The sequence below is a fragment of the Oryctolagus cuniculus genome, chromosome 12 (assembly GCF_964237555.1).
Source record: "Oryctolagus cuniculus chromosome 12, mOryCun1.1, whole genome shotgun sequence".
NCBI lineage: Eukaryota > Metazoa > Chordata > Mammalia > Lagomorpha > Leporidae > Oryctolagus > Oryctolagus cuniculus.
In genome coordinates, this window is record NC_091443.1 from 108,349,035 (window position 1) to 108,624,341 (window position 275,307).

The following is a 275,307-nucleotide window of genomic DNA, read 5'->3' on the forward strand; positions in this document are numbered from 1 at the left end:
GGACACACACACACAGCAGGGACCTACACACATCCCTCTCCCACCCCCACACCCCTGCCTTGCTGAGAAAGACAGAAATGCTCCCTGCAGCCAGTGCCTAGGTCCTGGGGCTGTGGAGATGACGTTAGGAGGGGCGCATGCATTCTGCCAGCAGGAGCTGCAGCCACACACACGCGTGCATGGGCACAGCCACAGGACCGCCCCATGCAGCTGGGCGCACAGACATGCAGTCTCCAACAGCCACAGCTGTGTGCAAACCAGAGGCCCTGCATGCCCTCCCCGGAGCACCTGCTGTGAGCTAGGCCGTGTGAGGACCGCGGAGCTACAGCGGTGAGAGCCAGCCAGAGGCCGGCTCCCCTGTGTGCCAGGGACGGGGACCAGAAACACACACGCTTAAAACACAACTTGCGGAAGAGGCCGCGTGCTGTGCAGAGCTGGCTGCACAGCAGGGGTGTGGGCAGGGACATTTGGCCTGGTGTCCTTAACCGTTGAAGCTGATGACGGGGCACGCGGGGCTCCATTGTCAGTTTGTCTGCTTTGTGTATGTTTGAAACGGAAGAAAAAGTTAAACACATGCACATGTAGAACTGGCAATCAGAGACAAGTGAAATGCAAAAAAGCAAGACAGGGCCAGGGGATGCGGGGGTCGGGAAAGGCTTCTCCAAGGAGATGACGTTGAAGTCGAGAGGGGTCTCGGGGGCTGTGGGAGGAGCTCAGAGCCCATCCCAGGAAGCCCCAGAGGTGAAAGCCAGAGAGAGCCAGAAGCTGATGTCCGAGGTGGCCTTAGAAGCCTGCTCTGGCCCATCCGCCCGTGGGGGCAGGAAGAGGGTGCAGACAAGCAGCTGCAGACGGTGAGAGCGTCAGACGCAGGCTCTCCCTGGAGGAGCTTGGCTCCTAGCTTTGCTCCTGCACACCGTGTGGCATTCGAGAGCAAGAAAGGGCGTGAGTATGATTCCCAGGCTGACAGGCATGGCCTTTGCAGGCTGGGAACGCCGGGGAAGTCCACATGGCCCAGTGACTGCAGAACCCACGTGCCCCAAGGGAGCAGGTGCACGCACGGTCAGCAGCCGCACAGGTGGACACACACACGCTGGGGACCAGGCACAGGCGGAGCGGGTGTGCACACTGCTAGCAGCCACATAGGTAGACACACACACGCTGGGGACCAGGCACAGGTGGGGACACACACTGGGGACCAGGCACAGGTGGAGCAGGTGTACACACTGCCAGCAGCCACATGGGTGGGACACATACACGCTGGGGACCAGGCACAGGTGAGCAGGTGTGTACACTGCCAGCAGCCACACAGGTGGACACACACACTCTGGGGTCCAAGCACAGGTGGGGACACACACTGGGGACCGGGCACAGGTGGAGCAGGTGTGCACAGTGCCAGCAGCCACACAGATGGACACACACACTGGGGACCAGGCACAGCCACATCCCCATCGCCTCACCTCTGCCTGTCTCACCTTACCCCCCACCAAAGCCCCAGAACTGGGACAGCGCTCGCCCCCTTCCAGCTCAGCCCAGGCACTCACAGGACTCCCAGTCTCAGCGTCTCCCTGCCACCCTCCCTGCCCCCTTGCCCCAGGGTCGGCGACAGGAAGCTCATGACACAGTCCTCAGGGGCCAGCGTCCTGCCCTTGGCCTCACCGGTCCAGCCCCTTCCTCTACAGCCACATCTCACTCCCACACCCCAGGCAGAGGCCCCACAGAAGATTATCACTCAACAAATATTTGCTCAGCACTGTCTGCCGGCCAAGCCCTCTGCCCTTCCACCTGCTGGCCTGGAGGCACACAGCCACCTCCACCCTGCACCTGCCACCTGCCCCCCCCCTCAGTTCCTAGGACCCTGGCCCTGGCCCTCCTGGCCCAGCAGCCTGGTGCTGCGGGAGGGCTCAGCTCCGGGTGGGCAGACAGCACCCCTCCTGCCCCGTACAGATGGAAGGAGTTGCAGGCGACTTCTCTTCTTTGTAGACTCATGGCAATGAGCTAACTCACAGAGGGCCCAGCACAGGGTACGTTGGGAGATACCTGTACGCTCCGCCCAGCGCTGCCTGGCTGGCCTGGGAGACTCTGAGGACACAGAGCACCTGGTGCAGTGACGGTGCCCAGGCCTGTGAGCCCACGGCCCTGTGTGATCATGACTACCATCACCGCAGCGATGTGGGGAAACTGAGCCTGAGTGACGAGCTTGCCTGAGGTCACCCAAGGAATCCATCCAGGGGAGGGCTGGGCTGTGAGCCCTGTCTCAGCTCTCGGCAGAGCTGTTGAGCGGGGGTCGGGGCGCGTGGCAGCTGGGGACCCGGCAGAGTCTCTGCCCCGGAATGATGCATACGATGACAGCTGGAACCCTGGGCTGCTCGCTCTGGAGACTGGCTCACGGGCAGAGTCCAGGTCTGGGGCAGCCCGGCCACTCACACACCGTGCGACCTACAGCACCTGCCCAGCCGGCTTCCTTCTCTGTGCAGTGCGGGCGCTGGTGGCTCTGGCCCTGCCTCTCCCCAGGCCTGCTCCAGCTAATGACCCAGCTACCCCACGGGTGCCACCGCCCTGCTGACGTCTTCTGCTGGTATGGCCTTCCCAACAGCCGTGGGGCTCCCGTGGAGTAAAAGGAGAAACGAGAATATCCACGGCAAGTGTGCCCAGCCACTCCACACTCGTGCAGGCTGGGAACGCAGGGGAAGTCCACATGGCCCGGTGACTGCAGAACCCACGTGTCCCAAGGGAGCAGGTGCACGCATGGTCAGCAGCCGCACAGGTGGACACACACACGCTGGGGACCAGGCACAGGCGGAGTGGGTGTGCACAGTGCCAGCAGCCACACAGATGGGCATACACACGCTGGGGACCAGGCACAGGCGGAGCGGGTGTGCACAGTGCCAGCAGCCACACAGATGGGCACACACACACTGGGGACCAGGCACAGGCGGAGCGGGTGTGCACACTGCCAGCAGCCACACGAGTGAACACACACACGCTGGGGACCAGGCACAGGCGGAGCGGGTGTGCACACTGCCAGCAGCCACACCGATGGGCACACACACGCTGGGGACCAGGCACAGGCGGAGCGGGTGTGCACACTGCCAGCAGCCACACGGGTGGACACACACACGCTGGGGACCAGGCACAGGCGGAGCGGGTGTGCACAGTGCCAGCAGCCACACAGGTGGACACACACACGCTGGGGACTGGGCACAGGTGGGGATACACACTGGGGACCAGGCACAGCTGGAGCAGATGTGCACAGTGCCAGCAGCCACACAGGTGGACACACACACGCTGGGGACTGGGCACAGCTGGAGCAGGTATGCACACTGCTAGCAGCCACACAGGTGGACACATACGCTGGAGACCAGGCACAGCTGAAGCTGGGTGGCATGGGGGAAGCAGCCGGGGACCTGCTGCTTGGGGGGTGTGGCAGCCGGATGTACAGTGGAACCTCCTATGCCCCCTCCCAGTGCACTCCTGATAAATGGCAGCAAGGGGTTCAGATCAGGGGGCTTCCAGGGTCCCACCAGCCTCCAACTCCTGGCCCGAGGCATGGCTTTTGGCCTTCCAGCACAAGGGGGCCCAGGCCTGGGTACCATCTGGCCCTCCTGGCCTCAACTATGCCAGCACCACCTTCTCCTCTGTACAACAATGCTGATGGCATCTCACACCCAGGACCATCACGGGGTGCACGGGGTGTGAGAGCTGTGGGCAGTGGGACCAGCATCCCTGCCCAGGCGGAACTCCCCAGAGGCTGCCAGACCCCACAGGACAAAGGGCCACACAGGGTGGATAGGCAGCTCGCAGAGCCGTCCCCACCACCACTGGCCAGTGCTGGATTTCAATTGGGAGCTATAGGTACCCCCGAGGCCACAGCGGGGATGGGTGTCAGGCCCTGGATACAGGTGCCAAGAGGGAGCCCCGGGTGCTGAAGGGTGGAGAAAGCCAGCCCCACAGAGCCCAGGACCAGCGTCCAGGGAGCAGGCGCTGAAGGCAGGAGGCAGGGTGGACACTCAGAGGGCCACGGAAGTCGCCGCAGGCTCAGTGCCCACTCAGGACAAGGTGTGCGGACAATGGCAGAATCTAGGTGAAGTTATTTAATATCTCTAAGACAGGGCAGCCTCACGTTGTAAAAGGAACCCTTTGGTGAGGAATGCAGGCAAATCTGAATGTGTGGGACTCAGGGAGCCAGAGGCCACCCCTGTCCCTCACGCGCCCTCCCCCAGGCTCAGGTGCGGCCCCAGGGAGCGCAGGGGTGGGAGTGGGGCGCTGCTGATCCAGGATCACGGCTGCTGCCCTGCGGAGTGCGGGGGAGCTGGCGGGACTTGGGCAGCCGCAGACACTGATGTGAGGTGGAGGCCCTTGGTGTGCCGCCCCTGCTCACCCGGGGGGGCTGCGGGGACCCACCCACCCTCAAGCCCCCACCCATCTGCAGCTCTGGAGAGGGCCCTGCCACACCCTCCTACTTGGGCCCTAATTGAGCTCCTCTGGGTGGCACTGGGGCCTGAAACCGAGAGCTGGGTTCAACTCCAGCCCTGCATCGGCCTCCCGGGGGCTGGGCCCCTCCTCCGCCGGCGGTCGGCTGACATCATGGAGCCGGCCGAGCAGGCCATGCCTCTGGGACGGTTTGGACAGACAGCACCGGCTCGGGGCTTTAACTGAGAAGACAAAACCAAAAGCAAGGCAGCTGGCGATGACCCGATGAACCGTGCTGGGCCCGGAGCCGGGTTTCACAATGAACCTTCTGAGCGTGACTGGGGGAGCTGGGTTTTGCTTTTCCTCGCCAGGGCTCACCTCCCCCTCGCTGCAAGGGCTCCGCTCCTGGAAGCCTGAGTCAGCGGGCGGGCCGGCCCGCACTTGCTCCGCGGGCAGGAATGCTCCTCCCGCCCAGGCCCTGGCCCCTGTGGACGCTGCCACTCGGCCCAAGCTTGGGCGCTGGGAGATGCCCAGAGCTTTGTCCAGTGGGTTCAGCCAGGGTTCTTCAGAGGTAGCCTGCGCTGGGGCATTGGCCCGCAGGGGCAGGGCCAGCCACAGAGCTGGGCTGTGGCCCAGGGCATCCCCACCCGGCGCCGTCACTCACTAACTAGGCCTCAGCTTCCCGTCTGCGGCGCCAGCAGGGCCAGGCCTCTCAGGGCGTGGGCCCGCACGGGGTGCTGATGCTGCGCACCCCTCAGACGACTTGTTCTGCCACGTTCTCCTGCTGGGGCCTGGGAGGTGGTGCAGCTGCAGTCCTGGTATGGCCACGCTTGCGTGACACCCGGGCAGATGGGTGTGTGACTCGGATTCTGGGGGGGTGTGTTCCGTGTGTGTGTGTGTGCGCCTCTGCGTGCCTATGAGAGAGCATGTGTGGTGCCAGCCAGGTATGGCCCGTGCACCTGTGGGCAGGGGTGCTGACGGTGTGTGTCTGCTTTGGTGTGTGGGTCTGACATGGGGCCACCTGTCGCCCTGAGGCCTGGCTCTGCCGAAGCTGGCAGCACAGGCACAGCACAGTGTGCACGGCTGTCCTGTGTCCAGGAGGCAAAGGCTGCAGGAGCTAAGGTCCGCCCCCGCCCACAGCCCCTCCAGCAGCCATATGGAGTCTCCCTTCCTTGAGCCGGGCTAAGGGTGAGGAGCAGGGGTCTCCCACCCGCACCCCAGGGTCCTGGTTGCAGGGCAGAAAGAAGGGCCTTGTTTTCTACACTCCCCCCACCACCCCAGAGCAGAGGAGGAGAGGGGAGGCGGCTGGGCCCAGCTCGGCCCGGAACACCCGCCTGGTATGTGGCTGAGCCAGCCAGCAGCCTCTGCCGCCCGCCCCCTTGCTGAGAAGGCCACAGCCTGCCCAGACCAATCTCCAGGTCCCCCAGCCTGCACGGCAGCGGCCAGGGCACTCCCCACACGCCCGCCTGCCCCAGCCTGGAGAGCTCAGGACACCGGGCTGTCCTGAGACTTCCTTTCCCGTTCCGCACCGCCCGCCCCAGGACAGGAGGCGTGGGAGGCGTGGTCTCGAGGCCAGGCCCCGGGGCGGCGGGCGGCAGCAGGGGCTTTCCAGGCCCTGTCCACGCAGAGGTCAGAGCAGCTAAGGGTGGAACTTCCTCGGCTGGGCTGGAAAATGAAGGCAGGAGGTGGTGGGGGTGGGATCCCTCAGAAAGTCCCAGATCTGACCTAATTAGGACCCAGAGCCAGGAGGACCCATTCGCCCCCAGCAGGGAGCCCAGGCTGCCCCTCCCCCAGCACGCCTGCCTCTCCAGGGACACATCAGCTCCTGGTTAGCTCTAACCTGGGAGCCCCTGCAGGCCTGGACCCTGGGACCGCCCAGGCAGGACCCAGCTTCTGCGTCTCTCCGTCCTTCTGCCCAGACCCGAGCTTTGCAGGGGTGAGGCTGGGATCTGGCTCCCTGGGGAAGAGGAGGCTCCTGCTCCCCAGACCATCCTGGGGCCCAGCCTCCTACTCCTTCCCCAGCCCACCTCAGGGGCATGGGGCAGGGGCACAGTCAGGCCCCGGGGCAGGGCGCCACCCATTTCAGAGATGAGGAGAGGGAGGCCTCGGGAGGGAGGGCATCCAGCAGGGGCCCGTGGCCACCTCCCACTCCCCCCAGCCAGCTTGCCTTTGGGAGCACCTGGCAAGACCTGCGCCCACCGAGGCCCCTAAGTCTGGCCCACGGCCCCTCCCCCAGGCTCTCAACCCTCCCGGATTGGCTCAGAAAAGGCCGCGGTTCCGTGGTCCGAATCATGAAAGGTTTATCGAGAAGAAAGACAGAAAAGCAGCAGCAGCCAGGAGCAGTTCATGACGTCCTGGGGGCCGCGGTGGCACAGGTCAGCTGCCCCCAACACCGCCAGGCCACACCCTGGGTGCAGCGTGGGGAGGCAGCGACCCCGGAGGATGTAAACATAGGTGGCAGGCACAACCTGACCGGGAGCAGGAGCGTGCATCACAGTGAAGCTGGCCGAGGGCAGATGGGCCTGGGCCCCGGGGTGGGGGTGGGGCCAGTTTACTCCCCTGGGGCTCCCCTCTGTGCATTGGGCAGGACTGAGCAGACCCCAGGGCCTGTGTGGAATGTGGGGAGTTCTTGCTGGTCAACTTAGGTAGCCAGGACCTATGCGGGTCGCCGTCAGGAAGGCGCCCACCAGGACCCCCTGTGGTCCATGGGGTGTCCCCGCACCGGAGCGGGGTACGGCAGGGTCCGCGGTGGGAGGGGCTTGGCCTGCAGCCGCTGCTCCAGGAACCCGCCAGGGACACGGGAGCGACGGGGGTCCCCTCCCTCGGCTGCGCGGGCCAGCATCGCCGTGCAGCGGGCACAGATGTGCCTGCGAGAGCGAGAGGGACAGGAGACAGCCGTATCCACCGGCCCAGCTGGCCGGGCTCCTCTCGGTGCTCCCCACGGTCCTGCCCACCGCTGGAACGGCACCCCTCTGCGGCACGGCCGGCGTCATAGGCACTGCCTTCCTCTCTGACCCTCGCTCGGAGGCGCCCCCCACCCCGCCCGGGGCAGGCCTCTGACAGGCCCCGGGGGAGGCTGAGGCCAGGCTGGGCCTCCAGCGACCTGGAGGGGTCAGCCCCGCGCCTCCAGCCCCGCCCCCGCCCGGCCCGGCCCCGCGGCGCGTCAGAGGCTGTCGTACATGCGCAGCGTCTTCTCCAGCTGCTGGGCCACGCGCTGGTAGAAGAGGATCTGCTGGCGCAGGTAGCTCTGCATCATGTGCTTGAAGTCCAGCTCGCGGCGCTGGTGGAAGTGGTTCATCTCGGCCTGCAGGGCGAAGCCCACCACGCGGCAGCGCCGGCGGATGCCGTCCGCCTCGTCCTGCGCCATGCGGCCCTCGTCGCTCATGCGCTGGCTTTCCTTCACCTTGGCGAAGGCGCCTGGGGGGAGGGGACAGGCGTGAGGGCGCCCCGCCCCCTCCCGGAACCCCGCCCCCAGCTCCGCCGCACGTCCTGACCCGGCCGCCGCAGCCCCCTGCTACCTGTATCTACCTCCAGGACCAGGGGGCTCCTGTCCTGCACCGCTCGTGCTGGCTGCTCATTCAGCTCCGATGCCACCTCGTCCAGGAAGGCTTCCCTGCACCCCGGTGGGAGGTCGCTGCCAGGTTCCCTGGGCTCTGTGCCACCACAGCTCTGGCCATCCTGCGGTTTCCCTGACCACCTGCCTCTGTCCACATCCTTCCAGGGCCCTGGTGCCGCCCAGAGCGAGGCCTGGGCCCTGGCGGATGGTGAGGCGTCTGTGGCTCTGACTCGGGCCCCGTCCCTCCCAGTCCCTGGCCCTCCGTCCCACTCTGGGCAGCACCTGAAAGAGGTCCCTCGAGGTGGCACCTTCCCTGGCACCTGGCCCAGGAAGCCCCTGCACAGGCTCCTCACGGGCCCCCAGCTCACCAGCTCAGCCTGTCCTGTCCTGCCTTCGGGCCTCTGCCCTCAGAGCCCCTATTCATAATTCAAGGCCCGGATCAGGTGCCGCTTCTACACCAGAGCGCCCGGTGCCCCCTCCCCCATCTGCCCTCCCCGGGCTCCCACCCCGCCCCCACCACACCCACTGCCAAGGCCACCTGCCGTGTCTCCCACCCAGCCCCCAGGGGACCAGAGGAGCAAGTGACAGATGGGCAGCGGGATGAACCTGCACAGGAGAGCCACTGCGGAAGCATCTGGATCGCTGCGCAGCCTGGCAGCTCCGAGCCACAGGCGCTTTGGTGGTGGGGGCACCTGACCTGTGCCGGGCACCGCCTCCTCGGGGAGGGGGGGCGCTCTGGGACTCTGCCTTGCAAGGAGGTGGGGAGGGCTAGGGAGGGAGGCGGCACCCCCAGCCGGCTCCCCCCTGCCTGCCTCTCCCAGATGGTTGTGCTACCCTCACTCCAGTTGAATGACACTGCAGAGCGCTCTGAGGGAGGAGCTACAGCGGCCCAGGCCCAGGGCTCTGCATCTGCACGCCTTTAAAAGGAGCGGCACCCACATGGTGGGGCAGTGTGTGGCTCGCTGGCCAACAGTGGCCTTTCCCCAGGGCTGCCTATACAACACCCCAAAGAAAACCTGCAGCCCCCAACTCCCAGCCCACTCGGCACCCCCACGGTTCAGCCCTGGGCAGAAGGGGACTCTCCACCAAGGGCCAGGAGGGGGCCCAGCGAGAGCCACCCTTCACCCCACTACTGTGAGGAAAAACTGAGGCCTGGATGGGGCAGTACTTGCCTAAGGGCTCCCAACCCCCTTCCTGGCCCACGGGGTGCCTGGCCCACAGGCCAGTCCGGGGTGGATGCCACCTCTCTGCAGGGGGCTCTGCGGGGTCTTCCAGGAGAACACGGGGGCTCAGGAAGGTCCCCAGGGGTGAGACGGGCAACGAGGAAGGTAGGCCAGAGCAGGACCCGGAATGCGAGCCCGGACCCCACCTTCCCGGGCAAGGCGGGCACAGGGAGGGCAGAGCGACACCCAGGAGGCCTCGGAGGAAGGCAAGGCGCTTTCTGCCGCCAAGACTAAGGCCCGAGGGGTAGGAACAGACCAGGCACCACTCTGGGGTGTCCACGGACCAGCAGGGGGCTCGGGCTGGGGGGGCACAGGGAGGGCAGAGCGACACCAGGAGGCCTCGGAGGAAGGCAAGGCGCTTTCTGCCACTGAGACTAAGGCCTGAGGGGTAGGAACAGACCAGGCACGACTCTGGGGTGTCCACGGACCAGCAGGGGGCTCGGGCTGGGCGGGGGGGGCGAAGGCCCTGCGTGTCAGGGAGGCTCCCAGGCCCCTGTGCACCCTGTGACTCAGTGCTGGGACGCACTCCCACCCGACAGGCCGGAGTCAGCACAGCTGAGAGCTGGGGGCCCCCTCTGCCTTGGTGGGGGCTCCCAGGATCCCCGGCATGTTCCCTCCATGCCACCGCAATCCATCTTGCCGCCACCATGCGAAGGGAGCCAGCACCCACCCCCCACCCCGGGTAGGAGCAGGCTGGTCCCCTCCGGCAAGCCCCACCTCTCGCCTGGGACCAGCTGCCGCAGACGCTGATGACAGCTGCTCCCATCTGTACAATGGGAGAGCACGGTCCCTGGCCTACAGTGTAGCCGAAGGATCACTGAACTACGGAAAGCGTCAAGGACCACACCACCACGGTGCAAACCGCTTTTCTGTCCAGGAGTCCAGGAGCTCAGACAAGCACCAGCTGGACAGCTCAGGGCGGGATTCTTCTCTGTTCATGGAATTCTCGGAGGCCACATGATGGCTCAGCCTACAGAGGGGCCGGCACTGTGGCAGAGAGGGTAAAGCCGCCGCCCGTAGCATCAGCATCCCTCACGGGCACCGGTGGGAACCCTGGCTGCCCAGCTTCCCATCCAGCTCCCTGCTAATGCCCCCGGGGAAGGCCGCAGAGGACGGCCCAAGTGGGTGGGCCCCTGCCACTCACGTGCGAGACCAGGAAGGGGTTCCTGGCTCCTGGTTTTGGCCTGGCCCAGCCCTGGCTGTTGTGGCCATTTGGGGAGTGAACCAGTGGGGGGTGAGACATCTCGCTCCATTTCTCTCTCTCCCTGTCCTCTCCCACCACTGTGCCTTTCAAATAAATAAATCTTTTCTTAAAAAAAGGCCCGGCCGGCGCCACGGCTCACTAGGCTAATCCTCCACCTAGCAGCGCCGGCACACCGGGTTCTAGTCCCGGTCGGGGCGCCGGATTCTGTCCCGGTTGCCCCTCTTCCAGGCCAGCCCTCTGCTGTGGCCCGGGAGTGCAGTGGAGGATGGCCCAGGTGCTTGGGCCCTGCACCCCATGGGAGACCAGGAAAAGCACCTGGCTCCTGGCTCCTGCCATCGGATCAGCGCGGTGCGCCGGCCGCAGCGCGCTGGCCACGGCGGCCATTGGAGGGTGAACCAACGGCAAAAGGAAGACCTTTCTCTCTGTCTCTCTCTCTCACTGTCCACTCTGACTGTCAAAAAAAAAAAAAAAAAAAAGGCCCAACAGGAGCTGGCCCCACTTGTCCCCCAGGCCACAGCGTGTCCCTGCAGGGCGCCTTGGCCTTGGCCCACCTGAGAGTACAAGGCCCCTCCATGGTGCCCTGCAGCCCTGGGCCTGCCTCTGGTCCACCGAGGATGCCAGCGGAGTGAGTGGCAGAGCGCCTAGGCCTCCGCGTGGCGTGTCCTACCCCCCTTCTGCTCAGCTCCCCAGGAGTCCGTCCCTGGCGATGGCGGGGGCTCCCCCATCCATCTGACACAGTTGAGGCAGACACCCCGGGCTCAGATTCCTGCCCGGCTGCCTCTCACCCGGCTGCAGCACCCTGGAAGGTGGGGGGCGGGTCGCGCCAACCTGCTGCGTGGGATTTGCCTCCGTGCCCTGGCTGGCTCTCAGGTGGGGAGCCACAGGCCCCAGCTCGCCCTGGGCAGTCACCTTCCCCTGGCTGTGCCAGGACAGCTACTACCAGAGCCTCTCCTGCCGCCGCCCCGGCTCACTCTAGTGGGCAGACCAGGCGGGTGGGCCTCGCTCCTCTCCTTCTGAGAAAGGGTCTTGTGGCCCCCAAACCCTGCCAGTTCTGTCGCGGCCAGAGTCCAAGCCCCACTGCTAACTCAGCCCGGCCAGACCCCAGGCCAGCGTCTGGAGCCGAGTGAGCCCCCAAGGCCCAGCCATGCAGTGCCCCCAAACACAGAGGCACTGACTCCGAGGAACACCTCACACGCGGCCTCTGCCAACCCCGTCTCCCGACCCAGGGTCACAGAGGCCGGTCTGCTTCCCTCCCTCCTGCTACCAGGAGAGCCTGGGAGCCAAGGGCACCCTCTGCCCCAGCTCTGCCCTGAGCAAAGGTCCCCAACATGGCACGGGGAGCAGCTGTGAAGTCGCTGGCTCCCTCCTCCTGCTGCCCACACAGGAACACGCCATCCGGGGAGCCGGTTTAACCAGCTCTCCCAGGCCCCAGCGTGCGGCTCCACTTGCACGCAGGGAGACACCTGACCCAGTGGGCCCTTGCCCGGCAGCTCGGAGCCAGATGGGAGGCATCCTTTCGCTGCCAGGCCAGACCCTCCCCACCGCAACCCTGCCAAGGCCTGAGAGCCCCGGCCCCCTCTCCCATGTCCTACGGATCAGGAAAGCAAGGCCCAGAGAGGCCCTGGCACTTCCCAGGGACACACAGCAAGCTGGGGACAAAGCCAAGACAGGAACTCAGGCCTCACGTCTTTAGGAGCTGGAAAGAAGAGGCTGGAGGAAGGAGATGAAGGGGAAATGGGTGGGACAGGGTGGGGGAAGTGGGGTGAGAAGGAGGCTGAGTCGTGGGCAAAGTCCCAGGAGGCAGCGGCCTGGGCAAGCAGAGCTGTGCTGGCTCAGCCCAGCACTCTCTGGGGTACCGGAGCTCTGCCTGGCGGCCCCACCCAGCATCCCCACTGAGCCAGGCCTGACCTCAGGGCCCAGGGGCCAGGGAGCCAGCCCCACGCCCTGCAGCTGTTCTTCCGGAGTTACCAAGCAGCCCCAGGGAGGACCACACCTCTCCTGACACAGGCCCTGTCCTCGCTGCCACCTGCCTGGTCAGCCCGGGGCCTCCGTCCTCAGGCAAGACAAGAAGCTAGGTCTGGGGAGAGGTGGGGGACGGCCGGGCCCTGGGCCCCTGGGTCTGCAGCCTGGCGCCCCCGTGTGACCTGGGCTGAGTCATTTCCCTGGCAGCAGCAGGCAGGGGCCCATCCTGTCCCTCCCCCACATGAGGGGCTATGAGAACCGAAAACACAGCTAGCCTTGGGAGGCAGCCAACACGGACATGTCCTTGGAGAAACGGCGGGAGGAAGGGACAGTCCCAGCTGGGCCGTGGACGCCCCATGCCGCTGCCCTCCTGTGGGCACCTGTTCCTTCTTCTGGGAACGGGGACAGAGCTCCTCCGGGACAGAGATAGGAGGCCACAGATAGGACACAAGGACACGGGAGCAGGGCTGCTGGGCAGCGGGCCTGCACACCGTGCTCTGTTACCCGGCCGGGGTGCCCCCTGCACCCAGGGGCTCATCTCCGTGACCCCAGAGCCCTGTCCGATAGAGTGCAGGGGCTCCGTGCATGAGGTGTGAGTGGGTCAGGCACAGAGAGGAAGGCAAACAAGGAGGCCCCCCAGGACAGGGACCCCACGCCCTGCACGCTACCCCGGCACGCAGGGAGTCGCCAGCCACCGCGAGCAACCCACGTCCATGCCGAAGGAGCGGCAGAGGGTCCGGGCGCCCCGGAGCCTACCTTTCTGCAGGTGGATGATGTCGGGGAAGTTGGAGAGCAGGCCCTGGTAGAGGGACAGTGTGTCCAGCATCTTGAAAAGGTCATTCTTGGGCTGCTCGGCGAACATCTCCCCCACGGCCTCGTAGGTGCGGCCCGTGTGGGAGATGGCGCTGTTGAGGGCCTCGGAGCTGAATGGCGGGTCCAGCTGGAAGGCGTGGCTCACGGCCTGGAAGGCGCTGCCCAGCTTCTGGAACTCCTTGCGGAAGCCCCCGACATGCTTGCGCACCAGCTCCGACGCCACGGTGCTCAGCTGCAGCACGCTGTCGTCCATCTTCTTGCTGAAGGCCTTGAACGTGTCCACGCGGTCCTCCACGTCCTGCAGGTCCTGGTGCTCCGTGGGGATCTGGAAGGTGAGCAGGAAGCTGGCGCCCACCATCTCGTCCCTCTCGGCTCGCCGCTTGCCCATCTTCCACTGCTTGTCGTCCAGGCAGCTGAGAAAGTGCTGGAAGCCCTCGTACTGCGACAGCACCGGGTGGCTGGTCATGTGGTCCATCCAGAGCACCAGCCGCCGCTTCCGCTTCTCGATGAAGTCCTCCTCGAAGCGGCCCGTGGCCTGCTTCTCCGGCAGGTGCGGCACCGAGATGACGGTGAACTTGTGCAGCAGCCGGTTGTAGAGCCAGTCGAAATGCTTGTAGCGCCGGTAGACGGGCGAGCTGGCGTGCGTGGGCGTGAGCTTGTAGGAGATGTAGCTCTTGATGCCCTTGAACTTGGTCTGTTTGGTGGGGTCCTCCACAGAGCAGGCAAACGGGTGGGGGTTGGCCTTCCACTGGGGGCCGCGAGGGCCCATCTCGATCGAGTAGGTCTCGGCGATCTTGGCCATCATGGGCACGTCCCCCAGGATGAAGGCCTCCACCCCGGAGCGCACGAAGCACGAGAAGCGGTTGAGGTTGCGGCCCACCATGCTGCCCCGCTTTGCTGAGGCCAGGCTGTCCTGCCGCTCCAGGGGCGGCTTGGGCCGGAAGGCCATGTGCTGGCTGGGGTAGGCGCCCGGGTAGGAGAGGTTGAGCGGGGGATGCCCGTTGGTGCCCAGGCCCCCCGCGCGCGGCTCCTCCACCACCGTGCAGCCGTCGTCCCAGTCATCCCAGTCGTCGTCCTCCTCGTCCTCGAAGCTGCCCTGGTTGGAGAGGAAGCCGGGCACACCGCCGCTCCTGGGGCTGTCGTACAAGCTTGCCTGGGTGCCCAGGGAGCCGGCAGAAGCGCCGCTGTAGTGGTCAGCGTGAACGTGGTTGGCGGCGCCGGGACGGATGATCTCCACGTAGGAGGCCGGGAAGAGCCCGGTCTCGCCGCGGCTGTTCTGGCCCTGCAGCCAGCCGTCCAGCGAGGTCTCGCTGAAGATGACCAGGTCCTCGTCCTGCTGGATGCTGATCTCCTCCTTGTTCTCGCTGTGGAAGTCGTAGAGTGCCCGGCCTTTCAGAGCCATGGCTGGGCCGGGGGCAGGGGGTCGAGAGGGACTGGAAGGAGCGGGTCCTGCCCAGCTCGCGGCCACTCACTAAGATGTCCAAGGTTCCTTCCCCAGCTCAGTTTCCCGGCTCCTGAGGTGGGGTCTCTGCACCTGCGGATGCTGTCCAGCCGCCCGCTCTTTAAAGCAGTGTCCAGGGCCCAGCAGCGGCCCAATCAGGGATCTGGCCATGTGCTTCCAGGGAGGGAGGGCTCCCGGCCATGGTCTTCCTCCTCCCACTCCCAGAAGAAAAGTCAAGTGACCTGCGGGAGCCAGCTATGCAAGGCAGGGCAAGAATCCGACGCTTTCCACTGGGGCAATGTTCTAAAATAGAAGAGAGTCCCTGGGAATCGCGGCGCAGAAACCCAGGCAGGGCCCGCCCGCCCGCTGGCTCCCAGCTCCTCTGGCTGCGCTGGCCTGGGGAGGCGCTCACATTCCTCCGCAGATCTGCCCCTTCCTCCTTCCTCCTCCTCCTCCTCCTCCTCCTCCTGGTCCACCGGGTTCTCAAAAATCCAAGGGCGACGGGAGCAGCCTCCTGCGTCGAGGCCAGGGGTGGACGTGCCCGGCCTCTCCGCGGGCCGGGGGCACGCAGCAGACTGCCAACGCCTCGCCCCTGCGGGATCTGGCCTCACCCCAGGGAGGAGGGGGCGCGACTTCTGGCCACTGGCTGGGCGGCCTCTTTTGTTTGCCTAATTCCTCAACACTTTGTGAGCCTGAAGCTGACCCCGATCGGAATCCAGGGATCCCCTCCTCCCCACCCCCGAGCGCCCGTGCGCACGACCCCCGCCCCGCACCGTGCGCTCAACTCAGCAGTAGTTCGGAGAGTGGGCTCCACGTCCGCGCTTCGCTCCGCCCCGCGGGTCCCAGCCGGTGGGGGGACGGGCTGCGCCCCCCAGCCTCCTTCGCCCGCACTCGCCGCCTGAGAGAAGCCAGCTCCAAAGCAAAACAAAACAAAACAAAAAAAAACAGGGATTCCGGGAGGAGGCGTCCGAGACTGAGGGGAGGCGCGGGGGGCGGAGAGAAGCTGGCTGGGGAGTCGGGAGAAGTCCGCCGCACTTCCGCGCCGCCCGGCGGGGCAGGCACGGCCCGGCTCCGCCCCGCGTGGCCCGGCCCCCTCCCGCGCCCCGCGCCCCGCGGTGTCCGGAGGGCGCGCCCCTGCCCTGCACCGTCCGGCAGCGCAGCGAGGAGGCTCCCTGGGATCCCGCCCGGCTGCGAGTCTTCGGGACAGGAGCCCCGGGCGCCGCCTCCCCGCCCCCAGCCCGCCCGCGGCCCGGAGTCGCCCCCGGGCCCCCGGGACTGCGAGCGCCACGCGGGGGAGCTCGCCCGCCGCCGCCGCCGCCTGCAAGCCGGCCTCGGCCACCCTCCTGCCTTTTCCGTGACGCAAGTGGAGGAAAACTCCGAAAGTTTGCAAAGCGCCGGGTTGCCAGGAGGGCGCCAGCGCCGGGCCGCGGGCGCGGGGCGTGGAGAGCCAGGGATGCGCCCTCCCCCAGGCAGATACGGCCAGGAACAGCCGTGCTCCGGGCGACTCGTCCGCGGGAAAGGCAGGCGCCTACACCTGCGGCGACGGGGCACGAGCCTTGGCAGGCCGGGCGCCGCGGCGCTGGGTGACGGCGAGGGCTGCGTGTCCTGTCCTGACAGCGGCGGCCACGAGGAGGGTGCGGTGGGTCCCGACCTCTGGCCCGCGGGACCTCTTTGGTCGCTGGCTCTGCCTGCCTCTTGCCTTGGGGGCCCCCGCTGGTCCCCATCCATTCCGCCTCTGATTTATTCGGTCTTGCGCTCAGGAAGCATCGACAGGGTAGCGACTGCACCAGGCCCTCGGGCTACAGGGACAAATAAGGCCTGGGGGGGTGGGTGGGCTCGCCTTCTAGAAGTTCAGGTGTGTCGGGAGAAGCGTCATGAAGAAAAGTGGGAGGAAAGGCACCCGCCTCAGCCAGGGTGGAGCAAGGATCCAGGAAGGCCTCCTAGAGGAGGAGGTGCCAACGAGTTCAGCATTGATCCTCTTTCCTTGGCGGTGCCCTGTAGCTAAACTTGCTGCCCCCGCATTCGCTGTCTTCCTGCTGTAGAGGAACTGGCACCAGGTGGTGCTGTTCCTGTTGGGTACCTTGGGCTGTTGGGGGTGGGAGGGCTGTGGCTCCAAAACTCAGACTCAGGGTGCAGGAGGAGGATCTGACTCCCCCTGCAGGGCTGGCGTTTGGCCATAACTGAGAGCCCCGGTACAAATGTGCACAGAAAGTACACCGCGGAACAGAGTGGAATTTGTGCATCCATATGTCAGAGACACTTAGGGCTGCTCCTTGGAGCGCCCAGTTCCCAGAGGGTTGGGCCGGTGAGCCTGGAACGCCCAAGCCGAGAAAATGGGAGGGGTTGACAAGTCTGTGAGCCAAGAAACCTCACAAGCGTGTCTGTCCCCACCCAGGGCAGCCGGGCTCTGCAAGGTCAGAGCCTGGGTAGGTCCCCCACAGCTTTTGGGAGCTCCCCCCACTTCTTGGGTTCTCTCGGGTTCACACAGCCTTTCTCCAACCTGAATTCACTCACACGATGCAGCTGACGGGATTTCTGCTCCCCCAGCCAGGGTCTTGGGCCACCCACCCACCCACCCACCCCCCACTTAGGGCCCAGCCACCTTGACTACACAACACTCCAGCTGCCCTGTGTACACCACATCTGTTATGAGTGGATTTACTCCACATCTGTTCTTCGTGTTTTTTTTTTCTTTTTAAAATTTTTTTTCACTTGAATACAGAGAAAGAGGGAGAGATGGAAAGAGGGAGATCTTCCACCCACTGTTTCACTCCTCAAATAGCTGCAATGGCCACAGCACGGCCAGACTGGTGCCAGGAGCTTGCTCTGGGTCTCTCTCATGGGTGCAGGGGCCCAAGCACTTGGGCCATCTTCTGCTGCTCTCCCAGGGAGCTGGATTGGAAGTGGAGCAGCTGGGACTCAAACAGGCATTGCAAGCTATGGTCTCAACGCCATCTGTATGCCAATGATGCTCTTTTCTTAAAAAAAAAAAAAAAAAACATTTATTTGAAAAGTAGAGTTACAGAGAGGCAGAGGCAGAGAGGGAGGTCTTCCATCCGCTGATTCACTCCCCAGATGGCTGGAATGGCTGGAGCTGCACCAATCCAAAGCCAGAAGCCTGGAGTTTCTTCCAGGTCTCCCACGCAGGTGCAGGGGCCCAAGGACTTGGGCCATCTTCCACTGCTTTCCCAGGCCACAGCAGAGAGCTGGGTTGGAAGAGGAGCAGCCGGGACTTGAATCGGTGCCCAGATGGGGATGCCGGCGCTGCAGGCAGCAACTTTACCCACTATGCCACAGTGCCAGCCCCAAAGATGCTCTTTTTGGAAAACAAACAGAAAGCTTCCAGCCCAGTCTTTTAAAACTCCAAATTCACACATATTTTTCCTTGGCATCTTCCACGGAATGCCTGTCACACATCTGCAAAACACATGTCCAAAATGGGAATTTTTAAAACTTTATATATTTTATTTTCTCTACTACACAGTGCAACAGAAAAATAGGAGTAAGTGCTTAGCCTAGCCATTACGACAGAGCTTGGGATGCCTGGGTTTGAGCCTGGCTCTGCCCCCAATTCCAGCTTCCTGCTCATGCACACCCTGGGGGGCAGCAGTGATGGCCAAGTCACGGCCATTCCACTGTTACCCATGTGGAAGACCCAGAGTAATTCCAGCCCTGGGATGTTTGGGGCATACGGGGAGTAAACAGGCAGATGGAAGATCTTTCTCTATGTCTTTCAAATTAAAAAAAAAAAAAAAAAAGGGAGTGGCTGGAGTCCAGGCACAGCCAGTTACGCCACAGTTTGCAACGCCAGTTGGAATTCTGGTTGCTCTGCTCATGATCCAGTTTCCTGTTAACGCACCTGGGAAGGCAGTGGGAGACGGCCCAGGTCCCTGACACCCACGTGGGAGACCCGGATGAAGCTCCTGGCTCCTGCTGGCTCAGCCCTGCTGTTGTGGCCACTTGGGAGAGTGAATCGGCAGGTGAAAGATCTCTCTGTGTCATTCTGCCTTTCAAATAAATACATAAATAAAAAAAAAAAGACAAAAGAGATGAAGAGTCATTTCACGGAAGAGGAAACATATAGGAAGCCTTTTTTATTTATGAAGGAAATGCATAGTAAACTCACAATGAAATACCATTACACACCAAACTGGCAGCATTCTAAAAACCAACCAAGCACTGATGAGACTGAAGACAAAGGCCTGGTGGAGCACGGCCCAAGGATATGGATAATCCACAGGGGTGCCTACGCCTTCCAACTCAGCTTCCAACTCAGCGGCTCCACTCAGGATGCGGGCTTGGACAACCAGACTGTCAATTAATGGAATATTACACAGCAGGGGGAAAGTAATTACGGCTACATATAACAGACAGCACACAGAGCCAAGTCTTCCACGCCAACACTTCTCAGATGTCAGCGCACTTGGACCAATCACCCCCCCTCCCCGACGCTGAGCTGCAGGCTCTGGTTCCAAAGGCAAGGGAGGGGGCCGCAGGGGGCCGCAGGGGGCTGCCAGCAGCCCTCTGCTGCTCCCAGGCTTCGCGCTGGTCTATCCAGCCACGCCCGCGTGGTGACCAAACTGCTTCTTTTTGAACGGAATAATGCACATTCCGGGAGGGGAGGGACTTTCATCCTTGGGAAAGGACACGGCTGGGACTGGTTTTGGGCGAGCCTCATAACTTACGAGTTACCTGCATTCTTTTAAAACCAGATACCAAATACTACCGAGTATTACAACGAAGAGATAGCTAGGTGGCGTCCCAGGCCTGCGGCCCCAGCAGCCTTCCCCTCCCGTTAACGCCACCCCGGAGGGCCACGGCCAGCCCGGCGGGCCAATGCGTCCGAGCCCAGGCCAAAACGTCCACGGCGCAGGTCTGATGAGTGGACAGTCCGTGTTAGCAGCGTCCGTCTCCAGCCCCGCCCCCCCCCCCGCAAGCTCCGCGTTCCGCGCGTCCTGGGAACCAGTACTTCATAGACTCGGTGCCACCTCCCCGCCCCTGGGCACGGGGCGACCGCTCGGTCCCCTGGAGGTGGGGGACAATCCCTGGACAGGCCGGGAAGCTGAAGGCCGGCGCAGGAAACCCCCGCAGAGAGGGCCCAAGTCGCCCCGCTTCCCCTTCGGCTCGCGAGAGGAGACTCTCCCGAGAGACGCCAAAAAGCAGAAATCTGGGAGAAAACTGCTACCGCCCTGGGGAAGGCATTCCCGGCCTCCACGCGCGGCAAGGAGCTTCCTCGAGACACGCCCCTCGCCGCCACCCGCTGGGCTCGGGACCAGGAGAAGGGAAGTAACGCGAGATCCGGACAGGAGGCGTGGCCCCACCCTGGCCAATGGGAAACTAGGGGCGTGGCCTCGAGCCCTTCCTTCATTGGCCCGAGCACAGCGGGCGGAAGTCGCGCGCCAGGCGGAACGCGCCGCCGGCTTCGGGTCTCGCGCTGCGGCGGCCGCCATCATGGTCCGGAAGCTGAAGTTTCACGAGCAGAAGCTGCTGAAGCAGGTGGACTTCCTGAACTGGGAGGTCACTGACCACAACCTGCACGAGCTGCGCGTGCTGCGGCGGTACCGGCTGCAGCGGCGCGAGGACTACACGCGCTACAACCAGCTGAGCCGTGCCGTGCGCGAGCTGGCGCGCCGCCTGCGCGACCTGCCCGAGCGCGACCCGTTCCGCGTGCGCGCCTCGGCCGCGCTGCTGGACAAGCTGTACGCGCTCGGCCTGGTGCCCACGCGCGGCTCGCTGGAGCTCTGCGACTCGGTCACGGCCTCGTCGTTCTGCCGCCGCCGCCTGCCCACCGTGCTGCTCAAGCTGCGCATGGCGCAGCACCTCCAGGCGGCCGTGGCCTTCGTGGAGCAGGGCCACGTGCGCGTGGGCCCCGACGTGGTCACCGACCCCGCCTTCCTGGTCACGCGCAGCATGGAGGACTTCGTCACCTGGGTCGATTCGTCCAAGATCAAGCGGCACGTGCTGGAGTACAACGAGGAGCGCGATGACTTCGACCTGGAAGCCTAGCCCGGGGAGACCGAGAGGCCTGCGGCCGGATTCCCCCAGAGCGTGCCGGCGGCCGTGGGCGCTCTAGGAACTGGACCCCTAGTCGCAGGCCACGCAGAACCAGGGGAGTACTTACTGTCTTCCTAGAACTCGGACGCCTGATGGTGACAGCGGGAAGCCGTGCTGTGCTCGGGGTGGGGTGGGGGACTCTAAATTTCCCGCGCCCTACACCTTGCAGGGTAGTAGCCAGAACTCCGGCGCGCCCACGCCCACCTCGTCTGTATCGTCTCGTGGCTGTTTGGCTCGGTTTCTTGCCCCCTGATCGTGAGTTAGCTGCTCACCGTGGCAGAGTTAAGGCGCAAGTTTAAATAAAGCGAGTGTTCAGGGTCCCCTCCGTCATTTAAAGGAGTGTCTCCCTGACGCCCAGCTACTTTGGAAGTGCCCCTCTCTCTCTCTCTGGTTTTCTCAACACGGGGTCAGTTCTGTAGGTCTCCCAGCTCAGGAACCCGGCGCCGAGAGGCTGCGGGTGCTGCTGTTACGGCCGGACGGGTTTGTCACTTGACCGGGCCCCTTCCTCGGGCTGAGGGCTTCGGCAGAGCTCTTGCCCGCAGGATTCCCTGTTGGTGTTCCAGCCGCGGACCAGCGGAGAGGGCTGAGGGCACTCCTCACGCTGCAGCCTGGCCACCTGGCGGTTAGACGTGGCCCAGGAGGCTTCCGGGCACTTGAATGCTCTTAGGGGGCGGTGGAGGCTTGGAAGGGAAGGAGAATGTGGACAACATCCGGGTGTGTGGTCCCCGGAATGATGGGATGGTGGTGTGGGGTGGTGACAGTAGCAAGCGCCTCCTGTGCCAGGCTCGGCGTGAATGCGTGCCGAATGTTGTTAACCCGTGTGGCCCTCCCAGCAGCCCTGTGAAGTGAGGAGTCTGTTAGTCTCTGCTTTCCACCTGCGGGAACCGAGGCAGAGTTCCCAGGAAGCAGGGGCCTGGGGTCCAGTTGCACGCTGGCACAGCCGGCCTTTGGGGCGTGTCCACTTGGAGCCTCTGGACTCGATTTTCAAACCAGCAGAGAACAGCAGCGGCACTAGGCCGTGGTAAGTCTGAGGACGAGACCCCGACAGAGTTGAGGAGGGGGCAGGCTCTGAGCTGGGGGGGGGTCGGGGGAAGGTGGGGCGGGCTGCGTACCTGTGGGCTTGGGAAGCAGGGCTGAGACCAGCTTGTCCACAGCTGGGATTCAAGTCCAGGCTTGTGTGATTTTTTTTTTAAGATTCATTTAATTATTTGAAAAACAGAGTTACTTAGGGAGAGACAGAGAGAGCTTCCATCCACTGGTTCACTTCCCAAATGGTGGCAGTGGCTGGGGCGGGGCCACCCTGAAACCATCCAGGTCTACCACGTGGGTGGGGGGGCCAAGCACTGGGGCCGTCTCCCACTGCTTTCCCGGATTTGTTAGCAGGGAGCGGAGGCAGCCAGGGCTTGAGTCACTGCTCTGATGGCAGTTCCACCGGCAGAGTAAGGTGGCCCTGCAGCGCCACGGGACCACACAGGGCAAGACAGAGGCCCCTTTACAGTGGTTGGCGCCTGCAGCTGTGACCCAAGCAGATGCAACCTCAGAGTTCTCTTGAAGGGAACTTGGGAAGAAAATACAGAATCGTCAGAAAAGTTTTTTGGGGGGAAAATGTCAAGGAAATGACTTAGCGGACTGTAGCCAGAAAGTCAGGGTGTACAAAGAATATTTGTGCAAGATGACGGCCCGTCTGAACGCTGCCTCTTCTGCTGCACTGGCTGCCCAGCATGGATTCTTTTTTTTTTTTTTTTTAATTTTTTATTAGAGTTATAGAGAAAGAGAGACAGAGAGAAAGGTCTTCCTTCCATTGGTTCACCCCCCAAATGGCCGCCACAGCCGGCGCTGTGCCAATCCGGAGCCAGGAGCCAGGTGCTTCTCCTGCTCTCCCATGCGGGTGCAGGGCCCAAGCACTTGGGCCATCCTCTACTGCCTTCCCAGGCCACAGCAGAGAGCAGGACTGGAAGAGGAGCAACCGGGACAGAACCCGGCGTCCATGTGGGATGCCGGTGCCGCAGGCGGAGGATTAGCTAAGTGAGCCATGGCACCGGCCCCAGCATTGATTATTCTACTCTGTCTCTGTGCCTCTTGTTTTCCACATACACGTGTAATATCGCGGGTGGGAGACTGTTTTCGAATAGGCACAGAGTTTCTGTTTGAGAGGATGAGGAAGTGATGGTTGTGATAATTTTGAATGTAATGTTACTGGACTGTTTTAAAGATTGATTTACTTATTTGAAAGGCAGAGTTACAGAGGCAGAAAGAGAGAGGTCTTCCATCTGCTGGTTCATTCCCCAAATGGCCACAAGTGCCGGAGCTGAGCCGATCTAAAGCCAGGAGCTTCTTCCGGGTCTCCCACATGGGTGCAGGGCCTAAGCACTTGGGCCATCTTCTGCTGCTTTCCCAGGCCACTAACAAGGAGCTGGATTGGAAGTGGAGCAGCCGGGACTCAAACCTGTGCTCATACGGTATGCCAGTACTGTAGGCAGTGGTTTTACCCACTGTGCCACAGCGCTGGCCGTGGTCACTGGATAAAGATTTTACTTATTTACTTTAGAGGTAGAGTTACAGACAGAGGGCGAGAGAGAGAGGTCTTCCATCTGATGATGGTTCACTTCCCAAATGGCCGTACCAGCTGGAGCTGGGCCGATCTGAAGCCAGGAGCCAGGAGTTTCTTCCAGGTCTCCCATGTGGGTGCAGGGGCCCAAGGACTTGGGCCATCTTCCACTGCTTTCCCAGGTGAATTAGCAGAGAGCTGGATCAGAAGAGGAGCAGCCAGGACACAAACCACCACCCCTATGGGATGCCAGCACCGCAGGTAGGGGCATAGCCTACTACACCACAGTGCAGGTCCCAAAGTTCTTCCATCTACCGGTTCATTCCCCAAAATCCTGAAACAGCCAGGGCTTGGCCAGGACAAAACTAGGAGCAAGGACTTAATCCAGGTCTCCTGTGGGTGGCAGGGCCCCGACTGTTGAGCCATCATTTGCTGCCTCCCGGCGTGTGCCTTAACAGGAAGCCTCAGCCTGGCTCGATGGGAGATCGCTGTCATTCTCTCTGCAACTCTGCCTTTCAAATAAGTACATAAATGTTTCAAATACAATTTGAAAAATAGTGCCCAGCGGTTTGGCGAGATGCAGAGTACAAGGGAAATCTGGAGAAAGCAGAGGTGAAGGCCTGAGGGCTACCCGTGGGTCAGGCAGGCAGCAGGGGGAGGAACACGCCAGGCAGAGGCAGGTGCGGCTGCTACACTGAGCAAGGGGACGAGCGGCCCAGAGTTAGAAACAGCAAAGTTCTGTAGGCCTGGCAGGGACTTGGAAATTTTGAGTTTTACTTACTTAGTCCTTTGAAAGGCGGAGTAACAGAAGGAGGGACCGCCCATCTGCCGGGGGAGGCCTTGGGCTTGCTGAGTTCCTGAGCGTGGACACGGTCTGTCAGTCCAAGACAGCACTCCTGTCCCGAGTCCGTGATTCAACCTGGAAGTCGCAGTTGACGGCGTGGGAGGTCCCTGGGGCGCTGGGGGTGTGCCCTGGGGAGGTGTCCCCCAGAGAGTGTTGGTGAAGGAAGCCTGATGGGCCCATTGTTCCTTGATTCCTAGTTTACCTTGTAATGGTTCTTCCACCAGACTGCCACCTACCAGCCATACCTGGGGCCAAGCCAGCAGGGCTGCCCGATCCTGGACTTGAACTCTACACTGAGCTAAATGAAGCTTTTCTCTGTATAATATGGGCTGCCTCAGATATGTCCTTAGATTAACAGCTTATAATACAGAGAGATTCCCTTTTTTTTTTTTAACCAAAAGGTTTATTTATTTTGAAAGAGATCAGGTCTGTCTGCTGGTTGACTCCCCAAATGGCTGCAACAACCAGGCCTGGGAACCCAAATACTTGGAGCACCATTGGCTGGGAGCTGGATCACAAGTGGAGCAGGTGGGACTTGAACCAGCTGTGGGATGCAGGCATTGCCAGCCGTAGCGTAACCTGTTGGCACCACAACACTGGCCCACAGAGAGATTATTTTACAATGAGGTTAAGTAGAGAGAACTTTTTTTTTTTTTTTTTTGACAGGCAGAGGGGACAGTGAGAGAGAGACAGAGGGAAAAGGTCTTCCTTTGCCGTTGGTTCACCCTCCAATGGCCGCTGCGGCCGGCACACCACGCTGATCCGAAGGCAGGAGCCAGGTGCTTCTCCTGGTCTCCCATGCGGTGCAGGGCCCAAGCACTTGGGCCATCCTCCACTGCACTCTCTGGCCACAGCAGAGAGCTGGCCTGGAAGAGGGGCAACCGGGACAGAATCCGGCGCCCCGACCGGGACTAGAACCCAGTGTGCCGGCGCCGCTAGGTGGAGGATTAGCCTAGTGAGCCGCGGCGCCGGCCAGAGATAACGTTTTTGAGGACTTTCTCCGTGTCAGGCACTGTTCAGCCCCCTCACCTGGATTAATTCACCGCGTCCCTGTAACACCTTAGGAGAGGGGTGCGTATTAGCCACACAGCAAGGCAGCAGCACAGAGGTGTGTCGCTCCCCCTCTTCGTGGAGGAACGACACAGGACCCTGCGCTGTTCTTTTGTCTGCTCGGCCCTCCCCGGGTTTGCTGCTGGTTCTTCCCGGGTTGGCTACCGTCCCTTCCACCTCCGTGGAAGGGCGGTTCCCCCTGCCACTTTCCCCACTTCCGCGGGGGGAGCGGCACACCGCCAGCCGGCTCTCTCGGGGGCTGCACAGGTGTTCCTTCAGATAGATGTTCCTGGTGCATGTTGTCTCTCCTCCTTTATAGTCCTCTTCCACCAATCCCAACTCTGCTACCCACACGCCGAGTACGCTGCTCTCCTCCAATCAGGAGCAGCTCCTGCAGCTTGTCAAGTTGGTGAAAGGCAGCTGGGTAGAAGCTGTTTGCTCCTCTCCCAGCGCCATATTGTGGGAGAGCAGATGCATAGAATAAGTCTTAATTCCAGTAACTTAGTCTAGTCCGAGTTGCTCCCAGTTGCTCCCCACAAGGTGAAGTAAGTGATCCTGGCCCCAGAACCAGCAGGTGCCGAGTCTGGGTTTGGACCCTGGACGGCGGTCACATTGCTCCTGCCGCAGCTAGGTCTGGGACATCAGGGCGGGCGGGGGGCGGGAGGGCTGGCCCACGTGACCCTGTGATAGCTGACTCACCCCAGGCTCATACGTGCTCCCCCTCGCACAGCCGGCCTCCATGTTCCCCTGCAGGGTGTCTCCAGTGGCCTGGCTTAGATGGTGCGAGGCGTCGGACTCACACACGGGATTGCACAGGGAGGGGGAAATGGGCAGAAAATTAGATAGGAACAAACAGGTGAGCTAGATTTTTCACCATTTCTGTGCACCCTGTGCTGTATTTCCACCATTGCCTGTCAATCCAGTATGCCCACTTTCCCATGATGCACCTGTGTCTCCTGGGACCAGGAAGGAGGAGCCATGAAACTCCCAAAAACCCTGCCCAAACTCCATGAGGTTTGTATGTTCAATTAGGGGCCCACCCCTCACCCCATAAAAGTGACTGTCACACGGGGGAGTGGCCCTTGTTGGCCCTTCCTCTGGCCCACTCGTGACGGTCTCTGTCCATGTGAGGTGGCCTGCTCTGATAGATAAATCCTGTGCCACTTGGGCACTGTGTCTATGCCTCTGCGTTGAATTCTTGTCTGTGGGGGCAAGAACTTGGAATACAGAAGCCCACGACGCAGGGACGCCCCAGCAGAGGGCGACGCTAGCACTCCAAGCACACGGTAGGTACAGCTGTCGGGACGCCTGCATCCCCTGTTGGAGTGTGTGGGTTCGAGTCCCAGCTCCATGTCCAGCCCCAGCGTCCTGATGCACAGCCAGGTGCTTGGGTCCCTGCCTCCTATGTGGGGAGCTGGGTTGAGTTCCAGGCTCCTGGCTTTGGCCTGGTCCAGTCCTGGCTGTGGGAGGCATTTGGGAAGTGAACCAGTTAGTGGATGGATGATCTCTTTCAAGTACATAAAAATACGGTTTTGAAAAAGAGCAGTCAGCCCTGCAGGGCGGTAAAGCTCACAAGATGCTAGTCCCCCTCCTTTCGGTGAGACCCTCAGTGCAGGAACCAAGCTCAACCTCCCCAGACTCTTTGCAAAACAGATAAGCTGCGCGGGGCAGCTTGTGAAAAAGGTAACGGGAAAGTTCCCGGAGGCTTCTAAAAGACCCCTGCTCCCTGCGTCCCGCCAGCTGCAAGCCCCTGCCTGCCACCGGCTGTAGAGTCCCTCTTCAGTCAGATAAAAGCCCAGCCCTACCCGTGCCCTGGGCACGGTCTCTTCGAAGACTGTTGCCCCGCGTTGCTTCAGTAAAGCAACCTGTCTCTGTTGAGGTTCGTCTCCATCTCCTGTTTTCTGTCTCTTCTGGGGGTATGGAAGGCCAGAACCCCGAGCTATTCCAAATCTAACAAGCCCTCCTGGCTTTATTCCCAGGCTATACCCAAATCCAACTGCATCCTATCCCCCCACTTAGCTTTGGGGTGAGCCCTGCTCTGTGGCCTGGCAGCCTCCACCCTGCCTGCCTGTGTTCAGCTCTCCACCCGGGAGCCAGCGGGAGTGCTCGAAGGCTGGGTTCTGGTGGTCTCCTCACTTTTTTAAAAAAATATTTTTATTGATTTATTTGAGAGGTAGAATTAGAGACTGAGAGAAAGGTCTTCCATCCGCTTGTTCTCTTCCCAAATGGTCGCAATGACTGGAACTGAGCCGATCCGAAGCCAGGAGCCAGGAGCTTCTGGGCCTCCCACATGGGTTAAGGGGCCCAAGCACTTGGGTCATCTTCCAGCTGCTTTCCCAGGCCATTAGTGGAGAGCTGGATCAGAAGAGGAACAGCCGGGTCTCGAACCAGTGCCCATAGGGGATGTTGGCTCTGCAGGCAAAAGCTTAATTTACTTTGCTATAGCGCTGGCCCCTTCCTCACTTTAAAAACTCTCACCTGGGGCCATTGTGGTGTAGCGCTTAAAGCCACCACCTGACAGGGCCAGTGCTGTGGCACAGCGGGTTAATGCCCTGGCCTGAAGCGCTGGCATCCCATATAGGTGTCAGTTCGAGACCGGGCTGCTCCACTTCCGATCCAGCTCTCTGCTATGGCCTGGGAAAGCAGAAGATGGCCCACGTGCTTGGGTCCCTGCACCCACGTGGGAGACCTGGAGGAAGCTCCTGGCTCCTGGCTTCAGATCAGCGCAGCTCCAGCTGTTGCAGCCAATGGAGGAGTGAACCAGCAGATGGAAGACCTCTCTCTCTGCCTCGCCTCTCTATGTAACTCTGACTTTCAAATAAATAAAAAAAAATTTTTTTTTTGACAGGCAGAGTGGACAGTGAGAGAGACAGAGAGAAAGGTCTTCCTTTGCCATTGGTTCACCCTCCAATCGGCCGGTGCGCTGCAGCCAGCGCACCACGGCCAGCGCACCGCGCTGATCCGATGGCAGGAGCCAGGTACTTCTCCTGGTCTCCCATGGGGTGCAGGGCCCAAGCACCTCGGCCATCCTCCACTGCACTCCTGGCCACAGCAGAGAGCTGGCCTGGAAGAGGGGCAACTGGGACAGAATCCGGCTCCCCGACCGGGACTAGAACCCGGTATGCCGGCGCCGCAAGGCTGAGGATTAGCCTAGTGAGCCACGGTGCCGGCTCAAATAAAAAAAGCCACCACCTGTGACCCCAACATCCCATATGGACACCAGTTCATGCCCCAGCTGCCCCACTTCCAGTCCACCTTGCTAGCGTGCCTTGCAGAGAAAGATGACCTAAGTGCTTGGGCCCCACCTGGATGAATCTCCTGGCTCCTGGCCTTGGCCTGGCCCAGCCATCTGGGGAGTGACCCAGCAGAGGGAAATTCTCTGTTCCTCTCTCCGTAACTCTGACTCAAATAAATAAATAAATCTTAAAAAAAAAAAAAAACAAACCAACCCGCTCGTGTCTGTCTGCCCCAACACACAGCGTCTTAGCAGCCACCGTGCCTGTGCTTCTGCTAGAAGTGCTTGGTTCCTGTGCTGCTGCTGGCTCCTCACTCAGGTCACTGCAGTGTCACCTCCTCCAGGAGACCCCCCTCCCCGTACCCCTGCACCAGCAGCCCCACCCTGTCCCCTCCTGGGCTCCCTGGGGTTCGTCTGTGCCCAGCTGAGGTGGTCCCTCTCCGTCCCTACCACACTGGGCTCTACGTCCTTGGAGGGCAGGGACTGGTTGTCGTGGGCCTGGCTCATGCCACTGGCCTGGACATTGCCCGATGAGCAGCGGGCGTTACACTGCGTTGTCCAAGTGGCTCCTGGTGAGGCCTCCTGCAGGGCCGGCTGGCACCCTTCTCCTTCTCATCGGGAGCTCCCGCCCAGGGACACACACATTCCACCCCGAGCAACGCCGAGCAACAGGGCGACAAAGTGGGTCTTCCCTCTTCCGCCATCTTCCAATTTTTTTGTGTCAAAAAAATTGATGCCTTATCACTCCTCCACATTGAGTAATTTCCGCTTTTATTACATATTTACTTATTTATTTGAAAGGCAGAGGAACATAGGGAGTAAGATCTTCTATCTCCCGGTTCGCTCTCCCAGTGCCTACAACGGCCAGAGCTGGGCCAGGCTGAAACCAGGAGCCTGGAACTCCATGTGGGCCTCCCGCGTTCGTGGAGGGGCCCAAGCTTTCCCAGGCGCATTAGCAAGCAGCCAGGTCCCAAGTGGAGCAGCCGGGACGAGAACCATCACCCAGACGGGATGCCAGCATCCCAGGCGGTGGCTTGACCCGCTGGGCCACACAGCAGGTCCCCAAACATGGATTCAGCAAACCTGGTGCCCACCTCCCTCCACCTGGGGGCCCAGCACCCTCTCCTAGTGTGCCCCTGAGCCGGGGTCAGTCTAACCTGCTCTCGGTCCAGAGGGTGACGTGCATAAACACCCCAGGCAGCCTGCCCGGCTCCCTGCCTGCGGTGGGCGCAGGGCGCAGTGGGTGCAGCCGCACCACTTAGGACGCCCCCAGCCCCTGTCCGAGGGTCGGTGCAGGTCCCGGCTATCGCAGTTCCTGTGCTGTGCACCTCTGCAAGGCAGCCATGGCCCGGGCACTTGTGAGAGCCAGAGGGAGCTCCAGCCCGGCCCAGCCGGGTGCTGCAGGGGGGAGAAGACCTGTGTCGCTTTCAAATCAAATCTTAGAAACAAAAGTCCGCTGGAGGTTCTGCACAGTATCAGGCGGGGTGACCCGGCGGAGTTACCTCACCCCCCTCCCGTTACCGGGACTGTGCGGGTGAGGCACGGCCAAGCGCGCATCCGACGCCGCACCCTGGCCGGACGCCGGCTCCAGCTCCCCAGCCCCGCGCCCGACCGCGGCCCAGGCCTGCGGGGCGCCGGGGCCCGGTACCGCGCGGCGTGCGGGAGCGGCCTCACGGCACGGGTACGGACACGGGGCGAGCCGGCCGGCGGCAGCACGCAGCGCCCGCACGGCCTCCAGCTCCCGGCCCCGGCCCCACTGGCGGAAGGAGCCCCGGAGACCGGTGACCAAGGGTGAGGCCTGCGCCGGGCCCAGTCCCAGGCAGGTGGGCCGGGGAGTGCAACGCCGAAGCGGGCGGACCCGCGCCCCAGCCGGCGAGGGCGGAAGTAACGGCCGGCAGAGACCCAACTCCCGGCGTTCCGCAGGCAGCCGAAGCCGGAAACGCAGGGCGGGAGGCCGGTAGGCCCGGCGGCGCGGCGCGGCCGAGGGGCGGGGCCCGGCTTTCCCAGGGCAGCTGATTGGTCGGCCTCCGGCGGCGGCGGCGGCGACAGCGGCGGCGCGCGCAGCTCCCCTCGCGTTGCGGTGAGTCTAGGGTTCGAGCCCGTACCCCGCCGGCTCCGCGGGTTGTGCCTCGGCGCTGTATCTGGGTCTCCCGGGGCGTCCCCTGGAGGGGCAGAGCCTGGCCGGGGCCACGCCTGGGCGCCTTCCATTCTCAGCCGGCTGACTAGGACCCCTGAGGGTCTCGCTGTGGGGGAGGGGCGGGCCTGCGAGTCCCTGGAGACGGGCATTGCGGGGCGCCTTGGGGTGGGGTAAGGGGTGCGGAGCTGGGGTGCGGAGCTGGGGTGCGGGCGGAGGCCGAGGAGGCGGTGGAGGGGCGGAACCCCGCGCGTGAGGGACCCGGTGGTCTCTGGCCCACGCCGACGTGAAGCCGGATGAGGTGTGGGACAGTCGGCCTTGGGAAACAGGGAATAAAGTTGGAAAAACCCCTCGCTATGGGAAACAGGGAATAAAGTTGGGAAAACCCCTCGCTATGGGAAACAGGGAATAAAGTTGGAAAAACCCCTCGCTATGGGAATATTCAGACAAGGGGCGACCACCGCATCGCGTTTAGGTGCTTTGGGGGGGGGCGTGGTTGCCGGGAGCGCATCTCGGGGGTCTCCACGGCCATCCCGCCCGGCCCTGTAAATGCTCCTAGGACCCGGGTCAGATGCCCAGACCCTGGCTGAATCGTTATCTGGAAGGTAGCGTGGCGGGGCACGCGTGTCTTCCACGCGCCGGCTCACTGCCCGGAGTGCCCGGGCCATGCTGCGGCCGCAGCCCGGACTCCAGCCCGGGCCCCCGCGGGGACGGCAGGGCCCAGCGCCTGGCCACGGTCTGCTGCTGTGCCGCCCAGGGCGGGGAGCGGGGGCTCCCTGTAGCGGCCCCTCGGGGGGGGGGGACGCTGGCTTTGACCCCTGCCCCGCTGCAGCTCTTCAGGGACGGTCCGGGAAGGGCGCGGCGGAGGCCGGTGCTGAGGGCAGTGAGACCACCCGGCCGAGGTAGGGGTGGGGGCGCGCTGCCAGGAAGCCGTGGGTGCAGGAGGGCGGTGGGAGCTCACTGCTGCTGCCCTGCGGAGGGGGCTAGGGAGAGCCTTCCCGGGGGGGATTCTGCTGGGGGCTTCTCATTGCCGGGGCCCAGGTGGCCCCCACAGCGTACAGAGGTTCAGCCTCGGAAGCCGGAGAGTCCTGGAGGTTGGCTGTGCTTGACATGGGCTGAACTGTGCACGCAAACGTGGTTCAGACGGCAGATTTCACGTGAGGCCTAGCTCACCGCGATTGTGCATTGTCTTCTTACTCAGAAGGCAGAGAGACGGAGACAGATGTCTTCCAGCTGCTGGTTCACTCTCCAAATGACCCGCACCGCTGCGGCTGTGCCGGGCTGGAGCCAGGAGGCCCAGAACTCAGTCTGGGTCTCCCGTGTGGGTGGCAGGGACCCAAGGACTTGGCCGTCACCCGCTGCCTCCTGGGCGCGTTAGCAGGGAGCTGGATTGGAAGTGGAGGTGAGACTCAAACCGGGCACTCTCTGTGGGAGGTGTGTGTCTTAGCTGCTGAGTCAGCACCCACCCCACTCAGTTTTGTAAACAGTCCCTTTCAAAAAATAGTGATGTTTCAAATTAAGAAATACATGTGACTTCAGATGTGCAGTGGAAGGTGGCCCTTGGCCCAGCAGAGGCCTGCATTAACGTTTCATTGCCCTAAAACATCCGAGAAGAGCAGCGTAGGCGGGAATTGGCTCATTTCTAGTGTGGCGCTTCCCCGTGCAGGACGGAGTGGCCCTTGGTTAAGGCATCTGGAGAGGCCGGGGCGTGGTGGAGGGACCGTTACACGGTGAGCCAGGACGCACAGCTGTGTAGGGAGCACGTCTCCTTACAGAGCCGACCCGCTGGGTCAGGAGGCCATGCCGCGGACAGCCGTGCTGAGGCACTCACCAAGGCCCCGCCTTCACACCCATCAGCCATTAGCATTGATCTAGAGACCTGCTGTGGGACTTGGAGAGTCACACGTCTGCGCGATGCATCCCAGCACCGGTGACTTTTTTTTTTCTTTCTAATACTGAGGCTCTGGAATGAACCTGTGGATCTGAAACCGCGTGTCGGAGCCTGGCCTGTGCCCTCTGCTCTATGTGGGCACTGAAGGGCTTGGCCAGCCCTGCCGTGTGATGATTTCTCCCCAACGCCCCTGCCTTCCCGGATCTGAGGCACCCCTGAGGCTGCCCCTGGATACCTCACACTGTTCCCTCGGGGGTGGCTGAGGTGTGAATCCACCTGTCCACCCGCATCCTTCTTTTTTTTTTTTTTTTTTTTTTTTTAAAGATTTATTTATTTGAAAGAGACACACCGAGGGGGTGAGAGAGAGAGATCTTCCATCCGCTGGTTCACTCCCCAAATGGACGCAACAGTCAGAGCTGGGCTGATCCGATGCCAGGAGCATCTTCTGGGTCTCCCATGGTGGGGGGGTGGGCAGGCACTTGGACCATCTTCCACTGCTTTCCCAGGCCATCAGCAGTGATCTGGATCAGAAGTGGAGCAGCTGGGACTTGAACCGGGGCCCATCTGGGATGCTGGCACTGCAGGCAGAGGCGTAACCTACTACACCATGGCGCTGGCCCTGCCTGCTTTGTTTAAGGCCCACCTGATACTCTGCCTCCAACATGCCAGCTACTCCCCGTCTCCCTAGCGCACCATGGGTGAGACCGCACACTCCCGGAGCAGTGGGCCCTGCCTGTTGGGCAGGCGCTCCCTGCCAAGCTCCTTCCCAGGGGAGCCCCACCATAGGTCGCCCTGAAGTTTTCCTTCTCCTCATCCAAAACCAAAACAAAACCCTAAAGTGAGACCAACTACCAGGTCTGGGCTTTGTGTTCCCCTCGTCTTCCTCTGGGGGGCCCCAGAACCAGCTTTTGTCCTGGAACTCATTTTTTTAAATCTGAACTGCCGTTTACTCGAGAATTGAACAGCTGAGTGGGTAGCTTTGGTGGTGGGGCTGGTGGTTAGGACCCCTGCGTCCCCCACCCCAGTGCTTGGCGGTCGGATCCCGGGGGCTGATACCCACCTCAGCCTCCTGCTGGTGCACACCGGGAGGCCGCGGTGGTAACTCAGGGAGTTGAGTCCCTGCCACCCACATGGGCATCCTGAATGGAGTCCCTCAGTCCAGCCCCAGCCTGGGCTTCACCCCTGGCCATTCTGGGCACTGGGGGAGCGAACCAGTGGGTAGGAGCTCTCTTGTCAGTCTCACTCTGCTTTTCAAATAACAAGCAAAATTGAACACTGATTTAGGGGCCAACGCTGTGGTGTGGAGGGTAAAGCTGCCACTTGCAGTGCTGGCATCCCATGTGGGCGTCGGTTCAAGTCCCGGCTGCTCCACTTCTGATCCAGCTCTCTGCTGTGGCCTGGGAAAGCAGTGGAAGATGGCCCAAGTCCTTGGGCCCCTGTACTCATGTGGGAGACCCAGAGAAGCTCCTGGCTCCTGGCTTCAGATCACAGCTCCGTCTATCGTGGCCAATTAGGTAGTGAACCAGCGGATGGAAGACCGACCTCTCTGTGCAACTCTGACTTTCAAATAAATAAATAAATCTTTAAAAAAAAAAAAAGCTAATTGGTGGGGCCCGGCGCCTTGGCTCACTTGGTTAATCCTCCGCCTGCGGCACCGGCATCCCATATGGGCACCGGGTTCTAGTCCCAGTTGCTCCTCTTCCAGTCCAGCTCTCTGCTGTGGCCTGGGAGTGCAGTGGAGGATGGCCCAGGTGCTTGGGCCCCTGCACCCGCATGGGAGACCAGGAGGAAGCACCTGGCTCCTGGCTTCGGATTGGTGCAGCGCCAACCGTAGCGGCCATTTAGGGGGTGAACCAACGGAAGGAAGACCTTTCTCTCTCTGTCTCTCTCTCTCTGTAACTCTACCTGTCAAATAAATAAATAAATAATCTTTTTAAAAAAAGCTAATTGGGTGAAATTTGCGTCAGAGTTGTATTAGTTGTGTGTGTGTATATATATATATATATTTTTTTTTTTTTTACAAGATTTATTTCTTTGAAAGGCAAAGTGAGAGAGAATCTCTTCCATTTGCTGGGTCACTCCCCGAATGGCAGCAGTGGCTGAGGCTGGGCCAGGCTGAAGCCAGGAGCCTGGAACTCCATCCAGGTCTCGGGCCATCTTTCATTGCTTTCCCAGGTCATTAGCAAGAAGCTGGATCAGAAGTGGGGTAGCCAGGACTCGAACTGGTGCCCATTTGGTATGCTGGTGTTGTAGGCTGCGGCTTAACTTGCTGTGCCATGGCACCAGCCCTGTGTTAGTTATTTAGTGATGACTATTTAAAAAAAAAAAAAAATTGTTTGAAAGGCAGAGTTACAGAGAGAGGGAGAGGGAGAGGAAGAGAGATCTGTCTGGTGGTTCACAACCCAAATGGCTGCAACAGCCAGGGTGGGAGCCAGGAGTTCCATCCGGGTCTCCCACATGGGTGCAGGGGCCCAAGCACTTGGCTGTCTTCAGTGCTTTCCCAGGCACACTGGCTGGGAGCCAGCTCCGAAGTGGAGTAGCCAGCTCTTGAACCAGTGCCCGTATGGATGCCGGCGTCACAGAGGGTGGCTCACCCACTACGCTGCAACGCTGGCCCCAGCGATGGCTGTTTTGGAACCACTCAGGACACAGTGGGATGCCGGACCACATCCCTGGGTGTCAGTTTGGGGAGGAATTAATGATGGGGCTCATGGTGATGAGTGACAAAATGATGGGGATGAATTTACTTGGTGATTGATCTTTATACCGTTAGAGCTATCAGAATGGTCATTATTGAAACGCTGGCAGGAAGTAACATTGTTGGTGCTAATATGGAACTCATGTACCCTTTAACTTCCTTTTTTCCCCATGGAAACAATTGTGCTTTTGGATTAAGTGGGGTTTAGAGGCATGTAGCCCTCTGTGGCGTCAGCTGCCACTGCCCTGGGGCTGCCGTGACTGAACCGTGTCCCCATCTCCCCCTTTGTAGGAAGGATGGAGGAGCTGAGTCAGGCCCTGGCTAGCAGCTTTTCTGTGTCTCAGGACCTGAACAGCACAGCTGCCCCGCACCCGCGCCTGTGCCAGTACAAGTCCAAGTACAGTTCCCTGGAGCAGAGTGAGCGGCGCCGGCGGTTACTGGAGCTGCAGAAATCGTAAGGACACGCTAACTCTGGCTGCTTTCCCCGGGCTGGGGGCTGGGAGCCCTTCCGGAGGCCCCCTGCTCATCCCCACAGAGCCCCCTTCCCGGTAGACCCCTTGTAGGTTGAACTGCCTGCCCACAGGGCGGGAGGTGAGTGTGCTTTCTGCCCCGAGCGTGGGGAGAGGCTGACTTTGGGAGGCGCACGCTCCTGGCCGGGGTTAGGTTTTTCTGCTTTTCCCGGCAGCATTCCGGAGCTCTGCAGTTCAGGGACTTGTGGAGGCCACGCCCAGGCTTCCACTCCCCCATTCCCTGGGCCGCGTGTGTGGCTTCTCCTACACCCGGAATCCTGGTGGCGGTGTGGTCTTCCCGGCGGCCTCCAGCCCAGATGCTTCTGTGGCACCCTCGGGAGTTGAAGACAAACAATTGCACAGGGAGTCTGAGGAAATGTCTTCCATACGCTCGGCGGCTCTGAGTGCCCGGATGAGGGGGAGAGAGCGGGTGGGAGTGGTGGAGCCTCTGCTGCTCTGAAGGCGGGGCCGGCCTTTCTTCTCTGGAGATTATTTATTTGAAAGGCAGAGTACAGAGAGGGGAAGGTCTTTCATCCTCTGGGTCACTCCCCAAAGGGCCCCAGTGGCCGGAACTGGGCTGGCCCAAAGCCAGGAGCCAGGAGCTTCTTCCAGGTCTCCCATGTAGGTGCAGGGGCTCAAGCACTTGGGCCATCCTCTGCTGCTTTCCCAGGCGCATTAGCAGGGAGCTGGGTTGGAAATGGAGTGGCCAGGGCTTGAACTGGCACCCATATGGGATGCCAGTGCCGCAGCAGCGGCTTTGCCACAGCTACGCCGCAGCGCCGGCTGCAGGGCTTGTCTTTAGTCTCGGTGCAGCAGCAGCACCAGCTGGGCCACAGATGAAGGAGTCGCGGGTCAGGGGAGACTCAGAAGCTGCTCAGTTTCCATGCTGGCTGCATATTTGTATTTTTTAAAGATGTATTTAATTTGAGAGGTGGAGTTACAGACAGAGTAAGAGAGAAAGGTCTTCCTTATATTGGTTCACTCCCCACTGGCTGCGATGGCTGGAGCTGGGCCAGGAGCCAGGAGCCAGGAGCCAGGAGCTTCTTCTGAGTCTCCCACACGAGTGCAGGAGCCCACAGACTTGGACCATCATCTGCTGCTTTCCCAGGCCATTAGCAGAGAGCTGGATCAGAAGTGGAGCAGCCGGGCCTCAAACCAGCACCCATGTGGGATCCCAACGCTGCAGATGGAGGCTTAACCTACTATACCACTGCACAGGCCCCATTTTTATTTTTTAAAAAGTTTTATTTATTTATTTCAAAGGCAGTGTTACAGAGAGAGAGAGGGAGGGAGAGACAGAGAGAGCTCTTCCATCTACTGGTTCACTCCCCAAATGGCCACAACGGCCAGGCCAAAGTTAGGAGCTTGGAGCCCCATCTTGGTCTCCCACATGGATGACGGTGGCCCACCCTCATTGGCCATCTTCCACTGCCTTTACAGGCGCATCAGCAGGGAGCTGGATTGGAAGTGGAGCAGCCGGGACTCAAACTGGTGCCCATATGGGAGGCCAGTGTCACAAGCAGCCGCTTAACCCTCTGAGCCATAACCCGGTCCCCAGACCTTTTCCTTTTCTACACAAGTAGCAATGTAGTGTTCTCTGTTCTGCATGTGTTTTTTTGTTTGTTTGTTTGTTTGTTTGTTTTTTATTTATTTATTTTTTTTGACAGGCAGAGTTAGTGAGAGAGAGAGAGAGAGACAGAGAGAAAGTTCTTTCTTCCATTGGTTCACCCCCCCAAATGGCCGCTATGGCCGGTGCGCTGAGCTGATCCGAAGCCAGGAGCCAGGTGCTTCTCCTGGTCTCCCATGGGGTGCAGGGCCCAAGCACTTGGGCCATCCTCCACTGTACTCCCGGGCCACAGCAGAGAGCTGGCCTGGAAGAGGGGCAACCAGACAGAATCCAGCGCCCCGACCAGGACTAGAACCCGGTGTGCCGGTGCTGCAGGCGGAGGATTAGCCTAGTGAGCCGCGGCGACGGCCATCATGTGTCTTTTATGGTGGTCTTTTTGCGAGTTGCTGTGAGTTCACAGAGGGTCAGGTCATTTTTGCGTGGTGCCAGGCATTCCCCTGGGTGATCAGTCATGGTGTAAGCTAACCAGTCCCCGCCCCTGGGCAGCTGGGGTGGCCCCCTCCTGTGATGGTCAGCAGCGCATGGAAGCAAGCACAGCCACGCAGCCTCTCACTCAGGTGCCACAGCGGCTCTCCTGCTGCGCGTTCGTGACCTCTCAGGTGGGCACCTTTTCAGCAATGGGCACCAACCCCACCTGTGTTTAAGAGGAAACCAGTTGTTTACCTTAAATTAGAAAAAAAAGTAAAGAAGGCCGGCGCCGCGGCTCACTAGGCTAATCCTCCACCTAGCGGCGCCGGCACACCGGGTTCTAGTCCCGGTCGGGGCGCCGGATTCTGTCTCGGTTGCTCTTCTTCCAGGCCAGCTCTCTGCTGTGGCCAGGGAGTGCAGTGGAGGATGGCCCAGGTGCTTGGGCCCTGCACCCCATGGGAGACCAGGAGAAGCACCTGGCTCCTGGCTCCTGGCTTCGGATCAGCGCGGTGCGCCGGCCGCAGTGCACTGGCCGCGGCAGCCATTGGAGGGTGAACCAACGGCAAAGGAAGACCTTTCTCTCTGTCTCTCTCTCTCACTGTCCACTCTGCCTGTCAAAAAAAAAAAAAAAAAAAAAAAGTAAAGAAAGTGGGAACCAGTTGGTATTGGCCTCCCTGTCTCAGTGGCTGAATCCTTGCCTTAGCATCAGAGAAATCCAGTACAGAAGATTCCATGGCATTTCCAAATCACTTGGGAATAGCTGGGTTCCAGAAGGTTCTTTCTCTTCCCTCTCAATTTCCTGAACTTTCTAGAATATGCAGTTGTAAAAGAAGAGAGAAAGATAACCATAGAGCGAAACAAGTAAGTAAAAGTTCTTAAGTCTGAAGCTAAGTGGCCTGCTGTGAAAGTGGCATGGGAACTGCAGAAGGGCCCAGCTTCTCTCCAGGATGCTGTGTGGAGCAGAAGGCCCAGATGCTGTCCTTGTTTTCGGCGTCTCCATGAAGCTCATCCCCTCCCCCATTGCTGGGCTTCGAATGAAGCATCGGCCTGGCAGGAAACGTCTTTTTTTTAAAGATTTACTTCCAACATGATTACAGTGGCTGGGGCTGGGCCAGGTCAAAGCCAGGACCCTGGGACACCAACCTGGTCTCCCTGATGGGTGACAGAGGCCCAAGCACCTGGGCCGTCTTCCTCTGCTTTGCCAGGTGCATTAGCAGGGAGCTGGGTTGGAAGCAGAGCGGCCGGGACCCAATCCGGTGCTCACCATGCAGGTGGTGGCCTAACCCACTGTGCCACGATGCTGGCACAGTTCTTACGTGGGGTGGGGTGGGGTGAGGTCTCAGCCCAGCCAGCTAGTGCACCTTGGAAATTCTTTAGCTATCTTACTTTGGGCGTCTCTGAGGAGTGCTGAGTGTGTGTGGAGGGGTCCCTGTTTAGTGTCTGTGAGCGGGCATCACTAGGTGGGCCTTGCGAGGGAGGACCCGTCCTTTCTTCCTCCCGCCGGAATGCCCAGGTCGCCCTCAGACGTGGAGCCCTGGACCTCAGTGAGATCTGCCACGTCGTAGTCTGTCTTCATGTGAGACGCAAGAGCTGTCGTTTGCCCTTCTTCCCCCAGCAAGCGGCTAGACTACGTCAATCATGCCAGGAGGCTTGCTGAAGATGACTGGACAGGGATGGAGAGTGAGGAAGAAGACGATGACGAAATGGACGTTGACACAAGCAAGAAGCTGCCAAAACGCTATGCTAACCAGGTGAGTGGTCCGGAGTGGGTCAGACCCCGCGGCCTCGCTGCCCTGAGACGAGCGTTGCTGTCGGCAGAAGGGGCTGGGCAGGGCGTGGAAAGGAGCTGTGTGGGCGTGCTGATGGGCAGAGTGGGTGGGGCCATGCTGCTGTGGCCTGAGGGGCGGCACTGCAGGAGTCTGGGTAGCAGGCCTGGGACTGCTGGTCGTGCTGTGACCAAAGGCCACCAGTGGGCCGCAGAAAGCGCCTGAGCTGTGGCTGCAGTACCAGACTCCATGTCTTTGTCACTTTTGAGAAAAAAAATTTATTTTCATCTACTTGAAAGGCAGAGAGACAGAGAGAAAGAGAACTCTTCCATCTGCTGGTATATGCCTTAGATACCTGCAATAGCTGAGGCTGGGCCAGGCTGACCCCAGGAGCCTGGAGCTCCATCTGGGTTGCCCCTGTGGGTCCAGGGGCCCAAGTACTACGGCCATCCTCTGCTGCCCTCCCAAGTGCATTAGCAGAGAGCTGGGTTGGAATTGGAGCAGCCAGGACATTGAACCGGGGCTCCAATACAGGATGCTGATGTCACAGCCCATGTCCTAGCCTGCTACACCACAGTGCCAGCCCCCAGCTTCCTGATAAGGCCCATTAGCAGAAACAGAGCCGGGACTGAACCCTGGTACTCTGATATGGGATGCAGGCGTCTTCATTGTTGTACCAAATGCTGTCTCCCCCGCCCCCCGCCTGTTATACTCCTAGGGGACCACTGTTGTAACATGTGTGGTCTGTTGGTGGAAACACCCTTATGCCCTGCATGGCCATACTGTTAAGTCTCTGGTTTCTCATCTATAATACGAGAACAGTAATAGTACTTAGCTTTAGAATGTTGGGAGGATTAAGTGAACCAGGGTACCAGTAGGTACCTAGCCTGAGCCCATGCATGTTCCTCTAGTGTTACCTGCTGCTACTGTTTTTTTGAACAGCGGTATTGAGATATAATTCACATACTATATAAGTCACCTGTTTTCGGGGTACAGTCGGTGGTTTTATAGTGTACTCACAGAACTGTGCGTCCGTCACCACTATTTAATTTTACAACTTTCGCGTCACTGCAGAAAGAAATCCCGCGGCCACTTGCAGTCACTTCCCATTCCTCCTCCCCAGCCCTGACCGCCACGAATCCACTCTCCTGTGGATCTGGCTTTTCTGGACGCTTTCTGTAAATGGAGTCATGCAGTGTGTGTCTTTGTGTGACGCTTCTTATGCCCAGCCTAGGGTTTTCGGGCTCACGTGAGGTGTTGGGGAGGCCATGTTTCACCGCATGCAGTGTTGAGCAGGGTTCCCTCAACACTGTGCCCGTATGGTTTATCCGGTCCTCGTCCATGGACGCTGACCCTGCCTCCACGCTCTGGCTGTTAAGTGAGTACAGCTGCTGTGAGCACCACACACGGGCCTCCATGTTTGCCTTTTCTCTTGGGTCTGTACCTTGAATTTCTAGGTCATGTGCTGGCTGTTTACCTTTGGAGGACCTGCTAAGCTCGTTCCCAAAATGGCCACGCCCCTTTACATCCCCACCACAGCGTAGGAGGGCTCCCTTTCTCCACCTTCGCCAGCACTTGTCGTCCTTTTTTTTTTTTTTTTTTTTTTTTGACAGGCAGAGTGGACAGTGAGAGAGAGAGACAGAGAGAAAGGTCTTCCTTTGCTGTTGGTTCACCCTTCAATGGCCACCGCAGCCGGCGCGCTGCGGCTGGCGCACCGCGCTGATCCGATGGCAGGAGCCAGGTGCTTCTCCTGGTCTCCCATGGGGTGCAGGGCCCAAGCACTTGGGCCATCCTCCACTGCACTCCCGGGCCACAGCAGAGAGCTGGCCTGGAAAAGGGGCAACCGGGACAGAATCCGGCGCCCCGACCGGGACTAGAACCCGGTGTGCTGGCGCCGCAAGGTGGAGGATTAGCCTATTGAGCCGCAGCGCCAGCCACTTGTCATCCTTTAAGACACTCGCAGCTGTGCCACTGGGCGTGAAGTGGCGGCTCCTGGGTTTCACGTGTGTTTTCCTGGGCACCGGTGGTGCTGAGCATGTTTTCATCTGCGTGTTGGCCATCTGTATGTGATCTTTACAGAAATGTCCATTCAAATCTTTCCCCGTTTTTTCGCTGAGTTGTTTGTCTCATTATTATCAAAGGCTCACTTATTGATTTGAAAGGCTGAGAGTGACAGAGTCTGAGAAAGAGAGGAAGATTGATCGATTGATAGAATTGATTTTCTGTCTGCTGGTTGTGGGCATTTGGGGAGTGAATCAGAAAATGGAAGACCTCTCTGTCATGCTGCCTTTCAAATAATAAACATAAATAAATGAAAATGCAGTAACAAGAGTGGTTAACGGGGTTATGAGAGGCAGAGGGGGAGGCTGGGGTAGGAGGTCTGAGGCAGCAGAGGGTGGTGAGTCCATATGAGATGCACGGGGTTTAAAGTTGAGCGAGCACAAGCAGAGGGAGAGATAGCAAGTGGCTGCAGGTGGTCCAGGTGCAGAAGAGAGGCGTCTAGAGACAGACGAAGACGAGGGAGCACCCTCTGAGAGGTGGCGAGAGAGCGTGCTCGTGGGTGAGATCTGCTCCCGGGATTTATTTATCTGAGAGGCAGAGTTACAGATAAAGAGAGGGAGGGGCAGAGGGAAGGCTCTTCTGTCAGCTGGTTCACTCCCCAGACGGCCGCAACGGCCGGAGCTGGGCCCATCCGAAGCCAGGAGCCAGGAGCTTCTTCCAGGTCTCCCACGTGGGTGCAGGGGCCCAAGCACTTGGGCCATCTTCTGCTGCTTTCCCAGGCCACAGCAGAGAGCTGGATCAGAAGTAGAGCAACTGGGACTCGAACTGGCACCCATATGGGCTGCAGGTGGTGGCTTTACCTGCTACGCCACAGCACCAGCCCCTCAAATAAATAATTCTTTAAAAGGAAAAAAAAGTAACTGCTCAGCTATGTCTGGGTGACTTTTTTAAAAAAAGATTTATTTATTTATTTGAAAAAGTTATGCAGACAGAAGGAGAGACACAGAGAGAGATCTTCCATCCACTGGTTCTCTCCCAAATGGCTGCAACAACTGCTGCTGGGCCAGGCCGGAGCCAGGAGCCAGGAGCTTCCGGGTCTCCCACATGGATGACGGGCCCAGGGACTTGGGCCATCCGCCACTGCTTTCCCAGGAACAATAGCAGGGAGAGAATCGGAAGCGGAGCAGCCGGGCTGGAGCCGCTGTTCTCGGGGATGCCAGTGCTGCTGATGGTGGCTCTACCTTCTGCACCACAGCACTGGCCCCTTGAAAGTTTTTTGGTTTTGTTCTTTAGGATTTATTTATTTTAAAGTAGAAGGAGGGAGAGGCAGAGAGAGAGAGGTCTTCTGTCCACTTGTTCACTTCCCAAGTGGCCAGATTGGGCGGGGCTGTGCCAGGCCAAAGCCAGGAGCCAAGAGTTTCCTCTGTGTCTCCCAGGTGGGTAAAGGGGCCCGAGCACTTGGGCCATCTGTGCTGCTTTCCCACTCACATAAGCAGGGAGCTGGATAGGAAGTGGAACAGCCGGGACTCGAACCAGCACCTGTATGGGATGCCAGCACCTTTACCCTCCGTGCCACAGTGCTGTTCCCCTGAGCGTTATTTCACACCACATTTTCGTTCGCCTGTGGTTTGACTGTGACCTGACGCATGAGGTCAGTTGTGGAATTCTCCCCGTGTGGTGGTGTAGGTGCTTACAAAATTTCAGATTTTGGAACATTTTGGATTTCAGATTTTTGGATTAGGCATATAAGGAATAGAGAAGGTGCTAAAAAAGTATTTAAGAAGAATGTATTTATTTGGGAGAAGAGAGAGACAAAGACGGAGAGCTCCCGTCTGCTGGTTTACTCCACAGATGCCTGCAGTGGCCTGGGCTGGGCTGGGCAGGGTTTGAAGCTGAGAGCCAGGAACTCTAGCCGCGTCCCCAGGAGGGTGGCGAAGATCCAAGCACTGGAGCAGCATCCACTGCAGCCTCCCAGGGTCTGCACTGGCAGGAGGCTCGCGTCAGGAGCCAGAGTGCTGACCTGGCAGGCCCAGGCGTCCCCACGTGGGACACGGCCGACCTGGCAGACCCAGGCGTCCCCGCGTGGGACACGGCTGACCTGGCAGACCCAGGCGTCCCCACGTGGGACTCGGCCGATGTAGCTGACCTAGGCGTCCCCACGAGGGACACGGCTGACCAGCAGACCCAGGTGTCCCCACGTGGGACACGGCCGACCTAGCAGACCCAGGCGTCCCCACGTGGAACTCGGCTGATGTAGCAGACCCAGGCGTCCCCACGTGGGACACGGCCGACCTGGCAGACCCAGGCGTCCCCACGTGGGACACGGCCGACCTGGCAGACTGCTATGTCTGCCGACATAGTAGACCCAGGTGTCCCCACGTGGGACACGGCCGACATAGCAGACCCAGGCGTCCCCACGTGGGACACGGCCGACCTGGCAGACTGCTATGTCTGCCGACATAGTAGACCCAGGTGTCCCCACGTGGGACACGGCCGACATAGCAGACCCAGGTGTCCCCACGTGGGACACGGCCGACCTGGCAGACCCAGGCGTCCCCACGTGGAACTCGGCTGATGTAGCAGACCCAGGCGTCCCCACGGGGGACACGGCTGACCAGCAGACCCAGGCGTCCCCACGTGGGACACGGCCAACCTGGCAGACCCAGGCGTCCCCACGTGGGACACGGCTGACCAGCAGACCCAGGCGTCCCCACGGGGGACACGGCTGACCAGCAGATCCAGGTGTCCCCACGTGGGACACGGCCAACCTGGCAGACCCAGGCGTCCCCACGTGGGACACGGCCGACCTGGCAGACTGCTATGTCTGCCGACATAGTAGACCCAGGTGTCCCCACGTGGGACACGGCCGACATAGCAGACCCAGGTGTCCCCACGTGGGACTCGGCCGACCTGGCAGACCCAGGCATCCCCACGTGGGACTCGGCCGACTTGGCAGACCCAGGCGTCCCCACGTGGGACACGGCTGACCAGCAGACCCAGGCGTCCCCACGTGGGACACGGCCGACCTGGCAGACGCAGGCGTCCCCACGTGGGACATGGCTGTCCTCACTGCTGCTCCAAACGCCCCCCCCCCCCCCCGTTTTGTTTTTGTAAGATTGCAGAGTAGCTGTCTGAAGGGAAGGAGAGGTAAGGGGTTCAAGGGAGGGAATAATTAATGGCACAGAGTGTCCTGGATGGGACGGACTGTGAGCGAAGTTAATTTCACCGCAGCACTTCCTAGCATCCTGTAGAACAGGTTCTTGGGACATCAGTTTGGAAGGTGATAGTCTAGGCTCAGAGCATCTCGTGGTCAGGAGCTTTTTTCACGTCTGGAGTGCTGCCCTGGGAGGCGACGGTGAGGATGGGGTGGGCCTTCGGCACAGTGGTCGCCTGGGATCCAGTCTCAGCTCTGCTTCCCGTCCAGCTGCCTGCTGATGCACACCCTGGGAGACAGCAGGCGCTGGCTCAGGTGCTGCCACCCACCCTGCGGCACCGGAGACCTGGGTTGATGTCCCGCTTCTCAGCATCTGTCTAGCCCAGCCCCGGTTGTTGTGAGCCTTTGGGGGGTGAATCAGCAGATGGGAGAACTCTGTCTCTGCCTTCCAAATAAGTAAGAGAATTTAAAAATTTAAAAAATTAGGATGACAGTAGAGGGTTCACAAAGTAAGGGGAGGCCGAGGGTTCTGTCGCTCTGATGGCGGAGGTGAGTTAGCAGTACGGGGAGGATGCAGGTGATGCTGGCGAGGAGAAAAGCTGAAATCCCTGGGGAGCGGTCTCGACTGCTGCAGGCACACGGGGTAGATGGCCTGCCGTCAGCGTTTCTGCCCTCACCTTTTTAGGTTTTTTTTTTTTTTTTATTGTTGTTGTTGTTGTTTTTGTAAGATTTCCTTAGTTATTTGAAAGGCAGAGTTACAGAGAGAGGATGAAATAGAGAGCCAGGATCTTCATCCAGGTCTCCCACATGGGCCATCTTCTGTCTTCCCAGGCACGTTATCGAGGAGCTAGATCAGAAGTGGATCAGGAGACCAGCCTTGTGGCATAGTGGGTAAAACCACCACCTGAAACTCCAGGATCCCATATGGGCACTGGTTCAAGACCTGGCTGCTCCACTTCTGATCCAGTTCACTGCTAATGCATCTGGGAAAGCAGCAGAAAATGGCCCAAGTTCCTGGGCCCTAGCACCCACATGGGAGACCCAGACGAAGCTCCAGGCTCCTGGCTTCGGCCTGGCACAGTCCTGGCCGTTGCAGCCATTTGGGGAGTGAACCAGAGGATGGAAGATCTCTCTCTCTGTCTTTCCCTCTCTCTTTCTCTCTCTGTAACTCTGCCTTTCAGAAAAAAAGAGAAGTGGGCTGGTGCCACGGCTCACTTGACTAATCCTCCGCCTGCAGCGCCGGCACCCCAGGTTCTAGTCCAGTTGGGGTGCCTGATTCTGTCTTGGTTGTTCCTCTTCCAGTCCAGCTCTCTGCTGTGGCCCGGGAGGGCAGTGGAGGATGGCTCAAGTGCTTGGGCCCTGCACCGCATGGGAGACCAGGAGGAAGCACCTGGCTCCTGGCTTCGGATCGGCGCAGTGCGCCAGCCGTAGCAGCCATTTGCAAGGTGAACCAATGGTAAAAGGAAGACCGTTCTCTCTGTCTCTCTCTTTCTCACTGTCTAACTCTGCCTGTCAAAAAAAAAAAAAAAAAAAAAAGAGAGAGAGAGAGAGAGAGAGAAGTGGATATCCGAGACTGGAGCTGGCACCCACATGGGTGGCTGTCATCACAGGCTGCACTTAACCCACAACATCACAATGCTGGGCCCTCTTACTTTTTTTTTTTTTTTTTTTTAACCATCTATTATATTTATTTGAAAGGCAGAGTGTTGGAGAGAGATTGATTTTCCATTTGTTATTTACTCCTCAAATAGTCGCAAGGCTGGGCCTGGTCCAGGCCGAAGCCAAGAGTGCTGAATCCTGGCCCACGTGGGTGGCAGGGGCCCAGGTACTGGGTCATCCTCTGCCACCTTCTTCGGCACGTTAGTGTGTAGCTGGATCAGAAACAGAGCACACAGGGCTCGAACTTGCGCTCTGATAGGGGACGCTGGCACTGCTGGTGGCAGCCTGGCCCTGACTTTTCCGCTTGTCCTTTTACTGCAGACGTAGGCTGCGAATGCTTTGTCACGGTACACACTCGGGCAGGCACCCCTGCTGATCTTTCCCCTCATTGTCTGTGCTCCTAGTTGATGCTCTCTGAGTGGCTGATCGACGTCCCTTCAGACCTGGGGCAGGAATGGATTGTGGTCGTGTGTCCTGTTGGAAAACGAGCCCTTATCGTGGCCTCCAGGGTGAGTGGGGCGTCCCGGCCCCAGCGGGCCTGGGTGAGTGGCGGCGTCCCGGCCTCAGCAGGCCTGTGTGAGTGGCGGCGTCCCGGCCCCAGCGGGCCTGGGTGAGTGGCGGCGTCCCGGCCCCAGCGGGCCTGGGTGAGTGGGGTGTCCCGGCCCCAGCGGGCCTGGTCTTTGCCTCCGCTTCCTTTATCTGCCGCTGCAGCAGTACCCGGACCAGGCTGGAAGTGCTTTCCCGCTGCAGGGATTTGAGGAGAGCCCTTGGGGCTGGCAGCAGCCTGCTCGGGAGGAAGGGGAGGAGGGGAGAAGGCGAGGGCCCGGATGCCTGACTTTCAGTCCACACAGGGTTCCACCAGCGCCTACACCAAGAGTGGCTACTGTGTCAACAGATTCTCTTCCCTTCTGCCAGGAGGCAACAGGCAGAACTCCACAACAGCCAAAGGTACCTGCATACATCATATGTTCATTAAATTTCACTCTGTTTTGTTTCTAAGGATTATTTATTTATTTGAGAGGCAGAGTTACAGACAGAGGGAGAGAAGAGAGAGAGGTTTTCCATCCATTGCTTCCCCTCCTAAATGGCCGGAGCTGGACTGATTTGAAGCCAGAAGCCAGGAGCTTCTTCCAGGTCTCCCACACGGGTGCAGGGGCCTAAGTACTTGGGTCATCTTCCACTGCTTTCCCAGTCCATAGCAGAGAGCTGGATCAGAAGAGGAGCAGCCAGGACTTGAACCAGAGTCCATACAGAATGCCAGCGCTGAAGGCGGAGCCTTAGCCTACTATGCCACAGCGTCAGCCCCTATTCAGTAAGCTTTGTAGTCAGTAAAAGACCGTATAACAGCTGTTCTGAAGACCCACTCTGAAAGCCGACCTTTGAAACAGTACACGGACGCCGTCCTGGGGCCTGGACCCCGGGCCTCCCCACCTCTTCCTGGTCAGGCCTCCTAGTCACGGGACAGAGGCTGAGCCCCAGTAGCTGGGTTAAGGCCGCCGTGCCTTTGGACTTCCGTTAGGAGGTGACAGGTACGGTGTTTGGGGTAAGATCCTGGGAGAGTGCCAGGTGTGACAGGGCTGCCCTGCCACGTTCCCTGTCCTTCTCTTGTCCTGACCGCAGCTTCTCCCTCCCACCTGGGCCCGGCTGAGCAGACCGAGGTCAAGGAGGCCGAGTAATTTGCCCACAGTCATTCTGCCAAGAACGGGCAGAGGTGGGCCCAGGGCCTGTTTGCTTGCTCAGGCTCCGTGGCGGTTCCTCCCGGCCTCTGTCGGCTTTTACGTCCTGGCACATCCAGGCTTCGGCCCCCTGTTGTCCTGTCTCTCCCCTGCTCCTTGTGCCCACTGTCCGTTCAGCTGTCTTGGTCCTGGTGCCCCACACGTGCCTGCTTCATTCTGCCTCCAGGCCCCTGCTCATGCTGCTTCAGCACTTGGGTCTGATTGCCCTCTCTTCTTGCTGTCCCACTGTTTACTCTATTTCTATTTTTAAGATTTATTTATTTATTCAAAAGTAAGAGTGACAGAGAGCTCTTCCATGCCTGCTCCTTCACTAAATGGCTGCAATTGCAAGGACTGGGCCAGGCCAAAGCTGGGAGCTCAGAACCCATCAAGCTCTCCCATGCGGGTGGCGGGGGGGACACTGGCACTTGGACCATCTGCTGTCTTTCCAAGCATCAGCAGGGAGCTGGATCAGAAGCGGCCAGTGGGGACTCAAACCAGCTATGGGCTGGCAGCTTAACCTGTTGCACTACAGCACTGGCCCCGCCCCCTATTTTAAGTCACGCTGATCCTGCAAGGTTCTGTTTGTACCACGTCTCTCCTGGGAGGTGTTTCTTGCTGTCCCAGTCCTCTCTCTCTCTCGAAGTCCTGTTGCTCCTTGTGAGTGTTGTAGAATTCAGCTCCATTTTTTCCTCTGTGATTGGATTGTCTCTGTAACTGAAGTGGAACCTTTGAAAAAAAAAGATTTTCTATTTATTTGTTTGAAAGAGTTACAGAGAGAGAGGGAGACAAAGAGATCTTGCATTCCCTGGTTTACTCTCCATATGGCTGCAATGGCCAGGGCTGGGCCAAGCCAAAGCTGGGAGCTTCATCCAGGTCTCCCATGTAGGAAGCAGGGGCCCAAACATTTGGACCATCACCCACTGCTTTCCCAGGCCTAGCAGGGAGCTGGATTGGAAGTGGAGCAGCCAGGACTCAAACTGGCGCGCACAGCGATGCTGGTGCTGCAGGGGTGGGTTAACCTGCCCCACCACAGTGCTGGCCCTGCTTGTTACTGCTTAAAGGCAGAGCCCTGTAATACAGCGTCTGTGATTGGAACTCCAAACATTGCAGGCTCAAACTGCTTGCTTTCAGACTTGAGCTTCCGTAAGGCGAGTTAACGCCTCAGTTTAAAGTTCGGGATCCCCCTGGCTTCAGGGTTGCCTGCATCCCTGGCTGTCGCCGCACAGGGAGCAGTGCACGGGGAGCGTGCGGGGCCGTGAAGAGCTCCGCTCCTAACGTGTCCTGGTCCTGAGAGCTGGCGGTTGCTGCCAGCTCTGGGGATCGTTCCGCGCCAAGGTGGGGCTCCCTGGACCGTGACGGGGGGACGGCCTGGGAGGCAGGCCTGTGCCGACTTCCGCCCTGTGTCCCCAGATCATACCATTCTGGACTGCATTTACAGCGAGGTGAATCAGACCTACTATGTTCTGGATGTGATGTGCTGGCGGGGCCACCCTTTCTATGACTGCCAGGTAAGGTCTGACGCGCCCCCGTCTCTCCTCGTCTCCTCTCCCCCGGGAGCGCCGCCCAGCATGTGGGTTTGGAGCGTGACCAGCTTCTTGCCGTGTACAGGATGTGGTGTGTCAGGAACATTAGCTAATGCTCCCTGCTTCTTTGAGTCTAAATTAGTTCAGTTTTGAAAAAGAACCAGGAGAGCTAAGGGAAGTGCAGCAGTTCTTGAGGGGAGGAAAGAAACAGCAGAGGTGTGGGCTGGGACTGCAGCTGCAGCTGCAGCCACGCCTCGCCTCTCTCCAGTCCGGGAGGATTTTCTGGCAGGGAAGGTTAGGGGGCAGGGGCGGGGGGCACCACCGTGCCAGCGGCACCAGGGAGAGAGGACAGAGTGCCAGGCGTCATCCAGCAGACCCCTGCCGCCTCCTCTGCTTCACCACCCACCCCCTGACCTGACAGTGGCAGGGGCCTCGGTGTACCACAGACCCTCAGATCTCCAAGGCCAGCCCTGGACAGCTCTCCCTGCTAGCTACACCTCCCCCACCCCCACCCCACCCCCACACTTTCCTCATATTGGTGATTGTCATCAGCGCGAGGCTGGGTCAGCCGCAGAGGCCTCCGTCTGTCTTCGTCCCTCAGCTCCCTGTCAGCCAGGTTGTCATGGTGGTTGTTCACGTGTGGCCTCAGGTCCAGGGGCATCAGAAAAGTTTTAGAACTGCGTGCTGGCTGGCCCGGAGAACCAGGGCTTGGTGGGGCTTACGTGTGAATAGGCCTCTCAGTGCTGGTCTTGTGGGCTCACATGAGAAAGCACGGGCCCTCACCCACACTGGGTGCCCCCATCCTGCCAGGTTGGGGCATTTCAGGGAGCTGGATTGGAAGTGGAGCAGCCAGGACTCAAACTGGCGCACACAGGGATGCTGGTGCTGCGGGGGTGGTCAGCGTTCGGCAGTCGCAGTCGGGGTCTGCATCGCCAGGTCTTCGTGGGCCCTCCTTCCCCGAGTCGCTCGCGGCAGCCTCCACCTGCCAGGCCGTGCCGTTTCTCTCCTGAGCACACAGCGGCCCAGGGAGAGAGGACGGAGTGCCAGGCGCCGTCCAGCAGACCCCGCCGCCTCTGCTTCACCACCCACCCCCTGACCTGACAGTGGCAGGGGCCTCGGTGTACCACAGACCCTCAGATCTCCAAGCGCCCTGCCCACGTGCAGAGCCACGACTGTCCCCCAGAGCATAACTCCGGCCAGAGCCCCGTGCTCAGTCCTGTTGAGGGGTGCTTTGTGATGTGTGTTCACAGCGGACGAATTTGGTAGCTAACACCGTACACGTTTGTGTGACATAAGGAGAAGGCTGCATGGGCTTTTAATTTCCAAAAGCAAATTATCATAAATGATGGCAAGGCCCTAAATAACTCTAGAATGGTGTGTGTCAGAAATCCAGAGAATAAAGTGGCTCACATGAAGTTACAGCTGCAGCCTGGGTTCTGATAATCGGGGCGAGGGGAAAACAGGGGTTCACATATGTGCTTTGGAGCTGGAGAGCCATGGTCCCCAGTATTTTCTCTACACACGCAGACAAGTGACTTAACCTCTCTGAACTTCAAGGTCATCAACTGTAAAATGCAGGTGATGATGATACAACTCCCAGAGGGTGGGGGGGATTAATAAGATTATGGAAGGTGGCTTCAGAAGTTCATGGAAAATGGAAATTAAAAGGGCGGGCGGCCGGCGCCGCAGCTCACTAGGCTAATCCTCCGCCTTGCGGCGCCGGCACACCGGGTTCTAGTCCCAGTCGGGGCACCAGATTCTGTCCCGGTTGCCCCTCTTCCAGGCCAGCTCTCTGCTGTGGCCCGGGAGTGCAGTGGAGGATGGCCCAAGTGCTTGGGCCCTGCACCCCATGGGAGACCAGGAGAAGTACCTGGCTCCTGCCTTCGGTTCAGCGCGGTGCAGCCATTGGAGGGTGAACCAACGGCAAAGGAAGACCTTTCTCTCTGTCTCTCTTTCACTGTCCACTCTGCCTGTCCAAAAAAAAAAAAAGGGTGGGCACTGCGTTGCAGCCTCTGCTTGGGATGCCTGCACCCTCAGTTGGAGTGCCTGGTTCAAGTCCCACCTCTGCTTTTGATGGAGCTTCCTGCTGATGTGCCTGAGAGGCAGTAGGTGATGTCTCAAAGTACTAGGGAGACCTGGATGGAGTCTCTGGCTCCTGGCTTCAGCCTGGCCCAGAAGTGAAGCAGTAGATGGGAGATTCTCTCTCTCTCTTCCTCTCTGTCTCTCTGCCACTCTGTCTTAAATTAAACAATAGTAATAAGGGTTATTTTAGTACAGAAACCTTTGGGCACCCATGCGTGATTTAAGTAACACCCATTGCCCTTGGATCTCTGAAGCCTCCTCTGCGTGGAGCTCGACAGGGAGAAAGCTTCCGTGCTAACTGTTGGCTCCACGCTGTCAGTAATGCCCCTGGATTTAGGGACACGAGCCTCCAGGATTCTGTGGACATCGTCCTGACTCGCAGTTTTAAGGACAGCGTGGGTGATGTCGGGAGGGTGGTGGCTGTTCAGAACGGGCGGCTTCTGCTCTGCTGGTTTGGGATGAGTGGTATTTCATCCCTCTGTTTCCCTCCTCCATGACAGACTGATTTCCGGTTCTACTGGATGCATTCCAAGTTACCAGAAGAAGAAGGGCTGGACGAGAAGACCAAGCTCAACCCTGTAAGGAAGGGCTGGTGCCGGGCTGGTGGTGCTCTCCGTGGAAGTTGGTTTGGATTGGTCTGTTCACAGGATCGTCATTCAGAGTGAAGTTACCTGTTCTGAGGCAGCAAGGCACCATGGGACGGGCATTGGCCTGGGAGTCGCCTAGATCTGAACTGTGCTTTGGCCTTTAAGAATTACTGGGTTAACAGCCTTGCTTGGCCTTAGCTTCTTCATCTGCAAAATAGGGTTAATACCACCTGATTTCTAGGATTGTTTTAAGAACCAATTGACAGGGGCCGACGCCGTGGCTCACTTGGTTAATCCTCCGCCTGCGGCACTGTCATCCCATATGGGCACTGGGTTCTGGTCCGAGTTGCCCCTCTTCCAGTCCAGCTCTCTGCTGTGGCCTGGGAGGGCAGTGGAGGATGGCCCAAGTCCTTGGGCCCTGCACCCACATGGGAGACCAGGGGGAAGCACCTGGCTCCTGGCTTTGGATCGGCGTAGCTCCAGCTGTAGTGGCCATTTGGGGAATGAACCAATGGAAGGAAGACCTTTCTCTCTGTCTCTCTCTCTCACTGTCTAACTCTATCTGTCAAAAAAAAAAAAAAAAAAAGAAAAAAGAAAAAACCAACAACAACAAAAAAAAAACAAACCAATTGACAGGGGCCGGCCTGTGGCGTAGTAGGCTAAGCCTCTGCCTGCAGTGCTGGCTGGTTCATGTCCTGGCTGCTGCTTTTCTGAAGCAGCTCTCTTCTATGGCCTGAGAAAGACCTAGAAGAAGCTCCTGGCTCCTGGCTTTAGATTGGTTCAGCTCTGGCCATTGCAACAGTTTGGGACGTGAACCAGCAGATGGAAGACTTTTATCTCTCCCTATAACTCTGCCTCTCAAATAAATAAATAAAAAATCTTAAAAAAAAAAGAAAAAAGGCCGGCGCCGTGGCTCACTAGGCTAATCCTCCTCCTTGCGGCGCCGGCACATCAGGTTCTAGCCCCGGTGGGGGCGCCGGATTCTGTCCCGGTTGCCCCTCTTCCAGGCCATGCTGTGGCCAGGGAGTGCAGTGGAGGATGGCCCAAGTACTTGGGCCCTGAACCCCATGGGAGACCAGGATAAGTACCTGGCTCCTGGCTTTGGATCAGCGCGGTGTGCCGCCTGCAGCGCGCTGGCCGCAGCGGCCATTGGAGGGTGAACCAACGGCAAAGGAAGACCTTTCTGTCTCTCTCTCTCTCTCTCACTGTCCACTCTGCCTGTCATAAAATAAAAATAAATAAATAAATAAAATTTTTTTAAATCTTAAAAAAAAAAGAACCAGTTTACAGAAACACACAAGACATCCTCACATAATACTTGTGGTAGCACTCAGTGATTAATGGTCGGTATCAATGCTATTCCCTGCTTTTGATGCTGTTTCGAATTCTAGGCCACTGGGTCTTAAACTTCAGGGTGCATGAGCAGCACCTGCAGGCTTGGTGGGACAGAGACTGCTGGGCCTCACCCTGAGCTGCTAATTCAGTCTAGGCCAGGGCAAGTTCCCCAGCAGTGCCAGTGCCGCCAAGAACCCCTGTTCTCATGTGTGAGCTGGGAGTGCCCTCCTCTAGGCAGGGCCCTCGAGTCACAGGAGAGGATCCAGGCTCAGCGGGAGGCTGCCCCTGCAGGGTCCGCTGCCCAGGAGAACAGTACAGGTGTCTTGATGGTCTCCATAGCGATTTAAATACGGGACAGCGGTTTTCAGGGCATTTGCTTGGATGGTTTATAAGAATTTTTTTTTTTTAAACTTTTTTTAAAGATTCATTTATTTATTGTAAAGTTAGAGTTACAGAGAGAAGAAAGACACAGAGGGAGAGTTCTTCCACCTGCTGGTTCTCTCCCCAAATGGCTTCAACAGCCAGGGCTTATCCAGGTCAAAGCCAGGAACCAGGAGCTTCATCCAGGTCTCCCCTGTGGGTGCAGGGTCCCAAGCCCTTGGGCCATCTTCTGCTGTTTTCCCAGGCACATTAGCAGAGAGAGCTGCATCAGAAATGGAGCTGCCAGGATACAACCCAGCACCCATATGGGTTGTTGGCTCTCAGGCATTGGTTTAACCCACTATGCCACAATGCAAGCCCCACAAGAATATTTTTTTTTTAAAGATCTATTCACTTACTTTAAAGTCAGAGTTACAGAGAGGGCAAGGCAGAGGCAGAGAGAGATAGAGGTCTTCCATCTACTGGTTTACTCCCCAAGTGGCCGCAATTCCTCCTGGCCAAAGCCAGGAGCCAGGAGCTTCATCTGGTTTCCTGTGTGGGTGTAGGACCCAAGGACTTGGGCCATCATCTACTGCTTTCTCAGGTGCATTAGCAGGGAGCTGAATCGGAAGTGAAGCAGCCGGATCTCAAACCAGCGCCCATATGGGATGCCGGCTCTCCCGGCGGCTGCTTAACCCGCTACGCCACAGCACCAGCCTCCCCACAAGAAATTTTAAAGGCAGCTGGACAAGCAGTTCAGTAGGAGGCCAGAAGCCTGTGGTACTTTGAGTGATGTCATTCAGCAGGTCCTGGGGCAGCCCACGTGGAGGAGGGGACGAGGCAGCTGCTGTCTCTGGGCCGCTGTTCTGAGCACTCTGCCTGTGTCGTCTCATGGAAGCTGTGCAACAGCCCCATGCAGAAGATGCTGCTGTTGTCTGTTCTGCAGATGGGAAATGGAGACAGAGTGATGGGTAGATTGACAGGGGCCGGCACCGTGGCTCACTAGGTTAATCCTCCACCTGCGGCGCCGGCATCTCAGACCCATGCAGTCTGACTTAAGTCTGGGCCCTAATCCCGCGGTTAAACCGCTTCAGTCTAAACATCCTCACTGGTGTGATAAGGCTTCATGAGCTGGGGCAGCTGTCCCCCTGGCCTGGCAGCCGTGTCGGTCCAGCTGCGTGTTAACATCAGCATAAGAAACGCTGGGACCCACCCCAGACCCCACAGTCGGCTCTCAGCGTGTGGTCTGGTCATCGGGGATTTTTATTTTACTTATTTTTGGTCAGTAACTTAAAAAATTATTTATTTATTTTGAACAAGTTACAAAGAGAGAGGGGGAGAGACAAAGAGGTCTTCCATCCACTGCTTCACTCCCCAAATGGCCACAACGGCCAGTGCTGAACTAGGCTGAAGCTGGGAACCAGGAGCTTCATCCCGGGCTCCCACGTGGGTGGCAGGGGCCCAGGCACTTGGGCCATCTTCTGCTACTTTTCCCAGGCCGTTAGCAGGGAGCTGGCTCAGAAATGGATGGGATGATAGCCTCACAGGTAATGGCTTTACCTTCTGTGCTACAACCCTGGCTCCTATTAGTAAGTTTTTTAAAAAGCTCCCCTAGACGGTTCCTGTGCTTAAAGGAAGGTTGAGAACCACTGACCGCGTGGGTTAGAGGTTAGGGGGAGGAGGGGTAGGGGAGGGCGACACTAAAACTTCTCCTCTCTGATAGAGCTTTTTATTTGCTAGAGCAATATCACTGTGACATTAGGAATTCTTTGTTCTTACTTGTGTTTCAGTTTAAATTCGTGGGACTGAAGAATTTCCCTTGCACGCCTGAGAGCCTGTGTAAGGTGCTGTCCATGGATTTCCCTTTTGAGGTAAGGAAGCCGTGCCTTTGCTCGTGTGATGTGATGGGCGAGTGACCCAGCGATGCCGGCTCTCACGGGGACGCTGCCGCGGCTGTGGCAGCCTCGGAGGAGAGCAGGAAGCCTGCTCAGAGCCGCGCATGTGGTGGCCGCCCCTCAGAGCCCAGAGGCACAGAGGGGGAACCGAGGCGCAGAGAGGAGCTAGTGCTGCCACCCCCTCAGAGCCCGAGGTGCAGAGCGGGAACGAAGGCGCAGAGCGGAGCGAGGACTCCCATTGCTAGGTCCTTCCTGCCACGAGCTGAGAACCAGGCCCCTGCTTGAGTGCCGCGGCTGGTTGTAAAGTTACGGGGGGTCACAGGGGTCCCTGGAAGGCAGTGTGTGCTGAGCCCCGTGCGGGTTGCTGATCCTGGTGTGCCCTGGACTGTCGGGTTTCAGCTCTGGCAGCCTCATGGCCCAGATGACCCCTGCACCGTCCTTGGTACCTGCAGGCCCAACAGGCAAATTCCCCTCGGCCCGTCGTGCCCGTGCCATGCACCTGCTGGCCTCTGCCTGAACGGGTCCGCGCTTGTAAGGGGGTGTGGCTTCCCCAGTGCGGGAGTGGCGTCAGCCGCCTGCGCTCTTCTCTGCGAGTCCATTAAGAAGCTGGAGGGGCGCAGGCTTTGTTTATAACCCGAATGCCCCGGGGGCCATCAGTGCCTTGCAGAGATGAGTCACCGAATCGCAGGAAACAGAATGCGGGTCTGTGCCGGGCTTCCCGCCGAGGAGAGCTGTTTCCCAGAACACGTCTCGCACACTGCCTTCAGGGAGGTTTGAGCCGCCACGAGCCGGGGGAAGCGGGGTCTGAACTGCCTGTCTCCCGGCGCCGTCCTGGTGGCTAAGGGGGTGAAGCTGTGGGTATGAAAGTACCCCATAAGCAGGAGCGTGCCATTTGTATTTTTACTTTCTAAAATTTAGCCTCCTGAGTCATTTCTTCTCTTAGGGAAACTGCTTGTGTGAGAAGTGAGGACTGTTCCACTGGCCGTGAGCCAGTGGGCAGGGTGGCCTCTGTGTGGGTCAGCGGTGCTGGCACACGTGGCTGCGGGCGGTATTTTCATCCCTGGTCTCCCCTTTCGTAGGTAGATGGACTTCTCTTCTACCACAGGCAGACCCACTACAGCCCCGGAAGCACGCCCCTGGTGGGCTGGCTGCGCCCCTACATGGTGTCAGACGTCCTTGGAGTGGCTGTGCCGGCTGGCCCGCTGACCACCAAGCCCGAGTATGCTGGGCGGCAGCTCCAGCAGATCATTGAGCACAAGAGGAGCCAGAAGGAGGGCGTGCAGGAGGAACTCCCACACAAGGCCCCTGAGAACGGGCGCTACGAGTTGGAGCACCTGTCCACGCCCACGCTGGAGAGCCCTCCCCTTAACCCAGACGGCCCTGGGAGCCTCATGGAGAACTGAAGGCAGCCCCAGGATGGCTTCCGGCCGGGACTGCAGCAGGTGCCTTTTGGGAGACTGGGCTTCCTGAAGCCGTTCGGGTGGGAGCTGCCTGTCCCCCGTCTGAGATGCCAGCGCGGCGGGGGCGGGGAGGCCCCAAGTGAGTGTCACTGATTGTCTGCCCAGATCCGCGATGTGAATATAGGTGATTCTTCAGACCGGAGCTGTTTGAGTCTTCAGCTTTAGACAGACGTGAGTCCTCCCCACCTCCCCTCCCCGGAGGCTCCTGAACCATGACTGTTCACATCTTGGCCCGTTTCACTCCTTTTTGCACTGAAACGCCGTGCTGGGTTTCCAGTAGCTGCTGCTGCTAACGTCATTTTCTGAAAGGTCTTACCAGGAACTGCAGTTCTGGGTACTGGAGTGTGTTCCCACTTCTGAGAAGACCAGTGTGATTGTCTCTGGTTTAGACGCTACCAGAGATAAAGTGCACACGGGTTCATCCGCTCCTCTGGAGATGCGTCAGCTCCTGCAGGGCCTGACCCTGGCGCGGGGCCCCTGCAGTACACAGTGGTTCTGGAGGTGGGCAGGGCTGGGGCCCAGCCAGTGAGCTCACAGAGCGCCAGGGTGGCGAGGCGACTGCTCTGGGCAGGGGACGTGAGAGCGGCAGAGCCCGGCTGAGGCTCTGTGGGGTACACAGTGTGCTCTGCTGGCCAGGCGGCAAGGAGTCTCCCCAGGGGCAGGCCGGCTGCAGCTGTGCTTGGACACAGCCAGCTCTGGGAACTCAAGTAGGGTTCGCATAGCCCGAGTGTGAAGTAGGACAGAGAGCTGGGAGAGGAGGCTGGCGTGAGACAGGAGGCTTTGTGTCCTGGAGAGAGGGAGCCCAGGACCCTCAGATCCCTGGACGAGAGCTCCGTGGCAGCCCTGGGAGTGGAAGCGGCGTCCCAAAGTTAACCGAGCCATCTCTGCTCTGTGATCAGGAATGCGTCCCATTTCCTGTGGCCTCTGTCTGCTCCCCCACTTCTTTCCTTCCGAGACTTCTCATGCTGGGCAAAGGGAGCACATAGAGATCGGGTCTGATCTTGTCGGACGTGCAGCTGTCCCTCTGCGCCGTTAGTTCTGGGAACGGGTCTGGCAGGAGCAGTGCTTCAGAGGGCCTGATTACACCGGTTCAGCACATCCAGGGAACTGGCCCCAGCGCTGGCTCTTGGAGAGCCACGCGAGCTGACGCAGTATAATTGGAGAAGGAAGAACCCCGGCCCCCCACCCCCACCCCGCTTCCCCCATGATGATCCTGCTGGCTGCAGATTCAAGTACTCGCCTCTGTCAATTAGCGCTTTCCTAAATTTAGGTCAACTTGCAACAGCAATGTTGTGTTCCTCTCGCCAAGGAGCGCACTGTAGGCTGCCCGGACGTTGGGTGTCTGTTCGGTGATCTGAGCGCGTGAGTGTGTGCTGACAGCAGTGACGGCATCCGTTCAGAAGCCGTGTGTGCTGCTGTCGCTTGCAGCTTGGCCAGGCTCTGCTCCGAAATGATCGGGTCTGGGAGGACAGCTTTCCCAGAGGACGCTCAGCAGGGACAAATGCCTGCTGTCAGAGCAGCCTTCAGCCAAACTTGCCCCCAGGCACAGGCGGATTCTGGTGGGTGGTGATGTGAAGGACTTGTCTCGAGGAGAGCCCTGTGTGCATTTAACCCAGGAGCCAGGAAACGTTCCCTGGGGAGCACCGGGTCTCCTGGCCCCGGGGATGGCTGGTGCTGTGTCTCCTGGTCATGGCACTGGAAGTGGTGGAACCAGCCCCTGCCACGTGTTAAGTGGTGGGCCGCCCTTCTGTGGATCATCTCTTCTCACGTGGGAGGATGGGGTGAGGCGACTCTGGGGTAACTGCCCTCCCTTAGCCAAGTCTCAGGCTTCCGACTCAAGATGGCCCAACTGCATGCTCCTCACTAAGAATTTATATCTGTTTTTGGAGGAAATAGCTAATTTCCTTTGTTAAGGAAAAGATGTACTTCATTTGAAAGGCAGAGAGACAGAGAGAAAGATCTGTCTTCTACTAGTTCACTCTCCAAATGGCCACAACAGCTGAGGCTGGGCCAGGCTGAAGCCGGGAGCCAGGAGCTCCCATCTCGGTCTCCCACGTGGGTGGCAGGGGCCCACGTGTTTGAGCCACCATCTGCCGTCTCCCAGGGTGCACATCACCAGGGAGCTAGAACTGGAAGTGGGCCTTGGACCCAGATACTCGGAGAACGGGATGAGGCCAGCCCGGTGGTTTCCTAACCACCGCACAGGTGCTTTTCCCAGGGAGTTGTATCTTGAACTGAGGGTCAAAGAGGATAAATCAGTCGGAATTCATTTGCTCTGTTGGGACATGTGGGTGTGTTTACGTTTCTTGTTCCTGCTATGGAACCGTGGCATCCAATGATTCTATCAAATTGGCTCAAATTAGCCAGAGCTGCTTTCTGGGCTCGTAACCAAAGAATCCTAATTGGCACCACTGCCCAGTGCAGCCCACCCTTGCTTGCCTGGGCAGGAGGGCCAGGTGAGCATGCGTTATTGTGTCGTCCTGACTGGGTTAGGGAATACCTAGAGAACTGGTCAAGCCTCATCTCTGGGTGGCTGAGAGGTGTTCCACAGGAGGCTGGCATGTGCATAGGCGGGCTGGATGGGGACGCTGCACCCTCGATGTGGGCAGCTGGGGCCTGGGTGGAACAAAGAGGCGATTTCCTGTCTCTTACGGAGCTGGGGCATGTGAAAGTTAGGAAAATCCCACGACCACTGGACATCAGAACTGTAGGCTTTGTGATGCCAGACCTGCACCAGTGGCCTCCCCCAAGTTCTCGGGCCTCTGGCCTTGGACGGCTTGGGCTGAGAGTTACACCATTGGCTTCCCTGGTCCTGAGGCCTTGGACGTGGACTGAGCCATGTTGCCAGCTTCGCTGGGTCTCCAGCGTACAGGTAGCCTGTCATGGACGTCTCAGCCTGCATGGTGCTGTGAGCTGACCCCCCACAAGCCCTTGTCGGGTGTCTGTGCGAGTCCCCGCATCGCCTCGGTTCTGTCTTTCTTCATCCCGAGTCCCGTGGAACCCACGCGCCTATGGAAGAGCAGCCTTCCGAGGCACTGTGTGCAGAATGGGAAGCCCTCGGGTTAACGTCGGCCCGGGGAAGCCGTGTCGTGCTCCGTGCCTGCATGGAGGCGTTTACGTCTGCCTGGTCCACTGGCGTCTGACGGGGATTTATCCGCGTCGAGGAGTCTCCACCTGTGCCCCTCTCGCCGTGTCTCCACCCCTGAAATCCATCTCCGCTGCCGCCGCTGCCTGCGCTTCCATCCGAGGAACGCCGTCTCCCGTTCTCCAAACCTCAGGGCTGTCTCCCCACTTACCTCTCGGGGACTGGTGCCCCCCTGCCTTACTTCCAGCCCGGAGCTCCACACCTCTGTGTGTATCTGTCTGTCTCCCAGGCACCTCAAAGTCAGCGTGTCCCAAGCTGCCTCTTGGCCCCGTTCATCCTGGAGTCCCTGTCCCTGTTGGTGGCACCGAGTCACTCACGCTAGGACCCTAGGGACTTGGTGATGGTTCCTGTCGGTTTCTTGCCTCTCACAGCTCGTGAGTCACCAGGTCCTTGAAGCCCCACCTCGCTCCTTCACTTTTCCTAACTCGAGCCTTCATCGCTGTGCCTCCCCCTTGTTGCCCTGCCACCCTAATCCACCCTGCCGTGGTGCAGGGATCCCTCCTCGTTCCCTCGGCCTCCTGCTGCGCTGCTTCCTGGTGACCTGGAGCTGGGGGCGCTCCAGCCTCACCTGTCACTTTGCCTCCTTTGCCACCTGGCTGCTTGTCCAGTCCCGAAAGCGTCATCTCTTTTCCCGCTCGCTCGGACTGCACTTGCCTGGGAAATAGACCTCCTCGTCCTTGACAGGCCCCTCTCGAGAGACCCTGTCTGCTCCTCTTCCTCTGCGGGCAGAGAAGCCATTCTTGTCACTGTATCCCCCACACCCACGGAACCAGCTCCCAGAGTGATTCTCGTTTTGATGACCCTGATTGATTGATTGGTTTTTTTTTATGACTCTGATTTACATGTGCATCGCCCCAGTGTAGGGAAGAGTCCTCAAGACCACCCTCAGTTCTCATTCCACTTGCAGCCTGGGGAGCTCCTGAGACCGCCCTCAGGTTTGAGGATTCAGGACCCCACAGAGGAGCAGGCTGTCCCCGTGGGAGAGTCACCTTGGGAGGCCCGCATCCTGCATTCCTGGCTACTCCACTGTGATCCAGGTTCCCGCTAACGCACACCCTGGAAGGCAGCAAAGATGGCTCTGGTTCTTACAGCCTTACCACCCATGGGAGAGACCTGGAGAGAGTTCTGGGCTCTCAGCGGAGCCGTGGTAACCGACGTTCTCACTGTGGCTGTGTGCCCGCATGGCCGGCCTCAGTCTCTAGCCCCTCCAGGAGTCTAGCTGATAACGTATGAGCCAGAGCCTTCCCCTCCCCCTCCATCGCACTGCCGGACTGCCCGATGTGGCCCCAAGACACCAACCTGGACCGTGCTGAGTGCCTGTCGTGTGGCTGAAGTCTGCAGATAAACAAAGCCACTTTATCTGGCAGGACATTCCAAGGGCCAGGGCAAAGGCCAGGCCTGTCTTTGGGAAGGTTCAATTTTTTACTCCTTCCATCCTCTATCAGACTGCAAGTGCCATGGGGTCTATGGGGTCAGGCACCTGATCTTGTTCATCTTTTTTTAAAGATGTATTTATTTGAAAGGCAGAGCTTATAGAGAGACGGAGAGACAGAAAGAGATCTTCCACCTGCTTGTTCACTCCCCAAATGGCCAACAACCATAGCTGGGCCTGTCCAAAGCCAGGAGCCAGGAGCTTCTTCCAGGTCTCCCTTGTGAGTTGCAGGGGCCCAAGAACATGGGCCATCGTCCGCTGCTTTTCCAGGCAAGTTAGCTAGGAGCTGGATTGGAATTGGAGCTGCTGGGTCTCGAACCAGCGCCCATATGGGATGCTAGTGTCAGACATGGCAGCTTTACCCACTATGCCACAACGCCAGCCCCTTTTGTTCCTCTTTAGAGTCCCAGAACCTGGCGTCAGGACTGGCATTTGGTGGCATGTTGTGGCACAGTGGGTCAAGCCTCCACTTGCAATGCTGGCATCCCATATTAGAGTGCCAGTTTGCGTATCTGCTAGTCTACTTCCAATCCAGCTCCCTGCTAATGGGCCCTGGCAGGTGGCAGAAGGTAGCCCAAGCACTTAGGTCCCTGCCACCCATATAAGAGACGAGAGACCAGGAGGGAGTTCCTGGCTTCTGGTTTCAGCTTGGCTTAGATTTAACCTTTTGGGGAGTAAATCAGCAGATAGAAAAATCTCCCCCTCTCTCTGTCACTCTGCCTTTCAAGTTTTTTGTTTTTTGTTTTTAAAGGCACTTGTCGCATGAGTGACTGTTGGTTGCGTGAATGAAGAAGTGGCGAGCTGGAATGGGAAGGTGGCCTGGGGGAGCCCCCTCCCCCTGCCGCACACAGGGGCGACCTCTGCAGTGGGCTGAGAGCAGGTGTGACGGGCTGCGCACAGGTGGTTGGATGTGCTGCAGGCTTCTAAGAACAGAAACTCTGCTTAGTTCTGCGAATGTGATTCAAAGGGTGCCCTACAAACCCACTGCCTGCACTGCGGGGGGCAGTGTGGGGAGGCATGACCTTCCCAGCTGAGACTTCCTCTCTAATAGAGAACTGACTCAAAACCCCACATTCTTTTTTTTTTTTTTTTTTTTTTTTTTTTTTTTTTTTTTAAAGCAAATGTGGTTTTTGATATCTTCTGATATGTAGGGCAGGAAAGGTGGACAGAAGCCTTGAGACTTGAGTCTGAATGTGGCTGCCTGCTTTGGTTAAGATGAGCTGAGTTTTCAGTTCCCCCCTGCTTGGGATTCTGTTTGTATCCAACCCTTATAACAAACAAGAATCAGAGTACTTCTATCATTTTGTTTCCTCATTAGGTGCTAAGTGGTTTGCTCTTGAACCTTGATTTGAGTTTCTTTAAGATTTATTATATTTATTTGAAAGGCAGAGTGACGAGGAGGGTTGGGGGGAGAGGCAGAGAGAGAGGTCTTCCATATGCTAATTCACTCCCCAAATGGCCACAACAGCCAAGGCCGGGCCAGCCCAAAGCCAGCGACCTGGAACTCCACCTGGGTCTCCCAGATGGGTGCAGGGGCCCAAGCACTTGGGCCATCTTCTCCTGCTTTCCCAGGTGCATTAGCAGGGAGCTGGATCAGAAGTGGAGCAGCCGGACTCAAATGGGTACTCAGATATAGGATGCCAGCATTACAGGTGGTGGCCCAACCTGCTGTGCCACAGTGCTCACTCTTCCTTGATTTGCGATTCAACCCCCGCCATCCCTGACAAGGTAGAAGCCAAGAGGGTCCTGCAGCCCACCTGGGTGGCTGGCAGCGGAGCAGGTGCGTTAAGAATGATCCCGGGAAGCAGAGGCCCTGCTGCAGCCCGTGAGCATTTGCTTCCACGGCCATTTCCACAGAAGGCTGATTCGTACGTCTGTTTTGAGGGGGGCCGACAAGTGGCCAGAGACAGCCCAGGAACTGCAAGGGGGCCTCACCACTGGGCTCAGCCCCAGTTCTGAGGGCCAGTGTGGAACTTGACGAGGTACATCTTGAAACCTAGAGTCCTGTAGCGCGGGCCCCAGCCCTACCCAGTAGTGTCTGCAGGAGGCGCCCTGTCTGTGGGGTCCGGGGTCTGTCGCCTGTGCCGCTGGCCTCAGGCCTTCTGTCTGGGCTCCGCCTGGGCCTTCAGGTTTTCTCCACAGTCAGACGGGGAGTACAAGACGGCACTGAAAGCCGTCAGCTCTGCTTCTCATCGGCAGCGTTAACAAAAGCTTTCATAAAGGAGGATGTTGAAACTGGCTCAGACTAGGCGCATCTCAGACGCAGCTGTTCTGCCCTGCGAGGGCGGGGTGATGTGCAGATGGCATCTGTCTCCTCTGCTGACGGCTCCCTCACAAGCCCCTGATTGTCAAAGGTTACCAGACCTGTTGCGTATTCTTTGGCAAGAACTGGACCTTGGGGCTGGCATTCGGGCACAGTGGGTTAAGCCACCACTCGCAACAGTAGCATCCCATATTGAAGCACTTGAGTCCTGACTGCTCCACTTCCAATGCAGCTCCCTGCTATTGCCTGTGGGAAGGCAGCAGCAGATGGCCTGAGTGCTTGGGCTCCTGCATCCACGTGGGAGACCCGGATGGAGTCCCAGGCTCCTGGCTTCCGCTTGGAAATAGCCCAGCCCTATTCTGGCTCTTTGGGCGATTGGAGAGTACATAACAGATAGAAGATCTGTCACTGCCTGTCAAATAGATAAATAAATGTTTAAAATTCTAACTGTGGTTCGGCATCATGGCACCTGTGAAACCAACATCCCATCTGTATGCTCGCTTGAGTCCCAGCTGCTCCACTTCGAAGCCAGCTCCCTGCTAATGTGTCTGGGAAAGCAGCGGAGGACGGCCCAAGTGCTTGGGCCCCTTACACCCACGTGGGAGACCTGGAAGAAGCTCCAGGCTCTTGGCCCAGCCCTGGCTGTTGCATCCATTTGGGGAGTGAACCTGTGGATGGAAGGACTCTTTTCTCTCTTTTTCTCTGTAACTCTGTGTTTCAAATAAATATAATAAAATTTTCAAAAAAATTTATTTATTTGAAAGGCAGAGTTAGAGAGAGAGGGAGAGACAGAGATGTTTAATCCTCTGGTTCACTCCACAGATGGCTTCACTAGCCAGGGTTGGGGCAGACTGAAGCCAAGAGCCAGGAGCTTCTTCTGGGTCTCCCGCATGGGTGCAGGGGCCCAAGCGCTTGGGCCATTGTCTGCTGCTTTCCCGGGAGAATTAGCAGGGAGCTGGATGGGAAGTGGAGCAGCCAGGACTCTCACCGGTGCCCACATGGGATGCTGGCGTTGCGGGCACAGCCTCACCTGGTGTGCCACAGTGCCGTCCCTCCTGTAATATCTTTCAGGCGTCCTGATGGCAGCTTTGGAGGCATCTGTATCCTCCCACGTCCCGCCAACAACTTTCCCGCCTTCCTGGAGCTTGCAGTCTAGCCGGGCCGGCAGAGACTGCCCGGGAGCACAGAAACGGGTCACCGGGTACACGCTGTGGTCCGCTTGCCAGCAAGCAGGAGGGTGCAGGAAGTACAGGGCGTCTAGTTCAGCTTAGGAAGTAGTCACGGAAGCCCTTGCTGCGCGCCTGTGAAGTGTTTTTAACCCGAGACCTGAAGGATGAGTCAGATTTGTGTGGTGGCTGGGGGTGGGGGACCAGCTTTCTAGGCTGAGACCTGAAACCCGTGCTTTCAAAGCAAAACACACACACACATACACCCCATAACGGCCCTCCCCACACAGGGTTCCCGCTTTGCAACTGGTTTTCCACCTTCAGATTTTAGTTCATATTAATAAAAATGTGATTTTCCTCTGCCACCCCCAGCCCCTCCACCCCGTCTCTTCGCCTGCTAGGCTCTGCCACTGAAAACAGCAAGGAGGCTTCGTCAGTACATACGGGTCTACCTGTGTACGATGGGGATCGTCATTCTCCTGTCTAATCGGTCACTTCGCGCAGTGTGGGTGTGGGAGGGGCACGTGAGGAGGACGCAGCAGACCTCTGACCATCTCAGTGTGTTAGGCGCACTGAGTGTCCTAGCTGGTGGGCCGCGGTGTCACTCCCCACCTTTTGCTTCCTGAGATTTGACTGGGCAGGGCAACAGCACCTCGCGTGGCAGTTAAAGGCGCGGTCCTGTTTCCCCTAAGATTTACCTCCGTGAGCAAAGCCAGCTGGTAGCTACCTCGCACCTGATTTTGTAAGGTATGTCTCTGCTCAGTAGCTTCCAGATACTGTTGTGTTAAGACTGGGGGCCGGTGTTGTGGCGTAATGGATTAAGCCACTACCTGTAATGCCGGCAGCCCATAGGCGCGCAGGTTTGAGTCCCGGCTGCCCCACTTTGATCCAGCTCCCTGCTATTGCACCTGGGAAAGCAGCAGAAGATGGTACAAGAGCTTGGACCCCTGCACCCCCACAGGAGACCAGGAAGAAGCTCCTGGCTTCAGCCTGGCCCAGCCCTGGCCATTGTGCCCATTTGGGGAGTGAACCAGCAGATGGACGACATCTTTCTCTCTGTCTCTCCTTTCTGTAACTCTGCCATTCAAATAAACACATCTTTAAAAAAATTATCTTAGGGGTCTAAGCTCTTGGACCATCTTCTGCTACTTTCCCAGCTACACTAGCAGTGATCTGGATCGGAAGTGGAGCAGCCAGGACTCAAACCGGCACCCATATGGGATGCTGGTGCTGCAGGCCGCAGCTTTACCCGCTGCGCCACAGCTCTGACCCCTGAAATAAACCTTTAAAAAAAACCTTTAAAAAAAAAAAAAAAAGGGCTGGACTGGGCAGCAGTTCCAGAGAGGAGAGCTTCCCTTACACACCCACACGCCTACGCACACGCAGCTGTGTGTGCAAACACTGCTGGGCTCTCCGTCGCTCAGCTACACTTCCTTTATTAATGCTCACCCAGTCCCAGGACCAGGAGGTAGAATGCCTGGGTTCACTAGCTCATCACTGATTGCCTCTGTGACTGCATAAGTCACATCAACCCTATTTTCCTGAGGGTCACCGGGCAAAGCCAGTGTAAGAATGTCAGCAGCTGGGACTCCAGCCCCTCCTGTCTCCAGTCAGTTTATATGATCAGGCCCTGCCACTTCTTACTCCAGCTCAGTCCTAGAACCATTTGCTTGCTAAGGGAGGAAAAGTAAGTATTCGTCTAAGCTGCTCTTTTAAAAAATGGGGATGGGGGCCAGCACTATGGCACGGTGAGGTAAGCTGCTGCCCACGATGCCGCATCCTGAGTCGGAGTCCTGGCTGCTCCAGTGCCCATCCAGCTCCCTGCTAATAGCCTGGGGAATCAGAGGAAGATGGCCCACGTACTTCGGTGCCTGTCTCCTATGTGAAGACCCCGATGGAACTCCAGGCTCCTGTGTTTGGCCTGGACCCGCTCCAGCCTTTGCAGCCATTGAGGGGTAAAGTAGCAGATGGAAGGTCTCTCTCTGTGTCTCTGTCACTCTGCCTTTCTAGTAAAGGAATAATTAAATAAGAATTTTTAAAAAAAGATTTATTTATTTGAAAGAGTCACACACACACATACACTGGGGGAGGGGGGTCTGCTATCCGGTGGGTCACTCCCCAATTAGCCACAACAGTCTGAGCTGCACCGATCCGAAGCTAGGAGCCTTCTTCAGGGTCTCCCACGTTGGTGCAGGGGCCCAAGGATTTGGGCCATCTTGTACTGCTTTTCTAGTCCATAGCAGAGAGCTGGACCAGCAGTGGAACAGCCAGGACTTGAACCAGTGCCCATATGGGATGCCGGCACTACAGGTGGTGGTCTTACTCGCTATGCCACAGCGCCGGCCCCATAAGAAATTTTTAAAATGTAAGGTTATGGGCCGGCGCCATGGCTCACTAGGATAATCCTCCGCCTTGTGGCACCGGCACACCGGGTTCTAGTCCCAGTCGGGGCTCCGGATTCTGTCCCAGTTGCCCCTCTTCCAGGCCAGTTCTCTGCTGTGGCCAGGGAGTGCAGTGGAGGATGGCCCAAGTGTTTGGGCCCTGCACCCCATGGGAGACCAGGATAAGCATCTAGCTCCTGCCTTCGGATCAGCGCGGTGGCCATTGAAGGGCGAACCAACGGCAAAAGGAAGACCTTTGTCTCTCTCTCTCACTGTCCACTCTGCCTGTCAAATAAAAAAAAAAATGTAAGGTTATGCACCCACAGAAACACATAAAGCTCTGCTGTTACAGGCTGGGATAGTGTCCCTTCAGGGAACAGTGACTGGAGGGGGCAAGAGCAGGTCTTTGGCATGTTGGGGGTATTCTACTTCATGTGCTGGTTTATAAAAATTCATCAACTGTACGCTTACAGAATGCTTCCAAAAATCTGTGCAAAAATGGAGTCAAAAGCCCGTGTAGGGGCGGCTGTGGCACAGTGGGTGGGTTAAGTCACTGCCTGCAATGCCCACATCCCATATCAGAGCTGCGGTTTGAGTCCAGGCTGCTCTACTTCCGATCCATATCCCTGCGAATGTGCCTGGGAAAGCAGTGGGAAAGATGGCTCACTTCCTAGGACCCCTGCCACCCACACGGGAGGCTGGATGGAGTTCCTGGCTCCTGACTTCGGCCTGGCCCAGCCATAGTCATTGTGGCCATTTGGGAAATGAACCAGCAGATGGAAGATCTCTGTCTCTCCTTCCTCTCTATCACTCTGCTTTTCAAATAAATAAATCTTAAGGAAGAAAAGAAAAAAAGACAACGGAGGGGCAGGCCGTTGGCCTAACAGTAGAGCTGCCGGTTGACGCCTGAGTCCCACGCTGGAGTGGCTGGGTTCAGTTCTAGATTCCTGGTAATACAGACGTTCAGGAGAAGCAGGTGATGGCTCAAATAATTCGGTTCCTGCCACTCAGGTGGGAGATCTGGATTGAATTCCCAGCTCCCAGCTTTCGCCCAGCCCAGGCCTGCCCCAGTCCCGGCATTTGGGGAGTGAACTAGTAGATGGGAACCCCCTATCTGCCTCATATGTTAAATAAAAAATAAATGAATGGATGCAGCTGTGTGCTTGGGGCTGCACATTTGGGACCCCATACTGGAGTGCCTGCTTCCAGCCTCCTGCTGCTCTGCGGAGGCAGCTCCCTGCCCGTGTGCACCCTGGAAGGCAGAAGATGGTGGCCACGTACTTGGGTCCCTGCCAGCCGCATGGAACAGCGGCTTCCTGGCTTCAGTCTGGCCCAGCCCTGGCTGTTGCAGACATTTGGAGAGTGAACCAATGGATGGAAGATCTTTGTGTGTTTTTCTTTTTGTCTTTCAAATAAAATAAATACATACACTTAATAATGATTCCGGTTATATTAAAAAAAAAAAAAGAAAGAAACAGAACACAGGAAAGCCCGTGTGGGGAGGGGTCTCCCCTTTCGCTTCTGTTCCCAGCTCTCACCCCCCCCCCCCGCCACCCTGTTGCCATTCCTGAGTGTTCTTCCTTCCGAAGGCTCCGTGCACATGTGCCTTTGTGGGTGCATGCATTTCATTTTTTCTTCATTCGAAGGACAGCATATTACGCCCACCAAGCCCTCTTCTCAGTCCATGATACCTCAGTCCATATGCTTATAAGGACTGTTCACTCTGGTGTCTGCAGTGCCTAGCCCAGGGCCTGGCATATAAATGTAAATAACATCTTCCCGCAGAGTCTGGGTGCAGCACAGAAATTAACTCCTGGGTGGGTGAGGACCTGCGCCTGGACACCAACAGAGCCCAGCAGCACTGCTCCCTGCCCTGGGCTGCTTCCCAAAGCCTGGGGTGGGGGCGGCAGAACCCAGACTCAGCCTCTTCAGCTGGCTGAGAACCCCACCTTTGGGTGTTGTCGCCAGCAGGTGACTTCCCGAGCTAACTTGCTGCTGCCACCTCCATGTCTCTGTTTCTTCCTCCCTCCCCTCCCCATCCCTCCCCTCCCCACTCCTCCCTCCCCTCCCCACTCCTCCCTCCCCTCCCCATCTCCTCCCTCCCCTCTCCATCTCCTCCCTCCTCTCTCCTTCTCCTCCCTCCCCTCTCCATCTCCTCCCTCCTCTCTCCTTCCTCCCCTCCCCCTCTCTCCCTGTTTCTCTCCTTCTTCCCCTCCCCATCTCTTCCTGTCTCTCTTCTCCCTCTCCTCTCCATCTCCTCCCTCCCCTCCCCGTCTCTCCCTCCTTCCCTCCCATCTCTCCCTGGCTCTCTCTCCCCCCTCTCTCTCCCCTCCCTGTCTCTCCCAGTTCCCAGTCTCTCTCCTTCCTCCCCTCCCCCCTCTCCCTCCTACCCCTCCCCTCCCCGTCTCTCCTCCCTTCCCTCCCCATCTCTTCCTGTCTCTCTCCTCCCTCTCCTCCCCATCTCCTCCCTTCCCTCCCCATCTCTCCTCCCTTCCCTCCCCCATCTCTCCCTGTCTCTCCTCCCTCCCCTCCCTGTCTCTCCCTCCTTCCCTCCCCATCTCTCCTCCCTCCCCTCCCCGTCTCTCCCTGGCTCTCCTCCCTCCCCTCCCCATCTCTCCCTGGCTCTCTCTCCCCCCTCTCCCTCCTTCCCCTCCCTGTCTCTCCCAGTTCCCAGTCTCTCTCCTTCCTCCCCTCCCCCCTCTCCCTCCTACCCCTCGTCTTTCCGTCTCTCCTCCCTTCCCTCCCCATCCCTCCAAGGCTCTCCCTCCTTCCCTCCCCATCTCTCCTCCCTCCCCTCCCCGTCTCTGTCTCTCTCCTTCCTCCCCTCCCCCCTCCCTCCTTCCCCTCCCCTCTCCGTCTCTCCCTGGCTCTCCCTCCTTCCCTCCCCATCTCTCCTCCCTTCCCTCCCCCCGTCTCTCCCTGTCTCATCCCCCTCTCCGTCTCTCCCAGGCTCTCTCCTCCCTCCCCTCCCCATCTCTCCCTGTCTCTGAGGGTTCAGGGTGTAGCCTCGCAGTCAGTTTAGGGGTGAGGGGCACAAGGAAAGACGGGGTGGGGCCCGGAGGACTGGCGCCCCGCACGGAGGCGGCAGCGGGAAGTTAGCCCGAGAGGACGTTTCCCGGAGAAACGCACCCGCTCGCGCTCCCCGCGCTCGGAGCCGCCTCCGGCCGCCGGGCCCCTCCCTCCCCGGCTCCTCGCCTCCCCCTCCCGGCCGGCGCCCTGGCTCCCGGGCCTCCGCGCCGCCGGCTCGTGAATGAGACGCTCACTTTCTCAATGGAGCCGCGGGGGGCTCGGGCGGGCGCGGCGCGGCCGTGAGCCGGGCGGGGGACGCCGCCCCCTCGCGCCCTCCCTCTCGCCGCCGCCGCTTTTGAGGAACCGGGCCGGGAGGCGGCCGCGCGGGGCGCAGGGCCCGCATCCCCGGGGACGCCCGGCGGCGCGGCCAGCAGCGAGGCCCCGCAGGCCAGCGGCCTCCGCGAGCTCTTGATCTGCCATTTCCTCTTTTGATGCCGGGCGTCTGCTCGCCCGCTCGCCTGCGCCTTCTCCCCTCGGGAGAGTGAGGGAGGCAGCGAAGAAAAGGAGCAGGGTCTTCCCCGCAGACGCGAGCGGGCGCCCCGAGAGGTTTTCCTCCAGGGAGCGGCCGCGGGCGCAGGGCCCCGCCGCCCGGCCATGCGCGAGCCGGCCTCGGGCTGCTGAGGCGCGGGGAAGCGGAAGCGGAGGCCGAGCGCGCCGGGCCACTCCAGTCCGCCGGGAGGCGGCGGCGGCGGCTGCGGGATGGAGCCCGCGGCCGCGCCCCGGCCCGACATGGCGCCGGAGCTGACCCCGGAGGAGGAGCAGGTAAGGCGGGCCGCCGCGGTGGGTGTGTCCGGCCCCGGGGCCTGCGCCGGCCGCTGCCTCCTGCAGCCGCTCCCGGGCCCGGGGCCTGCGGGCCTGGGGCTGCGGGCCTCGCCGCAGTCGCAGCGGGCGCCTCCCGCCTGCCGCCCCGGCCCCTGCGCCCGCCGTAGGTGTCGCGCCGTTTGCCCTGGTCAGGGCTTGTGGGGTTCCCCGGGAGGGTGGAGATGGCGCTGGGGACAGGGCTGCCCCAGGCTTGCTGGCAGGCCTCGGCGGCCCGGCCGCCCGGGCTGGGCGCAGCCCCCCAGCCCCGCTTGCCTGCCCCACCTCTCCTGCGCGTCTCCATCTTTCGGAAGCTTGCATTGGGCTCCATTGTCCCTAACCGCTGTGACCTTCAGTTCCCTGGAGGAAGTGGTTTGCGGTGTCATTGGGGGGGGGGGCGGTTGGGGAAGGGACGAGCCCAGGGCCCCGGGAGCTTTCCCAACCCCGCGCCGTGGCCGCGGGGACGTGGACCCCTCCGTGTGGACCCCTCCGTGGACCCCTGCGTGTGCCCGCCGCGGCGGGGCCCAGGGCTTCTCCATCTCCCTCGGCGTGGCCCGTGCTCAGCCCCCGCTATGCTCACACAGAGCCGCTGGCTGACTCCCCGTGTGTGTGTGTGTGTGTGTGTTTTTTTTTAAGTGATAAAATAAGGAAAAAACGGGGAGAAAGGACAAGGTGGACCACGTGGGTGACCCATTTCCAGCTGGCCAGGCCCCCGGGTGTGGGCAGCCTGGTTTTACAAAGCGATGTTGGCTCAGGGGGCTTATTCAACAGCCCCTGACTTTAACTCCGCATTTGTGGACATGGCATTTTCCACATTTGGTCGCAGACCCAGTTTTGCCTTTTGGTGCTGTGAGATAAAATAAGCATGCAGGGAAAAAATAAAATTAAAAAAAAAATAAAAATAATTCGGCTTGGTACAAGCCCAGGGGCCTGGTCGCTGCAGTTGGACGCCATTCAGAGGGAGGTGGGCAGGTGTCCCCTGCTGGGCGAAGGCGTCCGTACTAAGGTGTGGTGGGCTGGCTGGGTATTCCAGACACCAGCGTCTTCCCTTGTCCTCCTCCCTCAGCTCTGTCAGATTTGAAATTTCTCTGTTTATGAAACTCAAAGGCATCAGGTCTGTATGACAATGGTATAGATTATAAATTAAAAAATTAACACTGGAGAAAATAAATATTGAAATATTCACAAAAGGTTTTCATCAGATTCTTTTTTTCCCCCCGTCTTACAAAATGCTTAATGTTCTACAGGTCTTTCAAAACGTTGAAATAAACATAAAAGAAACATAGTTCTAATTACAGTAATACTTGCTCTTCTATTTTAATATGATGTCCTCTAAGAGTAGTCTTAACTGTTACTGTTTCTTTAAAGTCTGCAAGCAGCAGTAACTGTGTGTGAGTCTTATGAAGGGATGGTCGTGGGAAATGGCACTTTCATTCCATGATGCTGCCCAACGCATTGCTCAAACCATTTCAGAACTCATTTGGGTTGATTTCACAGCTTCCGCAGCGTCTTCAAAATATCTTGGTGTTGGAAAATCCTTGTCCTTTTGAGAGTCAATTCGAGTTTTGGAAATAGCAAGAAGCTCTTTGGGAATCCTGTTTTGTAAGTAAGGTGGAGACTAAACACATTTTCAGGCAAAAGTAATGTGCTTGCAGGCCCCTTTGGGGTGTGTGCGCTGCCTTCCGGAAGCTTCTGGGGCAGATCCTCCTGGTTGGTGCCTCCTGTTACACAGTGAGGCTGCAGAAACCCAGCAGTCTTGGACACTTTGCTGTGCCCTGGCCCCTGCTCATCCTCACACCTTCCTGAGGATCTCTTTAAAGCATCAGCTTCCTCTCGTGGCCACCCCCCTCCGCCTAGTGAGCTGCTGTCCTGTGACAGGACTTTTATTTTCTGCTTGATCCATCTGTGTTCCAGAAGCCAGAGTCAAACTGCAGCTCGGCCTGCCTGTGCCCCGAGCGAGCGAGCGTTCACAAACCCTGAGTGGCCTGGGGCCCACACTTCACCCCTGCTGTGCTGGGTGCACTGGCCTTTATTTTATTTTAACATTTATTTATTTGAAAGAGTTAGAGAGAGGGAGAGAGAGAGAGAGGTCTTCCATCTGCTGGTTCACTCCCCAAATGGCTGCAGTGATCCAAAGCCAGGAGCAGGAGCTGATTCTGAGTCTCCTGCGTGGGCGCTGGGGCCCATGGGCTTGGGCCGTCCTCCGCTGCTTTCTCAGCATTGGCTGGGAGCTGGATCGGAAGTGGAGCAGCCTGTGGGACTTCTGCGCTGCAGGGGGGGCTTTCACCAGCTGCACCAGAGTGCCTCCCCACCTTGCCGGGCCCCCTGCTGCGGGGTCTTTGGTTTGGAGACCTCTGCCGGGTGGGTAATTCCCTTCTCATCTTGCCCCTCGCAGTCCTGTTCCTTGGCCTCCTCGCTCAGCTCTGTCACGTGGTCCCTGCACACTTGCCTGGCTGCCCGGCAGGGAGCTCCTTGGACATCCTGTGTGCCTTGCTCAGCGCGATGACTGGACTGGGTGGGCGTTCAGGAGGTGTCTGCAGTGACGGGGGAGGGGGGTGTCACTCCCCTCCCCACATGCAAGTAGGCAGCATCAGCTCCTTTCTGAGCGGCTATGAAAGCAAGGGCATCGGCGTGTGCATGTGTGTTTGGAAGGTCTCCACCTACTTCCACCCTCCTTTCCTAGCTGGGCACCTGCTGGCCTGATGCAAATTCTCCTTTGTAACTTTGTTGCCTCTTTCTTTCCCCTCCAGTTCCTCATTAATGACGGAGCTCATAGTTGATTGGGTTACAAGGACAAATGTGATTTGCTTTTTTTCTTTTTTTAATTTAATTTAATTTTTTTATTTTTTGATTTTAAGGAGCATCCATGAATAAAAGCAAAGCCGTATTAGTGACTTTCTGGGTGGGGCTCTGCCTGAGCATTCACAGCGCGTTCCCCCAGACTGCAATCAAATCCCCTGATTTTGCAAACAAGAAAGACGTACCCAAGGTCGTAGCGGAGGGCGAATCCTGGAGCTGTACACTCCACCCAGTCTCTTCTGCCTCCATGACGGACGTTTCCGCTGTCAGACTGCATTACTTCCCATTAAGCAATTAGCCAATTTTCTCAGATGCCCAAGTGGCTATAGAATAGCTGATGTTGTGGGTTTTGATACTGATATATGTGTTTGGCTATGGTCATGCTTCTTAAAGTACAGAGGAGCAGATTTGGAAGAGTTTTATTCAGAACTACGTGTGCCAGCAGAAACACATTGTACACTCTGTTTGATAAGAAATTGTGATGAAATGACTCTTGGAAAAAGTTTATTTCTTACAGTAGAGTTGGCAGTTCTCCATGGGGGTCACAATCACAATAAATAATTTTATTTTCTTTGTACCTTCTTTGTCCTGTACAAGAGGAATAACTATTCTTGGAGCCTCTTCTCCCTCCCAGCTGTGAGAACCGGGCTGTGGTCGTGTCCCTGTGTTTTCCGGCGCGTGTCTGCGCCCAGGTGGGAGGCTTTCTTAGCAGGCTGCCGTGTGGGCTGTGGAGGCTCTTGGCTGCCTCTGGCCTGCTGCATCCTCACGATGTCCCGTTAATTTTGCTTTCCCACAGCATGTACTCGTATTGATAGCTTGGCCTGAAGTTGGTCGTGTTTTTGAATTTGCTAAATTATAATTAGCTTGGCCACAAAAGTGATGAATATTGTACTCATCTGTTCTCTGTGCGAACTACAGAAAGTCACATAGAACTCCTTGGGTTATACTTTTGTCTGTTTGGACATAAATTGTGAGAACCTCCCCTTTGAAATAAACCATAAAGTAAAGACTCTTAACCAGAACTCTAAGGATATGGAATTCAGTAATTATAGCCTTGGAGGGTCTTTTGGTTTTGCATGTAGTAGTGATTGACAGAATAGGACAATAGTTTTCTTAAGTACTTAAGCTTCTATTCATATTTTTATTTAAATGGCTTTAATAACTCATACAGTGCTTCCTTCACATTAAAAATAATTCATGATTTAGTTTGTATACTTAAAAGTTGCTACAGCAAGCAGTCTGCTAGTATTTATTTTCAAAGTCTCTAAAGAAAATTATTTTAGAGTTCACAGCATTATAAGGATTAATAGGGAAGTGCGTGTATCCAGTGCTTACGTAGGAGCAGCCATTATTAATGATATTCCTTGTCTTGAGCGGGGAGAAGTTCTAGAGCCAAGTTAGCTTAAATCAGCCCAAGGGGGAAGAATGTTCGCGCGCACCCGGACGCCGGCCCTCCGCCTCCTGTGGGTTTTGTGAGTGCCAGGAAACCATTGCATCTTTGTAGTTTCCCCAAACCTGTTCTGATTCCGTGCTGTGGTTTGGATTTTTACAATGGACTATTTTGAAGTTAAAAATTTAGCTGCTGAGGCCGGCGCCGCGGCTCACTAGGCTAATCCTCCGCCTGCGGCGCCGGCACACCGGGTTCTAGTCCCGGTCGGGGCGCCGGATTCTGTCCCGGTTGCCCCTCTTCCAGGCCAGCTCTCTGCTGTGGCCAGGGAGTGCAGTGGAGGATGGCCCAGGTGCTTGGGCCCTGCACCCCATGGGAGACCAGGAAAAGCACCTGGCTCCTGCCATCGGATCAGCGCAGTGTGCCGGCCGCGGCGGCCATTGGAGGGTGAACCAACGGCAAAGGAAGGCCTTTCTCTCTGTCTCTCTCTCTCACTGTCCACTCTGCCTGTCAAAAAAAAAAAAAAAAAAAAAAAAAATTTAGCTGCTGTACAGTGGACTTAAGAGATTGTTGGCACTTCTCCCAAGGACAGGGGTTTTGTCCTGTCTTGTGGCCAAGAACTTCCCTTTTCCCACAGTCTTACGTGTCTGTGCTGAATGTCATCTGTCCCCCCGGAAGTAACTGTATGTCAGGGCCGAGTGGTTCACAGGCTTCCAGAGAGAAAGGACGGAGGGAAGGAGGACTCTCGATGCTTTTGTTGCTGGTAGTAATCAGCGAGACTGTAATCGGCAGTTAGTCTCACTTGGATGTGAGAATTTTATTCTGATGGTTTTAAGATTTATTTATTTATTTGAAAAGCAGAATTACAGAGAGGCAGAGAGAGAGAGGTCTTCTGTTCACTGGTTCACTCCCCAAATGGCCACAACGGCAGGAACTGGGCCGATCCAAAGCCAGGAGCCTGGAGCTTCTTCCGGGTCTCCCAGGTGGGTGCAGGAGCCCAAGGCCCTTTGGGCCGTCTTGCACTGCTTTCCCAGGTCACAGCAGAGAGCTGGATTGGAAGTGGAGCAGCTGGGACACAAACCAGCACCCACATGGATGCCAGCACTGCAGGCAGCTGCTTTACCTGCTGCGCCACAGCGCCGGCCCCTGACTCTAACGTTCAACATTTCTGTTCTGACACAAAGAAATGATGTGTGTCTGAGGTGATGGACATGCCAGTTCCTGTGACCCTGGTCATTACTCGTCGTACGCATGTATTGGAATGTGCCCCCTTGTGCCCCTAAGTATGTTGATTACTGTGTCACCTAAAAACATAGAAAAGGATTAAAAATGCTTTGAGCATAGCAAGGGTCTGCACTTCGGTTTTGTGAATGATGAGAAGCCTGGAGGTTTTCTCACGGGAACCTCACCGTGTGCTACTTACTCATGAACCGAAAAGTAAAACTGTCCTTAGAAGGGAGCAGGACCAGTTAATTTATTGTTTTTCAAAAAGTTTTACAAAGATTTGTTTATTTGAAAGGCAGAGTGACACAGAAAAAACAGAGAGAGAGAGAGAGATCAGATCATCCACTCATCTGTTCCTCAAATACCTGCAACAGCCGGGGCGGGGTGGGGGCCAGGAGCCAGGAACTCCGTGTACATCTCCCCGATGGGTGGCAGGGGCCCAAATGCTCAGGCCTTTCCAGGGATGTTAGCAGGGAGCTGGATCCCAAGTGGAGTAGCCTGCACTTGAACTGGAACGTGAATATGGAATGCCAACACCACAAGTGGTGGCTTAACATGCTGAGCTCACACCACTGGTCCTATATTTTTTAATATCCGTTTTTATCTTTCATCTCCTTCAAAGGCAGAGCGACAAAGAGAGAGTGATCTTTCATGTGCTGGTTTACTCCTCCAGTGCCCACAAGAGCCAGGGCTGGGCCAGACTGAAGTCAGGAACCCAGAACTCCATCGAGGTCTCCCACGTGGGTGGCGGGGGCCCATCATCCACTGCCTCCCAGAACGCATCAGCAGCAGACTGGACTGGAACTGGCGTAGCAGGGACTTGAGCCAGTGTTCTGATATAGGATACAGGCGTCCCAGGTGGCATCCCAGCCCTGTGCCCATATGCTTGCCCTTGAACTATTTTAAAGAGGAGAAAGTTAAGACTCGTGGGTCAGTGCCTCTGAGACTCATTTTCTGGTTTTTATGCCTTTATTGAAAAGACATAGTAATGTTGCTGTTGCTTTGGTTTCTAAATGCTAAGCCCTGGGTCAGGCATTTGGCCCAGCAGTTAAGGTTTTGCCTGGGACACCCGCGTCCATGTCTGTGTGAGTTGTTCGGGTCCAGCTTCCTACTGATGAGCACCTGGGAGGCAGCAGGTCTGGCTCTGGTGGCTGAATGCTGCCAGCCACCTGGGAGACCTGGACTGAGTGCTGGACGCCTGACTGCGGCCTGGCTAAGCACTGGCCATTGAGGATATTTGGGGAGTGAAGCAGGAAATGAGATCTCTGCCTCTTAAAACAAAACAAGCCCCAACAACTAAAAACCAGAATTCATTCCCAGGATTGATAGGCAGCTTCTAAAGAGAGCCATCTGTAACTTGGTGTAACTCCAGGACTCAGTGTCCAGAGACACGAGCCCATTAATTACTTGGCTGCCTTTACCTCCCTGCTGGTTCTGATAGACATCGGGATGGCAGTCATTTATAAAATGGGTTTGTAGATTGTCTTCCATGACTATATTTCTTTAATTATTAGTGACAATAACAGTTTGTGACAAGAGCTGTGTGCTCTATACATGGTTCAGATTATGCTGTTAAGTGCTGAGAACCCAGTATTTAAGATTAATGCAAACCTGATGTTTTTTGAACAGAAAGATTTACAAGTAAAACCGTCTTCTGGAAAGTGATGGTGATGCGTCCTGGGTAGACGTCCGAAGTCTCCAGCTTCCTCTGTTGCACTCGGCATTTTGTTTAATATTTCTAAGGTTGTTTTGTCTTCTTTCCTTAAGGAACTTTTGGGGAGATCTGCTTAAATAAGTAAAATCCCCATGGTTACACAATACTTAGCAAGTAACACTGATAATAGTATTTTTGCCCTCTATGATACAGGAAACAGTTTTTTTCCAGATAAGAAGAGGAAGAAAAATGAAGCATGTGACTTTCAAAGAATCTTCAAAGATTTCAAGATGGCGCAAGGCCTGAGGCCGCTGCAGGCCTGAGTGAGGAGCGGAGGCGGCAGCCCGTGTGCGCTCCCAGCTCATTGCTTCCCTCAGCCACAGGGCACCGTCGGGCCCTCTGTGCCGCTGCCGCTTTGCAGATAGACCCTCAGAGGTCACCCGGCTCTGAAAATGCTCGGGCGTAGAGCAGACAGAGTGGCGCGGGTGTCACCTTCTGCTCTTCTTTAAACAGTCTTTGGGAAGAAGCCTCAGATCAGCGGTTCCCAACCAAGGTGATTTTACCGTCCAGGGAACACTTGTCCATAGCTAGAGACACCTTTGGGTCTTCAGTTGTCCCTACCCAGGGATTCTGCAGGCCTGCAGTAGGTAGAAGCCAGGAATGGTGCTCCCTACGACAAAGAATTATCAGACTCAAAACGTCTGTAGTGCCAAGATTGAGAAACCGTGGTTTATCTCTGAAGAATCTTGTAGTCAGGAGCACTTACAAGTTCCTGCTTTTAAAGAAAAGTTTATTTATTTTCATTTATTTGAAAGGCAGAGAGAGAGAGAATCAGTGTCTTCTATCCACTGTTCGCTATCCAAGTGTTCTCAACCAGCAGGGCTGGGCTAGGCTGAAGTCAGGAGCCCAGAGCTCCATCCTGGTCTCCCCCCTGGCTGGCAGGGACCAAGTCCAGGAGCCATCACTGCTGCCCCCCGGGGTGTGTGTCTGCAGGAAGCTGGGGCCACGAGCCGGGGCACTGTGACAGGGGATGCTGGCGTCCCAGGCTGGGCTGCAGGCTCATCCACTGGGACTCAACAGCTGCCCCTACTTTAAAAAAATTTAATTTTATTTATTTATTGTTCCTGCGGTGGTGGTATTTGGTGTACATTTATTTATGAAAAATTTAATGAGGTTATGAGACCTGAGGCTCTGCCTCCCAGAATGCTCTTGCCTTCGTGAAACCAGTCTTTGGTCTTCTATGTGGAGACTGTAATCTTTTAAATATTATCATCAGAGTTCCTAAGGTTCCAAGTCCGTAACTGCGGCCACCACTTAAGCCTTCCAAAATTCTGGTACGGCTGCTGCCTTCTTACTACTACCTCCAGAACCATTCTTGCCCATAGTGGCGGATTTAAAAAAATAAAAATAAATAAATAAATATTATCATCAGCATGTTGGGGACTTGCGCAAGGGCACTGCAAAAAGTTTGGGGAGGGGCTGGCACTGTGGCATAGTGGGTAAAGCCACCGCCTGCAGTCCAGCATCCCATATGGGCTCCAGTTCAAGTCTCGGCTGCTCCTCTTCCCATCCATCTCTCTGCTGTGGCCTGGGGAAGCAGTAGAAGATGGCCCAAGTCCTTGGGCCCCTGCACCCACATGGGAGACCAGGAAGAAGCTCCTGGCTCCTGGCTCCTGGTTTTGGATCTGTGCTGCTCCAGCCATTGTGGCCAGTTGAGGAGTGAACTAGCGGATGGAAGATCTCTCTCTCTCTCTCTCTCTGTAACTCTGACTTTCAAATAAATAAATACTTTTTTTTTTAAATAAGCGTATCTTTAATTTTATTTTCCATAAACATTTTAAAGTTCCCTTGTATATACACTTGGGACACTTGTCTGTCAGTATCTGGGATGAGCCACAGCTGCTGCCCCCCCCCCTTTATTTTTAAAGATTTATTTATTTGAGAGGTAGAGTTACAGACAGAGGGAGGGAGAGACAGAGAGAGAGGTCTTCCATCCACTAGTTCACTTCCCAAATGGCCGCCATGGCTGGAGCTGGACCAGGCTGAAACCAGGAGCCAGCAGCTTCTTCCAGGTCTCCCACGTGGGGGCAGGGGCCCAAGCACTTGGGCATCTTCTGCTGCTTCCCCAGGCCACAGCAGAGAGCTGGAAGAGGAGCAGCTGGGACACTAACGGCCTTTATGGGATGCTGGCGCTGCAGGTGGAGGCTTAGCTACTATGCCACAGAGCCGGCTCCCATTTAGTGTATTTGGAAAAGGGAGCTAGAGATCTCCCATCTGCTGATTTACTTGTCAGATGCCAGCAACAGCTCAGGCTGGGCCAGGCCAAGACAGGAGCTAGGAATGATAGAGACCTGAGTACTTATCACCTGGTACTTTTTAGGGTGTGCAATAACAGGAAGCTGAAATCACAAGCACACCTGGGACTCGAACCCAGATACCCTGAGACCCTGCAGGGTCTAAAGGAGATGCCTGTGTTGTGTGTTGTGTTCATTGCAGCACTGTTCTCAGTAGCCTGGAGGTGGCGGCAACCCACGTGCTCATCAGCAGTTAAATAGATAAACATATAACGGAATGTTATCCAGCCATAAAAAGAAATGACAGTTTGATGCATGCTGCACCACACATGGACAACAGTTTAGTCAAGTAAGCCAAACACAGGACAGATGTTGCATAAGTCCCCTTCTATGAGGTACCTAGAGAGGCCAAGTGCAAAGACACAAAAAGTAGAATGCCAGGGGTTTGGGGGGGAGGGAGGTATTATTATTATTATTATTTTACAAAGGGATATGAGCTTTTTAAAAAAACATCTTTTATTTATTTGCAATGCAGAGAGAGATTTTCCAGGCTCTGCTTCACTGCCCAAATGCCTGTAACAGGTGGCACTGGGCCAGGCTGAAGCCAGGAGCCGGGACCTTAACCTGGGTCTCCCACATAGGTGGCAGGGGGAGAGTACTTGAACCGTCACCCACGGCCTCCAGGGTGCACATTAGCAGGAGGCCAGAGCAGAAGGAGAGCCGGGACCTGATCACAGGCACTCTGATATGGGATGTAGGCCTCCCGAGCAGTGCCTGCCCTGACACGGCCGGTTAATGGGCAGGTAGTTTTTGTTGGAAATGGTGAGAACTTTGAGTTATAAGGAGTGGTGATGGGTGTACCAGTGTGAATGGATTTAATGCTACTGAATTGTATACTTACAAACAGTAAAAAGTGACATCTTGTCTGTGTGTGTGTGTGTGTGTGTGTGTGTATGTATGTTTTAAAGATTTATTTATCTGAAAGTCAGAGTTAGAGACAGAGAGGTTTTCCATCTCCTAGTTCACTCTTCAAATGACTGCAACAGCTGGGGCTGGGCTGATCCGGAGCCAGGAGCCAGAGCTGCTTCTGGTCTCTCCGCGTGCAGGGCCCAAGCACGTGGGCCGTCTTCTGCTGCTTTCCCAGGCCATTAGAAGAGAGCTGGATTGGCAGTGGAGCAGCCAGGTCTTGAACTGGCGCCCATTTGGGATGCCAGCTCCGTAAGCGGAGGCTTAACCTCCTACACCACAGCCGCAGTCCCTGTTAGGTATACTTTACCACAGTAAGAGAAGTGGCTAAGCACTGGTCTCGATTCATCTAGTGAATCATGTGGCTTGTGAGCCAAAGAAAAAGAAAGAACAGGTGTTGCTTCCTCTTCTAGTTTTGCTGCTGCTCTTGAGCTTGGCACCTCTTACACAGGCGTGATTTCTTGGTGCCAGATGGACCTATAACGTGTCAGCATGCGAATGCCCTGTCTCTTTAAACAGCTGGCTATCTCCCCGTGTGACACAGTGGAATAGTGTCGTCAGAGCGCTGAATGTTAGGATGCTCGTGGACCTACATGTAGAGCCTCTCCCTCTCCTGTCCTCCCATCTGGTTCTGGAAATGACCTGAAATGTGGTCAGTCTGGAACAGTGGTTACAAAGCCTGGGCCTCAGCAACACGCACAAGCCAGGGGAGTTTGTCGAAACAGGAGTTTTTAGGGCCCGCCCAGAACTGCTGCACCAGGTCTGCAGGTGGCACCCAGGAGTCTGTTTTTTTGTTTGTTTGTTTGTTTGTTTTTGACAGGCAGAGTGGACAGTGAGAGAGAGAGAGACAGAGAGAAAGGTCTTCCTTTGCCGTTGGTTCACCCTCCAATGGCCGCCGCGGCCAGCGCGCTGTGGCCGGCGCACCGCGCTGATCCGATGGCAGGAGCCAGGAGCCAGGTGCTTTTCCTGGTCTCCCATGGGGTGCAGGGCCCAAGCACCTGGGCCATCCTCCACTGCACTCCCTGGCCACAGCAGAGAGCTGGCCTGGAAGAGGGGCAACCGGGACAGAATCCGGCGCCCCGACCGGGACTAGAACCCGGTGTGCCGGCGCCGCTAGGCGGAGGATTAGCCTAGTGAGCCGCGGCACCGGCCAGGAGTCTGTTTTAACAGCCTCCTCCTCCTGGTGGTCCAGTGAATCCCTGCTGTGCTGCTGTGTGGTCAGGGAACCATCAGAAGTAAGTGTAGACATTCAGGCCCACTTCAGGAAGCGAAGTCCCAGGTACAGAGCCAGTCCGGACAGGATGCAAGCTCCCAGAAATCATTTGATTCTGGACTGGAACTGTCCCTGGGAGAGGAACAGGAAGGCCCAGTTTTCAATACTAGCATGGATTATGGTTTGTCACCCAAAGAAAGAGCCGAGCCTCCACCCACTGGAGCAGTGGGAATGCAACCAGTGTGCCCGCCTGGTTGAAAAGCGGGCACCGAGACACCGATGTCCAGTGCAGAGGGCGTTCCCTGGAGAGTCTTGGCTTCCGGGGGATGCTGAATCAAGCAGACCCAGGCTGTCCTGACTCCGCCAGGAAAACCTGCCAGCTTTGACGAGGCTGTTCCACAGAGAAGCTCGTGTTGCTCCAGTGTCGGTCGCCCTGAGAGTCTGGATGTGGGAGTCGCTGGGCTTTACCATCTGGGCCCTGCCAGGGAGCTGAGCCTTGTTCTAATTGGAACTGGAAATGGAGTGTGCAGTGAGCATGTTTTGTCTACAGGCAGCTTTTCCAGGCTTCCTTGGACGCTGATAATCGTGCTGTAGTTGATGAGCCTTGTGGACTTGCTCCTGGGATTTGGAAGTATTGATCCAGAGGGCTTGGAATGGCTCAGATCCGCGGTACACATCAGGCTGTGACTGTCGTTGCCTAATTAGTCTCTTGAGCAGCTGTGTCCTGCAGGGGACTGACTGGTAGAGCTGTGGGTCAGGGCAGAAGAGGCCTCATCGCGGGCGTGGGAGTCGGACTCAGGACAAATTCAAGGGGCCAGCTGGACGTGGTGCAGGTCAACAGCAGGTCTGATCTACAGACCAGGAGTAGATGAACAAGTCTCACTTGCCAAGTCCTACAATGTTGGACAAGAGATCATCAGATTATTCTGTCAGATCCATTTGGAGCTTTGGAAATAAGGCAAAAATGATCTGAGTGTGTGTGTGTGTGTGTGTGTGTGTGAGAGAGAGAGAGAGAGAGAGAGAGAGTGTGTGTGTGCATGGCTGGGACGGGGATGGGGGCAGGAACACGAGAATGAGTAACGTTGGGGAATAGAGGTGGGAGCAGTTGTCAGTTGGTTCAGTTGGCTGGGGAGGAGGGGCCAGTTCCTGTGGGTTCCACGCTTCCCACCTCTGGTCTCCTGGACTGAGGCTGATTTGCCGGTGACCCTTTTAGAGCGGAGCCCTGGGAGCTGAAGACAGCGTCCCAGCCGCCGCCTGGGGGGCCGCCTCGTCTTGGGCACTGTGCTGCCGTCCTGAGTTCCCAGAGCGCAGTGCGCTTTGGCAGTCCAGGCTAACTGTTGACTCATAGATTCGAGTCAGCCGAGATCCTGAAGTCTTCTCTTACGTGCCTCTGTGAAGTTCGTCTGGTGTTTCTATAATTGGTTTTCTTGCACTCACCCTTCTTAAATTTCATGTTGGTAGATGTAAGGTTCTCCACTGTTTGTTGAACATCATGTCCCAAGAGCTTTACGGATAGTGTGCTTCCTCCCACCCCCCTCAGAATAGTTCTTGGAGGAGTATCCCACTTTTATAGATGTGGACATTAAGGCTCAAAGGAATTAGATAACTTGCTTGATTCTAAGTATTCACTGATGGAACCTGGTATCCAGATTCTCGCCTGACTCCCACGCGGGTTGGCTGTGAAGACCATTCTGACCCCATTATTCTATCCAGTTTCGATCACTCGGGTCAGTGTCCTGCTACGTGATGAATTCTCTTAGTTAAAGGCCTCCCTTCCGTGTGGTGGGCCTGACCTAGTGCCTATCTGAATCTTTCAGGGGACCAGTTCTAGTTTGCCAGTGGCCCCCTTCGAACGGAGCCGTGGGGACTGAAGACAGCCTCACCGCTGACGTCTACTAGGCTTCCTTATTGGGGACACTGCTTCAGTGGGACCAGGCCAGAGCCGGATCCAGAGCAAATCATTGTGGTTTTGTTTGTAAAGGTTTGTTTATTTATTCGAAAGGCAAAGGGACAGAAAGAACGGCCCTAACGGCCAAATCTGGGCCAGGCTGAAGCCGGGAGCCAAGGACCCCATCTGGGTCTCCCACACGGGTGGCAGGGACCCAGGTGCACATTAGTGGGAAGCTGGTTGGAAGCAGAGCAGCTGGAACCCAGATCAGCACTCAGATGTGGAATGCCAGTGTGTAGACCGCTGCTTGGCTCCCCTGTGCCACGTCAGCCCCTGTGGTTCACTCACTCACTCCTTCCTCCCTCCCTCCCTTCCTTCCTTCCCTCCCTCCCTCTCTCCCTTTCTCCCTCCCTTTCTCCCTCCCTCCCTCCCTCCCTCCCTCCCTTCCTTCCTTTTAAAGATTTTTTATTTATTTATTTGACAGGTAGAGTTACAGACAGTGGGAGAGAGAGACAGAGAGAAAGGTCTTCCTTCGTTGCTTCACCCTCCAAAAGGCTGCTAAGACCGGTGCTGCGCCGATCCAAAGCCAGGAGCCAGGTGCTTCCTCCTGGTCTCCCATGCAGGTGCAGGGTCCCAAGGACCTGGGCCATCCTCCACTGCCTTCCCGGGCCACAGCAGAGAGCTGGACTGGAAGAGGAGCAACTGGGACTAGAACCCGGTGTCCATATGGGATGCTGGTGCCGCAGGCGGAGGATTAACCAAGTGAGCCACGGCACTGGCCCCCCCTAACCTATATTAATAGTGATAAAATATGGATCATAATGCCTTCTTTAAGAGTTATTATGGAAATTAAATGAGGTGTGTCAACTGCTTAATATTTTTCCCAAGTATATGTAATTGCCGTTTTTTATTTAAGATTTTATTTATTTATTTTAGAGGTAGAGTTACAGACAGTGAGAGGGAGAGACAGAGAGAAAGGTCTTCCTTCCATTGGTTCACTTCCCAGATGGCCGCAAGGGCTGGAGCTACACCCATCTGAAGCCAGGAGCTTCTTCTGGGTCTCCTACGTGGATGCAGGGGCCCAAGGACCTGGGCCATTTTCTACTGCTTTCCCAGGCCACAGCAGAGAGCTGGATTGGAAGAGGGGCAGCCGGAACTAGAACTGGTGTCCATATGGGATGCTGGCGCTGCAGGTGGAAGATTAACTGCTGTGCCACGGCGCCAGCCCCTGTAATTGTCATACAAATGGAAGGAAACCTTCCTGTTCACAAAGATGAAACCCTTATCAAGTGCCTTCCTTGCTGCTATGTAGATCTGCTCCGTGAATCAGCGCTTTGTGAGCCTTTCCCTGTCTCAGGATCAACTGGAGATCTTGTTAAAATGCAGACTTTCCTACACAAAGTTTATTTTTATCTACTTGAAAGGCAGAGTGACTTGGGAGGGTTGGTGGGGCAGGGAGAGAGAGCGAGAGCTTCTGTCCCTTGGTTCACTTCCCAAATGGCTGCAACAGCCAAGCCTGAGCCAGGCTGAAGCCAGGAACCTGAAACTCCATCTGGGTCTCCGGGCGCGTGGCGGGGGCCCAAGCACTGGAGCCATCACGTGCTGCCTGCCGGGGATGCGTCAGCAGGAAGGTAGGTTGGAGGTGGAGGAGCTGCGGCCTGAACTGTCACTGCAGTGGGCTGTGGGCGTTCTAAGCAGCGGCTTAGCCTGCTGTGCCACACTCGCTCCCCAGAAATGCAGGTCTGATTGAGCAGGTGTGTGGTAGGACCTGAGGTTCTGTTGTTTCTTTTTTTTCTTTTTTTTTTTTAATATTTATTTATTTTTATTTACTTGAAAGGCAGAGTTACAGAGAAGCGGAAAGACAGAGAGAGATCTTACATGCGCTGGTTCACTCCCCAAATGGCCACAGCAGCCGGGGCTGGGGCAGGCCAAAGCTAGGAGCCCTGAGCCTCTTCCAGGTCTCCCACGTGGGTGCAGGGGCCCAAGAACTTTGGCCATCTTCTGCTGCCTTTCCCAGGCTGTTCGCAAGGAGCTAGATTGGAAGTGGTGCAGCCAAGACTCGAACCAGTGCCCGTATGGGCTGCTGGCACTGCAGGTGGAGGCTCACCTGCTGTGCTACAGTGCGGCCCCTGTTGTTTCTGATGAGCTCACAGGTGCTGTCAGAGGGCAGGTCTGAAGGCCACACTTCTGAGTGCCATTGCTGCATGTGTCCTGCACTTCCGCTCCAGCTAGCCTTCGGGAGTGCGCTGCTCTGAGCGTCAGTTCTCCCTTCCCACGGTTTCCCCTCTTGAAGCTGAAGGTTGTGCTTGCTGGGAGGGCAAGGGTGGGAGTGAAGTTGGTGCAGACAGTTCCTACAAAGCCCTTCTGTTTATCTTGAGCTTTGTTAACAGGCCGCAGCTCATTCTGGGCAGTGGCCTTCCTTAGGTCGGAACCACAGTCTGACGTTTTCACTGTGCGTGTGACTCTGAGTGCCGTCTCACATCTGTGCTCATCTGTTAGCCACATGCGCTGTGCTTTTCAGAGTGTGCTCCTTTTAAACTTGAATCAGAATAACTTATAGCTAATTGCATAATTGTCAGAATCTCATGTTTGAGGATTTCTTTTAAAAAATGCTAACATCTATCAACTGTTTAGACTTATTTAAAAAAAAAAAGGATTTGTTTATCTGAGAGGCAGAGTTACAGAGAGAGGGAGAGACAGAAAGAGAGGTCTTCCATCCTCTGGTTCACCCCCCAAATGGCCACAACAGCCGGAGCTGGGCCAGGCTGAAGCCAGGAGCCAGGAGCTTCTTCTGGGTGTCCCACACGGGATGCTGGCAGTGCAGATGGCAGCTTAAGCTGCTGTGCTACAGCGCCGAGCCCTGTTAATGAGATTTCTTAAGGAATTTATTTGAAAGACAGAGACAGACAGACAGACAGACAGAAAGATCTTCCATCTAGTGGTTTGCTCCCCAAATGCCTGGAACATTCAGGGCTGGACCAGCAGAAGCTGGGAGCAGGAACTCCATCCGGGTCTCTCACGTGGGTGGCAGGGGCCCGAATACTTGCCATAAGCTGCTTCCCAGTGGCATGAGCAGGGAGCTGGAATGTAGAGAGGACTGGGACTTGAACTCAGGCACTCTGATATCGGATAAAGGTGTCCCAAGCATCAGTTTATCCAAAGTACCAAACTGCAGCCCCTACAGCTGCATTTAAAAACAAAACAAAACAAACAAACAAACAAACAAAAAACCAAACAAACCAAAAAAAAAAAAAAACACTATTTATTTAAGATGTAGAGTTACAGAGAGGAAAGTCTCTTATCCACTGGTTTACTCCCCAAATGGCCACAACGGCTGGAGCTGGGTGGATCAGTTGCCAGGAGCTTTTTTCGTGTCTCCCACGTGGGTGCAGGGACCCAAGCACTTTAGCCAACTTCTGCTGTTCTCCTAGGCCATAAGCAGAGAGCTGGATCAGAAGAGGAGCAGCTGGGACTTGAACTGGTGTTCATATGGGATGCCGGTGCCGCAGGCAGAGGCTCAGCTTACTGTAGCACAGTGCTAGCCCCTGAATCTGCATTTTTAAGCACTGTAGCATAATGGATAAAAATGTGGACTCTCCAGAATTAGAGAACCTAGGTTCTGACCCAGGTTCCACCACTCTTCTTGTTCTGGAACTTCGAGCAAGTTCCTTAAAAGCTCAAAGTCTGTTTCCCCTGCTGTAATATGGGGATGACAATCGTATCAGCCCCAAGGGCCATAGGGAAGAGTCGGTGATTTGCCGAGTTTCAGTGGTTGGCCCATGGCTAGGATTCAGTGCCCGGTAACTGTAGGCAGTTACTGTTCTGATGTTGCATTATTGTAATCAGAGTGGCAGGGCGTACGCAAGCTGCACGGGTAGCCAGTTGTTGGATCATATGAGTTAGGTAGGTGTTATCTGTTTCGGGGGAGGAACTTGATGGCCCAGAGGATTTGGACCTGCCCCAGTACACACTGTGAAGGAACTGGCTGGTCTCAGACTGGCTGTGAGCTGGCTCCTGCTGACACAGCGTCCCGGCTTTGGTTACTTTGTCTTTGAAACCTTTCAGTTCTTCAACTGGTCTTTCTCCTTGATGTGGGTTAAGTTTAGTGTCATAGTTCTTCATCCTTTTGGTATGAAACTGTCAGCAAGAATTGATCAGATTTTCTGCCCCTTCCCCTCAGGTGAGTGTGATGACCAACCAATGTCAAGGTGCTTGAAGTCCCTCTTTATGGTCTCATTATCACCACGCCAGGCCGGGAACACCCCCATTCTGCTTCCTGCACGGCCTGAGGGATACTCCCAGTAGTAGCATTGGCTGTGAACTGGATGGAAAGACAAGGGTTGGGGGATCTCTCTTTTTCTTTCTCTTTCTGCCTTTCAAATAAGTAACTGAAGATTCGAGAACTGTTACCGCCCCTCCACGTCCCAGCTCTTTAGATTTCCCCCTAGAGAGACATCCCAGGTTTCTTTTTTTTTATTTTTATTTATTTTCTTTTTTTTTTATTTTTTGACAGGCAGAGTGGACAGTGAGAGAGACAGAGAGAAAGGTCTTCCTTTGCCGTTGGTTCACCCTCCAATGGCCACCACGGCTGGCGCGCTGCAGCCGGCGCACCGCGCTGATCTGCTGGCAGGAGCCAGGTGCTTTTCCTGGTCTCCCAGGGGTGCAGGGCCCAAGCACCTGGGCCATCCTCCACTGCACTCCCTGGCCACAGCAGAGAGCTGGCCTACATTCCAGGTTTCTTTTGGCCCATGCTTTTACTGAGCCCCAGGAATGGGTAGCCACTGGCTGAGCGCGTTCAGCAGTACCCCAGTGTTTCCCCTGGGAGCTGGGATGCGTTCACGCGTGCCGATGGGTGAGCAGCTTCCTGTTTATTCTGTAGTTTGTTTTCTTTCTTTCACTTCTGTGTTATATTCTTCTGCCCTCAACCTCCTGACATGCACTTTCTGCTGTGGCGGTTGAGAATTGTTTACGTGCTTGTTTTCTGGTTGAATTGTTTCCTCCCTGTGTCTGCCAGCTCTTCATCCTCTGTGATAACCCCTGGCTGGAGAGTGGGTTTGAAGCCTGAAAGGAGAACCCAGCAGCTTGCGTTTTGGTGAGCAAGCTGCTGCCTCCAGCAGGGACGTGAGCGCGGTGCCCTCCTGCAGCACGTCAGAGTGTCCCTGCCTCGGACGAGGGCTTCATTGGAGCACCCGGGATCCTCTGCCTGTCTGTTAGACCCCTAGCTCATTCCTGTTGGCCCCGAAGTGAAGGCTGTCCACAGACTGTCATTTGGTGGCATAGCCTACAGTGCTTCTGAAATGTCGTGTTCAGGTGGAGGTGTCTGGCACAGCAGTTCAGGTGCCACTTGGGAACCCACATCTCTCGGCAGAGTGCTGGGTCTGATCCTGGCTTGGCTCCACTTCTGATTCCTGCTCCCTGCCAGCACAGGCCCCTTGAGGCAGCAGGCACTGGCTCAGGTTCTCAGATCCCTGCACCATGTGGGAGCCCTGGTTCCTGGCTCTGGCCTGGCACAACCCTGGTTGTTGGTGGGCACTTGGGGATGAACCAGTGGATGGAAAAGCTCTGTCTGTCTCTCTTCCAAATAAAATGATAATAAGCCAACAAATTTAATATATTATATATATATATTTAATAAACCTACTGAAATGGGGATAAGGAAACAAAAACTTTTTAAAGATTCATTTATTTGTTTGAAAGGCAGAAATAGAAAGAAAGAGAGAGACACACAGAGATACCTTTCGTCTGCTGGTTCACTCTCCAAATGGCCACAACAGCCAGGGCTAGGCCAAGTGGAAGCCAGGAGACAGGAGCTTCTTCCAGGTCTCCCGTGTCGGTGCAGGGGCCCAGGCACTTGGACCATCCTCTGCTGCTTTCCCTGGCGCATTAGCAAGGAGCTGGATGGGAAGTGGAGCAGCTGGGACTTGAGTTGGTGTTCATATGGGAGTCCAGCGTTGCAGGCAGCTTCATCCACCATGCCACAACACTGGCCCAGGATTTATACTTTTGACATGGGGGTGACCAGACATGGAGTTAGGTCTAGATGGGCTGAATTCTTGCCGGCCCTGGAATGTAACCTTATCCCTTCACCTGTCAGCTTGATATGCCCACCTTTCCAGGAGGCACCTTTGTCTCGTCTGGGACCAGGAAAGAGCCGCCACCACCATGGAGACCACGTGGGATTTAAATTCTGCCTGCAAGTGCCATAAAAGTCCCAGCTGGCAGCACAGTGCTGAGACCCTGCCCTGTTTCTTCATTAAGGTGCTAGCCCCAGCCTCATAAAAGAGCCTGAGGGTGCGGGGAGTGCTCTTTTCTGCCCTGACCAAGCTTGGAGGTGCTGCCATGCGTCTCTGACCCTTTTATGATGGGTGTTTGTTTCCCCGTGTTGGGTGGCCTGAACTCAGGCATGAAGGTACGTGTGTTCTCTCACTTTTTAAACAAATTCTGTCTCACTGGTGAATTTTACACATGCCTTTGCTTGGAATCCTTTTTTTTGTGGGGAGCAAGAACCAAGATTAAAAGTTAAGATATTGGGGCCAGTGCTGTGGTGCAGCGGGTTAATCCTCTGCCTGCAGCCCTGGCATCCCATATGGGTGCCATTTCTAGTCCCGGCTGTTCCTCTTCCAATCAGGCCCTCTGCTGTGGCCTGGGAAAGCAGTAGAAGATGGCCCAAGTCCTTGGGCCCCTGCACCCGCGTGGGAGACCTGGAGGAAGCTCCTGGCTCCTGGCTTCAGATCAGCTCAGCTCTGGCCGTTGCAGCCATCTGGGGAGTGAACCAGCGGATGGAAGACCTCTCTCTCTCTCTCTCTCTCTCTCTCTCTCTCTCTCTCTCTCTGCCTCTCCTTCTCTCTGTGTGTACCTGTGACTTTCAAGTAAAATAAATAAACCTTAAAAAGAAAAAAAAGAATACCCAGCAAGCTTTCAACAATGGTTTAAAAAAAAAAATAAGTGAATAAAAACAAACTGAAAGCCTCACAGAGGGGCGTATGTGCTCTCGCCGTTGCAGCTCCTAGCACCTTGTCCTCCGCAGCCGCCCGCCGGTGTTCCCGAGTGTTCTTTCAGAGTAACTTTGTGCAGACAAGCACGCAGGGCACGCGGATTACCTGATAAGGGCGATGATAGCTGTATTTCTCGAGGCTACTTGGTGAAGTGAAGACTATAGGATTTGAAAAGACTTGGAGTCCCACCTCAAAACTTCAGTTCTGCGTTTATTGGTTGAGTGCCTTGGGCAGCTTGCTCGGTTAGGTCCTGGAGACTTCTGGTTTCTTCATGTGATCAATGGCAGCAAGGAGGTTGACTCTGACGTGTTCAGTTCCCTCTTCTGCATGTCTTTTTTTTTTTTTTTGACAGGCAGAGTGGACAGTGAGAGAGAGAGAGACAAAGAGAAAGGTCTTCCTTTGCCGTTGGTTCACACTCCAATGGCCGCCACGGCCGGCGCACCGCGCTGATCCGATGGCAGGAGCCGGGTACTTCTCCTGGTCTCCCATGGGGTGCAAGGCCCAAGCACTTGGGCCATCCTCCACTGCACTCCCTGGCCACAGCAGAGAGCTGGCCTGGAAGAGGGGCAACCGGGACAGAATCCGGCGCCCCGAACGGGACTAGAACCCGGTGTGCCAGCGCTGCAAGGTGGAAGATTAGCTTAGTGAGCCACGGCGCCGGCCTCTTCTGCATGTCTTAACGGCTTCCGCAGTGGTTGTTCCCAGTGTTACTTCTGACTGGACCACGCTTCTTGGCCCGCGTGCTGATGCCAGCAGGGGAGAGTCTTGCCCTAACGAATGAATGATTGAGTTGCCTTCTTCACTGCACTGTGTCACGGGTGGAAGAGAACCAGCAGCCAAGGGAGGCAGAGAACACGTCCTGCTCGTTGCGTGTTGGAGCCAGGCTGCTCCTGATCTGAGGCTGTCCTGTGTGACAGGTGGAGTGCTGATAAACCCGGCCCTTAGCTTCCTCTGGTGGGAAGTCACTACCATGTTTGATAGCTCAGTTAGCCCTGGCCTTGACCTCCCGAGGGACGCCTCTCTGGGCCTGCCCCAGGCTCCCTTGTTTTTCCCAGTGTGGTGTTTCATAGCCGTTGGCTTCGCTCCTCTTTGGGGTCTTCCACAATGCTTCGAGGGCAGGAGGTGGAAGAGTCGTGGATCTCAGAACCGTGCCCACTTGGTTTCAGCAGTATGGTGGGTGTCAGGCATTTCTTCATGCGAATTGGGCCTCTGGATTTCGGAGAGGACTTGTAGGGCTTTGAGTCTGGCGTCCTTAATGATCTGCGTTATCTTAAAGTCATGGAGCTTCTGTAGACCCTCTGTGCAAGGCTCTGTGCTGGCTGTGGGTTTATGCCTTCAGTTGTGAGTTCCCGAATAGAACCATCCAGGTTGCTGAGAGTGGTCCTACCGAAGATTCAATGTTTGTGACCAAAGTCCGTTTACCACATGGGGACTTCTAAAACTTCATGGAAAATGGAGTTAAAAGATGACTTTTCTTTGATACAAAAGATTTTTGAAATACATGCTTGTGGGGAGCAACTGGGAGCAACTCGGACTAGACTAAGTTACTGGAATTAAGACTTATTCTATGCATCTGCTCTCCCACAATATGGCGCTGGGAGAGGAGGAAACAGCTTCTACACAGCTGCCTCCAGTTCAACCAATAAACAGCAGGACCTGCTCCTGATTGGAGGAGAGCAGCGTGCTCGGCGTGTGGGTAGCAGAGTTGGGATTGGTGGAAGAGGACTATAAAGGAGGATAGAGACAACATGCACCAGGAACATCTATCTGAAGGAACATCTAAGAGGAACACCTGTGCAGCCCCCGAGAGAGCCGGCCGGCGGTGTGCCGCTCCCCCGCGGAAGTGGGGAAAGTGGCAGGGGGAACCGCCCTTCCACGGAGGTGGAAGGGACGGTAGCCAACCCGGGAAGAACCAGCAGCAAACCCGGGGAGGGCCGAGCGGACAAAAGAACAGCGCGGGGTCCTGTGTCGTTCCTCCACGAAGACGGGGAGCGACACATGCTTATGAGGAGTCTTTTAAAAAGTGTATGTATGAGGCCGGCGCCGCGGCTCACTAGGCTAATCCTCCGCCTAGCGGCGCCGGCACACCGGGTTCTAGTCCCGGTTGGGGCGCCGGATTCTGTCCCGGTTGCCCCTCTTCCAGGCCAGCCCTCTGCTGTGGCCAGGGAGTGCAGTGGAGGATGGCCCAGGTGCTTGGGCCCTGCACCCCATGGGAGACCAGGAAAAGCACCCGGCTCCTGGCTCCTGCCATCGGATCAGCGCGGTGCGCCGGCCGCAGCGCGCCGGCCGCGGCGGCCATTGGAGGGTGAACCAACGGCAAAGGAAGACCTTTCTCTCTGTCTCTCTCTCTCTCACTGTCCACTCTGACTGCCAAAAAAAAAAAAAAAAAGTGTATGTATGAAACATGTATAGTATGAGAAACTGCATGTGATTCCAGTCTTCAAATATTTTAAAAATTTGTTTATTTGAAAGTCAGAGAGCCAGGAGGAAAGGCAGGTGGATGGACCACAGACAGAGAGCTCGCATCCACTCCTCCCTCCTTGAAAGTCCATAGCAGCCAGGGCTGGTCCGACCAAGGCCAGGAGCTGGGAATGCTTCTGATCCCCCCATGGATACCAGGGACCCGAGCAATCCAGCCCTCAGCTGCTGACTCCAGGATCCTAGTAGCAGGAAGCAGAGCTGGGAATCCAACCCAGGCTCTCAGACATGGGATGGGCTGTCCCAACCAGCCGCAGGCCCAGTGTTTTCAGTCATGGAAGGAGGTGGCATTTTGTCGGCTCTTTTTCTTATCAGGTGATGTGACCATGTGGTTCTTTTTTTCACATTTATTGTATTGTGATATAGTGTGTATTATGTCACTCAGGTTTTGTATGTCACACCATTGTTGCCTACACTTGTTCATGGCGTATGACCTGTGAATATGCTGATGAATTTAGTTTGCTAGTATTTTGTTGAGGATTTTTACACCAGTGTTCATGAAGGATATTGGTCTGCAGTTTTCCTTGTTCTGTGGTGTCTTTGTCTGGCTCTGGGATGGGTAATTCTGGCCTCTTAGACAAGCTAGGAAGTTTTCTCTCTTTCTTTTTTTATTTATTTTAGGGGTCAGCACTGTGGCATAGTTGGTAAAACTGCCACCTATGATGCCAGCATCCTATATTGGCACCAGTTCAAGTCCTGGCTGCTCTACTAGCTATCGAGCTCCCTGCTAATGCACCTGGAAAGCGGTAGAAGATGACAGAAATGCCTGGGCCTCTGCACTTGCTTGGGAGACCTGGAAAAAGCTCCTGGCGCCAGCTCCGGCCATTGGAGCCACCTGGGAAGTGAATCTGCAGATGGAAGATTGATTCATTCTCTCTCTCTCTCTCTCTCTCTCTCCTGCTTTCCCTCTCTCCCTCTCTCCTTCTCTCCTCTCCCTCTCCCTGCCCCCCTCTCTCCCTCTCCCTCTCCCTCTCCCTCTCCCTCTCCCTGCCCCTTTCCCTCTCCCTCTTCCCCTCCCTCTCCCCCTCCCTCTCCCTCTCTGTGCCTCTCCTTCTCTGTGGCTGACTTTCAAATAAATAAATAAATCTTTTAAAAAAGATTTATCTGAAATGCAGAGTTATATATAGAGATAAAGAGACAGAGAGAGGTCTTCCATCTGTTGGTTCACTCCCCAAATGGCTACAAACAGCTGGGGCTGGCCAGGCCAAAGTCAGGAACCAGGAGCTTCTTCCAGGTCTCCCATGTGGGGCAGGGGCCCAGGCATTCAGGCCATCTTCTGCTGCTTTCCCAGGCCATTAGCAGAGAGCTGGGTCGGAAGTGGAACAGCTGGGACTCAAACCAGCGCCCATATGGGATGCTGGTATCACAGGTGGCGGCTTTACCCACTATGCCACAGTGCCAGGCCCAGGAAGTTTTCTTTCCTTCAGTTTTTGGAAAGTTCTGAGTTCTTTCAGAGTCGGGCAGAATTCACCAGTGCGGCCGCAGGTTCATGGCTTTTCTCAGGAGACTGCTGATCACTGATTTGAGCCCTTTACTAACTACAGGTCTGTTCAGATTTTCATAATTTAGTCTTACTAGGCTTTGTGTTTCTAGGGATTTATCCACTCTGGGTCATCCAGTTTGTTGCTGTTCATTAGTGCTTTCAACAGAAAACTGAGGTCCCTTGATTTCGGCACAGTAATCTGTTATGTGGACATAGTATAATTGGTTCCTTTTTCTGTATTTGGTCACTTAGGTTTTTTTTTTTTTTTTAAGATTTGTTTATTTGAAAGTCAGTTACACAGAGAAAGGAGGAGAAGCAGAGAGAGAGAGAGAGACAGAGAGAGAGAGAAAGGTCTTCCATCCACTGTTTCACTTCCCAGTTGGCTGCAATGGCCAGAGCTGTGCCGAAGCCAGGAGCCAGGAGCTTCCTCCAGGTCTCCCATGCAGGTGCAGGGGCCCAAAGACTTGGGCCATCTTCCACTGCTTTCCCAGGCCACAGCAGAGAGCTGGATCAGAAGTGGAACAACCAGAACACAAACCGGCACCTATATGGGATGCTGGCACTGTAGGCAATGGCTTTACCCACTACCCCACAGCGCCGGCCCCTTCCTAGGTTATTTCTAATACATTACCATTAGAAACAGTGCTGCTCTGACTGTCCATAGACCCCATACTATTGCAGTGAGGTTTCTGGAGCAAGATATTGGACATGAGATGCATGAGTGTCTGGGCTACACTGTTTGTGTTTTTGGTACAGATTTCCTAGAAGTGGTGATGTTGGGTGAGGTTCTGTCATATCCTCTATCTCTACATATGGGCATTTAGAATTGTGCTATGTGGAGTGGGCATTTAGCCCAGTCCCACATCTGAGTGCCTGGGTTCAATTCCCAGCTCCAGCTGTTGGCTCTAGCTTTGCACCAGCGCACATCCTGGAAGGCAGTGGCGATGGCTCCTCCATAGGAGACCTGGAAGGTGGTGATGATGTCACCCAGGTAGGCGACTTGAGCCCTGGCCCCACCCAGCTGTTGCAGGCACTTGGGGAGTAATCGTGGAGGGCGCACTCTGTATCTGTCTCTCTCCTCTGTCTCCCATAAAAGAAAAAAAAAGTAATAAAATTGTGCTCTATAAATACCGAATCGATACACAGAAATTGCATGAGTTACATGGTGGCTACAGGGTGTGGAAGCACCTCTTTCCTTGCAGTGTTGCTGGTGCTGTCGGTTGTCCGTGTTTTTACTTCTGTCAAACAAAAGGAGGGGGGAGAGAGAGAGAAGAGCTGTCACCTGACTCACTCCCAGGTGTCCGCAGTGGCCAGCAGGAGCTGGACAATGGCTGGAGCCAGAAGCCAGAGCTTGATTTGGGTCTCCTGTTAGTGGCAGGGACCCAACCACCGGAGCCATCACTGCTGCCCCCGGGTCTGACCCAGGCCCTCCGATGGAGGCACGGGTGTTAGCTGATGGGCTAAACGCAGCCTCTTGCCCTTTGCTTCTGTTCACTGTTTGTTACGTCTACCATCATCCGGAGCCCTGTGGTCTGGGAACTCACCTGCCTGACACTCAGAGGAGCTCCTGCTGGGGCCTCTTTGGGCCTCCTCTGTGACCTTTGTGGGGAGCAATCCGGACTAGACTAAGTTACTCGAATTAGGACTTATTCTATGCATCTGCTCTCCCACAATATGGCGCTGGGAGAGAGGTAAACAGCTTCCGCACAGCTGCCTCCAGTTCAACTAATAAACTGTAGGACTTGCTCCTGATTGGAGGAGAGCAGCGTACTCGGCGTGTGGGCAGCCGAGTTGGGATTGGCGGAGGAGGACTATAAAGGAGGAGAGAGACGGCATGCATCGGGAACATCTATGGGGAACATCTAAGGGAACCCGTGCAGCCCCCAGAAAGCCGGCCGGCGGTGTGCCACTCCCCTGCGGAAGTGGGGAATGTGGCCAGGGGGAACTGCCCTTCCACGGAGGTGGAAGGGATAGTAGCCAACCCGGGAAGAACCAGCAGCAAACCCGGGGAGGGCCGAGCAGACCAAAGAACAGCGCAGGGTCCTGTGTCGTTCCTCCACGAAGAGGGGGAGCGACATAATGGTGCCGTGACTCGGATATGAAGCCTAGGCAGGGTTTAGTGTCGTTCCCCCATGAAGACGGGGAGCGACAACCTTCCCAGGGGCTGTGGGGCAGTGACCGCCCCGGGTCACTCTGATGGACTTTCCTCTGCTCTTCAGCTGAATGTACCTGTTTGTTTATCTCTTGGCCAGGTTGTGAGGAACATGGTTTAAAATGTAAAAGGCATGGAAGTTTGCCGTGTACCCCGCACCCCCACTTCCCAGCCCCCCAGCTCATTTCCTCTCCCCAGAGGTGACCGACATCACTGGTTTTGCTTTTGTGTCCTTCCACAAATATTTTATGCATGTATGAATAAACTCATATAATGCCATTTCCCTACTACTTGTCACGCCGCTCTGTCGTATCCTCTATCTCTGCATGAACCTAGGCTGCTTTCCGGGTTTCATTCTTTACGGTTCCCGTGTTCAGGCATCAGGTTTCTTTTTGCCTTGTTGCATTTCCAGCAGCTGTTGAGAAGGTTCTCTGCTTTTTTCCTTTACTCTGTGTTAATAATGAATTACTTTGATTTCCTGACGTTAGACCAAGTCTTTGTGTCCCTGGAACAAGCCCCCTTGGTTATGGTAAGTGTTACCTGACCCAAGAGCTCTGCACGTGAGGTTCACTAGCATCTCTCTGGTGTTCAGGGGTCACTGGTGTTTCTAGAGCAAGTCGTAAGCATTCCTTGGTTCTTCCTCTGTCTGCCTGCTGGAGGTTAATACTTTCCAGACTTCTGCCTTTCGTTCATTCACTTTGGAGGGAACTTTGTCCCGGCACCGTGGGGAGGAGGCGACCCCAGCCCTGGCGGGTGCTCCTCGCTGCTGCTGAGTCTGCCCTCTCCAGTCGGCCTCCCCCGCCAGCCGTCAGTTTTTCGGGAAAGGGGGCTTTTCCTTGTCTCACCCCTTTGCTTACAGATCTCTGTTCAGACTCCTTCATGCTTGGATTCTCCTGCCTGCAATTGGGAGTACAGCACACGGCCCCCCCAGGTCTGGCTTGGCCTCCCTTTCCCCCTCCTCCCACCACTTCCTGTCAGGTTCCCTGCACACACTGGCGGCACCGTACCCCCAGGGAGCCCTGTTTTCTCACGATGGCTTTTTCTCTCCATGTGTTTGCCCTGGCTCGGTAAATTCCTGCTCAACTTCGAGGTACTCCCCTGAAGGTACATATAAAATATATCTGGTGTTTCCCTAGAGAGAATTTGAATTCCGTGGCTTTCCATTCATAAGTCATAGGGTCTTTGTCGCACCTTCACAGCAACTGCCGTGCTGCCTAGCACAGAGCAGGCCCTCAGCGGATGCTCCTTGTGAATTCTTGAGAGACCACCAGACTGGCTTCCTGCAAGAGCTCTGCTGCTCTGTCTTCTCCAGGGCAGTACCCCTGCTGCGGGCCTGGAGGGCTGCCAGAGAGGCAGGGAGCCTCGCACTGGGACGGCTGGCATGGCCCTTTCTGCTCCCCTTCCCCATGTCTGCCTCCTCTTCTCTCCTCTCCTCTGGTGGCTGTGCAGACATAGTCTTATAAAATTATATGTTTAGGGCCAGCGCTGTGGTGTAGTAGTTAAAGCCATTACCTGCAGTGCTGGCATCCCATATGGGCACCGGTTTGAGTCCCGGCTGTTCCACTTCCGATCCAGCTCTCTGCTGTGGCCTGGGAAAGCAGTGGAGGATAGTCCAAGTCCTTGGGCCCCTGCACTGCGTGGGAGACCTGGAGGAGGCTCCTGGCTCTTGGTTTCAGATCAGCTCGGCAGCCATTTGGGGAGTGGACCACTGTATGAAGGACCTCTCTCTCTCTCTCTCTCTGCCTCTCTGTAACTCTGCCTTTCAAATAAATAAATCTTTTTTAAAAAAGTATATGTTTATTAGTATTTTTCCATTGACTTTAATGTTTAGATCATTAAAAATGTCAAAACAGCTCTGTTCGATGATGACTTATAGGTGACTTCCCCATCCCCTTTTCAGATTTCCTTTTTAAAGATAATTTTAATTGAATTTTTAAAAAAATCCATTTTATGGGCCGGCGCCGTGGCTCACTAGGCTAATCCTCTGCCTAGCGGCGCCGGCACACCGGGTTCCAGTCCCGGTCGGGGCGCCGGATTCTGTCCCGGTTGCCCCTCTTCCAGGCCAGCTCTCTGCTGTGGCCAGGGAGTGCAGTGGAGGATGGCCCAAGTGCTTGGGCCCTGCACCCCATGGGAGACCAGGAAAAGCACCTGGCTCCTGGCTCCTGCCATCGGATCAGCGCGGTGCGCCGGCCGCAGCGCGCCGGCCGCGGCGGCCATTGGAGGGTGAACCAACGGCAAAGGAAGACCTTTCTCTCTGTCTCTCTCTCTCTCACTGTCCACTCTGCCTGTCAAAAAAAAAATAAAAATAAAAAAAAACCTCATTTTATTTATTTGAAAATCAGAGAGGGGCTGATGCTATCGCATAGTGGGTAAAGCCACTGCCTGCAGTGCCGGCATCCCATGTGGGCACTGGTTTGAGTCCTGGCTGCTCCACTTCTGATCCAGCTCTCTGCTATGGCCTGGGAAAGCAGCAGAAGATGGTCCAGGTCCTTGGGCCCCTGCACCCACATGGGAGACCTGGAGGAAGCTCCTGGCTCCTGGCTTCAGATTGGCACAGCTCCGGCAGTTGCAGCCAATTAAGGAGTGAACCAGCAGATGGAGGACCTCTCTCTCTCTGTTTCTCTCTCTGCCTCTGTAACTCTGCCTTTCAAGTAAATAAATAAATCTTGAAAGGAAGGGAGGAAGGAAGGAGCAGAGAAAGAGAGACAGATCTTAGAGCTGGTGCTGAGTCGCAGCGGATTAATGCCCTGGCCTGCAGTGCCAGCATCCCATACGGGTGCTGGTTCTATTCCCGGCTGCTCCTCTTCTGATCCAGCTCTCTGCTGTGGCCTGGGAAAGCAGTAGAAGATGGCCCAAGTCCTTGGGCCCCTGCAGCTGCATGGGAGACCCGGAAGAAGCTCCTGGCTCCTGGCTCCTGGCTAAGGATTGGCGAGGCTCTGGCCATTGTGGCCAACTGGGGAGTGAACCATTGGATGGAAGACCTCTCTCTCTCTCTCTCTTTCTCTTTCTCTTTTTCTTTTTCTTTCTCCCCCCCCCCCAAATAAATAAATAAATCTTTAAAAAGAAAGAGAGAGAGAGAGGTGATACAAATCTTCCATCCTCCAGTTCACTCGCCAGGTGGCTACAGTGGTTGGGCTGGGCAGGCCTAAGCCAGTAGCCGGGAACTCCGTCCAAAGATGTGGCAGGAACCCAGGACTTGGGCCATCTTGTGCTGCTGCTTGCCTGGGTACGTTAGCAGAGCTGGATCAGAAGTGGGAGAGCTGGGGCTGGACTGGTGCTCCCACAGGGAATGCCAGCATCACAAGGTGCTACTTAACCGCTGCTCTACAACGCCGGACCCTGTGGATTGATTTTTTTAAACAAGATTTATTTATTTGAAAGAGTTACAAAGAGAGAGGGAGAGAGGGAGAGATCTTCCATCCGCTGGTTCTCTCCCCACTCGGCTTCAGCGGCCAGAGCCGCACTGAAACACAGGTGGGAATCCTGCAGGAGGGGAAGGTAGCTCAGGAGGACCTCTGTCACTGACGTGATGCTGAATTACGGAGGTGCCTCCGGTCTGGTAAATGCAGCAGCCAGCACTGAGGGTCACCACAGCGTCACTTGCCTTGTTTGGAAATCCAGTGCAGGGCGACTGCGCCTTTTTGCGTGACTCATCCTTTCTTAACAAGAGATCCTTCCCCGACTGTCACTGTTACAGAGGGTTTGCAGGGTTAATCCCTGGTAGGACAGGTGTAGCCGAAAAGCCGGGAGCAAAGGTTTAGGAGTGGGAGAAGCCTAAGAACATCTGGAGTCAGCTGCTTCTGTATCAGTTCGGTGGCCTTGAATGAGGAGGTTTCTAATTTAAATCCACGCTTTTGCATAAAAATAGGCTAGAGAGCTGCACTGGTACAGGATAAAGGGAAACTACAGAGCCTGGGTGCTTCTCCATCTGTGTCATGGCCGAGCCTTTGCCTGGAGCCTTTTCCGTGAGGAAGCTGAGGCTTAGAGGGGTTAAATGGTTTACTCAAGTAACACACAGCAGTGAGAGGACTGGGTGTTCTGACTCCCAAACCCACACGACTCGTCCCTTGGTGGCTGATACCTCTCAGGAGACTGAAGTGTTCAGTTTATTTCAAGAGCAGGTTTCTCTAGGTCAGCTCTTCTCTCCGCCTGATGGACGGGAACACAGGACTGAGGGTTTGCACCTGAGACCGAGAGTACCAGCACACTTTTCTTGACATTTTACTTGGCTAACCCGTTGCCCAAAGCCGAGCTTGAAACTGTGGCTGCTCTTGGGAGTATGTATGTATGTATGTATGTATGTATTTATTCATTCTGACAGGCAGAGTGGACAGTGAGAGAGAGAGACAGAGAGAAAGGTCTTCCTTTTGCCGTTTGTTCACCCTCCAATGGCCGCCGCGGCTGGCGCGCTGCGGCCGGCGCACCGCGCTGATCCGATGGCAGGAGCCAGGAGCCAGGTGCTTTTCCTGGTCTCCCATGGGGTGCAGGGCCCAAGCACCTGGGCCATCCTCCACTGCACTCCCGGGCCACAGCAGAGAGCTGGCCTGGAAGAGGGGCAACCGGGCGCCCTGACCGGGACTAGAACCCGGTGTGCCGGCGCCGCTAGGCAGAGGATTAGCCTATTGAGCCGCGGCACCGGCCTGTTTGTTTGTTTTTAACATTTATTTTATTTATTTGAAAGACAGAGTTACAGAGAGAGTTAGAGCTAGAGAGAGAGAGAGGTCTTCATCTGCTGGTTCACTCCCAAATGATTGCAGTGGCCAGAGCTGAACAGATCCGAAGCCAGGAGCCAGGAGCTTCTCCCAGGTCTCGTGCAGGGGCCCAAGGGCTTGGGCCATCTTCTACTGCTTTCCCAAGCCATAGCTGAGAGCTGGATTGGAAGAGGAGCAGCCAGGACTTGAACTGCGCCTATATGGGATGCCGGCACTGCAAGTTGGGGCTTTAACCCGCTTTGTCACAGCACTGGCCCCTGGGAGTTTGATATAACCTAGAGACAGTGCTGTTGTCTTCATTCTCTCCAATGCCATTATTTCAACACCAGTGGACGGTGTCCAGGGTGGATCCTGATTAACTGGCACATTTCTCAGCTGTTTGATATCAGGTTCTCTTGTATCTTTAGCCTCATGGCCATAGCCAAGAAACTTGTTTTTATTATGAGTATTTTTTTCAGATTTATTTATTTATTGGAAAGGCAGACTAACACAGAGAGAGAGAGAGAGAGATCTCCCATCGTCTGGTTCACTCCCTGAATGGCCACAACAACTGTGGCAGGACCAGGCCAAAGCTAAGAGCCAAGAACCCTATCCGGGTCTCACACATGGGTGGCAGGAGCCCCAGCACTTGGGCCGTCTTCTGCCGATTCCCAACCACGTTAAGCAGGGAGCTGGATCAGAAGTGGAGCAGTCGGGATTGCAACCAGGACTCCACTGTGAGATGCTGGTATTGCAAGCAGCAGTTTAACGTGCTGTGCCTCTATTCTAGCCCGTGTTCAGTTTTTTAAACTTGTTTGTGAGAGAAGTATGCAATACTAGTAAGTGCTTTGACTAAATCTTACCCTTATCTGAGAAACTGGTTAAGGGGGTTGCAAGTGCTATTGCTGGTTTTCTAGTACAGCCATTCGTGCCTTCTCCCAGAGGAAACCCAAGCTGTGGGCGCTGTGACCACAGCTCTGCTGCCAGTGCTGGCGGAGTGCGCCCACTCCTCGGCCTGGGGATCCACACCCTGACCTTGACGCGAAGTGTTTTCCGAGCTGTGACTCATCTTTTGGCCCATTCGTTCTTTCACCAGGAAGTGCACTGAATAATGATTTCAGGAATTTCAGTGACCTCTTCCAAAGAGTATGTTGCTGATTAAAGTTGCTAGGACTTCTGTCTGGTAAACAGCAGGACCCCACATTAGTCCACTGAATCCACATGTTCACAGAGGAGAAACCTGATGAGCTGTCTGGAGGGAGGCTGCTGAAGAAGCCAGCGTCGGTTCCGACAGCTGTCCGAGGGCCGTCTCTTCCCCCAGAGGGGTAGGGAGGCAGGAGGTAGCTGAGAGGCCGAGCAGAGCAGGTGGGGTGTGTGTGTGTGTGTGTGTGTGTGTGTGTGTAAATATCACATCTTTGTTTATAGTACACTGGACTCTGTTCATGCAAGGCCTGGTCAGGCCAAACCAGGAGGAATGTTTCCCGTGCTTAGAGCCAAGAATAACATCCTGACCAGCAGGGGGACAGAGGTCAGCCGAAGGCAGCAGCTCTTGGGAGCCACGGCATTAGGAATCTTGGAGGGACCGAGTTTATTAAAAATGGAGGCAAGATGTCCTTTGAAGGAAGTGTGTGAAACCCGCCTGCCCCCTCTCAGTAGGGCAGGGCTTGTTTGTGAGACACAGGAGGTCACCCGCACCATTGGATCTGTCACCCCCTGGCCCTTTGAATCATCTCCTCCAACCTATTCTTGATCTTTCTGTTCATTATTCTTATGAGTAACATTGGAGAAGCCCACCAGAGGGGTGGGTTTAGAAGATAGTATGTTAACTGAAACGCAGATCCCATTGGCTAGGCTTCCTGGGGAGCGTCCTGGCTGCAGCTTGTTCCTGAGCCCTGAGCCCGCGCCGTGCCCACCTCTGTTCTCTTCCCTTCCTCCCGTCCTCAGGCCCGTGCAGACTTGCTGCAGGAGCATTCCAAGTCTGTCCTGTTGTCTTTGGGACTCAGCTTCTCTGTTCTGGGGCCACAGCGACCGCCTGAAAGCTTTTCGGTTTCTCTGCCCGTCTCGTGCACCAGGCCTGAAGGGTTTAGCTGGGCGTCTCCTGTTCCAGTGGTGAAGTTAGGTCGCCTCTGTGGGAGGCCAGAAGGCTCAGGTCTGCTCTCAGGCCTCTGGTTTGTGAAGTGCCCGTGTCCCTTCCTGGAAACTGCGAGGTGGGACAGGCTTCAAGTTAGCAGGTGGCCGCAGCAGTATTAGCAAACTGGATCTTATTTGCAGAGTGAGACTTGTTGCTGGTCACCTCCTCCCCACCCCTCACCTCCGATTCTTCAGTTGGAAATTAGTGAGGAGAGAATTACCTTATACATGGTAAATCAATCAGTCTTTTCCTTTAAAAGTAAATCTCACATTTGCATTTCTTATACTGATTAGCACAAGCTTAACAAATAGGTGTTTAGTAAATCTTAGTAATTCCACCTGAACCGTGGGCTGATTGGCGGTAGGGCTATGTTGAACATTCGGCATTCTCATCGTGATGGTCACTTCGTGGACAAGGGGAGCTTCTGGATGGGAGGGGCAGCAGAGTTGTGTGGAAAGCTTTAGCCATGGAGAGTAGGCGCACAAAACAATCTCATTCTTTAGTTTATTTATTTGAGAGACAAAATCTCAGTTTAAATCATACTAAAGTGAAGATACAGCAGGGGTGGTTTGGCTAGAGCAGAACTTGATAGAATGAGTTAGAAATGGGGCTAAGGGCCGGCGCTGTGGCTCAATAAGCTAATCCTCCACCTTGCGGCGCCGGCACACCGGGTTCTAGTCCTGGTCGGGGCGCTGGATTCTGTCCCGGTTGCCCCTCTTCCAGGCCAGCTCTCTGCTGTGGCCAGGGAGTACAGTGGAGGATGGCCCAAATGCTTGGGTCCTGCACCCCATGGGAGACCAGGAGAAGCACCTGGCTCCTGCCATCGGATCAGCGCGATGGCGCCGGACGCAGCGCGCCGGCCGCGGCGGCCATTGGAGGGTGAACCAACGGCAAAGGAAGACCTTTCTCTCTGTCTCTCTCTCACTGTCCACTCTGCCTGTTTAAAAAAAAAAAAAAAAAAGAAAGAAAAGAAATGGGGCTAAGAATAGTTCTAGAAACTTGCCAGTTTGGGGTCACAGAGTGAAAGCAAAAAGTGTCCTCTCCCCTCCCACTTACTTTCTTTCTTTTTTTTAAATATTTATTTATTAACTTGACAGTCAGAGTTACACACAGAGAGAAAGAGAGGTAAAGGCACAGAGAGAGAGAGAGGTCTTCCATCCGCTGGTTCACTCTCCAATTGGCCACAATGGCCTGAGCTGCGCTGATCTGAAGCCAGGAGCCAGGAGATTCTTCCGGGTCTCCCATGGGGTGCAGGGCCCAAAGACTTGGGCCATCCTCCACTGCCTTCCTAGGCCACAGCAGAGAGCTGGATTGGAAGTGGAGCATCCGGGACTCGAACTAGCGCCCATATGGGATGCCAGCACTGCAGGCTGTGGCTTTACCCGCTATGCCACAGCGCTGGTCCCCTCCCACTTTCTTAGTCACCCTCCCCCAAGCCACTGCGTGGAGGGCCGTTGCTGCGTGTCTGTGCAGAGGGTGCAGCCTGCGGAGGTCTGTGGGGTCAGTCATCACAGAAGACAGGTGGCCCTTGGGTTTGTTCAGTTCTTGTATCCTGTGGGTTTTGCTGCCCTCAGGTCGTCCTGCTTACCCCAGAGCCAGAGTGGGTTCTGATTGTTTTGCTGTGTCCAGTCGACCTGTGGCTTCCGTGCAGCAGGCGGACTGTGCCCCACCTCCGCCCGCCATCACCTTCAGAAACGAAAGAGAAGAGTTGTGCTCTGTTTTGCTTGGGAGCGGTAGTTTGCGTTGCCTCTGGGAGTCCACATCTCTCCTGTGCTTCCCTGGGCCAGCCAGGTCCTCTCAACCCCGCCCTGGGCCAGCCAGGTCCTCTCAACACCCCCCTGGGGCGGCCAGGTCTTCTCAACCCCGCCCTGGGCCGGCCAGGTCCTCTCAACCCCGCCCTGGGGTGGCCAGGTCCTCTGAACCCCGCCCTGGGGCGGCCAGGTCCTCTCAACCCCGCCCTGGGCCGGCCAGGTCCTCTCTGGGGTGGCCAGGTCCTCTGAACCCCGCCCTGGGCCGGCCAGGTCCTCTCTGAACCCCGCCCTGGCCTCGCTGAGTTGTGTTAGCTGCTTCTGGTTTCGGGCCCGTTTCTACCGTTAGCCTTCCCTGCTCCCTGTAGTGAATTTTGGGTTTAGATTGGCTTTGGGGAAAGGATGAGTTTTTCCCTGCCTGTTTATAGGTTGGTCCCAAACATATGTTCTGTTCTTACTAATTTCCTTCCTTTCTTCTTCCAACAGGCCACCAAGCAGTTTCTTGAAGAGATCAACAAGTGGACAGTCCAGTACAATGTCTCCCCGCTCTCGTGGAACGTGGCTGTCAAGTTCCTCATGGCCAGGAAGTTTGATGTGCTCCGTGCCGTAGAGCTGTTCCACTGCTACAGAGTACGCTGCGCAGGGAGCACCAGCCGGGGCGGGGCGGGGCGGGGGCAGGGGGGGCCTCTGCGCGTTGCTCTCCTCCCTGCCGGGCTCCACGCATTGCTTCCCTGAGAGTTCCCCTCACTCCAGAAAGTGAATCAGTACCTAAGAGCCCTGTGAGAGCTAGGGGTGGGCAGAGATGGCGACGCCTGCGTTCCGCTCTCTGTGTCTGAGAGGCAGACTGGCAGAGAAGGAAGCCGGCTCCCATCGGCTGCAGTCAGTGCCAGGCCTGGGCTGGGCTAAAGCTAGGAGTTGGGAATTCAATCCTGGTCTCCCGTGTAGGAGGCTGGGACCCAGTCACTTGAGCCGCCACCTGCTGCCTCTCAGGGTCTGCATTAGCAGGAAGCTGGAGTCCGGAGTTGGAGCTGGTACTGAACCCAGGCGCCCTGATGGGCGTGGGTGTCTTAGCCGCCAGGCCAGACACGTTCCCCTGCGTCTGCCACGTGATGTTTGAAGCTGAGGATGGAGCCTCACGTCACCCTGGCCCACCCCTCCCGCTTTCCTCACTGGCCTCTGGTCACAGCCCCGTGTACTCCTCTGGTTTCCACAGTGCTGGGGGTTTTAGTGCCTTGCTCTGCAGAGGACTGCTGGCTTGGTGTGGATGGTTGAGCGGGGGAGCTGCAGTCCTGGGAAGGAGGAGAAGCTGTGTAGCGTGGTCTGTTGTCTTCACAGTGCCTTTGTGCAAGTGAGGCTGCAGCAGCGTCTTCCCGTTTTTGGTCTTTGTTCTGGCTTTTCCCTAAGGCGTAGATTTTGGTTCAGTGCTTACGTTTGCCTTCCTAGTTGACAGTGTCCTTGAGGACACGTTGTGTGGCAGGCTACTCAGGGACCAGAAGTCCTGAACAGATAAAAAAAATCTCCTGAAATTAAAAACAAAAGCAAAAAAACCAAAGTCAGATTAGGGGAGGGGACAGATATTTGACGCAGAGGGTAAGGTGCTGCTTGGCGTGCCTGCGTGGCGTTCCAGCGTGCTTTAGTTCAAGTCCCGGGTCCGCCTCAGTCCCAGCTTCTTGGTCATGCACACCCTGGGGAGCAGTAGCAGGTGGCTCAAGGACTTGAGTCCCTGACACCCAGGCAGGAGGCCCGAAATGTTCTCCTGACTTCAGGCTGGCCCAGCTCCAGCCCCAGCTGCTGTGGGCATTTGGAGAGCGAACCAGTAGATGTAAGATCAGTCTTTTTCTGTCTCTGTTCCCTGCCTTTCAAATAGAATGAAAATGCAAATGCAAAAACAAAAAATTAAAAACAAAAAGCCCTCTAAGTTGGGCTAATGAACACTGGGATTAGTCAAGGACTGCAGCTCACTCACGCTTAGTTTGCCAGTGTTTGCTCATTTGTTCCACAGATAATCATTGCATAAGCGCCATGTTCCAGGTGCAGAGAGCACAGTTGGGAAAGAATCAGCAGCTATAGAGGTGCTGTGAACAGGCTGCCCTGGGTTCTGTGGAGGCACATTTAGTCACGAGGGTCTAGGGAGCCTTGTGAAGAGCATGGCTTGTTTATGTGTGTACGCGTGTTCGTGAGGGGCACAGAGAGAGAGCGCGCCATCCTCTGGTCTGCTCCTTAACGCTGCAGCAGGCAGGGCTGGAGCCAGGACTCAGTGCAGGTCTCCCATCAGGCCTCACCACTGCCTCCCAGAATGCACTTGGCAGGAAGCTGGGGTCCGGAGCTGGAGGCAGGTATGAATCCAGACGCCCTGATCTGGGATATGGGCTCCTTAACTGCTCGGCCCTCTAATGTGGACGTCAGGGCCAGCGGTGGTTCCCGCTGAAGTAGGTGTGTGGGTGTGTGTGTGGAGGGCATGAGCTCAGCCGGTGCTGTTAGGCTGGACGTGCCCTTGGGAGACCCTCACAGACCTGTGCTCTGTGCAGCTGCAGGGTGAGTCTAGGGTGGGCTGCACACAGGTGGACGTGACCACGGCAGAGCTGCCCACTGGGGCTTGGGAATGCACGAGGCCGTCTCAGAGGCCAGCCTCGCCTCAGACTCTGCCCTCTTGGTATTATTTTAACAGTGCACTCGGGTCCATTTGGTAGGTGTTTGCTGTCACACAGTCACATCACTAGCTGTCCTCACGGAGGCATTGCCCTGGAAGGCAATTGAGTGTGACTTTAGGGATGGGGTAGAGAAGAATGTAAACAAAGAGCTAGCTCAGGCCCTGTCAGAAGATAGTTGCCCTACAAATATTTGCCAAATGAATGAATGAGTCCGCGAGAGAGTTTAATGGGCGAATGAGTGAGTTGAGGAAATATCCACAAAAGAGACTTACGAGGAGTAAAGAAATAGGAAACCCGGCCGGCGCCGCGGCTCACTAGGCTAATCCTCCGCCTAGCGGCGCCGGCACACCGGGTTCTAGTCCCGGTTGGGGCGCCGGATTCTGTCCCGGTTGCCCCTCTTCCAGGCCAGCTCTCTGCTGTGGCCAGGGAGTGCAGTGGAGGATGGCCCAGGTGCTTGGGCCCTGCACCCCATGGGAGACCAGGAGAAGTACCTGGCTCCTGGCTCCTGCCATCGGATCAGCGCGGTGCGCCGGCTGCAGCGCACGAGCCGCGGCGGCCATTGGAGGGTGAACCAACGGCAAAAGGAAGACCTTTCTCTCTGTCTCTCTCTCTCACTGTCCACTCTGCCTGTCAAAAAAAAAAAAAAAAGAAAGAAAGAAATAGGAAACCCAAGAAAGTTTTGGGATTTTTTTTTTTAAAGATTTATTTATTTACTTGAGAGGCATAGTTACAGACAGAGAGAGGGAGAGACAGAGAGAGAGAGATCTTCCATCTGCTGGTTCACTCCCCAAATGGCCTCCACGGCTGGAGCAGAGCTGATCTGAAGCCAGGAGCCAGGAGCTTCTTCCAGGTCTCCCACGCGGGTGCAGGGGCCCAGTGCTTGGGCCATCTGCTGCTTTCCCAGGCCATAGCAGAGAGCGGAATTTGAAAAGGAACAGCCGGGACAGGAACTGGCCCTCATAAGGGATGCCGGCGCCACAGGTGGATGGATGTTTAACTTACACCACAGTGCCAGCCCCCGGGCCTTTTTTTCAGTCATTGTTGTATACTAAGGTAGAGAATGTGCGTGGCCAAAGGAGCACTGGGCGGACTGGTGTCGCTTGTGATGCCAGATCCCGTATGGAGGGCCAGTTCAAGTCCTGGTGCTCCACGTCTGATCCAGTTCCTGCTAATGTGCCAGGAAAGAAAGTAGAAGGTGTCCTGAGTGCCTGGACCCCTGTCGCCCCTGTGGAAGCCAGGGTAGAGCTCTTGGGTCCTGGCTTTGGCATGGCTCAGCCTGGCTGTTGCAGCCATTTGGCAAGTGACCTAGCGGATGGCAAATCTCACTCTGTCCTTCTCTTCTGTCACTTTGCCTTTCAAACAAATAAATAAATCTTTTTTAGAAAAAAATTAAGCGAAAGGACTGGGGTGGGCATTTGGCTGGTGTGTAAGACCCCCACATTCCCGTATAGGAACACTTGGGTTCATTGCCTGCTTCTAACTCCTGCCTTTAGCTTCCTGCTAATGCAGACCCTGGAAGTGATTGGGTTCCTGCCTCCCACGTGCGGGGCTTGGATTACACTCTGGGCTCTCGGCTTTGGTCCAGGACCAGCCTTAGCCGTTGTGAGCATCTGGAGCCTGAGCTAGTAGATAGGAGCTCTCTCCCTTTCTGTCTTTCTCTTTGTCTCTCAAATAAATGAATACATTCTAAAAAATATTTATTTATTTGAAAGTCAGGATTACAGAGACAGTACGGGGTGGGAAGAGATCTTCCATCCGCTGGTTCACTCCCCAGATGGGTGCAACAGCCAGGGGTGGGCCAGGCCAAAGCCAAGAGCTTCATCTGGGTGTCTCATGTGGGTGCAGGGGCCCAAGCACTTGGGCCATCCTCTGCTGCTTTCCCAGGCACACTCTCAGGGAGCTGGATGGGAAGTAGAGCAGCCAGGACTTGACCCAGCGCCTGTATGGGATGTCAGCACTGCAGACAGTGACTTAACTTGCCGTACCACAGTCCTGGCTCCAATAAATGAGCTTTTTAAAAAGGAAGACTGGAGAAGCCCACTGGGTTCAGTGACTTGAAGATTCTGGTCACTGTTGTGGAAGGTGTCAGTGGAGTCGTTAGTAGAAAACAAGAATGCAGTGGACTAAGTATGAGTGAGGTGGGACTGAGCTTAGAGAACCTGCCCATTGGGGTTGGTGTTGTGGTGCAGCGGTTAGGCCACTGCCTGTAATGCAGGCATCCCATATGCGCGCTGGTTCAAATCCCAGCTGCTCCACTTCTGATCCAGCTCCCTGCTAATTGCCTGGAAAAGCAGCAGAAGATGGTCCAAGTCCTTGGGCCCCTGTTACCCATGTGAGAGACCTGGATGAAGCTCCTTGGAGGCTCCTAGCTTTGGCCTGGCCCAGCCCCAGCCATGGCGACCATTTGAGAGTGAACAGGTAGATGGAAGATTCCCCACACTCACCACCCCACTCACTCTCTGTAACTGTCTTTCAAGTGAATAAATAAATCTTAATAAAATAAAAGAGCCTGGCCATTGTGGTGAGGAAAGATGAAGGTGTGTAGCGTTGTTGGAGAGACTTTTAGAATTCTCTACTGACAGAGAGGCCTAAGCCTGGAGGACATACGCTTCGAAACAGGTTTTGGGTCCATATTTCCATATCAGTGCTGTTGCATGTTTAAGAACTTTGCTCCTACACCCTAATATTTTATGGGGGTACTTCAAAAAGTATAGAAAATAGAATTATTTTGATACAAAACCAAGCATAGTTTTTTCATAAAATACTCTTTCCACAGACTTTTTTTATTTATTTGAGAGGCACAGTGACAGAGAGGGAGAGACAGGTATATCTTCCATCTGTTGGTTTACTCCCCAAATGGCCCCAGTAGCCAGGTCGGGGCCAGGCTGAAGTGAACAGGCAGGAACTCCGTCCGGGTCTGCCGTACGGGTAGTGGGGACCTACTTGGACCATCTTCCAGTGCCTTCCCAGGCACAGTAGTAGGAAGCTGTATTGGAAGTACAGCAGCCAGGACTCAAATCCGCACTCTGATATGGGGTGCCTGTCCCTTTCCACAAACTTTTTGAAGATCTCTTTTATGCATGGATTTCCAGTGTTTTGGACTAAAGTAAACTTACCTTTTACTTCCATTTTCAACAAGCCTTTTTTTTTTTTTTAATATTTATTTTATTTGAAAGGCAGGATGACAGAGAGAGAGAGAGAGAGAGAGAGAGAGAGAGAGAGAGACAAATGGCTGCCTTGGCCAGGGCTGGGCCAGGCTGAAGCCAGGAGGCAGGAGCTCCACCAGCTCTCTCGTGTGGGTGGTCGGGCCCAAGTACTTAAGCCACCACCTGCTGATTCCCAGGTCCTGCGTTAGCAGGAAGCTGGAATTGGGAGTAGAGCCGGGGCTGTAACCCAGGCACTTCCATATAAGGATGGGGATGTCCCAGCTGGCATCCTTTTTTTTTTTTTTTTAACATTAATTTTATTTTATTTGAAAGACAATTACAGAGAGAGGTAGAGACAGAGAGGGAGGTCTTCCATCCACTGGTTCACTCCCCAGATGGCTGCAATGGCCAGAGCTGAGCCAATCCGAAGCCAGGAGCCAGGAGCTTCTTCCAGGTCTCCCATGTGGGTGCAGGGGCCCAAGGACTTGGACCATTTTCTACTGCTTTCCCAGGCTACAGCAGAGAGCTGGATGGGAAGAGGAGCAGCCGGGACTAGAACTGGTGCCCATATGGCATGCTGGTGCTTCAGGTCAGGGCTTTAACCTGCTGCACCACAGCGCTGGCCCCGCAGCTGGCATCTTAACTGCCAGGCCGAATACCTGCCCCTTATAAATTTATTTATTTGTGAGAGAGTTCTTGTCTACTGTTTCACTTTACAAATGGTGCCATGACTGAGGCCCCAAGTTCAGGGGCTTGGAAGTCAACAGAGGTCTTCCAAGTGAGTGACAGGAACTCCACTGCTGGAGCCATCACCACTGCTGGAGCCATCACCACTGCCTCCCGGCCCACAGTAACAGTAGGCTGTAACCGGAGCACATCTGGGTGTGGGGGCCGGCGCTGTGCTGTAGCAGGTTAAAGCCCCAGCCTGAGTGCCAGCATCCCTTGTTGGCACCAGTTCCAGTCCCAGCTGATCCCCTTCTGATCCAGCTCTCTGCTGTGGCCTGGGAAGGCAGTGGAAGATGGCCCAAGTCCTTGGGCCCCTGCACCCACGTGGGGGACCTGGAGGAAGCTCCTGGCTCCTGGCTTCAGATCGGCGCAGCTCTGGCCGTTGCGGCCATCTGGGGGGTGAACCAGTGGATGGAAGGCCTCTTTCTCTCTCTCTCTCTCTCTCTCTCTCTCTCTCTCTGTCTCTCTCTGTAATTCTGTCTTTCAAATAAATAAAAATAAATCTTAAAATAAATCTGGATGTGGAACTTAGGCAGTCTCAATGTGGGATGTGGTGACTTTCTCTCTCTCTCTCTCTCTCTTTTTTTTTTTTTTTTTTTTGAGAGGTGGAGTTACAGACAGAGAGAGGGAGAGACAGAAGAAAAGATCTCCCATCCACTGGTTCACTCTCACAAATGGCCACAATGGCTGGAGCTGAGCTGATTCAAAGCCAAGAGCCAGGAGCTTCTTCTAGGTCTCCCACTAAGGTGCAGGGGCCCAAGGACTTGGGCCATCTTCCACTGCTTTCCCAGGCCACAGCAGAGAGCTGGATTGGAAGAGGAGCAGCCGGGACTTGAACCAGCGCTCGTATAGGAGGCCTGCACTGCAGGCGGAGGGTTAGCCTGCTACACCATAGCACCAGCCCCCTGGATGCAGATGTCTTAACCTTTAGGCCAGATGCCCATCTCCAGACTTTTTGAAGTGCTTTGTATATTGATTGATCTTCAGGATTAGAATATTTTTTTTAGTTAAGATTTATTTATTTATTTATTTGAAAGTCAGAGTTATAGAGAGAGGAGAGACAGAGGTCTTCTATTCACTGGATCATTCCCCAAATGGCAGCAACGGCTGGAGCCGGGCCTGTCTGAAGCTGGAAGCCAGGAGCCAGGAACTTCTTCCAGGTCTCCCATGTGGGTACAGGGGCCCAAGCACTTGGGCCATATTCCCAGGCCCTCTGGATTTTTTTTTTTTTTTTTTTTTTGACAGGCAGAGTGGACAGTGAGAGAGAGAGACAGAGAGAAAGGTCTTCCTTTGCCGTTGGTTCACCCTCCAATGGCCACCGCAGCCGGCGCACAGCACTGATCCGAAGCCAGGAGCCAGGTGCTTTTCCTGGTCTCCCGTGGGGTGCAGGGCCCAAGCACTTGGGCCATCCTCCACTGCACTCCCTGGCCATAGCAGAGAGCTAGCCTGGAAGAGGGGCAACCGGGACAGAATCCGGCGCCCCAACTGGGACTAGAACCCGGTGTGCCGGCGCTGCAAGGTGGAGGATTAGCCTAGTGAGCCGCGGCGCTGGCCAAGGGAGCTGGATCAGAAGCAGAGCAGCTGGGGCTCGAATCGGTGCCCATATGGGATGCTGGCTCTGCAGGTGGCAGCTTAACCCACTCTGCCACAGCACTGGCCCAGATTTAGAATTCTTACTGCTTCAAAGAAAATACTGCAGCCAAAGGAACTCCTCAGGTCACCTTGGGAGGAATTCTGCTAGCTGTAGCCCTCGGGAAGGAAGCCGCGCAGGGCTCCTCAGTTCAGGTAGCTGATGCCTCCGTGTGTGGGAGGAGCAGTGGTTGGGTGGGGCCGTGTGCATGCGCAGTGTCTCCACGCTCATCTTGCTGTACTTCCTTTGCAGGAAACACGACGGAAGGAAGGTATTGTGAAGCTGAAACCTCACGAGGAGCCCCTCCGTTCCGAAATCCTCAGCGGGAAGTTCACCATCTTGGTGGGTCTCCATGTACCTCTTGGAGCTGTGCCTGAGCAGGACCTTGTTCTCAGACCTTGGCTCTGGAGTCTCCACTGTCAGGGGCAAGCGTGAAGCACCGTGCATTTGGGCACAAAGTGACTCTAGCTGCCACTGACTTGAGATTACTAGTAATAACTGAAGCTCGGAGACTCGGAGGGGCTTCTTCGTTGGTCCATTCAGGCCTTTGGAGTTGGTGTCCGGTGTGTCCGAGACTCCTGCTTCGTGCAGGTGCTCTGCTTGGGCCTTCTGGCCAAGTGTAGGGTGCATTTTTTTAAGGCAGAGGGTGGAAGCCATGGTTCTGTCCTGTGGTTCTCTTCTGCTGGTTTTTCCTGCCATTCTGCCTGGGATATCAGCTAGGCACCCAGGGCGGAATCATCCTTCAATCTCTAGCATTGAAGAGCAAAGAGAATTTTTTCCCACCACGTGAGTGTGGACCAGGAGGGGTGCTGCAGGGTGAGGCATGGGGTGATCCTAACAGCCCTCCTTTCGGGAGCGATTGGTGCAGTCAGGGAAGCGTGGCCAGCGAGTGTGCTCTTCCTCAGCCCAGGTTGCTGAGGCAGGACGCCTTCGTGGCTGCCGTGGCCTGCTGTCCGGTTTCTGCATGTGACTGTTTTATGCCCTAGGACGTCCGGGACCCGACGGGAGCCTCCATCGCCCTGTTCACTGCCAGGCTGCATCACCCCCACAAGTCGGTCCAGCACGTGGTACTTCAGGCCCTGTTCTATCTGCTGGACAGAGCTGTGGATAGGTAAGCACGGGGGTGATCTTGGGTAGTTTGCCTTCAGATAGAAAAGTGACGTTCACTGACTCGTTCAGACTCAGTGGTGTCTTGTATGAAATAATCCACAGGGCTGGCGTCATGGTGCAGCGGGTTAAGCTGCCGCCTGTGATCCTATATCCAGTATGGGGGCTGGTTGCTCTGCTTCCAGTCCAACTCCCTGCTGATGACCTGGGAAAGCCAGCAGAAGATAATCCAGGTGCTTGGGCCCCTGCCACCCATCTGGGAGACCCAGAAGGAGCTCCTGGCTCCTGGCTTCAGCCTGGCTTAGCCCTGGCCATTGTGGCCATTTGGGGAATTAACTGGAGGATGGAAGATCTCTGTGTCTCTCCCTGTCTCTCTAACTCTGCTTTCCAAATAAATAAATCTAAAAGGCAGAGTTACAGAGAGGCAGAGAGGCAGAGAGAAAGAGAGAGAGAGAGAGAGAAAGAGAGAGGTCTTCCATCTACTGGTTCACTCTCCAAATAGCTACAACAGCCAGAGCTGCACCAGTCCAAAGCCAGGAGCTTCTTCCGGGTCTCCCACACGGGTGCAGAGGCCCAAGGACTTGAGCCATCTTCTACTGCTTTCCCAGGTTATAACAGAGAGCTGGATCAGAAGTAGAGCAGCCAGGACTTGAACTGGCGCCCATATGGGATGCCAGCACTGTAGGCAGCAGCTTTACCCACTGCGCCACAGCACTGGCAATAAATCTTTTTTTAAAAAAACAATAGGAGAATGGGCTGGCCTTGTGGTACAAAGAGCAAAGCTGCTGCCTGTGATGCCGGCATCCCTTGTGGATTCCAGTCCTGGCTGCTCCACTTCTGATCCAGCTTCCTGCTAATGTTCTGGGAAAGCAGTGGAGGACGGCCCAAGTGCTTGGGCCCCTGCCACCCCCCTGGGAGACCTGGAAGAAGCTCCTGGCTCCTGGCTTCAGCCTAGCTCAGCCCTGTTTATTGTGGCCATTTGGGGAGTGAACTAGTGATGGAAGATTCTCTCTCTGTGTCCCCTTAGCTCTGATTTTCAAATAAATAAATAAATCCTTTTTTTTTTTTTAAAAAAAAAAAAAAAAGAAGAAGAAGAAATAGCCCATGTCCTCAGGGGCCTGGCGTGTTTCTTGGTGCCTTCATGGTGGTGGGTTTTCCGTCTTTGCCGCTGTGGCTGTATTTCAGGGTAACGAAACCTGAGAGTGCCAACTATTAGCAATTGCTAATGTATCGAGAATTAACGACTGGAAGAGAGTGAGGAGGAGGTGACCTGTGCAGGTTGTTTTTGCTCATATTAAAACCCTCCAAGGCTTTAGTCTCTGTCTATAAGATAGAAATGATGCCATTCAGCTCAAAGGATGTTGAGAGTTAGTATTCGGGGGAGAGAGTCCAAAAGTATGAAGCGAAGCACAAGTCGGCTTTGGACTGAAGGTGCATAAGTGAAGAGAGCCAGCTCAGGTCACCTCCCTCCCCTCCAAGGCGGGTGGTATTCCCAGTCCTGTAGACAAGGAGGCTGAAGCCCCGAGAAGTTATGTGATCACCTGCTCTGTCCTGTTCCTTCCCTCCTGGGCAGAGCTGTTTGTGCCCTGTTAGACTGTCTCTCTGTCATACTGGTCTTGATGGTTCCCATCTAGTTTGCTGGTGCTCTCAGCATGCTTGGCTGGTCCTGTGGGTTCCGAGTGTTACAGGGCGGAGACCCTGAGACCTGAGATAGTGAGAGGCTGCTACACACGGCGTCAGTCAGGCTGTGGGCCTCGTGCTGGAGCAACTGGAGTTCTGAGGTGGGGCTCTGTGTAGTTCACTGCCGGGGCGCTTAGCTTCTGCTCTTGGTGCTCAGTGGGAGAAAGATCCACCCCTCTCTGAGAAGGAGCACCTGCCAGGGCGAGAGGACCAGTGGAGTCAGAGGCCCGAAATCCCCAGGCAGAGTGAGATCCTCAGCCCTCCCTGTGGCTGCTCTCCACGCATGACTTCCAGAGCAGGGTTCTTCTGAATGCTCATTTCCCGGCAAGTCCAGGCTCAGGGAGTCGGGGCCCCGCATAGGCGCCACGGGAGGCAGGGCCGTGGCCGAATCTCGCTCCTTCCAGTGTGAGTATCAGGTCCCAGAGGAGGGCCACACGGTGAGCTCAGTGATAACTTGGACGGTCCCCAGCGCCTCCTTCAAGACCCCGGTGACACTCCGTCCTCAGGGTGCCTACAAGCCTAGTAGAGGCCACTGTTTATTCCAGGGATAGGGAATTCTGGTTTCCTGTGCTGTCTTGGCCCAGAACATCTTCCTTCTCCCCTCTTCGTGGCTGAATGCTGCCCTTGTCTCAGGCCCAGTTTCTGTGACTGGTTCCCTCCCTGCTCCAACCTGTAATAATTAAAATTGTGTTTACTCTGCCTTTATTAGCAGGTGTGTTAGTTCATTTTCTGTCGCTAATAACACAATACCACAGGCTGTGTTTAATAAAAGAAATTTATTTAGGCTCACAGATCTTGCGGTCAAGGTTGAGAGGCCAGGCTGCATTTGATGGTGACCTTCTTGCTGGCAGAGCTCTGGTGATGACATCACAGCGATGACATCACAGCGATGACATCACAGGGCAAGACGCAGGGAGCATTGTCTCCTCTGGTCTCTCCCTTCTTGTAAAGCCCCAGGATTCACCTATGGGGATTCCACCCCACAACCTTAGCTGACCCTTGTCACCTCCCCAGTCCCCATCTCCAGAGCCGAGTCGCCGTCGTTCCTGCACCTCACAGTGGGGACTGAACTCCCAGGTGGGCTTCAAAGGGGACAACCATACTCAAACCACAGCAGCAGATGTTACCCCTACAGCACTGTGTACCGCGTTACACATCGCCCCGGGCTGTCCTTTGTCCCGCACTGTGTCCAGCTTTTTCATCTCGCGCTAGAACGTGAGTGCCGTGGGGCCAGGAAGTCCTTTGTAACGTCTGCCACAGAAGGTGTCTCTGCACGTGGAGAGGAACGTCGCCATACGCATCCAGGTGCCCCTCGTCCTCTTCAGAGCTACCAACCCAGTCTCGTTTCACTGCTTGCCCAGTGTGCACCTCCTACCCTTGGTTGTTTTGAAACAAACATCTTGGTGCTGCCCCGAATGTGAAAACGCGGCAGGCAGCAGTCGACCGTCTGTGAACGCCCCCTTCTGCGCCCGGGACCCGTGAGCATTGCACTGTGCTCTCCCTGAGCTCCTGGGTGAGCACCTCCCCCCAGGACACACAGCCAAGACCTTGATGTGCCGGGGCTGCTTTCTGGTACACTTCCGTTAAACCCTGCTGCAGGCTGCAGCCGTGAGGGGAAAACCGTGGCACTGTGACCTTGGCCCTGGGAGCGTATGGAGAAATGGAGTTTCCGGACCTGGGTAGTCTACACAATAACTACCACATTATCTTTTCTGACACTTGAAAGATTTTATGTACGTTGATTTATTTGAGTGAGAGACAGTACTCACATGCTCCCCTCTGCTGGTCACTCAAACGCTTGCCATAGCCAGGAGCAGGGAATTCCACTCAGGTCTCCTGTGCTGCTGACAGGGACCCAACCTGCTGCTTCCAAGACAGCAGGAAGCTGGAGTCAGGAGTGGGTCTAGAACTTGAAGCACGGGATGCAGGTGTCCCACGTGGCCAGGCGCTCCCCCATGCCACACGGTTAGCAGTGGCTTTGATCCTGGTGGATCATGGGCTGACTGGGCTTGCGAGCAAGAGTCAAGATTTAGCACTCATGTAAGCATTATGTGCCACTTGAAACTAATTTGCAGAAAACTTGAACCTGCCTCAGAGTTGAGATTTTGAAATATACCTCCCGAGTGGGTGCGTCTGCCTTGGAATCTGTTACAATGAGGGAGATGTGGAGGCTTCCAAGAGGAGTGCACAGTCAGGTTAGGGATTGCATTGAGACTCCTCTTTGCATTTCGGATGTGTTCTGCGTCACACTCTTCTCTCAGTCCTAGATGTGCAGGAGCACTGTTACTGTCTGTGAGTAGTGCAGTCCCAGAACTCAGTCTAATGGCGTTGGGGTGTGCGTGGCTCTGCACACAAGGATCTGGGTTGGTGGGGATCCAACTTCTAGATGTCTTTGTGATGCAAGAGGGTTAGATTGAAGGATCTCTTTGTGTCTTCACGTGTTCTTAGCTCAGCCTGGGAGTAAGCGCAGTGTCTCTTAATCTGATCTTTGAGATGTTTTCCAAAGACCATTTGTGGGTTTATTCTCTTTTTCCATTGAGTCACAAGAGATAAGTTCACCGTCAGTGAGCTTAGAGGAAGTTCTGTTTTGTACTGTTTCCCATGGGTCTAGAATATTTTCCTGGTGAGGGGCTTCCTGTCTGTTGACCTTTAATTTTCAAGGGCTGTGCTAGGAACTGCTGGGGGTATTGCCCCCTTGGAGAGAACCACATGGCTGCACCAGGCAGGATCATCTTAGGGCCAGAACAAGTCACAGGAAGGTTGGCGGGAGGGCAGTGAGGCATGTGGAGTACATTTGACTGCAGGTACCATGCAGCCATGGAAGAGGGAACTTTTATTTATTTATTTGAAAGGCAGAGTTACAGAGAGAGGGAGAGAGGTGGGGAAGAAGGTAGAGTAAGAGGTCATGTTTCCATCCGCTGGTTCACTCCCCAGCTGAGGTTGGGCCTGCCGAAACCAGGAGCTTGGAACGTGGTGGCTGGATCCCAAGTCCTTGGTCCCCTGCTGCTTTTCCAGGCGTATTAGCAGGGAGCCAGATTGGTAGTGGAGCAGAGGTCGTATGGGAGGCTGGCGTTGTAGGCAGCGGCTTAACCTGCTGCGCCACAGTGCCAGCCCAGTAGAGGGGCCTTTTAGAGTGTTAGGATTTGGACAGGCACACTTGGGTGGCGGGGAAATAGTTGGAAGACTGGTGGCTTTTCTCTGGAGCATTCTCTCTCCAGGAGTCTGGCAGCTGGGGACTCTGGATGAGACAGCGGAGGTCAACCATGTAAGAGCGCCGTGCAGGCAGCAGGCGTTTGGATCCCAGATGTGTCCCCTGTGCTGTCTGTTCTGCCTTATGCCTTCATCCTGCCCCGTCCATTTTACTGCTTGTAAATGTTTGTGCTCATTGCTTGCTTTACAGCTTTGAAACGCAGAGGAATGGGCTGGTGTTTATCTACGACATGTGTGGCTCCAATTATGCCAACTTTGAGCTGGATCTTGGCAAGAAAGTCCTAAACCTGCTGAAGGTAAGGCTGCGGGAGGGCCTCCTCCACCTCCGCCAGCGATTGGGTTTTTAAGATTTTGCGGTGGGGGGAGATTGAGGAATGGACTAACATGCAGACATTATGCTCCATTTAAAGGTCACCTGTGAATGATAACTAATGCCTGCTTCTTCAGAACAAGACATGGTCTTTTTTTTTTGGACAGGCAGAGTGGACAGTGAGAGAGAGAGAGAGAGAGAGAGAAAGGTCTTCCTTTTGCCATTGGTTCACCCTCCAATGGCCACCGCGGCTGGCACACTGCAGCCAGCGCATCGCGCTGATCCGAAGCCAGGAGCCAGGTGCTTCTCCTGGTCTCCCATGGGGTGCAGGGCCCAAGTATTTGGGCCATCCTCCACTGCACTCCCTGGCCACATCAGGGAGCTGGCCTGGAAGAGGGGCAACCGGGACAGAATCCGGCGCCCTGACCGGGACTAGAACCCGGTGTGCCGGCGCCACAAGGCGGAGGATTAGCCTAGTGAGCCGCGGCGCCGGCCAAGAAATGGTCTTAAATGAAGTGGAATGAGCTTACCTAAAGAAAGCACAGACCATCCTGAGGCTTGGTGAGCCCAAGAATGGCACCACCTAGCCAGTGATTTTATAGACATTTTTTGTCTCAGTCTAGCCTGGAATATGTTGTAAATTTCAGATTAGTCCCTGAAGCTGCGCATTAACTGTCTGTATATTCACATGGAGTTACGCACAGAGGGCTGCACACACAGATGACAGCATCAGAACCCCCTATCCCAGACGCCTGGGTGCAGAGGGTTGTTTCTGGTTTTGTTTTTTTTTTATTCTTTGAACTTTTTTTTAATCTTGATTTTTATTTACTTGAAAGGCAGAATGATAGGAGGGGGAAGAGACATGTTTCCTATCTTCTGGTCTGTTCCCCAAATGCCCTGGAGTTGTGCCAGGTTGAAGCCAGGAGTCTGGAACTCCACTGGGTCCCCCACATTGGCTCACGGTCTACTGCCTCCCGGGATGCATTAGCAGGAGACTGGATCAGAAAATCGTAGCTGGGACTTAAACCAGCACTCCGGTGAGATGTCGGCGTCCCAAGCAGCAGCTCAGTCTGTGCCGCACACCTTCCCCTCTCGGTGAACTTTGAGAGGTAACATAGGGACGGGCATTTAGCCTCGTGGTTAGGATACCTGTGTCCCATATCAGAGCCTCGTGGTTAGGATACCTATGTCCCATATCCAGAGCCTTGTGGTTAGGATACTGCGTCCCATATCAGAGCCTCGTGGTTAGGATACCTGTGTCCCATATCAGAGCCTCGTGGTTAGGATACCTATGTCCCATATCAGAGCCTCGTGGTTAGGATACCTGTGTCCCGTATCAGAGCCTCGTGGTTAGGATACCTATGTCCCATATCCAGAGCCTCGTGGTTAGGATACTGCGTCCCATATCAGAGCCTCGTGGTTAGGATACCTGTGTCCCATATCAGAGCCTCGTGGTTAGGATACCTGTGTCCCATATCAGAGCCTCATGGTTAGGACGCCTGCGTCCCGTATCAGAGAGCCCGGGTTTCCCACCTCCAGCTTCCTGCTCATGCAGACCCTGGGAGGCAGTGGGACGGCTGTCGTGACCGGGTTCCTGCCACCCACATGGGAGATCAGGCTCCAGCCTTGGCTGTCGCAGACATTCAGGAAGTGAACCAGCAAACAGAAGCTTTCTCTGTGTCCCTCTACCTCTCAAATAGAATAATATTACAAAATAATAATATATATGCCGCTCTGCAATCAAACAATGAATGGGAAAGAATAAAGGCTAAAAACAGGCTCTGTTATTTTTGATTAGATTTTGCTTCCCAGTGAATTTTTGGACTAGCCCCATAAAAGAAATTTAAAGTTTTCGATGCTATTTGGATTTCAGAATCAAGGTTATGTAGATCTGTGTGTACGAATTTATAAAGCAAAAACAGTTCCACAAAGTTTTAACTTCACCAAGCACAGTCACTTTGGTTATTCTGTTTCCTGTACTTTTGAAAAGTCAGTCGTGGGGCTGGCGTTGTAGGGAGCAGGTAAAGCCACAGCCTGTGGTGCCGGCATCCCATATGGGCGCCAGTTCAAGTCCCGGCTGCTCCACTTCTGATCCAGCTCCCTGCTAAAGGCCTGGAAAAGCAGAGGAGGAGGTCCCAAGTGCCTGAGCCCCTGCACCCATGCAGGAGACCTGGATGGAGCTTCTGGCTCCTGGCTTCAGCCTGGCCCAGTGCTGGCCATTGAGGCCATTTGGAGAGTGAACCAGAGGATGGAAGATTTGTCTTTCTCTGCCTCCCCCCTCTCTGTAACTCTTCCTTTGTCATGACCAACTATGGATTGATTCCAGAACTCAGGTCACAGCCTGCAGTTGAGAACATTGGTGCGGGAGTCTGTGGTCTGCCCAGGACCTCACTGGCCAGTGCTGTTGAACTAGGCTTCCAGAAGCGCTGACCTGCTGTCACAGCAGTCCAGCAGCCATGTGAAGGGGGTGTGATGCTAGGCTCCGTTTCCTGGGACTTTTCTCATTTGATGTCGTGTTACCAGGGTTCGCGTTGTGGCGTGTGGCTGCGATTCATCCCTCTGTCTCCCTCACCTGCCGATGGAGTCACACTCACACTGTGCTCGGCTCCTTGTGTTGCTTCCTGATTTTTGTTATGATGAACAGTGTTTCTGTGAACATTCCTTTTTTAAAAAAATCAATATTTTAAAATGTTTTTATTTTTTATTTTTATTTTTTTGACAGGCAGTTAGACAGTGAGAGAGAGAGACAGAGAGAAAGGTCTTCCTTTGCCGTTGGTTCACCCTCCAATGGCCGCTATGGCCAGCACTGCGCTGATCCGAAGGCAGGAGCCAGGTGCTTCTCCTGGTCTCCCATGGGGTGCAGGGCTCAAGCACTGGACTGGAAGAGGGGCAACCAGGACAGAACCAGCGCCCCAACCGAGACTAGAACCTGGGGTGCCGGCGCTGCAGGCGGAGGATTAGCCAAGTGAGCTGCGGTGCCGGCCTGTTTTTATTTATTTTGACTTATTTGAAAGGCAGAGTTGAGAGAGCAGGAGTGAGGAGAGAGAGATCTTCCATCCAATGGTTCACTCCCCAAATGCCTTCAACAGCCAGGGCTGGCTCAGGCCAAAGCGGGGAGCCAAGAACTCAGCCTGGGTCTCCCTGTGTGTGGCAGGGATCCAGGTCCTTGAGCCATCGCTGATGCCTGCCTCCAAGGGTGTGAACATTCTTTTTTTAGAAATTCCCCCTCCCTTTTTTTTTTTTTTTTAAAGATTTATTTTATTTATTTGAAAGGAAGAATTAGAGAGAGAGACGGAGAGACAGGGAGAGAGAAATCCTCCATCCACTGGTTCACTCCCAAAATGGCCTCAATGGCCAGGGCTGGGCCAGGCCAAAGCCAGGAGCCGGGAGTTTCATCCGGTAAAGCACATGGATGTAGGGTCCCAAGCACTTGGGCCATCCTCTGCTGCTTTCCCAGGCACATTAGCAGGGAGCTGGGTTGGAAGTGGAGCAGCCGGGACTCTAACTGGCGCCCACATGCATCGGCAGTGTTGCAGGCGGTGTTCTCACCCGCTGTACCACAACGCCGGCCCCAGGCGTTCTTATCTGTGCCTTTGCTGCATGTGTGCCCGTGCCTGTGGGGCAGTGTTTCTCTACTATTTTTCTTCTTTATTGGCTCACTAATAAGCCTTCCCAAGAGTTTTTTTTCCTCTGATCATTGTTTGCCTAATGAAATTTTAACACCTTAGATATACAGTATATCTCTTTATACATGAAATTGAAGAAAAGGAAGAATAAGGTGTTTTTGTTTGTTTGTTTGTTTTTTTAAGATCTATTTATTTACTTGAGATAGAGTTACAGAGAAAGAGATGGAGAGACAGAGAGAGGTCTTCCACCTGCTGGTTCACTCCCCAAATGGCTGCAAGGCAAGAGCTGTGCTGATCCGAAGCCAGGAGCCAGGAGCTTCCTCCATCCTCCCACGTGGGTGCAGGGGCCCGAGGACGTGGGCCACCTTCCGCTGCTTTCCCAGGCACAGCAGAGAGCTGGTTGGGAAGAGCTTATGGGACTCCAGTGCTGCAGGCAGATGCTTACCCTGCTAGCCGCGGTGCCGGCCTGGTTTTTTTTAGGATTTATTTATGGGGCCAGGTAAAGCGTTCGAGCCATCGCGTTCTGCCTTCCAGTGCATTAGCAGGAAGCTAGATGGGAACAGAGCTGCGACCTGAACCCAGACACTGCGCTGAAACGTGGGCTTGACAAATAGCATCTTAGCCAGATGCTCACCCCAGTTTGCTAAAGTTACACCACAGGATTCACCCTTTAAACCATGTGAATGGAATTAAGTGCATTCACAGTGTAACGTCACCACTACCCATCGTCACAGCACACAAACTCTACCCCATCCCCGTGCTCCTGGTAAGCTGTGTTCTGCTCCGTCTCCGAGCTTACCTGCTGTAGCTCTCATGTGAGTGCCTGTGCCGTGTTGTAGCATGTGCCGGAGTGTGTTCTCCACGCTGGGGAGGGCTTCCTCGCGTGTACGCGCCGCCCTCTGCTGCTCCAGTCATCTGTGGGTAGACCTTGGGTCGTTCCCTCCCTGTGGCTCTTGTGGATACCTGCTTGAGTTCCTGCTTTTGAGTCTTCCATGTGTACACACTTAGAAGTGGAACTGCTGGGTCCTTTGAGACATTAATGTGTTGGGAGTTTTCATTTTTAACTTTTTGTTAGGTAGGGAGACAGACGGGCAGTTCCCGTACAGTGGCCCACGCCGCACATGCCTGCAACACGAGGACTGGGCTAGGGCCCGGGTGAGAAGCTCCCTCTGGTCTCCTGTGGGTGGGTAGCAGGGACTTCAGCAGCTGGACCGTCATCCACTCTTCCCAGGTGTGTGTAGCAGGAAGCTGGATCAGAAGCACAGAGCAGCTGAGACTGGAACCAGGAACCCCCGCGTGGGCTGCAGGTGTCCCAAGCTGCGGCTTAACCTGTTACGTGCCACAATGCCCACCCCACTTTTAAGTTAAGAAGATACCTCTGAGACAGGATTATTTGTCCACAGATTATGAATATTGTTATATTTAGTTTATACGTCATCAGATTGTGCTCCATAAAAGTATAAAAATAAGTATGTTGTCACCAGCAACTATGACTAATTTCTTCCTTGAACCATTTCAGAACTATACACTGAATTTTCTCCTATTTTTGAATTTGAAATTCTGGAATGCATGGCCAGCGTTGCGTCCCAGCAGGTTAAGCTGTCCCCTGCAATGCGGGCGTCCCATAAGGCCCTGGTTCCGGTCTCTGCTGCTCTGTTTCTCATGCGGCTCCCTGCTGATGCACTTGGGAAAGCAATAGAAGATGGCCCAGGTGCTTGGGGCCCTGCACCCAGATGAGAGGCCCGGGTAGAGCTCCAGACTCCTGGCTTTGGCCTGGCCCAGCCCTGGCCATTGTGGCCGTTTGGGAGTGAACCATTGGCTCTCTCTTTGTCTCTCCCTCTCTCTCTCTAATTCTGCCTTTCAAATAAATAAATAAATCTTTTAAAAAAACAGAACAGTAGTATAAAAAAAGAAATTCTAAAATGATACTCGTTTTTAGGTATTAACAAAGTTGCGTCTTCGTTTCTAGTGTTCTTACTCCGTTTATGTGTCCTCCTCTGAGAATGGTGAGGTACTACAGATGTTTTATTGTCTTCCTGTAAAAATCCAAAGAAACAGTGACAGAGCCAAATAAATTCCTGTTGCTTAAGAATCCGTACCATGGTCTTTTTTAAATTTTTTAAATGTTATTTATTTATTTGAGAGGCAGAGTTATAGACAGTGAGAGGGAGAGACAGAGAGTAAGGTCTTCCATCTGTTGATTCACTCCCCAAATGGCTGCAACAGCTGGAGCTGCACCGATCCAAAGCCTGGAGCCGGGAGCTGCTTCCGGGTCTCCCATGCGGGTGCAGGGGCCCAAAGACTTGGGCCATCTTTTACTGCTGTCCCAGGCCATAGCAGAGAGCTGGATCAGAAGAGGAGCAGCTGGGACTAGAACCAGTGCCGATATGGGATGCCGGCGCCGCAGGCCAAAGATTAACCTACTGCACCATGGCGCCGGCCCCCGTACCATGGTCTTCTTAGTGCTGTCACCGGGAAATCCCCTGCCATCCTCCTCCTCATGCAATTTTAAGTAGAAATTTATTTTACTTGAGTGAGAAAGAGAGAGCTCCCATCCATAGGTTCACCCCCAAATTGCTCAACAACTAGTGCGGCTGTGCTGAGGCCAGAGCCAGGAGCCGGGAACTCAACCTCAGGGTCCCTCAGCCTCAGGCGGGCGGCGAGAAGGCAGTGACTGGGCAGCTGCAGCAGGGACTGGGAACTGGGCCTTGAACCTAAGCACTTGTTATGGGATGCGGCTGTCCTTTCTGGTTTTGTTTTAATGTATTTGTGCTTACTTGAAAGACAGAGTGAGACAGAGACAGAATAACCTTCCATCTGCTGTTCGACTTCTCAGTTGCCCACAACCACCAGGGCTTGGCCAGGCCGAAGCCAGTTCAGAACTGAATCCGAGTGCCCCGGGTGGGTGGCAGGAACCCACACGCTGCGTTGTGAGCTGCTGCCTCCCAGGGTGCACCGCAGCTGGAATCAGAAGCGGAGCTGGGACTTGAACTCGCGTTGTCTGATATGGGATGTGGCATCCCAGGCTGCAGCCTAACCTTTGCACCACAATGCCTGCCCCATAAAGGAATCTTTTAAACCAGACAGTGTCAACTTTACCTTACTAGATAATGTGGGATTTATTCCCCGAAGAATAAATCTTAATTTTATTACTATGAATATATGTTTAAAATACATTGCTTTAAAAAGTTGATGAGAGGCCAGTGCTGGTGTAGCAGGCTGGGCTGCCACCTGCAATGCTGGCCTCCCACATGGGTTGAAGTGATTCTTGGCGGCTCCACTTCTGATCCAGCTCCCTGCTAATGCACCTGGGAAAGCAGCAGAGGATGGGCCAAGTGCTGGAGCCCCTGTAACTCTGTGGTAGACCTGGATGAAGCTCCTGGCTCCTGGCTTCAGTCTGGTCTAGCCCTTGTCTTTGTAGCCATTTGGGAAGTGAACCAGCGATGGAAGTTCTCTCTCCCTCTCCCTCTGTAACTCTGCCTTTCAAATAAAATGAATGAATCTTTTTTTAAAAATTGATGAGTGCAGACATTTAGAAAGTAACAATTACTTACACCAAGTATTTTTAAAAATACTTATTTGTTTGAAAGGCAGAGTGATGGAGAGAGAGAGAGAGACAGAGAGAGCAAAATCTGTCTGCTGGTTCATTTCCCAACTGACTAGGCCATGCCAAAGCCAGGAGCCAGCAACTCCATTCAGGTCTCCCATATGGGTGTCAGGGTCCCAAGTACTGGGCCATCTTCTGCCACTTCCCAGGCACACCAGCAGGAAACTGAATTGAAAGTGGAGCAGGTAGGACTTGAACCAGCATTCTGATGGGGGATGCAGGAGTTGCAGAGGGTTGCGTAGCCCACTGCGCCACAATGCTGGCCCCTTACTATGTGCTATTCTAAACTCTTTTCATTGCTTTACACTCGTATAATCTTGACATTATTCTGAGGAGATGTTATATCTATTACTATTACTATCCCTATATTTACAGATTTGAAAATCTAGACCAAGAAGTGGGCACTTGGTTAGGACATTCGCATTCCATGTCAGAGTACCTGGGTTAGCTTTTTGGCTCAGGCTCCCAATTCCAGCTTCCTGCCAATGCAGACTCCTGGAGGAAGCAATGGGGCTCAAGTTGTTGGTTCCTGCCACCCATGTACGAGATCTGGATTAAGATCCTGGCTTTGGGACCAGTGCTGTGGCTCAGAGGGTAACCCATGGCCGGCAGCTCTGGCATCCCTCGTGGGTGCGAGTTTGAGTCCTGGCTGCTCCATTTCTGATCTACTTCCTTGCGAATGTACCTGGGAAAGCAGCGGAGGGAGCCCAAGTCCTTGAGCCCCGCACCCACGTGGGAGACCCAGAAAGAGCTCCTCGTTCCTGGCTTCAGCCAGCCCTGGTCATTGCTGCTGTTTGGGGAATGAACCAGGTGATGGAAGAGCGCTATCTCTCTCTCTTTGTTTCTCCTTCTCTCTGTAATTCTTTCAGATAAATAAATAAATGTTCAAAAAATATATCCTGGCTTTGACCATTGTGGACATTTGGGGAGTGACCAATGGATGGGAGCTCTTTCTTTCTGTCTCTCTCTCACTCCACCTGTCAAATAAATTTTTAAATATTAAAAATTAATGAAATATAGGCTTAGACAATTTGAGAGAATGTCTAAAGGTAACATATCTAATAGGTGTCAGAGTATTATAAGTATATGCTACTTACAATCCCACCCCTTGGGTTTGTCCCTGTAGAGAGCTTGGAGCCTCTCAGTGTGTGTGTGTGGCGTGTGCACATGCACACCCACGTGTGCAGGGATGAGAATGGTCTACCGTTCTTGTTCCTTGACAGATAATGGAGTTGTGCTATTCCCAGTGGTGTAACCTGCCACTTTTCATCTTCCTTCCACGTCAGTGTGTACAGCTGCTACTCATTTTCCCCCTTTTTGTTAGTGCCTGCAGAGTATTCCTTGCAGGGATCTATCAACTAGAAAAAAAACTTAAGTTTTTTGTTGTTGTTATAAAGGCTTTAGTGAGCTTCACTTGATAAACACTTTCACATTTCTGATCAGTGATTTCCTGATAAGTTGCCCTAAGTGGATTTGTAGGGTCAAAGGGTGTGCCAATTTAAAAGTTCAATAAAGACCGGCAAAGAGGTGTACTCCCACCAGTAGTCCCTCTCACCAGAGTCTCAGCGTCACCGGTTTAAAGATTCGTTTATTTGAGTGCAGAGTGACAGAGAGGGTGGCAGAGTTTCCATCTGCTAATTCACTCTCCAAATGGCCACAACAGACTGGTCTGGCTTTGGTGAAATCAGGAGCCAGGGACTCTATCCTGGTTTCCCATATGGGTTGCAGGGACCCAAGTACTTGAGCCAACTTCTGCTGCCTTCCCAGGTGCATTAGCGTGGAGCTGGGGAAGAAGCAGAGAATGGCTAGGGCTCAAACTCGGTGCCATTCTTTTTTTTTTTTTTTTTTTTTTTATTTATTTGAGAGGTAGAGTTACAGACAGAGGGAGGGAGAGACAGAGAGAAAGGTCTTCCATCCACTAGTTCGCTTCCCAAATGGCCACCATGGCTGGAGCTGCGCCAATCCGAAGCCAGGAGCCAGGTGCTTCTTCCTGGTCTCCCACGTGGGCACAGGGGCCCAAGCACTTGGGCCATCTTCCACTGCTTTCCCAGGCCACAGCAGAGAGCTGGATCGGAAGAGGAGCAGCCGGGACTAGAACTGGTGCCCATATGGGATGCCAGTGCCACAGGTGGAGGATCAACCTACTGCGTCATGGCGCCGGCCCACTCAGTGCCATTCTTGACATTGGTTTATTATTAGTGATTTTCATCATATTCAGGTTTTTTAAAAAAGATGTATTTATTTATTTGAAAAGCAGAGTTAGAGAGAGAGAGGGAAAGACAGAGAGAGAAAGAGAGAGGGAAAGACAGAGAGGGAGGGAGGGAGGGAGGGAGGGAGAGAGAGAGAGAGAGAGAGAGAAGAGATTGATCTTCATCTGCTGGTTCATTCCCCAGATGGAGTGAACGGCTCAGGCTAGGCCAGGCTGAAACCAGGAGTGAGCAGCTTCATCTTGGTCCCCCACTTTGGTCACGGGGGCCCAAGCACATGGGCCATCTTTCATTACTTTCCAGGTGCATTCGCAGGGAGCTGTATCGTAACTAGTGTCCGTGTGAGTTGCCAGCATTGCAGGCAGCAGTCTTACCCACTATGCCACAACGCCAGCTCATGGCCTGTTTTCCCATTGATGTATTTTTATCTTGTTGATTTATACGACTTTTTATTAAGAATGTGTTACTACATTCTTTGCAGTTTATAATTTGTTCAACTTTATGGTGTCTTTTGTCATACCGCTAGATTTTTCATTATGCTTTTAAAAAATTTATTTTCATTTTATTTGAAGAGAGAGAAGAGACACCCAGATAAGATATCTTCCATCCACGTGTTCACTTTCCAAATGTGTGGAAAAGCCAGGGCTGGGCCAGGTAGAAGCTAGAAGCCCACAAATCTATCTAGATCTCCCTCACAGGTGGCAGAGACCCACGTACTTGAGCCATCACCTGCTGCCTCCCATGGCACATGTTAGCCGGAAGCTGGATTGGAAGCAGTGTACCTGGGGCTCCATCAGTGCTGTGGGATGCAGAGTACCCAAGTGGCGATTTAACCACCGTGCCACATGCTGATCCCAACTTTATTTTTTAGATACTATGTATATGTAGTGTATTTAATCATATATGTCATGTTACATATTTTACCTAACTACAGAGCAAACACTTTGTTTTCAAATCTCTGTGTCCTAACAGTGCGTGATGGCGGGTCCCCGTGTGGCGCATCTGTTGCTGCACTCTTCTGCCACTGATCTTGCCGTCTAGACCAAAGTGCGACTTTTTATTTAGTTATAAAGTTATAAAACAGGCTTGCTCCTGCTGTTTTGTTTCTGAACATTATTTTGACGATTTTAAACTTTTATTCTTCTGTATGCACTTCCGTGTGCTTTTATGTGTGCTTTTTTTTCGTGTGCTTTTATATGCATCATATAACATGCATACGAAAGTCAACTTTATTTTATATTGAGTTTTTTTGATTATAAAGCAATTCAAGAAAATGTCTGCACTTCACTAATTAGTGGAGGGAGAATTGATGTGTTTTGAAGTGCTGTCCTCTCCCATCTAGGAGGGCTGTGCTGCTGAACTTTTTGCTTGCTTGTTCAAAGTCTGCTGTCATATCTTTCAGTAAAGGTTTAGAACTATGTTTCATCTATTTTTCATGTTTATGGAATTTCTGGGTTAAAAACTAACGTGTTTTGGAGCATCTGTGTGTATGTTTTACATTATATTGCGCTTTGATACAAGTACGATACATTTCTGTGTGTAAATATGAGTGTTTTAATATGGGTTTAATGTTTATATAAAAGGCACAAGGATGCCTCTCACGTAAGGCAGGTATATATACAGACTGTCAACCCCTGAGAACATTGTCTAACGAGGGGAAGGAGGTTAGGGTGTGTGATTGGTGCGTGAATGCAGGAGCGCTGGTATGAATCAGAAGTTTCTGCCATATTTTGATGTTATTTATAGGACAGATAATTTTATCATATTTATCTTTATTTAAAATACTCTTAGACTGGAAGAATTTCCTTGTGGGACTTCGAGTTTGATTTTTACTGTTTTTTTTTTTTTCTGTGTGAAATTATGTGTATGTGCATGAAATTTTAGAAACAAAATTAAGATTATAGTTTTAACTCTGTTGAATGTTAAGATTTTTTTAAAACAGATTTATTTATTTGAAAGAGTAACAGAGAGGAAGAAGAGAGAGCGATCTCTCCTTGACTGTGTTATTCCCCAGATGACTGCGACAGCTGCCGCTGGGCCAGGCTGAAGCCAGAGCCAGGGCCTCCATCTTGGTCTTCCAGTTGGGTGGCAGGGACTCAAATACTTGAGCCTTCTCCCAGGCACATTAGCAGGGAGCTGATTGGAAGTGGAGCAGCCAGGACTTGAACTGGCACTCTGATAAGGCATGTGGGCATGATAAGCGGCGGCTTAAACCCATTGTACCACAATGCCAGCCCTTAGTGTAAGATTATATGTGGGCCGGCGCCGCAGCTCACTAGGCTAATCCTCCGCCTGCGGCGCCGGCACACCGGGTTCTAGTCCTGGTCGGGGTGCCGGATTCTGTCCCGGTTGCCCCTCTTCCAGGCCAGCTCTCTGCTGTGGCCAGGGAGTGCAGTGGAGGATGGCCCAAGTGCTTGGGCCCTGCACCCCATGGGAGACCAGGAGAAGCACCTGGCTCCTGCCTTCGGATCAGCGCGGTGCGCCGGCCGCAGCGCACTGGCCACGGTGGCCATTGGAGGGTGAACCAATGGCAAAAGGAAGACCTTTCTCTCTGTCTCTTTCTCTCACTGTCCACTCTGCCTGTCAAAAAAAAAAAAAAAAAAAAAGATTATATGTGGGGGCTGGTGCTGTGGTGTAGTGGGTAAAGCTGCCACCGCCTGCAGTGCTGGCATCCCATATGGGTGCCGGTTCAAGTCCTGGCTACCCTACTTGTGATCCAGCTCTCTGTTATGGCCTGGGAAAGCAATGGAAGATGGCCCAAGTCCTTGGGCCCCTGCAGCCGCATGGGAGACCTGGAAGAAGCTCCTGGATCCTGGCTTCAGATCGGCACAGCTCTGGCCATTGCGGCCATCTGGGGAGTGAACCAGTGGATGGAAGGCCTCTCTCTCTCTCTCTCTCTCTCTGCTTCTGCCTCTCTATAACTCTGCCTTTCAAAAAAATATCAATCTTTAAAAAAATTATATGTGGGCCGGCGCCGCGGCTCACTAGGCTAATCCTCCGCCTAGCGGCGCCGGCACACCGGGTTCTAGTCTCGGTTGGGGCGCCGGATTCTGTCCCGGTTGCCCCTCTTCCAGGCCAGCTCTCTGCTGTGGCCAGGGAGTGCAGTGGAGGATGGCCCAAGTCCTTGGGCCCTGCACCCCATGGGAGACCAGGAGAAGCACCTGGCTTCTGGCTCCTGCCATCAGATCAGCGCGGTGCGCCGGCCGCAGCGCACCGGCCGCAGCGGCCATTGGAGGGTGAACCAACGGCAAAAGGAAGACCTTTTTCTCTGTCTCTCTCTCTCACTGTCCACTCTGTCTGTCAAAAAAAAAAATTATATGTGAACATTTCTAATTTATAAAAATTATTTTAAATGTTCATCGTAAAGGTTACCTAATAGTCTGTTGTAAGATACATCATTTTGTTAGCCACTACTCATTTTGGACATACACATATTTTTTCCAGTTTTAAAGTGTTATTTTTAATTATCAAAAATAGATGTTGGAGTGGCCATTTGGCACAGTGGGATGCTGGCTGAGACACCTGCATAGTGTGCTGGAGTACCTGGGTCCAAGTCCCGCTCCCACGCCCAGCTCCAGCTTCCTGCTAATGCGCACCCTAGAAGGCAGCAGTCAGCGGCCCCAGTACTGGAGGTCCCTGCCCATCCCGTGGAGACCCAGATGGGATTGGCTCCTGGCATTGGCCCGGCCTGGTTCAGTCTGGCTACTGTGGGCATTTGGGGAGTGAACACCATGGTGGATGGAAGACCTCTCTCTGTATATCTGTGTGTCTCTGCCTTTCAAATAAATATCACAAAATAAGTAAAACTTAAAAAAAATGTGCAGGGGATAGTAGAGCAGATAAGGCCCCTGCCTGTGACCCCAGCATCCCGTGCCGGTGCTGGTTAATGTCCTGGCTGCTCCACTTGTGATCCAGGTCCCTTCTGATGGCCAGGGAAAGCAATGGAACGTGGCTAAGTGTTTGGGTCCCGCCACCCACGTGGGAGACCCGGAATAAACTCCTGGCTCCTGGCTTTGACCTGGCCCAGCCTTGGACATTGCGGGGAAGTGAATTAGCTAATGGAAGATCTCTGTCTCTGTCTCTCCCTCTCTCTCTATCTCTGACGTTAAAATAAGATAAATCTTTGAAGAAATAAATATTCTTTTTATTATCTTTGTGTTTTAGTTATTTCTTTAGGACAGACTGTCAGAAATGGGGTTGATCTGAGGCAATCTGTATTTTACAGATATGTAGCACCAGCCATCTTCCTAAAGAGGCCTCCGATTTCTAGTTCCACAGCTGTCATTGAGGTAGCTTATCGGTAATTCAGATGGACCAGACCTGGGGTTGTAGTGCTTCTCTGAGTAAGAGGCCATTATAACTTCATCTTTCTGGTCTTGTTGTGGGGATATAGGTATTTTTGCAGACCTTTTTTTTTTTTTAAGATTTATGTATTCATCTTAAAGGATGAAGGCAGAGTTATAGAAAGAGGAAGATCTTCCACCCTCTGGGTAACACTCCAAGGGCTGCAGTGGCTGGGACTGGGCCATGCCAAAGCCAGGAGTCTGGAATTCCGTCTGTGTCTCTCACGTGGGTAGCAGGGCCCAAGCCCTTACGTCTTCCCCTGCTTTCCCAGGCGTTCTCAGGGAGCTGGGTTGGAAGTGGAGCGGCCAGGAGTTGAGCCAGCACTCACATGGGGTGCTGGGACCGAAGGCACTGTTAACCCTGCTGTGCCACAGTGCCAGCCCCTCCAGACCTTGAAACAAGTTAGACCTTCAACGTATTCTCAGACTTTGGTGACGATGCCTTTTTTTCTGGGAGCCACACGTTCTCTTGGGGGTGTTGGTGAATTCCTCGAAGCAGTAGAACGGAGAAGTAGCTGGGGAGAACAAAGTTGCATGTTAGCTGAGGAATCAGTCTTTCGAAGGTGGCAAAAAGAATGAGTTGGGGCGCTGTGGCTCACTAGGCTAATCCTGCTGCAGAGAACCCCGCTGGCACACCGGGTTCTAGTCCCGGTCGGGGCACCGGATTCTGTCCCGGTTGCCCCTCTTCCAGGCCAGCTCTCTGCTGTGCCCTGGGAGTGCAGTGGAGGATGGCCCAAGTACTTGGGCCCTGCACCCCATGGGAGACCAGGATAAGCACCTGGCTCCTGCCATTGGATCAGCGCGGTGCGCCGGCCGCAGTGTGCTGGCCGCGGTGGCCATTGGAGGGTGAACCAACGGCAAAGGAAGACCTTTCTCTCTGTCTCTCTCTCTCACTGTCCACTCTGCCTGTCAAAAAAAAAAAAAAAGAATGAGTTGGGACTGGCGTTGTGGTGCAGCAGGTTTAGCCACCACTTAACAGTGCCTGCGTCGTGTGCAGAGTGCCACCTTGAGTCCTGGCCGCTCTACTTCTGATCCAGCTCCCTAGTAATGTGCCTGGGAAGTCTGCCAGCGATAACCCAAGTCCCTGGGCCCCTCTCACCCCTGTGGCAGACCTGAGTGGAGCTGCAGGCTCCTGGCGTCAGCCTGGCCCAGCCCTGGCTGCTGGGGCCACCTGAGGAGTGAACCAGTGAAGGGAAGACCTGTCTGTCTCTCTGTCACTCTGCGTTTCAGGTAAATAAATAACTAAATAAATCTGTAAAAAGAGAGAGAGGGAGGGAGGGGTGAAGACAACAGGGTAGAAAATGTTTTCCCCAGCTCCCTCTCTGTGATTCCTGGACACGGGTTTCCATTTTGAATGCGGTGTCGCAGGGAACCTCGCCCAGGGAGGGCTGTGGTGCTGGACAGCTGGCTGGAACCGGGCAGCGTGGTGAGCAGCGGATGGGCTTGACCTTTGTGCCTCGTGCAGGTGCAGAGCCTCAGGGGCACGTTTGCCCACCTCAGCCTATTACTGATTGAATAAGCACCTACCTAGATGAAGAGATGGGTGAGATAGGTAAATGGTGCTAAGAGATCAGCCTAAGTGAAAGATCATGAAAGAGAAATGTTTCTTTACTGTTTCATGTATTAATATTTCTAATTTTTCCTTTAAGTATTTTTTAAAGATTTATGTATTTATTTGCAAGTCAGAGTTACACAGAAAGAGGAGAGGCAGAGAGAGAGAGAGAGGTCTTCCATCCACTGGTTCACTCCCCAATTGGCTGTAACGGCTAGATCTGCACTGATCTGAAGCCAGGAGCCAGGAGCTTCTTCTGGGTTTCCCACGCAGGTGCAGGGGCCCAAGGACTTGGGCCATCTTCCACTGCTTTCCCAGGCCACAGCAGAGAGCTGGATTGGAAGTGGAGCAGCTGAGCCGACATCCATGTGGGATGCCCGTGCTGCAGGCTGGGTGTTAACCCACTGCGCCACAGCGCCAGCCCCTCTAAGTTTTAGTAAGCAGAGCTTTTCTAAGCATTCATGTACGTGTGCTGACGTGTAACATCTGTAGGATAATTGCTGATAAAAGCCAGAGTAGGTTTCTATCCATAAAGCTTATGGCCAACATGGACTCAGTTAATTTAACAAGTCCGCCAGCTTCCAATTTCCTTATTTCTTTCTTTCAATGAATTTTCTCTTCACTGCTGCGGAGAAACCGGAATTAGCCTGTCGCCTCCGCCTGCGGGGTAGAATGGGGACCAGAGATGGAAACCTCAACACGAGGCTTGAAGTCCCGCGTCCCACAGGCCAGTTTCTCCCGTTCTCTCTCCAGGGAGCGTTTCCCGCCCGCCTGAAGAAGGTGCTGATCGTGGGGGCGCCCATGTGGTTCCGGGTGCCCTACTCCGTGGTCAGCCTCCTCCTGAAAGACAAAGTCCGGGAGCGGGTAAGGCCGGCCGGTGGGGCCAGCGGGGCAGGTGGAGCAGGTGGGCAGGCGGGCAGGCAGGGCCGGTGGGGCACGCTGGGCAGGCAGGGCAGGCCGGCCCCTTCTCCCCGAGCCGGGCAGACACGGCCCCTTCTGCCTTCCAGACTCCTCCTGGCTTGTCTGCCCTGTTCCTTACTCGCTCTGCAGCACCCCTCGCTCACTGCCCACAGCTCCCTGAAGCTGGGGCCTGGGCTTCCGGTCTCAGGAAGTGCTGTCCTGAAAGTGACGGGGGATGGCTGTTGCCTGGTGCTGCACAGCCCTTGCCCCGTTGTGGTATAACTGTGCTAGCTGAACCGGTCTTTGAGTTTGTTCCACTGGAAATGCCACAGTGACAGAGGAGAGTCCCCGTGTCCCTGTGTCTCGTCCTGCTTTCACTCCTGGCGTTTTTCCCTTAAAACAGCTTGTTGCTTCTCATTTTCGAAAGTGTTGTCCAAAAGTATCTTACCTTTCTTACAATCTCCTGAGTGTCTCAGGACTGACAGATAATGGCAGCCCTTGAAAGAAAGAGCATATGAAACATTGACATAATAGGGTAAGACAAAGATCTCTTTGAAATGTTCCTATCAGAGATGTTTGTGGCAAGGATTACAAAGTTAAATGAATACTAACGCAGACCTTGTAGCTGAGGCAACTTGGGCTGGAGGGGGAGCGTAGGCTTTGGCTCGGAGACAGGGAGATCTGTCCCGAGAGAATTCCCGAAAATTCCTTGGGCAAGTTCTTGCACTCGCGTTACAGGAATTAATTGTCCGGGAGATGCACACATAAACTCAGGGCGTATTAAGCACTTTTTACGGTCCAGGCAGTGGGCCCTGGGGAACAGGAAGAGGCAGGCCTTGCCCGTGACGCGAGGCGTCCCCGTGGAAGGACCTGGGCTCTGAGACCCAGGAGCATTGCCCCATGCCTCGGGCAGTCAGGACGGCCTCACACCAGAGGCGAGCTACGAGCTGGCCCTCGAAGGGGCAGAGGAGCAAGGGGTGGTTCCACGAACGCACCAGCAGAGGCACCAGGTTCAGGAGGAGCAACGGCATTCCCGTTCCGCTCGGCTCATTCCGCTCCCATGACTCACATCAGTATGCACCATTTCGTGTGTCAATTTAAAAATAAGCGAAAAAGAAAATATACATAAAAAGTAAGTCAGCCCGTTTATATATTTGAACACAGAGAGTTATGCTTACTTCTTAGAGTTTCTCCTGGGCTTCCCTTCTTCTGGGTAGCTAGCTGGTCTTGTCTCCTGTGAAGACCCACCTTGGAGAGCACCCATGCTGAGCTGAGATTAAAACACACGTTTGCAGACGGTGACCACTTGCCTTTGTGTAAGGCTGACAGAGTACGCCATTTCCCACGCATTCTTAGCGTCCAGAAAGAAGCCTTGGTACACGTTCTGGGAATTCACGCTTTAGTCTGGGAGACGCATGGAGGCCAGGCCCAGGCACTGAAAGGCGCCTCCTTCCCTTACAAGTATTCCAGTGTTTCAGGCAAGCGGCATCCCGTCCCCGAGCCTGATATGAGTGTGTTTATTCGTTCTCTTTTCTATTTGTAAGCCTCCCATGCATGACCCCCCTCCCCACAAACTCATATAGTTCTTTTTGGCCTTCCAGATACAAATACTAAAGACGTCTGAAGTCACCCAGCACCTACCCAGGGAGTGCCTCCCGGAAAACCTGGGTGGGCACGTCAAAATCGACCTCGCCACTTGGAATTTCCAGTTCCTGCCGCAGGTGAACGGCCACCCGGATCCCTTCGACGAGATCATCCTGTTCTCCCTCCCTCCTGCCTTAGACTGGGACTCGGTGCACGTTCCAGGGCCTCATGCCATGACCATCCAGGAACTGGTAGACTACGTCAACGCCAGGCAGAAGCAGGGCATCTACGAGGAGTACGAAGACATCCGCCGGGAGAACCCTGTCGGCACTTTCCACTGTTCCATGTAAGTGGTGAGGGTTTGGGCCAGCAGCGCCGTCCCCGGCGTGCTCCCGGGGGTGCTGGCAGCAGCCCTTCCCGTCCTGCCACCTCAGCAGTGGTCTTCCTTGTGCGGAGGAGTGTCCCTGGGCTCATCCAGAAAGAGGGGCCTCCCGCCTCGTGCTCGTTCCAGCACAGTGCGCTGGGATCTCTGAAAGTCTCTGTACCAGCAGGGGAACCCTCTCATGGCATGTTTTTGGATATTTTCCTGAAATACAAGTGTTGAAGAAAAAAAAAAAAAAAAAAAAGGTGGTCTCCGAGCGGCGTGCCGCCTGTCCCCGCCCTCAGCACGCGCTCTGGGCGGTTCACCTTACGTCTCGAGAGGAAGGGCTGGCACGTGTGAAACAGGCCACAGTCCCGAGGCAGGGGAGTTACCTCCTAGGAGGCCCTCCTCGGGGTCCTCATCCTACGCAGATCCTACCACAGAGCCGTCTGGTGGGCTTATGCCCAGTTCTTAACTACTTGCTTCCTCTCCTTTGCTAACAGAGATGTTTCTCACGTCTCAATGGACTGTAGCACAAGTCTCTTTCCCTCTAGTTCATGAGCTCTGTCTGCTGGAAGTTAGGGAAGCCGTCCCAGCGAGTCCAAGGCTTATGTCCACTGTGGATGACACGAGCTGTTTCCCTCCTCTGTGCCTCAGTTTCCCTGTGTGGAACGGGTGACTGCTGCAGTCTGATAGCTGTTTCCCCCTGCAGCTCAGCTGTTCTCAGAGTCCATGGTTCTGTGAGCACCTTGTCCCCTCGTACTTCCTGGTCAGGGTGGTCAGTCAGTGCTGTGGAGAAGATGCAGGACGTGCGTTCACAAAGGGGCGAGGGCAGTGATCTGAGATGAAGAAGGTGGGAGAGATGAGTAAGTGAGGAAGAGGCCAGGAAGCAGGACGAGGGCACCCAGGGCAGAAAGGAGAGGTGGAGCGCATGTCCAGAGGGGGCCTCTTCCCGACCAGCTCAAGCCCCCCCGATATTCCAGTCCATTATTTTATTTGAAAGGCAGAGTTACACACACACACACACACACACACACACACACACAGCGCTTCCAGCTGCTGGTTCACTCCCCAAATGGTCACAGTGTCTGGGGCTGGGTCAGGGCAAAGCCAGGAGCCCGGAGCTCCACCTGGCCTGGGCTATTTACTTCTGCTTTCCCAGGCACATCAGCAGGGGGCTGGATTGGAAGGAGAGCAGTTCAGACTTAAACCAGCGCTGATATGGGATGCCAGTGATGGTGATGCAGTGGTGGCTTTAAGACGCTGGGCCACGGCGCCAGCCCATCCCTCTGCAGTCTTGAATCAAGGGAGTGCCTGACGCAGGAAGGAGAGCTGGTTGACCCAAGATGCTGTACTCTTGTCCTGGGATTCTGCCCTGCTCTGGGCGCGTCTGCAGTTACCCACTGCCCGGAATCCTTGAGCTGCTGTTTACACTGTGTTCCCCATCCCCCTTTAAAACGCGGGTTTGTGCTCAGGTATTCAGCCCAGCGGTAGACCCGTTCAGATGCTCGTGTCCCACATTGGAGTACCTGGGTTTGATTCCTGGCTCCGTCTCTGACGTCAGCTTCCTGCTGATGCAGACCCTGAGAGGCGGCAGTGGTAACTGACTTCCTGCCACCCGTCTGGGAGTCCTGCATTGAGTGCCCAGCCCCTGGCTGCAGCCCTGGCCATCGCAGGCCTTTGGGCAGTGAGCCAGTGGATGGGAGTGCTGTCTGTCTCCCTGCCTCTGCTAAACAGATGTTTAAAAAATTTTAGAAAAAGAAAAAATCATACATGCATTTCAAGAAGTTTTTGTACCAAAATAAACTAATCTTTTTAAAAATTACTATTTTTATTTTTATTTATTTGAAAGAGTTACAGAGGGAGGTACAGACAGAGAAGTCTTCCATTTGCTGGTTCACTCCCCAGATGGCCACAACGGCTGGAGCTGAGCGGATCCAAAGTCAGGAGCCAGGAACTTCTTCTGGGTCTCCCACGTGGGTGCAGAGGCCCAAGGACTCGGGCCATCTACTGCTTTCCCAGGCCACAGCAGAGAGCTGGATCAGAAGTGGAGCAGCCGGGACTAGAACCGTCACCCATATGGGATGTCAGCATCCCATATGGCCAAGGCTTTAACCCACTGCGCCACAGCAGTGGGTTAAAACTAATCTTTTAATTCTGCTTTTCCATGAACATTTTGAAGTACCATTGTATGTCTCCCCTGGAATTCCAGATTATGAAGTAGATATCAGGGCTCCCATGGACCAGTAAGTTTCTCCTGTTTTTCTCCCCTACACCATTTTTCACGAGGATTTCTTTTTCCAGTGGGCTGCATTTGTGGTGCAGTGGGGTAAGCGTGTGACGTCAGCGTCCCAGATGGAGTGCCAGTTTAGTTCTGATGCTCCACTTCTGACTAACTCCCTGCTCATTCTCCTGGGAAGGCAGTGGAAGATGCCCAAGTACTTGAGCCCCTGCCACTCATGTGGGAGACCAGGATGGAATTCCTGGCTCTTGGCCAGCCCTAGCCTTTGTAGGCATTTGGGGAGTGAACCAGAGGGTAGAAGGTTTCTCTCTTACATTTTGTCTCTCCCTTTCTCTCTGTCACTCTACCTTTCAAACAAATAAATACATCTTTAATATATATATATATGCATATATATATATTTTATAAAAAAGTAAACTTTTAAGTATGAGATTAACTGTGGATTCACAGGCTGCTTTGAGAATAATACGGGGGCTGGCACTGTGGCATAGTAGGTTGGCCTCTGCCTGCAGCTCCAGCGTCCCTTTGGGATGCTGGTTCGTGACCCAGCTGCTCCACTTCTGATCCAGCTCTCTGCTAATGGCCTAGGAAAGCAGGAGAGGATGGCCCCTGCACCCATGTGGGAGACCTGGAAGAAGCTCCTGGCTCCTGGCTCCTGATCAGCTCAGTTCCAGCCTTTGCAGCCATTTGGGGAGTGAACCAGTAGATGGAAGGCCTCTGTCTCTCCCTCTCACTCTTCCTCTCAAATAAATAAATCAATCTCTTTAAAAAAAAAAAAAAAAGAAGAAGAAGAAGAAGCAGAGTATTAGGCTCCAACTCACACTGAGACTCATAATCTACATCTAAAAACATAGAACAATCTAGACGGGGGCTGGCATTGTGGGGCAGTGGATAAAGCCGCTGCCTGCAACACTGGCATCCCCGCCGCTCCACTTCTGAAGCAGCTCCCTGCTGGGAAAAGCAGCCTGAGTAAGACGGCCGAGGTCTTTGGGACCCTGCTACCTGTGTGGGAGACCAGATGAAGCTCCTGACTCCTGGCTGCACCTGGCCCAGCCCCGGCCGTTGTGGCTATCTGGGGAGTGAATCAGAAGGTGGAAAATCTTTCTCTCCCACTCTCTCTGTAACTCTTTTTTTTTTTTTTTTTTTTTTTTTTTTGACAGGCAGAGTGGACAGTGAGAGAGAGACAGAGAGAAAGGTCTTCCTTTGCCGTTGGTTCACCCTCCAATGGCCGCCGCGGTCGGCGCACTGCGGCCGGCGCACCGCGCTGATCCGGTGGCAGGAGCCAGGAGCCAGGTGCTTTTCCTGGTCTCCCATGGGGTGCAGGGCCCAAGCACCTGGGCCATCCTCCACTGCACTCCCTGGCCACAGCAGAGGGCTGGCCTGGAAGAGGGGCAACCGGGACAGAATCCGGCGCCCCAACCGGGACTAGAACCCGGTATGCCGGCGCCGCAAGGCGGAGGATTAGCCTAGTGAGCCGCGGCGCCGGCCGCTGTAACTCTTTCAATATAAATAAGTAAATGTTTTTCAAAAAACTGAAAAGAACAATACAGACAGATCACACATCCCCTGTCCATAGTTCCTCCCCTTATAATACCTTCCAAGACCAGCATGCTGACACTGCTGCCACCCACTAGGCTTACTCACCTTTTTCCAGTTTTACTTTGTGCCTGTGTATTTAGTTCTCTGCAGGTTTGCTGCTCATGGAGGTTTGTATCTGTCCCCATAGGTAAGGTATGATGCTTCCATCACCACGAGGCTCTCTTGTCCGTTTGTAAATACAGTTCTTTCTGCCACCAGCTCCTCACCTTTGACCTCTGCAGCCACATGTCTGTTCTCTGTCACTATAGTCTATTTATTTATTTACTTATTTATTTGAAAATCAGAACTACAGAGAAAGAGAGAGAGTTCTTCTATCTGCTTGTTCACTCCCTAAATAGCTGCAATGGCCAGAGATGGGCCAGGCTGAAGCTAGGAGCCAGGAGCTTCATCCAGGTCTCCCACATGGGTGCAGGGCCCATGCACTTGGGCCATCTTCTGCTGCTTTCCCAGGTGCGTTAGCAGGGAACTGGATCGGAAGAGGAGCAGGTAGGACTTGAACCGGCACCCATACGGGATCCCAGTGCTGCAGACAGCAGCTTAACCCACAGGGCCACCCTGTCTCTCTAGTTTTACCCTTTCCATGTAACTCTCCACTCAGCCTGGTTCTCTGTGTGGGTGGCCGGCTCGCTCTCACTGCTGTGTAGTGTCCTGTGGATGGTGTCCATGTGTTAACACTCACCTGTTGAAGGCCATCTGGGTGCTTCCAGTTTCTGTCTGCTCCGAGGAAAACTGTTACCGATATTTGTGTCTAGGCTTTGTGTACACAGTGGTTTCCGTTTCTCGGGGATACATGCCCAGGAATGCAATTACTGGATCACATGGTAATCGTATGTTTCATTTATGTAAGAAACGGCCCAGCTGTCCCAGAGTTCTGTGTGTCCACCAGCAGAGTGTGAGTGATCATCTCCGTGCATCTGTACCAGCTAAGTTAGGATTGGAGAGGGCTTCCATCTGCTGGTTCACTCCCCAGAGGGCTGGGCCCACGCCAGGAGCCTGGAGCTCCATCCAGTCTCCTAGGAGGCAGCAGGGCCATCTTCTGCTGCTTTCTAGGCATGCCAGGGGGACGTTGGATTGGAAGCAGAAGAGCCAGGACTTGAACTGGCACACCAGCGTTGTAGGTGGCTTAACTAACTATGCCACAGTGCTGCCCCCTTCCCACTCTTTTTTATTTTAGCTTTTCTGATAGGGCTGTGCTAAAGTCTCATTGTGATTTTAATTTGCATTTCTCTAATGGCTCATGATATTGAACATCTTTTCATGTCTTTTACCCTTTTATAAACTGTTAAGATCTGAGAGTTCTTTATATAGGCTAAATATATTTTTTTTAATTTTTAAATTATTTGTAAGGCAGAGAGAGAAAACCGGTGAGAGAGAGATCATCCACCTGTTGGTTCACTCCCCCAGATGCCTGCAGAAGCCAGGGCTGGGTCAGGCCGAAGCCAGGAGCCAGGCACTCCATTCAGGTCTTCCACCTGCCCGAGACATCGCCCGCTGCCTCCCAGGGTGCACTTGGCTGGGAAGGTGGAATTGGCAGTGAAGAAGTGACCGAAACCCTGGCACTCTGAGGGATGTGGGGACCCCAAGTGCGTCTCAAACACTGCCTGATGCCCACCCTTGGGTATCGGTTCTTTGTTGAATTTTTGTTTTCCAAATATGTGCTTTAGTCTGTGCCTTGTCTTTTCATATTTTTAACAAAAATTTCCTGTGAAGTTAATGTTTTTAATATTGATGAAGTCCCATCCACTGATTTTGTCCTGTGTGGCTCATTCTCTCGGTATCGCATCTGATAACACTCTGCCTAGCCCTGGATTCTGGAGAGTCTATGTCCGTCCCGCCCCAAATGCTCTAGAATTCTGCTTTACATATAAGTCTGTGATCCCATGTGAAGTAATTTTTGTATAAGTTGTCAGGTTTAGGTTGACGTTCACTTATTTTGTCAGTGGTATCCAGTTGCTCAAGCACCCGATGTTGACAAGTGTCCTCATTGAATTGTCTTTGTGACTGTAAAATGTCCTCGGGGGGACCGGCACTGTAGGGCAGTGGGTAAAGCTGCCACTTGTGTCCCTGGCATCTCACGTGGGCACCAATTTGTTTCCTGGGTACTCCCAATGCAGTTAATTTACTTTTTTATTTATATTGACAGGCAGAGTGAGAGAGAGAGAGAGAAAGGTCTTCCTTCCATTGGTTCACCCCCCAAATGGCCGCTACGGCTGGCGCTGCGCCGATCCAAAGCCAGGAGCCAGGTGCTTATCCTGGTCTCCCATGGGGTGCAGGGCCCAAGCACTTGGGCCATCCTCCACTGCACTCCCTGGCCACAGCAGAGAGCTGGCCTGGAAGAGGGGCAACCGGGACAGAATCTGGCGCCTCGACCAGGACCAGAACCCGGTGTGCCGGCGCCGCAGGCAGAGGATTAGCCTAGTGAGCCGCGGCGCCAGCCTCTCTTGGTATTTCCTCCATAATTCTGAAATAAAATGTTATGATACTCTACTTATTTCTATAGTAGGTCAGCATTTCACTGTCACACCCTGTCACTTCCCTTTTGACTATTTTTCCAATATAATTAGCTGTCACAGTATTTTACCGAACCTTTTTTTTTTTTTTAAAGATTTATTTGTTTGAAATTCAGAGTTACAGAGAAGGAGAAGCAGAGGCAGAAAGAGAGAGGGAAAGAGAGAGAGAGAGAGAGAGAGAGAGAGAGAGATCTTCCATTTGCTGGCTCACTCCCCAAATGGCTATAATGATCAGGACTGGGCCAGGCTAAAGCCAGGAGCCAGGAGCTTCCTTCCTGTCTCCCACGTGGGTGCAGGGGCCCAAGGAGTAGGGCCATCTTCTGCTGCTTTCCCAGGCCACAGCAGGGAGCTGGATTGAAGAGGAACACCTGGGACTCACAAGCACCCACACGGGGTGGCGGCATTGCCTTGGTGGCTTAACCAGCTGCACCACAGTGCCGGCTCCCTATCGAACCATTTTTATGCTTATGTTAATTTTTATTGCAGAGCTAAGTGGGCTATTGTGGAATGACCAAATATATTAGATAATCTTATTAAATTCACTTTTTATTTCTTTTGAAGACAATTACCCAGTTTTCTCATTTGCTTATAGTTTTTTGTGTACTTATCTTCATTGTTTCCCCATATACCCAGTATGGGTTATTTTACACGATCATCATTATTTTGCAAGTGGTCAAATATATCACAAAATCAGTTCATTTTCCCCCTGGAGACCTCACTCTAGAAGTTTCCATCCTTCTGTTCCCGTCCTCACTATAGCCGTTGTTCTCTGGGCTGCTACTCAGCATTTATTCTGCATTTTCCCTCTTTTATTTGTTCTTGTTTTCTGGTCTCATGTCTTGTTTTTTCTTTAACATTCTATTTTGTTTATTTTTTGAAAGGTAGAACGAGAGCGAGAGAGAGAGAGAGGTTGATTTTGATCGTCTATCCACTGGTTCATTCCCCAGATGTTTGCAGCAGCCAAGGCTAAGCCAGGTGCCAGGACAACATCGGGGTCTCCCACGTGGGTGGCAGCTTAGCGAGGACTGAAACTGGCACCGTCGTGTGGGATGCAGGCCTCTCTAGATGCAGCTCAACCCCGGCCTCGATGCCTGTCCACCTGTCTTCTGTCCTGGAGTCATCCCTCTCGGTTGCGTCAATTCCCTCAAATTTTTCATCATGTGATGTCTTGTATTCTGGATAATTTTTTCTACTTCCTCTTTCATCTCTTCCCTTGAAGTTTGTATTTTGATGATTTTTTTTTTATTTCCAAGAACTTATCTCTGGTTGTTTATTTTTCCAGCATCCTGCTCTTGTTTCAAATATAACAGCATCATCTCTTTTCTCCTTGAGGATATTATTGTAGCCATTAGGAAGGCATTTACTGGGGGCCAGTGTTGTGGCACAGCGCTTCCAATGCTGGCATGCCACACTGCAGTGCCAGTGCAAGTCCCAGCTGCTCCACTTCTGGTCCAGCTCCTTGCTTATGCACTGGGAAGGCAGTGGATAATGGCCCAAGTGCTTGGGCCCCTGCACCCATGGGGGAGGCCAGGATGGAGCTCCTGGCTCTGTCTTCAGCCTGGCCTACACCTGGCTGTTGAGGCCATTTGAGGAATGAACCAGCAGATGCAAGCTGGCCCTCTTTGTCTCTCCTTCCCTCTGTCACTCTGCCTTTCCAATAAATCTTCAAAGAAAGACAAAGAAGAAAAGAAAAAACGAAGCCGTCTGCTCTTCCTCACTCCCTCTCTGTGTCCCCCGTGGGTTAGGGTGTTCCTTAGTTGTCTGGAGCGCTCTGCCGTGTGCTCCATGAGTGCTGTTTGGAAGCTGTGTTTCCACGAGCGAGCCTCGGCTGAAGGGTCAGGCGGCTGTCAGCGTTCTCCTACCTGGGACCGTGCCTTTGTCCAGGGCAGAGTGCTGCAGGTTGTGTGGCAGGACCCAAGGCCGGGGCAGGGTGCTGGCGTCCCTCAGTCACGTCGTCTGTAGTCCTGTTTTCGCCTGTGCCCCCCTGACCTCGCAGGGAGCGCAAGTTCTGAGGGTGACTCATTTGGTCTGTAGGTAGCTCCCTGGGTCCTGGCTTCCCTGAGTTGACCAAGTTAGCCCAAATCCTCCCATCCGCTTTCTCTGCCAAAACGGGTTGAAATCTTTGTCTCCTAATGTCTCCTGTTACTTTTTGGATTTATCCCAAATAGTCATCTCATTTTAGTGAGGTTACTGGACAAAGTAGAATTGACATGTGTTACTGACCCACCACGTTAAACTGGAATTTAATAGAGCTATTTTGGAGGTAAATTCTCAGCTCTCTGCCCCTCCTCATTGCCATGTGAGGCCTCTGCAGAATCGCCTTCACCATCCACGTTTCTACCAGCGTTCCGATCGCCGTGGTGTGGTAATGGCTCAGGAGACCCGGGTGTTCTCCCCACAGCCTCCTCTTCTGAGCCGCTGCAGAGGCCCCGCGCTGCCCCATTCGTGGCGCTGGGGGCGTTTCCAGCACACTCCTCCCAACCTCTGCTGTCACCCAGTTCCAGAGCCGCTTCCAATGCTAGGGGTTTGTTCCAGCAGCACTTTTCTACACCAGTTTATGCCTTAGTCCCTGCAGGACTCCCTCCGTTCTTCATTCTGTAAGTCAGATGAGGGGACTTCAAAATGTTCATGAGAAACCTGCATTATCTTTTTTTTTTTTTTTTTAAGATTTATTTTGTTCATTTGAAAGAGTTAGAGAGAGAGGTAGAAACAGAGAAAGAGGTCTTCCATCCTCTGGTTCACTCCCCAGGTGGCCACAACGGCCGGAGCTGTGCCAATCAGGAGCCAGGAGCTTCTTCCGGGTCTCCCATGTGGGTGCAGGGGCCCAAGGACTTGGGCCATCTTCTGCTTTCCCAGGCCGTAGCAGAGCTGGATTGGAAGTGGATCAGTTGGGACTAGAACTGGCGCCCATATGGGATGTCGGTGCTTCAAGCCAGGGCGTTAACCCACTGCGCCACAGCGCCGGCCCCTGCCCTATCTTTATAAAAATATTAATATGTTTGAAAAAGAGAGGTACACACTCCAAATGCCCTCCACAGCCAGGGCTGAGTCTGCCAAAAAGCCAGGAGCTAGGAGCTCAGGCTTGGTCTCCCACACAGGTGTAGGGGCCCAATTTCTTGAGCTACCATTTCCTCCCTCTGAGGGTCTGCGTTAGCTGAGAGCTGCAGTCAGGAGCCGGAGGCAGAACCGAGCCCAGGCGCTGTGCTGTGGGGTGAGGGCACGTTAACTCTTAACCTGTTTCTTTTCTTAAAGACTATATATCTATCTATCTACTTATCTATTTATTTATTTTTATTTGACAGAGTTATAGGCAGTGAGAGAGACAGAGAGAAAGGTCTTCCTTCCGTTGGTTCACTCCCCAAATGGGCGCCATGGCCGGTGCTGCGCTGATCCGAAGCCAGGAGCCAGGTGCCTCCTCCTGGTCTCCCATGCGGGTGCAGGGCCCAAGCACTTGGGCCGTCTTCTGCTGTTCTTCCCCAGACCGTTAGCAGGGAGCTGGATAGGAAGTGGAGCAGCAGGGACATGAACCAGCCCACGTAGGATGTTGACATTGCAGGTACAGCTTTACCTCCAGCTCAGTACATCGCCAGCCCCCAACCCTGTTAGAAGCCTCTTGTACGTACTTATTACAATCAGTGATGTAGAATTACACAGGCTAGAGAACGGAAGCCTCGCCTGCCTCCCCCGGCGGTGACGGACCCCACCCGGCATTGCCGTGCTTTGCACGTCCCGTGTACTCTGCCCTGCTTTCTCCTTACCCTGGCTTGTGTGTCTGTTTCGTTCCTCAGGTCTCCAGGAAACCTAGAGAAGAATCGCTATGGGGACGTGCCCTGTCTGGACCAAACTAGAGTGAAGCTGACGAAACGCAGCGGCCACACACAGGTAGACAGATAAACGCCATCTTACTGGGAGCGCTGAGGTCCCAAGCGGACCTGCTGAGCGCTGCAGTGCAGGGACGAGGTGTGAGTTCTGAGTGTGCTGGGCGGGTGGGTGTGTCAGCACCAGGCAGCTCCGATCCCAGGCGACCTGCTCTCTTCATCTGCCCCAGAAAGCGCAGACAGCCGCCGTGGGCCTGCGCGTCCAGGGTGGAGATGAGGTGGCCAGGTGAGGGCCGCTCAGTGGAGTGACAGGCAGTGCATTGGGACACGGCCGGCACTTCCTCTCAGCCCTCACGTGCTCCTTTAACATCACTGTCTTTGCCATCATCTTCGGCTGATTTTTGACTGCATCTAACGTGGTTTGCCGGAGCACGTCATCTTTATTCCCGCTAAGCACCTGATATGGTCTCTGGAAAGCGTGTCCCAAACAAAAAAAACTATCAGGATAACACTGGGGCATCTAAAACTTCTCATTCTATGTGCATCTTATGTCTTTTATAACATTGATCATTCACTTACTCCTTTTAAAGTCCTCTTTCATACAACTTGTTAACAGCAGCGTGCAGTTTGGGATGAATGACTAAGCCGGTTTTACAGTTCTTTTTGGCTCTACCAGTTTTTTCTGGTGACCTTTCACATTTAGCATCAAATCGCAGCATTGATTGAGGTTGCAAAGGGATTTACGTGGAGCCCCTTTGACACGACGCACACTGTGCAGTCTCGGTTTACACCCAGCCTCTGCCTTGTGTTTGGGCAGGTTTGATGTGTGGGCGGGGCCCAGGGGCAGCGTTTCTGTCTCCGTCACTGTGCTGGTGCAGGCGCGTAGACTGAGCTCCTCGCCTCCCAGGGCGCTTGCGAGGGCGTTCCCGCGGGAGACGGCCGCAGTCCTGCTCCCAAGCGTGGACTCCTCTACTCTGCCTGCGCTGCCACGTGACACGCTCAGAGGAGGGGCCGAAGGGGCCAGGGGGGCTGCTGGGGTCTGAGGTACTCACAGGTATCTTGTTGGCTGCTGTGTGTGTGTTTGTTTTTAAAGAATGAGGTCAGAGGCCGGCGCCGCGGCTCACTAGGCTAATCCTCTGCCTTGCGGCGCTGGCACACCGGGTTCTAGTCCCGGTTGGGGCGCCGGATTCTGTCCTGGTTGCCCCTCTTCCAGGCCAGCTCTCTGCTGTGGCCAGGGAGTGCAGTGGAGGATGGCCTAAGTGCTTGGGTCCTGCACCCCATGGGAGACCAGGAAAAGCACCTGGCTCCTGGCTTCGGATCAGCGCGGTGCACCAGCTGCAGCGGCCATTGGAGGGTGAACCAACGGCAAAGGAAGACCTTTCTCTCTGTCTCTCTCTCTCACTGTCCACTCTGCCTGTCAAAAAAAAAAAAAAGAAAAGAAAAAGAAAAGAAAAAGAATGAGGTCAGACTTGAAAAAAAATTTTTAAGATTTATTTATTTGAAAGGCAGAGTGATGCGGGGTGGGGTGGGAGAGAGGTCTTCATTGGCTGGTTCACTCCCCAAAAGGCTGCAATGCCCAGGGCTGGGCCGGGCCGACGCCAGGAGCCTGGAACTCCGTCCAGGTCTCCCACGTGGTGGCAGGGGCTCAGCTACCCGAGCCATGTTCTGCCACCTTCGCAGGCTCATTAACAGGAAGCTGCATCAGAAGCAGGGCAGTCAGAACTGCTGTTCCAGGTGGGATGCCGGCCTGGCAAGTGGTGGCTTAAATCTGCTGCGCCACAGCACTGGCCTTGACTGCTGTTTCTAATGCCAAGAGCGGTGCCGGCACCGCAGACACTCAGCAGACGTCTGAGAAGCCACAAACGCCCGCACACCAGGAGACGGCTCTGTGCACCCCGTGGGTGACCGGACCCCCTGGCCGACTGGAGGTCTCGGTGCCTCAAGTGTTGTTTCCACAGTCAGTGCAGGGTTTGGGTTTTTTGTATTTGTCGACATTGCTTATGTAACTTTCACGGGATTTCTACCTTTGGGTCATTCTTTCTCGTTGTTTCTTGACATTGACTTCTCTTAGTTGACAAATCAGAGCGTTCCTGATGACTGTGCGCAGCGTGGTGTCCTGGAACCCGCACACTGCGGAGCGGCTGGGTCACAGCTCACATGCTGGTCGGGGCTCCTGGCTCCTGTAGGGGCACCGAGTCCACCTGTGCGGGCCCCGTCTTCACCTCATAAAGCCTGCTCCTCACACCTCCAGGGCGGGGACTCTGCACCACAGTTGGAAGGGGACACAGACCTCCGGCCTGGAGCAGCGACGCCTGATACCCTGTGCTGGGTTTGGATCTCGCTGCTTCAGTTTCCCCTCCCGCCTGTGCTGTCTCTGAGGACGTTTGCAGTTTGTGATGTCTGATGATTCTTCTGAAATGGCTGATGCTCTTCTCGGAGATAAGTGCTTGCTGAGACAAGGGTGCTGGAAACTGGCATCCTCAGTTATAAAGAAATTGGGCGCCGGGTTCTGTCCCGGTTGCCCCTCTTCCAGGCCAGCTCTCTGCTGTGGCCCGGGAGTGCAGTGGAGGATGGCCCAAGTGCTTGGGCCCTGCACCCCATGGGAGACCAGGAGAAGCACCTGGCTCCTGGCTTCGGATCGGTGCAGCGCCGGCTGTAGTGGCCATTTGGGGGGTGAACCAATGGAAAAAGAAGACCTTTGTCTCTCTTTCTCTCTCTCTTTCACTGTCTAACTCTGCCTGTCAAAAAAAAAAATTGTAAGTCTCCTTTGAAGAGGTGATATTATAAAAAAAATGAGGTGACATTTCTTTTCAAAGCACACACGAAGTTAGGATCCTGCAAATAGCTTGTGTCTTACTTCCGAGGTCATGTTGGTGGCACATTCCCGGGGAATCCGTGCCTCTCTGGGTCTGGGGAACGTACTGCCTCAGCGTACCAGGCTGGGCTGCGTGTGTGGCCTAGCAGTGAGGTGCTGTTTGTGATGCCTGCGCCCCTCTTCTAGTCCCAGCTCCAGATCCTGACTCCACTTCCTGCTAACGCACGCTGGACGGCAGCAGGTGACGGCCCAAGTAATTTGGTCCCTGCCACCCACGTGGGAGACCTGGATGGAGTTTCAGGTTCCTGGCTTCAGCCTGGCTCAGCCTCAGTTGTTGTGGGCGTTTGTGGAGTAAACCAGAGCATGGAAGACCTCTGCTCTTGTCTGCCTCTCTCTCACTCTCTATCTTTCAGTCTCTCTTTCCCTCCCTCCTTTCAAATAAATAAAATTTTAAAGTATTTATTTGTTTATTGAAAGGCAGACTTAGAGAGAGAAAAAGAGATCTTCCATCCACTGTTCTCTCCCCAAATCCCAAATGGCCGCAACAGCCGGGGCCAAGCCAGGAGCCTCGAATTCCATCCAGGTCTCCCACATGGTTGGCAGGGGCTCAGGCACTTGGCCCATCCTCCACGGCTGTTCCAGGCACATTAGCAGGGAGCTGGATTGGAAACAGGGCAGCTGGGACAGGAACCGGCGCCCGCCGGCTTTGGCTGACTGTTGCGGGCCCTGGACTGAAAAGCCTGGCCAGGAGTGAGGGAGGCTGTCCGCTTGCCGCTGCGGCAGGTGTCCGCCGCGTCAGAAGCTGTCAAGTCAGGACGGCGGCCAGTCTCGGGAGGTCCTTGTCGGCTGCTGCGGGAGAGGTGCAGGGAACCCTGCCTGAGTCACTCGTGCAGTGGAGAGAAGTCGGTGGCCTGCATGGCCAGTGGGCAGGTAGCCAAGTAACATGCGTTTGACTGTGAGGTAGAGGTTTCTAACGGGGTGACTGTGGGACGCCAACAGTCCTGACTGGCCTGCAGGCGACAGGACCTGCTGGGGAAAGTGTGGCAGGCTGAAGGAGGGGTCCCTCTGAAGACAGCAAGGGGCGGGGATTTCCCCTTGTTTGCTCTTGAACTTCTTTGTGCTGCAAACCCTCCACTCCCTCCTCGATGCACTCCACTGTCTGTCATTCCTCTCTCCTCTTACCAGCCTAGATTAGGGGGTGTTGGCAGGGATCTTGTGAATGTAGTAAAAGATGACATTGAGGAACGTAGGAGATGGAAGATCCTGGAAGAGAGGAAGTTAGGAGCTGGTCGCTGAGAGCCTCTGAAGTTGTTGAATTTGGAACAGTGAGTCCGGCCGCCCTGTCGCGGGTTCTGAGCAGGTGCAGCCTTGTCCTCTGTGTGGAGGGATGCACGTCCCTGCCCAGCGGCTTCACTTGCCTGCCCTTTGGTCCCGGTTCCGTGGATCCTTGGTTTTATAAATAGGAGCTTTGATAAGATGTAATTCACATCTCGTATAAGTCACCATTTACCGTGTTCAGGTCAGTGGTGTTTGCTGCATGAACCGAGTTGGGTGACCATTACCATTACAGCCAACCTCAGGACATTTTGATCTCTGAGGCCGGCCTTACGGCGCAGCAGGTTAGGCTGCGGCCTGGGATGCCAGCATTTTGTGTTGCAGTGCTGGTTTGAGTCCCGTCTCCTCCGTTTCTAATCCAGCCTGCTGCTGATGTGCCTGGGAAGTAGTGGCCTAAGTACTTGGGTTCCTGCCACCCATGGGGAGCCCCAGATGGAGTTCCTGGCTCCTGGCTTCAGCCTGGCCCAGCCCTAGCTGTTGGGGAGCCATTTGGGGACTGAATCAAGGATAGAAGATCTCTCTCTCTCTTTGTCTCTCTCTCTCTGTCTCTCTCTCTTTCTGCCTTTCAAATAGATAAATAAAGAATCTAAAGAATATTTTTATCATCCGCACGACCCCCACGCCCTTGGCAGTCACCCCCGTTTCTCTCTCTGACCCACCTAATCTGTATCCTACCTCTGTGGATTTGCCTGTTCTGGACATCTCCTGCGCATGGAACCCCATAAGTGCCTCTCGTGGCTGATGTGCCGTCCCGGCTCGTGTGTGTGTGTGCGTGACAGGCATCAACGCCTCACCCCTCTACTTCCCAGGGGCATTTCACGGTGGGGCTGCACTGCATTCTGTTCACTGTCAGTTAGAGGGTTCTGGGCTGCTATAAGGACTTGTGGGCCTCAGGAGGCAGCTTGCTGGTCACGGGGTAGCGCCACTCGTTGAGGAGCTGTCAGATCGGTTTCCTGAGCATTTCCGCGGCGCGTGCCCATCAGCAGCGTCCGGGGTCTCCAGCTCCGCCTGTGCTCGCCAGCCCCTGCCGTTGCCGTCCTCTTTACCTGGAGCCGTCCTGGTGCGCGGTGGCCCTCGCGGTGGTTTCGATGTGCGCTTCTCTCATGGCTCATGATTCTGAGCGTCTTCTCATGAGCTTATTGGCCATCTGCGTATCTTCTTTGGAAAAACGTCTGTTTTTTTTTCTTATGCTCATTTTAAAATCAAGGTATTTGGGTTTTTGTTATTGAGTTATAAGAGTTCTTTATGTATTCTAGATACCAGACCCTTGACAAATACATATATTTTGTGGGATTTCTTTTGGTGTCTTGTGCTCACCTTTGAAGCACAGTATTTTTAAATTCTAATGTAGTTCAATTCAGTTGCTTTATTCCATCACTTGTGACTTCGTGTCCCCTCTAAGAAGGCGTCGCCTAGCCCAGGGTCACCAGCATTTACTTCCGAGTTTCCCTCCGAGAGTGTTAGAGCTTCCATCTGCACTGTAGGCCTGTGGTTGGCTTTGATCTGTAGTAAGCTCTGGGGAAGGGCCGGCGTGGTTCTTCTGCAGACAGACGTCCAGCTCCGAGCCCCGACTGCTGCAGTGCGGCTGGTGAGCCGGGCTCTTCTCTTTGCCTGACAAGACGAGCCCGTCCGCACTGCGAGCCGTGTGCACAGCACGCCAGCTCCTGAGCCGCGAGGGCTGCCCCTACAGCTGCAGTAACGTCTCCTTTTTTGTCATTAGACAGATTACATCAATGCCAGTTTCATGGATGGCTACAAGCAGAAGAATGCTTACATCGGTACACAAGGTAAGCCGGCGGAGCCTTCACGCTCGGTTCCGTGCCAGGTGGTCGCCTGACTGGGAAGGAGATGCTGTGGCGCTGGGTCAGAAGTGGTTCCGGAGTCAGGTGGGAAGGACAGAGTTTCTGTTCCAGGTAGGCCTGGAACCTGCTGCTGTACTGACTCAAACACACAGCACTGCTCACACGAGGTTTTGGGCCGAGCCCTGTCACCTGCTCTGGGTTCTGTCTCCAGCAGAGGCCAAGCCGGCAGTGGGACTCGATGTAGACTGTGTCTGATCTAGGAGTGAGTGTTGCTGTCCTCAGAGGCCTCTGCTGGCCCTGTACCACGACAGAGCACTCCAGCAAGCGCTCTGACATGGATCTCCTACGCTCCGACAGAGGCTGTGGGTTCCGGGGGGCTTCAGAGGGAATACCTGTACGCTGCTGATGCCTCTGTCCATCAGAAAAGAAAACCACATCACCTCCAGAGAAGGTGGGAGGCAGACAGACCACACGTGTGCTTCAGGCCCTGACCTGCAAGGAGTCTGGAGGAGGGGCGGGCATTAAGACACTGCTCGAGTGGGGTGCATCGTGGGGGCACTGCTGGTGAAGCCACTGGCAGAGGCCCATGTGAGCCTCAGCCGCTCCACTTCTGATGCAGCTTCCTGCTAATGTGCCTGGGAAAGCACCAGAAGATGGCCTTGATTCCCTGCCACCACGTGGGAGACCCAGATGGAGTTTCAGGCTCCTGGCTTTGGTGTGGCCCAGCCCCAGCCTTTAGGGGATGAACCAGTAGATGAAAGATCTCTGTCTCGGCCGGCGCCGCGGCTCACTAGGCTAATCCTCCGCCTTGCGGCGCCGGCACACCAGGTTCTGGTCCCAGTCGGGGCTCCAGATTCTGTCCCGGTTGCCCCTCTTCCAGGCCAGCTCTCTGCTGTGGCCCGGGAGTGCAGTGGAGGATGGCCCAAGTACTTGGACCCTGCACCCCATGGGAGACCAGGATAAGTACCTGGCTCCTGCCATCGGATCAGCGTGGTGCGCTGGCTGCAGCGCGCCGGCTGCGGCGGCCACTGGAGGGTGAACCTTCGGCACAGGAAGACCTTTCTCTCTCTCTCTCTCTCTCACTGTCCACTCTGCCTGTCAAAAAAAAAAAAAAAAAAAAAAAAGATCTCTGTCTCTCCCTGTCTCTCTGTAACTCTGCCTTTCAAATAAATAAATCTTAAAAAAAAAGAAAAGAAAAGAAAAAAGAAAAAGCAAGACACTGCTTGGGACCCCCACATCCTTTATCAGAGTGTCTGTGTTCTGGGTTCAAGTCCCAGCTCCACTTCCAATTCCAGCTTGCTGCTAACGTATCCTGGGAAGCAGCAGGAATGGCTCAAATTCTTGGGTCCCTCCCTCTGTGGGAGGCCCGGATTGCAGACTCTTGGCTTCAGCCCGGCCTGGTTCTGGCTGTTGTAGGCATTGGAGCAGTGAACCAGCAGGTGGAACATCTCTTTCTGCCTTTGTCTCTCTCTGTTGCTTTGCCTTTCAAATAAATTGAAAATAAATAAAAATTTTTTTAAAGATTTATCTATTTATTTGAAAGTCAGAGTTACACAGAGAGGAGAGGCAGAGAGAGAGAGAGCAGCCAAGACTAGAACTGGCGCCCACATGGGATGCCGGCGCTTCAGGCCAGGGCGTTAACCCGCTGCGCCACAGCGCCGACCCTGAAAATAAATAAAAATTTTAAGTTAGAGAGATCTGGCAGAGAGCTCCATAACCCAGTGATTAAACAGCATCAGCGGGAAAGGTAATCTGGGGCAAGATTGCAAGCCCCCACCCCACAATGAGATGCCTGAGAAGTGGATGTCACCCTGTGTTGTATGTTGCAGTTAAAAATCTAAATCTAGGCCGGCGCCGCGGCTCACTAGGCTAATCCTCTGCCTTGTGGCGCCAGCACCCCGGGTTCTAGTCCTGGTCGGGGCACCGGATTCTGTCCTGGTTGCCCCTCTTCCAGGCCAGCTCTCTGCTGTGGCCGGAGAGTGCAGTGGAGGATGGCCCAAGTGCTTGGGCCCTGCACCCCATGGGAGACCAGGAGAAGCACCTGGCTCCTGGCTTCAGATCAGCGCGGTGCGCCGCGGCGGCCATTGGAGGGTGAACCAACGCCAGCGGAGGACCTTTCTCTCTCTCTCTCTCTCACTGTCCACTCTGCCTGTCAAAAAAAAATCTAAATCTAGGGGCCAGCGATGTGGTGCAGCGGGCGATGTTGCACCTGCAATGCCCACCTCCCATATGGGGGCCGGCTGCTCCACTTCCAGTCCCGCTCCCTGCTAGTGGCCTGAGGGAAGCAGCAGAAGATGGCCCGAGTCATCGGGCCCCTGCCACCCACACAGGAGACCTGGATGAAGCTCCTGGCTTAGGCCTGGCCCAGTGCTGGTCATTATGGCCATCTGGGGGGTGAACCAGCAGATGGAAGATTTCTCTCTGCCTCTCTCTCTCTGTAACCCTGCCTTTCAGATAAGTAAATAAATCTTTAAGTTAAAAAAAGAATCTAAGTGTGAGAAATCCAGATTGAGGGATGTACTACAAGAAAGCTGGCCTACACTCTTCAGAGTTAACAGAGAACTGTTTAAGAGTAAGAGAGACTAAAGAGATCGCCAAAGGCAACCTGTGATCGAATCTTCATTTGGCATAAAAATCATCAAGGACAGAGTGTTGTAACAGTTGGAGACTTTGCGTTAGCTAACATTGTACCAGCATTTCACTGGGGCAGTATGACAGTGGTGTTGTTAAATGCAAGGCTATGCTAGATCTCCTACCTATGGAAGTATGTCTTAGGAGGCAACTTACTTTTTTCTTTTCTTCTTTATTGTACAAGGAACACTTAATGTCCACCCTCTTTTTTTTTTTTTTTTTTCCAGAAAGACAAATATAGACAAAGAGCTTCCATCCTCTGGTTCACTCCCCAAATGGCTGCCTAGGCTGGGTGGGGCTGGGGCCAGGGCTGGGGCTGAAGCCAAGGCAAGAACCCAGTCCAGGTCTCGCATGTGGGAGGCAGGGACCCAACTACTTGAGCCATCACTCCCAGGATTATGCCTTAGCAGGAAGCTAGAATCAGGCGCTGGAGCCGAGAACTGAACCCAGGCACCCTAATCTGAGACATGAGCACCTTCACCAGTGTCTTGACTGCTAAGCCTCATGCCAGCCATGCCCCTGTTAACTTTTAAGAGCACAATACAGTGACTTTTTTATAGTATAGTCCACAACTTTTTTTTTTTTTTTTTTTTTTTGACAGGCAAAGTGGACAGTGAGAGAGAGAGAAAGGTCTTTCTTTTTGCCGTTGGTTCACCCTCCAATGGCCGCCGTGGCCGGTGCACTGCAGCCGGTGCACCGCGCTGATCCGATGGCAGGAGCCAGGTGCTTCTCCTGGTCTCCCATGGGGTGCAGGGCCCAAGCACTTGGGCCATCCTCCACTGCACTCCCTGGCCACAGCAGAGAGCTGGCCTGGAAGAGGGGCAACCGGGACAGAATCCGGCACCCCGACCAGGACTAGAACCTGGTGTGCCGGTGCTGCAAGGCGGAGGATTAGCCTAGTGAGCTGCGGCGCCGGCCGCACAACTTATTTTTAAATTGTTCAGTTAAAAAGGAAAATAAGTGTGTGTAGTGAAAGAAACAAGCTTTGTTCAAGGGAAAAGAACCTTAGGACACCGTTAATTGGTCTGATGGCCACAGGTTTACTTCTTCCCCTGGGAGGGACCTCTGTCTCCAGACTCCTATTGAGACCGGAAGAAGAAACGAGAGCCAGCAGGTGCGGTGTGGGGCAGGTGTAGGACATGTGCGCTCTGCCGGCTCCAGGGGCTTCACTAGGGGGCCTCGGCACGCCTGGGCCTGGGCCTATGGAGGGGAAGGGCTGGCTCCAGCGGACCACGGATGCCCCATGCCCTTGGGTTGCAATGGCAAGGAAGCCACTGCCTGGCGTTGCCAGTTACAAAGGTTGGTGCAGCCGAGACGCCTCGGGGCTGAGGACATCTGGGCTTGTGCGCCTCTGCACTTGAAGTGTCCCTGGGTGCCATCCTCGGCCTGAGGCTCTCTGCCATGGTCACTGAGTGCTACCCCGCTGCTGCTGGCCACCCATGGGGTGGGGCTTCCCCTCTCCGTTCCTTTGGCGGGGGGACCACCATTCCCCTTGCTTACTGCGGTGGACAAACTGAATGAGACTGATTCGGTGTGCAGCACAAAAGGCCGCCACCGTCTGACTGACACTGGCTCTGCACAGCTGGACGCAGTGCGCAGACGGGCTTGGTGCTCATCGAAGGCTCCGGCCAGGCCTGGTGGAGGCGGCGGTCCCGAGCACCTCCCGTACAGCGGTGTGGGCATCTGTCACCCCCCCCCCCCCCCGGCAGCAGCGCCTGCCTCGGCCGTAGCGGTGGCTGAGGACTGAAGCTGAAGCTCTGATGCACCAAGCACCCGCTCCTGAGTCAAGCCGTGGTCACCTCGTTGGCCGCAGGCTCAATGAGGACCAGGAACGGGCCCTGTGGCGTTGAGAAGGCTGGCTGGACTTGCCTGGCGGACTGGGCTAAACGCAGTATTGAGTTCCTTCTTGGGCTAAATTCAGTATTCACTTCCTTTTTTTTTTTTTTTTTTTTTTTTAAGATTTATTGTATTTATTTGAAGGGCAGAGTTAGAAGAGAGAGAGAGAGAGAGAGGGGCCTTCCATCCTCCGATTCACTCCCCAAATGGCCACAATGGCCGGAGCTGGGCCAATCCAATCCAGGAGCCAGGAGCTTCCTCCGGGTCTCCTACATGGGTGTAGGGGCCCAAAGACTTGGGCCATCTTCCACTGCCCTCCCAGGCCATAGCAGGGAGCTGGATCGGAAGTGGAGCAGCCGGGACTAGAACCGGCGCCCATATGGGATGCTGGCACTGTAGGCAGTGTCTTTACCCGCTATGCCACAGCGCTGGCCCCAGGATTCTTCTTCATATCAGTGTCTACTGAAGTGTCACCTGTTGAAAATGCATGTTATATATCAAATGCGTCATCTGTAATCGTTACAGAGACTCTCTATGCAAAGTTTCTTTATTTTATTGATGAGTAAATTGAGGCCCCACATGCTAGGTAACTGGGATCACACAGCTAGTAAGTGGCATAGCTGGGATTTGAACCCATAACCATTCGATTCAGAAGTCCTTGCGAGCCAAGTCAGTGGGTGGGTTCACTTTCGTCAGGACAAACTGCCGTTCTTTCAGAGAAACCCCCTGGGGAAGGCTGTGGCCCGCGAAACGCAACGTCTCCTTCTGATCCCTCTCGGGCCTTTGAGGACCGGAAGGTGCTTTCTGCCTGTCTGGGTTACCAGGTTGTGGGGCTCAGCAGCCCCACTTCTGCCACAGCCCTGACTGTGGACAGTAAGCACCCAAGAGCAGCTGGGGATGAGGCCAGGGTCAGAGGTGGCGAGGGTGTGGCTACCTGTGGATGCACTACTGGGAAAATCCACGCCCATCATAGAACCCTGAGAATACCAAGGTCAAAGTCACCCATAAAACCTAGGGCCAGAAATAATGCTAACATTTTGTAACATCTCCTCCTAGGCTTTTTTTCTATTGCATATATAAGGATATAAACGTTTAACCAAATGTAGTGTTTCCAGACATTAACCGTCTTTTTTCTTTTCTTTTTTTTTTTTTTTTTAAGATTTATTTATTTACTGAAAGGCAGGGTTACAGAGATGAAGAGGCAGAAAGAGAGGGAGAGAGAGGTCTTCCATATGCTGGTTCACTCCCCAAATGGCCACAACAGCCAGAGCTGGACTGGGCCCATCCAAAGCCAGGAGCTTCTTCTGGGTCTCCCACGTGGGTGCAGGGGCCCAAAAACCTGGACCGTCTTCTACTGCTTTCCCAGGCCATAGCAGAGGGCTGGATTGGAAGTAGAGCAACCGGGACTCGAACCAGCACCCATATGGGATGCTGGCTCTGTAGGCAGCGGCTTTACCTACTATGTCACAGTCCCGGCCCCCTCTTTTTTGTTTTTTAAGATGTATTTTATTTACTTAAAAGGTAGGGTGACGGGGCCAGCGCTGTGGCGTAGTGGGTGAAGCCGCCGCCTGCAGTGCAGGCATTCCAATATGGACGCCACTTCAAGTCCTGGCTGCTCCACTTCCATCCAGCTCTCTGCTGTGGCCTGGGAAAGCAGTAGAAGATGGCCCAAGTCCTTGGGCCTCCGCACCTGCATGGGAGACCCAGAAGAGGCTCCTGGCTTCGGATCGGCACAGCTCCGGCCGTTGTGGCCAATTGGGGAGTGAAACAACCGATGGAAGACCTCTCTCTCTCTCTCTCTCTCTGCCTCTCCTCTCTGTATAACTCTTTCAAATAAATAAATAAATCTTAAAAAAAAAAAAAAAAAAAAGGCAGGGTGACAAAGGGAGACCCAGAGAGAGAAAGAGATCTTCCATCCACTGGTTCACTCCCCAAAGGGCCTGCAATGGCTCGGGCTGGACCAGGCTGAAGCCAGGACCCTGGAATTCTGTCAAGGTGGTCTTCCACATGGTTGGTAGGGGCCTAAGTACCTGGGCCGCTTCCTGCTGCCTTTTCCGGTGCATCAGCAGGGAGCTGGGATGGAAGCGGAGCGCTCTGATGCGGACTGCTGGCATTGCAAGTGGTGGCTTGACCTGCTGTAGCACAATTCCCATCCCATCCCTTTTCCTGTTTACTGTCTTGTGAACATCTTCCCATGGCAAAAAATACAGCTCTTACAACACCCGAGTGGTCATAAGTCACGATCAGCCGTAATTGAACCAGCCCTCTCTCACTGGACACTTAGCTTACTTGCTAGACTGCACACCTCCGGCAGCATCCACCTCTGCAGAGGGGCTTCTAGAGCCTCAGATGTCTGTGCCACTTTAGTAAAAACCATGGTGGAGCAGGGGCTTCCCGCCCGCTCAGCCTCTCACTGCCCGCCTCCGGGAAAGCAGGGGCGGAGAAGGTACAAGGAATTGTCCCGAGCCCTCCGCCACGCTCCCGATTGGCGCACAAGCATCTTCAGCGCTCCTGCTGCGTGGTGAGCTCGCAGGAGGTCCTAAACGCGTGGCTCCTGCCCTCGGGATCGTGTCTGCTGAGACACTGTGAGGCCCAGCTGCACCTCGAGAGCAGCAGTGTCGGTGCCGTGGGAGGACGCTGCTGGGCATGCGTGGATCCCACACCACGGAGCTGACTTCAGGCCCCGCTCTGCCTCTGGTCCAGCTTCCTGATAATGTGCACAGCCTACGCACTTGGTTCCTGCCACTCCCAGGGGAGACCCAAATTGAGTTGCAGGCTCCTGGCTTTAGCCTGCTCCAACCCCAGATGTTGAGGGCATTTGGAAGATCTCTCTCATCTCTCTCTTTCTCCTGTCTTCCTCTACCTTTCAAATCAGTTAAAAAAATTGTTTTAATTTAAAAGGATGACAGCTCCCTGCTAATGTGCTTGGGAAAGCAGCAGAAGGTGGCCCAAGTGTTTGGGCCCTTGCACCCACGTGGGAGACCTGGATAGAGTTTCTCTTGGCTTTGGCTTGGCCCAGCCCTGCCCATTGCTGCCATCTGGGGAGTGAATCAGGGAACAGAAGATGTCTCCATCTCTCTCTCTCTGCCTTTCAAGTAAATAAATAAATCTTAAAAAAAAAAAAAGATGGACTGCTTTAAGAATGCCAGTTAACAGAGATGAGAAGTTAAGAGGCAGCGCTAATTTGGAATAAAGAGACAGACTGCAAGCCTGGTGGGTCTGGGTGATGGGGTGCAGGAGAGGATCGGGATGCAGCCCCCGTGCTTTAAGGCTGAAGCTGGAGATGCGCGCCCAGCTGCCGCTGTGGGCCCGGCCGTGGTGGCCGCTGCTCTGAGAGGTGTCCACAGCACTTCCCAGCGTGACGCGCCGCCCTGCACCCGGGGTCTCGGCATTGCTGAGTGGCAGGGGTGTGGTGAGAGGAGCAGGGAGCTACCATCTGTGCTTTGGAGTTAGAAGCTGAGGGACAAGCCTGGGGCAGTGTCTCTGGCCTTCTTCCATTCCAGGGCCTCTGGAGAACACATACCGTGATTTCTGGCTCATGGTGTGGGAGCAGAAAGTCCTGGTGATCGTCATGACCACGCGGTGAGTTAGCCCCCACCCGAGCCAGTCCCAAGCATGAGGGAATTCCAGAAGGGAGCTTGGCTGTGGGGACAATGGGTATCCGAGAGCGGTGCCGGCCCGAGACGCCTCTGCTTGCCCTTGGCTGGCCCAGGGTTAGCACGGCCAGAGTGTGGCGGACTCACAGCGCTCACTCGTCACGGCTCTAATGCCGTGGGCAGTGCCTGCAGAGCGCCCCTCGCCTGGACGTCAGAACCTAGGTGTGAGCCTTCTGAGCCCCACTGGACCTCAGGATTTCTGGACTTGGGGGCATATCAGATTAGGGATGCTCAGCTGGTGAGGTCTATACAGATACTGCAGGATTCAGAACCTCCGATAGCCGAGACATTGCTGGTCCCCCCGGGCAGCACCGGTGATTCACCATGAGTGTGGCCCCTGTTTCCAGACGGCAGGCGTCTTCCTGACTCCGTTACTCGCCATTTGTTGTGAATTTTTTTTACAGATTTATTTATTTAGGGGCTGGCACTGCATAGTGGGTAAAGCCACCACCTGCAGCGGGGACATCCCATATGGGCACCAGTTGGAGCCCTGGCTGCTCTACTTCCGATCCAGCTCTCTGCTGTGGCCTGGGAAAGCAGTAGAAGATGGCCCAAGTCCTTGTGCCCCTGCACCCACGTGGGAGACCTGGAGGAAGTTCCTGGCTTCTGGCCTTTGTCTGGCCCAGCTCCAGCTGTTGCAGCCATCTGGGGAGTGAACCAGTGGATGGAAGCTCTCTCTCTGTCTCTCCCTCTCTCTGTGTAACTCTGCCTTTCAAATAATAAATTTAAAAAACAATTATACAGAGAGAGAGAGAGGTAGAGTCAGATCTTCTGTCTGCTGGTTCACTCCCCAAATGGCCACAACAGCCAGAGCTGGGCCAGGCCAAAACCAGGAGCCAGGAGCTTCTTCTTGATCTCCCACGTGGGTGCAGGAGCCCAAGTATTGGGGCCATCCTCCAGTGCTGTCCCAGGTACCTTAGCAGGGAGCTGGATTGGAAATGGATCAGCTGGGACTTGAGCCGGCACCCATATGGGATGCTGGTGCTGCAGGCAGCTGCTTCACCTGCTGTGCCACAGCGCCGGCCTTTGCTGACTGCTGACCGCTCCTGAGTGCGTGTTTCCTCTGTTGGAGACCTCCAAAAAGGTGGTGAAACATCACAGGTGAGACAGGAAGCTCTTGATGAGGGAACATTCCAGAAATGGTGGTGACACCTCTGTCGGATTTTAGGCATTATCTATTCATTAGTATTATTATCACCATGTTAATTATAACCCGTTTCAGAAGAGGAGGAAAAATGAACAAGAACATTTACTTAGTTCCCTCCTCAGGGTCTGTGACAGCCACCTGTGGTTTGAGCACCCAGGACCGCTGATGAGCGGGAGGCCGGCTCTCGCCTTACAGAGCCCCACACCTCCGCTCCGGCATCCTCAGAACCAGGCCTTTCCCGCGGCTCTCAGTCAAGGGAGGAGGAGGACCCTGGCCGAGGCCCGGGCCGGACAGCTCTCTGATCCGCCCTGCTCTCCCTGCTGTCTTTCGTGGTGCAGCCCACATCTATCTCAGATGTGTGAGGAAGGCGGCCAGGTGCGGCAGGTGTTCAGGGAGCACTCCCCAGGCCGGCACTGCCCAGGCGCGGTGCGTGGCAGAAGCAGCAGCAGATGGCGCTGCAGGGCGGGGGCCTGGGGGAGGAAGGGCGGCAGGCTGACCTTGCTGTGTGTCCTCAGCTTCGAAGAAGGCGGCAGGAGAAAGTGCGGCCAGTACTGGCCTCTAGAAAAAGACTCGCGCGTCCGATTCGGCTTCCTCACGGTGACCAACCTAGGCGTGGAGAACATGAGTCATTATAAGAAAACAACGCTCGAGATTCATAACACAGAGGTGGGCCCGGGTTTCTGCTCTGTCACCGTGTAAGAACGATCGTAGTTACTTGAGAAGCAGACAGACAGAGAGACAGACACAGCACCTATCGGTCGGCTCGCGCCCTAAATGCCTGCAATAGCTGGGGTGGGCCAACGCCAAAGCCGGGGGCTGGGCACTCAATCGTGGCCTCCCACATGGGTGGCAGGAGCCCAGTCACTCAGTGCATCCCACTGCCTCCCCCAGGGGGCAGGAGCCCAGTCACTCAGTGCATCCTGCTGCCTCCCCCCAGGGGTTAGCAGGGGGCGGGCAGGAGGCAGGATCAAACCCTGGTACGCTGGTACTGGCTCGTCCTAACATCCCAGGATGCACCTGACGTCCTGACTGCTTAGGCCAGGTGCCTGCCCCTTTCTCACCGTCTTGAAGCTGGGGGAGAACCTTTTCCTGTAAAGCGAATCCGCAGGGGGAACGGGCAGGACTCCAGCTAGATGAGGGTTCCACCCCATAGCTGACTTATCTCAACCCAGCAGTGGATGCCAGCATGCAGAATCTGGGTCTTACCTTGGAGAAACCCTGCTCTTTCCACACCTCTAAGCCTGCCTTGGGTTTGTAGCGGAAGAGCAGCTGCGGAGGGGCCCTGGTGCTGGGCTGACAGGCGCTGGGTGAGCATCTGGGAAAGGGGAGCGCAGTGCCGGCAGATGGACCCCCTAATGCGCGCCCGTTTCCACCCAAGGAGCGGCAGAAACGCCAGGTGACCCACTTCCAGTTCCTGAGCTGGCCAGATTATGGTGTCCCCTCCTCGGCAGCGTCCCTCATTGACTTCCTGAGAGTGGTCAGAAGCCAGCAGAGCCTGGCCGTCAGCAGCCTGGGTGCGCGCGCCCGGGGGCAGTGCCCTGAGCCACCCATCGTGGTCCACTGCAGCGCGGGCATCGGCAGGACAGGTAACACCCCCGACGACACTCTTGGTGCACCCAGAGGGGTAGGACTGGGGGAGGAGTGGAGGAGCTCGTGACTCCTTGCTGGCGGCCATTCCTGTCCTCTTGCTGTCCCTGGTGCTGGCCAGAACCTACTGTTCACTGGTGGTCCAGCGCATCAGCGTGATCCTCCGCTGGCCCTGCCTCCTGTCACACCGTCACTGTGGGGGTCCCCGCGCCCAGCGGGGCTCCTCCCCCCATGCTGTGTTCTCTCTTCTCAGCGCTACTGGCCTTTCTAGTTCAGAGGCCCCTTGGGGAGAAAGCCAGGAAGCGTAGCTTCGTGATGGGCCTCCGTGGGGAACGTGGGCCGTCCCTGAAGTTGGGTGTCCACGTGCTGCCACTCTGCCCTCTTCCCCCCTCGCTTCCTGTTGCCCCGCCTCCTTTCTGCAGCCCCCGACCTCGGCGCTGACCTCCTCCCCCAGGCCTTGCACGCCCGAGGCCCCTGGCTGCCCCCAGGAGGCGTCTCGCCTTTGAGCTCGCCCACCCAGCCCTGCCTGGGCTTTCTGGGGAGGGAGGAGGACGGAGGAGCCGGGCAGTGACCGCTGCTCCTCTTCCTCAGGCACCTTCTGCTCCCTGGACATCTGCCTGGCGCAGCTGGAGGAGCTGGGCACCCTCAACGTGTTCCAGACGGTGTCGCGCATGCGCACGCAGCGGGCCTTCAGCATTCAGACCCCCGAGCAGTACTACTTCTGCTACAAGGCCATCCTGGAGTTTGCAGAGAAGGAGGGCATGGTGCCCTCCGGCCACAGCCTGCTGCCCTTGGAGGGTCAGTAACTGTCCACGGGCCCCCGCGGCTGGCCAGCCTTCCGTACGCTACCCTGGACATCGTCGAGTCTGTCGGCTGCTGTCGGCACCGCCGAAGCCATGGATCCACCTCTTTCCCGTGTCTCCCGGCGCCCGTGTGCACGCAAGGCAGCCTTTCCCTCTGGCTAGATAAACGTGGTGAGATGGCCACTCGCAAGGGCCAGCAGCAACGTGTTCTTAATTCCTACACCTGCTATCGAACTGTGCCTTATAGAACCCAGTGTGGCTGTTGATTCCTGCCAGGGGCCCCCGAGGTACGCGGGAAGGAGCCTCCCCCGCGCCCACTCCTGCCCGGTGCTGGGATTTCACGGGGGAGGCTGGACGGGCAGTGGCCTTCCCCCGAGAGCGTGACCAAGTTACGTGTTCTAGAGGTCATCGTGAGTGCCAAGCACGTGTACACGCAGGGCGCGTATTCCAGTCTTCTCTGTCTTCTGTGTGCGTGCGCGTGCGTGTATGTGCACTTCTGTGTTGGGTCCGTGTGTCCGTGTGTATATACTATATATTGTATGTGATACTATGGGCATATTCTATAAATACATATACACACAGATGCTACTCTGTAGAAGTTCCTGGGGTTCCGGGCTGCAGTTCACAACTTGCTTCTTGGACCCCAATGTGTATCCTGGACTAGCTGGGGTCAGGGGTCAGAGGTCAGAGCGTAGGTGGGGAGCGGACACACACACACTCATTCCCCTGCGCTCCTGCCGCAGGCCGTCACCTTACGTCCCCGCCTCCCTTCCCCGGATGCCGCCTCCTGGGGCCCAGAGTACTGGTTTGTGGTGACACTGGTTTACTTCAGCACGGACTGCCCTTACCTAATGATTTTTCTCTGTTTACTTTGCCAATTTGGGGAACAGACCTCCACTGTGATTCCAGACCCCTCCTCTCACTACCCCAGGGTCGGAGGAGCAGGGGCAGAGATGAGTCCACGGAGCAGCCGGAGCCAGAAGCGATCGGTACGAAGTCTTAGAGGGGAAGGGGGAGCCCGGCGCAGGGGGAGACCGCCCTGGGCAGTGTCCCCGGAGGCCGGGCCGGGCCCTTCCCCACGCAGCCTCGCCGTCTCCCGAGATGCCCTTCTCCTGCCTGCTAGGCCCTGCCTGGGGCTCCAGCCGGGTGGGTTCTGTGCCAATGAAAAGCATACCCCCCTGGCTGGGGGAGGGTCTCCTGCAGTCACAGTTGGCCCCCTGCCTACCCAGCCTGTCCCTGCCTGCTCCTGGCCCGTTGTGCCAGGGACAGAATCAAGAGTCCCCAGCGTTCCACGTTCCCAAGGAAATCCCAGGAACCCCTAAACCTCCTCCCCCATCACAAGAGATGAGGTTGGCAGCTGATCAGACCTCAATAATTTTATACTGTAATAAGCTCTTTGAATGTGTATATTCTTATTTTTTACAATCATTTCATTTTGTATTTAACATCAATGGACTGAGTCAGATTCAGAAAATAATTGTAATGTTCAATATCTTACAGCGATAGTTTTGTATTTACGTATAAATATATCAACATGATCAAACCCTTTTAGCTTCATCAATTTTAGCAGCCTGGGACTGGGAAGGCGAGGAGAGGGTCCAGAAGTTGGTCTGGGTGGGGTGGGGAGGCGGGGCAGGGGGCAGGGGGTGGGGCAAGGCTTTGAGCTCTGAGAGCTGCCCCCCACCCCCCGCCCTTGGTCAGTAGGCCGAGGCCCTGGCCCCGGCGAAAGGACCCCTGCCAGTTGAGGTCTCGCTGGGGATCAGGCTCTGCTTGGTGACGTCTCACAAGCTCCTCATGCAGCCCCCCGAGCACTGCAGCCCCCCGAGCCGGGCTCCTGTGCCTCCTCTCCCCTCTCCCATTCCGGGGTGGAGGGGGAAGGTGAGGTGCAGCTGTCACTCGCGCCGTCTCCTGTGACGGACGAGAAGGGGTGGGGGAGCGAGCCTCGGGCTGCCAGGGATTTGAAGGGGCTGTGGCTCAGCCATTAGGTGGCTGGAGAGCAGGATGACCCGGGTTTAAGGTTTAGGGATACTTAGTTCACATCCCTGAGTCTGGGGAGAGTCGGCAAATGTCTCCCGAATCCGCCAGTAAAAGCCGGGAGAAGGGATCAGCAGCTTTGCCCCCGCCGCTGTCTGTGAGCCCAGCCGTGCTGCCCAGGAAGGCAGGCTCTCTCCCAGAGACTAAGTGCTCCGGGGCAGCAGACAGCTCCGTGGGCCCACGCAGGCCGCTGCTGCCCTCCAGCATGCCCACGTCCATAACTGCCAAACACACGTGGCAGCCCCACCATCCTGGCGGCTGGAGGGGCAAGGGTGCCCGACATCCTCAGCCCCGGAGGGCAGCACTGTCAGGGTCCACACAAGGACGCTGGGAGCAGACGGTCCTCGGGAGGCCGCCTGGCGTGGTGGGCTGAGGGAGGCAGGGCTCCTGCCTCAGTCTCCAGGACGAGTGGTTACCCGAACCTGCAAGTGAGGGAGCTGGGGGTGCCCTGGGGAGCTGCTCTTGGTGGTCTGGGGTCTTAGCTCCCAGCCCAAGTCCTCACTTGCACCTGTAAGTGAAGGGGGGTCCGCCAAGCCTCGGGGCGCAAACACCCACCAGGAACCATCAGCCCTCACTTGGGGCGGGCCCACTCCCATGTGCACATCCGTTCTCACGTGTATGCAGGGTCTCTTCCTCCAAGCTGCTGCCACCTCAGGTTCCTTCAGTTTGCTTCCTGCATGGGGGGCAGGGTGGGTCTCCAGGCCTCTGAGGCTTCCACGCTGCTCTGCGTGGCACCGAGGGGGCCTGGGAGCCCAAGGCCTTAGATTTATCTCTGGCCACGGTCGCTACCCTCTGGCCACTGGTAGTTTACAACCAAGCTTCTGCTGGCTGGGAACCAGACTTCCTCTTGCGGGGATCTGCTACACAGACCTGCGACTCTCAAGCATCGTGGGTCCCCACGCGCGGGAGTCCGCGTCCCGCTGAACCCTGTTGCAGCGTCGGATCCCCTCGGCTCATCCGCCGGAGCTCCCGGGCAAACCCTTCTCCTGCCGAGCTGGCCCTGGCACGGTGCACGGTGGACAAGGCCAACTGGGCTAGAACCCTGGTGAGGGCTGTTGGTGCAGGTTGAGCGCTGTGGCGCCTTCAGCAGCTCGGGGGGGCTTGTTCCCGACGGGGGTTAGGCCTATGGCGGCTGGGGCAGGAGAGCAAGCCCGGGAGACGCAGATCACAGATGACAGAAGCACTGTGTGCTGGCCGGCCTCTTCATCCTCTGGGGTCTTTGTTGCACCTTGACCCCCCCCCCCCCACTTCACTGAGGTGTTCTGGAGGAAGTGTGGGGTGTGGCGGTCAGGGCAGATGCTGCCGCGGCAGCTGGGCACTTGGTTGAGCGGTGATGGGCCTCGGAAGTGAGTGAGTCAGGGAGGGGAGGACAGCCCTCCGGGGGCCACTGGCACTCGGAGGCTGGGTGGGCGAGGAGGAGCCCTTGAAGGGTACCAGTGGCGGCCGAGGCTGGCTGCGGCTGGAGGGAACGAGTGAGGGTTGGAGGTGCGGGCTCACCACAGGTCTTGGCTGTGAGGCGGGGGGTCAGGGAGGAGGGGTGCGTGAGGAGTGAGCGTTTGGAGGCCGCAGGGCTCAGGCCATCCCTGCTTCAACCCAAACGAGGTTCTCTCACCTATTAGGCTTCCGAGTAAGATCTGAAAGTCACCTAACTGGCACAGGTAAGCGTGACCGTGACCGTGACAGGCTTCACCCTGACCGTGAAGCCAGGTAAGCGGGGTGGACGGTGCAGACTTGAGCCAGCAGGGGTCCAGGGTCAGCACGGCCAAGAGCAGCAGCCTTCTCCCCTTCAGCTGCAGGGCATTTTCCTCTGCTTGCAAGGCAGAGTGACAGAGAGGGGTGGAGAGAGGTCTTTCACCTGCAGGCTCACTCCCCGAACGTCTGCAACAGCTGGGGCTGCACCAAGCCAAAGCCAGGAGCCCAGACCTCCATCCAGGTCTGCCTTGTGGGTGGTGAGGGCCCCAGCACTTGCGCCATCGGCTACCTCCCAGGATACACCTCAGCAGGAAGCTCAGAGTGGCCGGCATCAGAGGATGCGGGCACCACAACGCTGGTCCCAAGGGCAGCAGTCTTTAAGCTCACGCAATCTTTTTCTTTTCTTTTCTTTTTTTTTTTTTTTGACAGGCAGAGTGGACAGTGAGAGAGAGAGACAGAGAGAAAGGTCTTCCTTTGCCGTTGGTTCACCCTCCAATGGCCGCCGCGGCTGGCGCGCTGCGGCCAGTGCACCGCGCTGATCCGATGGCAGGAGCCAGGTACTTCTCCTGGTCTCCCATGGGGTACAGGGCCCAAGCACTTGGGCCATCCTCCACTGTGCTCCCTGGCCACAGCAGAGAGCTGGCCTGGAAGAGGGGCAACTGGGACAGAATCCGGCGCCCCGACCGGGACTAGAACCCGGTGTGCCGGCGCCGCAAGGTGGAGGATTAGCCTAGTGAGCCGCGGCGCCGGCAAAGCTCACGCAATCTTAAGCCTCCAAAGCTACCGAGAAATCAGAAGCTTTAGGCTGTGTACCACCTAGGCCAGCTGGTCGCCAGAAAAATGGAGTTTACTCGCATGGTGGGATGGCTCTGGGGACCTGGCATCTGAACAGCCAGGAGAGGGGATGGTGGCCCTGAACCCGAGTACACTCAACGCCACGGCTCACGACAGCCCAGGGGCTGCGCACGGGAAACGGAAGCTCCTCCCCCTCCAAGAAATGCTGACCCAGGATCCTGGCCGGAGCTGGAGCGCTTGCCATGAGCACAGGGGTTGCTGTCGGTGGGGCGGGGCGGGGCGCCGGCCTCACAGCCCCCTCGCCTTGCTATTCCTGAGCCACCACGCTGGCCATCGGTATCCATCAGCCAAGCCACTGAAATGCGGGCCCTGTGCCTCCCCATCACTGCCCGCCCCAAGCACCCCGAGAAGTGAATGAGGGAGTGTGTGATGTCTGTGTTGTGAGACACACGCCTGTGACCGGAGGCAACTCCGTGCTGCTCTGGGGAGGATTTTTGGGCAAGAGTCAGGAATCAGTCAGCCCTGGCTGCAGACAAGCTGCCCTTGTAGTTGGGGAGCTGAGCAGGGGCGCCCCAGGAGGGCAGGCTGGTTTTCTCCAGAGCCCACGCCCCAGCTGCTGGCCCCCGTCTGCAGAAACAGCACGCGGGGTGGCCCCAGGCGGACCTGCCTTGGGTGCCTGGGTTGCACAAGTCATTCCACTTCTGAGCCTCCTTCCGCTCTGCTCACCTACAAACGAGGATGGCGAGCGGGGCATAGCACACAGGGCAAAATCAGGTCCCCTCCCAAAGAGAAAGGCTGTGCTGTGCGTGGCAACGCGCCGCCGGGGCTCAGAGCAGCCTGGGGCGTTCAGGGGTCCCCGCCGGGGTGGCACTCGGGGCAGTGAGTACGCTGTCCGGCTGCGGATCTGCTGTGTCAGTAACCTCACCCACGGCACACCACCTGCTGCCCAGAGCCTCCCAGGACCTGAGCCACATGCTGGCAGCACCGGGATCCTCCTCGCGGCCGGGGTCGCCGGGTCAGCCTCTTCCCCCAGGCAGGGACCCAGGGACCCAGCGAGAGCCAGGGGGCTCGCGGTGCAGGCCGGCGCCCGCTCTACCCTACCGTTTGCCTCATCTGACGCCGGCACAGCGCAGGAGCACACAGGGCTCATCTCCCGGCTCCCCCTCCTCTCCCCTCCGTGGTCTCCCCAAAGCTGCGGCTCCCCACCTGCCCTCTCTGCTTACAGCCCAGCTTCCCACGTGGACCCTGGGGCCGGGGCGGAGGGTGGGGGTGGCGGCTGGCAGCCTGTCCGCTCCATTTCCCACCCCGTTTCGTGGAGAGGCTCAGGCCCAGGTAGGGGAGACAGGAGCTCGTTTAAGCCTCCGACAACGGCCACGCGAAGCGCAGGGCCGAATTCCGCCAGCCCCGAGCTCCTCCGCCTCACCCCGCCGAGGGCCGCTGGCTCCATTTGCCGCCCACCGCCCACTCCAAATAGCCGCCCTCTCCCCTGAGTCTCTCCAACACTGCTCGCCTTTCTTGCTCGCACGCATCCCCTGGCCGTGCCCTGGTCTAGTGTGCCCCGCCTGAACTACCGGCCCACCGCACGGATCCCTCCGAGCCCCGACCAGCCGGTCTCCCTCGCTCACACCAGGCGCATCCGGCCTCTGCTGAACACAGACCTGCGGGGTGGCCCTGCCCCCTGGAAACTCTTTTCGGTTGGCAATGGAGACCAACAGAGCAAGGGCGGCAGGGCAGAGGCAGGGCAGGCGTCGCAGCACTGTAGCCACCAAACCCAGCGCCTCCCTCCCCTCACTGGGCACACCCCAGAGCCCACCGGCTGCTAGGGCGCTAAGCACCCGACCACACCGGCCTGGGCCTGCGACCGGCTTTTGGTCCAGCTAGGAGACGTCCCGCGGCTTGGGGCCACCTCTGCCACCCTGGTTTCCAGCATCGCAGTCCTCACGCTTTCCACCTGTCCCTTCGTGCCCTTTGCCCCTCCGCTTCTGCCCGGGGCAACCCCTAAGACCCACCTGGCTCGCCGCCGCCTCCACGCGGCTCCGCCGGCTTACCTGCAGCCGGCAGGGCTCTCCTGGGAGCGCCCGGGAGTCGGCCAGTCTGTGCGGGAGCACACTCCCGCCTCGCCTCGGCTCCTGCGGCAGCATCTCCACCGCGCCCGCACGCCCCAGGGCTGGGGTGACTCCCTCGCCGGGCTGCACGCAGGGCTTCCCGCCCGCACCCCTCGTCTCCAGGCGCCCAGCACGGCGGGCCGCCGTCCCGGAGCCCCGCCGCCCGGGACCCTCGAGGCGCCGCCGCGACGGCACCGGGGATCCTCCGCTCCGGGCTCGCCTAATTTATTTATTTGCACGGTTCCCGGAGGGAGGGGCGGGGCGAGCGCGGAGGCGGGCCCTCGGCCGTGACGCAGCGCCGCGGAGCCAATGGCCGGCGGGGGGCGTTCCCCATTCAGCACTCCTCGCCCGGCTCGGAAGGTATGTTAAACAGCTGCTTTCAATTCGGTGCCCCCGGCCCGCGTCCGGGGGGCGGCTCGCCGTGGCCGGCCCGACGCAGAGCGGGCGCGCAGGCCCCGGGGCGGCTCGGAGTCCCGCGGCCGAGGTAGGCGAGGGGCCGGCCCGGAGGGAGGGCGCTCGGCGCCGCCCGCCCGCCCGCCACTGTGTCTCCCGGCCGGGCCGAGCCGTGGGGAGGGGGCGCCAGCGCCGGCCGCGCCGCCTAGTGTTGCCGAGCACTCGGTGTCGGTAGGTTTCGGCGGCGGATTGGGGAGCGGCGAGCCGGAGGAGTCTCCGGCTCCGCTCACGCCTTTTTTTTTTTTTTTAAGAAAAACACACGAAAAGCAGCAAAAAAAAAAAAAAAAAAAAAGGTGGGTGGGGGGCCCTGCGCGCCGACCGGACGCGCTCCGGCAGGCGGGGGGCGGCGGCCGGCCCGGAGTTCCCTCCGCGCGGACTTGCCGGGCGGGCCGGGCTCGCGGCTTCCCTGCGCGCGCAAACTTGCACGAGGGGCGCGGGCGCCCCCGGCCCGGGGCCGCCGCCCTCGCCCCCCGCCGCCTCGCCGCCCGGAGCGGCCGTGAAGGTCGGAACCTGGGGAACTGTCTCCACGCTCGCTCGGGAAGAGGAAACGCATCAGCGGGCGGGAGGCGGGGCGCAGGCGCCGGGCGGGGGCGCGGGCCCGGCCGGCCGGCCGGCCGGCCGGCCTCCGGCCGCGGCCCAGACTGTTTACTACCGACTCCGCCGGCGGCTTGTGCAAGCGGCCCGCAGGGGACACGCGGGGCGGGGCGCCGCCTCGCCGCCCGCCGCCCCGGGCTCCTTGCGGGCCCCGCCTGCTCTTGTCTTCCATTGGCTGCTCGGGACTCCCTCTTTCGCTTCTCGGGCACGGATTGGCTGACATTATCTCGAGCTCCGCCTATAGGGAGGCCGGGCAGGAGTTTAAGTTGCTAGGGTTTTTTTTTTTTTTTTTCCGTGAAGGGCGGAGGGGGGGGCGTCCTGCGGCTACGTGAGGCGCGAGGGCCCGCCCCCGCTCCTGATTGGCTGCGCGCGCGGCCCCGCCCCCGGCGGAGCGAGCCGGGAGGGGAAGTCCGCCCTCGGCCGCGAGCGCGCCCCGCACATGTGTGAGGCCGCCGCGCTGCTCGCGTGCCTCCCGCCCGGAAGTCCCGGCTCCGCGCCCCGCGGGGGGAGGGGGTGGCGAAGGCGCGCTGGGCTGCCCGGCATCCCGCGGCCGGCGGCTTCCGGGTGGCGCTGGGGGCTCTGCGGGCGAGGGTCTGTCCGTCGGGCCGGGGCCGCGCTCTGAAGTTCGGGCCCGGCGGCGTGGCTGTTTCCGCGCGAGAGCGCTGCGGACGCCGGCAGCCGCTGCCCTCGGCGGGCCGGGAGGGGACCCCGGCGCGGGGTCGGGGCGCGGCGCGCGGGGCTGGGCCCGAGCTGCGCCCCCGCCGGGGGGTCGGCTCCCCGCAGTTCCCAGCTCGCAGCCGGCACTCACCTGTTGCCGGAGCTCGCTCCGAGGCTGCGGAGGGAGGGCGGTGTTGGGGTCCCCTCTGCGGGCGAGAGCGGGAAGCCCCGAGCCCCGCCCCCCAAGCAAGGCCACCGGCGGGCCCATGCCCTGTGTGCCGGCACCTGGTCTCGGTGCAGCTTAGCCTTCACGGAGCGGACCTAGGGACTGCCAGGAGCCCACGGTGGCCGAGGTGGACGCCGGCCGCGCCGGCCTCACCGCACGGGGAAGCCCCCGCCCAGAGGGGTCTGACCGCACGCGGGACCCCGGCCCAGAAGGTGTCTCTGCACGCGGGACCCCGGCCCAGAGGGGTCTGACCGCACGCGGGACCCCGGCCCAGAGGGGTCTCTGACCGCACGCGGGACCCCGGCCCAGAGGTGGCCTCTGACCGCACGCGGGACCCCGGCCCAGAGGTGGTCTCTGGCCGCACGCGGGACCCCGGCCCAGAGGGGTCTCTACCGCACGCGGGAGTCCGGCCCAGAGGGGTCTCTGACCGCACGCGGGACCCCGGCCCAGAGGTGGTCTCTGGCCGCACGCGGTACCCCGGCCCAGAAGGTGTCTCTGCACGCGGGAGTCCGGCCCAGAGGGGTCTCTGACCGCACGCGGGACCCCGGCCCAGAAGGTGTCTCTGCACGCGGGACCCCGGCCCAGAGGGGTCTGACCGCACGAGGCACCCCCGCCCACTCCGGTCCCTTCCTCGGTTCCTCCGCTGGCTCTGCCCCCGAGGCGGCCAGGGCGGTGGCCGTCGGGCCGCTTTCAGGGCTGCCCGTTCCGGTCGGGTTTGTGGGCGCAGCTCTGCCCCGGCCGCTGCTAGGCGGCGGCGTGCGACCGCCAGGCCGGAGGCTGAGGTTCGCGGTGAGGGGCGCCCGGGCCCCGGCGCTGCCCCCGGAACTCCGAGCTCGTCTCGGTGTCAACATTCCACCAAAGGACGGCGGGGCGGAATCGCCGGGGGCGGGCCCGGCGCGGCTGTGAGGTGGGAGGCGCCTGCGTCCCGCACGGACACTGTGCCCCACAGCGGCTGCCTTCCTGGGGCGCCGAGAGCCGGAGGTAGCCTTCCGAAACGCTGACCGGCGGAGGCGGGAGCCGACCTGCTCGGCCTGTGGCTGAGACGGCGCGGGGCGGGCCGTGCGGTGTCCTCCAATGAGACGAGAAGAGCTCCCCCGCTTCCGCCAATGGTGTTGCGGCTGGGGGGAGGGACTCGGCAATCCGTCTCCAATAGGCGGGGTTGAGTTAGGGAAGCTCCCCGCCAATAGGGGCGTGGAGAGGGTGAGCGGCTCCCCCTCCCTTCCCCACCGAGAGGGAAGGGGCGGGAAGTCGGCGGGCGGGGCGCAGTAATTGGCTGGCCTTTTGACTGGCGGGCGATGCGTCCTGTGGAGGAGCGAAGCCGAGTCCTCCCTCTGCTGGGCGGGCCGGGGGAGTGGGCGGGATTTCCCGGGTAACAGAGAAGCGGCCGCGGCGGTAGAGGCGGCGGAGACGGTTTCTCCATCTCCCCCTCCCCTTCCCCCCACAGAGTTTCCCTCCTTCCCTCCCTCCCTCCCTCCCAGTCTGGGCAGCCGGGCCTGTGACCGCCTCGGTAGCGGAGCGCAGGCTGCCAGTCCGCTTCGGCGGCCTCTGCCCCGTGCGGCTCTCGGGGCCTCCTGAGCCCGCGGCTCACGCCGAGAGGGACGCGCAGTGACGAGCGGCCCTAGCAGCTTCGCGGTGAGAGCCGGTGGGCCGAGCTCCGGCGGGAACCCGGGCGGCGGGCAGCGCCGGGCCGGAGGGTGTGTATTGGGGGGGCTGACCCCCGCGGCTTCCCGTAGAGCGGGAGGCGTGTGGCTGTGCGAGCGGTGGGGGCGGAGCGGGGCGGCTCGGCGCGGGAGGGGGAGCGCGTAGTCCCGGTGCGCGCGGAGGGGGCGGGCGCTCGCGCGCCGCTCGGGGGCGGGGCCGCGCGCGTGCGGCGGCGGGGAGGGGCGGGGCGGCGGGCGAGCGCCGGGGCGGCCGCGGGGGGCGGGGCCTCGGGCGCGGGCGGGGGTCTCGCGGCTCCTCGGGCCCGGGCGGCCGCGGGCCCTGCCGCGCGGGGCGGCGCCCGGGAAAGCCCGCCGTCGGGCCCGGCCGGGCCGCCCCGCCCTGTGGCCGCGCGGCGCCGGCGGGAGGCCCGGGACTTGGTCGGCGGGCTCGGCGGGGGCGGGCGTGCGGCCGCCGGGAGTTCCCGGGGCGGGGCTCTCCGCGCGCTGCGTGCGGGGACGGGGTCCCCCGGCCGGCAGCCGGCGCCGCTCCCATCTCCAGACTGTGCCCCGGCGCCGGAAGGCGATTTTGTTTTCAGTGTCGAACTTTGAATAAAACGCCGGCATCGCGGGGCGCGGGGCGCCGCGTGGACGGCCGGTGCGGGCCGCCGGCGTGGACGGCCGTGTAGACCGCCCGGCCTGGGCGGCGCCCTGTCTCATCCCGGGAGGAGCGGCTCCGCGGTGCTGACTCGCGCCCTGAGCGGGGCGCGGGTGCACCCGGAGCTGGCGCGGTGCCTGGTCGGGGACCGGCTGGCTTGGAGGAGCGCGTGCGGGTCCCGCCCCGGTGCAGGACCTCGCGGGGCTTCTTTGTTAAGATGTATTTGCTGGAGAGGCAGTGACTGCGAGCTCTGATGTGCAGGGTCGCTCCCCGAGGCCGGGCGCTCTGACACCGGCCGTGGCGTCCCAGCCCTCGCCCAGCCAGGTGCTGGTTCCCCCTCAAGGAAGGAGGTGTGAAAGGCCTGGTCCTGCTTCATTCTGCGTGGGAACACAAGCTGCTGCCGGCTGGGGGGGCCGGGGTCAGCGCCCGGGGCTTCGGCTGGCGATGAAGGTTGTGTGTGGCGCTCCGCGTGGCAGCGCGCTCTGCAAGGCGCCAGTTTCAGGCTGTACTTTCTGTAGGCTTCCCGAGAATGACAGTAGGTGCTTTTCAGATCACACCCCGGTGCTGTGTTCCGAGCCCGGGCGGTGGGCGCTATGCAATCCATCCGTGGGAAAACCGACACAGAAGGACTGAGTGGATGAGGGCACCTTGCAAAGTGCCTTGAACATGCGAGGAAAAGATAAGCTTATTTTGGTACCGAAAGAAGTTGAAATCCATGTGGTTTTTCCCGGTATGCACTTCTCATGAACTTTAGGAAGACGTTTGTGCCAAGCAAACCTAAGGGGATGGGTGTCGGGTGTAGAGGCTGAAACGCCACGTGGGACGCCTGCACTCCACCTGCAGAGCTGTGTGCACATCCCGGCTCTGCTCCTGACGCCAGCGCCCTGGGAGGCAGCAGTGATGGCCCAAGTGCGGGGTCCCTGCCACCCACGTGGGAGACCCCGACGGAGCTCCAGGCTCCTGGCTTCAGCCACACCCAGCTCTGCCTGTCTGTGGATGTTTGGAAAGTGGACCAGAGGATGTGAGTGCTTGCTTGTGTTTTCTCTCTTTTAAATAAATGAAACAGATAAAAATTAAATGAAAGCCAGACTTAATTCGATTCTGCAAGAAGTTTCTGAAGTACACTTAGTGTGGCAGCGTCCAGGCTGAGATCTTAACCCAGGCAGTCTGGCCCCAGAGGGAGCCTGCACACTTCAGCTGCTTCTGGAGAAGGGGCGGTGTGCTTTTTACCTTTTTAATTGTGGTAGAATACACAAAACATAATGTGAGTACACTAGAGGACTCTCTCATCTCCCCAGACTGAAACTGTACCCCCTGAACTCTGATTCTTTTTTTTTTTTTTTTTAAGATTTATTTATTTATTTGAAAGAGTTACACCGAGAGAGGAGAGGCAGAGAGAGAGAGCGAGAGAGAGGTCTTCCATCTGATGGTTCACTCCCCAATTGGACGCAATGGCCGGAGCTACACTGATCTGGAGCCAGGAGCTTCTTCTGGATCTCCCACGCAGGTGCAGGGGCCAAGCACTTGGGCCATCTTCTGTTTTCCCAGGCCACAGCAGAGAGCTGGGTCGGAAGTGGAGCAGCCGGGTCTCCAACCAGCGCCCATATAGGATGCTGGCGCTTCAGGCCAGGGCATTAACCCACTGTGCCACAATGTTGGCCCTTTATTCTTTTTTTTTTTTTTTTAAGAATTTATTTATTTATTCGGGAGGTACAGTTACAGACAGTGAGAGGGAGAGACAGAAAGAGGTCTTCCATCTGCTGGTTCACTCCCCAGATGGCTACAACAGCTGGAGCTGAGCTGATCTGAAGCCAGGAGCCAGGAGCTTCTTCCCGATCTCCCGCGTGGACACAGGGGCCCAAGCACTTGGGCTGTTTTCCACTGCTTTCCCAGGCCATAGCAGAAAGCTGGGCTGGAAGAGGAGCAGTTGGGACTAGAACCTGTGCCCATATGGGATGCTGGCGCCCTAGGCGGAGCCCACACAGTGCTGGTCCGTGTCCCATCTGGCCACTTCTGATCCAGCTTCCTGCTTGTGGCCTGGGGAGGAGGAGGATGGCCCACTCTCAGGCCCCTGCACTCATGTGGGGGACCCAGATGAAGCTCCTGGCGGTTGTGATAATCTGGGGAGTGAACCAGTAGATGGAAGATTGTCTCCCTCTCTGTAGCTCTGGCTTTCAAATGCATGTGTTCATACATGAACGCATAAGTAAGTAAGTACATAAATCTTTAAGAAGAAATTAACTCAGTCTGGGTCCCTGTGGGGCAGGGACCCAGGATGTCTCCCGGGGCACGCATTAGCCGCAAGCTGGGACCTTGGACGAGCGGTGCGGTCGTCTTAACCTGCCCCTTGTCTAGGGACCTCATTGAGTGGCCTCAGGGTTTGCCTTTGTGCCTGGCTCTTTGCAGTTAGCGCCGTGTCTTGGAGGTTCACCGTGTGTCGTGTGTTACCAGTTTTCCCTCTTAAAGCTGAACAGGGTTCTGTAGTGCCTGCAAAGGCCTCATTTTGTTGACCTTTTCATTCGTTGACCAACTTGTGGATTTTGCCGCCTTTCGGCTGTTGTCAGCGATGCCAGATTCCTGTTCAGGTCCCTGCTTCCAGTTCTCGGTAGATTCCACAGATCGCTGTGCAGTGATCCTGGGTTTGCATTTTCTGAGGAGCCATCCGTGGACTTTTGAAAGCAGCTTAGAGGGAAAATATTGGGGCTCAGATTCTAACACCCGTTTCTTGACATGTGCATAGATAGCTCTGGGCTGACAGAGGGAGAGTCTGCCCAGAGCTAACATCCTGGTGAGGAAAGGCAAGTTAGCCACCTGATGGTTCCCCTGCGTGTTGGGGAGCGTAGGTGCCACAGCGTCGGGTGTGAAATGCTGTGAGGAGGTGGGAGGAGGGGGCGCCCCCTCGGAGTGCCCAGAGGACAGCACCAGGGCACGCTGGGAGGGGCGGTGTCCTGCTCGTGGGGGTTGCAGTTTGCAGACCTCCCTTCTCTCCATCTGAAGATATTTAAGAGTCACTTTGAAGAATTGATGGGCCTGGAACAGCTGTCACTGTCAACCACAAGCTATATTAATTTGGCCAATGTTGTTTCCTAGTATTGTAATTTTGTTCCATCACATGCATTCCAGTTTATGCTACCCTGAAAAGAGGTGGTAGAAATTAGTAACCTAGAATTTTTACCTTTTCTTTGCTCTAAAGTAAATAATGCTGGGTTTTGGTTTTTGTGGAGGTGAAAGTTAAATAATGTGATAACCTCTCCAGCAGCATACTTGAGTAGTCTTGTGAATCAGTTTTTGCCATATATATTTTTTATATTTTTATTTATATTTATTAAATATATATATATTTATATATAAATATTTATTTATTTTATTTGAAAGAGTTAACAGAGGGCGGGGGAGAGTCCGAGATCTTCCATTTGCCGGTTCACTTCCCAAATGATTACAACAGGGGCCGACATTGTGCCAGTTTTAGTCCCAGCTGTTCCAGTTCTGATCCAGCTCTCTGCTGTGGCCTGGAAAAGCAGCTGAAGATGGCTCAAGTCCTTGGGCCTCTGCACCCACATGGGAGACCTGGAAGAAGCTCCCAACTCTGGCCATTGCAGCCATCTGGGGAGTAAACCAGTGGATGGAAGCCCTCCCCTCCCCCTCCCCCTCCTTTTCTCTCTAACTTTGACTTTCAAACTAAATAAATAAATCTTTAAAAAAAAATGGCCACAGCATCCATGACTTGGCCAGGCCTAAGTCAGGAGCCAAGAACTCCAGCTGTGTCTACCACGTGAGTGGCTGGGGTCCAGGCATTTGGGTCATCCTCTGTTGCTTTCCCAGGCATATTAGCAGGGAGCCAGACCAGAAGTGGAGCAGCCAGGACACAAACCAGGGATGCCAGCACTGCAGGCGGTGGCCTTACCTGCTACATCACAGCACTGGCCCCACATTCTATTCTTTCAAATTGTTTCAAGAAACTTGACTTTCCTGCCAGGTATTTTTATTTTTAAAAATGAATTCTGATTGTCTTTAGGCTGTTTTCCTCCTGATTGTCTTCACCTGTAAGAAAAACCTCTTTGACTTCCGTGAGTTTTGTGAATTTCTCCGTGGGACTCAGAGATTGATCAGTCTTGCGCCAGATCCAGGAGGAGGAGGAGTCTGTAACGTTTGCAGCTGACTGACAGGGTGACGTTCTGTGGGGAAAGCTTCAGCTGGGCCCAGGGTCCACCTAGATTGAGATTTAGGTTTTCTTGACGGCGTTAGTGCCAGGGGCCGTGCTGCACACAGCTGATGGATAAATGAGTAGCTTGCAGCCTGAACTCGAACGGCACTTGACGTTTTAACTAAGCACTAGCTTAGTGAGGAGTTCATTGGTGGGCATTTCTGTCGTGCCTCTTTGGCCCACTCCCTCTCTGTCCGTACAGGTGCTGCTTGGCATGACCAGCCCTTCCTGGGTGTCCTCCAGGGCCAGGCTTCACAGGTCCACAGCCCCAGATGCGTAATCCTGAAATGCAGGAGCTGTGGGTTGGTTGGTTGGTAAATTTGACTCCTTGACTAATTTTGCTCCCATTTGCGCAGAGGTGTGAGTGTTCTGGTTCTGAAGAAGGAAGTGGTGCCGCATCGGCACTTGTTGCCTTCTGACACCCAGAGTGCGGAGACCCCCGGGTTCTGCCTGGAGCGCTGCTGCCCCGCAGAGAGGTGGTCCTCTGCAGGAGCCAGCAGCCATCCCTGGCTCCTCCTCTTGTCTTTTTTTCTCCTTTTCTTTTTTAAAGATTTGTTTTATTTATTTGAAAGGCAGAGTTAAAGAGAAGGAGAGGGAGGAATAGAGAGAGAGTCCCCCACCCACTGATGCGCTCCACAAATGGCCACAATTACTGGGGACGGGCCAGGCTGAAGCCTGGAGCCAGGAGCTTCTTCATTAACAGGTAGCTGGATCAGAAGAGGAGCAGCCAGGACTGGCCATATAGGATGCCGATGTTACAGGACTGGCCATATAGGATGCCGATGTTACAGGACTGGCCATATAGGATGCCCATGTTACAGGACTGGCCGTGTAGGATGCCGATGTTACAGGACTGGCCGTGTAGGATGCCCATGTTACAGGACTGGCCGTATAGGATGCCCATGTTACAGGACTGGCCGTGTAGGATGCCGATGTTACAGGACTGGCCGTGTAGGATGCCGATGTTACAGGACTGGCCGTGTAGGATGCCGATGTTACAGGACTGGCCATATAGGATGCTGATGTTACAGGACTGGCCATATAGGATGCTGATGTTACAGGACTGGCCATGTAGGATGCCGATGTTACAGGACTGGCCATATAGGATGCTGATGTTACAGGCTGCTGTTTAACCCACTCTACTGCAGTGCCTGCCCACCTTTCCCTCTCCACGTGTGGCTCTCCGTTCTGTCTCTCCTCCTCCCCACCACCCCGCCCCAGGCAGTGCCGGCGGCATCTCTAGCTTGGGTTCTGTGCTCTGTTGCTGGTATCGTCTGTTCTCTGCACAGCAGCCCAGGTGATGCTTGTGAAACCTGTCAGACCCTGTCAGCCCTCTGCTTACAACTCCTCAGTGGCGTCCTGGTCAGTCTGAGAGGAAGTCTCATCCCTCGGAACACCTGTAAGAGCAAGCCTGCTGTCTCCCGCCGGCTGCAGGGCCTGGCGCTCTCTCTCCAGGATGCTTGCTGTTCGTGGGAGCTGTGAGGCACGTGTGTGCCTCGGGGCCTTTACACGGACCCCTTCTGCCTGGAGGCTCCCCGGCCAGTCGCCACACAGCCAGCTCCCTCGCTTGCTGTGCTTGAAACTCGTGGTGGAGTTCCCTGGCCGGTCTTCCCTAGAGTTCTGACACCTCTCCCTGCGTGTCCTTCCCAGCACTTGTCTGGTTTTCTAAAGTGTGAGCTTCCTGAGGAAGGCACTTGTCCGGTTTGCTGCGGAGCGGCTGACTCCGAGGATGTGCTTGGCAAGTGTTGGAGGGTGGGCGGGTGGGCGCACAGACGGCCGGGTATGGAGCGGAGCGGGGGCGACGTGGTGGATGCGAGAGGTGTCTGCCTGTCTGGGGGTGCAGGTGCATAGGTAATATGATGAGAGCCTGGGGGCAGGGACACATCTGCCTATCCTCTTTCTTTGTGGTTGGAGCCAGTATGTCTCCTGTTTAGTCTGTTGTTTGCCCCATCTCTCGTCACCCTAACTAACAGTGACCAGTTTAAGGATAAGGCGACATGATGACTGCCCTCCTTTGGAACCCCCTGCTGTGAATACTTAACACTTGAGGCAAGATAGAGACGGACACATGAAACGAAGAATTATTTTCCTTTAAGGAATAAATCCATTTTAGACAAAGCCATTTATACAAAAAAGCTGTGATATGTGATCTTAGTTTTCCTGTATCTTGAAACATCTTGAGATTTCATTACCCTAGGAATTATTTCATCATTACTCATCAATTCCTAAATTTGCTTAAAAAGATTAAAATAATAGGAAAATGAGAGAACAGTGGAGTTGTCTTGAAGAATGATGCAGTAGTGGAATTCGTTGTCAGTGTTAAATCTCAATTTTGTTACTGCTTTGCCCAAAGCATCATAGCATTTTTCAAGAAAGTATAAAAATATTGGGAGACACCATCTTTTTTGTTTTTTAAGATTTGTTTGAGGGCTAGCACTGCGGCTTAGCGGGTAAAGCCGCTGCCTACAGTGCCAGCATCCCATATGGGCGCCAGTTCAAGTCCCAGCTGCTCCACTTCCAATCCAGCTCTCTGCTGTGGCCTGGGAAAGCAGTGGAAGATGGCCCAAGTCCTTGGGTCTCTGCTCCCGTGTGGGAAACCTGGAAGAGACTCCTGGCTTTGGATCGGTGAAGCTCCGGCCATTGTGCCATCTAGGAGAGTGAACCAGTGGATGGAAGATATTCCCCCCGCCCCCACTCCCGCTTCTGCCTCTCTCTAACTCTGCCTTTCAAATAAATAAATAAATATTAAAAAAAAATATGTTTGAATGTTTGAAAGGGTTACAGAGAGAGAAGAAAACAGTGAGACATCTTCCATCTGTTGGTTCATTATAAGATGGCTGCTAAGGCCAGGGCTGGGCCAGGTCAAAGCCAGGAGCTTCATGCTGGTCTCCCATGTGGGTGGCAGGGGCTCAAACATTTGGGCCATCTTCTGCCACTTTTACAGGCCATTAGCATGAAGCTGGATCAGAAATGGAGCAACCGGGGCTTGAACCAACACCTGTTTGGGATGTCAACATTGGAAGCAGTGGCTTAACCTGCTATACACCACAACGCCCAGCCAGGAAGAAACCAGCTTAGGTATTTAAGGTGTTACCATTTAGGGGATCTGGGTGAAGGGTATGTGACAATTCTATATATTGTTTTTTTACAATTTGTAAGCATTCATTGAACATAATTTGGGGATCCATAATTTTTCATTTTCCTCCTATAGTGACAAAAAGAAAAATGTTGGCCGGTGCTGTGGTGCAGCGGGTTAACGCCCTGGCCTGCAGTGCCAGCATCCCATATGGGCGCCAGTTCTAGTCCCAGCTGCTCCTCTTCCAATCCAGCTCTCTGCTGTGCCTGGGAAAGCAGTAGAAGATGGCCCAGGTCCTTGTGCCCCTGTACCCGCGTGGGAGACCTGGAAGAGGCTCCTGGCTTCGGATCGGTGCAGCTCTGGCCATTGCAGCCATCTGGGGGGTGAACCATCGGATGGAAGACCTCTCTCTGCCTCTTCTCTCTCTGTGTAACTCTGACTTTCAAATAAATAAATAAATATTAAAAAAAAATAAAGTTATGGAGGAAGGCATCTCACACTTACCAGGAGCTAGCAGATGAATGCAGTGTGACACAGTGGCGCTCTGGACTCTAATGACAGTGGTAAAGCTGATTGTATGAGCCTAGTCACAAAATACGTCTTCAGATGATGATGTCCAGTGATGCACAGTGTGTCTCTGAGAAGACAAAGACACGGTCCTCATCCAGGTGGCCATTCCACGGAGGGGACTTTAAGGTGCACTTTTTTTATGTTAAAACGATTCCAGTTTGCAGAAAGGATGTATGATGTCGTTCTTTCATCTTTCAGGGTGTTTGTGCACCAAAACCTACTTGATGCATGATGTGTAAGTGGACAGGTGCCAAAGGCAGATACGTGTACCAAGGTGGTGAGAGGGAAGCATGGCATAGAAGGGACGGGATCGCTGGGTTACTCGCTCTGGTCTTTATGAATCTGGACATGAGAATGCGTGAGTTCAGGGACAGAGAAGATGACTGTCTTCTTGTCAACAAAATTAGGAACTGATTTTCCAGGTATCACATTTGTTCATGTACGGACAGAACAAAGACCGCCTCGAAGTGGTAATGAGCTAGGACGTTGCTGGCGATGTTCCTGGAATCTGGACTCAGAGTTTGCAGAATGACTGTGCCCGTTCCTGCATTAAAGGAGCTGCCATCCTAGACGTGTGCCATTTGGGTTATTTATATTTACAAGGCGGGAAAAGACGGAATAAAAATTTGAATTTGTGGTTTAAATTTCTATTAAAATTTCTAATAAGTGTTTTGGATGCTGAAGGTTAAAGGTGAATTGTGTTCATACCTCTGCCCAAATAGGGTGCCTGTCCCGAATGATCTTGGTAAAAATTGTCGCATCGCTAAAGCTCACAAATTCAGCATAGGCTGAATGGTGTTACCATTAAATCCCTGGTGCAATACTGACATTTTGGGCCCATGGTTTTTTTGTTGTTGTGGGGCAGTTCTGTGCTTTGTAGAACACTTGGCACGTCCTTGGCTTGTACCCGTGAGACACCTGTAGCACCCAGCCCGTTCCCCTCTCCCCCCTGTTGTGAGACCCAGAATGTCTTTCAGCACCACTAAGTGTGCCCAGGGTAGGGGCAGGTGTCCAGTAGCTGAGGCCCTCTGCTTAGAGAAAACCTGAGTGTAAGGGAGACTTGGGCATTCAGCCTTGTGCCTTTCAGGAGAATGAGCTGTTAGTTTTCCACGCTGATTCTGAGCAGGGTGGGGTGGTGAGAGGAGTGCCCTCATCTGTGCTCTGGTCGATCCCATTGCTTGGCAGACTTCAACCCCGAGGGCGGCTTTGGAGAGGTTTCCAGTAGACGGCTGGGGTGGGCACTGTACTGGGTGGAAGTCACACTCACTCACGAGACATTTAGTGAAGTTTCTTGTTTGTTTTGTTTTTTTGTGGTTTTTTTTTTTTTTTTTTTGGTTTGTTTTGTTTGTTTTTGTTTTTATTTGACAGGTCAAGTCATAGAGAGAGAAAGGTCTTCCTTCTGTTGGTTCACTCCCCAAATGGCCACTGCGGCCAGCGCTGCGCCGATCCGAAGCCAGGAGCCAGGTGCTTCTTCCTGGTCTCCCAAGCGCCGGGGCCATCCTCCACTGCCCTCCCAGGCCACAGCAGAGAGCTAGACTGGAAGAGGAGCAACCGGGACCAGAACCCAGCGTCCATATGGGATGCCAGCGCCACAGGCGGAGGATTAACCAAGTGAGCCACGGCGCTGGCCCCCAGTTTCTTGTTTTTAAAGAAAAGTTTCCATTTATTCAGCATCTTTTTTTTTCTTTTTTTTAAGATTTATTTATTGGGAAGAGTTAGAGAAAGAAACAGAGATCTTCCGTCTGCTGGTTCACTCCCTGGAGGCCACAACAGCCAAGACTAGGCCAGGCCAAAACCAGAAGCCAGGAGCTTCTCCCTAAAGGGTAGAAGGGGCCCAAGTACTTGGGCCATCCCCTGCTGCTTTTCCCAGGCCCTTAGCAGGCAGCTGGATTGGAAGTGGAACAGCCTGGACTTGAATGGTTCTCATGTGGGATACCAGCATGACAGTCAGCAGCTTTGCCCACTGCGTCACCACACCTGCCCCCAGAGTCTTCATTTAAATAGATTGACCAGAATATGTACATGCATATGTATGTATGTATATCTTTTAAGATTTATTTATTTTATTTAAAAGGCGGAGTTATAGATAGAGATTGATCTTCCATCCCTTGGTTCACTTCCCAAATGGCAACAATGGCTGGAGCTGGGCCGGACCGGAGCCAGAAGCCTGGAGCTTCCTCCATTGTCTCCCACATGGGTGCAGGGGCCCAAGCACTCGGGCCATCTTCCACTGCTTTGCCAGGAACATCAGCAGGGAGATGGATCAGAAGTGGAGCAGCCAAGACTTGAACTAGTGCCCAAATGGGATGCTGGTGCTGCAGTTGTCAGCTTATATGGATATGCCATTGCAGGCAGCGGATTGACCTACTATGCCAACAGTGTCCACCCTTTTAATTATCGTAAGTTTACAAAGATTTATATATGTATTTGAAAGGCAGAGTTACAGAAATGGTTGAAACCAGGAGCCAGGAGCTTCTTCTGAGTCTCCCACGTAGGTAGCAAGGGCCCAGGCACTTCGGCCATCTTCCGCTGCTTTCCAAGGCACATTTGCAAGGAATTGGGTCAGAATTGGAGCAGCTGGGTCTCGAACTGGCGCCTATATGGGATACTGGCATTTCAGGCAGCAGCTTTTATCCACTAAGCTACAACTCCTGCCCCGATTTGTGAAATTTAATGTAAGTGAAAGAGATAAGATTTTTAAGATTTATTTATTTATTTGAAAGTCAGAGTTACACAGAGGAGAGGCAGAGAGGTCTTCCATCCGCTGGTTCACTCCCCAATTGGCCACAACAGCCAGAGCTGCGCCGAGCTGAAGCCAGGAGCCAGGAGCCTCTTCCAGGTCTCCCACACGGGTGCAGGGGCTCAAGGACTTGGTCCATCTTCTGCTTTCCTAGGCCATAGCAGAGAGCTGGATCAGAAATGGAGCAGCCAGGACTCGAACCCGGGCCCATATGGGATGCCTGCACTGGAGGAGGCGGCTTTGCCTGCTAGACCACAGCACCGGCCCCCCAGGAGACCAACTTTTTAAAGACAGTTTAAGTTGTAGAACTAGAAAATGGGTCTTTATTTTTCTTACTCTTGAAGGGGCTAGCTTGCACCCCTGCCCTGTACCATCTGTCTGGAATGTGCACATGCCACCACTGTCCAGTGTTGTCCAGAAACTCCGTGTGGTGTCGGGACCGCCCTGCTCTGCCTGAGTGACTTGGCGTGGTGACGGGGACCTGTTTCCCGTGTTTCATCAGAACTTGTTGCCAGTTGACTTAGTCACGTTCTGCCACGGTTTATTCAGTTTAGTTTTCTCTATTTTCCACCCCTCAAATTTCCCCTTTTTGCTTTTTATAATTTTGTCTTCGTAACCTGGAGTTATCACACCATAAGCTTCAGAGCTGAAACAGAGATCCCAGATTATAAGGGTGGCTAATGATTATCATGTTGGCTGAAACAGGGCTTGAAAATGCATTCCCTGGGGCTGAAGCTTAGGCGTGATGGGTAAGGCCACCGCCTGCAGGGCTGGCATCCCATGTGGGCCCAGATTCGAGTCCCGGCCGCTCCACTTCTGATCCAGCTCTCTGCTATGGCCTGGGAAAGCGGTAGAAGATGGCCCAGGTCCTTAGGCCCCTGTCACCCGTGTGGGAGACCCGGAAGAAGCTCCTGGCTCCTGCCGTCGGATTGGCCCAGTTCCAGCCATTGTGGCCATCTGGGGAGTGAACCAGCAGATGGAAGACCTCTCTCTGCCTCTGCTTCTCTGTGACTTTGCCTTTCAAATAAAGAAATCTTTTTTAAAAGAACATGCCTACCTTTCCTTTCTCTTGCGGTGCCGTCGTTTGCATTCAGACTTTGGAGGCTGTAGCTGCACGTGGGCTGTTACAGCCCAGCTCTGCTTCTCCAGAGTCCAGCCTTGTTTCTTTAGCCAGGTGTATGACCTTGAGCTAGTCACTTGATTTCTTCGTGTAAACGTTTCCCTCGAAGTAGGAGGGTTCTGTGTCTGCCATCAGCTATGAGGAGCAATCAGCTGGGAGCAGTAGCACGTGGAAGGCCTGGTGGTACTGGAGCTAGAATTCACAGTGCCCAGTGCTTGGCGTGTGGGAGGGACTGGGAATTATTTGTGGGATAAATGAATGAGCAGGGATTCTACATAGCTGTTATTGCATGTGAGTTCAGTTACTGTAATATTGTAATTTCATGCTTTGTACCCCATATCCCAGTTCTTCTCTAAGTTTCAAGGCATAACAGCACTTACCTGTGCTCTTCCCCAATGTACACATCTCTACCACTCTCCAAATTTACAGTATTTATTTGTACCATTGAACTGGTTTGTAATAGTTTTTTCTTTAGGGTTTTTTAGAAAAATTTTAGAAAGATATTTAGCAAAGTTGATGGGATTTTATCGTGAGCACCAGTGTGCACACTACCTGTGCTGTACGTAAGTTAGCACTGTTTTAGTACTTGTCCTGTCACATTCATCTGTCCCTGCCTCCATGGTCTCGACTAAGTTCTTGCTGTGTTTCAAGGTGAAATTACACGCATGAGTACGCCTTGAGCATGTACGTCATTATCTAGATGTCAGGATATTTTTATTTTGGTACAAAATTTGCATGCAGTGAAATGCACAAACTTCGTTTGAGTACATTGTGTGGGGTGTCACTCATCGTTTCCCACACAGAGACTATCTCACAGTTGAGACGCCTAGGTCCCATAGTGGAGTGCCTTGATCCAGACCCTAGCGTACGATGCAAGTAATTGGGTCTCAAGTCATTGGGGCGCTGCCATCTACATGGGAGACCTGGATTGTGTTCACAGCTCCTGGCCCAGCCCCAGCTGGTATTTGGAGGATGAACTAGCAGATGGGAGCTCTCTGTCAGTCTTTAAAGTAAATAAAATAGAAACTAGTAGCACCTTGCTTACAAGGGCTGCCGTAATGGCTAAGTGATATTTGTAGATTCTGTAGAATAGTGCTTGGCACCCTTGTGTGTGAACTATCTCTGCCGTTCTCTTGCTTGTGTGAGTACCGTGCCGCTGGCCCTCGGTGTCCATGGGCTCCACCTGCATGGAGTTCAGCTGGGGGCGGGGGAGTGGGGTTGTGTCTGAATTGAGTTTGTACAGACTTTCTTTGTTATGGCATTACTCCCTGAAGAGTATGGCGTAACAGTTCTTTACCTGGTGTTACATTGTTTATTGTAAGTGATCTAGAAATGATTTAAGGTGCACAGGAGGATGTGCTTGGCTTATGGGCAAATAAGGGCATCTTTAAAATTTTTATTTTGAAAGAGAGGGAGAGCTTTCATCACTGATGAACTTCCCAAATGCCTGCAAAGGCTGAGGCTGGGCCAAGCCAAAACTGGGATCCAGGAACTGAATTTAGGTCTCCAAGGATAGCAGGGTCCCAGCTGCTTGAATCACCTGTTGCCTCCCGAGAGCCACACTAGGAAGAATGAAATCAGAAGCAGAGCTGGCACTGTAACCCAGACACTCTGATAGGGGATGTGTGTGTCTCTAACCAGGGTCTTACGTGAGGGAGGGGCTGCTAGTGTTTGTGTCGGAGGTGTTAGGCCTCAGCAGACAAGGCTGAGAAGGATCCTACATTGGAGAAGCTTGTAGGTGAGGTTAGGAGGGGTGGCCAGACGCTTAGCCTGGCTGGGAGCTGGGGAGGGGGTTGGGAGGAGACAGTTGGCAAGTTAAATTCCTCCCCCAGACAGTAAGGAAGGGTTTTGCAGGCTAAACTAAGGACTCTGGATTATATCTTAAGTGGGCTTACAACTCGATTAGAGCTGCGTTTGAGGCAGGTGGTTTTGAGAGGACAGAGAAGTGCAGGGTCCTGGCTACAGGGGCAGTGACGAGGAGGCCTAGACAAAGGACAGCTGCAGCACTGGAGGGGAAGGGATTGCTCTGAGAGGCAGCTAGGGAACTGAATTATGGACGGTGAATGTTAGAAGACGGTAGTGTGGCTCAGCCCCTCCACAGCTTCTTGGGTGTGGTGGAGGTGAAGAAAATGAAATTAATTAATTTTTTTTTTTTAACAGGCAGAGTGGACAGTGAGAGAGAGAAAGGTCTTCCTTTTGCTGTTGGTTCACCCTCCAGTGGCCGCCGCGGCTGGCGCACCACGCTGATCCGATGGCAGGAGCCAGGTACTTCTCCTGGTCTCCCATGGGGTGCAGGGCCCAAGCACTGGGGCCATCCTCCACTGCACTCCCTGGCCACAGCAGAGAGCTGGCCTGGAAGAGGGGCAACCGGGACAGAATCCGGCACCCCGATCGGGACTAGAACCCGGTGTGCCGGCGCCGCAAGGCGGAGGATTAGCCTAGTGAGCCGTGGCACCGGCCTAATTCTTTTTTTTTTTTTATTCATTTATTTGAGAGGCAGAGTTACAGACAGAGGGGGAGAGACAGAGAGAGATGTCTTCCATTTGCTGGTTTACTCCCAAATGACCACAGTGGCCAGAGCTGTGCCGATCCGAAGCCAGGAACTTCTTCCGGGTCTCCCATGTGGGTGCAGGGGCCCAAGCACTCAAGCTGTCTTCCACTGTTTTCCTAGGCCATAGCAGAGAGCTGGATCAGAAGAGGAGCAGCAGAGGCATGAACGGCCACCCATATCGGGTGCCAGCACTGCAGGCGGAGGCTTAGCCTACTATGCCACAGCACAGGCCCCAGGAATTAGATACTTTTTTTTTTTTAAGAGATTTATTTATTTATTTGAAAGAGTTACAGAGAGAGAGAGAGAGGTCTTCCATCCGATGGTTCACTCCGCAGTTGGCCACAACGGCCAGAACTGCACTGATCCGAAGCCAGAAGCCAAAAGCTTCTTCCAGGTCTTCCACATGGGCGCAGGGCCCAAGGACTTGGGCCATCTTGCACTGCTTTCCCAGGCCACAGCAGAGAGCTGGATGGGAAGTGGAGCAGCGGGTCTCGAACCAGCACCCATATGGGATGCCGGCACTTCAGGCCAGGGTCTTAACCCACTGCGCCACAGCGCCGGCTCCAAGAAATGAAATGCTTTCTAAAACCACAATCCCTTTCTATAAGAAGTATATTTTATTAGAAAAAGGATCATGATCTCAGAGTAACGTTTGGTGCTTTACACTTGGTCTGTGAAGGACTCGGTCCCACCTTTGTCTTTTCCATGGAGACTGGTTCCCAGACCCACACTGAAGGATCTGATGGAGTCTGACCCCCGTCCTTTTGCAGAAAAGAAACCAGTGCCAAAGTCACAAAGCTTCATCTTGTCAGACTTGTGACCAGGTCCAATTCTTTTTTAATTTTTCAATAGCCAGAGCTGGGCAGGGCCAGGCCGAGGCCAAGGGCCTGGAACTGAATCCAGGTCTCCCACATGGGTGACAAGGACCCAAATACTAGAGCCATTATCCTACTGCTTTCCAAGGTCTGCGTTAGCAGGAAGCTAACAGGACTTGAACCAGGCACTCTGATCTGGGGTGTGGGCATTCCAAGCAGCAGGTCTGAGTGCTACCCCAAATGCCTGCCCCTGGAATCCAGTTCTTGACAGGTGCTCCGATGTTTCTTCTGTGGTCCTGTACTCGTACTGTGCTCTTCCCATCTGAATTTGGTTTGCCGTTTATGAAGTACCGCTTTTGATTCTAAAGATTAATATCAGCCAAGTTAGCATCTAGGTTTCAGAGCAGTAGAGACGTGAGCAAACCATAGCTTAGGTCATGAATAGGCACGTAAGTGGCAGCCAAAAAGTCCCTGACACTCTGCTTCACTTGTTTATTACACTTGGTTGCTCATCCCAAGGTAGGTGGATGTCTAGTGTCGGTGCTGCGCTGAGCAGCGGCTCCACGGGTATCAGGTGGCCCGTGCAGGTCTGTTTCTCACTACTGAGGATGGATGCAGATTCTGAAATACTAAGCTAAAGGTGCTGCTTTGTACTAGGAAGACAGCCAGTTAAAATTCAGAAGGATTTCCCCTCCACAGCTGTGAATGTGTCTTCTGAGCTTGGCTGTCACACACCAGTGTGGACGGCATAGTCCTGGGGTCTGGCCGTGAACCACAGGCGCGGGCGCTCCTAGGCATCCTGTTTTGGAGGACCTGGGTTCCAGTCTCAGCGCTGGCTCTGGACTCCAGTTTCCTGCGAATGTGCAACCCGGAAGGCAGCAGTGAGGCTCATGTGGTCAGGTTTCTGCCACCCGCTTGAGGAACCTGAGCTTGAGTTCGTGGTTCTGGCTTTGGGCTCTGCTTGGCCCGGGCATTGTTGCCGTTTGGCAGAGAGACAGTAGATGGGAGCTCTGTATCTGCCTCATAAATAAATTTAATAAAAATAGTTGCCAGCTACAGGAAGCATATTTGTGCCTTGAGATGTACAGAACATTAACAATGCCCAGCTTGTGAATTGAACAGCTGTGCTGTGTCAGTGTGCAGCTTAGGCCTGTGAGCGTGTGAAACACCCAGGAAGTCTTCGTCCGAGAGACAGAGGCGGGCGAGTCGAGGAGAACACTGTGGAAGAGCTGGGCGTCCCTGTGAGGAGCAGGTCCCGTCCTGCACCTGTGTGCTTGCTGAGTGGAGAAGAGAGGAATGGGTGGACTCAGAAATTGGGAAAAGGCATTTTTCATTTCCAAATTTATTTATTTGAAAGGCAGACTTAGAGAGGGAGAGACAGAGAGAGATCCTCCTTCCTCTGGTTCATTCTCCATATAGCCCCAACGGCCAGGGCTGGGCTAGGCCAAAACCAGGAGCCAAGAGCTTCATCCGGGTCTCCCCTGTGGGTGCAGGGGCCCAAGCACTTGGGCCATCCTCTACTGCTTTCCTAGTTGCAGTAACAGGAAGGCAGATGGGAAGTGGAGCCAGCCAGGTTTCAGATAGGAGCTCATATGGGATGCCAGCACCCCAGGTGGCAGCTTTATGTGCTACCGGCCCCAAAGGAGCTTCATTTTAGATGATGGGGTGGCTTGCCAAGTCTTTTATCTTTTCACCACAGTGGGGATGTCGTTAAGAGATTTTTTGTGACTGACAGAGCGGTGGGGCATTCTGTGCCGCGGATGGTGCTGAGTGCGTGTATTGGGGATGCTGACGCTGGAGAAGCTCAGAGGGCCGGATGGATTCCTGGGCAGTGTCGTTGGGCTTGGCGTGTCCTGCAGATATCACTAAGCTAGGGTAGTCACCTCACAGATTAAAAATGTTAGCAAGAGCAACAGGCAAGCTTTCAAGGGCCCTCTTTCTTTCCCCTTTGCCACGTGTCAGCTGGAGAAGCTGGGAAGCTCCTCACTGTAGTAGTTGATGCCGTTTGTTGCAATAATCGGTGTTTTAAAATTAGGCCACTGTATAGTATACTAGGGCTGAGGAGTTAAAATGCAGCACTTAGTATTTTTGCAGTGTGTGGCTGTGTAATTAGTATTAGGAATGATACCTTTTGAACAGAAAACTGCAGGAGGGAGGGGTTATGTTTGTGTTTTACAACTGGAGGTTAATTTTCAACTTAGCAGGACCAACTTAGTTAAAATGTTCTTTGAGTTTCTTTTTCAGTTAAACCTTGTTCACTGAAGGGTGTGTGTGTGAGAGCTGCCCAGTGGTCGTCTAATGGGATGAGTAGCCCCGTTGGTCCTGCACCCGGGCAGCGGCGTGGGAGTTGATTGCCTGTCCTCGCTGTGGGTTCTGCAGGTTGGGGAGCACATCCCTGAGCATGAGCGCAGAATGAAGCGGCGTTTGGATGACCCCGAGTCACCGGTGTACGCGGCCCAGCAGCGTCGGCTCCCTGGCAGCACGGAGGCTTTCCCACACCAGCACCGCGTGCTCGCGCCCGCCCCTCCGGTGTACGAGGCGGTGTCCGAGACCATGCAGTCAGCCACGGGCATCCAGTACTCAGTGACCCCCAGCTACCAGGTAAGGCCGGCGGAGGGCGGAGGGCGGGTGGTGATGCCATCCGGTTAGAGATTTATTCTTTGTTAAGCAGTGAGTTTGATGCACACAAAGTATATGGGATATGTGAGGGTATAAAAAATAATAAAGGAACACAGTACACTTGTGTGCTTCCCTCCTGTCGCTGTGAGTCCCCCAGAGGTCGGAATCTGAGCTGGGTGCTATGTTCTCATTCATTACCTTTTGTTTCCCACAGTTTCGTTCCATCTGAATAGCATGGTAGTTGAGTTTGGGTATTTTTGAAATCGTATCTAAAGGGGGTGTGCAATGCTTTCTTGACTCCCCTATTCACTCCTCTTTGTTCCTAAGACCCATCATTTTTCCATTCAGTTTCACTTTGCTGTAAATTTTACAAATACACGGTTTATGAATGGTTCTACCATTGGACAGTTGGACTGTTTTGTGGTTTTCACCAGATACTTCTGTGAACATTCTTAACTCATTTCTCATTGTGCAGAACTATTCATAGTGAAAATGTATGACGCAGCATGGAGCTTACCCCAAGGTTTAGATCTGTATACTTTTTATCAAGAGACTTGTGCCATGAGGGCACAGGGACAGCTGAACTGGACTTGTTGGTTTCCATCTGACGTAAACTCTGTGTTATCACAGCCCACTGGGCAGGTTTGGGGACATGAGAGAAAAAGTGCTTTGAGTATTTGAGAGAGGGTAGCTGGGCCAGAGAAACACACCCTTTTTCTTTTTGTTTTAACGATTTATTTATTTGAAAGACAGAGAGAAAAAGTCCGTCTTTCTATCTGCCGGTTCACTCCCCCAATGGCCGCAATAGCCAGGCCTGGGCCAGGCCAAGCCAGGAGAGCAGAACTCCATTTGGGTCTCCCATGTGGGTGGCAGGGCCCAGTCACTTGGAACACCCTCTGCTGCCTGCCCAGGCACGTTTGTAGCAAGGGAGCTGGATTGGAAGTAAGACAGCAGGGACTTGAGCAGGAACTCATAAGGGATGCTGGCATTGCAGGCAGCAGCTTAAACTGCTGTGCCACTGTGCTGGCCCCAAGAGGATGCCTTTTCAGAGGGGTCCCAATACAGATTTTTTAAAATGTATTTGGAAGGCGGAGAGGGAGAGGGAGAGGGAGAGAGAGAGAGAGAGAGAGAGAGAGAGATCTTCCATCTTGCTGGTTTATTCGACAAAAGGCTACAACAGCCAGGGCTGGGTTGGGCTGAAGGCAAGAGCTGGGAACTCCATCTGGGTCAGCCATATGGATGACAGGGGCCCAAGTGCTTGGGCCATCATCTGTTGCCTTCTCGGGTGCATTAGCAGGAAGCTGAATCACAGATGGAGCAGCTGAGATGGGAACTGGCACTTTGATATGAGATGTGGGTGTCCCAAGAGGTGCCACAGTGCCTGCCTCGCCATGTTTTTTTAAGAAAAGGATGTAAGATGACTTTTTCCTCTGATCTCTCAGACTTTCTCCCTCTGGTTTATTTCTTGGATATCCAAAAATATCTGTACCTACCTAGCTAGCTATCAAAATGCACTTTAAGACTTACTGTTTATTTACTTACTTGAAAGAGTTAAGGGAGAGACAGATGCAGAGACAGACGGAGATCTTCTATCCGCTGGTTCACTCCCCAGATGGCCACGAGGACCAGAACTGGACCAATCTGAAGCCAGAGCTTCTTCCAGGTCTTCCACGTGGGTGCAGGGGCCCAAGCATTTCGGCTGTCTTCCACTGCTTTCCCAGGTGTATCAGCAGGGAGCTGGATTGGAAGTGGAGCAGCCAGGACTCCAATCGGCACGCATACGGGATGCCAGCGCTGCAGGTGGCAGCTTTACCCACTATGCCATGGCAATGGCCCCTTGAAATGCGTTTTTTATGCAATTTGGAGCAAATACTATGAACTGTTCTGCTGTTTTCTCTTTTCACCTAACATAGAAGGGTCAGCCTTTTCTTTCTTCTTTTTCTTTTTTAAGGTTTTTTTTTATTTATTTGAAAGTCAGAATTAAACGGAAGAAGAGACTGAGAGAGAGAGAAAATCTTCATTTGCTGTTTTACTCCCCAAATGGCTGGGGCTGGGCCAGGCTGAAGCTAAGAGCCAGGAGCTTCTTCCAGGTCTCCCACATGGGTGCAGGGTCCCAAGCACTTGGGCCATCTTTTCCTGCTTTCCTAGCTGCTTTAGCAGGGAGCCTGATGGGAAGTGGAGCAGCCAGAACTTGAACCCGCACCCACATGGAATGCCAGTGCCACAGGCAGTGGCTTTACCCACTATAGCACAGCGCTGGCCCAGGGTCACTTTTCTACTTGAACGTTGATCTGGGTAGAACTAAATAATTTTTAAAAAAATCACTGCATTGGGACGGGCATTGTGTTGCGTGGTTTAAACTGCCACTCGGGGTCCAAGTGCTGGTTCATGTCCCAGCTATCTCACTTCTTTCTTCTTCCTCCCTCCCTCCCTTCCTTCCTATTTACTTGAAAGAGTTACAGAGAGGGGAAATGACAGAGATAGATCTTCCACCCACTACTTCACTTCCCAGATGGCCACAATAGCCAGGGCTGGGCCAGTCCAAGGCCAGGAGCCAAAAGTTTCGTCCAGGTCTCCCATGTGCGTAGCAGGGGCCCAAGTACTTGGGCCATGGTTTGCTGCTTTTTGCAGGCTATTAGCTGGCAGCTAGATTGGAAGCGGAGCAGCTGGAAAACGAGCTGGTGCTCACAAGGGGTGCTGGTGTCGCAGACGGCAACTTTACCTGCAGCTGCCCGCCTCGCCAACTGATCCACTTCTGATGATGCGTTCGTGGGGGGCAGCAGAGGATGGCAAGGGCTTGGTCCTCTGCCATCTGCTTGGGAGATCTGGATTCATGTTTGGGCTACTGGCTTTAGCCTGGCCCAGACCCGCTGCTGTGGGCATTTGGGGAATAAACTAGGGATGGAAAATCTCTCCATCTCTTTCTCTCTCTGTCACTCTGCCTTTCAAGTAGGTGAACATAAATAAACATTAAAATTTTTTAACCTAATAAAATTTTCACTGTTATTTTTAAGGGCTGCATATATAATGTTCCGTTCCAGGTCCATCTGAACCATAATTTGTTCAACTGGTCTGGAAAGACTTTCTGCATCCTCACTTGTTAGTGACCCTTGGAGTGTGTGTCTGGGAGCAGGCTGGGGTGCCTGCACGCCAGATTGGAGTGCCAGCTCCAGCTCCTGTCTCCAGCTTCCTGCCAGTGCAGACCCTGGGAGGCAGTGGTGTTGGCCAAGACCCCCCCGCGAGCCTGCACTGAGTTCCTGCTTCCTGATGGTGGCGCAGGGTTTAGCATCTTTTCATCATACTGCTGTGTGAAGTGCTTTATATATGTATGTTAAAAAAAATTCTCATACTATTCATGAATACATTCAACTTCTGGGTTTTGCGTGTTTCTTTCATGTTAAAATATATGCATCTGGGAGCCAGTGTTGTGGCATAGAATGTTAAGCCACCGCTTGTGACACCAGCATCACATGGGCGCCAGTTCAAGACCCGGCTGCTCCACTTCCAGTCCAGCTCTCTGCTAATGTACCTGGGAAAGCAGCAGAAGCCCCTGCACCCATGTGGAAGACCTAAAAAAAAACTCCTGGCTCCTGCTTTGGCCTGGCACAGCCCTGGCTATTGTGGCCATTTGGGAATGAACCAGCAGATGGGGGATATAAGTAGTGAACTGTGATGCATTGAAATTTAAGAAGGAGCCAGACTTGGGGCTGGTGTTTGGTTACGGCACTGCTCAGCCCACACCAGCGTTCCTGAATCTGAGTCCTGGCTTCGCCTCCAGTTCCATGTCCCTGCTGATGCACAGCCTGGGAGGCAGCACTGATGGCCCAGATGGCTGAGTCTCTGGCTCCAGGCTTTGGCTTTGCATGGTCCTGGCTATTGCAGACATTTAGGGAGTGAACCAGTGGGTGTAATATCTCTTTCTCTGTGTCTCTCTGCCTTTCAAATGAATGAAAACTAAAAGTTTTTAAAAAGAAAAGCTAATCCTTTATCACATATAGTTTGAGAAACACTAAGCTATACAATTTTTGTTTCTTTAATTTTGAGAGCGAGAGAAAGTGAGCTTCCATTCACTGGTTCACCTCCCAGATGTCTTAATAACTGTGTCTGGGTGAAGCTGGGAACACACCCTGGGTCTCCTGTGTGGGTGGCAAGAATCCAACTACTTGAGCCATCACCAGTGCATCTCAGGATCTGCATTAGCAGGGAGCTGGATTCAGGAGCTAAAGGCAACTGTCAAACTCAGTCACCTCCAATATAAAATATGGGTGCCCTACCTGGTAGTTTAATCTCTAGACCAAATGCCTATCACCCACCCCCCACCGTTGAAATGGGGTGGGATGTAGTTTATTTTACTAGTTTTCTTTTATGGAAAATTGGAGCTTCTAAGTAATTATTTTTTTTAAAGATTTACTTATTTATTTGAAAGACAGAGTTACAGAGAGGCAGAGAGAGAGAGAGAGAAGTCTTCCATCTACTGATTCACTCCCCAAATAGCTGCAATGCTGGAGCTGGGCTGATCCAAAGCCAGGAGCTTCTTCTGGGTTTCCCACGTGGGTGCAGGGACCCAAGGACTTGGGCCACCTTCTGCTACTTCCCCAGGCCATAGCAGAGAGCTGGATTGGAAGTGGAGCAGCTGCTTTACCGACTATGCCCTGGCCCCTAAGTGATTGTCGTTGTACAAGAGAAATACACGTGCTTTGTGCGTTTGTGTTGCTTTTCTGGAGCATGCGCGGGAATGTACAGACCTTGAAGTTTCTCCTCTGCATTTTGTGCTGCGCAGGTGTCAGCTGTGCCGCAGAGCTCTGGAAGTCACGGGCCCGCCATCGCAGCGGTGCACAGCAGCCACCATCACCCTGCAGCTGTACAGCCCCATGGAGGCCAGGTGGTGCAGAGTCACACGCACCCAGCCCCGCCCGTCGCACCAGTGCAGGGGCAGCAGCAGTTTCAGAGGCTCAAGGTGGTATTCAGCTCCTCTCCTCAGGTTAAAAGGTGGTCTCCAGCGGGGGTGCGGGCTGCGTCCTGTGAGTCGTAGTGTTGCACACTGTACACAGCGACGGGGGTCCAACCACAAGAAGTTCTACTTTGTTCTTGTTTTAAAACCTGCATTTGCTTCCCATCTTGGCACTGGTGCCTGGTCCAGAGAAGACGACACTGGAGAAGTGTGTAGAATGTGTGAATGCTTGGTTCTCATCGCATCAGGGTGAGGGGCTCTATGTTGACAAAGTTAACCTTCTGCTTTCTGTTGAACTCTTAGTTCTTAGAATCGTATAAGGTTTTATTGAGGGCAAACTTGACTGCCTATACACCTCTAGAGTAAGTTAGCCCGGTGATAAATCGTATGACTGAATCTTTTCCCCTGTTTAAGGATGGTTGAATTGGCTGGCTGTCAAGTCCCTCAGTAGTAAAACACATGCCCTTTTTGGAGGAACCTTCATGACAAAGCGTGAGTGAACTGCGGGTGCCCTCGTCTGCTGAGGGCTCCACGTTAGGGTTCCTTCCCGAGGGGTCTGCAGAAGGGACACAGCTCCCGCTGCTCGTGTGTCTGCTCACTGCCTGCTGTGTTTCAAAATGTGTGGTTGTCACAGTGTTCTGGTTTCTGTTTATCCAGTTTTTTGTTCGTATAAACTTTTAAATTGAGTGCAGGAAATGCAATTTATTAAAGAACTATAAGGAGACGGTAGGGTTCCCGGATTGTGTCAGGTTGCTGGCAGGTGGGAACGGGCTTCACACCTGAAGCAGCACACCCTGTGTGTTGGCCATAGTATTCCCACTTCTGCTTTCCTGACGCAGTAGTCCTCGGTTACCCGAACTTTCAGTTACCCACCGTCAGCCATGGCCTGAAAATACTAACTGGGAAATTCTAGAAATAAGCAGTTCATCAATTTTAAATGTATGAGCTGTTCTAAGTAGTGTGAGGAAGTCATTCCTCATTCCAGCACCTCCATTGTCAGGGCAACGTCACTGCCCAGAGTGCTTGCCCTCAGGTCCCCAAAGCACAAGGGAGTGGTGCTGTGCCCGAGTAGGGAAAGCTGAGCGTCCGGCTTCCTGGGGAAGAGGTGGTGTGCCAAAGTTGCTAGGATCCACGGTAAGTTATTGCTGATCTCGGCCTGTGCCTAGTTTGTAAATTAGACCTTATGGTGGGGGTGTGTGTAGATCAGCTTTGGTCACTAGAACAAATACTTGAGAGAAGCTGTTTCATGCAGGAAGGTACATTGTGGCCCACAGTTCTGAAGGTTCACGGTCTCGGGTCAGCAGCCCCACTGTGGAGCGCGTGCGGAGGAAGGGCTGTATCCAGCCACCCCTCTGGAGAACCACCGCTGAGGGCTTGTGCCCAGTGGCCTACGAACCTCCTCAACATGATGATGGGTCACTCTTCACCTTCTCCCTGCTGTGCCACCCTGGGATCAAGCCTTTAACACCTGCGCCTTGGGTGGGCATCCAAACTAATACTCGATCAGCAGTGATTTGCGTAGGAAAATGTGTATAGGTTGGGAAGTCTCTGTGCTTTCAGACATCTTATTAGAAGTCTTGGAACTTGTTCCTTAAGGATAAAGAGGACTAGTTCTCCCTGGTCCCTGTCTTCACTGGTTGGGTTCTCAGGAATTGGTTTAATATGAATTTAAGAACATGAAATGCTACAGAAGACAGAGAATCTTCACAATGCTTATTACGAGAATACGGTACACCAGATAGTATTTCCACTTACTTTTTAAGATTTATTCATTTAAAAGGCAGAGGACAGGGAGGAGGAGAGCTTGTCCATCCTCTGGGTCACTCCAGGTAGCTGCAGTGGCAAATGCTCCAAGCCACAACCAGGAGCCAGACACTGCATCCAGGTCTCCCACGGCGGTGGGAGGTGTCCTGCTGCCTTCTCGGCTGGACCCCAAGTGGAGTGGCTGCGACTCGACGAGAGGCACCCTCATGTGGGATGCCAGTGCCACAGCCGGCAGCTTACCTGTCGGGGCCACAGCTCCACCCCCGATTCCGTTCTTGCGTGAACTTTCTCGAAGTACCTCAGCATCATAAAGCGTGCCAAAGCTAAGCTGTGAGGACTTCTGTAAAACTGGCCACCTGTATTGTCCTAAGTGAGTAAGACTTACATAGTCTCTCAAGAGAGTGGAAATGAGTTGGGCCTCCGGAAGCCCTTCCGGGGCCTGTTGATGTAACACACTTTGCTCTGTGCTTCTGCAGTGGAGGCTGGTATCAGAGCCTGACAGCTGGGAACTCAGCACCTTTCCCAGTCCTCAGGATAGTCTCTGAAAACTTGGTTTAGTGTGTCTTAATTTTGTATTAGGTTCAGCAGATTATACCTTAATGTTGCAAAAAATGTTTGTGAACTTGCTATTAAATGTTACTGGTTTCTGTCCATTGCCCTTTGCAGTAAGCCCTCTGGAAACAACGTAGCTTCCCTGACCTTCCTGGGAGTTGTCTTGGGTAGATGGACTCCACGCTGGGTTACATAAACCAGCGGGGAAGGCTTTGGATTCGGAGTTAGCGGGACCCTCAGGCAGAGTCGGAGCTTCTTGCTCTCCTTGAGTTGCCAGCTCTCACTGTGCCCCTAGATTCAGCAGCTCACCGCGCTGCTTCCTGCTGGGAAGTGCGGCTTATGCCTCCAGGGGCTCTAACCCAGTGTCCCCCTGCTGCCTGCCATTTGGGGATCAGTTCTAACGCTTTGCAAGCATTTGAATCGGAATTCGGTAAGCCTTGGTATTCTGTAGTAAGGAAGGGAGAATACTTGAGTTTCCTCGAGCGTCAGCGTGGTTGCACGTTTTGTCTTTGGCAGACAGTGACAGGGAAAGATTTGAGTCCTTTGGGGCGTCTTTGAGGTGTGCCTGCGCGTTGGCGTGTATGCCGGCAGGCTCTGTACAGCTGCTTGGTTTGTTTCCCTCGCAGGCTTGCGGACTTGAGCGAGCGCAGGGTTGCTGGCAGGGCCTGGGAAGTTCATCTGTGCGGGCCGGGCGCCCCCACGCGCTGCTCTGTACCTGCGCTTCCACCTGGGGCTCTCGGGACCGTCTGCGTGCTTACCCCGCTTCAGGGACGCGGGTTCCCTCGCTGCTCTCGCATCGGGTGTCCTGCTCAGAATTTGGCGTCCCACTGAGTTTTTAAAGCATAGTGTGATTCTATAACTGATTTTCAGCAGTGACTCCCTGGGAGCTTTTTCTCCATACACGTATCATCTATGATTTCTTGACTTTGGATTTCTGTTCTTTCTCTCTGCAGTGGTTATACTTGTGATGTACTACTTTGTGTCTGTTTATTTTTGGTTAAGAATAACTTGAAAGGCAGAGAAAGAGGGAGGAAGAGAGAGAACGTCCATCTGCTGGTTCACTCCCCAGGTGGCCATACCAGCCAGGGGTGGACTAGGTGAAAACCAGGGCCCTGGAGCACTGTCCAGGTGGCACACCAGCCAGGGGTGGACTAGGCGAAAACCAGGGCCCTGGAGCACTGTCCAGGTGGCACACCAGCCAGGGGTGGGTTAGGTGAAAACCAGGGCACTGGAGCACTGTCCAGGTGGCCACACCAGCCAGGGGTGGACTAGGTGAAAACCAGGGCCCTGGAGCACTGTCCAGGTGGCCACACCAGCCAGGGGTGGACTAGGTGAAAACCAGGGCCCTGGAGCACTGTCCAGGTCCCACGTGGTTGGAAGGTTCCCAAGAACTTAGGAATCTCTTGTTGCTTTCCCAGGTGCATCAGCAGGGTGCTGGATTGGAAGCAGTGTAGCCAGGACTCAGACTGGCACTCCAGTTGGGGTGCTGGTATTGCAAGCTGTGACTTAACCTGCTGGACCAAAATGCCGGCCCCATGTTTTGTCTAAAGATTTATTTATTTATTGGAAAGGCAGAGAGAGAGAGAGAGATCTTCCATTGCTGATTCACTCACTAAATGGCCACAGCCAGGAGCCAGGGGCTGCCTCTGGGTCTCCCACGTAGGTGCAGGGACCCAAGCACTTGGTCGATCTTCTGTTGCTTTCCCAGGCCATAGCAGAGAGCTGGATCAGAGGTGCAGCAGCTGGGACTTGAACTGGTGCCCATATCGGATGCCGGCACTGCAGATGGTGGCTTTACCTGCTGTGCCATAGCGCTGGCCTCCCCTCCTGCCCCTGCCACGTTTATGTTTGATATCTCTTCCTTTGTCGTAACGGTGAATATTATTCTTAAAAAGCTTGCGAAGTCTGTTCCTTCTGCAAATGAGTTTCATGTTCCATCAGTTTGATCGTTAATAGAAGACTTCAATATGTAAAGTCCTGAATATAAATTCAATACTCCAGTGGCCTTCAGTAGAAATTCTCATGTTATAAATATTTGTAAAATCTGGAGAAACCAACCATGTCAGACAAGTGGGCATTGATCAAGTATACGATTTGTGCTTGAGCAGTAGTGAAGCACTTTGACCTTGACTGTTGCATGCAGTGGTTTAAAATGCTGCTTAAGGTACCCACATCCCATATCAAAAGTGCCTGGAACCAAGCCCACCTCTGCTTCCAGTACAGCTCCTGGCTCACGCACCTGAGAGGCAACAGATTATGGCCCAAGTCTTGAGTCCCTGCCACCCACGTGGGACACCCAGATGGAGTTCGGCTCCTGACGTCTGCCTGGCCCAGACACAACTATGGAAGGCATTGGGGGAGTGACCTGGTGGATGGAAGTTCTCTATCTGTCTCTGCATCTTCCCCTCTGTCATTCTGCCTTTCAAATAAAAAGAAAGAAAATCTCATTTGAAAGGCAAAATGAGAGAGCTTCCATCTTCGCAAATGCCTGTAACACTCAGGGTTGGGCCAGGCTGACACCAGGAGCCTAGAACTCCATCCAGGTGTCACACATGTTGGGCAGGGACCCAAGTACTTGGACCGTGACCTGCTCTGTCCTAGGCGTGCATTAGCTGGAAGCTGGAATTGAATGGAGCCTGGTTTCAGACAGGGCACTCTGCCACAGGGGTGTGGGCGTCTGAGCCCTCGTCTTAACTGCTGTGCTGTCGTGCTGCCCCCGGACAGCCTTTGAAATGCTTCTGTCTAGTGCTGCTCTAACAGGAGGCTTGACAGAGGGTGAGCTAGAAGTGGACTTCTCATAGTTCCAGAGGCTGGGAAGGGCCAGATGAAGGACTCAGCAGGTTGCTGTCTGGGGAAGGCCTGGTCTCTGCTTCCAGGATTGGCACCTTGAACTTTGTTCTCTCACGGCAGAAGGACCAACACTGGTTCTTGCCGTCCGTCTTATAAAGCTGCCAGCCATCCACATGATTCCCATCCTCTTGACTAAGTCTGCTGCTGCAAGCCCCGCCTCTTCCAATAGCATAGTGGTGACTGCGGCCAGCACTCGCATCTGGGGACACATTCGGGCCGTGGCGCCGTTTACTGGTTTATTTGAACACAAGTGCTCCATTTCACAACGTGTAACCACAGTGTGTCTTAGATTTGTAACACTTTCCTAAATGTTGTATTTTGTGTAATTTAACATGCTTATCTCAGAGTATATGGGAAATATATAGTGGGTATTTGCCTTGTCCTAAATCCCACTCATAACTTTAGAGTCCCTGAAATCGGTTCTCTTGGTGTGGCTTTCGAATGGTTCCCCTCCCTTAGTTCCCAGACACAGTCAGTCTTAGTCCTGTCATGGCAAAGCTTTCGCATATGTGTAGTTCTCTGCGCTCCTCTGGCTGGCACCATGTGCAGGCCACTGTCCTCGCGCCTGCGCCGAGGTGTCTGGCCGTCCCTGAGGCATGGCAAGTCTTCCTGCCCCCTCTCAGTCCGCCCTGCCGTGTGCCAGGTTTTCTTAAACCGTTACCAAGCTGAGTGCACAGAGACTCACGTGATGAACAGCTAAATTGCTTTTCAACAAGATTTACAAGGGTTCTTGTTTTAAGCCTCTGTTTTATTATTGACATTCATGCCAAATTTTAATACTTTGTTTCACTTACTCTTTTATTTAGGCATACGTTGTTTTTGTTGTTCTTCGTTTGTCACCTCTTTATAACGTTGTGTGTCCTGCCTCAGGTGGAGGATGCGCTGTCTTACCTGGACCAGGTGAAGCTGCAGTTCGGTAGTCAGCCTCAGGTCTACAACGATTTCCTTGACATCATGAAGGAATTTAAATCTCAGAGGTAAAAGATGTGTGGTTGGACTCAAGCTTTGTGCTTGGTGTGTTGCTTTTGGATATTTGTCTGAAAGAGAGACAGAGAACTGCAGTTAGCGGTTCACTACCCAGATGCCTGTGGTGGCCAGGGCAAGGCCAGGCTATCCAAAGCTCAAGCCAGCACCACTGTGTGCATGGGAGGAACTCTATGGAGCCGTCACCGCTGCTTCCCGAGGTCTGCCTTAGCAGGAGGTGGAGTCGGCATTGAGCCCAGGCCCTTGATGTGCAGCACGGGCATCTGAACCGCGAGGCTAACAGCCTGCCCCGTGCCCCCTTTGGAGCATTGAATTTTCCAGGTCATGATGGAAACTACCAGACTTTTCTCTCCATGTTGGTAAATTTTCCTGCCAAAATGTTTCTCAGTGCTTTATCAGGACAGTGGTGCTGGTAGTAAGTTAGACTGCCTGATTGTTGAGTGGGCTTCAGATGCCCTGGTATTCTGACGTGGTTCGCATGTTGTTAAGAGCAGCTCGTCGAACAGTGCAGAGCTGTGCCCAGTAAAGGATTTCTACTGGTGTATCAAAGATCAGCTCTGCCTGGAAATTGCGGCTCTCAGTTGACTGAGTGTCTGTGTGATACTGCTGTTACCATGAAAGTGTGAGTGTATTGTGTTCAAGACTGGGACAAGTGTGTGCGTAGATTCTGTGACATGCATGTTGATCTCTGTGTTTCCCTACGTAGAGAAAACTGAGGGGGAGGTTTTTCTTGCTAGGGTGTCTGTCAGGCTTGCAGCCTTCACTTTTCCTTCTGTTTATCAGCATCGACACTCCAGGAGTGATTAGTCGTGTCTCCCAGCTGTTCAAAGGCCACCCTGACCTGATCATGGGCTTCAACACATTCTTGCCCCCTGGCTACAAAATTGAGGTGCAAACCAATGACATGGTGAACGTGACAACTCCTGGCCAGGTTCATCAGATCCCCACGCACGGCATCCAGCCCCAGCCTCAGCCACCACCCCAGCATCCTTCCCAGCCTTCGGCACAGTCAGCCCCAGCTCCTGCCCAGCCGGCTCCTCAGCCTGCACCTGCCAAAGTCAGCAAGGTGAGCCTGTGGGAAACCGCCTCATGTGACGTGGGTGTCTCAGAGCACCTGCCGTGGACACCTGCCCTTGGCAGGATTCAGACAGGCCCAGAGCCTTCCTTGACAACGATGCAGCTCATCCCGCACCTTTAATGTGTCACATTTACACACAGCATGCTTGCGTGTCTCCTGAAGTGAGCACAGGTGGTGGCCTCATAGCTCAGTACTTAGACAGGATCATCTCTCATGGTCAAGAGGTACCACTGTCCACGTGCCGTCATTCCAGAGGCTGCTCTTTACCAGATTAACTTGTGTCAAGCTGAGCGAAGACCCCAGTGATGGAGGGGAAGGTGGTGATGATGCACTTGCCTGTGACTAGAACAGACCGAGTGCTCGGCTGCACGGCTGCATCTCCAGAGCTCAGGGCCGTGCGTGCTAGTGGCAGCCGGACGAGAAGGTGCAGATGACGTTTCCGGCACCTCAGTGTGCTGGCGCAGGGGTGATCTAGCAGCCTCCTGCAGGAGGGTTTGTCGTCTTGTTAAAGGTCTCCCTAGAATGAGTTCTGTCTGTCTGTACCTGCTGTGCTCGAGAGCTTAAAGACCGCACGTGAAAGATTCTGCCTGCAGCTGGAGGTGGCCCAGCCCTAAGTTGTAGGTAGAAGATTCGAGACTGGGTACTGGTACCACAGAGTGCAGCCCCTCCGCCCTGCCCAGGCGGCTTGGCGGAGTGAGTCAGCAAGGATGCAGGTGGAGTTGACACCTCCCTTTTCTTTAGCTCTTTCCCCTTGTCAAACCGTGAGTGTGCGCGCGTGTGCATGCGTGTGCGCGTGCTACTGAGGAGAACACAGACTCTTCTTTTCAGCCTTCCCAGCTGCAAGCACATGCCCCAGCCAGTCAGCAGACTCCCCCGCTCCCTCCGTATGCATCCCCGCGCTCTCCGCCGGTGCAGCCTCACACCCCGGTGACCATCTCGCTGGGAACGGCCCCGTCTCTGCAGAACAATCAGCCTGTGGAGTTCAACCACGCCATCAACTATGTGAACAAGATCAAGAACCGGTTCCAGGGGCAGCCAGACATCTACAAAGCCTTCCTGGAGATTCTGCACACCTATCAGGTAGGAGGTTGTCTTGTTGGTTTCTGTGAACCCCTGGCTGCCCTCTGGGGGCCTCTCGTCCAAGAAGAACTTAGAAACTGTGATCTGTGATCATAAAGCCACTTTTTTTTGCCTGACTTGGATGCCCTGTTAGCATCCCGTGGGGATTTGCAGCCACTGCCCTGTGAGATGAATGCTGTTGATCTGGGACGCTTAGAGCAGGGCTAACCTGCAGGAGGAGCAGCTTCGCAGGTGTTTGTGTTGCATCAGTTGGCATGGTGCACTGAGCATCACTTTTACTGCCCAGCGTTTGATTTGCTTGTTCGAAAAGCAGAGGGACAGAGAGACTGTCCGACTGCTGGTTCACTCCCCCAGTGGCAGCTGGATCTGGGCCAGGTCAAAGCCAAGAGCCTGGAACTCTATCAGGGTCTTCCACTGCCCTCCCTGGTGCAGGAAAGGGCACTGAAAATGGAGTGGCACTCTGGTGTGTGTGCTGGCGTTGCCAGCGATGGCTCAACCCATTGTGCCACCACACCATCTTCAACTTTAAAGTCCACAGTCAGAACAGCTGCCGACAGTATAGACTTCTTGAAAATTTATTTGAAAGGCAGAGTTACAGAGAGAGAACACGAGAAAGGTCTTCCATCCACTGCTTCACTCCCCAGATAGCTGCAATGGCTGGGGCTGGGCCTGGCCAGAGCCAGGAGCCAGGAGCTTCTTCTGGGTCTCCCACGTGGGTGCAGGAGCCAAAGGATTTGGGCCATCCTCCACCGCTTTCCCAGGTGTATCAGCAGGGAGCTGGATTGGAAGTGGAGCAGCTGGGTCTCGAACCAGCACCCATATTGGATGCTGGCATTGCTGGCAGAGGCTTAACCTGCTAGGCCACAAAGCCGGCTCCTAGACTTTTTTGAGGGTAGCGTAAGTAGATACCAGAGCAGGATTCCTGTCAGGCATTCCGGAAAGCGCAGAGGTGGGATTCAGAACAGTAACCCTGTGACACAGCCTCCTTCCGTTCGCAATTCCTCAGAAAGAGCAGCGGAATGCCAAGGAAGCTGGGGGCAGTTACACTCCAGCGCTGACGGAGCAAGAGGTGTATGCCCAGGTGGCTCGTCTGTTCAAAAACCAGGAAGACCTGCTGTCCGAGTTTGGACAGTTCCTCCCAGATGCCAACAGTTCCGTGGTGAGTTTCACTTGGATTCAGGACCGCTGGATGGGTTGCAAAGCTGCAGTCAGAAGGCCCTTGGCCTGACGACACTGAGCCTGCTTTGATCAGAACGCTAACCTCTTGCGTGTGTCTTCAGCTTTTAAGCAAAACAACAGCTGAGAAGGTTGATTCGGTGAGAAATGACCATGGAGGCACCGTGAAGAAGCCCCAGCTAAACAACAAGCCGCAGAGGCCGAGCCAGAACGGCTGCCAGATCCGCAGGCACTCTGGCACGGGAGCCACGCCCCCGGTGAAGGTGCGGCGGGCGGCTGGGTCCTGGGTCCGGGGCGAGCTGCTGTCTGTCAGAGCTCAGCCGTGTGCTGGGCTTTGCCAAAGGGCAGTAGCTGATTGCGGGGTTACAGCGCTCTTGTGAGTTCGGACTGGAGTTTGTTCTTTTTTTGTTTTTGTTTTTGTTTTTGTTTTTGTTTTTGACAGGCAGAGTGGACAGTGAGAGAGAGACAGAGAGAAAGGTCTTCCTTTGCCATTGGTTCACCCTCCAATGGCCGCCGCGGCCGGCGCACCGCGCTGATCCGATGGCAGGAGCCAGGTGCTTCTCCTGGTCTCCCATGGGGTACAGGGCCCGAGCACTTGGGCCATCCTCCACTGCACTCCCTGGCCACAGCAGAGAGCTGGCCTGGAAGAGGGGCAACCGGGACAGAATCCGGCGCCCTGACCGGGACTAGAACCCGGTGTGCCGGCACCGCAAGGCGGAGGATTAGCCTAGTGAGCCGCGGCGCCGGCCGGAGTTTGTTCTTACATTATCTCTCTGCTGTGAGTTGTGTTTATTTTTCTGTTTGCTACCGAGAGTTTCTGACACTTCCAAAGTTTCCGTTCTTCTGATTTTGGTGCTTTAAGAAGAATCTTGAGCTGGATGGATGTTCTTTCAGAAATAGAGGGGTCGTCTTGTGGGAGAGGGGCTGTGCTTTGTGAGATCTCGGGTTCTTCCCCAAGGCGGGATCCGGTGGCTGTTGCAAAAGAGGTCTCCGACGCCTGTTAGGGTTGGGCCACCTGGTGTTTGCACCTGCTGTTGCAGTCAACACGAGGGGGTGTGCCTGCCACCCGTGATACAGCTCATGCGTGGCAGGAACTGGTTAGGTTTGCTCTTTGAATGCCGAGCTCTGAGTGAGTGCTGGAGCGGCAGGTGATGTGAGGTAGGCCTGTCTGCAGAATTCCGTTAAAGAATGACGAAAGCTGGTGGAATTTGAGATCGTACGCGATGACTGGTGAACAAGTGAATGGCTGCGAGGACTGACGTCAGCACTGCCGGTACTCTGAAGGGCCTTGCTCTCTGTTCCAGACGAGTTCTCGTGACGTCAGGCTAGACACAATCATGGTTTCTGGGCCCTCAGTGACGAGGACTGGGGCCACGGGTTGCCAGGTACGGCCAGGAGAGTGCCCCCACCCCAGGCTCTGCTCTCTCACCTGACAGCCTGCTGTGAGAACCCGCCCTGGGCCATGAGAGCAGGCTCTGGCTCCCAGCTGGCCCCCATAACTGCAGCGTTTCAGTTTGTACACTTTTCCCAGATAGTTGAAAGTGAATTCTTGCTGTTTGTTCTGTTTCAAACAATACCATCAGTGTGAGTGATATTGCTGACAAGAGTTCCTCCTCCTGTTGGAACCGTGCTTCTTTTCCTGAGCATTCACAGTGAAGCATCAAAGGTTAGAGATTGACTGCTGTGTGTTCTAGGTGATGTGTGCCCACTCTTTGTACAAATAGCCTCTTCTCCCACAACAGGTAGGAAAAACAGTGGTGTCAGGTTCCAGGTACACTCACTCGGGCCTCTGGAGAAAGGAAGAAAATTAATTCCATAAGCTTGTCACAGTGACTGTTTCTGGAGGCGCTATCTGGGGAGTAGAAAGAGAACTTGAGAGAAGGACACTGATGGGCAGACTAAAACAGACGGGGGAATAATCTTTTAACCTGCAGGCTGAGTTCATGACAGATTCTCTCACTCGTTTCACATTATCACTCAGCAGTAGTTTTGGTCTAGAACTGTGACGTACAGGTGAAAACCGGAAAGTTCACTCTGAGTCTTACGTGTCTGTGTCTTTGCTTCTTTGCAGAAGAAACCTAAGCTGCTCAGCCTAAAGGACTCTCCCCTGGCGGAGGCCAGCAAGCACGGTGCTGGCACGGAGTCCTTGTTTTTTGATAAGGTGAGTGATGCCTGAATTAGATTTGAAACCAACATTCATGACAAAAGAACGAGCCGATTAGGCCTTTGTAATTATTTCATTTACTTAAGTCAGAGTTACACAGAGAGAGAAGGAGAGGCAGAGAGAGAGAGGTCTTCCATCCGCTGGTTCACTCCCCAGTTGGCCGCAACAGCCAGACTGCGCCAATCTGAAGCCAGGAGCCAGGAGCTTCTTCCAGGTCTCCCACGTGGGTGCAGGAGCCCAAGGTCTTGGGCCATCTTCTGCTTTCCCAGGCCACAGCAGAGAGTGGGATCGGAAGTGGTGCAGCCAGGACTCGAACCGGCACCCATATGGGATGCCAGCACTGCAAGCGGTGGCTTTACCTGCTACGCCACAGCACCAGCCATCAAATTTTCATTTTTTTAAAGATGTATTTGTTTGAAAGAGTTAGAGGGTAAGACAGAGAGAGATCATCCATCCCCTAGTTCTTTCTCCAGATAGCTACAACAGCCAGGGCTGGGCCAGGCCAAAGCCAGGAGCCAGGGGCTTCTTTCAGGTCTCCCACATGAGTGGTAAAGGCGCAGACACTTGGGCCATCTTCGACTGCTTTTCACGGGCCATAAACAGAGGGCTGAATTAGAAGTGGAGCAGCCAGGACACAAACAGCCCATGTGGGACACCGGCATCACGGGAGGTGGTCTTACCTGCTCCGCCGCAGTGCCGGCCCTCCGTGCTTTGTTTTTTCCTATTTTTGTGTGGGTCCCTTCTGTCTGCTGGTATCGCTAGCACAGCTAGAGGGAGGCTGTCGTTGCCTCCTTCGGTTCTGCAAGGTGCATGGCAGCCACGGGCGTCCTCCCCTTGTGCCCGATGTCTGCATGCAGCTCCCCTTTGTGGACACACGGGCCTGCCTGGCGGAGGGTGTGGTGAAGACACCGGATGCCTGTGGTCCTGTGAGCACTGTGACTCCCTTTTGTACTGTGCACATACAAGGGCAATCCCGAAAGTTGGTGGAAACGGAAATAAAAGATGTTGTTTTTATCAAAAGTTTTTGAAATCTGTGCCTAGTTTGTTTCATGATATGTATGTGTTTTCCATAAACTTTTGAAGACCTCTGGTATAGGGTTCCTGGGAGTTCTAGTTTGTTGTTGGAACTCCCCAGGTGACTCGAGTGGGCAGCCAGCGTGAGCTCAGTGGTGCATGTCGTCGTGTGGGGTCTTCGTTCAGCTCTCCTGTGTCTGGTGTGACGAGTAGACACCAGCCCCCTACACTGAGCTGGGGACTGACCCTGTCTTATGCCCCTGGGAGAAGATCAAGTGATTACATCCCAGTGAGTGGCACCTCCTCACGGCCTCCTGCTGTGCCTCTGGGAACGCTTTCTGAGGCTGCCCTGACACGGTGCCGAGGCAGATGTAGAAGTCCGGGCGATAGCCACGCAGTGGCAAGGAGAGGGTGGGGAGGGGACTGTTGGAAAGCAAGGCAGAACCAGAAAGAACAGAAGCCAAGTGCATCATGCGGACCTCACTGGGATTCTGCATTCGAAAACCAGATTTTAGAGGCATTTATTAGACAATTGAAATTTGAGTGTGCGGTTAAGGAACCTTATAAGGAATCTTGAAATAAATTAATTAAGAGTAGTGGGCTGTTGAAAACTTTTTAAAACACTTTCTTTGGCTACATACCAAGGTGTATGTAGGTACAATGTCTGAGACTTGCTTTATCATTCAATGATAGAGATGCGTGTGAAGGAGACAGAAGTCATTGAGGCTGGGTGATACATGGGTTCAGCACTTCTTTGTGCTTAAAAGCTAGTACAGGGGCTGGGGTTGTGGTGGAGTAGGGTGATCCTCTGCCTGCAGTGCCGGCATCCCATATGGGCACCAGTTCCAGTCCTGGCTGCTCCACTGTTGATCCAGCTCCCTGCTAACGTGCCTGGGAAAGCAGAAGATGGCCCAAGCTCTTGGGCCCCTGCACCTGCATGGGAGACCTGGAAGAAGCTCTTGGCTCCTGGCTTCAGATCAGGCCAGCTCCAGCCATTGTGGTCATTTAGGGAGTGAACCAGTAGATGGAAGACCTCCCTCTTCCTCTGTAACTCTACCTCTCAAATGAAGTCTTGTTTAAAAAAAAACAAAAAACTAATAAAAAATTAAGTAAAAGTGGTATATTGCACAAAAAGTAACTTGCTCTTTAATCTTTAGCTTTTATTTTTATTTATTTATTTATTTGAAAGGCAGAGTTACAGAGGAAGAGAGGGAGAGAGATCATTCTTACATCCACTTGTTTGTTCCCCAAATCGCCACCATGGCTGGGGCTTTCCAGCCCAAAGCCAGCAGCCTGGAGCTTCTTCCAGATCTCCCATCTGGGTGCAGAGGCCCTAGAACTTGCGCCATCACCTGCTGCTCTCGCAGGCGCTCTAGCAGGGAGCTGGATGAGAAGTGGAGCAGCTGGGACTTGAACTGGCACCATGTAGGATACTGGCATTGCAGGTAGCGGTTTAACCTGGGACACCACAGTGCTGTCCCTTAGTCTTTAGCTTTTAAGTTGAGCTTCATATGCCGTGGTGCGCCTCTCAGTGGGAAGTGAGAGAGACACTGCAGCCTGGAGCGGGGCTGTGCATAAACCATGGGGGTTGGCACCAGGGAGCTGTAACTGCAGGGCTCATCTGCCCAGGCCAGCCTGAGGTCTGTGTGCCGGCGAACGTGTCTCCATTCTTGATAGTAAAATTCCTATTGTAAATAGAAGGAAAAAGATCAGGTTAGAAGACACAAGTGGTTTTTAGAAGTTTGGGGGCCCACGTTAGGACACCTGCATCCCAAGTCGAGTGTCTGGGTTTCATAGCGGCTCTCTGCCTGACTCTGCTTTCCTCCTGAAGCAGACCCCAGGAGGCAGCAGTGGCGGCTCAAGTGTTTGGGTCCCTGCCACACGTGGACCTTGAGTAAATAAATTCATGGCTTCTGAGCTTAGCCCCAACTGAGAACTGTCACATGCATTTGAGGAGTGAGCCAGTGGGAGTGCTGTCTCCCTCTGTGTGTGTGTGTGTGCGCTTGTATCCCTCACCTCTCTGCCTCATAAACAATAACAGTCATTGAAGACTACTGGAGTTTGACAACATGGCGAACAGACTCTTACTGTACACCTGTTAAAGGGGCGGCAGAAGGCAGGTAACTGATGCATGTGGGATCTCACTTCTAGAGCGTTCACTGTGGAGTGTGTTGAGCGCACACGGGCTGTGGGAGACCAGAGAGGTGAGGCCTCAGGCATGCCCTGCTTCAGCACTCCCCGCTCCTTTGTTCATCAGAGATCCCAGACAGGATATTACTTGAACCATAAATAATTTTAGTAAGTTCCCTTTATAAAGTACTCCCTTTTTAAGACATAACCATTATCACATCCAAAAAAGTAACATAGATTCCTTAATGTCTTCATACCAGTTATATTTCCTCAGTTTTTAAAAATGTAATCCAAGGGCCGGTGTTATGGCATAGCAGTCAAAGCTGCTGCCTGTGGAGGATGGCCCAGGTCCTTGGGCCCTGCACTCACATGGGAGACCAGGAGGAAGCACCTGGCTCCTGGCCATTTTGGGGGTGAACCAATGGAGGGAAGACCTTTGTCTCTATCTCTTACTGTCTAACTCTCAAATAAAATAATAATAATAATAATAATTTTTTTTTTTTTTTGACAGGCAGAGTGGACAGTGAGAGAGAGAGACAGAGAGAAAGGTCTTCCTTTGCCGTTGGTTCACCCTCCAATGGCCGCCGCGGCCGGCGCGCTGCGGCCGGTGCACCGCGCTGATCCGATGACAGGAGCCAGGAGCCAGGTGCTTTTCCTGGTCTCCCATGGGGTGCAGGGCCCAAGCACCTGGGCCATCCTCCACTGCCCTCCCTGGCCACAGCAGAGGGCTGGCCTGGAAGAGGGGCAACCGGGACAGAATCCGGCGCCCCGACCGGGACTAGAACCCGGTGTGCCGGCGCCGCAAGGCGGAGGATTAGCCTAGTGAGCCGCGGCGCCGGCCCAATAATAATAATTTTTTAAAAAGCTGCTGCCTGCGATGCTGACTTACCATATAGGCACTGGTTCAAGTCCTGGCTGCTCCATTTCTTTTCCAGCTCCCTGCTAATGCACCTGGGAAAGCAGCAGAGGATGACCCAAGTGCGTGGGACCCTGCACCCATGTGGGGGACCTGGATGAAGCTCCTGGGTCCAGCCTGGCCCAGCCCTGGCTGTTGCAGCCATTTGGGCAATGAACCAGAGGATCGAAGCTCTCTCTCTCTCACTTTGACTTTCAGATAAATAATACTAAAAAACGTAGTCCACGGGGCAGCGTTGTGGTGGAGTGATGGACGCTTCCACTCGCGACGCCAGCAGCCCCAGGCAGAGCGCTGACTGCGTCCCAGCTGTTCCACTTCTGCCTCAGCTGCTTTCCTAAGTAGCCTGGGAAAGCAGCAGAAGATGGTCCAAGTACTTAGGGCCCTGCCCCCCATGTGGGAGACGAAGATGGAGTTCTAGGCTCCTGGCTTCACCCTGACCTAGCCACAGCTGTTGGGGCCATTTGGAGGAGAACCAGCAGATGCGAGATCTCTGTCTCTGTCTCTGCCCCTCTCTCTCTGTCATTCTGCCTTCAAATACAGAGATCTTTTTTATGTAATCCAAGATCCCAGTTCCCCACCTAACCGTGTTCTCTGGTCGCCTCAGGTCCGAAAGGCCCTGCGCAGTGCTGAGGCCTATGAGAACTTCCTGCGCTGCCTGGTGATCTTCAACCAGGAGGTGATCTCTCGGGCCGAGCTCGTGCAGCTCGTCTCGCCTTTTCTGGGGTAAGTGCGGTGAGGGCTTCAGTCCTGGGAGTTCTTCTCACGTGGAGACTGGCTAGGGTTTGATGGGTGCAGCCGGAGGTAGGCAGAGCTAGCTAGCTTCAGTTGCGGTGTCGGTCACCTGACATGTCCATGTCCAGAGGGCGCTGAGAACTGGTCCAGCTCCAGCGGTGAGAAGATGGGCCAAGGCTGGTGCTCTGCTCGTGCTCTGACCAGTGCTGGTGTTTGTAGAGACAAACCTTTCCCAGGTTCTCGAAGTCCTGCTGTATCTGACAACCTAAGGATTAGAACCTAAGCACCGTCGAGAGTAACAGGATGAAAGAGCGGCTGGGCGCTGCCCGGTCGATGGCAGCTCCCCACCGCCCCCTGCTGTCCCGAGTGTGCCGCCTGCAGAAGCGGTTCCCGGGCGGGGGGCTCGGTGTTCTGACCCAGTCCCAGGTGGCGGAGCTCGCGCCTCTGGTTGCTGACTGCTCTCTGCTTTGCTTCTTCAGGAAATTCCCTGAACTGTTCAATTGGTTCAAAAACTTCCTGGGCTATAAGGAGTCTGTGCACCTGGAAACCTTCCCAAAGGAACGCGCCACCGAGGGCATCGCCATGGAGATCGACTACGCCTCGTGTAAACGGCTGGGCTCCAGCTACCGCGCCCTGCCCAAGAGTTACCAGCAGCCCAAGTGTACAGGGCGGACCCCGCTCTGTAAAGAGGTGAGGCCTCCAGAGGGTCAGCTGCGCAGCCTCTGCTCCCCCCGGGAGGGAGGGGCGGTTCGGGAATCCAGGCCCCACGGGGATGACAAGTCGAGAGCCCCTCTGTCCTTTCTCAAAAGAAAATATTTCCCCTTACGTTCAGGAGCTCTTTCTTAGCTCCTAGTGAAGTTGCGGAGGGTGGAGTCTGGGGCACAGTGGTAGCTGCTGACTTCCTCCCGGAAGTTCGCTCTTCATCGAGAAGGCGTCATCAGGAGTGGGCGTGCAGCCGAGAGGCTGGGACGCCTTTGTACCAATCAGAGTGTGCTCCCTCGCCTGGCTTCCGCTCCAGCTCCTGGCTCCAGCTTCCTGCTGGTGCACACCCTGGGAGGCAGCAGGCATGGCTCAAGGGACTGCGCTCCTGTCGCCCACGGGAGACCTGGAAGGAGCTCCTGCTTCCTGGCCGCCTCTGCCTCAAAAGCAAAAAGACCTTCATCCTCAGAAGTGCTCTGGTAGGCTCTGGTTTCAGTCCCACTTCTCCTGCCCAAAGGTTCTGAATGACACCTGGGTCTCCTTCCCTTCATGGTCCGAGGACTCCACCTTCGTTAGCTCCAAGAAGACGCAGTACGAAGAACACATTTACCGCTGCGAAGATGAGCGCTTCGAGGTACGGGCGTCTGTGTGTGACGGCCGGGGCCCTCGTGCTGTGGTGGTGAATGCTGGTTGTACTCACTGTGCTTCGTTCATTTGCCAAATATGTGTATCGGAGTTTTCTTTCATGGCAGACGTAGCTTATCTAGGCCACTTGAGCCCTTGTAACTGAAATTGTCCGTTGATGACTGAAATAATACATTTTTTGCATGCGTTTTGAAGGCTATTGTATTTTACATGGAATAGAAATCCAGTGCCCTCGGGCCTGTGGGCTCCCTTGGAGCTGTTTTTAGATGGTTTATTTTAAGAGCCGCGTGCAGCGAGAACTAGATGTCTTTCCTGCTTGGCTCTTTTTGAAAGGAAGTTAACTGAGGGACTTTTGTGTCCACGAGGTGGCAGGGAAAGGGCTGGAGTGGACGGATGAGCTGCCGAGAGTCCTTCTGCAGCGGGGACGGGAGAGTGGGCTCAGTGCACTCAGTGCGTGCAGCTGGCCAGCCCACCTAGCTCTGCGGGCGGACCGCATCTTTCTCCTTCTCACCCATGCTGACGTAGCTCTCTTCCCTCTTCACACTGACTCCCACTGCTTCCAGTGTTCTAGAATGAGCTCTCACGTGCTGCCTGGCCCCTGGCAGGTCGTGGCCACGTTTGCCCCAGCATTCATCAGGAGTCCAGCCATTTGCAGAAGACTCGATCCTGACAGGTGTTAGCCTCCGTGGGGATTAGCAGACTGCGGGGCCTTTCTTGGCTGCCCGGGTTAGCCAGGCTCAGTGTGCATCTTTGTGGCACGGTGCGAGTCCTCACTCCCGACCACTGTGCCTGCCAGCGGGGGGCAGCAGCCTCCTTGCCCATTGGCGCCGGCAAGGGCAAGGAGCAGTGAGTTGTGGGCTGTGTTTGAGGGATGACCTGGGGAAGGTGAGTTCCTGTATCAGTCAGGACGCTGTAAGACAGCTTCCAAGTCCAGGGACCTGGGAAAACGGGGTTCATGTCCAGCTGGGGACTTGGCTCTGAGGATGACCGCATCTGGTTGTGAGAGGGAAAGAGCTAAGAAGGATCTGAGATGCCGGAATGCTCCCACCCGGAGCAGTACCAGGACTTACACTCGTCTCACAACTCGGTTGCCACACTAGATACGGGGCCCCGTGCGATCGTGAGAGATTTAGAGAGTTCAGTCCGTTGCTCATCCATAATTGGGAGCGGGGTCCTGGAACAAGAAAACGTGGGGGACACCTTTGCACACTGCTCATTGCTGCACCCTCTGTCCCTCATTTAGACTCTGTGTGAAACCTTGGAGACGGGTAGTCTAAGGCGTGCAGTGCCAGATGAGCGAGACCTCTTCCAGAAAATAAGTGGCCAGAGTAAGAATTCAAGTGGTTACCCCCAGATAGAATGTGGACTCCACGAGAAGTGAGCGCCAGCGCTCAGACTACTGCTGGCTGTGGAGCAGGCTGTGTTGAGTGGTGTTTGGTGAGGGATTTCAGCAGTGCGTGACGCTCAGGGAGAGTGGCAGCAGGGTGGCTCCCGTGTGCCCCTCTGGTCTGTAGGGTCAGCTGTGGAGAGCAGGGCACAGTGCTGTGAGGGACCACCGCCGCGTTCTCGTCTTGGCTGGACGTGTCTGAGTGCCAGCTGCTGTGCTGGACTCTTCGTGTAGATCGTACAGTCAGTCCAGAACAGCCTCAGGAGGACCCCGGGTGCTGCCGCCTTTGGACTGTGCTGCAGTGGCAGAGCCGGGCTTGGTCAAGGAGGTGAGCGTCCAGCCCGGGTCTCTGACCCCGCCGCTCTGTTTTGGTTTGGGTGCTAAGCACCTTTGTTTCTCTCTCCAGCTGGATGTAGTTTTGGAGACCAATCTGGCAACCATCCGGGTTTTGGAAGCAATACAGAAAAAGCTTTCGCGCTTGTCTGCCGAGGAGCAGGCCAAGTTCCGCCTGGACAACACGCTTGGCGGCACGTCGGAGGTGATCCACCGCAAAGCTCTGCAGAGGATATATGCCGACAAGGCCGCCGACATCATCGATGGCCTGCGCAAGAACCCCTCCATCGCCGTGCCCATCGTCCTCAAGAGGTGCCTGGGCCGGGCCCTTCTGCTGTCCTGTGCTGCGCCCAGGCTCAGGCTCCCCTTCAGAGCTCCTGCTGGCCTGAGTGTCTCCCCAGCCCTGGTTGTTGGAAATTGGGTACAAGCAGGAGAAGGGACCTTGTTGTGAAGGTTCTGTGTAACCAGCTGTAGAGAGCAGGTGTGGGGCTGTTGTGAAACACAGGGAGAGCCGGCCGGCGCGCGGCTCACCAGGCTAATCCTCCACCCGCGGCACCGGCACCCCAGGTTCTAGTCCCGGTCGGGGTGCTGGATTCTGTCCCGGTTGCCCCTCTTCCAGTCCAGCTCTCTACTGTGGCCTGGGAAGGCAGTGGAGGATGGCCCAAGTGCTCGGGCCCTGCACCCACATAGGAGACCAGGAGGAAGCACCTGGCTCCTGGCTTCAGATCGGCACAGCGTGCCAGCCGTAGCAGCCATTTGGGGAGTGAACCAATGGAAAAGGAAGACCTTTCTCTCTCTCTCACTGTCCTAACTCTGCCTGTCAAAAAAAAAAAAAAATACAGGAAGAGCCAAGAAAGAAATGACCCATGTTCCTACCGTTCAGTCCTAGCTGTTATGAAGATCCTGGTGTGTTTTATAATAAAAAATCACTCTTCGTAGAATTTTTTTATTTATTTGAAAGAGTGACGGGGAGAGAAAGAAAGAATAGATGTTTTCCATCCACTAGTTCATTTCCCAGAGGGCTGTAATAGCCAGGGCTGGGCCAGGCCCAAGCCAAGAGCCCAGAACTCCATTCTGAATGCCCACACAGGTGATAGGGACCTAAGCACTGGGACCATCTGCTGCCTTCCCAGGTGCATTAGCAGGGAGCTGGATTAGAAGCAGGGTGGCTATCACTTGAATTGGCACAGCATCACAGGCCACGGCTGCGCCTTCCGTGCCACAAGAGTATTTGTAAAAATTGAGACATGCTCGTGAAAACAGTGTTTGCCATTTTTACCAAGAATGTTTGTCCTGATAGACCAGGCACGGTTGGGTGTGGAGGGCTGAGTACCCACCTAAGGCTTCAAGCAAGAGACCACAGGCAGGGCTGAGCTCCAGCGTCCTTTCTAAGTTCATGGCATTCCTTTTTTTTTTTTTTTTTTTTTAATTCTTTATTGGTTTTTAATATTTGAAAGGCAAAGAGACAGGCACAGACTTCCCATCTGTTGGCTCACTTCGGGAATGTCTGCAGTGCCGGAGGCGGAGGCCAGGAGCTGGGAACCCAATCCAGGTCTCCTGCATAGGTGTTAGGGACCCAGCCACTCAGGCCGGCAGCACTGCCTCCCAGGGTTGCATTGGCAGAAGCTGTGTTGAAGTTGGAGGCCAGAACTGGATGTTGAACCCAGGTCCTGGCAGGCGGATGTAGGCCAGTTGCCTGCCCCCATTGGTACTCTGACCGTGCTGTGACGCTTTGGCTAAGAGCTAAATCCTCTCGGTATCACCTGGCGAACGTTGATTGTTTGCTGCACAGCTCACACAAGTCCAGATTTTACCTTTCGTCCCCAGCCTTCCCCTAAAGAGCAGGCACACGCTGCGGATTATTCCTCTAGCCAGTAGTGTTTGACGTGTGGCTTCTGAGGTGCAGATTAGCCTTTAGTTCTGGTGCTGTGTTGGTTTTCATTCTTCCCTGGAGCCTCAGAGTCAGGGACTCCGCTTGGAGCTTTGCGGACTGTGTCCAAGTGTAGGAGAGGGCCTAAGGCTCTCCAGCTGTCTGAGGCAGAGAGCCCCTTCTTGAAGGAAATGCACCCTCGCCCCAGGGGGTTTTCTGGGGTGCTGTTTGGGAAGTAACTAGATTAGATTTGTGGTTGTGGCACCAGTTACTGCCTCAGAGTGCGTCCTGAATGGCTGATTCGCCACGTGACAGTCCAGGCCGGGTCTGATGACATTTGCCCCTCGCTGTGAAGGACTCCAGCAGCCCTAGTGATCTTTGGGTTGGAAGTCAGCCTGGCATGCCTCTCCCTTCTGGGCCTGAGTTCCCACTTGTCGCTGTGTGCACCTCCCTCCCACGCAGGCTGAAGATGAAAGAGGAGGAGTGGCGAGAAGCTCAGAGGGGCTTCAACAAGGTGTGGCGAGAGCAGAACGAGAAGTACTACCTGAAGTCTCTGGACCACCAGGGCATCAACTTCAAGCAGAACGACACGAAGGTGCTGCGGTCCAAGAGCCTGCTCAACGAGATCGAGAGCATCTACGACGAGGTGAGCAGCGGCTCCGCGCTGCGCCCTGCCCCCTGCCGCTGCCTGGCCGCCCCAGCCGCCCCGCCCCGCCGCTGCCTGGCCGCCCCGCCCTGCCGCTGCCGCCACGCCACGCCGAGCCTTCCTGTGTCGCGGTTCCCACCCTGCTCCACTCTCCCGTCCTCTCCCGTGCCGCCTGCCATCCATCTCCTTCAAGTGACACCTGGCTCTCCTGTGGACCGCCTCCGTTTACCGCTGACCCCCGAGCTCCGTCGTGCATGCTCCCGGGAGGAGCTCCCAGTCACGGGGTGGGGGGGGAGATGGACCCCTGCGGTGCAGCTGGGAATTCCTAGAATGGGGTCGTCTTGCATTTTGAAAAACAGTAGTAAAATGAACTCTTGCATAAATGTAGTCCTGTATTTTGCCAATACTAGTACACTGCACCTTCTGCACCCCACCCCATCATCTAACTGTAAATCCCTTATATCATGACCTCCATAAATCCCAGTCCAGAATTTCATTTTTGAGTAATTTATTTATTGGAAAGGCTGAGCCACAAAGCTTTCATCCACTGGTTCATGCCCCAAACGACCACAGTAGCCACAGGCCAAAGCCAGGAGTCGGGAACTCCGTCTGGGGCTCCCTCTTAGGCGGCAGGGGCCCAAATGATTGGGCCACCTGCTGCTGCCTTCCAGGCACGTTAGCAGGAAACTGGATCAGAAGTAGAGCAGCTGGGACTCAAACTGTCGCTCTGGTAACGGATGCCAGCATTGCACGTGGTAGCCCAACCCACTGTGCCACAGTGCCATCCCCTAGTCTGGAAATCCACACCCCCACCCCACCCCCAGGATTTAAAATGTTTTGGGGAAATATTTTTATGTATTTGAAAGGCAGAGTGACAGAGAGGGAAAGGCAGAGATCTTCCATCCACTGGCTCACTTCCCAAATGGCCACAATGTCCTAGGTTGGGCCAGGCCGCAGCCAGGAGCCAGGAACTCCGTCGGGATCTCCTGTGTTGTTCGCAGCGGCACACTCACTTGGCCCCTTCTCCACTGCTGGGGGTGCATTGCGGGGAGCTGGATAAGAAGCAGAACAGGGCTGGCATCTTGACATAGTGGGTGAAAGCCATGGCCTGCAGTGCCAGCATTCCATTTGAGTGCAGGTTCAAGTCCCAGCTGCTGCACTTCTGATCCAGCTCCCTGCTAATGCACCTGGAAAGTAGCAGAAGGTGGCCCAAGTCCTTGGGCTCTTGCACCCAAATGGGAGACCCAGAAGTCTTGGCTTGGGCCTCGTCCAGCCCTGTTGTTTTGGCGATCTGGGTAGTGAACCAGCACATGGAGCTCTCCGTTTCCTTATTCCCTCTGTAAGTCTGCCTTTCAAATAAATAAATAAATCTTTAAAAAAAAAAAAAGCAGCAGTGGAACAGCTAGGACTCGAGCAGCATCACAGGCAGTGGTTTAACCTGCTGTGCCATGTCGCTGGCCCTTGTTCTGCCTCACTGTCCCTGTGAAGTCATCAGTGTCTGCGAGGTGCTGTTGTTTTGGCACACCACTACCTTTCCCACATTTCCGTTTGGTCCTGGAAGAGACACAAGATTCAATTCCTAAGTTTTAGATTGGGGGGGAAATAGGCGCAGTGGTTGATAATGGGTGTACTGTGTGGTCTCGTAGGTCTGTTGCTGGCCTAGACACATCACGCGATTCTTTGTCTCTCCCGTCAGAGGCAGGAGCAGGCTACGGAAGAGAACGCTGGTGCACCTGTAGGCCCACACCTGTCGCTCGCCTACGAGGACAAGCAGATCCTGGAGGACGCGGCTGCTCTGATCATCCACCACGTGAAGCGGCAGACGGGCATCCAGAAGGAGGACAAGTACAAGATCAAGCAGATCATGCATCACTTCATTCCCGACCTGCTCTTCGCTCAGCGAGGTGACCTCTCGGATGTGGAGGAGGAGGAGGAGGAGGAGATGGATGTGGATGAAGCTACCGGGGCCGCCAGGAAGCACAACGGTGTCGGGGGCAGCCCCCCGAAGTCCAAGCTGCTGTTCAGTAACACAGCAGCCCAGAAGCTGCGGGGGATGGAGGACGTGTACAACCTGTTCTACGTCAACAACAACTGGTACATCTTCATGCGGCTGCACCAGATCCTCTGCTTGCGGCTGCTGCGGATCTGCTCCCAGGCCGAACGGCAGATTGAAGAGGAGACCCGCGAGAGAGAGTGGGAGCGAGAGGTGCTGGGCATAAAACGAGACAAGAGCGACAGTCCTGCCATCCAGCTACGCCTCAAGGAGCCCAGTGAGTGCTTGGACCCTTGGCTACAGAGGGTGTGCCGGGCTGGGCTCAGGGCCAGCTTAGAGTCAGGAGTACTGCTTTCCTCCAGATATTTATCGATTTACTTATTTGTTTGAAAGGCAGAGTGATAGAGAGGGAGAGACAGAGGGAGATCTTGGCATTCACTGGTTCACTTCCGTATGGCCACGTGGCAGGGGCTGGGCCAGGCCGAAGCCAGGAGCCAAGGGCTCCATTCAGATCTCATGTTGGTAGCAGGGGCCCAAGCACTTGGGCCATCTTCACCGCCTTCCAGATGCATGAGCAGGGAGCTGGAGCAGAAGCAGAACAACAGGGAGCTGGAACGTCACTGTCCTGTGGGTGCCAGCACCGCAAGTGTTGGCTTGACCTGCTGCACCGCTATACCGGCCTGAAGATCGCTTTCTTCTTTCTCTCTTTTTTAAGATTGATTTATTTATTCAAAAGGTAGAGTTGCAGAGAGGCAGAGAGAGGGAGGGAGGTCTTCCCTCTGCTGGTTCACTCCTTAAATGGCCACAATGCCTGGAACTGGGACCATCAAAGGCCAAGAGCCAGGAGCTTCATTTGGGTCTCCCATGTGGGTGCAGGGCCCCAAGCACTTGGGCCAACTTCCACTGCTTTCCTAGGCCACAGCAGGGAGCTGGATCGGAAGTGGAGCAGCTGGGATTCGAACTGGCGCCCATATGGGATGCTGGCACTGCAGGCGGTGGCTTTGCCTGCTATGCCATAGTGCCAGCCCCAGATTGGATTCTTTTATGCATAGAGCACAGAACTTAGACTTAGATTTGGATTATGATCCAGATCCCAGCTCTCCAGTTTCCTGTGACTTCACTTAAACTTCATGAACCTATTTACAGGGTTGCTGAGAAAACTAGTAAAGATATATGCAAAATACCCTTGCATGGTTGGATCGTGGACACTAGGTTGACGGTGGGTTCTGTGGGCTTCAGAGAAGGGAGTCAGTTGCCGTTAGTTTCCCAAATGGTAGCACTCTGGTTACTGGAGGAGACCAGGAGGGCGGGGTTGGCTCCACGCTGCTTGTTCATGCCTCAGACAGGTGGAGTTCCCTCACCCAGGACTGAGCGTCGAGGGTCTGTTGGCTCATGACTGTTCAGTAGAAATAGTTTCTGCAAAGGAGGCTGGCGCTCAAGAGATGGTGTGAGACACAGCAGGATAGGAGAGAGACGCCGGGCGAGGGCAGACGGGGAAGGGCGGGGAAGCCAGCCTGGGCGCCAAGTCATCGGTGCCACCTGCTTCCAGCTCAGAAATCGGGCGCTCGAGCTGCGAGCCAAAAGCTTTTTCGTAAGCGCTTCCCTCTGGGCACTTGAGGAAATAGCCAGTGTGAGGAGCTGATTCTTTTCCTTGCTTCCATCCTGCCTTCTTTTCTTTTCCTTCTTCGAGAGGTAGAGTGAGCTCTCATCAGTGGTTCGGTCCTCAGATGCCTGCAGCGGCCAGGACCACGCCAGGCCGAAGCCGAGAGCCAGTCTCTTGGAGCCGTCTCCACTGCTCCCAGGGAGCTCAAATCTGGAAGCAGAGCTGGGAGTCCAACCCGGGCCCTCAGATGGGGCATGCACATGTAGTCGTTAGCGTCACACTACGAAACCAGCTGCTGTGCACTTTATTTTCTTTAAACATTGCTGATTTAGAAGCTATGTGTGGCCCTGGTTTCCTGCTGATTAGCTTATGACACTGGCAGTTAATTTTAAAAGCCTTTCTCTGGATTGTCCTACCTGGAAAGAGACAAATTTTGGACCCAACTCAGGTGATTCCGGCTGCGTGGGTGGGAAGTAGAGTGCAGTATTCCTGGCTCCGCATGGTTTGAAGCTTCCATGGTTTGGTTTGGTGCCGATGCCTGCCCTGGTGTGGGTGGCTCTGTGCTTTGGTCTCGTGGCACAGCAACACATCTCAGGGGCTGTGCTGCACTCCAGCAGTGAAACTGGAGCCCTGGTTTATTCCGTGTGGGTGGGCACTCTTCTGTTGTGCCTGTCCTCAGGGACCCTGTCAGCCTGCAGGCAGGTGGAGACGGGCAGTTTCTGCCCTGCACAGACAGGCAGCGAATCTTGAATTCTGCCTATACTTTGAATCAACCCTGTATTGAGTGCAGCATGTGCACAGGAAAGCGTACAAATGAAGTTGTACAGTTCAGTGACTTAGTACATGGTAGACACAGTCCTACACAAGAAAGAGGTCAAAAGCCAGCGCCGGGGCTCACTAGGCTAATCCTCCGCCTAGCGTCGCCGGCACACCAGGTTCTAGTCCCGGTCGGGGCACCGGATTCTATCCCGGTTGCCCCTCTTCCAGGCCAGCTCTCTGCTGTGGCCCGGGAGTGCAGTGGAGGATGGCCCAAGTGCTTGGGCCCTGCACCCCATGGGAGACCAGGAGAAGTACCTGGCTCCTGCCATTGGATCAGCGCGTTGCGCCAGCTGCGGCGGCCATTGGAGGGTGAACCAACGGCAAAAGGAAGACCTCTCTCTCTCTTTCTCTCTCTCACTGTCCACTCTGCTTGTAAAAAAAAAAAAAAGAGAGAGAGAGAGAGAGAGGTCAAGGGGCAGGCATTGTGCAGCAGGTTAGGCTGCCGCTCGCGCCTGCATCCCGTATCAGAGGTCTGATTCACGTCACGGCCACTCCGGACTTCCAGTCCAGCTTCCTGCTAATCCGTCCTGGGAGGGAGCCGCTGCCCACTCAAGTACCTGAGTCCCTGCCACCCACCTGGGAGACCCAGGGTGGAGTTCGTGGCTCCTGGTTTTGTCCTGGCCAACCAGTAGCTGTTATGGTCATTTAGGTTGTGAATCAGTGGGTACAAGACTTCTCTCCCTCTCTCACTTGGCCTTTCACATAAATATGTAAATCCTTCTCTACAAAAATCAAGAAACCACATAACTAATGCCCAAATCACCTCCTTGTGTCACTGTCCTGATTTCTAATACTGGAAATTGGCTCTGCCTCATGTTGAACTTGAAGTGAACGAGTCTGGGTCTGATTCCCTGTGGCAGGGCTGCCCGACCACTGCGCCCCCTGCTGGCTGAACGTGGATGAGCCCTGCCGCAGCGGGGGTTGGAGTGATGGATGGCAGCAGTGTGGGGAATGCGTTCTAGACAGAAGGACTTTGACAAATGCAGAGCGCTTCATTATTCATAGGGCACTTAATTGCGCTCCTATTTTCCTGTTCCCGGGAGGTTCCCTGCTGCTAGGGCCGGGCTGTCTGCCTTTGTTCACTTGCGCTTGCCCTGCCACGGGACAGCTTTGTGAGTGAGTGGCCCGTGTGCGTGCTGTGTGCAGTGGGGGGAGCCGGGGACTCTGGAAGGACCTCTTCCCGGGACGTTTAGCTGGGCCGTTGAGTGGAGCCTGGTCAGTGAGGCGTCTCCGGCGTGGCCCTGGGCAAGCCACAGTCGCTCTTCTCTGATTTCAGCACTGGTGGTGGTGGCCACCTGTCAGGGATCGTCTCTGACCGCAGGGGGCCGTGCGCGTAGGTTGTGAGTCCCTAGTGTTTGAATGCCGCTCAGGCCAGCTGTGAGATGGCCCTGTCCTCTGTGCCCAGCGCACTCTCAGTGGGGCGAGGCCTCACCTGTCCCCTCTCTCTCACAGTGGATGTTGACGTAGAGGATTATTACCCGGCGTTCCTGGACATGGTGCGGAGCCTGCTGGACGGCAACATAGACGCGTCGCAGTATGAAGACTCGCTGCGAGAGATGTTCACCATCCACGCCTACATCGCCTTCACCATGGACAAGCTGATCCAGAGCATTGTGCGACAGGTGAGACCCAACGGGGGAGGCCCGCCCGCAGGGGCCGCCACCAGTATCTGCCAGCCTCGCTCGCTGCCTGCGGTTCGTGGTTGGGTCAGTGTTGGGTCATGGTGTGCCTGTGGCACGCTGGGGTTGTCCGGACGTCCTGCTTGACAGCAGTGCTGTGTAGCGAAGAGCCTGCAGCGGAGCCGAGTGTCTGCTCCTTGGTCTTGAGCCCTGAAGCGATGTGTGCTGGTTGTAAAGGGAGACGCTCAGGCAGGGTCCGGGCCTGGCGCCTGCACTGCCTCTGTGCAAGGACACCTGCCTCTGCGCCCGGTCACAGCGACTGCTCGGGATCTGCAGGCGCCCTTGTCGGGACTGACTCTTGGGGGAGGTTGTCAAGCAGGCTCCTGGGGCTTCTCGTGAGGGGTCTGCGGGGTAACGGGCCGTGGTCATGTGGACACATTTGCTTGAGGAGGCAGCCTTGTGAGGCCACCGCGCGTATGTGAAGTCCTGCCCCGAGTGTCTGCGCCCAGGCTTGCCAAGCACTCCCCCACCCAGCACAACTGACCTCTTATAAGGATCAGGCCATCTGCCAGAAGCGTCTGGTTATGATTTGAGTCAATAATACTTTCTCAGTCCATTCTTTATGGAAGAGGTTTTACCCAGAAAACCCCAAATCAGCATTTTTTGAAATCTGTGTTCACGAAGCCTCTATCTTAATCCCTCAGTTGGAGGCATCTCTTCTCTGGTTGCTCTCTGGTGTCCCCTGGAGGTCATTGCTGACATTGCAAGGCCGAGCCATACATTTACTGTGCCTCCTCAACACTGGTAGAAGAGGGACTTGTTTAAGAGGATAGCAGGCAAGAGACAGCGGTACAGTGCAGTAAGGTTAAGCCGCTGCCTGCAACACTGGCATCTGTCACTGAAGTGCCGGTTTGAGTCCCAGCTGCTCCACTTCTGACCTGGGCTCCCTGCTAATGTGCCTGGGAAGGCAGTGGAAGACGGACCCGGTGCTTGGACCTCCGCAGCCATGCAGGAGACCCACGTGGAGCTCCTGACCCCTGGTTTTCGCCTGGCCCAGACACAGCTACTGCAGACATTTGGGGAGTGAATGAGTGGATGGAAGACCTCTCCCTCCCAATCTTTCTCTGTCCTTCTGCCTTTCAGATAAATAAATAAGTTTTTAAAAGCCACAGTAGGCTCTCTCCCGGGGAGCTAAGCACAGAACTTGAAGAGTGTGGCCCTGCTGTGTGGGGACGAGGAGGGGCGTGTTTCTCTCCTGCAGGCCTTCATTCTAACGCCACTTCTGAGGCTCCTCTCTACAGAATCCGTGGGACACCTCCGTCTCATCCCCTGGAGTGTGCCTGAGCCACGTGGGGTGGGAATGGCCCCGGCGGCTCTAGCTCTGCAGGGCAGCCCTCGGCAAGGACCTGAGGGCCGGAGTGTGAAGACCAGCCGGCGTCCACGTGGCTCAGCGTGTCGTGGACGTGGTTTCCCTCACTGTGCTCATTCCTCGTGCACGCCTCCTAAGCTTTTCTTGTTACAGCCATCATAAGATGCATCACAGCCCGTTATCGGAACGGGCCAAATTTGCTGGAGGTACTGTGCTTTCTGCCACGGCCCTGTGTCCAGTTACCTATAAATACACAGACTTGTCATTGAAGACTTGAATGTTAAAAATAAGTAGTCGTCATAGTTACTAGCACTTGAAAAAGAATGTATCTACCTAAAAATAGAATGGTTTAGTGGTTATGAGAATTTTATTTTTAGATTTTTTTAATATTTATTTTGACAGAGGAGAGACAGATCCTCTGACCAGCGGTTCACTCCCCAGATGGGTGCAAGGGAAGCACTGAGCCAGGCCAGAGCTGGGAGCCAGGAGCGTCCCCCATGTCCCGTGTGGGTGCAGGGGCTGTTTCTGCAGCTTTCCCATTGGCAGGGAGCTGGATCAGAAGTGGAGCAGCTGCGACTCGGTCTGTCACCCAACTGGGATGCCTCTCTTGCAGGCTGTAGCATTATCTGCCACCCTGTCAGCCCTGGCGATGAAAATGTTAGAGTAAAGTAGACAAATTGATATTGGAATTAATCTTTTGCTTTCTTTTGCATCTTTTTTCACATTCTCTGACATTTTGATGCCATCTTTTGATGTGTAGTTTGATGTAGTTCCAAATAGAAATAGCACGTGATCTGTGAGAAATCCTTCCAGGCATTAGTTTAGTCGGATTGTCACAAAAGTTACCAGTAGTCCATCATGAGCCACATCAGGTGCTACATTTTGTGTTGAACCTAGACAAGTAGCTGTTGTGTTGGCCTGGACGTCAGGGAGCTGGGCTGCTTCCGTTAAGCCCCTGGACGCCTGTGGACCTTGGCCTTCGTGCGAGGCTGAGAAGCGCGGTTGCCTTGGTTCTCCGGGAGGCTTCCCTCACCCCGGCTTCCGAGGGAGGGCACCTGGCTCCTCCTGCTTCCCGCCTCTGGGGGAGCGAGAATGTGCATGAAAGCAAATTGTAGTGATGACGAGGAGCCCTAGACATGTGAGCCATGGGAATTCTCAGAAGAGCGAGCAGCACATCAACCTGAGTTGCGTCAGGTCTTGCTTCTAAAGAGATGGGAGCATCTGGTACGCTTGGTTCTTCTCCGTGGTGTTGTAAGGGCAGCTTCCTGAAATTGGCAGCCAGAAGTCTCCTTTGGAATGCAGTGACCGCGTGCGTGTGTTCACGGCCCCTGCCTTGGCTTCCTTGCAGCTGCAGCACATCGTGAGTGATGAGATCTGTGTGCAGGTGACCGACCTCTACCTGGCAGAAAACAGCAACGGGGCCACCGGAGGCCAGCTCAGCACCCAGACGGCCAGGAGCCTGCTGGAGTCGACGTATCAGCGCAAGGCCGAGCAGCTCATGTCAGATGAGAACTGTTTCAAGGTGAGTTTCTCGTCCAGTCAGGGGCCCTGCTGGTGACAGTAAGTCACCAGGACTCTGTGTTCCAGGAGTCCGAGCCAGGGTGCTTAGACCCCGGAACTCCTTTGAGTGCCTTGTGGACTTGTCAGAGGGAAAGGGGAGGTAACCATCTCTCTGGCCACCCGACTTATTTTCTTGCCTTTCAAGAAAAAAAAAAAAACTGTGATAAATGGCTTTGCAATTTTGTGTTTTGCTTTTTCTCTGTTTTTTCCTGTTATGATTTGTAAATATTATAGAAAAAATGTTTGCATGAGAAATCTGTGGTCATTTTACGATAGAAAACACAGTGAAAAAGCAGCTGCCCATACTTCTCAGAAGTCGTTAGCGCCTGGAGGTGGCGTAGCGGCACAGCAAGTTAAGCAGCTGTGGCGACGCTGGCGTCCCGTGTGGGAGTGCTGGTTGAAACCCCGCTACTCTACACTTGTGTCCAGCCTCCTGCTAAGGCACCGAGGACGCAGCAGAAGATGGCCCACGTGGTCGCCCTGCCCCTCACGTGGGACACGAGTACCAAGTTCTTGGCTCCTGGCTCCCTCCTGCCTTAGACCTGACTGTTACAGCTGTTTAGGGAGTGACCTGCAGCACAGAAGATCTCCATGTCTTGTCTTTCTCCTTCTGTGCCTTTCAAATAAATCTTTTAAAAAAAATCACCGATAACGTATCTGAGCTTGAATATACTTTGAAAGAGATTATGTCGAATGATATGTCCTGAACCTCCTTTTTCACAGGTAGCACCCAAGATTCACTGCTGAGATGCCCACAGTGCCCAGGCCAGAGCCCAGAGCCAGGGCTCCTGTGTGCGGGCAGGGACCCAGTTCCCCGAACAGCCTGCTGCCTCCCAGGGCCTGACTGCACTGGCAGGAAGCTGGAGTGCGGGGCTGGAGGCTGGTCTCAGACCGGAAGTGGTTGCAATTTGAGGTTGTTGCTGGCTTTTCACCATTATAATGGCTGATCGAAACAGTATAAGGTTGGAAAAACCAAAATCCGGATCTGCCGCCCGCTCGGGGACTGCCTAGTGGCCGCCTGTTGTGAATGCTGAGTGGCATATCTTATGCCGTTCTTAAAAATTGTGAGGTTTTAAAGTGCAGGATTTCCCCCTTGAATCTGTTTTGGAATAACTGTGTTTTGAAATTCACAAACAGGAGTTTGTGAAGCATTTTTTTTAGGCTTATTTTATTTATTTGAAAGGCGGGGTTACAAACCTGGGCCATCTTCCATTGTTTTCCCAGGTGAATTAGCAGGGAGCTGGCTAGGAAGTGAAGCAGCTGGACTCCAGCCAGTGCCCACACGGCTGCTGGCGTCACAGCTGGCAGCTTCGCCTGGTCTGCCTGTGACCCAGCCCTGACCTTGAATCCTGTGTGCTCCCTGAGCAGTGATGCGGCCTTGAGCAAGCAGGGTGTTCTGGTTCTGGTTCTCCTTAAGAGGGCTGACGTAAACGAGACTCCGCTTCCTTCCACTCTGACCTCCCTGAGGTTCTGAGCCCGGGGTTGAGAACACTGAGAATCCAGGGTTCTCAAAGGGGAGCCCAGTGTGCCATCGTCACCACTGAGAGTTTTAGCTCAGAACATGGCTTGTGTTTGCCTAAGTCAGTATGTTGTTTGTAAATACGATTTTTTAAATTTTTTGACTGATCTATTCATTTGAAAGGCAGACCGCTTAGTTCAGTGGTTCATTTCTCAGGTGCTCAGTGATAGCCAAGGATGGGTCGTGCTGAGTCTAGGAGCCTGGAACTCAGTTCAGGTCTGCTCCGTGGGCAGCAGAGGCCCAGCTGCGTGGGCCATCACCTGCTGCCTCCCAGGGTGCACATCAATAGGAACCTGGGGCCAGCTCTCTGCTGTGGCCAGGGAGTGCAGTGGAGGATGGCTCAAGTACTTGGGCCCTGCACGCCATGGGAGACCAGGATAAGTACCTGGCTCCTGCCATCGGATCAGTACGGTGCGCCGGCTGCAGCGCACCAGCCGCGGCGGCCATTGGAGGGTGAACCAACGGCAAAGGAGGACCTTTCTGTCTCTTTCTCTCACTGTCCACTCTGCCTGTCCAAAAAAAAAGGAACCTGGAATTGGTAATAAAGTCCAGACTTGAACCCAGGCCCTCGGATACAGGAGGCAGGCATCCCAAGACATGTCTTCACTACACCAAATGTCCACCTCTTAAATAGGAATCTTTTTTGAAAAGTAAGCTTTTGGGGGCCGGCCAGCATCCCATATGAGCACTGGTTCCAGTCCTGGCTACTCCTCCTCCAATCCAGCTCCCTGTTATGGCCTGGGAAAGCAGTAGAAGATGGCCCAAGTCCCATGTGGGAGATCTGGAAGAAGCTCCTGGCTCCTGGCTTTGGCCAGGCCCAGCCCTGGCTGTTAGGGCCATTTGGGGAGTGAACCAGCCGACGGAAGATTTTTCTCTCTCTCCCTCTCTCTGTAACCCTGAGTTTCAAATAAATAAAATAAATGAATCTTTAAAAATTTTTTTTCCATATGTTAAAGATTTATTTATTTGAAAGAGAGAGAGAGAGAGAGAGAGAATCTTCCATCCATTAGTTCAAAAGGCCACAGCTGGGGCAGGCTGAAGCCAGGCGCTCCATTCAGGGCTCCTGCATGGGTGGCATGGGCCATCATCGGAGGTACACAGTAATAATTATAGAACTTTGAATTTCTTTTAAACAAAGAAAGATTATTTATTTGAAAGACAGAGTTACGGAGATAGAGGGAGAGACACCAATTTATTTATTTATTTATTTATTTATTTATTTTGGACAGGTAGAGTTCTAGACAGAGACAAAGGTCTTCCTTCTGTTGGTTCACTCTCCAAGTGGCTGCTACAGCCAGCGCTGTGCTGATCCGAAGCCAGGTGCTTCTCCTGGTCTCCCATGCGGGTGCAGGGCCCAAGCACCTGGGCTGCCCTCCCAGGCCACAGCAGAGAGCTGGACTGGAAGAGGAGCGACCGGGACTAGAACCCAGCGCATATATGGGATGCCGGTGCTGCAAGGCAGAGGATTAACCTAGTGCGCCAAGGCGCCGGCCGAGATACAGATTTTTACATCAGCTGGTTCCTTCCCAAATGGCCACAACAGCCAGAGCTAAAACCAGAAACTTGGAACTCCATCCAGGTGTGCCATGTGGGTGCAGGGGCCTAAGCGGTTGGGCCGTCTTTGCTTTCCCAGGCTCATTAGCAAGGAGTGGCAGCGAACGTAGGAAAGTTGGGATTCCTGCTGGCTCCCATGTGGGATATAGTAGCCTGACCCGCAGTTTCACACCACCAGCCCCAGAACCTAGAACTTTGAAAACTTAGAATGCAGATGGTCCATTACGAGGGCGCGCTGTTTGAGTTCACTTGTTCTGTCCCTGTCCTCAGGCGCGCTCAGCTCCTGTGGTTCCACCGCCTGTGAATGCGGTTGGCAGTCTGCCCTGTGTCTACCGTTTCCACTTAGCTGTGGTGTGAAGTCTCCTTTCCTGTTGCTGCTGACCTGGGGAGCGGGGGCAGGGAACACTGCAGACGTGTTCATGTCTCCTAGCAAGCCCCAGCTAGAGTGGGTTATGGGCTGAAAAGGCGTCGCATTCGTACTTATGGTTTTGGTTACATGTGCCTGATTTTTGAAATTTACTTATTTGAAAGGCAGAGAAAGAGAGACAGAGGGAGAGAGAGATCTTCCATCCACTGGTTCACTCCCCAAATGGCTACAACGGCCGGGCTGGGCCAGGCCGAAGCCAGCAGAGAGGAGCCTCCTCCAGGTCTCCCACACGGGTGCAGGGGCCCAAGCGCTTGAGCCGTCACACGCTGCTTTCTCAGGCTATTTACAGGGAGCTGGATCGTAAGTAGAGCAGCCGGGACTCAAAACCGATGCCCACGTGGGATGCCGGCTCCTGCCTGATTATAACAAAATGCTTTTTTGAAATGCTCTCTGTCATTGATAATTTTAGCTAATTCAAGAAGTATGAAACATGAAGTGGCACTTTTTGCTCTAACGTGCTCACTTTGTTGGTAGTAAGGTCAAACTTCATCACTGCGTCACTGACCGTGGAGCCTTTGAGCGTCTCCCCACCTTTGTGACCCCGCCCCCCCGGAGAAGCCAGGGCGTGCCTTTGGAGATGGCCTCCTGACGCTCGGGTTTCTCGTTTGCAGCTCATGTTCGTCCAGAGCCAAGGCCAGGTCCAGCTGACTATCGAGCTTCTGGACACAGAGGAGGAGAACTCGGATGACCCTGTGGAGGCAGAGGTACGGGCAGGGGCGCGCGCAGCGGGCCGCCCCTCGGGCTGGGGGCTGAGGCCTGGCTGCCGCGTCAGGTCACTTGAGTCCTCACTGCGCGGAGAGCGGGGCCGCCTTGGGCGTTGCTCGTGGGTTGCTGGCAGTCTCGTCTTGCACTCAACAAATCCGTTTCCTCGGAAGAAACATGGTTGGCGGCTTTCCCGCGATTTCCTAAAGTACAAGAAACAACGGGAGTGCCGTCTTCCTGGCGCCGCCTTGATTGCCGTGTCACGCTGACTCTTCAGTGGGCTGCCTGAGGGCTGGGGAGCGTGTTTTCTGCCCAGGGCCATTTGGATGTTGAAGACACCGTTTGTGGGCCATTACAAAGTACCAACTTAAAGTTAGCCTGCCATTGACTTAGTGAGTTTTGAGTCTGGCCTGTGGTTGCTTTGGCAGGGCCAGAACAAATGATCTTGTGGCCCCACCCCTGGGCTAGACAAACCCAGAAAGCAACAGCCCGCAGCGCAGAGCTGTGCATATCCTAGGTGTGTGGCAGGCACTGCGGGTGGGAGGTGAGTTGGGGCAGGCAGGTCTGCTCTGTGGCAGTGCTGGCACTGCGGGTGGGAGGTGAGTTGGGGCAGGCAGGTCCTCCTGTGGCAGTACTGGCACTGCGGGTGGGAGGTGAGTTGGCGTAGGCAGGTCCGCCTGTGGCAGTACTGGCACTGCGGGTGGGAGGTGAGTTGGCGTAGGCAGGTCCGCCTGTGGCAGTACTGGCACTGCGGGTGGGAGGTGAGTTGGGGCAGGCAGGTCTGCTCTGTGGCAGTACTGGCACTGCGGGTGGGAGGTGAGTTGGGGCAGGCAGGTCCTCCTGTGGCAGTACTGGCACTGCGGGTGGGAGGTGAGTTGGGGCAGGCAGGTCCTCCTGTGGCAGTACTGGCACTGCGGGTGGGAGGTGAGTTGGGGCAGGCAGGTCCGCCTGTGGCAGTACTGGCACTGCGGGTGGGAGGTGAGTTGGGGCAGGCAGGTCCTCCTGTGGCAGTACTGGCACTGCGGGTGGGAGGTGAGTTGGGGCAGGCAGGTCCTCCTGTGGCAGTACTGGCACTGCGGGTGGGAGGTGAGTTGGGGCAGGCAGGTCCGCCTGTGGCAGTACTGGCACTGCGGGTGGGAGGTGAGTTGGGGCAGGCAGGTCCTCCTGTGGCAGTACTGGCACTGCGGGTGGGAGGTGAGTTGGGGCAGGCAGGTCCGCTCTGTGGCAGTACTGTCACTGCGGGTGGGAGGTGAGTTGGGGCAGGCAGGTCCGCCTGTGGCAGTACTGGCACTGCAGGTGGGAGGTGAGGTTGGGGCAGGCAGGTCCGCCTGTGGCAGCACTGGCTGTGGCTGCCAGATCTTTGCATTTCTTTTCAAAAGATGCTGGGAACCCAGCTTCAGACGTTGGGCTGTGTGCATGTTGTTCTTCAAGGAAACACTCTGGGGAAGTAGAACGTCTCATCGCAAACTTGTACCCATTTATGCCTTCTGATACCTGAAGCCCCTGAGAACCTGGCCGTGGTGCTGGCCAACGAGGTTTCATCTGTCGGCCGCACTGAGGAACGCGCGTGCCGTTACGGAAGGGGCTTCGTCATCAGGGATCAGGGTGTGCCTTTGTGACCCGCCTCCTGCATTCTGTGTTTACCACCTAGCGCTGGTCGGACTACGTGGAGCGATACATGAACTCCGACACCACCTCTCCTGAGCTCCGCGAGCACCTGGCCCAGAAGCCCGTGTTTCTCCCGAGGTGAGTGAGCCGGTCGCCCAGCAGCGCCTGTGCCTGCCTGGAGCAGGTGTCCCGGTCTGCACGGGTCACACTTGCCGCTGTAGTTGTCACAGCCAAAGGACAGAAAGCAGCACCGGCGAAGGGGGATGCACAGGGCGATGGTGCCTCTGGCAGGGGCACAGGGGGCAGGGGGACAGGCGCAAGCTGCCAAGCGTTCTCTCCCGGGATGCCCACTGGAGACTCCCTGCCAGGGCTCTCGCGGCTGCTTGGCCTGCGGGCGTCCTGTGCCTAGTGGGAGCCACGTGCCGGGCCACAAGGAAGGAGCTTCGACAGAGCTCACAGAGTTTGGGTGTAATGAGCCACGTTCATCACTTTCTAAACTAGAAACCCCCAAGGCCAGGCTTGTAAGCAGGCCGTGCGAAGGTCAGCAGCCGCAGAGCAGGCGTGCGCCTGCTCCTGAGTGCACGCCAAGGTTCAGCCGCGCGACTTGGGCAGCGTGGAGTTTGGAATGGACCTCTCGTGTCTTCCGTTTCCATGAGGGAACGAGCCCAGCAGTATTGTAGTCCTCACGAGTAAAGACCGGGGCTGGCAGAAAGGGCCCTGCGGGGCCTCTCCACGAGGCGGGCACCATCTCCCTCCATGCTTCCACAGGGCGCAGTGCGCACAGCCTGCGTCTGTCTCAGCAGATGGCAGGGGTTATGTTTTTATTTTCTTTAAAGATTGACTTATTTGAAAGGCAGAGTTACAGAGAGGCAGAGGCAGGGAGAGAGATCTTCCATCCCCTGGTTCACTCCCCAGATGGCCAGAACAGCCGGAGCTGAGCCAGTCCGAAGCCAGGAGCTTTTTCCAGGTCTCCCACATGGGTGCAGGGGCCCAAGGACTTGGGCCATCCTCCACTGTCCTCCCAGGCCACAGCAGAGAGCTGGCCTGGAAGAGGGGCAGCTGGGAATCACACTAGCGCCCATATGGGATGCTGGCTTTAGATCGGCGCAGCTCCATTGCGGCCATTTGGGGAGTTAACCAGAGGATGGAAAATTCTCTCTCTCTCTCTCTAACTCTGTCTTTCAAATAAATTAAATCTTTTTTAAAAAAGAGACTTGTGGCTGGCACCGCAGCTTACTAGGCTAATCCTCCACCTGCGGCGCCGGCACACCAGGTTCTAGTCCCGGACGGGGCGCCAGATTCTGTCCCGGTTGTCCCTCTTCCAGGCCAGCTCTCTGCTGTGGCCTGGGAGTGCAGTGGAGGATGGCCCAAGTGCTTGGGCCCTGCACCCCATGGGAGACCAGGAGAAGCACCTGGCTCCTGGCTTCGGATCAGCGCAGCGCGCCAGCAGTAGTGGCCATTTGGGGGGTGACCCAACGGAAGGAAGACCTTTCTCTCCATCTCTGTCTCTCACTGTCTAACTCTGCCTGTCAAAAAAAAGAGAGACTTGTGTGTGTTTTGGGGTGCGTTCCTCAGAGCAGTGAGGAGACATGGGTACGGTGAGATGGGAAGATCCTCGTGACATTAAGTAGGAAAGTGAGTAAAGTACATGGTGTGATCCTATTTTGTCCTAAAAACAAATCCCAAATCTGGATAATTACATGTGTCAGTTCACAGAGGCCTGGAAGTTTCCGGTCAAAGCTGTCGTGGGGCAGGCGCTGTGGCATGGAGGGGTAGAGCCACTGCCCGGAGCACCCACAGCTCATGGCAGGGTGCTTGGTTCGAGTCCCAGCTTCTTTGCTTCTGTTCAGTTTCTTTTGTCTTTTTTTTTTTTTTTTTTTAATTTTTTTGACAGGCGGACAGTGAGAGAGACAGAGAGAAAGGTCCTCCTTTTCTGTTGGTTCACCTCCCAAATGGCCACTACGGCCAGCGCACCGCGCTGATCCGATGGCAGGAGCCAGGTACTTATCCTGGTCTCCCATGGGGTGCAGGGCCCAAGCACTTGGACCATCCTCCACTGCACTCCCGGGCCACAGCAGAGAGCTGGCCTGGAAGAGGAGCAACCGGGACAGAATCCGGTGCCCCGTCCGGGACTAGAACCCGGTATGCCGGCGCCGCAGGTGGAGGATTAGCCTAGTGAGCCGCGGCGCCAGCCTTCCATTCAGTTTCCTGTGAGGAGCAGAGAGCTTGGGTGCCTGAGTCCTCGCCACCCTGTGAGAGCCCTGGAGGGAGTTGGAGTCGTTCTGCTTTAGTGAGGTCAAGCCCGGCCTTGGCTGTTGCTAGCATTCAAGGAATGAACCATCGGATTGTGTGTGTGTGTGTGTGTGTTGCCTTTCAAATAGATAAAAATGAATTAGTATGTGAAAAAAGAAATCCGAGCTGACCTGAGAGGCAGTGGTCCTCGTGCGCCCATTGCAGAGGCCTGGTGGTCCCCAGCTCCTGGCTCAGCTGTCTGCTGCGGGCCCCGAGAGCCTGTGCTGACGGAGCAGGGGCTCCATCGGCCAAGGCAAGTGGGCGTTGGAGAATCGGGTAGGGCAGGGTTAAGGAGTCCACTTTTTATTCTGTGTCTTTGCAGTTGTGATAACTCTGTGTGGGGCGTGCGGGGAGGGCCTGTGATGGTGGTGGGACTCCGGGACAGGTGCATGGCCCTCTGCTTTGCAGGAATCTGCGGCGGATCCGGAAGTGCCAGCGTGGCCGCGAGCAGCAGGAGAAGGAAGGGAAGGAGGGCGGCAGCAGGAAGCCGCTGGAGAGCGTGGACAGCCTGGACAAGCTGGAGTGCAGGTTCCAGCTGAACTCGTACAAGATGGTGTACGTCATCAAGTCGGAGGACTACATGTACCGCCGCACCGCCCTGCTGCGCGCCCACCAGGTGAGGCCGGCCCGCCTTCCTCCTCAGGGCCGGGCCTCAAACCCAGGGAACCGGCAGGGAAGCCCAGTGCAGTCCAGTAGGGCAGGAAGAGAGCTGGGGCCCCCGGGAAGCTGCTCCCCGCGGCTGCTCCCCGGCGGGGGGGGCTCCGCCTGCTCTCCGCGCCCAGGGCTGAGGTGGGCGCTGCGCCCGCCGCCGTGAGGGCAGCCTGGGAGTCGGGGAAGTGTCCCCGGGAGAAGAGCCGGGTACGCGAGGCTGGGAGGGAGGGAGGGAGGGGCGGCAGCGGCCTCCTCTCACCTCCAGGGCTGGGCCCTGCTTTCCGGGTGAGCTGTGCAGGGACGCCGCTGACAGGGCTGGCACAGCGGGCTGTGAGTCCGAGTGCACGTGGCGCCCGGGCTGCTGACCAGGATGGAGAGAGCACGGTGTGGCCTGGCTTTTTTTTTTTTTTTTTTTTTTAAAGAAATGGAGACTTTTGGTGTATCTGCTAATGGGAAGCGGTTATCAGGTCTGGGGGCCGAGTAGTCGTACTCAGCTGTTCAGGTGGGGTGTAGGCGGAGTGGTGTCAGGCACTCTGGCACTGAGGAGCTGCTGTGCTGTGCCCGCCCGTCTGGTACAGATTCCTGGGGTGCGGGGCCGGATAAAGCCAGTTTTGTCTTGGTGTCCCGTTAGGCCTTGCATGTGGGCGCAGGTGGGGACATAAGCTCCCACCGAAGCTGCTGGCTGGCGTGGGGACATGTGAGGGAGAGCGGGATCCAGCCCTTGGCCGTGGGGCCAGCGGCGGCTCTCGGGGTTCGGCTGCCGCATCCCGTGTCAGCCTGTTCGGTCCCCACAGTGCGCCTGGGAAGACGGCGTCGGACACCCGTGGGAGACTGATGGAGGCTTTGGCTCCCCTAGTGTCTGAATCACAGCCTCTTGTCTCCTCTCGGCTGCCTTAGGAAGAAAGCTAATCCTAGCATTTGGAAAGGTTTCTTTTGGTTTCCCCTCAATTTTTTCCCCTTTCCTGTTTCACAGTCCCATGAACGCGTAAGCAAACGGCTACATCAGAGGTTCCAGGCCTGGGTAGACAAATGGACCAAGGAGCATGTGCCCCGGGAGATGGCGGCCGAGACCAGCAGGTGGCTCATGGGCGAGGGGCTGGAGGGCCTGGTGCCCTGCACCACCACCTGTGACACAGAGACCCTGCACTTTGTGAGCATTAACAAGTACCGCGTCAAGTACGGCACCGGCTTCAAGGCCCCGTAACCGGAGGAGCGCGTGGGGGCGCTGCACGCAACACACCAGAAACCTGGAAGACGCCTTTCAGGCCCACGCAGGCCGCTCGTGCGGAGCCGCAGCTCTCCCCGCCCCCGAGGGAGGGAAGCTGGTGCCGGCACAGGGACAGGCGGCTTGCTCGCCCACACCAGCGGAGCCGACTCGTCTCCTGTGGCCTGACCGCGGCAGAGGGAGCCGAGGCTGCTCACGACTGGACTGGCGGCCGCGCGCTGACAGCAGACTGGGCAGGGGCTTGACGCTCAGATGGACTGTAGCTGCGATGGCCGCTGCGCCTCTTCCCTCCCCACAGAAGGAACAAAAACTGGACTTGATTTCTCCCCTCTGGTCACTTGAGCACATCTAAGATCACGCGTTAGGTTTTGTCCGAGACCTGCAGTTTGGTGTTGGGGTTGGTGGTTCTGGGAGCGGAGTCCCGGCGGGGCCCTGGCCGCCCGCCCGCCGCCCTGGGCCTCTCCAGCCCCGCGGAACTGTTCTGTGCCTGCTTCGCTACAGCCTCCCGGTGCCAGCCGCCAGCTTCTCTCACACACGATTTAACCTTGGCTTTTCTTTTTTTGTAAATAATGTACATACTGTCAATTTTTTATTAAAAGAAATATGCTTTGATGTGCTAGCATCAGTGCTCTAGCTTCCTGTGTACCATAGTCCTACGTGGCTGCAGATTTAGCACTACGAGCAGATGTACAAGACATTTATTACACTTTTTACCAAAGGGATTACATTGTAGTACTTTTGTGTAAAACTTGTCTTCCCCTTTGCCCAACCTCTTTTTTTCTTTTTTGTAAATAAATAAAGCTTGGTTCTTAAGGAATAAGCTCCCGGTCCCCTGTCCTCACCGGAGTTCACCTGTGGAGCGGGGATTTGGGCTGCAGCTCCCCAGGTCACTCAGGATTCTCCTGTCGCCCGCTCCTGCCCGCAGTGCGCCTGGAAGGTCAGAGCCTGGGACACAGGGCAGCCACGCCCCAGTCCTCGGGGCTTCTAGTCACAGTGGGAACCGGCGGTGTTTGAGTGTCTTTGTTTGCCCTTTTTTAAAATTTGAGAAATAAAAGTAATAATATGCTGGGTTCTTAAAAATATTGTTTATTTGAAGGCAGGGGTCTGAGTCCTCCATCCACTGGCTCATCCCCCAGCTGGGGGGACCATGTTAGGCTGATGAGACAGGGAGATGGGCTCCGTCTTTCACCCTGGTAGCAGATGTAGGGGGTCATGAGTGTGGGCACTTGGCTGGCTGGGCCTGGCTCTTATTGCTTTCAAGTTAAAAACTGCTACCACCATCACCAAAACCACTTTTTTTTTTTTTTGCTCCTGGACTTTGAGAGGCCGGGTAGAGGGCTGTTCCGCTCACAGGTGCCTCTAAGGGGAGGGTTTCAAGAGCCTGCCTTCGGGGAGGAGCTGCAGGGCACAGCCTGGCCTGGGGAGAGAGCCTCAAGGCTTCCTTGGCGGAGGTCATCTGCCCTCCAGAACCTGCTGCCCGGAGCGCCGCTCGGTGGTTTGCAGGCCTGCTCGGGGAGCCTGCCACCAGCGCGCCCCGAGGCCCGAGGGAGTTCAGCGGACAAGCTGAGCTCTGAGCTGGTGTCTGACATGGCAAGAGTTACCTTAAATCCTACTTCCTATTCTGCACTTGGTGTAACTGGAGGCTAACGCTGTGCATTTTCTCTGCCAGGAGGCAGGGCTGCCCCTGACTGCGAACCCTGCACCCCGGGGCTCCGCTGCACCCCGGGGCTCTGCAGGCCTGCCTCTCTGGGTGCTATGGCTCTGCCCACCCTAGGCAGACCACCTCCCGCGGCCAAGCGACCTAGCCCTGAGGGCAGAGCCGCCCCCGCCCAGCCTCTGCCCCCAACTCTCCCTTCCCACGCCCCAGGATTTGCCCTGCAGCCCACCGACTGGGGCCCGGGCGCAGCATCCCGTGTGGCCGCAGGTTCGAGCCCCGGCTGCTTCGCTTCCCGGCCCAGCTCCCTGCAAATGCACCTGGGCAAGCCGCGGAGGATGCACCAGGTGCTTGGGCCCCTGCGCCCGCGTGGGAGACCCGGAAGAAGCTCCCGGCTCCAAGTCCCGAACGAGCCGCCGGTGTTCCCAGAAAAGCTGTCCGGGCCAGGAAGGCGCCCTTCGGGTGCCGGAACCTTTGGTGCCAGGCCAGGGGCCGCTCCGGCGGCGCCTGCGGGCTTCCGGGGCGAGCAGCGGGCGCGCGGCCATGGCGGCGGCGCCGGCCTTCAAGCACTGGCGGACCACGCTGGAGCGGGTGGAAAAGTTCGTGTCGCCGCTGTACTTCACCGACTGTAACCTCCGCGGCAGGTGCGGGGCCGGGCCGGGGGCCGCAGGGCCGGGGGGAGGAGGGGGCCGCGCTCGGCCGCAGCGCGCGCCCACAGGCCCCTCTCGCCAGGCTTTTCGGGGACAGCTGCCCCGTGGCCGCGCTCTCCAGCTTCCTGACGCCGGAGAGGCTCTCCTACCCGGAGGCCGTGCAGCAGGCCTTCAGCCCCGCGCAGGTCGGCGACAGCTTCGGACCCACGTGGGTAACGCCTCCCTCCCTCGGGGCGGGGCCCGCGGAAGCCCCGCCCTGCCACCCGCCCACCTGGGACCCCCGCGTCTCGGTGGGGCGGGACCCGGGACCCCGCGTCTCGGTGGGGCTGGACTCCGGGACCCCCGCGTCTCGGTGGGGCTGGACCCCGGGACCCCCGCGTCTCTGTGGGGCTGGAACTCGGGCCCCCGCGTCTCGGTGGGGCTGGACCCCGGGACCCCGCGTCTCTGTGGGGCTGGAACTCGGGACCCCGCGTCTCGGTGGGGCTGGACCCCGGGACCCCGCGTCTCTGTGGGGCTGGACCCCGGGACCCCCGCGTCTCGGTGGGGCTGGAACTCGGGACCCCGCGTCTCGGTGGGGCTGGACCCCGGGACCCCGCGTCTCTGTGGGGCGGGACCCGGGACCCCCGCGTCTCTGTGAGGCTGGACCCCGGGACCCCGCGTCTCGGTGGGGCTGGACCCCGGGACCCCGCGTCTCGGTGGGGCTGGACCCCGGGACCCCGCGTCTCTGTGGGGCTGGACCCCGGGACCCCGCGTCTCGGTGGGGCTGGACCCCGGGATCCGCGTCTCGGTGGGGCTGGACCCCGGGACCCCGCGTCTCGGTGGGGCTGGACCCCGGGACCCCCGCGTCTCGGTGGGGCTGGAACTCGGGCCCCCGCGTCTCGGTGGGACAGGACCCGGGACCCCGCGTCTCCTGCCCGCCCGGGGGACCCACGGTTCCGCCTCCCTCACCTCGCTGCCCGCCCGCCGCTCCCCTCCACTGGGCGCTCCCGGCCGAGGACCCCGTGGTGCTGCAGAGGGTTGGGTGCACGTGACCTCCACGGGCCACACTCTCACCGGGGCTGCCTTGCAGGTGGTGGACGTGCTGGTTCCGCGTGGAGCTGGCCATCCCTGAGGCATGGGTGGGCCGGGAAGTTCACCTGTGCTGGGAGAGCGATGGAGAGGGCCTGGTGTGGCGCGATGGGGAGCCTGTCCAGGTGAGGAGCCCTGCCCCGCGGCCGGATGCGCCCGGTACCGCCCGGTTCCACCTGGCCACAGGAGTGCCAGCGACAGCCTGCAGGGTGGTGTCCCTGCCGCCTGCACTGGGAACGTGCTGTCCATCCCTGTGCAGTTTGGCCCCTAGTTCTCAATAAACTGGTTTTCTTTCTTTTTTTTTAAGAGATTTATTTGAAAGACAGAATAGGGGTCAGCACTGCGGCACAGCAGGTAAAGCTGCCACCTGCAGCACCGGCATCCCATATGGGCACCTGTTGAAGTCCCGGCTGCTCCACTTCCGATCCAGCTCTCTGCTGTGGCCTGGGAAAGCAGTGGAGGATGGCCCAAGTGCTTGGGCCCCTGCACACACGTGGGAGACCCGGAAGAAGCTCCTGGCTCCTGGCGGATCTGTGCAGCTCCAGCCCCTGGGGCCATCTGGGGGTGAACTAGCAGATGGAAGATCTCTGTGTCTCTCCCTCTCTCAGCCTTCTCTGTAGCTCTGCCTCTCAAATAAATCTTTAAAAAGAAAGAAAGGCAGGGTGCCGAGTGTGGGCGAGACGTCTACCTGCTGGTTCACTCTCCAGATCACTGCCTGGAACTCCATCCGGGTCTGCCACGCGGGCGCAGGGGCCCAAGCACTTGGGCATCCTCTGCTGCTTTCCCAGGCACAGCAGGGAGCTGGGTGGGAGGCGCAGTAGCCTGGGCAGGGTGCCCGCTTAGCCATGTGTAATACGTGCTGAAGGGAAATCACTCCAAATGGCTGTAGGTGACCGGAGGTAAAACAGTTGAAGCCATCGCCCTGCGTCTGGGCTGGACTGTGGTTCTTCCTGTCTTAGAAGGCAGAGCCAAGCCGGCGCCATGCTCACTAGGCTAATCCTCCGCCTTGCGGTGCCGGCACCCTGGGTTCTAGTCCCGGTCAGGGTGCCAGATTCTGTCCCGGTTGCCCCTCTTCCAGGCCAGCTCTCTGCTGTGGCCCGGGAGTGCAGTGGAGGATGGCCCAAGTACTTGGGCCCTGCACCCCATGGGAGACCAGGAGAAGCACCTGGCTCCTGCCATCAGATCAGCGCGGTGCGCCGGCCGCAGCGCAGCAGCCATTGGAGGGTGAACCAACGGCAAAAGGAAGACCTTTCTCTCTGTCTCTCTCTCTCACTGTCCACTCTGCCTGTCAAAAAAAAAAAAAAAAAGCAGAGCCGGCCCCGCTCCCCGGCCCGCAGGCGTCTCCTGGCCTGCACTTGCCGAGCGCGGGCACACGGCAGGGAGACCTGTCCTGCCTTGCACGGAGCTTCCCTTCAGATGCGGGTTTTTAAAGATTGATTGATTTGAAAGAGAGAAAGCGACAGAGAGATCTCCCCTCTGCTGGTTCACTTCCCAGACAGCCACAGCAGCTGGGGCTGGGCCAGGCTCAGGCCAGCAGCTTCTTGGTCTCCTGTGTGGGCGGAGGTGTCCAAGCTTGCCGGCCAGGCCACAGCGCCAGCCCCTCTCTTCAGCTAGTTTGTCGGGGCGGGAGCCACGGCCAGGCTGCCAAGGGAGCTGCACCGCCTGCCGGGAGGCCCTTGCCTTGTGCATCGCGGCCCTGCCTGCGGGCCTCCCACAGCTTCACCGGAGGCTGCAGACCCTGTCCTCCTGCCCTCCCCCAGGGTTTGACCAGAGAAGGTGAGAAGACCAGTTTCGTGCTGACCGACAAGCTGGGGGAAGGAGACCCCCGGAGGTGAGTGGCTCCCTGCGCCCTGTGGTCTCAGGGAGTAATACACCGGGAGGGGTCAGCCAGGGTCACGGAGGCTGGGCCCGGTCCTGCCTGGGGTGGCCGCCCCAGGAGCAGGTGGGTCGGCACCCAGACCCGAGTCCCAGGCCAAGGCGGGGCAGCTGTGCAGGAAGGCCGTGGAAGGTGGAGCAGCGCTCGGTTCACTGGCGCCAGGCACGCCCACTGACTGTGCCAAGTCCTGGCCCGCAGACGGCGTAGTCACGGGGCACAGCACCTCCTCCAGTCTGTCTCCCGGGACTGCCTCCCCCACCTCCTTTTGTGAGGTGGTGTGGCACTGGGAGGTCTAGGAAAGTCTGTACTGTTGGGTGGAGTTACATGGGTGGGGCTTCGTGGGTGCTGACCCCAGCCTAGGCAGCCCCCCATCCCCGGCCGACACTGCACGTTGCTCACGCATGGGCTTCGGAATTCCACACCAAAACAAGCTTGTGTTTCGTTGCATTCCCACAAGCCCCTCTGAGACCCCACCCCGCAGTGCGGTGCACACAGCTCCACACTGGCCGCTGCCTCTCCAGCAGGCCCCGGGGTCCTCGGGCGGGGGCCGGGGCCGGGGCGGGGGCGGGGGCGGCCCCGGCCTGAGGCTGCCTCTCCGTGGGTGTAGCCTGACCCTCTACGTGGAAGTGGCCTGCACCGGGCTCCTGGGCGCGGGCAAGGGGAGCATGATCGCCGCCCCGGACCCAGAGAAGATGTTCCGGCTGCACCGGGCCGAGCTGGCTGTGTTCCACCGGGACGTCCACCTGCTGCTGGTGGATCTGGAGCTGCTGCTGGGCGTGGCCAAGGTTCGGGCGCTCCCCTGCCCCCACTCTCCCATCACCCTGGGTGTCAGGAGGGCTCCCCCACCACACAGGGGAGCGAGAGCAGAGGCTGGAGCTGGGGTAGGTCCCGGGGGCCGCACTGAGGGCAGGCCCCTGCTGCAGGGCCTCGGGCAGGACAACCAGCGCAGCTTCCAGGCCCTGCACACGGCCAACCAGATGGTGAACGTGTGTGACCCCGCGCAGCCCGACACCTTCCCTGTAGCCCGGGCCTTGGCCTCCAGGTTCTTCAGCCAGCGTGGCGGTGAAAGCCAGCACACTGTCCACGCCGTGGGGCACTGCCACATCGACACAGGTGGGCTGGTGCGGCCGGCGGGGGGGGGGGGGGGCAGCCGTGACCCTCTGAGCCCCGGGGCCTGGACGGCGGCTCTCCTGATCCCTTCGACACAATCCCGTGCCTTGTGAGGCCCCACGCTGGGTGCTCAGGGTGGAGACAGGGTGAGGGCGCAGGGAGCGTGGGGGCCGCAGGGCACTCAGCCCAGCTGGGTGGGAGGCGCTTCCGGGACAGTGGGAATGAGCGCAGCCCAGGTCCCCGAGTGGAGGGACGTGGGACCTACTGAGATGTCTGGAGTGCGCGGGGACTCCGGGGAAGCGCCAGAGCTTGGTCCTGAGCCTGACGGGGAAGCTTGCGGGAAATGCGCCCTGCAGGAGCGCCCCCTGGTGTCAGTCCTGCTCCAGCAGCAGCAGGGCTTCCCCTGCTGAGCCGGAGGACGGCAGGGGGTGTGGTTCTGGGCTGGGAAAGCCGCTGAGGCCTGGGTCAGGAGAGGCCGTGGTGTCTCCCGCAGGGCAGCCGGCCCGGCGCGGCCCTCGCAGAGCCAGTGTGTGCGCAGCCGGGTGCTCCTCGCTGCCCCTTAGGGACGCTCGGGGTGGCCTAGCCTGGAGCTGAGGCTGCTGCGGAGCCGGGCCTGGGTGACTGCCTGGCCACAGCTCCTCCTCCTCGGCAGGAGTGGTGGGAACCGACGGGGCGAAGGCCCGAGTACCCCAAGGGCTCAGAGGACCGGGCCTGGGGCACGGGCCTCGCCTCCACCCTCCGCCTCCCTCCCAGCCTGGCTGTGGCCCTTCAAGGAGACCGTGCGGAAATGCGCCCGGAGCTGGGTGACGGCGGTGCGGCTCATGGAGCAGAACCCGGACTTCGTCTTTGCCTGCTCCCAGGTCAGAGGGACCGCTGCGGGGCGGGGCTGTTCTCATCTCCACCTCCACCGGGCTCCACGGCCCCGGGGCCAGGTTCCTCCCGCCCAGCTCCCGCCCTGCTGCCCACAGGCGCAGCAGCTGGAGTGGGTGAAGAGCCGCTACCCCGGCCTGCACGCCCGGCTGCAGGAGCTGGCCTGCCGCGGGCAGTTTGTGCCCGTGGGGGGCACGTGGGTGGAGATGGTGAGTGCGCACACCCACACCTGGCTGTGGGTCAAGGGCTTCCCGCCCGCCCCGTGGCTCTGCTGGTGACTTCCACAGGGAGGTGGGGCGTGGTCCCAGGCGTCCTCCTCAGGCAGGGGCACAGTCGGCCGAGCAAGGTGGGTGCCCCCAGGGCTGGTGCCAGCCCAGTGCCTGCCCCTTGCTCACCCCAGGACGGGAACCTGCCCAGCGGAGAGGCCATGGTGAGGCAGTTCCTGCAGGGCCAGAACTTCTTCCTGCAGGAGTTCGGGAAGCCCTGCTCCGAGGTAGGCTGGGGGCCGGGCCAGCACAGGCCGGAGATGGGGGCCCTGGGCCCCGGGCCCCACGCTCCTGAGCCCCTGTCCCACAGTTCTGGCTGCCCGACACCTTCGGCTACTCAGCGCAGCTCCCCCAGATCATGCGCGGTTGTGGCATCGAGCGCTTCCTGACCCAGAAACTGAGCTGGAACTTGGTGAACGCCTTTCCGGTGAGCAGCCCCAGCAGCCAGGCCTGGCCCACCGCCTCTCCCCAGGCTCCCCCAGGCTCCCCCGGGGGCCCTGGAAAGGCCCCCAGACCCCACGAGTGTGCGCAGCAGCCAGGGCGGGACGGGTATGGAGGGCCCGCTCTGCCTCCCACAGCACCACACCTTTTTCTGGGAGGGCCTGGACGGCTCCCGCGTGCTGGTCCACTTCCCACCCGGCGACTCGTACGGGATGCAAGGCACCGTGGAGGAGGTAAGGGGGCGCCGAGGGCCCGGTGGGGCCAGTCCCAGGCTGACCCCCGCTGACCCGCTCCTGCCTGTCCAGCTGCTGAAGACCGTGACCAATAACCGGGACAAGGGGCGAGCCAACCACAGCGCCTTCCTCTTCGGCTTCGGGGACGGGGGTGGGGGCCCCACCCAGACCATGCTGGACCGCTTGAAGCGCCTGGCCGATACCGACGGGCTGCCCAGGTCAGGCCTGCACCCTCCAGCGGCCCCAGCCTTGCCCGCTGCCTGCCTTTCTGCCCCTGCCTCGGGCCCAGCCTGCCCTTGGAGACGTCACTTGGGGCGTGGGCGGGCGGGGGGGGGGCGGGGGGCTCCAGCCCAGCAGCCAGCAGCTCTCCAAGGCACCCGGAGCCTGTGCCGCGTGGGCAGGGAGCCGCGCCGCGTGGGCAGGGAGCCTGTGCCGCGTGGGCAGGGAGCCGTGCCGCGTGGGCTGGGAGCCGTGCCGCGTGGGCAGGGAGCCTGTGCCGCGTGGGCAGGGAGCCTGTGCCGCGTGGGCTGGGAGCCTGTGCCGCGTGGGCAGGGAGCCTGTGCCGCGTGGGCTGGGAGCCGTGCCGCGTGGGCTGGGAGCCTGTGCCGCGTGGGCAGGGAGCCTGTGCCGCGTGGGCTGGGAGCCGTGCCGCGTGGGCTGGGAGCCTGTGCCGCGTGGGCAGGGAGCCGTGCCGCGTGGGCAGGGAGCCTGTGCCGCGTGGGCAGGGAGCCGTGCCGCGTGGGCAGGGAGCCCCACGCCGTGGTCCCCTCAGGGTGCAGCTGTCGTCCCCGGAGCAGCTGTTCGCGGCGCTGGAGCGCGACTCGGAGCAGCTGTGCACGTGGGTGGGGGAGCTCTTCCTGGAGCTGCACAACGGCACCTACACCACGCAGGCGCAGGTCCGCAGAGGGCAGGGCGCGGCCCCGGCGGGGGGGGGGGGTGGGGCGGGGCTGAGACCAGACCCTCCCCCACCCTGCCTGGGCGCAGATCAAGAAGGGCAACCGGGAGTGCGAGCGCCTGCTGCACGACGTCGAGGTGCTCTGCAGCCTGGCCCTGGCGCGCGGCGCCCAGTTCCTCTACCCCGCGGCCCAGCTGCAGCACCTCTGGAGGTTGGTCCCGCCCTGGCCCGCTGCCCCCCGGCCGGGCCCGCGGCGCGCCCCACCCTCCCGGCCCCTGACCCGCTGCCCCCCCCCCCCCCCCCCCGCCGGGGCCCTCGGCGCGCCCCACCCGCCCGGCCCTGCCTTTGCCCCGCAGGCGCCTGCTGCTGAACCAGTTCCACGACGTGGTGACGGGAAGCTGCATCCAGCTGGTGGCAGAGGAAGCCCTGAGCCACTACGCAGGTGAGCCTGCTGCGCCCCTGGCGGCCGCGCGGGCCAGCCCTGCCCACCCGTGAGCGCCTGGTCTGTCCTCAGACATCCGTTCCCACGGCAACGCGCTGCTCAGCGCCGCGGCCGCAGCCCTGTGTGCGGGGGAGCCGGGCCCGGAGGGCCTCCTCATCGTGAACACGCTGCCTTGGAAGCGCACTGAGGTGCTGGCCTTGCCCAGGCCCGGCGGGGCCCACAGCCTAGGTACGGGGGAGGGTCGGGGAGGGCCTGCCCCAGCCCCTCCCAGTGCCCAGAAGGTCTGGGAGGCCACACTGATGCCTGGACCTCGTCCCCAGCCCTGGTGACGGTGCCCAGCATGGGCTACGCTCCTGCACCCACCCCCAGCCCACTGCAGCCCCTGCAGCCCGTGTGCGTGGTGCAGGAGGTGAGTCTGGCGGGGCAGGGCGGGGTGGGGGCGGGCTGCTGGGTCTGCTCCCCAGCCTGAGGCCGGGGGTGGGGGGCGACCAGGAAGCCCTCCTACAGATTCTGCCCCGATGCCTCTCCCACCCCAGGCTGACGGTTCAGTGACTCTGGACAATGGCATCATCCGGGTGAGGCTGGACCCAACCGGCCGCCTGACGTCCCTAGTGCTGGTGGCCTCTGGCAGGTGCCTGCCCTTCACTCCTTTCCCAGTGCCTGGCCCCCGGCGCCCACCAGTGGACCTGGAGTGGGACCCACTCGTGGTGCAGGGCAGGCTGGGCCAGGACTCCCTGCCCGAGTAGGGGGAGAGTGAGGTGGCCCGGTCATAAGGACCCTTCCCTCCGCCTGCCAGGGAAGCCATCGCCGAGGGTGCCGTGGGGAACCAGTTCGTGCTGTTTGACGATGTCCCCTTGTACTGGGACGCGTGGGATGTCATGGACTACCACCTGGAGACCCGGTACGGGCTGGGCAGGCCTGGCGGGGGCGGCGGGGACACAGACTGCCCTAGCTCATGCCTCCCTCCCACCCCTCCGCCAGGAAGCCCGTGCTGGGCCAGGCGGGGACCCTGGCCGTGGGCACCGAGGGCGGCCTGCGGGGCAGCGCCTGGTTCCTGCTGCAGCTCAGCCCCAGCAGTCGGCTCAGCCAGGAGGTGGTGCTGGACGTCGGCTGCCCCTACGTCCGCTTCCACACAGAGGTAGCAGGGGGAGGGTGGGGGCCGACCTCCCCAGCTGTGACAGGTAAGGCGGGCCGCCCCGGGCCTGCCTGGCCCCTACCCCCCACTCCGCCCCCAGGTGCACTGGCATGAGGCCCACAAGTTCCTGAAAGTGGAGTTCCCTGCCCGAGTGCGGAGCCCCCAGGCCACCTACGAGATCCAGTTTGGGCACCTGCAGCGGCCCACGCACCACAACACCTCCTGGGACTGGGCTCGCTTCGAGGTCTGCGGGCCGGGGGCAGGGGGCGCCTGGACTTGCCCACGGGCGCACGCAGGCGCTAGGGGCGGGCTCGGTCCGGAGCTGGGCGTATGCGGAGGGATGGGTGTGCCCCCAGGTGTGGGCCCACCGCTGGCTGGACCTCTCAGAGCATGGCTTCGGGCTGGCCCTGCTCAACGACTGCAAGTACGGCGCCTGCGTCCGAGGCAGCGTCCTCAGCCTGTCCCTGTGAGTGGGGGCGGCGGGTGGGGGCGGGGCTGCCGCGGCCCTGGGAACTGGCAGCTCCAGCCTGGCCCATGCGCACCTCTCACACAGCTTGAGGGCACCAAAGTCCCCTGATGCCACCGCCGACATGGGGCGCCACGAGTTCACCTACGCGCTGATGCCGCACAAGGGTGAGTGTGGGGGCAGGGCCCCCGCGGCCCCAGACCCCTCCCCAAGGGCCGCGTTTCCCACGTGCACGCTGTCCTGGCTCGGCCAGGCTCCTTCCAGGACGCTGGCGTCATCCAGGCCGCCTACGGCCTCAACTTCCCGCTGCTGGCGCTGCCCGTGCCGAGCCCCGCGCCCGCCACCACCTGGAGCGCCTTCTCCGTGTCCTCGCCCGCGGTGGTGCTGGAGACGGTCAAGCAGGTAGAGGCGGGGCGGGCGCGGCGGGGCGGGCCCTCCTCCGGCACCGCCCACCGCCCACCGCCCACCGCCCACCGCCCACCTCTGTCCGCAGGCGGAGGTCGGCCGCGCGCTGGTCCTGAGGCTGTACGAGGCCTACGGCAGCCACGTGGACTGCTGGCTGCGCACGGCGCTGCCCGTGCAGGAAGCCATCCTGTGAGTGGCGGGGGTGGGGGTGGGGGCGGCCCGTACGGCTCTCGCGGGCCCCTCACCGCCCCGCGCCTTCTGCAGCTGCGACCTCCTGGAGCGGCGAGACCCTGCCGGCCCCCTGCCCCTTGAGGACGCCCGCCTGAAGCTCACCTTCTCCCCCTTCCAAGTGCGGTCCCTGCTGCTCGTGCTGCAGCCTCCGCCCAGCTGAGTCCTCGCTGCCCCCGGCCTCAGCCAAGGGCCAGGCGCCCCTCGCGCAATAAATCCTTGGAGCCGGAAGGGCTGCAGCCCCTGCGCCCGTTTGGAGGGGGGGACGCCTCTCCCGGGCGTTGGAGGCCGAGACAGCCCCGAGGTTACCTGTGTGTGCCGGCTGCTCGGAAAGCCCTAGGCTGGGAGCCTGGGCTGCCTGGGGCCTGCTGCACCTGTCCTGTGCGCAGGGGCCAGCCCAGGGAGGGCCAAGAAGTTCAGATTTATCTATTTATTTAAAATCCAGCATTTCCCACGTGGGCTTAAAAATGTTAAAACGGGGCACCCCTAAAACTACGACAGCCACAGGGCTGGGGTGCTCAGCCCCTTACTTGGACCCACACAGCCCCCGCATCAAGGCCCCCTCCTGCTAAGGGGTTGGGGCCTCCTCGGGATCCAGGGGTGGGGAGTCAGCCTTCAGCTTCCGGGCTGGGCAGCGGCCTGGAGGAAAGACAGGAAGGGCTCGCTCCCACCCCTCCCCTCCCCTCCCCTCCCCTCCCCAGAAGGCTGATGGAGTGCACCCACCTGAGGCTGTCTGCCACCCCTCCTCCTGGCCTCCTCAGGGGCTCCTGGGTGCCGCTGGGCCGCAGCCTTGGAAGGGTCCTTTTTGGCTCTTGGTTTCCTGGAAGAGGCCTTGCGGGGAGGGGGAGCGGGAGGGTCCTGGGTGGAAGCGGTGGGGGGGAGGGTCAGAGCAGTCTGGAGATTGGTCAGGGCCCCCTTTGCCCCCACCCGCACTGGGCAGGAGCAGGCACACACACCTCCATCCTGTCCACCGGACCCGGCTGTGTCTCCCGGGATCTCCTCTTGCGCGACTTGGCCCCTGCAGGACACTGGTGCTGGGGTTGGAGGGTCCCCCCGGCCGACTCCCCCTCTGCGGTGAGCAGGTGCAGCGGGGCGGGGCCCTCCCGGCCCTCCCGGCCCTCCCTGCCCTCAGCCCATCACTGGCAGCAGCAGCTCACCTTTGGGCGCCAGGGGCCCAGGGTCCCCCTGGAACGGAACAGGGACACATCAGGACGTGGCCCAGATTGGGGCAGCAGCACCCCTCCAGCCTCCCGGGGGCTCGGCCCCCACCTGGAACCACATGGTGCGCCCGAGGTGGTCCTGCAGGGTGCTCATGCCTGGCACTCCGTAGCACCGCAGCCAGGCCCGGAAGGCAGCGAAGTCCTCCTGCCCGCGCTCCGGCCCGTAGCCTTTGCCCCCTGTGGGATTGGGGGCAGCTCAGCCACAGAGCTGGTGGGGCGAGTCAGGGCCGCGGGGACAGGGTTAGGAATCCTGGTCCCGCAGCCCTGCAGACACGTGAGGAGAGCAGGTCCGTGCAGCGACAGCGGGGCCTGCCCAGTCCTCACCCAGCCGCACCACCTCCTTGGGCACCAAGTGGCACAGCTCCAGCAGGTCCGGGTTCTGCAGCTTGGCCCTGATCTTCTGACTCAGGGTCAGCGTTGGGCTCTGAGGAAAGGGCCCGCCGTCAGCATGGGTCAGGGCCCCTCCCCCTCCCCCCACACAGCTGCGCCAGCCCCCCCTCCCCCGCTCACCAGCCTGCGCTGCTGCAGGGCCTGCAGAACCGTGCGGGCCCTCTCGAAGGGCGGGATCCTCAGCCTGCAGGGGGGCAGGCGGAGAGCCATGCTAAGCTGGGGGCGTGCGGCACGCGGGGCCCATCCCGGCCCTCGCGCCTGCTCACCGGAACAGGATCTCTGCCCGCAGGTAGTTGCCGATGCCGTTGAAGAACCTCTGGTCCAGCAGGGCCTCGCAGATGGGCCGGTCGAAGGTCTTGTCCGCCAGGTTCCGCAGCACGTTCTCCCTGCAGGGACACGGCCTGGGCGCCTGAGCATCCCTGCCCCGGCCAGGGCGGGGGCGGGAGAACCTGCCAGCGTAGTCTGGGCAGCTGAGGCCCGTTTCCCTGTCTGTCGATGGGAACAACCGGGAAGTGAAATTCCTTGTGAAACGGTGGAAAAACGACGTGTTCCGGGCACACAGGAGTCTCTGTGGCCAGGTGTTCACGAGCAAGAAGCCCGGCCAGGGCGCCGCGTCTCGGAGCAGGTGTGGATCTGACCTCATCAGGGCTCCAACCGCAGGCCCTGCAGGCGGCGTGGCTCTGGGCAGCAGGTGCGCAGGGGGAGTCCCGGCACCTGTGCTTTCTCCACAGCTGTGTGGCGCTGGCTCCTCTCGACAGACAGGCCTCAGCACCAATGTCCCCTCCCAAGTAGCTGTCCTCCTTCACCCCGTCCCCAGCCCTTACCAGGGGAGCAGGGGCCACACCCGGCTCGTTAGAGTTGGTGCAGTGGCTGACACCACACCACTGGAGTGGACCTGCACCACGTGCCAGGTGGGGCTGTGTGCCCCTGCAGGCCGGGGACAGTCACAGAGACCACAGGACACAGTCCAGTGGGCAGGCAGAACGTGGGAAACCACACAACCAAACTCCGACACACGCTCGCTCTCTGCCTCTCCTCTCTGTAACTCTTTCAAATAAATATATTTAAATAAATATATTTTAAAGGTGGGGGGGCGGCGCTGTGGAGCAGGTTAACACCCTGGCCTGCAGTGCCCGCATCCCATATGGGCATAGGTTCGAGACCCAGGTGCTCCACTTCTGGTCCAGCTCTCTGCTGTGGTCTGGGAAAGCCATAAGAAGGTGGCCCAAGTCATTGGGTCCCTGCACCCGCATGGGAGACCCAGAAGCTCCTGGCTTCAGATCGGTGCAGTTCCAGCCGTTGTGGCCAATTGGGGAGTGAACCATCGGGTGGAAGACCTCTCTCTCTGCCTCTCCTCTCTCTATGTAGCTCTTTCAAATAAATATTTTTTCTAAAAAAAAGGACTGAGACAGCGCTATCGGGGCCCCTCCCCAGCCTCCTGCCATGGCTCCTGCTCAGCCCCCTCCTGGTTCCACCTTTCTCGGCCTCCTGGGAGGCGGGGCCCTGCTTCCTGGCTCGCCCAGGGTCCCCCACCAGCCCAGCCCTCGGCAGACGCCAAACCATGGGGTGTGGACCTGCACGTCCAGAGCTGAGCGGACCAAACTCCCTCTTGACAAAGTTACTTTTCTCAGCTATTAGGTTGGAAGGTGCACAGCTCACCGGTGCAGCCGCCCTCCCTGCCCCGTCAGTCCGGGGTTTCTACACCCCCGCCCTGGGCCCCACCCGCGGCTGCTCCCAAGGCGCTGGAGGCCAGGGCTGTGCTCACCGCGCGGGAGGCTGACCTCACCTGAACTGCTCGTACTGCCGCAGGACGCACGGCCCGCGGCCCGGCTGCCACTCGCCGCCCAGCTCCCAGTGGCCGAAGCGGCGGACGTCCACGAAGCACAGGGCGAGCCGGGGGCCGGGGCCGGCGGTGTAGAAGCGCAGGTGGGCGTGGCGCGGCAGCGCATCGCCGGGCGCCAGCTGGAACGAGCCGGTCATGCCGAAGCGGAAGACCAGGGCCAGTGGTTCCTGGCAGGGCCTGGCCCCGGGCAGGGGTCGGAGCCAGAGGCGCAGCTCCTTGCCGCGGGCCAGGGCCGAGATGCGGTAGGCGCTGCTCTCGAAGGGCACCTCGGGGTTTTGGCTGACCGCAGACTTCTCCACGCGCCCGCCGAACACCAGCGCCCCGCACGCCTCGTTCACGAAGTGACTGGCCAGGTGCAGCTCGGGGCCCTCGGGCATCCTGTGCGGGCAGGACAGCAGGTCGGGCCGGGCGCGCCCTACGCGGAGAACTCCGAGGGTCGGAGGGGGACGCGGCCCGTCAGTGCAGCCACAGGCCCTGCCCCACGGCGCTCCAAGTCCAGGGCTGCGCTGGCCATCTCGGGTCCCCTGTCCTCGCCGGCAGCCGCCCTTCCCCGCCTTGGGTGCCGGCGGAGCCCTGCACTCCGCGGTCCGAACGGGCTTCGCCGTCTGCAAGCCCCGCTCGCTCCCCGGCCTCCGCGCCGCCCGCAGCCGCGAGCCCCGGGAACCGGCCGGTCCGAGGGATGCACTCCCGTCCCGGCCTTCGCCCTCCCGGCTCCGCCGCAGGCTCTCTCCGGGTCGGGGGCGGCCTCCCTCGGGACTCCTCGCTTTGCGGCCGGGCGACGCTCGGTGGCCGCGGCCTTGTCCTCCGTAACCCGGCCCGCCTGCTCCCCAGGACCCCCCAGCCCCGCCGGGTCTCGGCTGCGTGGCGCACGCGCGCACGTCCGTCCCGCTCCGGCTCCCGGGGCGGGACCCTTGCGGGCGGCCAAGGTGGGCTCGAGGCGGGGGTCGTGGGCTGTGCTCGCCGCCGCGGCGCCTGCTGGGAAGTGTAGTCCCCGGCGCGGGTGCCTGGGCTGGGGGCGCTCACCTGGCGGGGAGGCGACAGGCTGCCCGCTGGCCGGCGCGGCGGGGTCTGGGGTCGAGTCCGAGCCCCGGGCTCAGCCGACTGCGGTTGAGGGAAGTCACCCGGCTGGTCCCGGGTAGGGTCGGCCCCGCCCGCAGGAAACAGCAGCGACGAGCGGGTGCCCAGGTGCCTGCAGCTGCGCAGGGCACGCACGGGTGCGCGGTCCGCGCCGACCCTGGGGACCCGGGGTGGCCCCAGCACGGTCAACAGCTCGGGCGAGCGTGCACATCACCGCGCCTGCGGCAAAAAGCCAGAGCGTGGGAACAGAGCCCACGGGGCAGGGTTCAGGCGGGGAGGGCGGGTCTGGCTCGGCCGCACGAGGCTGGGGGGCCGCAGGCGCAGCCCCAGCGCAAAGGCCCGGGGGCAGGACACAGGCCCGTCGTCGCAGCCGTGGTGGTGCAGGCCTGGCCCCCGGGGCCCGCGTGCAGTTTGCATCTTATTCAAAGCGGCCCGGCCCAGCTGGGCACCACTTCTACTTCCCCTTCCTCTGTTTACTCCATGTTTTGGCGGAAGCATTTCCGGGTAAGACAAGGACACACGTCACGCCACAGCCGCACATCCACCTCTGAAAGCCGGCGTCGCCGAAGCCACCGGTCTCACCTAACAACGCGAATACCCCCAACACCCGGAAACCACGCCGCGGGCGCCCCCGAGATCCCGCCCGGCTCCGCACTCCAGGCAGGCTCCGGTGGAGGATTATCGGTCGGGATTAACGGTGCCTATTTTGGTACAAAACATCTTTAAGTCCTGTTTCTTCCCCCAGCCCACAGTTCCCACGAGCTTCCTGAAGCGCCCTCTCGCGTGCCGAATCATTTCCGACCCACAGCGGCCCTCGCCCCTCTTGCGGCATCTCCAGGAAGCCACCCCTCTGAAGCTGCGGGGTTGGGGCAGGGGTCTGGGAGCGCAGGCGACAGAGCCCTCGTGCTGCTGCGCACTGGGCCGCGGGAGGCGCCCAGCACCTGCCTGCCCCACCTCGGCGAGGCTCGAAGGACGAGGGCTGGGGCGGCCGCGGTGGGACGCCTTCCTGGCTGTGACCACCCAGAACGCTGCCTGGCGATCTTCTGTTCATTACATTAATTTGCATGCAGTAACATTCACCCTTTTTAGAATGTGAGTTTTTGAGAAATGCATTCAGCTGTGGAAAGATCACACACACACACACACCCTCACCCCCACCCCGGGTCGGCATCATGACCAGTGAGGTAAGCGGCGCCGGCATCCCACATGGGCACCAGTTCCTGCCCCGGCTGCTCCACTTCCGATCCGGTGCCCTTCTAATGAGCCTGGGAAAGTAGCGGAGGACGGCCCAAGTCCCTGGGCCCCTGCACCCACGTGGGAGACCTGGAAGAAGCTCCTGGCTCCTGGCTTCAGCCTGGCCCAGCAGGCATCTAGGGACTGAACCAGCAGATGGAAGCTCTCGTCTCCAACTTTTTTAAATAATTTGAAAGGCAGAGTCACACAGAGAAGGGGGAGGGGAAGGGCGGGGGAAGGGAGAGAAAGAACGAATGAATATGGATCTTCCATCTGCTGGTTCACTCCCCAAATGGCCCCAATGGCCAGGAGCCAGGAGCTCCATCCGGGTCTCCCACGTGGGTGCAGGGCCCAAGCGCTTGGACCACCCTCGGCCGCCTTCCCGGGCCGCAGTGGAGCAGCGGGGACTGGGACCGGCGCTCTGCTCTAGGACGCGCCCTAACCCACGGCCGCACTGCTGGACCAGAGGCCTGTCCAGCTGTTCCTCCCTGTTCTCTGCTGCCCTCCTGCGGGCTACCTGAGCACAGAGACGCAGTCACTGGGCGCAGTGCGACAAAACACAGCGGGGGGCTGAAGTGCGGCCGTTTATTTCTCACAGTCCCGGGTCTGGCGAGGGCCCTCCCAGCGGGCAGCCGGCGCCTGGTGCCTGACACGGCTCCTCCGGACGGTGACCGCGCCAGCACGGGCCCCGTGCCTGTCCTGAGGAGGATGGCGGGGCGAGCAGGGCCCTCCTCTCTCCACAAGGCCCCCGCCAGGGGCCCCCGGCCCAGGGAGCCACACGCTGCCCAGGCCGGCATCCAGCGGCGACAGAGCAAGGCCCGCTGGCGTGGCAGGGCGGGCCGGGGCGGCCTCCTCAGCCCAGGCTGCTCATCAGCCTCTGGGCCTGTTTCAGCTCTGCGGGAGGAAGGGGGGGTGAGAGGCTGGCAGCCCCCGGGGGGGGGCCTGGGGAGGACCCCGCCCTCCGGGGGCAGCCGCTCCTCACCTGCCAGGAGGACCTGAAACTTGGCCGCGGAGAGGGTCACGGCCACGGGCTTGGCCGCGGCGCCCGGGGCGGCCACCACCTCCAGCCGCAGGTGCACCACGGGCTCTTCCACGGAGCGCAGCAGGCTGGAGCTCAGGGTGTAGTCCACCCTCCAGCCCACGCCCACCAGCCTGTTCACTGCAGGGCAGGCAAGGGGGGCTCAGGAGCACGCGGCGCCCCCAGGCCTGGCCCGTACCCTGCCCGGGCTCCGGGGGCGGGCGTCTGGGAGCCCAGGAACCCACAGCGGACCCCTCTGGGGATGGCGGGGCCCGACCCCACCCGGCACCCCACACTCACCGCGCAGGCTGCAGGCCCGCAGGTGCTCTTGCAGGGGGCTCTGCTTCTCCTCGTAGCCGCGGCACAGGGTGGCGGCGTGCTCTGGGGGACACAGGGGGTCCGCTGAGCGCCGGCGCCTCTGGCACCCTCGGCCTGGCCACCCCCGCCTGCCCGCCCAGCCCCCGCACCTTTGGGCAGCCCGAGCTGCTGCAGCTCACTGGACAAGGACTCGCTGTCCACGCTGTGCTTGGCGGCGCTGGAGAGGATGAAGCTCAGCACGGCGACCGTGGCCTTCACGTCGCCTGACTCTGGGGGGCGGCGGGGGGGGTCACGCCACGCGGCCCCACCTCCTCCCTGTGGCCCCAGGGCCCCGCCTCCTCCCTGTGCGGTAGGGCTTGGGAGGAAGCGCTGGTCACCGCCTTCCTCTTCCTCCATAAGGCGGCTGAGTCAGGGAGGGCTGCTGGGAGGAGGGGGCCTCTGGGAGGGCACCAGGCCGCTCCCCGGGGGAGCACTCACCAAACCTGGCGTCAGCAGTGAGCCTCAGGATCTTCTCATACTGGGGGGGGAAAGGAGGCCCTCAGGTCAGGTGTGAACCCCCCCCCAACCAGGACGAGGCCAGGGCGGGACCTGCACTCACGTCCATCTCCTGCCCCAGGAGCTCCTTCAGCACCTGGCCACACAGCAGCCGCAGCTTCACGGAGGACTGGGGGGGAGGCCTCGGTCAGCCGGGCACAGGCCGGCACACGAGCCCCCCCCCCGGCACAGGGGCACAGGCCGGGCACAGGCGCCCCCCTGGCACCGGGCACAGGCCGGCACACGAGCCCCCCCCGGCACAGGGCACAGGTCGGCACACGAGCCCCCCCCCGGCACAGGGCACAGGCTGGCACACGAGCCCCCCCCCGGCACAGGGCACAGGTCGGCACACGAGCCCCCCCCGGCACAGGGCACAGGCCGGCACACGAGCCCCCCCCCCCGGCACAGGGCACAGGCTGGCACACGAGCCCCCCCCCCAGCACAGGGGCACAGGCCGGGCACACAAGCCCCGCCCCACCCCACCCCCGCAGGCCCCGAGCACTCAACGATCTTGGCCAGCGTGCTGATCTCCGCCAGGACCCAGTCGGGACAGTCCAGGTCGCCGCAGAACCGGAACCTCTGTAAGGCAGGGGGGCACTCAGCGCTGCCGCTCGGCAGGAGCCCGGCCCCAGGGCAGGGGGGTAGAGGGGACACTCCCCACCAACCCATGGCCAACTGCTCCGCCGTCTGCACTGTCTGGTAACAGGCGTCAACCCGGTGCCTCTCCGGGGGCATCTCCCAGGCTCCGTGCCAGGGGCCGCCAGCACCGAGACCAAGTCCCTGGCCTCGGGCCACGTGTGACCTGACCTGTCCCGGCTCCTCCCCACCCTGGCAGCATCCTGGTCAGCTGCCCTGGCCCACGCCAGAGTGTGGCTCCCTCTCCTCTTCAGAGGGGGCCCCCTGACCACGCCTTCTTTTTTTTTTTTTTTTTGACAGGCAGAGTGGACAGTGACAGAGAGAGACAGAGAGAAAGGTCTTCCTTTTGCTGTTGGTTCACCCTCCAATGCTGATCCGAAGCCAGGAGCCAGGTGCTTCTCCTGGTCTCCCATGGGGTGCAGGGCCCAAGCACTTGGGCCATCCTCCACTGCATTCCCTGGCCACAGCAGAGAGCTGGCCTGGAAGAGGGGCAACCGGGACAGAATCCGGCGCCCCGACCGGGACTAGAACCTGGGGTGCCGGCGCCGCTAGGCGGAGGATTAGCCTAGTGAGCCGCGGCGCCGGCCTACCACGTCTTCTAACCAGCCCCCACACGAGCAACCTGGGGCACTGGTGGAGACGTCCACTATCTCTCTGCTTAAAATTTGTTTGAGGGACCGGTGCTGCGGTGCGGCCTCCCATACGGAGGTTCGAGTCCCGGCTGCTCCACTTTCCACCCAGCTCCTGCTAATGCACCTGGGAAAGCAGTGGAGGGATGGCCCAAGTGCGTGGTCCCTGCACCCACGTGGGAGACCTGGAAGAGGCTCCTGGCTCCTGGCTTCAGCCTGGCCCAGCCCCAGCCACTGTGGCCATCTGGGGTGAACCAACGGATGGAAGACCTCTCTCTCTCTCTCTCTCTCTGCCTCTACCTCTCCAACTCTGCCTTTCAAATAAGTACATAAAAATCTTTAAATTTTTGTTTTAATCTACTTGAGAGAGAAAGTTCTTATCCCCTAGTTCCCTCCCCGAATGCCTGCGACGGCCAGGGCGGAGCTGGAGCGGGGAACACGACCCAGGTGTCCCACGTGAGTGGCGGGCACCCAACTCTTCGGGCCACCACTGCAGCCTCCCGGGGTGTGGGTCAGCAGGACGCGGGCGGCAGCACCGGCACCGGGAGCCCACCCCGGGCACCGCGCTGCCGCCTCACCGCCCACCCGCCCCCGGCGCGGCGCGGGGCTCAGACCGCGCATCCGACAGGTGTCAGCTGAGCGAGCACGCAGGAGGTGGCAAGTCGCAAGCTCCTGTCCACCGCGCGGGCTGGGGAAGCGGGCACCTCTGGGCACGCTCCCGAGCCAGGCAACCCCGCAGGAGACCCGCTCCGCACCGGCCGGCGACGGGAGCACCCGGAGCGGGCGGCCTCGGGTCTGCGACCCCGCCGTGCGGGGCAGCGGGTCTCACGCTCCGCCCCACCGCGCCTGCCGAAGAGCCGAAGCCCCGCCCTCGCTCCTCGTTCCGGGAGCCACCAGCGCCCCAACGGCGCCGCCCCTGCACCCGCTGCCTCGCTCCACCGCAGGCGCTCACCATCGCGCCGGGAGCCCGGGACGCCGCAGCCTCGGCTTCCGCTGCGCGCGGAGTCGGCTGATGCCGCGATCACGTGACTCGGCGGCCGGGGGCGTGGCCCGCGAGGGGCGCGTGGGGGCGGGAGCGCCCCCTGGAGGACCGGAGGACGCAGTGCAGGAGCCCGAACCCGGAGGGAGCCGGCCTCGCCCCAGTTCAGCATGGGGCGAATCCTGGCCGCAGGACACGGGGAGTGGGCTCCTGGACAGGACCCGCGGAGCTGGGCGTCCTCAGTCGTTTCCACGTCTCCCGCCGTTAAGCAGTACCACAAATATAGCTGTGGCATACTTTAAAACGTTACTGAATTATAGCAACACGCACACAACTAACTGCACACGAGCAGCGTCGAGTTTAGTGAATTTCCATCAACTGTTCACCCCACGTTAGCAGCGGCAGCAGACAGGGGCGCAGATCCAGGCGGTCCAGGCGAGGGCCGTGTTCCTGCACCCCAAAACCAGCACGGGGTTCCCCGGAAGCCGACTTTTACTGCAAAGCACAGAGCAAGCAGCGGGCAGCCGGCTCGGTGCCCAGGGTCCCGGAGTGTGGCAGGTGCACCCTGGGGCCGAGAGCGGCGTGCCCAGCTCCCCTCCTGCTCAGGGGCGACGAGGCGGGAGGGGTGGTGGGGGACACCTGGGCGCGGGCGGCCAGCGCGGAGTGGGAAGAAGCAGCAGAAGGCCGAGAGGCGCAGGACGAATGAAGAGGGAACTGCTCTGTGCCGGCCCCTGATCCCTGCCGGGCACCGCAGGCCAGAACCAACACCCGCACAGCGGGGACTCCATTCTGGAGCGCCTGAGCTCCACCTTGAGAAAGAAGCCGCCCCCCCCCGCCCCCCCCCGCCCCCAGACTGTGCTGTAGAACTACGACCTAACACGCTCGGACAATAGCAGTCACCGCATCGCACTTGGCCGAGCGCAGAAACCCCCTAGCATGCTCGCTCAAGCTTAAAAGCAGACAGGCGGGGGCCGGTGTGTGGTGTAGGGGGGAAAGCCGCCGCCTGCAGTGCCGGCATCCCAGGTGGGCGCCAGTTCCAGTCCCGGCTGATGCACTTCCGATCCAGCTCTCTGCTGTGGCCTGGGAAAGAAGAGGAAGATGGCCCAAGTGCTTGGGCCCCTGCACCCTCATGGGAGACCTGGAAGAAGCTCCTGGCTCCTGGCTGCAGCCTGACACAGTCCTGGCTATTGCAGCCATCAGATGGAAGATCTCTCTCTCTTTCTCTTTCTCTCTCTCTCCCCCTGCCTCTCTGTAACTCTGCCTTTCAAATAAATAAATCATTAAAAATAAATAAATAAGCCGGCGCCGTGGCTCACTAGGCTAATCCTCCGCCTTGTGGTGCTGGCACACCGGGTTCTAGTCCTGGTCGGGGCGCCGGATTCTGTCCCAGTTGCCCCTCTTCCAGGCCAGCTCTCTGCTGTGGCCAGGGAGTGCAGTGGAGGATGGCCCAGGTGCTTGGGCCCTGCACCCCATGGGAGACCAGGTTAAGCTCCTGGCTCCTGCCATAGGATCAGCGCGGTGCGCCGGCCGCAGCGAGCTGGCCGCGGCGGCCATTGGAGGGTGAACCAACGGCAAAGGAAGACCTTTCTCTCTGTCTCTCTCTCTCACTGTCCACTCTGCCTGTCAAAAACAAAAACAAAACAAAACAAAAAATAAATAAATAAATAACAGATAGGCTGTACGTGGGTTAATGAAACGATTGTAATTTGTCTATGACCCACATATGATTTAGGCCGATACCTGGATTAATGTCAAGATTATAAATGGTGTTGTTAAGATTATGATTGATACTAGTTTTGCATAGGCTTTAGGTCAGCGTGACCCTAGTAACCGTGTATCCCCCTCCCTCCTGTTTTGGTGGTTTTTGCCTTTATAAACCCTGTTGCTCTGGGCTTCGGGGTGGGGAGTTCCTCGGGGCGTGCGCCGGCTCTTCGCTGCCGGCAGTGAAGGACCAAGGACCGGCACATTTGATCAGTGAGCGGCGCTGTTCTGTGCACTCGCCCGGCACAGCCGTCACACTTCCCAGCTCTCCGTAGCACAGTGGCGCCCGCCCAGGAAGTAGAAATGAAACCCACCCCAGCCAGTGGGAAAACTGAGCTCGGCTATTGCCGGAGTCCAGCTCCCGCCAGTCGGGGGGCCCCAAGGTGTGCAAGGTGTTGGCGCTCGGAGAAATGAGAGACGCTCACAGCAAGGCTGAGGGCACGCCTCTGGCTCCCGAGCCCCAGGCTGTGTTTATATCCTAAGTCACATAATGTTTTTTCTCACTATAACAAGTCCGTTGTCCATTTTTTCTCATCACAATTCTTTGATGTTCAGAAGCCTGGGTTACAGTCACAGACAGGTGCAGGGTTACAGTCACAGACAGGTGCAGATAACGGGCTGATCACACACGCCAAGGCCTGGAGTGCGGCTGGGCTGTGCAGAAACTGGCTACTCCGGCTAGAACAGTGCCTTCCTAATCTAATCTTCACCAGACGCCCCAAGGTCAAAGCAGGCCCTTTTTAAATGTATCCCCTTTGCGGTTCTTTCTGTAATTCCTTAACGTCTCTATTGTGCTTGTTGAAGGTTCGCTGAGATCTGCTCTACAGTTCTGACATCCCGACCGCTGCTGTATCTGTGCTGTATCTGCAGCATACATTGAATTAAAGCTTTAATGACATTTGTCTTTCTTCTAGTGGGAAGTCTATACCAAGGAGCCTGTTGCCTTTTTTTTTTTTTTTTTTTTGACAGGCAGAGTGGACAGTGAGAGAGAGAGAGAGACAGAGAGAAACGTCTTCCTTTGCCGTTGGTTCACCCTCCAATGGCTGTCGCGGCTGGCACGCTGCGGCCGGCACACCGCGCTGATCCGATGGCAGGAGCCAGGAGCCAGGCGCTTTTCCTGGTCTCCCACGGGGTGCAGGGCCCAAGCACTTGGACCATCCTCCACTGCACTCCCTGGCCACAGCAGAGAGCTGGCCTGGAAGAGGGGCAACTGGGACAGAATCCGGCGCCCCGACCGGGACTAGAACCCGGTGTGCCGGTGCCGCAAGGCGGAGGATTAGCCTAGTGAGCCACGGCGCCGGCAAAGAACATTCTTAAGAACTTGCGTTTCACCGTACCAATGGCTCCCGAAAAGCGGAAACGGCAGCAAGTATCTGCCTAGAGGCTGGGACGCCTGCGTCCCACATCCCAGGGCTGGGACCCGGCTCTCCCAGTTCCAGCGCCCTGCTAACGCTGGCCCTGGCAGGCAGCAGGGATGGCCCAAGTGCCCGTGTCCCTGCCCCCACCTGGGACACCTGGATGGAGCTGCTGGCTTCCAGCTTCGCCCTGGCCCGGGCCTGTCTATCGAGAGCACTGGGGTGGGGAGCCAGCAGATGAAAGATCCTCTCTCTCCCCCCCCGCCCCTCCACTGTAGCTCTGACTTGCAAACAAATAAAAAAAAAAAAAAAAAAAAACTTAGGAGGAGCAGGTGTTTGGTACATGGTTAAGCTGCCCTGATTATCAGAGTGCTGGGTTCAAGTCCCACCTCTGCTACTGCAGACCCTGGGAGGTGGCAGGTGAGGGCTGGAGGGCTCAGGTCCCTGCCAAGCACAGGGGGCCTGCATGAGTGGCTCCCGACCTTGGGCTGGCCCAGCCCTAGCTGTGGAGAGCGAGCCCTCTGTGTGTCTGTCTCTGTCTCTCCTCCATCTGCTCGCCTTTCAAATAATAAATAAAAAATTAGGAATATGTGTAAACTGCCTTAAGTCAATAGAGGTTTTTTTTTTAAGATTTATGTATCTATTTGAAAGGCAAAATGACGGTGAGAAGGAGAAACAGAGAGGTCTTCCATCCACTGGTTCACTCCCCAAATGGCTGCAACGGGCCAAAGCCAAGAGCCAGGAGCTCCACCCAGGTCTCCCAAGTGGGTGTATGATGGGAGAAAGGCAGGGTTCTTGCCTGCGAATTCAGGCGTGAGACAGAGTAGTGGAAAGTAAAGTAACAAAGTTTCTTAGGGCAGGGACGGATGGGCACCTCTCCAGACAGGACCTGGGAGCGCCCAGTCGCTCGGACTTGGGGAGAGGGAGTTTGCATGACTGAGTGGAGAGAACACACCTGGGCAGGCCAGGCGGGCGGCTCAGCAGAGAGGCAGAGGGCTGAGCACGCCGTCCGGTTGAGACCGGGGGTTTTTAAGGAGATGGGTCTCTGTCTTCACACGTCTCCTCCTGAAACAAAGGATTTTATGGCTGTAAATATTAAGAAGCTCCTATCTGAGTTTTCCCCTGAAGGTATCAGACAGGAGGAAGCCTAGCTGGCGCCATCCTGGGTTCAGAGGAAGGGTGAGCAGGACCCCCTGGAGAATGGGGATCGGGAGCAGGGTGTTTGAAATGCAGATACTGGGCTGCACCTGGGAGATTGTGGAAGGTTTGTCAGGCAGAAGGGGCAGGGACCCCACCTGGCAGGTTATCAGGTAGAAGGGGGCAGGGCAGGATAGGAGTGCCGGGCTGCCCCTGAAACATTATTGGGATGGCTGTGAGATGCAGCATATGCTGGACATAGAAGTCTTCCCTTTAGGCCTGTTACACACACATAAGCTCATATCTGACTTCCTAGCTAACAGGTGCAGGGACCCAGCACTGGGGCCATCTTCCGCTGCCTTCCCAGGCACATTAGCAGGGAGCCGGATCAGAAGCGGAGCAGGTTTCAACCCGCGCTGTGATGTGGGATGTGGCTTACACCACTGTGCCACAGCACCAGCCCCTCAATCAGGGTTTTGAAAATCACAACAGCAAACAAACAGCAAATGTAACATCAGACGGGCAAATTATTTAAATTCTGGAGATCAGGCAAAAAGGTAGCTGGCATGTCCTTTAATGTCGTGGTGCGGTATTGCGTCGGAGAGATTTGTTTCACAAATAGAACCCCCAGAAGCACCTGGCGGGCCCAGCCCACTGTCTACTCCAGCTGGCCGAGGATTTGCTTTTCTAACCAGTCCTCAGGTGCGGCTGACCAGGCCGTGAAAGCCACTGACGTAGAAAGCTGTTCCTGAAAGCTGTTTGTTGACTCACAGTCTCTGCCCGCCAGAGCAGAAAGCCCTCCAGGACCCTCCAGGATCACGGCTTCCCCGCAGGTGCACCTGCGTCCCGCAGCTGCTGCCACGCACAGCGCATGGTAGCAGAGCGGGTAAAGCGGCACGGGCACCCCACACGGCGCCTGTTCACGTCCCACCTGCTCCACTTCTGATCCAGCTCCCTGCTAACGGCCCGGGAAAAGCAGCGGAGGTTGGCCCAAGTGGTTGGGCTCCTGCTGCCCACATGGGAGACCTGGAGGAGGCTCCGGCTTCCGGCTTCCGCCTGGCTCAGCGCTAACTGAGCCCCACCTCCCAGAGTTTCTTTTTTTTCTTAAGATTTATTATTTATTATTTATTTGAAAGGCAGAATTATATATAGAGAAGGAGAGACAGAGGTCTTCCATCTGCTGGTTCATTCCCCAAATGACTGCAATGGCTGGGGTTTGGCCAGACTGAAGCCAAGGGCTTGGAGCTTCTTCCGGGTCTCCCACGTGGGTGCTGTGGCCCAAGCACCTGGACCACCCTCTGCTGCCTTCCCAGGCCCACCAGCAGGGAGCTGGATTGGCAGTGGAGCAGCCGGGACTTGAAGTGGCGCCCATATGGGATGCTGGCATTGCGTGCGGCGGCTTTATGTGCTACACCACAACGATGGTCCCGAGAGTTTCTTTTGATAAAAAAGAAATTGATGTTTGCTTATTTATTTGGGAGACAGAGACACAGAAAGATCTAGCCACTGGTTCATGCACCAATGCTCACAACCGCCAGGCCACAGCCAGGCCGAAGCTGGGAGCCGGGAACTCAGCCAGGCCTTCGATGTGGATGGAAGCCACCCAAGGGCGTGAGCCATCGCCCGCTGCCTCCCAGGGTCTGTGTTAGCAGGAAGCAGGAGTCAGGAGCTGGAGCCAGGCGTCACACCCAGGCACTTCAACAAGGAACGCGGGCATCCTGACCAGCATCTTTAAAAAAAAAAAAAAAAAAAAAGATTTATTTTATTTATTTGAAAGGCAAAGTTAGAGAGTGAAGGAGAGAGAGGGATCTTCCATCTAATTGTTCATTCCCCAAATGGCCAGGTTTGGGCCAGGCCAAAGCCAGGAGCTTCTTCCGGGTCTCCCACGTGGGTGCAGGGGCCCAAGGACTTGGGGGCCATCTTCTACTGCTTTCCCAGGCCACAGCAGAGAGCTTGATCGGAAGTGGAGCAGCCAGGACTAGAACTGGCACCCATGTAGGATGCCGGCACTGCAGGCGGTGGCTTTACCAGCTCCGCCACAGCGCCGGCCCCTGACTGGCACCTTAGCTGCAGGCAGATGCCCGCCCCGACTCCGGCTCTGGCCGTGTAGTGGTGAGGAGCCTGAGGTGCTGCCTTGGGACAGGTTTTCAGGTGACCCTGAGCTGCCGGCTCGGAGCCACGCCGCTGGGAGTGTCACCCTGAGCTTCCTGCTTTGAACACCTGGATTCAGGAGTTAACAACGAGTTGATTTAAAGCACACGAAAGCTGTCTGACACCACTAGTTTTTAGAGACGTGAGTTACAACCAGATACCAGCTCGTTGGAGCAGCTAGGATGACAGTAGCGACAAGAGCAAATTCTGATAAGGACGCAGACAAAACAGGATTATTAGACACTGCTGCTGGAGTACAGCAGGCACCAACACCAGGCAGACACCAGGGGACCTCACAGGCTCACAGAAAACGCGACTGGGTCTGGCGTGGTGGCGCCAAGCCACCGCCTGTGATGCCGGCATGCTGAGTCCCGGCTGCCCAGTTCCAGCTCTGCTAAGGGCGGCCAAAGCAGAAGACAGCCCAAGTGCTTGGACCCCTGCACCCACGGTTGACCCAAATCAACCCTCACTGCCCGCCCTGACCACCCACCGCCCACCCTGACCACCCACTGCCAACCCTGACCTCCCACTGCCCGCCCTGACCACCCACTGCCAACCCTGACCTCCCACTGCCCACCTGACCTCCCACTGCCCGCCCTGACCACCCACTGCCCACCTGACCTCCCACTGCCCTCCCTGACCACCCACTGCCGACCCTGACCTCCCACTGCCCACCTGACCTCCCAACACCCACCTGACCTCCCACTGCAGACCCTGACCTCCCACTGCCCACCTGACCTCCCACTGCCCGCCCTGACCACCCACTGCCAACCCTGACCACTCACCACCCACCTGACCTCCCAACACCCACCTGACCTCCCACTGCAGACCCTGACCTCCCACTGCCCACCTGACCTCCCACTGCCCGCCCTGACCACCCACTGCCCACCCGCCCTGACCACCCACTACCCGCCCTGACCACCCACTGCCAACCCTGACCTCCCACTGCCTGCCCTGACCATTCACCGCCCGCCTGACCACCCACCACCCACCTGACCTCCCTCCGCCCGCCTGACCTCCCACCGCCCACCTGACCTCCCACCGCCCGCCCTGACCACCCACCGCCCGCCCTGACCACCCACTGCCAACCCTGACCTCCCACCGCCCGCCCTGACCTCCCACCGCCCGCCCTGACCACTCACCGCCCACCTGACCTCCCACTGCCCTCCCTGACCTCCCACCGCCCACCTGACCTCCCACCACCCGCCCTGACCTCCCTCCGCCTGCCCGCTGTCTGCCCTCCCCCAGGAATCAGAATCAAGGAGACAGCAGGGAACACAGAGCCTTCCTTATGACACAGACAATTCCCTGTTTCCCACGTCGGTTACCAAAAGCTAAGGAAAACCTTGAATAGAATCACCCCAGGACATCATCCCATCACTCGGGGACAATTCAAACTCCTCAAGAAAAAGCCAGAGGTGGGTCAATCCTGTCACCTGAGACTCAGGAGCCGCCTTCCAGTTGAAGAAAGGGCCCACCCGTTACATGCACACTGCAGAGAGAGGGTCTCCGTGTAGAGACACCCTGCAGACGTCACCTCCGCCAGGCTGACCGGCTGGGCACTGCTCGGACGTCTGCTGCCCGTCCCGACGTCGGACACAAAGCAGAGGGTGTCGTGAGCAGACGCCGGGCAGGCAGGAGCAAGAGGGAAGGGCCCGGGGGCCAGGTGGTGGCCCTAGAAGAAATGGCTCCTCTAAGACTTTCTATGGGACTGACCACGGGGAGGGGACTGGTTGTGCTTTGACAGTGTGCCTGTGGGGTGTAGACGTTGTCTTGGGGCGCGCGCGCACACACACACACAAAGGCATTAAGGATGGGGGCTCCTTTTCAGGGCTGAGGTCTGGACCTGGCAGGAACCTACCGTGGGTCCCCCAGGGAGGGGTTGGGGGGGCCATGTTCCCTCCTCCCCTCCGGCTTGGGGCAGGTGTCAGGAAGGGGCACCGGGCCCCGGCTCCGGGCAGGCCTACCCTGGAAGAGGACATAGGCAAAGCGGGCAGGGGTGGCCTCCCACCCATGTGTCTAAGCAAATGTCAATCCGGCCGGCCTGGCGTGGCGTCGTCCTGCTCCTCCCGGGGGTCCCGCCGGGCCTGCCGCCACCCCATTCACCAAGCCCCCTTGGGCAGCCACCACTGCCCTCAGCTCTGAGCCCAGGGCAGCCCCTCCTCCAGCCCGAGGATGAAGGCAGGGGAGGGGGCGTCCCTTCGCCCGCGGCTGTGTGGGGAGGGCGTGCAGCTGCAGCGGCCGGGCCAGGCCCAGGAGGGCTAGGAAGGCCCTGGGTGAAGGCCCTGCCTGCCCGTGTCGGGGAGCATCCCGCAAAGCCCGGGTTTGGGCCCTGGCTCTGCCTCTGATCCCGGCTTCCTGCTGTGCAGGCCCAGGGATGGCTCAAGTACTCGAGTCACTGCGCCCATGGAGGAGACCTAAGCCTGGCCCGGCCCTGCTGTTGCAGGCAGTGGGGAGTGAACCAGCAGTTGCAAAACCTTTCTAGTGCAAGTAAATGTTTTCATATGTGCGTAAAACGTATATGTTTTACAAAGATGTATTTTTATTTATTTGAAAGGCAGCGTTACAGAGAGACAGAGATAGAGGGAAGCATTTGCTGGTTCACTCCCCAGAGGGCCCCAATCACCAGGACTGGGCCGGGCCAAAGTCAGGAGCCAGGAGCCTCATTTGTCTCCCACGTGGGTGCAGGGACACAAGCACTTGGGCCATCTTCCACTGCTTTCCCAGGCGCATTAGCAGGGAGCGGGATCGGACGTGGAGCAGCCGGGAATTAAACCTGCACCTGTATGGGATGGCGGCTTAACCTGCTATGCCACAGCATTGGCCCCTACAACGTGTACTGTGTAACATGCATGGATCAGTCTTTTGGGGCACCTCAATAAACTATATTTCAACCCACTTCCTGTGAGCTTGCTGTGGTCCCCGAGTGCCAGGACCGGTTGTGGCAGGCCTCACCCAGCGGCATGAGAGGGCCCAGTCCAGCCCAGCTCGAATTTGAACTTCACACTTGCTGACCCTGGCCACACGGGGAGCCCGAGCCCTGATCCCCAATTCTAGGACTGTCCGTGACCAGGAGAGGCTTGTTGGGGACAGTGGGCATGGGCCTGGCTCCCCGTGGGCCCCTCCCCCACTGCTGGCCCCAGAGCCCGGGGCCCTGAGCAGGGAACCACCATCGGGCACTTTTCTCAGGCTCCAGGCGCCACAGCAGCAGGTGAGCCTCAACTCTGGACAGGCCTCCCGCAGAGACTGCCAGCCCAGGGGAGAACCCCAGTCCCAGGGCGTGGGCGGAGCCGTCGGAGACGCCTGGGAGGGGGTGGGCAGGGGTGGGGCAAGGGAGGTGGATGCGGTTCTCATGCCCTCCTCTCTGCCACACGGGCATCTCCAGACCCACAGGCTCCGTGGCAGCACCAGGTAAGGCAAGCAGCCTGGGGCGCGGGCAGGGGAGCAGAGGGGACCAGCAGGAGAGGGAAGCATGAACCTGGCCGTGACGGCCAGGAGGGGGGTGCCAGGAGGCTCTCCCCACCTGCCCTGGCCTCCAGGGGGTCAGCAGGGGCGGCCTCTGGGAGTGCAGCTTTACGAAGCACACGAGCTGGACTGCGTGGTGGGAAGGAGCTAGGCTGGGGTGTGTGTGCTGCGGCGAGGTGGGCAGTTCTGGCCGCAGGGGCCAGGAGCGGCTCCACGGCACCTCTGGGGTGCCTGGGGCTGCTCCAGGGCTTCTCCGGGAGTCAGGCAGGAGGGCAGGCACTGATTAGGACCCCTCTACCCGGAGCCCACCCAGCGCCGCGGGGACCAGCGGGAGGGGTCTGGGCTGCCCAGACTGCACCCCTGGGAGAACAGAAGGGCGCGAGCCCCTTCTCACCTGGACACACACTGGGCTCCCCCAGGGCCACGCTCGGCACCTCTGCGGTCAGCCCAGCCTCGCCTTGCGCTGGAGACGGGACGGGACTGTCCACTCCGCCTCAGCACACGGGCGCGTCACAACGTTCTGGGAAAACGGAATGAAAAGACGATTGTTTGGGGGCACAAACGCTTTGAAACAGTCACAGTCCGCTCACACCTGCCCTCCCCGTGAACGCAAAGAGGCCCCCTCCTGTGGGTTTCAACATTCCATCTGTGCCAGAACAAACCCATTTTTCTCTTCCACTTTGCACCCATGGGTGCTCCTCAGGGGGTTTCTGGCCCATAACCTCCCAGGCTGCAAGGCAGTGCCTAAGGGACGTCCCCACTCAGCGGGGTCCGTGGCCACAGGGAACCAGGGCTGAGGGCGCCTGCGCGTTGGGCAGCCGCGGCTGACCTGGCACAGGGCTGAGCCAGGGCCCCACAGCCGGCCACGCATCCTCTCTCCAAGGGGTCTGAGCCGTCCTGGCCACCCGGCTGGGGCTTCCGGAGGCGTCGGCATGGGGACGCCCAGGTTTCCTGCTGCTGGAATTCTGGTTGGTAAGGGAGCTGAGGGGGCGGGGAGGGGCAGGGTCCTCTTCCTCTAGGGCCGGCTGAACTTCTAAGGGTGAGTCTGGGGGATGCCAGGGCAGGGCCCAGGCTTCTGCCTAGACCCACACACTTGGGGCTCCCTCGGGGCTCTGGGGAGCCCGGCACAGGGCAGGCGGCACCTGGGGCTCGGTGTACACCTGCGGACGGGTGTGTGGTTAGCCCCCAAGGTGCTCAGAGGTGCCCCTGCCCTCTTGTACCTCCTCAGCCAGCCCCCTGGAAGCAGCCCACGAGGTCGGGGAATGCGATGCGGGCCCCACCTTTCCCATGGTCCATGGTGGGGCTCGGGCACCGCAGCCCAGCTTCCTGGGGCTGGCCTGGGCCTCTTGAACCGGCCCCAGGCTCCTGGGCAGGGGCCCCCACAGCGAGGGGGGAGCTGGGCTGGGAGCCAAGTGGGAGCTCCTGCAGACAGCCCCTCCCTCCTCCGAGCCCTCCCTGGGAGCTGAGCAGCCCCCCCTCCCGCCCCGGGCTCTGATCAGAGAGGGGAGGGGAGTTGCTGGGTGGGGGGTGACTCAGTGGTTTGAGGGCAGAACTGGCCAGAGCCTGGGTCTCCTCAAGCCCTTAATCAAGGGCTGTGGGGAGAGGTGGCCTCGGAGGGGCTGGGGGCCGGTGCCACCCCAGCAGGCGCCGGCTGGCAGAACGGGGCCCCTTCTGCTTTCCAGCGTTCCTGCTGCTCTCGGCTTCCGCCAGGCCCCCCCCTCTCAGCTGGGGGTTCTGGGCCTGGGACACACGTGTTCCCCTGCTCATCCTGAAGAAGTTCAGTGGAGTTACCAGCTCAGCTGTGACAGGAGCTCCCAGCACAGGGGCAGAAACCCCCCTCCCAGAGGCTGCGGGCGCACGGGGGGATCCCGGAGCCCCGACTCTCGGGGCCCCCTCGGGAACGAATCGGGGGGACTCGGGCGGGGCCACACCTGGACCGTCCCCATCAGCACCCGCAGAGCCTGCAGCCAGCAGCACCCCGGAGTCCTGGCCAGTGTCTCCTGCAGCTCGGCCCAGAGGGGAGGTACCGGCTCCTGGGTCTCCGGCCACCAGGCTGCTGCTGTCACCGGCTTCTCCTGGGCCAAGGTCCCTCGGGGCTGAGCAAAAGTCCAGTGAGGCCCCTGCATTGTCTGCAGCCTCGAGGGCGTCCGTCGTCCCTGGGTTAAGCCGGCAGCCAGCGGGAGCACCTGCTGCCCCCTCCGGCCCTGCACCCGGGCACTCAGCCAGACTCACTTTCAGCCCCGATGCCTGGGTGCCAGCTGCCAGCACCTTCAGGCCCCAAACCTCCCCATCTCTGATGCTGGCCCCTTGGGCCTCAGGGAAGGGTGTGTCCCCAGGACCCCGGGACCCGCCTGTGCTCACGTCCACTGCTGACACAGCAGGCACGGAGCCTCTCGCCCTGGGAGTGCCAGGCTGGTCAGGGCTGGACATGGCCATCCT

The 275,307-nt window shown here is 56.5% G+C and overlaps 8 protein-coding genes and 2 long non-coding RNA genes across 18 annotated transcripts; 6 read left to right on the forward strand and 4 right to left on the reverse strand.

The window, feature by feature from the left end:
• Positions 1-6,685: 6,685 nt before the first annotated feature.
• On the reverse strand, positions 6,686-15,671 carry SNX33 (sorting nexin 33). Of its 2 annotated transcripts, none has more exons than XM_070054645.1 (3): positions 15,395-15,671; positions 13,112-14,912; positions 6,686-7,827 (listed from the first exon to the last, which is right to left on the reverse strand). In XM_070054645.1, exons 2-3 carry the CDS (start codon positions 14,568-14,570, stop codon positions 7,574-7,576), a joined length of 1,713 nt encoding a protein of 570 aa, XP_069910746.1. In that variant the 5' UTR covers positions 14,571-14,912; positions 15,395-15,671; the 3' UTR covers positions 6,686-7,573. The 2 variants fall into 2 exon arrangements, with proteins under 2 accessions (XP_069910746.1, XP_069910747.1); XM_070054646.1 differs by having other exon boundaries at positions 15,383-15,671.
• A 4,316-nt stretch (positions 15,672-19,987) lies between these two features.
• Positions 19,988-21,032, forward strand: IMP3 (IMP U3 small nucleolar ribonucleoprotein 3). The gene has a single exon (XM_002722034.4). It carries the CDS (start codon positions 20,061-20,063, stop codon positions 20,613-20,615), a length of 555 nt encoding a protein of 184 aa, XP_002722080.1. The 5' UTR covers positions 19,988-20,060; the 3' UTR covers positions 20,616-21,032.
• Positions 21,033-22,392: 1,360 nt separating this feature from the next.
• Positions 22,393-30,143, reverse strand: LOC138844759 (uncharacterized). Its single transcript, XR_011381097.1, has 2 exons — positions 29,498-30,143; positions 22,393-27,517 (listed from the first exon to the last, which is right to left on the reverse strand). It is a non-coding gene; the product is annotated as an uncharacterized lncRNA (long non-coding RNA).
• A 132-nt stretch (positions 30,144-30,275) lies between these two features.
• On the forward strand, positions 30,276-57,289 carry SNUPN (snurportin 1). 2 transcript variants are annotated; one of them, XM_017337989.2, is made up of 9 exons: positions 30,276-30,420; positions 35,355-35,517; positions 39,223-39,358; positions 46,592-46,696; positions 47,039-47,135; positions 49,316-49,413; positions 52,011-52,088; positions 55,583-55,663; positions 56,767-57,289. In XM_017337989.2, exons 2-9 carry the CDS (start codon positions 35,360-35,362, stop codon positions 57,088-57,090), a joined length of 1,077 nt encoding a protein of 358 aa, XP_017193478.1. In that variant the 5' UTR covers positions 30,276-30,420; positions 35,355-35,359; the 3' UTR covers positions 57,091-57,289. The 2 variants fall into 2 exon arrangements, with proteins under 2 accessions (XP_017193478.1, XP_069910749.1); XM_070054648.1 differs by lacking the exon at positions 30,276-30,420 and adding an exon at positions 31,528-31,876.
• On the forward strand, positions 56,769-168,468 carry PTPN9 (protein tyrosine phosphatase non-receptor type 9). Of its 2 annotated transcripts, none has more exons than XM_070054644.1 (13): positions 56,769-57,318; positions 106,991-107,134; positions 114,910-114,999; positions 115,644-115,768; positions 120,845-120,950; positions 137,053-137,163; positions 138,801-139,129; positions 149,284-149,377; positions 155,184-155,250; positions 163,236-163,314; positions 165,051-165,201; positions 165,914-166,121; positions 166,714-168,468. In XM_070054644.1, exons 2-13 carry the CDS (start codon positions 107,081-107,083, stop codon positions 166,926-166,928), a joined length of 1,629 nt encoding a protein of 542 aa, XP_069910745.1. In that variant the 5' UTR covers positions 56,769-57,318; positions 106,991-107,080; the 3' UTR covers positions 166,929-168,468. The 2 variants fall into 2 exon arrangements, with proteins under 2 accessions (XP_069910745.1, XP_002722082.2); XM_002722036.5 differs by lacking the exon at positions 56,769-57,318 and adding an exon at positions 70,441-71,365.
• LOC138844758 (uncharacterized) lies at positions 82,513-103,626 on the forward strand. Its single transcript, XR_011381096.1, has 3 exons — positions 82,513-89,287; positions 89,561-93,844; positions 94,212-103,626. It is a non-coding gene; the product is annotated as an uncharacterized lncRNA (long non-coding RNA).
• Positions 168,469-173,888: 5,420 nt separating the features above from the next.
• SIN3A (SIN3 transcription regulator family member A) lies at positions 173,889-242,203 on the forward strand. Of its 4 annotated transcripts, none has more exons than XM_051834600.2 (21): positions 173,889-173,911; positions 195,232-195,453; positions 200,252-200,428; positions 206,459-206,565; positions 207,356-207,638; positions 208,479-208,730; positions 209,737-209,889; positions 210,011-210,169; positions 211,978-212,067; positions 216,735-216,853; positions 217,342-217,552; positions 218,079-218,195; positions 220,000-220,238; positions 222,259-222,442; positions 224,139-224,712; positions 228,310-228,479; positions 231,194-231,367; positions 235,517-235,609; positions 237,259-237,353; positions 239,916-240,123; positions 241,132-242,203. In XM_051834600.2, the coding sequence occupies exons 2-21, from the start codon at positions 195,265-195,267 to the stop codon at positions 241,360-241,362; spliced, it is 3,825 nt and encodes a 1,274-aa protein (XP_051690560.1). In that variant the 5' UTR covers positions 173,889-173,911; positions 195,232-195,264; the 3' UTR covers positions 241,363-242,203. The 4 variants fall into 4 exon arrangements, with proteins under 4 accessions (XP_051690560.1, XP_051690563.1, XP_051690561.1 ...); XM_051834603.2 differs by lacking the exon at positions 173,889-173,911 and adding an exon at positions 174,011-174,035; XM_051834601.2 differs by lacking the exon at positions 173,889-173,911 and adding an exon at positions 176,834-177,175.
• A 1,319-nt stretch (positions 242,204-243,522) lies between these two features.
• Positions 243,523-253,353, forward strand: MAN2C1 (mannosidase alpha class 2C member 1). Its single transcript, XM_051834604.2, has 26 exons — positions 243,523-243,681; positions 243,770-243,895; positions 244,757-244,880; positions 246,516-246,586; positions 247,239-247,416; positions 247,555-247,744; positions 248,495-248,601; positions 248,710-248,820; positions 249,012-249,104; positions 249,188-249,304; positions 249,456-249,551; positions 249,624-249,769; positions 250,324-250,447; positions 250,536-250,657; positions 250,803-250,888; positions 250,961-251,116; positions 251,209-251,297; positions 251,425-251,519; positions 251,685-251,789; positions 251,870-252,026; positions 252,124-252,267; positions 252,380-252,489; positions 252,577-252,656; positions 252,743-252,891; positions 252,983-253,083; positions 253,159-253,353. The coding sequence occupies exons 1-26, from the start codon at positions 243,581-243,583 to the stop codon at positions 253,283-253,285; spliced, it is 3,105 nt and encodes a 1,034-aa protein (XP_051690564.2). The 5' UTR covers positions 243,523-243,580; the 3' UTR covers positions 253,286-253,353.
• A 184-nt stretch (positions 253,354-253,537) lies between these two features.
• On the reverse strand, positions 253,538-257,725 carry NEIL1 (nei like DNA glycosylase 1). 3 transcript variants are annotated; one of them, XM_070054647.1, is made up of 9 exons: positions 257,599-257,725; positions 256,519-256,953; positions 254,999-255,118; positions 254,853-254,916; positions 254,667-254,766; positions 254,392-254,519; positions 254,280-254,307; positions 254,077-254,140; positions 253,538-253,980 (listed from the first exon to the last, which is right to left on the reverse strand). In XM_070054647.1, exons 2-9 carry the CDS (start codon positions 256,950-256,952, stop codon positions 253,731-253,733), a joined length of 1,188 nt encoding a protein of 395 aa, XP_069910748.1. In that variant the 5' UTR covers position 256,953; positions 257,599-257,725; the 3' UTR covers positions 253,538-253,730. The 3 variants fall into 3 exon arrangements, with proteins under 3 accessions (XP_069910748.1, XP_051690594.2, XP_051690592.2); XM_051834634.2 differs by lacking the exon at positions 257,599-257,725 and having other exon boundaries at positions 253,538-253,761; positions 253,846-253,980; positions 254,079-254,140; positions 256,519-257,567; XM_051834632.2 differs by lacking the exon at positions 257,599-257,725 and having other exon boundaries at positions 254,079-254,140; positions 256,519-257,570.
• Positions 257,726-259,456: 1,731 nt separating this feature from the next.
• On the reverse strand, positions 259,457-263,064 carry COMMD4 (COMM domain containing 4). Its single transcript, XM_051834639.2, has 8 exons — positions 262,973-263,064; positions 261,263-261,334; positions 260,820-260,885; positions 260,699-260,738; positions 260,371-260,490; positions 260,204-260,284; positions 259,868-260,044; positions 259,457-259,779 (listed from the first exon to the last, which is right to left on the reverse strand). The coding sequence occupies exons 1-8, from the start codon at positions 262,973-262,975 to the stop codon at positions 259,739-259,741; spliced, it is 600 nt and encodes a 199-aa protein (XP_051690599.1). The 5' UTR covers positions 262,976-263,064; the 3' UTR covers positions 259,457-259,738.
• Between the last annotated feature and the right edge of the window lie 12,243 nt (positions 263,065-275,307).

Excerpts from the sequence above, each read along its gene's own strand:
- SNX33 (XM_070054645.1), bottom strand. The coding sequence starts at position 14,570 with ATGGCTCTGAAAGGCCGGGCACTCTACGACTTCCACAGCGAGAACAAG. Across the intron at positions 7,828-13,111 it reads CATCATCCACCTGCAGAAAG|GCGCCTTCGCCAAGGTGAAG; the intron begins GTAGGCTCCGGG and ends CCCTCCCCCCAG.
- IMP3 (XM_002722034.4), top strand. The coding sequence starts at position 20,061 with ATGGTCCGGAAGCTGAAGTTTCACGAGCAGAAGCTGCTGAAGCAGGTG.
- SNUPN (XM_017337989.2), top strand. The coding sequence starts at position 35,360 with ATGGAGGAGCTGAGTCAGGCCCTGGCTAGCAGCTTTTCTGTGTCTCAG. Across the intron at positions 39,359-46,591 it reads CAAAACGCTATGCTAACCAG|TTGATGCTCTCTGAGTGGCT; the intron begins GTGAGTGGTCCG and ends CTGTGCTCCTAG. Across the intron at positions 46,697-47,038 it reads CCCTTATCGTGGCCTCCAGG|GGTTCCACCAGCGCCTACAC; the intron begins GTGAGTGGGGCG and ends CAGTCCACACAG.
- PTPN9 (XM_002722036.5), top strand. The coding sequence starts at position 71,303 with ATGGAGCCCGCGGCCGCGCCCCGGCCCGACATGGCGCCGGAGCTGACC. Across the intron at positions 115,000-115,643 it reads GCGGGAAGTTCACCATCTTG|GACGTCCGGGACCCGACGGG; the intron begins GTGGGTCTCCAT and ends TTTATGCCCTAG. Across the intron at positions 165,202-165,913 it reads TCGAGATTCATAACACAGAG|GAGCGGCAGAAACGCCAGGT; the intron begins GTGGGCCCGGGT and ends TTTCCACCCAAG.
- SIN3A (XM_051834600.2), top strand. The coding sequence starts at position 195,265 with ATGAAGCGGCGTTTGGATGACCCCGAGTCACCGGTGTACGCGGCCCAG. Across the intron at positions 208,731-209,736 it reads AGATTCTGCACACCTATCAG|AAAGAGCAGCGGAATGCCAA; the intron begins GTAGGAGGTTGT and ends GCAATTCCTCAG. Across the intron at positions 220,239-222,258 it reads GTGCCCATCGTCCTCAAGAG|GCTGAAGATGAAAGAGGAGG; the intron begins GTGCCTGGGCCG and ends CCTCCCACGCAG.
- MAN2C1 (XM_051834604.2), top strand. The coding sequence starts at position 243,581 with ATGGCGGCGGCGCCGGCCTTCAAGCACTGGCGGACCACGCTGGAGCGG. Across the intron at positions 251,117-251,208 it reads CGGCGGGGCCCACAGCCTAG|CCCTGGTGACGGTGCCCAGC; the intron begins GTACGGGGGAGG and ends CCTCGTCCCCAG. Across the intron at positions 252,892-252,982 it reads TGCTGGAGACGGTCAAGCAG|GCGGAGGTCGGCCGCGCGCT; the intron begins GTAGAGGCGGGG and ends CTCTGTCCGCAG.
- NEIL1 (XM_070054647.1), bottom strand. The coding sequence starts at position 256,952 with ATGCCCGAGGGCCCCGAGCTGCACCTGGCCAGTCACTTCGTGAACGAG. Across the intron at positions 254,917-254,998 it reads CGGGCAGAGATCCTGTTCCG|GCTGAGGATCCCGCCCTTCG; the intron begins GTGAGCAGGCGC and ends GCCCCCCTGCAG. Across the intron at positions 254,308-254,391 it reads GGCGCACCATGTGGTTCCAG|GGGGACCCTGGGCCCCTGGC; the intron begins GTGGGGGCCGAG and ends GTTCCGTTCCAG.
- COMMD4 (XM_051834639.2), bottom strand. Across the intron at positions 260,886-261,262 it reads TCAGCACGCTGGCCAAGATC|TCCTCCGTGAAGCTGCGGCT; the intron begins GTTGAGTGCTCG and ends CCTCCCCCCCAG. Across the intron at positions 260,045-260,203 it reads GCGGGCCTGCAGCCTGCGCG|TGAACAGGCTGGTGGGCGTG; the intron begins GTGAGTGTGGGG and ends CCTGCCCTGCAG.